This window comes from Vanessa cardui, chromosome 29 (assembly GCF_905220365.1).
Source record: "Vanessa cardui chromosome 29, ilVanCard2.1, whole genome shotgun sequence".
Taxonomy (NCBI): domain Eukaryota; kingdom Metazoa; phylum Arthropoda; class Insecta; order Lepidoptera; family Nymphalidae; genus Vanessa; species Vanessa cardui.
In genome coordinates, this window is record NC_061151.1 from 2,281,893 (window position 1) to 2,488,810 (window position 206,918).

The following is a 206,918-nucleotide window of genomic DNA, read 5'->3' on the forward strand; positions in this document are numbered from 1 at the left end:
AAAAAGGTTTTAAAATGGCTGCCAAAAATTACTTCCCAATAATGAAATTAACAAAATTAGAATGTCTGACAAGAGTAGAAATAGAGGCAAAGCGATTCTGTAAAATGAACTTAGTATATATTATATCACTTGGAAAACCGTGGAAAACCTACTTATGGTGATACGCTATTGTGATCCGTGTATCCAATCAATTTTATAATTTATTCAGTCAAATTCGCATGTCATTTTCTGACAGTTTCGAATTTCTTCTTAAGTTCTTAAAAGTATCGCATCTACTAATATTTTCCATTTTCTCCTAATAAACTTATTTCTACTTTTTTTGTATGATACCGTTATTGTCTAGTGATGTTATTGTCGTCATTTTATGTTATCTGTTTTAGGTGTCCTGGAAGAAATCCCTAACATTTTTCAAAGCTAAACACCGAACAATTTCCCTGCGTGTTACTTTCATAAAACGTCGTAATTGGCCAAATACGTCACATAAACAAGAGATGTGAATGCCATTAAATTAAAAAAAAAAAGTATCGCAGTAATAACTATCTCAGATGTACTATCATGCCTGTAGTTCCAGACTTCACTTCAAACCATAACACAGAAATATACCTATACTTATACCCTATTCTATAATAGGATTAAAAATAAATAAACAATATTTCACGGCAAATGTATGCGATATCATTGGTCGAAAGCTTGATTAATCTATATTATATTCGAATAAAACGTTATCGATATTTTGAAAGTGAAATTAGGTTTGGATTTATAGACATTTATTCTCAAAAAAGTCAAAAAGTCGCTTACATGAGAATACACATAAAGACATTTGTGCTCGTCTTAAAATAACTACCCATTCAACGCATTAGTTTATTATTTTTCAAATGATTATTTGAACAATTGATATTAAAGTGAATATAAGCAATTAAGTGTGATTTCTTTTTTACTGAACTTCATATTTATAATTGAAATGAATATAATTTATTAACATAACAACTAATGTCATTAAATGCTTAAATATATTCAAATGTGAACTAAAACTTGTAACTGTATAAATCTGTACCGTGTGGAATGGTGGCAAGAATGCTAGCAGCATTTCCCCGTTGAATCGCAATTCCGATCCTCTGGGCAAAAAACGAACCAGCCCTCCTATCACCAGTGGAGGCAATGAGGCGAGGTGTTATACTTTTGATGAAGCTTTTTGCACCACTACTCCAAGGGCCAAGTGTGATATTGTGTTATAAACAAGGATAGATTAATCATAATGACTTAGTAGTGACCAATATACTCGTAGTTGAGCTATTAGTAAATCGAATGTAATGCGTTAATCCAAGGAACGGTTTCTTTAACTGTTGGAATTTTTGCGGATAGAATAAAGACGGACGGGGTACACAGAGAGGCTTGCACACGTTTGCCCACTAACCAACATTAATATATAACCAAAAATAAATCATTTTCAATAAAAATTTCGTTGAATTTATATTTCCGGTTTGAAGGGTGAGTGAGCCAGTGTAACTACAGGCACAAGGGACATAACATCTTAGTTCCCAAGGTTGGTGGCACATTGACGATGTAAGGAATAGTTAATATTTCCTACAGCGTCATTGTCTATGGGTGATGGTGACCACTTAGCATCAGGTGGCCCATATGCTCGTCCACCAACCTATACCATAAAAAAAATTGTATTGCTAAATTCCTTGCTTGTATTATTTTTGAACCTATACTACATTTTTCACAATTATTATATAAGTTTTCCCAGCCTATCAACATTAGTGCTGAAATATAACTATTACTAATAGTGCCTCATCAATTTATGGGACTAAAGTGTTGGGTCCTTGTGTGTAGTTCCTCACTAAACTTTATATTAGAACACAATACCAAATACAGGTCTTCGGTGGTAGATCTTGTAATGAGCGGGTTCCCAGTTTGCAAAAGCCCTTGCTCATCAATAAACCGTATTTATAAGTGTATTAAGTTATTATTATCCCTATTTTTAAGTTATTTACCGATATTCTTGGTGGTAGGGCTTTGTGCAAGCCCGTCTGGGTAGATACCACCCACTCATCAGTTATTCTACCGCCAAACAACAGTACTCTGTATTGTTGTGTTCCGGTTTGAAGGGTGAGTGAGTCATTGTAACTACAGGCACAAGGGACATAACATCTTAGTTCCCAAGGTTGGTGGCACATTGACGATGTAAGGAATAGTTGATATTTCTTACAGCGTCACTGTCTATGGGTGATGGTGACCACTTACCATCAGGTGGTCCATATACTCGTCCGCTAACCTATACCATAAAACAAATTCAAGACCAGTTCGGAAACATTGGTCTATATTATAAAAGAGCATCTATGTATAACCGAAATAAATCTGGATTCCTTTTAAGAATTTATTAGCACTTTTTAATGTTCATGTTACAGTTTTAAATTGGATGTTAAGAAGCTGAAAATGCGTTTTAAATTCGCCATTGTATTTAAATTTTAAATGTCAAATTGGCATCGATAATCGCGTGTAATAATATCTATATTGAAATTATTATCATATGAAATACTTTTAAACAATATTTATTGTATTTACAATACTTTTCAAATTTTGTTTCTTACCATATTCTGGGTCTGTTTATCGAACGACCTTAGCCGTACAAATTTAATTGAATAAAGTTTTATATATCGTTTGAAATTTTCGTAATTTTTTTTTCAAATATATTGAAAAATGCTTTTGATATGCCATTATTATTAGGTGTGAATAAAATTGTTTATTAATAGAAAATAATATATAATGAAATAGACCCAGTCTGTCCGCATGACCTAGGTCACCCATGTATCTGCTGGGTAAATGTCATTTGAGAAAATTAGGTCAGCGCACCTTCGATTTTTAAATCTAATCATTTAAGAAAATCACGACACGCCACATTAAAAAAATTTAAAACACTATGCATTAAATTATAACTCCTAAAAATAATAATAATATTAAAAACCAATAAAATATCATTATAATCTATATTTGTTAATTTGAAATGAATTAGAACTTTTTTATATACATAAGACTATGAAATACATTGACATATTCGATGTGCAATAATTTAAAAATAGAATTGATAGATTAAAAAGGTTACGAAAAATCGTTACTTACTTCTCGTCCAGAGAAAGGAGGTTGTATATGTATTTTATTCACAGATACATTTGTATTTATAATAACACTCTGCAATATGATATTATTACGGTGTATAGGTGTTTAATTGATTTGTTTTTCACAGGTTTATTGTTAATTTTATGGCACAAGTGTCCTTGCTCGTTGATCACACCCCGGCTGCTGTTGTGTAGAGGAACGGGGAAATCTATAGAGTATACATTCAATGTTTTCTTTATGTCAAATATTTAATTTCGAAATAACAACAATATATTTTTTAAACAATTAAGTGTTATATTTATTCTTGTCACAACATATTATCGCATATTGGGAATATTAATATGTGAAAAAGTCCACAAGATTTGTCCAATAAATTTTTTTTCAGTCTTATTTTGATCGAATGATTGATTTTCACAAATTAAAAAAAAAATTAAGCTACTTTAAAAAAATGCATATTAATAGTTAAAAATATAATATTAATTATAATCTGTCAATTTCCATAAGTTTAACAACTTTCCCTTCGATTGAATCGAACAAATCCATTCAAACTATTATAACAAAAAGCAGCTCTATATAATTCTTTGTTCTTACACAGCATCCCTCCATCTCGTTTCAAGCTGTAACTGCGCATGCGTTAAAAACCAAATCGACATACATCTCGTTTTCCAACAACATCGAAATAAAACGGTGTCTGTCAGAAACATATGATATTTTTACACGTTTAGACACAGCATACGACACAGTGTACTATTTTCAAACGACGTTATTTTAATATTTTTCTTCTTAACTACAAATTCATCATGATTGTATATTATTTAAAATAATATATTGAATAAAAGAAAAAAAAATCCCGCATCAATATTTTCGATTTTATTAATAAATTTAATGATTACTAATTGTCAATGCGATTATATTATTATCTACGAAAAGTTATCTGTATTTTTGACAGTTCGTCAGAAGGCATACAGCCTTCCAAGCCTTCCTGACACCGACTCCAAATATAGCAATAATTATAACTACATTGTATAATCGTAAATCAACTTTTAAGTAGTCTCATATTTTTCATTTCATTTTACCTAGGAGGACTCTAAATAATATGTTAAATATGCAATTATTTCTATTACTTTTTAGTACATTTTTATTTGTTTTAAAATAGTGTTTTGTTTGAAGTCGGTTTTTCTTTTTGTTAAAATTTTATTTATTTTTTGATTTTAAGTGAAGCTGATGTAGACTAACATTTTTTTCTTAATATGGATAGATTAAGCGTGCCGTTTATATGAATCAGAAACTACTTCGGGGACAATTTCAAAAGAAACTTTCGAATAAAGCAAAAATAGACTTTCGAAAATGCGGCTTTAATACGTCATGCGGCATAAACTACAAGGTACCACCCTCGAAAGAGCTGTAATCGACCTCAGTAAAAAATCTTTGCAAAAGAGCTATTCGTATGCTATGTCGTACATCATATGACATCACATCATATACACAAAATTTGATTAAAGACAGTAAGAAATTCAGCCCCAAATCTCCCCCTAACTGTAAGCCGTTTAGGAGTTCCGTCAATACATAGTGTAAAACAAAGTCGCTTTCTCTGTCCCTATATCTTTAAAACTACGCAACGGATTTTGATGTGTTTTTTTTAATAGATAGTGTAATTCAAGGGGAAGGTTTGTGTATATAATAAATGAAAAATATAGTAAAAAAACACTGACAATTTTAGAAGTTTGCAATGTGATGTCGTAAATAAACAAATTCTTTAGTATATTTAGTATCAGTATTGCACCCGTGAGAAGTCGGTGCGGGTCGCTAGTTCATTATAATATTCGATTATGACAATTACATGAACATAACCACGTTCCGGAAGGTGATTCAAATATCCAAGTAACCCATAAATAAAAGATTCGACCGAGTATCGCTAACGTGCTCCTCAGAATTGTTCCGTTCCCTTCCGTTCCGTTACTTTGTCATTAATCCTGAGCTCAGAACCTTACCAAACTATCACCAAATTACCCTTGAAGTATATATTTTATAATAAAAAAAGAATTATCAAAATTGGTTAACGTGACTTTCAGTTATTCACCTATTTGTCGCGCATATACATAATGCAAATTTAAGACTTATGTCGTTTTCACATGGATACCATCATCGGAAAAAAAATTAAAAAAATGGGACCCCACGGGAAGCACTACCTTTCAAACAACAAAAAAAATATGAAAATCGGTCCAACCAGTGCAAAAGTTATGAGGAAAACATAAAAAAAAAAATACAGACGAATTGATGACCTCCTCCTTTTTGAAGTCGGTTGAAAAGTAGAAAGCTATGGACATACTAGTTATAGCCACAATATTGTACAACAACAACAGCCTGTAAATTTCCTACTGATGGGCTTAGGCCTCCTCTCTCTTTGAGGTGAACCTTTTGGAACATATTCCACCAGGCTGTTCCAATGCGGTTTGATGGAATACATATGTGGCTGATTTTTTATGAAATTAGACATATGCACGTTTCCTCACGGTGTTTTCTTTCACGGCCGAGCACGCAATGGATTATAAACACAAATTAAGCACATGAACAATCAGTGGTCCTTGCTTGGGTTGAATCCGTGATCATTGATTGAGATGCACGCGTTCTAACCATTGGGTTATCTCGGCATTCGTTATAAATAGGCACATAATATAATTTTCTCTAATTATGAATCAACGCTTACACGAGTTTCTTTAATTAGGTGTAATTTTTTATGGCATATGTTGGTGGACGAGCACGTGGGCCACCAGATGACCATCACCACTCATAGAAAATGGCGCTGTAAAAATATTAACCATTTCTTACATCTCCAATGCGCCTCCAACCTTGGGAACTAACATGTTATGTTCCTTGTGCCGGTTACACTGACTCACTCACCCTACAAACCGGCCAAACAACAATACTGTTGTTTGGCGGTAGAATATCTGATGAGTGGGTGATACCCAGACGGACTTACACAAAGCCCTACCACCAAGTAACTAAATCGCTTGCGACGGGCACAGTGGCGGATTTACAAATTTGGCGCCAGTAGGCTAGTAAGCTATTCAATTTTTGCCGCCCCTTACTTTTTTTTGCAACATTTATTCGATTTGTATTCTATCGCCCTCATTACATCGGCTTTTTCCCGTTATTAGTACGATTATAAACTAGGTGATATTTCTGTCAGTTACTAGATTATTTTTCCAACCCGCTATGTAGTCACGAGTAGATGGATTACGGACGTAATGTGTATACATATAATTATAAGTATTTTTTTATTTCTGTAAGATAACAAATTTGGGCTAAATTTGCCGCCCCTCTAAATCTGCCGCCCTAGGCTCTAGCCTACTTAGCCTATTTGTAAATCCGCCACTGGACGGGCATATAAATAATGTAGATTGCCAGATTAAGTGGCCACTTTTGTTGCTATATAAGGAACTCGTGTTTAAATTTTAACCGGACAATTTAGACAGAATTTTGATACTATACTATCTTTTTTAGTCTGCGAATGTTTTTCGACAATGAACTTATTATATTTCTGGGAAGTATTGAACAAGCTATGCTCATCAATGTATGCTGTATAAATAAATAAATATTGGACAATATCACATACATTACTCTGATCCCAATGTGAGTAGCTGAAGCACTTGTGTTATGGAAATCAAAAGGAACGACTATACCATAAACACCCAGAGCCAAGACGACATAGAAGACTACTGAACTTTTTCTACATCGACTCGTCTGCGAATGGAACCCGGGGCTTCGGAGCGGCGTACCCGTGAATACCGGTGTACACACTCGACCACGGAGGTTGTCAATAATAACGTAAAGTAACGTAAAAAGTAAAATTCTACTATTTAAGAAGTAACAGCTTGAGTTCAATATCGAGGACGAAAAAATTTTTTTCCTACAAGGAACTTTTATAAAGTTTATAGTTCTGAGAACTGAAACTTGGTATAAGGAAGCTCATTTTCTGGGTCAATTTAACATATAAGTATCATTCCAGGAATTAAACTGGACACCGAAAATATCAACAAAAAATATAGTTATAAATCAACCCAGATACATGTTGTTAAAAAAAAAAAAACATCTAAAAAGTGACGTTAAAAATCGAATTCGAAAACGCGACACGATAAAATATCCCGAAGCTTTCAGCGCAACAAATTCAAAGGAAAAATATAGCCCGCATCAATTTCAATCCAAACACTAATAAATTGGCATCTCTCAACGATGTGCTCGCACACAGCTAGACAGTTTATTAATAGCGGACATATTTTGTAAATCTCGACTTAAGATTCACCCTCTGTATTCAGTCCGTCGTGTGTCGCGTACCGCGGCGCGCGGGAAAATTAAAAAAAAAAACTGTCAGTGTCAAAATGAGTTACAGTTCAATATACGATAGTTATAACTACGAGAAAGTGACGAATAAAAATGATTGTTGCGATAAAGAATCGATTAACGGTCAGAGTGTCGAGTTGAAAGAGGAAGATCACATCCAACACGTGCTGGGACCGAGCAGGAGGTGTCTCGTGTGGGCCTGTAAGGCTTGCAAGCGGAAAACGGCGGCTGTCGATCGGCGGAAAGCGGCGACGCTACGCGAACGAAGGAGGTTGCGGAAAGTAGGTTCTATTTGACAGTTTCAACGGTTATTCTCGTTTGAATATGATAATATACTCAGAAGTGAAATAGATTAAAAATATATAAGAATTTAAAATACTTAAAACAATTTAGTAACAAAGCAAATATATTTCTAACTTCGAATTTATCTTAACATGAATAAATCACTAAATCATACTTATTAATGTAAAGTACCTACTTAGTTAAGCTTAAGTCTAAGTCTTAAGTCTAAGTCCAAAATAACACATAATGAACAATTTTAACAAATTACAAGTCGCGCCATTGCCGACCACAAAGTCCGCACCTAAAAAGAAAAATTTAATTCAGTTTCGCGCGCTTTTGTTTTTTTTTTCTTTATTTATATTTGTTCTAGGCTGTATGATATGAAAAAATGTTATATTTATGTTTCTTTTGAGAAATGTATTTGAATTAACTTAATTAGAATATGTCATGTCGAAGTTAAGTCTATCTAGCTGATAATAAAATTATCAATGCTCTGATTCAAGTAACCGCTAAAGTCCTATCGCTTAGCAAAGGCTGGTTCTAGTCTTAACCAATTTTGGTACACATTCCATAGCACTAATCTAGTTCAGATTGGTATATAATATTACAGAATTCAAATAAAGGAACTCAGATAAATCAAAAAGAAAATCTTACATACAAAAATTCGTTACCAAATGAGTATTTCATGTCAATCACATATTAGCTGTTATATTCTACGCTAAAAGTCTAAATTTTTCATTCAATTTAGAAGCATTAGACTTACTGATTGATTGGCAAAAACACTAGCACCGGTCCGGATAGACCTCAAATCTGAGAAGAACCGGCGAAAGAAACGTATGTGGGACTTTTCTTTTACATACATTTTTGCTTAACAATTGCATTTACGATTTCATTTTTCCATTTGAAACGTCGTTCCGTGTTTAAGGTGTCTTATAATTTAAGAAGTCATTTTTATATCTTTTAACAAATGTATACGCGACATGATTCCATTCCATTTTTAAATTATTAAAAAAAATCAAAGTTGTATGTATGGATTGTCATAGTGACGTCATAATGACAACTCCAGGTATCGAGCATTCGAAATCACAGCAGAGCTGAATTTTTTCTCATTAGAAAAGATTGTCGGGCTTGCAAAAAAAGTTTTACCGTTGTATGTGTCAAAACAATTTTAGTTTATTGTACTGAGGCCTAGTTGCTTTGTTTTTTCGACTTTGGTTTATCTTGCATGATTTTTTCCAGCGGCCCAATCAAAATGTCTAAACACTTTTCGTTTGCGTACGATCTTGTATCAAATTTTTTTTGTCATTGATCTTAGGTGTATTTGTGATTGATTGTCTGCTTTACATCGTATTAGGTCCGCTCCATGAGTCATTATTGATCTATATTTTAGGTTTTGTAGTCCAAAAATGCGTATTCCTCCAACCCGTATTGGAACAGCGTGGTGGAATATGTCCCAAATCCTCTCCGTAATGAAAGAGGAGGCCTTATCTCAGCAATGCAAAATGTACAGGCTGGCAGGCATGTACATGTTACTTTACTTTACTTTACAGAAGTGAAATAGTATAAAAAAAGTACAATATAAATTACTTTAAACAATTTCTTAACAAACCAAAATGTTCTAATTTGGAATTTAATTTAACATAAATAAATCACCAAATCGTACATATTGAAGTAAATTACTTTCTCAGTTGATCTTACAAATCCAAATAAAACACAAATAACACTTAACGAATTACAAGTCGCGCCAATATTGACCTTACTGTCCGCGCCCAAAGAGAATAATGGCGGCTTAATTCGGTTTCGCGCGCTTTTGTTTTGCTTTTTTTATTTTATTTATTCTAGCCAGTTGTATACAAAAGGAATCTCTTAAATATATCTTTATTTATAATTCAACACTTCTGTACTTAACCACTTATTTCCACTTTAATTTTACCTTCAAAATTCGTATAATAGTTTTAATCGAAGTTCAAATTTTTTTTTCGTAAAACCATAACGAATATCATAAATTAATCAAGCTCTTGACCAATAACATTGCGTCAATTTGCCTTATGATAATGTAGAATGTGTTCTAACAACTTCAAAAGAAAGTTTTGAAGTTATTCTTCCGCCAAATAACAGTACTCAGTATTGTTGTGTTCCGGTTTGAAGGCTGAGTCAGTATAACTACAGGCACAAGGGGCATAACATCTTAGTTCCCAAGGTTGGTGGCGCATTGACGATGTAAGGAATAGTTAATATTTCTTACAGCGTCATTGTCTATGGGTGATGGTGACCTCTTACCATCATATGCTCGTCCGCCAACCTATACCATAAAAAAATAGTTTTATGTTTTTTGTAACTGCATTATTTATCAAGACATTTGTGTAATGTTTATTTTATTTTGAGTATACTTCCTATTTGATCACAATTAAAATTTGATATGCTGAAAAAACTGGGTAACTTGTTCTTTATTGGCAAATAGAGGATTTGTAGTCGTTTTTTTCTGTTGAATCGTCATTTTACAATTGAAGCTACCACCAGTTCTGAAAGTAGATTCTACCGTTAAGAACCGTAAGTTTGCGGAGTCGGAAACTTGGCGTTATAAGCTTATCCTTACTCCTAGTGCATATACAATGATTATGATTTTATCAAAGTGATCAATGTTACTGTGAATAAACATAATATTGTTGTAAATATTGATGATAATTCGTCACAAACTTTTTTTTTCGTGCTATTTAAATCATCGAAATTATAATTCTCGTATTATACTCATGCTACACAAAGTTCAACTTACAACTAAAATACATCAAATAGTGTTATAGTACTACACATCTTAGATGTCACACACAAATTCAATAAAACCGATTGCTGCCGATTTACACAACCAACAGAAACAGCTCCCTATCGCGCCATTCGACGCTATTCGTCGCTATAGATTCTCGCCAGCTCGACCTGAGAACGCGAGTGCATGTTAATCGTGTACGTGTCAAATCCTACTACTATTATAAAGGCGAAAGTTTGTATGTATGGATGTATGGATGTTTGTTACTCTTTCACGTAAAAACTACTGAATGGATTTGAATGAAACTTTACCACAATATAGCTTATACATCAGAATAACACATAGGCTACAATTTTTGAGGTTTCTAATGTGAGGTCGTAAAAAAACACATTTTTTGCGCATTTTTTATCCTTTACTTTGTACGAGAAATAATGACTTATTTACGAAGCGATTTTAAGCGATTACTAGACTAGACGGGACGAACCTGAAGTCCACGCGAACGAAGTCGCGGGCAAAAGCTAGTTGACGAATATATTAGTTCATGTGATATTACAAGTTATTACGTTTGTGCAAAGATCATATTCGCGTGTGAAATAAATATTAATAATTTGGGATAGCGTACTTAATTCGGGTGTGATCGGTTTTACGAATTTTGCCGATGCAACATCTAAGTTGTATCGTACTATACTATTCTCATTTACCTCAGCTGTTTATGTGACAGCCGTGGATTCCGCTTTTGTATTACGCGAACTAGGATTAAATTAAGCAACGAGAATGTACGACATCATTACATAGTATAAAACAAAGTCGCTTACCGCTGTCTGTCCCTATGTATGCTTAGATCTTAAATTACGCAACGGATTTTTATACAGTTTTTTCCAATAGATAGATTGATTGGAGAGGAAGGTTTTTGTATACAATACATGCACAATATATTAAATAAACATTGATAATTTTAGAAGTTTTTAATGTACAACACATTAAAAACTTCTAAAATTATAAATAAACAAATTCTAAAGTAAAATTAGTATCAGTATGGCACCCGTGCGAAGGGTCTGTAATTATACTTATAGCTTACTTGTCTTTTAAACTTAAAAAGATAATCTATACCAATATTATTCAGGGGTAAAATTCGTCGTTGGAGGCCCGCATAGGCTGGTCGACCGTCAGGGCGTCACGGTAGCATGCGTAAGCGATCCCGTGGCGTCCGCCGAAAGACGGAGAGGCTACCGCTGGTTTTTTAGTGGGTAAACCCGGTGGACCTGGGTGCACTCGGCGTCCAGGAAACCGGGGAATACCACCCCCCCCCCCACTTCCCATCACGTGGGGGTAGCGCGTAAAGCGTATTTCCAGCGAAAAAAAGGGGTAAAATTCGTCTGTCAGTATGTAAGGGTTATCGGAACTAATGATCTAATTATAAAAATGTTTTCGCTGATAGAAAGATATACTATTTCTAATCTAATTTATAATCTATAACAATAGAGGATACATTATTTTATAGTATAAATAAATTTTACCCATGCTAGAGGGATAGATACAACAACGCCTGTAAATTTCCCACTGTTGGGCATTGAACATTTGAGGAGAAAATTTGGAACATGTTTCACAATGCTGTTCCAATGCGGGTTGCTGGAATACACATGTGGCAGAATTTCTATGAAATTAGACAGATGTAATATTCAGTGGCGCTTGCCTGGGTTTGAACCCGCGATCATCAGTTAAGATGCCCGTTCTAACCACTGGGCCATCTTGGCTCATCTTTTGGCGCGTTATGAAATTTTTTTATAATGCGCGCGCATAATGTTATGAACATGAAGTTGCTCACGCAAATGTCATTTCAGTGTCAAATAGAAATAGACAACTTCACACCGTAGCTTATTTTTTAATGTTTATTTAAAAGGCAAAGGTTTCAATTTGTGAGTGTTATCGTAGTACTGATATAATTAGTATAAATAATTATTTTATTATTAATTTGTAGATTATAATGTATTTTTTTTTTGTATATATTAGTTATTACCAGACAATTACAACTATTCTTTTAATTAACTCAATTACTTGTCATGTGTCAGGCAAAAAACGTAGCCAATGTCCTTGGTTTCGGTTCGGCGGTTTGGTCGTGAAAGAGCGACATACAGACAGACAGAGTTACTTTCACATTTATAATATTAGTATTTTTTTATTACTTCGCAGAAGTAAAACTTCTGACGTGTCTTTTTTTTTCAATATAAAATTATAATAGAAGAAGCTCTAATAAAATTTAAACGCGCATTTAAGTCTCAAATCGTCTCAGACGTTTATAGAAACTTATAAATAAGTTGTCGCATCACGTCCCCGGGATTACGGGATTACGGGAAATTCCGGTACGCGGCCGATCCCGCGTGCCGGGATTAGTGCGTTCGAATAAATTGTCAAATCAGCATTAACCCTATCGTGGGATTAGATTTGGGCGTCGTTTTTCGGGCGCCATTTTATTTTAACATAGTAGTTTCGAAACTTTATTATTAGAACATTTTAATTTATTGGTGCCATACCACCCACTCATCAGATATTCTATCGTCAAACAACAGCAAAAACTAACTTTTTTTTGTACTTGGTGGTAGGGCTTTGTACAAGCCCGCCTGGGTAGATACCACGCACTCATCAGATATTCTACCGCTAAACAACAGTACGCAGTATTGTTGTGTTCCGGTTTGAAGCGTGAGTGAGCCATTGTAACTAGAGGCACAAGGGACATAACATCTTAGTGCCCAAGGTTGTTGGCGCATTGACGATGTAAGGAATAGTTAATATTTCTTACAGCGTCATTGTCTATGGGTGATGGTAACTTACCTTCAGGTGGCCCATATGCTCGTCTGCCAACATAAAAAAAAAACTAAAACATTTGGTTAAGGACTATTTATTCCGTAATACATGTGCATGTTAGTTATGAAGAGTTACAATATCATTTATTGGAAACACTTGGATCTGTTAATCTAAGCAAGATTAACAGACTAAAGTATTTCCATTAAATGAAATTCCGATCTAATTTTGATCGAACCATTAATGGAATAATAGATATGTAATAATAAATATGAGACAACATCACATACATTACTCTGATCCCAATGTAAGAAGCTAAAGCACTTGTGTTGTGGAAAATCAGAAACGACAGTACCAACACCCAGACCCAAGACAACATAGAAAAGTAATGATAATCTACATCGACTCAGCCGAGAATCGAACCCAAGATCGGAGTGGCGTGCCCATGAAAACCGATGTAAACATCACTCGACCACGGAGGTCGTCAAAATGTCAATGATAAAGATACATAAACCCATAAAAAGTTTCTGATATTAATACGGTATGGATAGTACGTTTTGCGTCGAAATGCACTAATCGAAACCGCCGTACTCATACATTTTCTAATATGTTTAATGTAATAAATTTATAATATACTCAAAAATAAAAATCAAAATAAACTTTATTTAAGTAGACTTTTACAAGCACTTTTGAACCGATATTTTACAAATAAGTGAAGCTACCACCGGTTCGGAAAGTAGATTCTACCGAGTAGAAACGGCAAGAAACTCAGCAGTTACTCTTTTTCAACATTTACAAAATACAAAGTCATGTTAGTTAAATACAATTATTTAAATTAATAAGATTTTAAATTAACATGGTTATTTTTATTATTAAAGTGTTCGGTGGAGCTCGATATTTCGACATTGTCTACGAATGTCTTGTTCACGAGACTCTCGTTAACTAACAAAAATAAAAAACATGGTAAATATCCCGAAATTTATAACTTTAATATTTAAATTAATATATCGTGCGTGGAAGTCAACGGGTATTAACTCCACGCTTTTTTATCGTCTCTAACAGTCTTGTATCGAATGATATGCTTTTTCTACCAATGTATTTTTTACAAACGAATTGAATTTGAATTTGAAACGGCAAAGTTAAAATGTTTGTGGAATTTTATTATAGAAACGGATACCTTGCCCCAAGAAAGATTTATTGACTTTGCGGAGTCGGAAACTTGGCGTTATAAGCTTATCCTTACTCCTAGTGCATATACAATAATTATCACTGATTTTATCAAATTGATCAATTTTGCTGTAAATATACATAATATTGTTGTAAATATATTGCGACGCAACAGTGAGTATTCCTACTTTGTTAAAAACATCCCGAAGAAAGTAAAGCTGCAAGTATTCTTGCCACCATTCCACGCGGTCAAGATTTGTACAGTAACTAGTTTTAGTTCATATTTGTATATCTTTAAATACTATGTTATTAATTTATACTTATTACGTTATCAATTTAATTTATATTTTAATTTTGTCTTTTAAATCTAAACTACTTTAAATTATTAGTACTTTTATGGCTACAATTACACGAAATTATAATTGAATGTATAATAGAAGATTAATACGATATATGCAAAAGCATGATCCTACTTAAGTGCGTTGTCGGTAAACGTCTAGTTCGGAATGTAATTTGATGTGACATCTCCCTTTCACGTGACAGGGAACGTTTAAAGTGCCATTAGGCGGAGTGACAACTCAGTAAGCCCTTCAACAGATAATTAATATATTTTTAAATGGTGTAGACAGATATAAGTAACATTTATAATCTGTATTGTTAACTTCTTGGTGGTAGGGCTTTTTGCAAGTTTTCTGATAATTCAGTCGGATTTTGTACTTGACTTTACTAATAGCGCACAAACTTATTATAGATGATAAAAAAGCGTGGAGTTAATACCTGTTGACTTCCAAGCAGGATATATTAATTTAAATAATTGTATTAACTAACATGACTCTGTATTTTTTAAATGTTGAAAAAGAGTAACTACTGAATTTCTCGCCGGTTCTTCTCGGTATAATCTACTTTCCGAACCGGTGGTAGCTTCACTAAATTGCTAAATGACGATTCAAAAGTGCTCGTAAAAGCCTAGTTGAATAAAGTTCATTTTGATTTGATTTGATTTGAAAATTAAACCAATTTTGTGTGCTATTGGTAAAGCGTTATAAATTTTGTCCGTGTTAAGTCACAGGTTTAAATAGTATAACATTATAAATGCGAATGTTTGTGAGGATGTATGTATGTTTGTTACTCTTTCACGAAAATCTACTGCACGGATTTGGATGAAATTTTACAGTTACATAGGATATACATCAGAATATCACATAAGTTACAACTTATAATGGTTTTCTGTAATCTATACATATAATAAAATTAGAGTGTCTGTTTGTAATATTAAAATAGCCTTTTTTTACTCAATGCATATGTATACACGGTACATATATCAAAATAACATTTCTCATGATTTTTGTCTGGCTGTCTGTTTGTTCCGGCTAATCTCTGTAACGGCTCGACTGATTTTGACGAGACTTTCACTGGCAGAGACTGATATAATAAGGAGTAACTTAGGCTACAATAATATTTTTTTTTGTTAAATTCAAACGCGTACAAGGTCGCAGGTACTGCTATTTCATTACATAACGATACATACCAAGTAACCATGTGAAGCCGTAGCATATCGCTAGTGTATATATAATAAATGCTGAAAACGTTCTCTCATAATGAAATGACAAAATCTATTCCCGTCGAAGTAAGTGTTTTAACTTAACAACAATTAAAACGTCAGCTATATTTAGCCTATATTATTCCTGATGAAGCTCTCCCCAGGGTTTTGGCGCATTTCGAGGAGATTTAAAGTGCTCTAATGCGGTATTGCCATTAGAGAGACGCTTAATGTTAACCAGCTTTGATGGAAGCGAGTTGTGTGTTTGTGTAAATTAAAGTACCTAAAAAAAACCGATGTCCTTATACCTGGTCCCAGCGACGCTTACGACAGGACAACAAGCGCATAGCTCCTGCTTCTACCTAGATTCTATAGATAGAAGTTAGTCTAACTTAGACAAGAAAAAGACGTTAGACGAATCACAAACAATATTAATATCAAACAACAAATTAATTGATATACGACATTTCAATTCAGAAATAGTTTGACCAATAAAAACACGAATATAATACTGACATCTTTATACATCAAAGGTATAGTACACAACTTAGATGTAGCATCGGCAAAATTCGTAAAACCGATCACATCCGAATTGAATACGATATCCCAAATTATCAATACTTATTTCTTATGTGAATATGATCTTTACACAAAAGTAATAACTTGTAATATCAAATGAACTAATATATTCGTCAATTCGACACGTCGATTTACATGCACTTGCTTTCTCGGGTTGAACTGACGCGAGAATCTATAGCGACGAATAGCAACGAATGGCGCGATATGGAGCTGTGTTTACTGGTTGTGTAAAGCAGTAATCGGGTTTATTGAATTTGCCGACGCTACATCTAAGTTGTGTCGTATAATACTCGTAAAAATACACACGCCCGCCCCTCGAAGCAAAACGTTTATTTTTATTTATACAAATGTCATGTCTTTTCGTAAATGCCATTAAATATTATGATAGTTGACCATAAATCTGTCAGGTTAACGACGAGTAATTTATTGATTGGGGTTGAATCATGTTATGTAATATATGTTATAGTTTTTACGATTAAATTTATAAAATGTTAAAATTATAATGATTATATGTATGTAATGCCTCTGTTGCCAAATTAAAAAAAATATATATTGAGGAACGCTTGTGTGCAAACGGTTATTATACAATTAATGAGTTTATGATCTATAGTTACCTTGAGAATGAAATGTTCGCCTCTACTATTTAATTTCATATTAAATTGTTTATATTATATATGAGACAAAAAAAACCCCGCTGAGTTTCTTTCGCCGGTTCTTCTCAGGTCAGGGTGTTTTCTTTTCCGAAACGGTGGTACTGTTTTAATTGATCATCAATAAGAAAGTGTAATACTTCTATATTGAATAAAGTTTGAATAATATGAAAACTAAAAATAAAATTTAGAAAATCATAAACCGATATTAAGACCGCGATGTATAGAAAATCTGTAGCAGTTGTAGAGACAGATTTATTAGCAGCGTTTGAATATTATTATAAATTTACTTGGTGGTAGGGCTTTGTGCAAGTCCGTCTGGGTAGGTACCACCCAATCATTAGTTATTCTACCGCCAAATAATAGTACCTTGTATTGTTGTGTTCCGGTTTGAAGGGTGAGTGAGCCAGGGTAACTACATGCACAACGGACATAACATCTTAGTTCCCAAGGTTGGTGGCACATTGACGATGTAAGGGATAGTTAATATTTCTTACAGCGTCATTGTCTATGGCTGATGGTGACCACTTACCATGTGGCCCATATGCTCTTCCGCCAAACTATATCATAAAAAAAAAAATAAGTGACCAGGGAGGGCTGGACCGATTATATCGATATATAGCTGATGTAATAAGGAGTAATTTAGGCTACTTTCACGGCACGCTGCAACGTCCAAATACTGTAGTACCACTACAGCATCAAGTCAGTCGCCTTCCCCCAAAGTTGACTAATACAGAATTAATAAATTATAGTTAAATCTGCGACAACAACTTTTGCTAAATTCAAATGCGCACGAAGTCGCGTTCACAGCTCGTATTGTAAATCAATAATGTAATTTCACTCCATGTGAAATTGCCTAACATCCTTCTTATCATTGGTGGTTTGATCTGGAAAGTGGCTGTTATTCAAGTAACGCAGCCAAGTGAAGTAGATTCAAATCCGAGTTTAACAAATCATCATTGCGTTCATATCTTTATATATAATATGTTTTTGCTGTTTTTATAATTCATCTGGTGCTTTGCGGTGAAGGAAAAAGGAGAGGAAACCTACATGTAATTTCATAGAAATTCTACATGTGTATTCACCAAAACACATTGGAACAGCGTGATGGAATATGCTCCGAACCTTATCGTCAAAGGGAGAGGAGTAATGTTTAATAAAAGTAAGTCTGCAGTAATCCTGAAGTAATTAAATCAGATACAGAGTCGAGATGGCCCAGTGGTTAGAACGCGTGCATCTTAACCGATGATTGCGGGTTCAAACCCAGGCAAGCACCGCTGATTCATGTGCTTAATTTGTCTTTATAATTCATCTCGTGCTCAGCGGTGAAGGAAAACATCGTGAGGAAACCTGCATGTGACAAATTTCATAGAAATTCTGCCACATGTGTATTCCACCAATCCGCATTGGAACAGCGTGATGGAATATGCTCCGAACATTATCGTCAAAGGGAGAGGAGGACTAAGTCTGCAGTAATCTTGAAGTAATTAAATCATAATTACTAATCGGTTCGTGCCAGTTTGAACCAGTAATCCTCAATAAATACACTAATTCCAGCCACTGAGCCATCTGTGCTCATTCGCTTCATAAAAATGTCTATAATAAAACGTCCGTGTGTTCAGTTTTTATAGTTGTCAAAACAAATTTTTATTTGATCTCTGAATTATGTCGCATCTCTTAAACGATTCGGAACTAATAAGTCTGAACTAATTTTAAGACGGTCGGTCTCATTTCTTTATATTTTTGCTCGATGAAAACGCTCACTCTAATATTTTTAAACATCTAGTAACACGTTCAATGCGGAGCGAAGTCTTACGTCTTCCTTTTTTTGGAAACAAAGAGGTAACCTAAAGTTAACAAAGAAGTAAGGTCTTACCTCTTTGTTTCCAAAAAAATAGACTACGGCCTTTCGTTGGGTCCAGACTATTTGTATACCCATTTAAATTAGCGTGAAAGCTAGACACACGGACAAACGGAGTTACTTTCGCATTTATAATATTAGTATGGCTTCTACTGACAAACAGCAATACCCTAACCAACGGTAGAAAATGGATGAGAAGGGATGAAGATCGGGTTCAGTGGCGCGCCTTGGAGGTCTGCACCCAGCAATGGAATAAAATAGGCTGCTCATTATGAAACAGCAATCTATAATCTATAATAATATTATAAGCTAAGCTTCTTTAAAATCGGACAATTTTTTGCTGCTACCCAAAAAGTATAAAAGGGCGATAACAGATGTTTGTGGGAACTCCCCACCGATTTCGTTCTGAGCCAAGGTGCGATCTCATAGGAGACACCCTCAGGACGAACTTTAAATTTGAGCCCCGCGCTCAACCTCAGGGCTGAGGACATTAGTTCTCGCCCGAAAGTCCGGTGACGCTGTAAAGGCCAGTAGGGCCAACAGCAAATACTACACACATAAAAAAAATAAAAAAAAGTTTGTGGGAACATTTCCTTATCGACAGTCCGAGAGGTCGGATTGCTGGTCACGTGAGCTCTGTAATTATTCTTTTGTTTACGTTTATTCCTATTATCGAATTGCTGTGTGTTTTTGTTAAAGTGTTGATTGATATTTTGTTTTCCTTAAATAAATTGTAAGAAATATAAATACAGAGTGTTTATCATATTTGTTATTTTTTTTTATCTTTAACCATTTCTAATCCTTACAATATTATAAATGTGAAGGTAACTCTGTCTGTCTGTCATTTTCATTGCCAAACCACCTAACCGAATTGGACGAAATTGGGTACGAAGCAGACTTGAATTCCTAGGAAGGATAAATTATTGGCCTTACATATGACAACCAATCCCTGAAACGAGACCGAAGCCGCGGGCTATAACTAGTACTCTATATGCCATTGTCCCGGTTTGAAGGGCTAAAGTTAGTTGTTTTTCGTTGGAGTTTTCGAAATGGTTAATAAATATTTCGGCGCCAATGTCTATGATTTATTCTGACCACTTACCATCAGGAGAATTTGACGTAAAATACTCGAAGGTGAAATTTTCTGTGAGTCGAGATGGCCCAGTGGTTAGAACGCGTGCATTTTAACCGATGATTGCGGGTTCAAACCCAGGCAAGCACCGCTGATTCATGTGCTAAATTTGTCTTTATAATTCATCTCGTACTCGGCGGTGAAGGAAAACATCGCGAGGAAACCTGCATGTGACAAATTTCATAGAAATTCTGCCACATGTGTATTCCACCAACCCGCATAGGAACAGCGTGGTGGAATATGTTCCAAACCTTCTCCTCTAAGGGAGAGGAGGCCTTTAGCTCAGCAGTGGGAATTTACAGGCTGTTGTTGGAATTTTCTGGAAACTTTTTCAGGGATACGGAAGAGCATATGGTAGCACCACACATAAGCGGAGTTAGTTTTAAATTAAATAAGATCTATGAGAATGACACAAATAATTACAAGATATATTGTATATATAGCGTACACTAGTGAAATGAATGCAAAAAGACAAGAATATAAATTCCTTGCAAACAATTGAGTAACGAAACAGAAATAGCTCAACTTATTATATATCTTAACTAAAATAAATCAGCAAATATTACACATTGAATTGAATTATCAGTTAAGCTTAAAAATCTACATAACACTTTTAACAAATTACAATTCGTGCTAATCGACGAAATTTTCTTGGACTCCACGGCCAAAAAGAAAAATTAATGGCGTTTTTGCGCGTTTTTGTTTTTTTTTATTTGTTCTAGCCAGTTATATGGACAAAGGAATCTACTGAATGTATATTAAATTTTCCAGGTTAACGCTGCATTCGAAGAGCTCCGAATACGCGCCAGAGCGGGCAGTGGGCGACTACCGAAACTAGAAATACTCCGAGCGGCCATACAGCACATTGAGAGATTGCAAGCGGCATTAAGAGCAGCTGCCGTGAGTTCATTAGCAGATCTGATCTTCAGATGATCTGAACATGTATAGATAACAAGCCATCGCCCGCGGTTTTGCTTGCAACAATCAACAACAACAGCCTGTAAATTCCCACTGCTGGGCTAAAGGCCTCCTCTCCCTTTGAGGAGAAGGTTTTGGAACATATTCCACCACGCTGTTCCAATGCGGGTTGGTGGAATACACATGTGGCAGAATTTGTATGAGATTTGTCACATGCAGGTTTCCTCACGATGTTTTCCTTCACCGCTGAGCATGAGATGAATTATAAAGACAAATTAAGTACATGAATCAGCGGTGCTTGCCTGGGTTTGAACCCGCAATCATCGTTTAAGATGCACGCGTTCTAACCACTGGGCCATCTCGACTTGGTCAGCAGATGTAAGGCGAAAATAAGTACCCCATGTCTTCCATTCGAGATACAGCTAGCTTCATGCTAAATTTCAATTATTTCGGTTCTGTGGTTCCGCTGTGACAGACCAACAGATTTTACCGAGTTTAGAAAGGATTACGAATACAAAATTATTAATACGGGTAAAATAAATAAAACTAAACAGTTACGGCTATCTTTTAACTTTGATCTATAATGTATTGTGTATAAGTATCCATTGATTGTACCGTATTGCTGCACGAAATTATTATTTAGAACTAATTTTCTGAACGCACCCGTAAACGTCAAACATGGCGGCTCTTTGAACTGTCATGTCATTTAATTTTATGGATTGAATGTCAAAATATCTCGATTATAAGAATTCCTGAAGGTTTGTATATAATACATGTACAATATATTCATGAAACGCTGATAATTTTAGAAGTTTCTAATGTGATGTCACAAAAAACATATTCTGTAGTATATTTAGTATCAGTAAGTATTGCATTCATGTGAAGCCGGGGCGGGTCGCTAGTAGAATGAATGAAAATATATATAATTTCGAGCACTTATAATGAAACACCTCCTGTATAAATTCTTTAGAAAATAATGACAATTTGTATTTCGATTATTTCATAAATGCAATAACCAAACTACTTAAATGAATTATTCAAGATAGCTGTTTACAAACACTTTCAATTAAAACTTAAAATATATCACGTACAAAAAAATTTACGGAATTCAGTAGCCTTATTGATTTTTTTTTTTTTTTACTGTAATTAGGCAAACAAAGAAATGGGTCATTTGATAGTGAGTGATCTTCTATATAAGGGTATGGTAAATACCAGTTCTGGCAGTTTAAGAAATCGAAACTGTTACAACCCTATTACCTGTAATCAGAAAACACCCTTCAAACCATTAAACTACTAGATAAATATCAACCCAGAGGGTTTGCACAACCAGACCACAAATTGCACAAAGATGTGCGCAACATAATATCTTAATTAAATCTGTGGAAATTCGCTTAAAATTCAATGCAATATTAGAACTCGTATTCAAATAAAATTAAATCTTGCAACACTATTTACTCTTAAAAATAAATAGCTACAAAAAAAATTAATTAATGATATATTAAAAGCACATTAAACAGGACAGAAATAATATAAAACGCAGCCGACACAAAACCGTCTCCCATCCAATTATAATAAACCTATACTATTTATTCTGTGTATTCTATTTCCCGCTCGAGCACAGATAAATAATCGTCGACGCGTATTAATGGCGATTTAACATCATGACATGCGCCTTTTCCTTTAGATGCAATCTATATTTAACATTATCTGTGGTGACAAATTGCGCGGGAATTGTTGTTTGAAATATTTCATACATATTATGTATTTTAGGTTATTTTTAAATCTATTTTATGAAACAAATCTATGCCGGATTTCGATGTGATATTCCGTCTAATCTGTAATAAATAAATTATATATTTTTTTATTTTAAATGTCTATTTTACAAAATAGGGCGTGGGCGACCTGGTGGTAAGTGGTCGCCACCGCCATAGACCACCAAAATAATGACCAACCTTAGCTCTTCAAACTGCTCCCTTCAAACCGGAACACAACAATACTGACTAAAAGGCGGTAATATCTGATGAGTGGGTGGTACCTATACGAGCTCACAGAAAGCCCTACCGCTAAGATATTATATCCCTTATAAAAAAAGTAAAGTAAAGTAACAGCCTATACAATTCCCACTGCTGTCATAGGGCCTCCTCTTACCTTAAGGAGAGGGTTTGGAACATATTCCACAACGCTGTTCCAATGCGGGTTGGTGGAATGCACGTGTATTAGACATGAATTGATTGATTGAATGAATTTCGATGAAATTAGACACATGCAGGTTTCCTCACGATGTTTTCCTTCACTGCCGAGCACGAGATGAATTATAAACACAAATTAAGCACATGAATATAGAGGAATCTTTTTTATAGGTTTTGTAATCGACATCTATTGATGTTAGCTCTCGAATAATTACCAACTGTTTGAAGTCGGAGAATCATAAAACACGAATTCCATGACAAAATCACTTGAAATTACATTTGAATGCAATTTTTCTTAACATCTGAATGTTAATATTCTTTGTTTAATACTAGCTTTTGTTGTTGTTTCCCAGTTAAGTTAAAAAAGAAATACAAGTACCTATAAGGGAGCTGAGATGGCCCAGTGGTTAGAACGCGTGCATCTTAACCGATGATTGCGAGGTCAAACCCAGGCAAGCACCACTATATATATGTGCTTAATATGTGTTTATAATTCATCTCGTGAAATTCTGCCACATGTGCATTCCACCAACCCGCATTGGAAGAGCGTGGTGGAATATATTTCAAACCCTCTAAATGGAAGAGGAGGCGTTATCCTAGGAAATTGACAAGCTATTGCTTTACTTTTTATTATTAAATACTTATTTTATTTTCATTATGACAACCAACAGTAGATACAGAATCACATTCGTTGCGTAATGTTAAAGATCTAAGCATACATATGGACAGACAGCAGTAAGCGCCTCCTTTATACTATGTAATGATAATGATGATAAAGCTTTTGGCTCTACCACTCCAAAGTACGAGTTTTCCAGCAGGAAACAAGCAGAGGACAAAAATATAACTTGGAACAGGAGGCCAATATTTGGATCTAATATTATTTAATATTATAAATGTGAAAGTAACTCTTTCACGACCAAACCGCTGAACCGAATTCCATTCAATGTGGTATGAAACTAGAACTCCAGGAAAGGACATATACTACTTTTGCCTCACACATGACAACCAAACCAAAAACGCGAGCGAATAGCGTGTGACAACTAGCATTAATGGTTACTAGCCATAAGACCGCCCATTGTACTCTACAATATTATTTAATTTTATTTCTTGTAACATATTTTAATGAGTATCATGTGGTGTACAATAAAGTATAAATAAATAAATAAATATTAATATAAATATTATGTTTTAAAATCGATAAATGGCATTGGAATCATTTTTGTTTGATATTAAGGCCAAATTTGAATTTCATTGGAAAAGTTAGACATAACCCAACACATTTCACGAGCGTGATTCGACGTGATTTCTCACGAAACAACACAACTAAACGGCATATCTGTACGTATACACACACACATATACCTAAGTTTTTGTCACGAACTAAATTGAAACGTCCTATAGATAGATATTTGAGCAATTAATATGAACGCATTTGACACATTGGTGCATTTTACACGTGATATATCAGTCAGCATATATGTTGCATGTCCGTCTGCGCGTTCGTCACGCACCGTCGACCTGTCCGACCACGTTTTGATACACATCTGATGTCACAGAGCAGATGGTTGTTCGGACATGTCATCTGTCTTGCACCATACGACAAAGTATAGTTGACAACTTAGATGTAGCATCGGCAAAATTCGTTAAATCGATCACATCCGAATTGAGTATATTTATTTCTTATGTGAATATGACCTTTACACCAACGTAATAACTTGTAATATCATATGACTTAATATATTCGTCAATTTAACGCGTCGATTTACATGTACTCGCTCGAGTTGAACTGACGCGAGAATCTATAGCGACGAATAGCGTCGAATGGCGCGATAGGGAGCTTTTTCTATGGGTTGTGTAAATCGGCAGTAATCCGTTTTATTGCAATTTCCGATGCTACCATCTAAGTTATACTTAGGGTAACTACCTAAAACCTATAATTCAAATAACGAAAATATGCTTATTGTTATTGTACATGAAGACATGAAATCAAATTAAATAAAAAAAATCCCGCTGAGTTTCTTTCGCCGATTCTCCTCAGGTTTGAAGTGTTAATTTCCGAACCGGTTTTAAATATCAATAAGCAAGAAACACTTTTTAACTTTGAAAAATAAATTAAAGTGATGTAATGTTACAGCCTAAGCAATTTCAACTGTTGGGTCAAAGGTTATACAATAGTAAATAGTATAATTCAGATCGGACAGGATACTTATGTGACGGATTGTCTTTTTAAAAAGGCAAGTTTCCTCACGAGGACTTTGCTTTCAATGATGAGATGAATTCATTTTAAAGAGAAATTAAGATTCATGTATTCTAATTGGTGCACGATAAAATTGATTAATCCTCCGATTAATCAATTTTAAAATACTAATTGCTAAAGTAGGCAACCGAACCCCTAAATTGTCATGTTATATTATTAATGTTTCAAAAAGTCGTCTAAAAATTATATTCACGCGTATTTTTTTTGCTCTTAGTGTATTATTTCTAAAAAAGCCGAAAAATCCACGATTTTTTTAAATCGGTACATAAATGAGTTTGAAGTTAACAAACATAAAAAAAGAAACAAATAAATGAATTATAAAACCTCCTTTTCTAAATCGTTTATATATTTACCGACATGTTAACTTCATCCTGATGCCACATCCAGAACATGTTCTGAGGTAGATTTCGCGTACTAGAAATAAACGACGTTTCGTCGTTTCATTTATATCGAGAAGTTCCTTTGCCTAATTATGCGGTTAATTTTAACCGAGCCTTAGATTACAGTATTATATTTGAATTACGAATAATTCTATTGCGTTTTTAAAAGGACTTATGTCAGGATCTCAATTGATGAGCAAGAAAATGACTGAAAAACTTTCGGAAATGTTTGGCTGTAATAACATTGTACAGGTTATGGAGATCAGACCTTCAATAATCCACTAATATGTTACTAGCAGTCGACCTCGGGTTCACTCGCTCTTCAGAAGTTTGTCATCAAGTACTTTTTTATGGAATAGGTTGGCGGACGAGCATGTGGGCCACCTGATGGTAAGTGTTCACCATCACCCATAGACAATGACGCTGTAAGAAATATTAACTATTCCTTACATCGTCAATGTAACCAACCAAACAACCTGGGGAAGTAAGATGTAACAAAAAAAGTAAAATAAAAATATGATTAAAAAAGTAGTAAATGTCCTTTTTTGGCACTCTTTTAAATTCGGTCAGAATCGTACAGAGCTGGAAGCGGCTAGTTGGTTCCAGGACCATATTCAATAGTAATTGTTTTAGACCTCTTTTTGGGTAGAAGACGTAAGTGCGATCGAGAACCGAATCTAACAATATGGGTAAGACACAGTATTAAGGGTGTACAGCACGTCAGATAGACTTCTGTAGTTCATGCGCCCAAACATGGCGGACTTTGTTGTTGAATCATAACGCGCGCCCAAAACAGCGTATACAAATGCCCGTAAATTCAGTAAAACCAGCTACTAGATAGACATAGCCATTAATAATAATTGATCATACAATAGGCAACTTATTTTAAGTTACTATCAAGTTTAATTGCTTGCAAATTGCAATTTTAATATGCGGCGTCTCAAATAGTTGAGTTGATCCAAATTTGTGACGTTGCATTATTCGACCCAGTGAGTTTTTTTATACTCTAGGTTGGCGGACGAGTATATAAGCCACCTGATGGTAAGTGGTCACCAACGCCCATAGACAACTAATAGGTTATGTCCCTTGTGCCTGTAGTTACACTGCACTCACCCTTCAAATCGGAACACAATAATACTAAGGAAAGATGTTTGGCGGTAGAATAACAGATGAGTAGGTGGTACCTACCCAGACGGGCTTGGACAAAGCCCGACCACCAAGTAATTAAGTGTAGACATAAGTGTTTGATAATTTCAGCTTAATTGAATATTTTTCCTCTGCAGTTGGAGTCAGACAGCTGTAAGGGCTACGTAGAGCCAGTTACGAAACCTCAGAACGAAGTAAAGGACACGAAGACAGACAGAGAGAAACCATTCCTAAATGGTGAGTCGAAATAATAAATATAAATAAATAAATATTGGACAACATCACATACATTACTCTGATCCCAATGTAAGTAGCTAAAGCACATGTGTTATGGAAAATCAGAAGTAATGATGCCACAAACATCCAGACCCAAAACAATATAAAAAAGTAATGAAGTTTTTGGACATCGACTTGGTCGGGAATCGAACCCGGGGCCTCCTAGTGGCGTACTCATGAGAATCGGTGTCATTACTCGAACACGAAGGTCTATCGTCGTTACCATATTGATACAAAATACTAATTGATGCTTAATTAGTTTGTCAATTTTCAATAAAAAAATGAGTGAACACATTCATGATACAGATAAAGCAAACAGTTAATCTTTTTTTATAAGAAATATTACCAATAGTTTGACATTACAATAAATATGAGAACCGATAATAGAATCACCGGTCTTTTTTTTTAATGTATATTTACAATAATGATTTATTATTTGAATTTTGAAATGATCTGGCGGCTGACCGTTACCTGATGGCTGTACATTTCGTCAATTGTTTTTTCAATTAAAATTTTGAAACAGTTAAAAAGTACACATCGCCAAAAAAATACTTAGATACAATCATATATAGAGGAGAAGCTTTGGAACATATTTCACCACGCTGTTCCAATGCGGGTTGGTGGAATACACATATGGCCGAATTTCTATGAAATTTATCACATGCAGATTTCCTCATGATGTTTTCCTTCGCCCCTGAGCACGAGATGAATTATAAAGATAAATTAAGTACATGAAACAGCGATGCTTGCTTGGGTTTGAACCCGCAATCATCGGTTAAGATGCACGTGTTCAACTTCAAACCACTGGGCCATCTCCGCTCTATTAAAAGTGTACTCAAATTTAATTCATAATTGAGTTTAAGTTTTTTTTTTGTTCACTAGGCGAACCAACCTCGTGCGGACTGAACAGTCTGGCGCGGTTACGGTGTATCGTGCAAGCCCTCGCCAAGGACCCGTGACGTTTGTTAATAAATATAGTGTAATATTGTATAAGTGTAAATCGGTGCTCAATTATATATATTTATTTAAACATTGCAGTTTATTTTTATTCTCAAAACTGTTACAAAAACAAATTTAAACAAACGTTAGAACGGCGTTCTGTCATTCTTTTTTCAAATTAACAAATTTAAATTGTTTAAGGCTGAGGCCGCACTGCGGTAAAAACGCTGCTGTTACTACATGCGCCCGCACTTGCGGTTTTCACCCTCGACTGATTACAAAACCGTGGCATAACAAAATGCTCGCGGGTTAAAATTACGACAAAATTTGTAATCCATAGAATTTAGTTGGCCCGCACGCATTTGCGGTTACCGAGGGAGGATTTTTGGTTCGTATTTGGAGCACCGCACCGTAAGGAGTGGTTGCAGTGGCGAGTCATTGCAACTATGTCGTCAACAGAGTCGGAGCATCTTTCAAACAAACCGGAAATTGAAAGCTTATCTCAGAATATCATCGAGGAAGTACAGAAGACCAGCTTTATTCGTATAAAGCTGGTATTGTCGTCACTAGCTTGCGTCAATATAGCAAAGATCGCTGACTGTTTCGCGGTTTTTAATCGTATTGCGTGTGCCTCAAGCTGTTCCGCAGTTGTAATCGTAAAATTGGATAAAACTGTAATGCAAACTCAGCCTTAGGATATTTCCAGCTAGCGCGATTCTCACAGCTTAAAGATTGATTTCAAGATCGCAGTATGTGTAGTTGCTCTGGTATTAAGAAATAGAAAATGAAGACGTCAGCGTTAATTTCACAATTATTGGATTCATTCAGACGCCGTGGAGGTGAGAAAGGATCCTTTCATAAGTTTTTCAATTACTATAGGATGACAGTAAACAGCTTTGATAAGGTTTTACACACATCATCGTGGATACCTCTAACGGCGCCGGGCGCAGTGGTGTAGCGAATATTGACCAAAAACCGCCCGCAGTTATCGTAAGTGTGAATTATATTCGTTACAACTTTCGTCGTAATTTTAACACGCGAAAAATCGCAGCGGTTTAATGCGGCCTCCACCTAACGTTAAATAGGCTAAGTAGGATCAAATAACATAAAAAAAGTTTTTTATTAATGTCTTATAAATGATCTACCATTAGATAAGAATATTTAGGTTTGAGTAATTGTTATAATAAACTAACCAAGTTACTGTTGTGTGTACAAGTTATATAATTAGTAAAGATAAATAAAGTCACTTCAAAATTACCTGGTTAAGTCTTAAATATTTTAGCTGGTTTTAAATAAAAAGGGGGAATTGAATAATTAAGGTTCAATACTAATTAACAGTGTAGTAGAAAATAATACGCAATGCGTTTCTGGTGAACTTCAATTTAAAAGAAAAATATCAATTATATTTTAAAAATATTATATTCGTGTAGGTTCAAACCGCCAAGTTAAAACCTTCAATGCGGAACGAACTACCAGAAATTCTCCGGACTAAGAAAGCAAATTCCTAAGTCTTCTTATTTCTTAAACACATAAGTACTGTAACAATTACTATATTACAAATAGCCCATTTAAACCTAGGACATCTATCACCATAACTGGCCGCTAGACCAACAAGGCAGTAAATGTAGCTAAAAATATAATATGAGACAAAATTAACTCCGGATATATCACAATTAATCAGTACCTTTCAAGAGTAATCTCTTCAGCACGGGATCCAGTCGAGTTTCCAGTAAACCCGTAATCCTGGGGACGTGATTTTGGATAAAGTTATTTCTTTAGAATCTTTTATTTATAGGCTATTTGGATATTTGAGTCACCTTCCGTAATGTGGTTATGTTTATGTAATTATCATAGTCGAATATTATAATAGACTTTTAAGTAGTCTAATATTTTTTATTTCATTTTACTAGTCCTCCTAAGACTAAAAATATGTTGAATACGCAATTATTTTTATTACTTTTGAGTGCATATTCATTTGTTTTAAAATAGTGTTTTGTTTGAAGTCGGTTTTTCTTTTTGTTAAAATTTTTATTTACTATAAAACACTAGCGACCCGTCCCGGCTTCGCACGGGTGCAATACTGATACTAAATATATCTACTACAGAATATGTCTATTTACGACATCACATTACAAACTTCTGAAATTGTCAGTGTTTCTTTACTATATTTTCCATGTATTATAGCTTTAAAGCGGAAAATATAGTGACAGAGAAAGCGTCATCGTCCTATACATAGGGACAGAGAAAGCGACTTTGTTTTCGACTTCAGATGGGAGGAGGTTATCAATTCGTCTGTATTTTATACTACCTATGTAGTGAAAATCATGCGATTCTTGTTACGTCAATAGTTTAAAATAAACTGTGAAGCGCTTTTAATTTTACAAAGAACATTGAATTTTTTAATTTTCGAAAATATATTACGCATTCATTGAGTGTACTTCAATCAATATAAAAAAATAACAACAAAATATATTTTATTTGAGTAGGCTTTTATAAGCAATTTTGAATAGTAATTTAACAGACTATATTGAATAAAACTATATACAAATAATTAATAATTATTATTATTAAAGACTAGTAGTGCCATCCATGCGCGTTTGAATTTAACAAAAAAGTTATTATTGTAGCCTAAGTTACTCCTATTACATCAGCTTTCTGCCAGAGAAAGTCCCGTCAAAATCGGTCCAACCATTCCCGACATTACATTACAAACAGACAGACAAACAAATATTGTCACCGTAATCATACAAAATTCGTTAGATTACAATCTGACGAAACAGATTATAACCGTCGAAATAATGTGAACTGTGAAATATGACGGCAATTTAACGCATTATTTTTCCCTATATTTAATATGCATTGATTAAAAAAGGGCTATTTTAATATTACAAACAGACACACCAATTTTATTATACGTATAGATAGCAAAGCCATGTTATGATAACAGCTAATTGATGTTTTAATCTTGTAACTGAATGTTGCGGCGTGTTTTGTGGAGGGCGGGGCTTGGCAGGCCCGCGTCTGAGATCACACGCCCATTCTTTCACAGATCAATGTATACATATTATATTTATTAATTTGAATCTTCGGTAGGAATTAAATACAGCTTTGTAAGTTATTATGATTTAAGTATTCATTGTGTATATGTATTTACCCTATATGTGTAAATAAATAAATAAATAAAGGAAAATAGCCGTTTAAAAGCATGGATAGTCTAAACAATTTTAGATTCACGATGAAAAAGCTTGACTAGTCTATTTTTTTTTTTCTTTATAATATCCGGTTAGGCATATGACTCCATTCCACCTGATGGTAAGCGGAAATGGAATCGAAGAAGAAGACGACTAGTACGCACTGCAAGAATGAGCTGCACTGGTCACCCTCGCCATGCCGGCCCGCAAGATGCGTCTTCACGTGAATTAATTGTGACATTTGTGGTAAATAAGAAGTGTCTTTTCCTTAGACGCTGGAGTCCGTACTCAATTAAAACAATAAATTGCTTTAAAAACTACTTTATATTCATAATTCTAGTAATATAAATATACATTGTTTCGTTGCAAATAGTTAGTAAGTGAATAAAAAAACAAAAGAAGATCACAGAACATTCGATTTTACACATTTTCTTTTTAAATATCGTAAAACAAAAAGGTTTTATATATTATGAAATAATGTTAAATAAAATTAAATTTATAGATATAGATATTATTAAAATTAAAATCGCAGGCGTGAACAAGAAGTATCCAACATGTTTTGGTGGATATTGTGGGTGAAAAGACAAGAACTAGTGAGCAAGTTTAATTTAAATTTAAGTGCTGATGGATTTTTTTCAAATAGTGGCTTCTTCAACTGAAGCAGCTAGGATACTTTATAGTTTTAAATTTTAATGAGATGCAGTAATTTTATCAATATGTTACTCAACTCAGATTAGGGCACGATGGGACTGACATTTTCAGCTGTGAAAAAAGTCCCTAAATAAAATGAGAAAAAAAGCATTGATAGGCCACTATTGAATTTGAATTTGAATTGTGTATTTCTCACAGTTGTCATAGAAAGAGAATATTATTAGGAATCTCCTGTTGCTTGAATTTCTGGCACGTGTATAATTTGATTTTAATCTATATTTTGGAATGAACTTTACTTAGTAAAACTTTGTATAAGACCGTTTGGAGACACATATCCTGCAACCAAACACTTTACTATACTTTATGGTATGGCTTTGTGCAAATCTGCAAGATTCGTACTACCCACTCAACAGGTATAATTTCTATTCATTTTCAACATATGTAAATAATAAAATTTACAAAAATAAAGACTGCTGTGTTTCTTTCGCCGGTTCTTCTCGGATCAGGATAGTTTCTTTTCCGAACCGGTGGTAGTGTTTAATAAGACCATCAATAAGTACCTAAGTGTATTGCTTCTTTATTGAATATAGGAATTTGAGCTTGAGTATATTCCGCCACACAGGAATACTTACTATTATTGTGTTCCGGTTTGCGGGGTGAGTGAGCCAGTAGAGAGGCACAAGGGCCATGACATTAGAGCCTAAGGTCGGTGGCGCATTGGTGATGAAAGGAATGGTAAATATTTCGAACAGTGTCAATATATATGAACAATTGTGACTACTAAACAAGAGGCCAATTGCCTGCCTCTTTATTACAAAAAAACTAAAATAGTAAATGTGAAGCCCCCATCTCACGCGTCCACGGACCCAGCATCACGTCCTATGCCTAAAGCCTCCAACGTCTGTGGGGCTGTGGGAGGGTCAAGACGTCGCAAAGATGTTTTCTTCTATTAAAAAAAAGGATTTGATGAACGTTTTTTCAAATATTTAGGTTATGTGGTCACCACCTTATAAATTGGAGCTGTATTAATATTAACCATTTCTTAATTTCTCAGTAAATGACTAGAACATTGACTAGAATAATTCTGAAATTTATAGTATATACGGATCAAAATGGCGTGTCACACGCGTGTAATACACCATTTTGATCCGATTTAAAAGAGGATTTTCTACATTTCATGAGTGAAATACGGATTTTATTCTTACAGAGTCGTATTGCATCTGTGTATTTTTTATGATATAGGTTGGCGGACGAGCACAGTTGAACAGATCCCGGTCGAGGTCCGCGCTGACGGATCCGCTGACGGCTCGGGAGTTAACGAAGTAAGTTACGTCGCGTCTGATACAATACATGTGATCTTAGATGACTTAAATCAGCTGACTCTCTTGGATATATTGACTTTGCGCCCGTAACCCCCTTCCCCTCTTAATTAAAATTTATTTTTTAAAAGATTCTAACGACTTTTTTTATGGTATAGGTTGGCGGACGAACATATGGGCCACCTGATGGTAAGTGGTCACCATCACCCATAGACAATGACGCTGTAAGAAATATTAACTATTGCTTGCATCGTCAATGTGCCACTAACCTTGGGAACCAAGATGTTATGTCTCTTGTGCCTGTAGTTACACTGGCTCACTCACCCTTCAAACCGGAACACAACAATACTGCGTACTGTTGTTTGGCGGTAGAATAACTGATGAGTGGGTGGTTCCTACCCAGACGGGCTTGCACAAAGCCCTACCACCAAGTAAAATATTATAAATATAAATAAAGTATTTATCCTCTGTTTGTCAGCCACTCTCATTTTTTGTTATCATTGTAAAGTCATTTTTGCCAGATTGGATAGCATTAAAAAAAAGTTCCAAAACATGCAAGTCGCAGCCAAACTGTTAGTCAGCTGTTAATATTTCACGAGTGAGATTCGAAGTGATTTGCAGAATTGCCCTGCAATTGAGCAACTTATGTTGGGTATCTAAGCGAGCTTAGGTTGGCTTAGGTTTTTAGAGAAAGTAATATTAATGGTGAAATTTTCGATTTATTCGTCAAACACGGTAGATTTACTGAATATAAAATTAAGACTGATAGTTCTAAGACTCGAGTAGATACAATTACAATAACATTTAAAAAAAAATAAAAATTAATTAACTTTTATTACGACTTTCGACACTTACATTCATAAATTTGAATATTAAGTAATAATATTTTTAGAACCAGAAGTAGGAAGTAGGTTAACCTCTAAAACAATTATATTTAATTTAAAATAACAATCAATTTACCGCAAAAGAAAAACATTTAGTCTACAACACAAATAACCATCAATAATCACATACTCAGTAATAATCATAATGACGATCTCAATGTGTCAGCCGCAAATCTCCCACCTATTTTTTTTAAAGGGAAGTTGTGTGATTCTTCATTCCGAACAGTTTTTACTTGGTGGTAGGGCTTTGTGCAAGCCCGTCTGGGTAGGTACCACCCACTCATCAGTTATTCTACCGCCAAATAACAGTACTCAGTATTGTTGTGTTCCAGTCTGAAGGGTGAGTGAGCCAGTGTAACTACAGGCACAAGGGCCATAACATCTTAGTTCCCAACGTTGGTGGCACATTGACGATGTAAGGAATAGTTAATATTTCTTACAGCGTCATTGTCTATGAACGATTGTGAATACTTACCATCAGATGGCCCATATGCTCGTCCGCCAACGTATACCGTAAAAAAAAGGTAGCTTAACTAAATAGTTTGTTAAATGACGATTCAAAAGTATAGTAAGACACAAATTAGATGTAGCATCGGAAAATGCAATGGAATGAAAATAAAACCGATTACTGCCGATTTACACAACCAATAGAAATAGCTCCCTATCGCGCCATTTGACGCTATTCGTCGCTATAGATTCACGTGTCAGAGAAAGCAAGTGCATGTAAAACGACGCGTCAAATTGACGAATATATTAGGTCACATGAAATTACAAATTATTACGTTTGTGCAAAGATCATATTCGCGTGAGAAATAAATATTAATAATTTGGGATAGTGTACTTAATTCGGATGTGATCGGTTTTACGAATTTTGCCGATGCGACATCTAAGTTGTGTCGTACTATACTTGTAAACGGGAACTTGAATTAGTATATTTTGATTTGATTTGGGTATAATAATTACTATAGTTAATTATACAAGTTATTATACACTCCACAAGTAATTCTAATCTATATTAATATTATAAATGTAAAAACCAATGAACCGAATTTGATGAAATTTGATGAAGCAATCTTAAAGTCCAAGGAAAGACAAAGGCTACTTTTTTGCCTGACATGACAACCAACTCCTTAAAACGCGACCGAAGTCACAGGCGACAGCTAGTATTACATATTTCTGGATTGCATTAATATAAGCGAGCAACGCCGCATTTAGACCGCAGTCTGATATATTTGGATAATATCACGACTTATTTATAATGTAAGTTTAATCCCTCCTATTTCATGTCGCTGCCAAATATCGCCGGAGCGTGAATTGGTTTTGATTTATTCGGTGTAAGTTTATTTATGTCCAATGCTTCAGGTGGATGTAAGGATTTATGCGAGCTTGACGCGCCATCGTTATATTTGTCTAATTAATTTAATTCTGAAACATTATAATATATTTGAAATTGTAATAAAGTATTGAACTTGTATTTAATTATACTGTAACCCAAACTACTATTTTTATACTTAAAAAATAAGTGTTGGGACGAAATACTTACATCGTTGACAATTGTAAATCACGATTTATTATCTGTGACCGATTGATTTCAATTTTGTAATGGTTTTTTTTTAATTATTTATGAATTTTGTATCATGACGAATAGTTAATCTTTGTAATTTATTATTTAGTGCACATTATAATCAGAATAAAATATATAATAAATTATTAAATTTTCGACACAAGATAAAAAATCTTTTAATTTTGTCATAATTATATTAATAAGCATCAACATAAAGCTGTTAACTATGTTTAAAAAAATCACAATCGATTCGATGATTTTAACGAAAATTAATCGCAGTTTTCATCCAAGTTAAATCTTTTAATGATTAATTTAATAAACAAGCATGAGTAGGTGTTATAAACCTATTTACTCATGATGGCGCGCCTTTCCTCGTTTGTTTATTATTGGTGTAATTAGTATGTGTGATGATCGAGCTCACAAGATGTCTTAGTGTGTGTGAGAAGTAAAGACTGCAAAACAATACAAAATGAACTATTTTTTTGGTGAATATTAATAAAAAATATTAAATTTAACGTCGTAAATGCATTTGATTTTATTGTTATCGTATTTACACAAAAGTATATGTATTTATTTTGAGCTGAGTTAAATAAACGAAAGTGTCCACTGACATGTCTATAAGGCTTTTCTCGTGAACAAGACATTCGTAGATAATGTCGAAATATCGAGCTCCACCGAACTAAAATAAAAAGCATGGTAAACATCCCGTAATTAATAACTGTAATAATCTCTATAATTTTTTTTTTTTAAGATAACTATTGACGGTCTTGAATGATATCAACAAAAGATGGCAATAAAAGTAGAAAATAATATTTGAAAAAAAACTAGTTATATTTTCATGAAATTTTCAATTACGATTAAGGTTATAATCAATACTGTCTTGCACTTTAACCGAACCACCAATTGGAAGAAGGGAATAAATCCATAAAATAGGAACGGAGATAATAAAAAAAAAACTTTATAACTTTTTGCTTTCAACTTATAAACTTATAGGACATCATTGATTATTAAGAAAATATCAATCCTGTTTTATTTATCGACAGGCCTGCCTTAAATGTATAATATTTAGCCCTACGTCTAAAGAATGTAAGAGTGTATAAAAGTGAATATGTCGAAAAGTGGCGGTTATTCCCTTCTTCCAATTGGTGGTTCAATGGCTGTACTAAATTACTTTTTTCTTTTTTTTTGTTCGCTACCAATGATGTTTTAGTAAACAGATATGTTATTAACGCGCAAAAAGTGAAGACTAGAAAACGTCCTAATTGGGACGTTTGCCTTTAGTTGTTTTACGTAGTAATAGATTATAATACATCATAATTACGTAGTAATACGTTTTGAGTAATTAAAACATCTAGTTATCCCTTTTACTTATTGTTTTTATCAAGCTATCCTTTTTACTTTTAACGAAATGTAAAAATAAACTAAAATAAACGGTCGCCGGCGTGGCACACTTTTTTTCTGTTGTTTAGTATGGGTATAACATATCTGTTTATTAGAATATCATTGTTCGCTACACATTTATTTAGTTTTTTTATAAATTATTTTATATCTAATAAGATAAGTACATATATGTATGCATTTTCGATATCAGGTGCTGTACATTATTTTATTTTTAAATATATTAATATTTCACTATATTCATTTATTATGATTATATCTGTTTTGTACACCTCTACCTCTTTCTATATCTGTTTCTCTCCTCTACCTTAAGGCTGCCTGAAAGAGATCGCTACTTTAGCGATAAGGTCGCCTCTTGTGCATCTTTCTCAATCGTGTTTAAATTATTTATGTATTGGTGTACAATAAAGGGTATTTTGATTTTGATTTGATTTTTTGGTTATAGCAGATCGACAATGAACTGAGAGAAGCTCCCCCATCCAACATTTATATATATTTTTTATGGTTTAGGTTGGCGGACGAGCATATGGGCCACCTGATGGTAAGTGATCACCATCGCCCATAGACAATGACGCTGCAAGAAATATTAACCATTCCTTACATCGTCAATGCGCCACCAACCTTGGGAACTAAGATGGTATGTGTGTTGTGCCTGTAGTTACATTGGCTGGCTTAAATAAAAAACAGGTTTAAAATTTAAAAAACATTGTAATTAATTAAATATGTAACATTTTACAAAAATATATTTACATTAATATAAGTATGTATATCGTAGGAGCTACAAATCAAATATATAAAAAAGGACTTACGATAAACGGAATTACGACTATACAGTAAGTTTATTATCTGTGAGAACGAGAAACTAAACGTTAAGGAGCGGACACACTTGCGAATAATCTTGTAACATTACAAATACAAATTACATAACCAAAAAAATAACAATTTAATTGGATAATTGTATAATTTTGATATATTCACGTTTCTAATATTATTTTCGATTTGTCACATTACAAGTACTTCGATGTATACACTCCTTTAATCTATTGTCTATACAAATACAATCAAACTTAAGCTGAGTTCACACAAGGTGTTTATAAAAATTAAGTACAAGACATTATTAATTTAAATTAATATTTCATACATTTCGCATCAGATTTAATAAAAAGAATACAAATTAATTAAAAAAATATTATGTACATCATAATTTTTCTCTCATTATATTCAACTAACCAACTAACATATTTATACAAATCATTTAAAAAAAAATCGTAAGTGAATTAACAATTCGTCTCAAAGTAAAAGAAACAATTAACATACATATATATTAGACATACTAAGACATTAAATGACTTACTATTTTGAGCTTAACACATTGGCAGTTCACATGCGATTTCAGTTATCGCACCTTGTGTGGCCTCAGCATTATTGTGCGCATGAGAAAACGAACAATTATGATTTAAGCGTAACAGTCTTTATTAAGCGAGACGTTTAAACATGCTCCATCTCTTTCTCGTGTTGCAAAATTTCATACGTTAGAATGAAACAAAACATTGATATTTTACCGATACCTATCAATCGATATGTTATATATTTGTTTTTAATAAATTCGAATAAATGAATTCAATTATAATATAACAATTATAACAAGAAAAAATCGTTATACATTTTAAAATTAGAATAGATTCGAAATTATTACTTCGATTATAAATTACATTTATAATCTGTGGGTGAAAATTTTGACATTTCAAATGACAGAAATATTATTGTGCCTTATAATTATTTGTATACAAGAAATCGTGTTAGCGATATAACTTTTGAGGAGTTGTTTCATGGAGCCAATCCTGGCAGAATCAGATTATAACCCTTAAATTGTAATCTCATCAGAACTTCAATGGGAGAAATTGCTTGTATTGTAACATTACATAAATTGTAATGATACATGGTACATATATCAAAATAACATTTTTTTACAATTTTTCTCTATCTCTCTGTTTGTTCGGAATCTCTGGAACGGCTGGGCCGATTTCGATGGGACTTCCACTGGCAGATAACCGATATAACAAGGAGTAATTAAGGCTACAATAATTATTATTTTTGTTAAATACAAACGCGTAAAAGTCGCGGGCACAGCTAGTCAACAATACAAAATGTAATCTTGTAAGTTTGTACGTAAAACGGAAATCAATCAAACCGAATAATTAATTCCTATCATCGTCACTAAGTACTGTCGTGGGATATTTGAATTAATAAATATAATTCATTAATTACAATTTAAAAGTACATTTTTTAACATAAAAAGCAAAAATTTCTCTATGGACACATAAGCTTTTCTATACAATTGCTATTAATTAAAGAGACGGAGTTTTTTTTTTTAAATACAGGGTGTTCAAATACGAAGTCTATTAAGCCATTATTGAAAAAATAATAATTAAAAGTTATTTTTTAATGGAAGACAATATTTAAATTACAAAGAAAGAAATACTTATTTAATCGCTGAAACGGTCAGTATTAAGTAGTTTCAAAATATTTTGTGTAAAGTACTGTAGACATAATACTTAATTATTAATAATTTCATAGTTAGTTCACTGGTAACACCATTTTAAAATCGCTACTATGATTCAAAAGTACTGTTATGAACCTAACATATCATTACATAGTATAAAACAAAGTCGTTTACCGCTGTCTGTCCCTATGTATGGTTATATCTTTTAAATTACGTAACGGATTTTGATGCGGTTTTCTTTTAATAAATAGAGTGATTCGAGAGGAAGGTTTTTGTATATAATACATGGACAATATAGTAAAGAAAGAACTGATGATTTTAGTAGTTTCTAATGTGATGTCGTAAATAAACTAGTTCTGTTGTATGTTTTATATTAGTATTGCACCCGTGCGAAGTCGGGGCGGGTGGGTAGTGTCATATAAATCAGTTTATCGCAATCGAAATCAAAAGTGATCGTATAGGTTCTTGCTATTTAGTTATATTTTTGATTTTGACATGACAATGGTGAATCTGCTGTGCGATTCTGTAAGAATTCACTTCGTTTCTCACGCGTGAAATCTTGACTAATTAATTTACAGTGATACAATGTTACATATTATATACTGTCATTTCACAATCGTGTTCAGTGGCGAGATTCGAGTCTGTTGTTACAGAATAGCTTCACTGGGTCGACAAATGGATGACATTGTTAATTATTTTATGTTCCTGTTTACTGTTGTGTTTCAGACGTCGGAAGTACAAAAACGACCGTATTGTCAATAAGTAGAATTGTCCTCAGTTAAGCAGAGATTAATTTTGTAAGGTAATAACGCATACATTAGTAGAATATCCCCCAATCACACACAAAGGCGCACCTTTACGTTACATCATTGGTTTTTATTAACAAATATAGTGTTATATAAGATTTTTTTACGGTTATTTTTATTATTAAAGTTATTAATTTCCGGGTTCAGTCTCGTGAACAAGACATTCGTAGATAATTTCGAAATATCGAGCTCCACCGAACAAAAATAAAAAACATGGTAAATATCCCGAAATTAATAACTTAAAAATATAATGTTATTTGTATTATTTTTTTTGCTGTCTGTACTCTGACATTAGTGATGTCACACACATATACTAACGCATATAATTCAACGTGGGGGAGGCGCTTTTGTGAGTGAACCGATCTATACTTATTGACTTCTATGCAAGATATATTACATACATATATAATTGTAATTAACTAACATGACTGTATTTCTTTAATGTTGAAAAAGATTAACTACTGAGTTCTTGCCGGTTCTCGGCAGAATCTACTATCCGAACGAAAGTAGCTTCAGTTAATATAGTTGTTTGAAGATTCAAAGCTTGTAAAAGGCTAGTTGAATAACGTATAATTTGATTTTGATTTGTATTAATAATTCACGTCCATAGTTCTAAGTAGATAGTTCATTGATTGAAAAGTCATACAATACTAAGTATCATACATTCGCTTCGATATGCAATCATTGTTTAAAAAAATGACTCAATTTCAACGGAATTAATTAATTTAATTAATTAATTTATACCTACGGAAGATTCGGCGCCAATTGTCTTAACCCTTAAGTAAAGCATAGTACGACACAACTTAGATGTAGCATCGGCAAATTCAATAAAACCGATTACTGCCGATTTACACAACCAATAGAAACAGCTCCCTATCGCGCCATTCGACGCTATTTGTCGCTATAGATTCTCGCGTCAGTTCAACCCGAAAAGTGCATGTAAATCGACGTTTTGAATTGACGAATACATTAGGTCATGTGATATTACAACAAGTTATTACGTTTGTGTAAAGATCATATTCACATAAATATTGATAATTTGGGATGGCGTACACAATTCGGATGTGATCGGTTTTACGAATTTTGCCGACGCTACATCTAAATTGTGTCGTACTGTAGTTGTATCATTAGTGACACAGACAGCAAACAACATTACATATATATATTATGTATATGTTAGAGACTTGATGAACCGCACCATACATATAGGGAGCATTATATCACCAAATTTTATCATAATCTGTAGTGTCATTTAAAACACTGATAAAAATGGCTATTGGGGTTGATCGATGCCAGATATACTAATTAATATTTTAATTAGCGTATTGTCAAATATATCTCAAAGAAATGTAATAAAACTTCGTATAAAAACGCCCTCAGATAATAAATTTTTACATGAAATAGGCCGATTTATGTTCGTTCATATATAATATCTTATAAACTATATATTATAGTACTAGTATCACTGTTAAAGCTATCACGCGTTACTCAGCAACTCACTGAAACAAAAAAAAAAAACATTCGTAAAAAAAATATACATATAAATCAAATATTATCGCGAGTGAATCTCTCCTTTTCTGACATGAGTGATTTGACATTTGAAAGAAAGAGACAAAGCACAAAAATGACATCTATCTCATCATCATCAAAAGCCTGTAAATTTCCCATTGTTTAGCTAAGGCCCCCTTTTCCCTTAAAGGAAAAGTTTTGGAACACATTCCACCACGCTGTTCCAATGCGGGTTGGTGGAATACACATGCGGCTCAATTCCAATGAAATAAGACACATGTAGGTTTCCTTACGATGTTTTCCTTCACAGTCGAGCACGAGATAAATTATAAACACAAATTAAGCACATGAATATTGAGTGGTGCTTGCATGGGTTTGAACCCGCAATCATCGGTTAAGATGCACGCGTTCTAACCACTGGGCCATCTCGGCTAACAAATCCTTGTTCTCTAATAATTTGCAATTTAGACTCGAAGGGAAATTCAAACCCAGGCAAGCGCCACTATATATATGTGCCTAATTTGTGTTTATAATTCATCACGTGCTCAGCGGTGAAGAAAAACATCTTGAGGAAACCTGCATGTGATTCTGCCACATGTGTATTCCACCAACCCGCATTGGAACAGCGTGGTGGTAAATGTTCCAAACCTCCTCAAAGGGAGAGGAGGCCTTTAGCCCAGCCGTGGGAATTTACAGGCTGTTGTTGTTGTTGTTGTTGTTTGATGTATTGTATCAGACGCGACGTAACTTACTTCGTTAACTCCCGAGCCGTCAGCGGACCCGTCAGCGCGGACCTCGACCGGGATCTGTTCAACTGTGCTCTTCGTTCAGCTGAAATTAAACAATGCATCATTTTATAACACGCCCACATTTAAATACATAAAGTTAATCACAGTTTACAAGCCTGGTATCAATTACCAATTATAAAAAAAAAAAAAACAATGGTTATTATTATGTATTATATGTGGAAAATTGTAAATTTCCTTCAAATTATCATATAAACTTATGAAATAATTATTATATATAACGTTACAAACGAGACAACATCGAAAAACTAAACTACAGTTACATCTAAAGCTTACCTGCCTTAAGTTAGAGAGAGACAGAGTGTACGGGAGAAAGAGAAAGAGTTATATTTATTACCAACAGTATATATAGCGATTATTACTCATGTCATTGACAATCCATTTTTCTAGGAATCCTATCTTAGTAACTAGTGCCGGCGTTAGGGAGGGGCGCGATGGGGCGACGGCCCAGGGCGCCAATTTGGAGGGGGGGTTATAGGGGGGGGGGTTATATTCCATGCTTCTTTCTTGGCCAGGGTGTCAGTCCCTCTAACCCCGGCACTGTTAGGATCAGATCTAAGGTCTACATATTCACATGCTCGATTAGAGAAAAGATAATTGACATTTCCTTGATCTATAAAAGGATATATCAGCTCAGATATCTGGCTTTTGTCAAGAAGAAAACGTTGTCAAAAAAAGTGCTCATGGTATCGCTTAAACTTTAGACAAATCAAGACCAATTATGGACATTATTTTAAATATACAAAATATTGTATTAATATGTTAGTACCATCGAAAGCTACGATAATAATAATAATATCAACTTGTCTATAATTCTCTAATTTCGGTGAAGAAGTTCGCCTGGCGCGGTTCCGGCCATATCGGATGGGTGTTGCCACTGGATAATTAAATTTAACTATTAATAATTGACAAATCAATTTTAATTGCACCTAATATTTGACAAAAGTCATGTCAATTTGACACAAAAATCATGTCAAACTATTCAGGTAACCAAAATCGTTTTATAAGATTATTTAACAGACACTCAACAACTATTTTTTTTACATTTGAACTTGAACGCACCTGTAGTTTAATCCAATCCAAGAAAGAATGAGAATTATATTTAAGTATTCCATGCCATTACTAATGACTAAACTGTAAAATAAAATGATAAACTAAAAGATCTTGTGTTTTTTTCGCGAGACATTAATTTAATTTTTTTATATTATAAATTTAGTTAGATAGATACATATGTGTATGCATTTTAGATATCAGGTACTGTACATTATTTTATTTTATTTTGTAAATATATTAATATTACACTGTATTTATTTATTATTATGTTACCTCTTTATATATCTGTTTTCCTCTACCTTAAGGTTGCCTGGAAGAGATCGCTGTGTTAGCGATAAGGCCGCCTCTTGTGCATCTTTCTTAACCGTGTATATGTGATTTATTTACTGGTGTACAATAAAGAGTATTTTGATTTGATTTGATCTTGATTAATATATCTCTTTATATAATACAAGACTTATATCAACTATAATTTCCGATAACAGTTTCGTCGCCGTTCAAAACACTTTTTTTTTCGCAAATCCATAATAAACGTCATATGTCCAATATTGTTACTTTTTTATTGTCTTGTTTTAACTGTAATATACTATATCTCATATATAGAATCACGTACGTAATGGTAGCTGGTGCATTGTAAACAACATTGCTATGACAAGCTTATAAAACGCAATAAAACAGTGCGATCGTGTCTCATACCTGCTATACGGTGCAAAATCACTTGCACCAATCCCTTTTCATCCTCACAATCCTCTAAATGATGTGCGTGCAAAAATGATCCTTATGACTACATGTTGTTAATAATTATTTTGTCTACAATTTGCAGTACCGTCAACAAAAGTAACTATACTTATTATTTGTATATACTATACTTATGTATACTATCACTACAGGTTGTATGATTAACAGAATGAAATGGAATGAGTAAATAAGAGTAGTAAATGAAACGACCATATATGAATGTCTTATAAAAACAAGAAAGTAAACAAATTGAGAGTACTTTCAACACGCTGTTACCGAAAGTAGGTGCGACATAAAAATCAAATCTTTGTATATATTTTGATGACATATAATTAAAAAATAAATCTCTTTTTTCAATATGCATTCATAATGAATATGAATTATTGTCATAGGTAAACAATATGGTCAGCAAAAAAAGTGCTCGTAAAATTCATCCTTGTGATAATTATACGACAGACGTTTTGTTCGATGAAAATTAACAATAAATATATAGAAATAAAACTAGCTATAACGGATTTGAATCGCGGGTAGCCGTGACCACGAACGCTGTAAAGTGCTCTAAACGTCGGGATGTTAAGAATAATTAACATACGCGATTCAAATCCGTTATAGCTAGTTTTATTTCAATGTGTAATCGCGAAAATTTAAGACAACATTAAATGAATATATAACTTGATATTTAACGAGTGTAATCTTACCTCCTGCCACTCTGGGATTAGCCTTTTTCCGGGGCCGCTCTCGACTGAACGCAGAGCCGCTCTGCAAGGCCTCCATTAAACTGAAATAACAAACATATTATTAATGGTAACTGAAATGTATGATCAATACAAATAATGGTAGATAGGTCATTAATAATTTTGGTCATAATAGTAGTGACCTAATGACAGTGATTGTCATGGCGACTAATATCAGGCTTTTGCGTTTTCGAAAATACTTGTATATCTATTGATTTCAATTCCTCGATATTAGAGACAATTATATATTTTAGTAGGGCAACCCAGGATTAGAACAAAATAACTCGACTATTAATTTAAAAAAAAAATACTTTTTTTATTTATTTTTTATGGCATATTGGCGGACGAGCATATGGGCCACCTGATGGTTAGTGATCACCATCGCCCATAGACAAAGACGCTGTAAGAAATATTAACTATTCCTTACATCGTCAATGCGCCACCAACCTTGGGAAATAAGATGTTACGTCCCTTGTGCCTGTTACACTGGCTCACTCACCCTTTAAACCGGAACACAACAATACTGAGTACTGTTATTTGGCGGTAGGATAACTGATGAGTGGGTGGTACCTACTCAGACGGGTTTGCACAAAGCCCTACCACCAAGGCTGTTTTCGGCCAAAAACTTTAGATAGATAGATAAAAACTTTATTGCACTCCAAATCTTATAAAATAACAGTACATATAAAATGGTTAATTACAGAGAATTGAAGGCAAGGGCGGCCTTATCACTAAAAGCGATCTCTTACAGGCAACCCAACAGATGAGGGCAACATATTTTGTAAAGAAGGTAGTGCATAGTTATATTATGATGCATACATACTTACATACTGCATACAAACTTTAGTAGATAGGGTTCGCAAAATTAAGTATAGCTCATATAGAGCCTCCAATAGCGCGTTTGGCGTACCACTTTAGTAGATAGTGTTCGCAAAATTAAGTACAGCCCATATAGAGCCTCCAATAGCGCGTGGGGGGTGGGGGGGGGGTCGTACCACTTTAGTAGATAGGGTTCGCAAAATTAAGTATAGCTCATATAGAGCCTCCAATAGCGCGTGGGGGGGGGGGGGGGGGCGTACCACTTTAGTAGATAGGGTTCGCAAGATTGAGTACAGCCCATATAGAGCCTCCAATAGCGCGTGGGGGGTGGGGGGGCGTACCACTTTAGTAGATAGGGTTCGCAAGATTGAGTACAGCCCATATAGAGCCTCCAATAGCGCGTGGGGGGGGGGGGGGCGTACCACTTTAGTAGATAGGGTTCGCAAGATTGAGTACAGCCCATATAGAGCCTCCAATAGCGCGTGGGGGGTGGGGGGGCGTACCACTTTAGTAGATAGGGTTCGCAAGATTGAGTATAGAGGCTCCAATAGCGCGAGGGGGCGGGGTGTGTCGGGGTGTGTCGGGGGGGGTGTGTGTGCGTACCTGTCCATGACGCCGTCCTGCGCCTGCTCCATGTCGACGAACTGCTTGTATCGGTGCTGGCGGTCGCGGCGTTCACGCTCGGCCGTCGCGCGCGCCTCCCGCGCCCGCCGCGCGCGCTCCTCGCTCTCGCGCGCCACCACATTCTCCTGGTGCGCCGTCTGCGGACCCGACATTAGTCACTGATTAAACCACACACGTCGATGGCCCAGTGCGGATTGAGGAGATTGCGGGTCCGAACCCAGGCAAGCACCGCCGCGACACTCACGGTCACTCAACACTCACTGATTAAACTACACACGTCGAGATGACCCAGTGCGGATTGAGGAGATTGCGGGTCCAAGCCCTTCCCTGGGCTACTTCCCTTCACAATATGTAAAACTAGCAAACGACATTCGGATGAAGCAAACGCAATTAAAAGTATATTTATAATACTAATCAGATATAAAATCAAGGGTCACGTTAGTTAAATATATATGTATGTAGAGTCGAGATGGCCCAGTGGTTAGAACGCGTGCATCTTAACCGATGATTCGAGAGAACCCAGGCACCGCTGATTCATGTGCTTAATTTGTCTTTATAATTCATCTCGTGCTCAGCGGTGAAGGACAACATGATGAGGAAACCTGCATGCGACGAATTTCATAGAAATTCTGCCACATGTGTATTCCAGCAAACCGCATTGGAACAGCGTGGTGGAATATGTTCCAAACCTTATCTAAGGGAGAGGAGGTCTTTAGCCCAGCAGTGGAAATTTACAGGCTGTTGTTGTTGTTGAAACTACACACGTCTCGGACACCAATCAGGTAACAGGCGTCTTATCAGTTCAACCGAAACATCGATCTAGTAGTGATTTTTAAAGAGACTTGTAGTATTCATAACTTGGCCAGAAGTTTTTGCCATTTTGTGCAAGTTTGGCCAAATGACAAAATTCTCTCTATTAAATTTCAGTAAACAAATAAAAAATGACCACTAAGCGATCAATAATAATCGATACCAGTATCACATCCACCATTATTCTCCTGCTCTTATCCCAATTTTTCTTGGGATTGACGCAGCATGTCTTCCATACCTTTCGGACGTCATCTCACAAGTAACATTCTTTCTAACCATATCGTCTTTCACACAATCCATCCATCGTTTCTTTGGTCATCCTTAACCTCTATAACCATCATCCATCTATAACATGAAACTTCCATACCAGTTTCATAAATGCGAAAATAACTCAGTCTGTCTGTCTGTTAGTCTTACGGCCAAACTAATGGCGAATTCAATGAAATTTGGTACGAAGCTTTTAAGTTCAAATACCTGTCGATGTATATATATGCCCGCGCAGGATTACAAAATTCGCTAAATTACAATGTAAACTATCGAAATATTGTGAACCGTGAAATATGATTTTAATTTAACGCATTATTTTCGCTATATTGTAATCTATCCAAGTTGAACTGTTAAATTACAATTTGACCCGCGTCAAATTTTCAACTATCGAAAGCTCTTCCTGATTGGTCAATCTTATTATAAGATCGACCAATCGCATGTCACCGTTATTGGGTAATTACATTCTATCTAAAAAAAATAAGTAAATTATAAAAACTAACCTAACCGAAATATCGAAACTGTTTATATTTCATTGCAAATTGAATAAACGTTTACAATCTATCCATAGATTACAATCTAACGAATTTTGTAATCTTAACTTGACATATATAACGCCGTCCCCGGGGAACAAAATGATAACTTCCATTATCATCGTTTTAGTGTTATGTCATTTTTGAGATCTTTGGATACTAATACACCTGCTCAATTTTTTTCATAAATATTGTAGTGATATTTACGAAGTTACAAAATATTACACTACTATTCTACGATTATACTCATGCCTGATATTTCAAGAACAAAAATATATTGTACTATTATCTAAATGTCTTTATATCTTACTGTAGGACAAATAACCTAACAATTATTTTCTCGTGAAAACTTCTCGAATAGCTTGTGATAAAAGCAGTTATCATTTTATTCTTGTGCAAACAGTCTATGCGTTTCCTATAAGGTGTGTTTGTAATACTACTTTTGATGAAGTAGTTATAACTCATACCATGTTATATGTTAAAAAAGCCCAAAAGAAGGAATTTATTACGAGGAAAATGAAATAGCTGAAGATATCTCGGCGGACGAATCAGAGTATTAGTCGATTCTACATAGAACATCAAAAATATTGCAACTCAATTGTCTGTCAAGTAATGGAGGCAATTCTGATTACATAGAAGCAGCAACTAAAAAATTGTAAACAATATCCAAAATTTCTTTTTTTAACACAAGAAATGTCATAGCATCGCTATGAGTTATATACGAAGCTCATGAATTTTCAGATTATTCTAAAACAAAGACAGAATGTGTTCTTGACTTGATTCCAACTAATATTTATAAAAAAAATATATATCAAGGAATTTAAAAAAAATTTCAATGAGGTGCCAATGAATGGTTTCAAAATTAAAATGAACCATCAAGAGGAAGGATTGGAATTAATGAACATGGCATAATTTTGAATGTATTCATCATCAACAGCGCATGTTCGTCCACTGCCGCACATACCTAGGCCAATTGCACGCATTGTGATCGTTCTTCGGCTACTCGCATCCAGCTCCTGCCAGCCGTCTTGCATAAATCGTCACTTCAGCGCGCCCGAGGACGTCTTACAATACGATTGTCGAAACGCGGTCTTTACTCTAGAACACTTTTTCCCCAACGGTTATCGGTTCTGTGATGATGTTTGTTTTGATGTGATTCCGCAGAGAAACAAGAGAGCTGGTTTAAAGTCTTAAACTGGTGGACCAGCTTTGTCGTGAGTGACTACGTTTTGGCTCCGTATGTAATGACGGGTAGGAGGCACCGGTTGAAGACTTTCGTCTTAAGGCACTGTAGGATCGACGATGTTAAGATTCGACGTAACTTCCGAAACGCTGCCAAACCTAGCTGAATTCTTCTATTCACCTCGTCCTCAAGGTTGTTCTACCAAACCAGTCCGAAACCCGGTCTGTCCAGGGGTTGGAATTCGTCAAGTCTTCGCGCAAGATTGACACCAGAGACCATAGATGTCTTCAATATTCGAAACGGTTTTGAGTATCTCATAGTCTGAAGTTGGTACCTTTTACTATAAAATAAAGTATCCTATTCACAACTTCACTGTATATGATGATATTAATTGTAAAGGCTTGTTTGGTACGCTCAGATTGCGAAAAGAGGTGCTAATGAAATAGGTACTTGCTTGAGGCAATTCCATGAGAAGAAAAGAGGCGTCAATAACGTGTTATTTTACTCCGACGTATTTTACGGTCAAAATATAAACAGATTTATTATAGTTTGATATATATTTGCCTCACAAAAGCTTGTATTTAATACAACGGACAGATGTTTTGAGAGAGTGATAACTGAAACATAGAATAGAATACACTCCCGTTTTTAATTTACTCAATTGTTAGAAACACATATGTTAATGGCGACAGATATAACGTCAAGGAATGGTGAAATCAGAGTTTTACAACCTCAGGGGCAGCCTAAAAAACTGGTAAGATGGTGAGAGAATATTGTGGACTCAAATCATGGAAGAGAGTGTTACCCATTCACAGCAATCAGTATTAAAAAACAGATATGATTTAAACTTAGAACCTGTGAAGAATCAATATGAAACGAGATACCCGACAGATAGTGAGTCCAAACCCCAGCGATGTGGCGGAGTTGCCAGTGCTATACATATGTATACTGAACATTTTCCAGTAAGCAAGGCTATATATGATGGTTTAATGTGCGTTTCCAAGTCAGGACATATCTCAAGCATTATCACGCTCTTAACAGGTTTCTAACTCCTCAGGGTAACTCTGGAATCAATTCTGATGACGAGGAAGAAGATCATAATTAATATTTCAGTTGTTGATTAAAACTGATTTATTTGATTAGGTAGTTGAGTATTGCAGTTGAGTATTAAGTTTTTTAATTAATAATATGGAACTATGGATTACTTATTTACTCGATTTAAAGAAGGATTAAAATAAAACAGATGAACAGATGAAAAATATTGGACGTTTTGTTGTATTTCCTTGGTTTAATTTTGTTTTATTAAAAAGGTATCATGAGAAAAGCAAAATAAAGGTAATAACCATATCAAAATTTTACAAGAAAAATCGATTACAGTCATTAAACATAAAATGGTAAATGAATATTTACGAGAACAAAATGATATTATTGTATTATCATTTGCATTTGGACTCTTGAAACTCTAAGAATAAAATGATATAGCTGTTGTACAATATTTGACTTTGGATAGGAAATACTGTGAATAAAATGATAACGGGCGTTAGGCAACACAGGTGATGATTGATTTTGGCTAACTTCTTATTTTTTAAATATCTCCGTTTCAACATAAGTTACAGGTTCTACTCGTTATTAACTTAAAGCTTTTAAAAATCTATTTTTCTAAAAACTTTAAATCACGCTTCTATGTCCAGTATTTAAGAAGTTATTGACAAAAATATGTTTTTTAATTCTCCTGAAAATTTACGTTTTGTTAGTTATCTTTTTATTCCCCGGGGACAGCGATAAGAAAACGCAAGCAAATCCCCGAACAACTAGTGAACCAAAATTACTATTAAAATGATAAAAAAATCCAAAAAACTCACCGCAAAGGAGTCCTTAAACGTCTTGATGTCCGAGAAGAATTCCTCCAGCGTGTATTTATGAGGATCGAACACGTAGTACTCCGCCAGCTCGCCATACAGAGCCTCCATCTTCTTGAACATGGAATGAAGGAGGTCGCACTGTTCCCGGGCCTCTTTTGCGAAATTCTGACCTCTTGTTAAGGGCATTATCACATAGTAAAAAACAAAGTCGCTTTCTCTGTCCCTATATCCCTATATCACTACATAGTATAAAACAAAGTCGCTTTCTCTGTCCCTATATCCCTATATCACTACATAGTATAAAACAAAGTCGCTTTCTCTATCCCTATATCCCTATGTATGCTTAAATCTTTAACACTTCTCAACGGATTTTGATGCGGTTTTTTTAATAGATAGTATAAGCCGAACTTATTGCGGGTAGTTCGCGTACCTTCCGACTCGTATAAAAACGAACGCTCGATAGACTGCATGTCACTTTGTCATCAGTCGTCGGTCGGTAAGGGTGTCGGTACTTTCACTACTTAGCAGTTTTGTGTTTATTTATGTGTTTGTCATATATGAAATTAACGGTTGTTTGTGTTTGCTCAAAATTTGATTACCATTTGAATTATTGTTAAAAATTAAGATTAATTTTAAATGAATTAGCTATAGGTTGTTTCAATTGTTTTTTAATTATTTTTCCTTCTGATTGCTAAAAATAGATTGATTCAAGAGGCGGGTTTATATGTATAATACAGTAGAGAATGTCTGAAAAACTGTGAACATTGTAAGACATTCTGCTGTATATTTAGTATCAGCATTGCAAATCAAATCAAAATAAACTTCATTCAAGTAGGCTTTTACGAGCACTTTTGAATCGTCATTTTACAATTAAGTGAAGCTACCATTGTTTCGGAAAGTAGATTCTACCGAGAAGAACCGTCAAGAAACTCAGTAGTTACTCTTTTTTAACATTTAAAAAATACAACGTCATGTTAATTAAATACAATACATTACATAGATATATTCGGATTATTTAAATAATAATTGCTTCAATGTCAGCAGAGCTGTTTTGATTTATATTTGACGATCTCCATGATCGAGTGGTATGTACACCGGTTTTCATGGGTACGCCACTCTGAGGTCCCGGGTTCGTTTCCGGGCCGAGTCGATGTTTCCACACTTAAATAATACAAAGCAACCGGGCGTAACCCGGGCGATTTAAAAGGATACGCTCATGGTTTCGTTGAAGAGGTCGTCCGGCGTCTGCGGCACTCGACTATTGTTCAGATCCGTTTCGAGGGCTCGTATGTCGTTGTCCATCTTCTTCAGAGCCTTCTGTAGATTCTCCATTGATACACGAGCTGCCCTGTGGGAAGGCACGGCTTTAAATATCAAAATTGATTACAACAACAACAGCCTGTAAATTATCCAGTGCTGGGCTAAGTTCTCCTCTCCCTTAGAGGAGGTTTGGAACATATTCCACAACGCTGTACCAATGCAAAGTTTGAGGAATACACATGTGGCAATTAGACACACGCATATTTCTTCACGATGTTTTTCTTCACCACAGGGCACGAGATGAATTATAAACACTAATTAATCACATGAATATTCAGTGGTGCTTGCCTGGGTTTAAACACGCAATCATCGGTTAAGATCTAACCACTTGGCCATCTCAGATTAAAATTGATTGTTCTCTTTTTATCTGAGTGAGTTGACAATCTTTTGCGTTGAGGTTTCTGAAAAGCTCTTGAATATTTGCAAACATTTGCTTTTTATGGATATAATTTTCTAAAAACAACCCTTGAATCCTGCGCACCCTCATAGCTGGACAAAAGTCTTTTATCCTCTTAACAAAACCGACAGTTTTGATACGAACATTTGACATTCGCATTTTGGATAACTTTAACGTATTTTCTGACAGAAGCTTTATATTAATAACTCAAAATTCGGAAGTTACAATCATCCTCTAAAATCGTTATACTTGTGTATTGCATAGTACACTATTAATAATGATATTAACTTCAACTTCACTTTAACTTAGCCCATAGAGACTAGCCAATGAGAACGAAATATGCCCTATATTGAATAGGCTATTTGACTGATTTTTAAAATCCATTTTATATTATTTAGTAGAGGTTAAGGAACCCAGTAAAAGTTGATTTTTTTTATTTCTAGTACATATTTGCCGAAAAATATCATATTAAAAATTCCATATTTAAATAGCGCGCGAAAACGCTACTTGGACAATATGGCGCTGCAATGGGGTCGGTGACGTCACTTTGCTGTATTATATTCTGTGGTACGTATAGTAGAAAAGCAAAGTTAACAAGAAAGTGACTTCATCACAAGCCCGGCCAACTAGGAGCGTTTTGTGTCACGTGACAAACATTTCAAAAAATACATTTTTGTTTATTGTTTTTTGAATAAATTAAGTATTATTTTCAACTTTCTTTCCTTAGGAAATAACCATTTTTAAACTCATAATATACACTGATTACAATAATTCACAATTTATTTTTCGCATTGTCAAATAGCCTATTTTTGAAGGTACTTACCGATCAATGTGAGGCATTTCCTCGGCGAAACTCAGCACGTCAGGGAATTTACTTTCTATCGTGTCGACCAAGTAATGTAGCAGAGTCTGCTTGTTTTCCAGATCTTTTGTTGACGTTAACTGAAAATAAAATTAAACAAAAAAACTATTAAAAAAATATATTATCTAAAGTACTTTTGTTTGACGAAATTTGACCACAGAGGTCGAGTGGTGTGTACACCGGTTTTAATAGGTACGCCTCTACGAGGTCGAGTTAATGTATAAAAAGTTCATTAGTTTTCTATGTTGTCTTGGGTCTGGGTGTTTGACGTTTGTACCGTCGTTACTTCTGATTTTCCATAACAGTGCTTTAGCTACTCACATGGGATCAGAGTAATGTATGTGATGTTGTCCAATATTTATTTATTTATTTAACTAAATTGCAACTCGCGTTGGTCAAGATTTAAATGCTCCGCCATAAAAAAGGAGTCTTAAACGTCAACAAAGTTAAATGGAATTATGTTGTTTTATAAAATCAGCACGACGGACAGCTTTTAGGCGTTAACTGTAAATAAATAAAAAACATAACTCACAACAAAATAGCGGACTTGGCGAGTCGTACGAACGTGTAGTCATATGTACTGTTTCATAAGATCCGTGAGTACGACAAGGCGCGTTATATTTGTTGTCCTGCTCTAACGCCTTATTATTACTAACACTCCCGTTAAATGAGAAATATTAGTAGCATATAATATTATATAAGTGAAACATTCAGATCAGAATGTAATTCAATGTGTGATTATAAGAGTACATACATAATGAAATATTGTTATTAATGAAATAGAATTTAACCTACGTTTATTTCGGACCATGACGCTATCTAATAGTTTATAAAGATTTTAAAAAAATCTGTTATTTTTGAGTTTATCAACTTATAAAAGTAAGTAAGTAAAAAGTAACAGCCTGTAAATTTCCCACTGCTGGGCTAATGGCCTCCTCTCTCATTTAGGAGAGGGCTTGGAACATATTCCACCACGCTGTTCCAATGCGGGTTGGTGGAATGCACATGTGTCAGAATTTCAATGAAATTAGACACATGCAGGTTTCCTCACGATGTTTTCCTTCACCGCTGAACACAAGATGAATTATAAACACAAATTAAGCACATATATACAGTGGTGCTTGCCTGGGTTTGAACCCGAAATCATCGGTTAAGATGCACGAGTTCTAACCACTGGGCCATCTCGGTTCAAACGGTATCAACTTATAGTAGGACACAAATTAGATGTAGCATCGGAAAATGCAACGGAATGAAATTAAAACCGATTACTGCCGATTCACACAACGCGCCATTCGACGCTATTCGTCGCTATAGATGCGTCAGAGAAAGCAAGTGCAAATCCACGCGAAAAATTAGCGAATATATTAGGTCATATGATATTAAAGTTATTACGTTTGCGCAAAGATCATATTCGCATGAGAAATAAATATAGCGTACGCAATTCGGATGTGATCGGTTTTACTAATTTTGCCGATGCGACATCTAAGTTGTGTCGTACTATTTATACTATACTTTCACACGACGTTTCTCGACGGGTGTTGTGTATGAAAGTAACCCTTAAATATATAACGATTAACATAATAAATACCTTGGTAAGGAAACTGATTTCGAATCCGTAAGCGCCGGCGTTGTTGGAGCCGGTGTTCATATAGTTCCCGAGTAAAAGCAGCAGCTCCAGAATCTTCGCGAACTTTCCACTCGACTTCACCTCCTCGCACGCCGCCGTTCCCGACACGATATCCTGTTAACACGACACACATTAATTATTATTCATGAGAGGCTGACATCAAAGAGGCTGACAACATACTAGTTAGTCTCATCATCATCATCATCATCATCAGCCCGTTTTTGTCCACTGCTGGACGCATCCAGCTCCTGCCTGCCGTCTTGCGTATATCGACAAGTTAGTCTACATACTGTACATCGATACAGAAAGCATCATGCACGCACATTCACGCACACACACACACAGACACATACACACGTACAGATGCACCATACACACACCTCTGTGGTCTTTCTCCGGCTACTCGCATCCAGTTCCTGCCTGACATCAAACTATAGTCTGTTCGCGTTAAGAATGCAGTGAGTTGTCATTGTTTACCGGCCTGACTCCGCCCCCTTTGACCAATCAAATCTTTTCAAATTACAAAGTCAAGTTCACATTTAATTAATTATTAACTGATATTTTTATTTTTATAATTTAAATTTTATTTATTTATAAATTTATATTTAATTTATTCAGGCTGTACACGTAATAATTAATGTAACCTATAGCTACAAGATGACGTTATGTCAAAATATGTTAATTTCTACATCGCGATTGCAAGATTCGCAAACGATTGTATATAGTGTTAAGAATTTTGTTGATTAATACCCCGATTCGAATTTTTATTTTAATGTGAATTTTTTAAATTCATTATACTTAGTCTTTAAAACGAATATAATTTGTTGGAATTTTAACACTAATATGCATACACCTTCACCCTGCTGTTAAAAAAGATTTGATTGGTCAGGGGGCGGAGTAAAGCCGGCAAACAATGACAACTCACTGCATTCTTAACGCGAACAAACTATAGTTAGTCTCATCATCATCATCATCATCATCAGCCCGTTTTTGTCCACTGTGGTCTTTCTCCGGCTACTCGCATCCAGCTCCTGCCTGCCGTCTTGCGTAAATCGTCAAATTAGTCTACATACTGTACATTGATACAGAAAGCATCATGCACGCACATTCACGCACACACACACACAGACACATACACACGTACAGACGCACCATACACACACGCAGAGACACATACACACGTACAGACGCACCACACACAGAGACACATACACACGTACAGACGCACGAACGCACGCATACAAACTCACACCTATAAATATGAATCCTATTAAGGTTATTTATACCATATACATACATACATAAATAAATCATATGAATTTTGACGATGTCGCCATGACATTTCGACCACGTCAAATCTCTGTGGAAACCTGATAACCACGCAAGGCATACACTGTCATAATCTGGGATGGCAATCCGACAGGATCGGAAACAGTTCAGACATACTTTCCGATGCGCAGTTCACTTCCAATGTCCAGAATCTGAGCAGTTACTGATATTTATTCAACAGAAACAATTTATAGACCTGACCTGAGATATAAACTCTGGATTACATATTCTAGCTCTAGGCGAACGCGACAGTCGAAGTGTCAATTTCAATTTCAGTTATACTAACAGGTTTAAGCTCGGATATGATCTCGCTGTAGTGTTCCCTGAAGGCCAAACTCCTCAGCCTGGGGACCAGCCTCTTGATGTCAGCGACCGTCGCCGAGAACAGTTCCGCCTCCGTCAGTTCCTCGCTTTTGCATTTCAAGTCTGCCAGTTTCTTGAGCTGATCCGCTGGGGGCAGGTACTGGAAACATAAACGATATACATTACTTGTAGTATGGTCATCGTACCACTTACAGTGTTAGATACTATCTCGTTGGTAGGGCTTTGTGCAAGCTCGTTTAGGTAGGTACCACCTACCATTTGAGTGCATAATAATAATAATAATAATACGAGACAACATCACATACATTACTCTGATCCCAATGTAAGTTGCTGAAGCACTTGTGTTATGGAAATCAGAAGTAACGACGGTACCACAAACACCCAGACCCAAGACAACGATCGAATCGACTCGGCCGGGAATCGAACCCGGGACCTCATAATGAAAACCGGTGTACACACCACTTGGACCGTTTCAAGACTGAGTTAGCTCATCCTTCAAACCGAAAGGTAACAAGTATTGCGGCTACAATATACGAGTTGGTTGGTACCTACCCTTGATGCACTAGGCTCTAATATTGAACTTTGTGTATGCCCTAGGGCCTAGGGCATGCACAAAGTCCAACCACCGTGTAAAAGTCGGGTCGGTGTCGTCATTTGCCTGTATTGTAATCTGTGGTATACATAATCCACGTACAGAAGGCAAACGGGGTTAACAAGCAAGTGACGTCATCATAAACCTGACCAATCAGGAGCGTTTTGTAACAAACGTGCACTTTCATTTATGGATTTTTGAATAGATTAATTATTTTAACTCATAATATAAATCGAGATGGCCCAGTGGTTAGAACGCGTGCATCTTAACCGATGATTGCGGGTTCAAACCCAGGAAAGCACCGCTGTTCCATGTGCCTAATTTGTTTTTATAATTCATCTCGTGCTCAGCGGTGAAGGAAAACATCGTGTGGAAACCTGCATGTGACAAATATCATAGAAATTCTGCCACATGTGTATTGCACCAATCCGCTTTGGAACAGCGCGGTGGAATATGTTCCAATCCTCAAAGGGAGAGGAGGAGGCCTTTAGCCCAGCAGTGGGAATTTACAGGCTGTTGTTGTTGTATATACTGATTACAATAACTGATCAGCTGATCTCAGTAGCTGACCTGTATGAGCAAGTCGAGTACGTCGGCGGTGAGCACGCTCGTGTCGCATCGGAGCACGCACGTGCGTATGTGCTCGTAGGACATGTGCTTGAGCGAGCCGCCTAGCAGGATGGACAGATTCTGAGCCGCCTTGCTGTCCAAGACCTTCAGGTCTTTCACTTTCTTCAGCGTGTGCACTCTGGGGATGAGATAGATACATTTAGATTAATTAAATAATAATTGCTTCAATGTCAGCAGAGCTTTTTCGATTTATATACAATCATAAAAATATTATTTTACTGTAACTGTACGTCTATTCTGATATTATAAAGGAATAAAACTTGTTACTATGTTTGGCTATCAAATGAAACTGTAACCTGTAAGAAACTCAATAGTTACTCTTTCATAACATTTACAAAATACAGCCATGTCAGTAAAATACAATTATATATGTATGTCATATAAAAAAAAAACATTGGTCATTCTGGTCTGGTCTGGTCAACATTATTCCTGAATGCTGTAGAGTATCTTTACACAGTATAAAACAGTCGCTTACCGCTGTCTGTCCCTATGTATGCTTAGATCTTTATTACTCAACGGATTTTGATGCGGTTTTTTTTCCAATAGATAGAGTGTTTCGATAGAAAAGTTTTTATATATAATATATGGACAATATAGTAAAGAAACACTGACAATTTTAGAAGTTTCTAATGTGATGTCGTAAATAAACAAGTACTGTGTATATTTAGTATTAGTATTGCACCCGTGCGAGGCCGGGGCAGGTCACAAGTTATTCATGTTATGACTCACTTGTCGACAGAGTCCTCATTCTTCTTGGCGACCGGTTTACTGGAGAATTTCAGCGCTAAACCACTAAGAATATCCGGCGATGCGAGCTTATCTTCTTGTACCTTAAAAAAAAATAATTAATGAATATAAATTGCAACTATAATAATAAAGGGGGCACTGAGACATTTTTTATGCTATCGTTGTACAAGTATATAAGCCACCTGATAAGTGGTCACCACCGCCCATAGACAATCACACTGTAAGAAAAAATCCTACATATCCCTTGTGTCTGTAGTTACACTGGCTCACTCACCCTTCAGCCCTGAACACAACAATACCAAGTGCCGTTATTTGTCGGTAGAATAAATGCATGCAATATGCAGTAAAAGAACCTAATCTCCTGATTGATATCTTGCATTCTTTTCTAATACGTCGAGCACCATTGAAGCCAAAATATATTGTGCATTCATAATGTTGTATTGTTAATTCATCTCTTGCTCGGCGGTTAAGGGACCCATCGTGAGGTAACCTACACGATAGAGGAGTGCCAAGAGTATTCCCCTACCGGCATTGAAACAGCGTTGTGGAGTAATCTCCAAAACTTTGTCTCACAATAGATAAATGTTGGCAAAATGCCTTTTTGCCAACATTTATCTATTGTTGCTTAACTTCTATCTTGCCTAATAGTCCAGGAATTTTAGCACCAAAAATCGATCCGCTCTGCATAAAATCCTTCTACGTGAAACCCGAAACCGCGAGCGTTAGCCGCCATCTTGGACAACGTTTTTTTGTATATATCTCGGAAAAGGTAAGTTTTACGTTAAAAACCGAAGTAATCTTTTTTGTAGAGAAGAAACTTTCCCACCTTTTTCATACGAAACTTTTCCGAAAAAAAATGTGTCTCTGTATCTCCAAAAATTATTGAGTTACTTGACAAAAACAATAAAAAAAGACCAACAAAAGGGGGAAAAGTTTGGTATAAAATAGATGGGAAATTTTGTTCTCTACAAAAAACATCCCTTCGGTTTTAACGCAAAACTTACCATTTCCGAGATATATGCAAAAAAAACGTTTTCCAAAATGGCGGCTAACGCTCGCAGTTTCGGGCGACAGAAAATCGGTCATATACTTGGAGGACACCCTCCGCATAATCCAATCGAAAAATCACGTAGAAGGATTTTATGCAGAGCGGACATCTAAAAATCTTGTACAATAACACATGACAACCAAACCCTAAAAGGCGAGCAAAGACGCGGGCGACTACTATTAAAGTACAAAGTAAAGTAATAATTATTGAATATACATACGTTAACCCAGAAAGCTTTTTCGGACATCTTCTGCGGAACGATCGTCTTCCAATTGGCACGCTTCAGAGGCCCTTCCACCTCGTACTTCTTCTTCGGTTTCAGTCCATGGGGCAGGACATCTGGTTGGGGCTGGAGAAAGACCATACCACATTGATTATTCAAAATATAAATATATAATATGAGACAACATCACATATATACATTACGCTGATCCCAATGTAAGTATCTAAAGCACTTGTGTTATGGAAAATCAGATGTAACGACGGTACCACAAACACCCAGACCCAAGATAATATAGAAAACTAATGATAATCTACATCGACTCGGCCGGGAATCGAACCCGGGACCTCAGAGTAGCGTACCCATGAAAACCGGTGTACACACCACTCGATTAATTTATTTTATTAACTTAGGTGGACTGACAAATATGCCGCCTGGAGGAATAGGAAATCGTTGCTAGTATAAAAGTCTTACCATTCTTGGCATCATGGGCCCCATGCCGGGGGGCGGTGGTGGGCGAGGGCCGCCCATCATCGGTGGCGGCGGTGGCGGTCCACCGGCTCCGCCGGGCATCGGGGGCGGCGGCGGAGCACCCGCGGCGCCCGGGAACGGAGGGGGCGGAGGGGGGCGTGGACCCATACCTGGAAAACCAATAACAATGAATCAGATCTGATGAATAATAAACGGTTATATTTAATTGACAATGATATCAACCTTCGCATATAATATTTAAAGCTAAATAAAATCATCTATTGACTGAATGGTGACCAGCGGTAGCTTTTTATTGGACATTGGTGACCAGACTTGTAACTGGGCCACGTCATCATCAGTGAGCTCCTAGAGATTGCATTCACCCATGGGTTCAAAGACACCACATTCTCATTCGTCTACAACGACATTAATAGTCTGTGGTCACAATAAACACCGACCCAATTTGTATTACTCATGAAATTAACTCCAAAACCATCAAGGAGACTGTACTCATAACTCAATTCATTGATAGCCCCAAAACTAAGCCCCGAAGCTAAGGCCTCCTCTCTCACTAAGGAGCGGGTTCGGAACATATTCTACCACACTGTTCCAATGCGGGTCTGTGGAATGCACATGAGGCAGAATTTCGATGAAATTAGACACACGCAGGTTTCCTCACGATGTTTTCCTTCACCTTGCCTGGGCATGAACCCGCAATCATCAGTTAAGATGCACGCGTTCTAACCACTGGGCCATCTCAGCTCATGCGTTAAGTGTCGACTCCTCATTAATTATTTACCATACAATGTACAATCAGCCCCAGTATTCAATTGTCGAGAGCCACGAATAATTTTCATTGCTTCGTTCCTATTTAAGAACTTGGTGAGTCAGTGTAATTACACCATGCAAACATTAACTTAGTCAGTGTATTAACAGTGTACGGACAGATAAATATTATTAACAGTGTCAATACCGTGTGCAGTGGTGACCACAAAATTTACCTTTTTATTTAAAAAAGAATCAGTGTATCATTAGACTAAGTATTGGGTTATTTGATAGTTTACCTGAGGGCATGGGGGGCGGCGGCGGCGGGGCGGGCCCTGCAGGGAGGCGTTCGTTCAGTGTTAGATACCACAGATTATAAACATGCAGGCAATATATAAAAAAAATAAAAATATATATAAGCTGTTTTACTATAAATTTGAGAAACATAGGTCAAGTTTCATGTGCTCTTCAGTTCATCTCTTGCTCGATGACTTTGAAAAATATTGTCAGGAAACCTGCATGTGCTGGATGAAATTGATAATAAATATTTCCACCACCAAAAGTGCTTCTAAAACCCTACTTCAATAAAATATATTTTAATTTTGATAATGAATAATTTCACAATTTATCGTCGGTAACAAAACCTAAATAACAAAATTGTGTTCCTTAAAACGCACGCACGCATAGTCAAATGACAAGCAATGCACCAATAGACGATTAGGAACGCCTGACGGACCAATAGCGAGTCTCGGAACCTCCTCCATTTCTCCAAAGACTACAAATGTATTGCAAATGTCAATAATGTGCTCACGACTCATTATTATCTCAAACTTTTGACCACATTATAATTTTCCTTTCTATAATACTAGATGAACCTGCGGCTTCATCCATGTGAAATTTTATATAAATTTATTACACGAACTTTTAACCCCTTTTTTATCCCACTTAGGGGCGGAGTTTCGTAAACTCTGTTCTTAAGGGATGCCTACACTATTTAAAGAAACTGGCAAATTTCGAATGTGTGGTGTTTCTGAGTTTTCTTGATTAACCAGTGAATTTTATTTCGCTTTTATATACAGATTTCACAGATTTCATAGAGTAAAGTTCGAAAATCTTGTGCGCATTATATAAATATATTTAAGTCATGCATATTGTTGCATATAAGTACATATTAATAGTGTACATGCGTCGAGCATATAAAAATATGATCATATATCTTACCTCCCGGCATAGGGGGGGGTGGTGGTGGGGGCGGCCCTCCAGGGCTGCCAATCGCCTGAAATAAAAAAAATAAAAAAACGATTTTATAGTCTGTATTATACTGTATGTAACTACTGCTATGATATAAGTCCGACTATTCAGACTTATAATAATAGTGTTACTCTTATACCTGTAAATTACCCACTGCTGGGCTAAGGTCAAGTTAGGAGACGGTTAGGACCATATTTAAAGGTGGGATAATTTCCTTGAAATTAGACACACACACACGCACACGATGTTTTCATTCACCGACAAATTCGATATGTATGACAAACTTGAAAATACAGCGGTGCTTAGCTTTGAACTCGCAATCATTACTTAAAATGTACGTGTAAGTACCACTAAGTAATCTCGGCTCATTTACTTTCTATCGTCGACTATATAAGCAGTAAGTAAGAATCGTTAAGGAATAAATTTAGAGAAATCAAGATATTGACTGTTGCTTCTCAATATATATTCTGCAATGTTATATATGTACGAAAAAATATTAATGATTTCATGAGAAAATGTGATACTCATAGCATTGGTACAAGGAACAAACACAAACTTGTTACTCCTGTTACTCGACTACATAGAGTCAGTAACTCCTTTGTGGGGCAATGTATACGGTTTTACAACAGGATCCCAGAAAGCGTTCAAAATGCCTCTGTTGCCAAATTTAAGAAAATTATTAAGGAACGCTTGTGTGCAAAAGGAAAATACAATTAATGAGTTTATGATCGATAGCACACCTTGGGAATGAAACGATCGCCTCCTGGCTATTTCATCTCATATTAAATTGTTTAAATAATATATGAGACAAATAAAAAAAAAAAAAAAACCCGCTGAGTTTCTTTCGCCGGTTCTTCTCAGGTCAGGGTATTTTCTTTTCCGAACCGGTGGTAGTGTTTCAATTGACCATCAATAAGAAAGTGTAATGCTTCCATATTGAATAAAGTCATTTGAGTTTGAGTTTGAGTAATGGGCGATCACTCCGGTCTCGTGTCGCGGGGTACCTTGGCGATGGCGGCGATGTTGTGGTGCGCGGGGGCTGCGGGCGCGGCTCGCAGGCGCTCCTCCAGCGACGCGGCGCGCGCCTCGGCCTCCTGTCGGGCTGCGATGGCGGCCTCCAGCTTGCCGCGCAATTCCTCTACCTTACGCTCCTCCTCAGCGCGGGACTTCTCTGGAGACACACAACACAGCGTTAGTATTATTCAAACGTCGAATCGAAGCAGTTTTAGTAAAAAGTAGGCTTTTACAAGCACTTTTGAATCGTCATTTAACAACGATATTAAGTTAAACTACCAGCGCTTCGGTATATAGATTCTACCGAGAAGAACCGGCAAGAAATTTATTAGTTACTGATTTTGGGGACTTCTCTGGAGCCACACAACACAGCATTAGTATTATTCAAACATCGAATCGAAGCAGTTTTAGTAAATATAATAAATAATAAATAAAATATACCAAAATATCCTTTATTCGAGTATGCTTTTACAAGCACTTTTGAATCGTCACTTAGCAACTATATTAAGCGAAGGTACCACCGGTTTTATGGATATAGATAGTGTTATAGAAGTATAGTAGTGGTATATAGATTCTACCGAGAAGAACTGGCAAGAAATTTAATTTAGAAATTTATTAGTTACTATTTTTAAACATTTTAAGAAAACAGTCATTTTAGTTAATTACAATTATATATGCATGTAATATATCTTGCCGGGAAGTCAACAAACGCAATAACTTATGTAATATACATATGTCAGCGCGTATTTTGTAGTATAACTAGCGTTTGAAAAAAATTATTGTAGCCTAAGTTACTCTTTGTTATATTAGTTATCTGTCAGTGAGCCTTATCAAAATCGGTCCAGCCGTTCCATATATTAGCCGGAACAAACAAACAAACAGACAAAAATTGTGCATACATACATATGCATTGAATAAAAAAGGGCTATTTTAATATTACAAACAGACACTCCAATTTTATTATTTGTATAAATAACAGAAAACCCTAGCCTTCTCCAACTCCAATCCTATTGCGTTTGCACAGACTTTAAATGATAATCAAAAGACTATCACAATGAAACTATGGAAGGTACAAACCGATCAATCCATCGATGAGGGGTTGGACATCAATATTGAACCGCTGTGTATGCCTGAAATCTGGGTCGTAGCCGTTCTTGTGCAGGACAATTTGAGTTATACATTCCTCTATTAGTTTGTAATATGCTGGCCTGAAAAAAATACACACTGTATAACACTTTCCAACTCATATAAATTGATATATATATTTGTCTCCCTCATGATGTTCTAGTAAACAGATATGTCATTAACGAGCAAAAAGTGGAGACTAGAAAACGTCCTAATTGGGACGTTTGCCTTAGTAATGTAATAAATAAAATTATACGTTATAATACATCATAATTATGTAGTAATACGTTTTGCGTAATTAAAACGTCTAGTTATCCCTTTTACTTATTATTTTTATCAAGCTATCCTTTTTACTTGTAACGAAATGTAAAATAAACGGTCCCCGGCGCGGCACACTTTTTTACTGTTGTTTAGTATGGATATATCATATCTGTTTATTAGAATATCATTGTCTCCCTCAGTCTAAATTATTATTAAACGACGAAACAAATGCTGTTATAGTCACTTCCAACAGTAGGAGTACACAAAAATAAAATAAACTTGAATTTGGCATACTCACCATTGATCAAGATCTATATAATCTGTGACACTCTTTATAGATTCATAAATATATGGTGTTACAATTAAATCATTATTTGATCAATTTGCACAATTTGATGTAACATTAACCTGAATATAGATGATTTAATTGAATAGTAATTTATTAAAAAAAATCTCAATACAGAACTGTTTGCTACTCATAATAGACCAAAACTATTAAAGCAAACCGCATGAACAGTATCAATCTAAAATTTGCATATCTTTACTTGTTGTGCCATTGAAATAGACATATGAATATCTTTTTAATCATTACATAGTATAAAACAAAGTCGCTTACCGCTGTCTGTCCCTATGTATGCTTAGATCTTTATTACTCAACGGATTTCGATGCGGTTTCTTTAATAGATAGAGTGATTCGAGAGGAAGGTTTTTGTATACAATACACAGACAGTATAGTATAGAAACACTGATAATTTTAGATGTTTCTAATGTGATGTTGTAAGTAAATAAATTCTGTAGCATATTTAGTATCAGTTTTGCGCCCTTACGAAGTCAGGGCGGGTAGTATTAAATAATTCCACAAACCTTATTAATTCGTCGTCCCTTATAAATAGCAAGTGTTGCAGTATTGACAGTAGATAGGGCTCCGCTGGTGTCTCTACCACTAAGTTCTTAACTAGCTCGAAACATTCGTTTACGTCGTGGAAGTCCACTCTGAAACCAAAATAAACTCATTAAAAAAAAATATTATTAATATATCTTAAATACCTCACAGGGGCAGAAGATTACTTTACTATGTATCGGGATTTTATGTACTGGTATCCCCAAATACAATTAATTATTAATCAAAATGCACTTAGCAATATCGCTAAAGGCCAATAGCTCTAAGAAAACTAAAGAATTTTTCCGTAAAGATATTCACAATGGCTCGCAAAGCACATAGATGGGATCTCTATAGGCTTTTACAATATTTTCCTTTTATATTATATTTAACTTTTACATGCAAGCAATGCTTTCATATAATTAAAGGGATCACACATTTTAACTATGCTTAGTAAGTATCTTTTGTTGGATATTGGACCTTATATTATAGGTATTAGGTTTCAAAACGATAGCGATCACCTATATCTTGATTACTGTCTGAATGTTCCATTAATGTTGTATATTGGATATTGGACCTTATATTATAGACAATAGGTTTCAAAACGATAGCGACCACCTATATCTTGAATACTGTCTGAACGTTCCATTAATGTTGTATATTGGATATTGGACCTTATACTATAGACAATAGGTTTCAAAACAATAGTGACACCTATATGTTGATTACTGTCTGAACGTTCCATTAATGTTGTATATTGGATATTGGACCTTATACTATAGACAATTGGTTTCAAAACGATACGGACCACCTATATCTTGATTACTGTCTGAACGTTCCATTAATGTTGTACATTGGATATTGGACCTTATACTATAGACAATTGGTTTCAAAACGATACGGACCACCTATATCTTGATTAGTGTATGAACGTTCCATTAATGTTGTATATTGGATATTGGACCTTATATTATAGACAATAGGTTTCAACACTACCTATACCTTGATTACTATCTGAACGTTCCATTAATGTTGTACATTGGATATTGGACCTTATATTATAGACAATAGGTTTCAAAACTACCTATACCTTGACTACTGTCTAAATGTTCCATTAATTTTGAATACTAATGCATACAGGGTTCAAGTTACACTGGTTCCCCTCAACATACCGAACATCATCGAACTTGGCCAGGAACTCCTCCTGGTCGGCGGCGGCGTGCGTGTCGAATACGTTCATTTGTATGAGGCGGCCGCCGCCCTCCTCTGCGCCTGCGCGGAGCTCGTCTGCAAACACACTGATATATTAATTATCGTTGAACATTTCTAGTTACGCCTTACATGTGTGTTTAAAACCTTGCCACCATAAGAGGTGAAAGAAAATATCTTGTACTAGTCAATTTTTATGAGATCCACACACAAAAACAACAGCCTGTAAATGCCCACTGCTGGGCTAAAGGCCTCCTCTCCCTTTGAGGAGAAGGTTTGGAACATATTCCACAACGCTGTTCCAATGCGGGTGGGTGGAATACACATGTGGCAGAATTTCTATGAAATTTGTCACATGCAGGTTTCCTCACAATGTTTTCCTTCACCGCTGAGCACGAGATGAATTATAAAGACAATTATAATTACAATCTGACGAGATAAATTGTATTCTGTCAAAATATTGTGAACAAACAATATGATTGCAATTTAACGTATTAATTTTCGCTATTACACATACTGTGTTACAGACTCTGATACATACCTGCAGATTTGTTGGCGATTACTTATTTAACCATCAACTACAACATATATCGTAAAGGCATATGTATAGTCAGTGGTGCTTGCCAGTATTTCAACTCGGACATAATACGAATTATCATAATGCAGAATATACTTTTTAAATAAACAATATTGAACCTTACCTATCAGATCATAGAGTCCAGTTCTCATAAACTCGCTCCGTAAATGCATCCTGAATTCTAACTCCTCTGGTTCCGTGATGATCGCGTTCATAAGTTGCATGCAACCATTCTGATGACATGCAAAATTGAGTTCAATGATTTGTACATAAGGACTACTTTTCAAGATATACAATAAGAAGTTACGTACTTTAAAAACCCTATATACTTATAGCACTTAACTGATTTTGATCCTTCGAGCCGGATTTTTTTTTCATAGTTAAATAATTTTACAGTACACTAAATTATACTTATAACGTTATCTATATGTATATTTCATATCTTTATTTACTAACAATACTTGATATCCGATCATTTTAGATTTGACTACAAATACCTATTACATAATTACAAACATATTGAACGCATAGTTGTTATTTTCTCAACATTATCAATGAAATATTTAGAAGAAACTTTTAACCTTAACATAAAATAATACTTCACCTTCAAACTCTCAGGTGCCTTGGCGACCAGGCCTTCGATGATCGGCAGCAGTCTCGGCTTCCGGCTCGACTCGCCGGCCATCGTGATCGCTTCTAGAACCTTCTCGTGACCGTTCGGTATGAGACATATCGCAGCGAGTACCTGGAATTATTGTTGAGACATTTCTTAATATAGATAGGAAAAAAATGCTCGAAGGCTCTTTTCGAACTGATAGAGCCATCTCCATTCCTTTATCGGACAACTGGGCGCAGACAGAAGTTTCATCCATTAATTGTTGACATACCCAAAAGTCGAACTAAACGATTTGTCAGCCCTTTTTTGGTAAGAGTCGCTAAGATTTGGAACGACCTGCCTGCGTCTATTTTTCCTAAGTTCAACTCCGGAGCATTTAAGAGTAGAGTGAACAGGTTTCTTTTGGATGGGCGTGTACCACCTTCGTCTTTATCTACACTTTCCATCAGGTTTTCTTGGTGGTAGGGCTTTGTGCAAGCCCGTCTGGGTAGGTACCACCCACTCACCAGTTATTCTACCGCCAAATAAGAGTACTCAGTATTGTTGTGTTCCGGTTTGAAGGGTGAGTGAGCCAGTGTAACTACAGGCACAAGGGACATAACATCTTAGTTCCCAAGGTTGGTGGCACATTGACGATGTAAGGAATAGTTAATATTTCTTGCAGCGTCATTGTCTATGGGTGATCGTGACCACATACCAACCTATACCATAAAAAAGGTGAGATGGAAGACAAACGCCTATTTCATATAAATATGTAAAAAAATACATAATAATGAAAAATATTTATTACATGGGCATCGTTTGGTAATAATTAGTAGATATGGCCCAGTGTTTAGAACACATAACTCTGAATAGAAGATATCTTGTTCAAATTCAGGTACCATTTGTATTTTCACTGATGATTATTTACAGACTTTATATTATACTAGCAACGCGCCCTGGCTTCACACATATACTATTTATATTGACGTACTAATAGCACTTGATAATAATGTAGCTTTCTACCAGTGGAAACATTTTAGGATTTTATCATTAATTCCGAAGATTACCCCTTACATACAAACAAACTTAAACTCTTTATGATAATAATATCGCTGAGAGTCGAGATGGCCCAGTGGTTAGAACGCGTGCATCTTAACTGATGATTGCGTGTTCGAACAAAGCCAATCAGCACTTAAAATTATGAGCTTAATTTGTGTTTATAATTCATATCGTGCTCGGCGGTGAAGAAATACATCGTAAGGAAACCTGCATGTGTCCAATTTCCTAGAAATCCTGCCACATGTGTATTCCACTAACCCGCATTGGAACAGCGTGGTGGAATATATTCCAAACTTTCTCCTCAAAGGGAGAGGAGGCCTTATCCCAGCAATGGCAAATTGAAAAGCTATTGTTGTATAATAAATATCATATTCGTAGTACCTTAGCTGCTTCCAAAGCACAATGAGGTTTCCTGGCATCCAGACTCCTGGCCAGGACTGGTAGCGCTTCTCGACACTCAAACACGGCACGGATACCGACTGTGTTGTTGAGAATCGCTGAGAGACACCGAATACACTCATACTGGACGCGGTCGTAACGGGAATCACTGAAAAAAAATACAAATCGAATATTTGGATGAATATTCGAGATCGTTGACATTTAAAAACAATTTGTATTTGACAATACAAAAAATAAAGTGTCAATTATTGTAAGCAGTACATATTGTGAATTTAAAAATGGTTATTTATCAACGAAAATTGAAAATAATACTTAATTTATTAAAAAATCCACAAAACAAAAATGTATTTTTTAAACGTTTATCATGTGACACAAAAGGCTCCTTGAGAAGATTGGCCGGGATTATGATGAAGTCACTTGCTTGTTCTTTGCTTGAATAATATATGTACCACAGATTAAAATACAGGCGAGTGACGTCACCGAAACCATTGCAGCGCCATATTGTCCAAGTAGCGTTTTCACGCACTATTTAAATATGATATTTTTCGGCAAATATGTAAAACGAGATCAACTCTTACTGGGTTCCTTAACCTCTACTTAATAATATAAAATGTATTTTTAAAACCAGTCAAATGGCCAATTAAAGAAAATCGTTGTCAATGTCATTTAATCGTTTAATCCTTACCGATAAAATCCACTGCCACTGATAGCATGTAAACGCAATATCAACATTATAATGCTAATCCTATACAAACATACATATAACAATTTCAAGCATTTGTATCTATATACATATATATAAACTATTAAGGCTAGACCTGAGATGGCCCAGTGGTTAGAGCGCGTGCATCTTAACCGATGATTTCGGGTTCAAACCCAGGCACCACCGCTATATATATGTGCTTAATTTTCGTCTATAATTCATCTCGTGCTCGGCGGTGACGGAAAACATCGTGAGGAAACCGGCATGTGTCTAATTTCATTGAAATTCTGCCACATGTGCATTCCACCAACTCGCATTGGAACAGCGTGGTGGAATAAACCAAACCCTTTCCTTAATGGAAGAGGAGGCCTTATCTCAGCAGTGGGAAATTTACAGGCTGTTACTTTACTTTTAATGGTGATCAGTTAAATGATATCAAAATGATACTTACTTGGTATAGCAGACATTGAGGGTGGTCAGGAGACTCTCTATGCCCTTAGTGCCGAACTCTTCGATCCAGGACAACGGATTGTTCGTCAGAGCTATCCTGAGGTTCTCCAAACAGCTGTGCAGTTTACCCACAGACAGCTCAGGCTGGTTCAGATATGATACATAGTCGGATGGTTTCTCGAACTTTGATCGACCTTCCTGAAAATAAGTTCATTATAACAACACATAATTTATTCTACGTGTTTGAGATAATCTTATAATTTTATTAATTAATGTTAAAAAAGAGTAACTACTGAGTTTCTTGGCGGTTCTTCTCGGTAGAAGAATTTCCTAACCGGTGGTAGCTTCACTTAATTGTAAAATGACGATTCAAAAGTGCTTGTAAAAGCCTACTTGAATAAAGTTTATTTTGATTTGATTTGATTATTATTGAGATCATGATTTGTTCGTTTGGCTTTGTGGTCACCAATAAACCGTTGGAGTTTAACAATAATACTCAGTTGTGTTTCAGAGTGACTGGTGTGTTATCCAGTGTAACTACAGGTACTGGGGACATAACATCTTAACTACTCAGGTTAGTGGTGCAGTGACAATGTAAGGAATTGTTAATATTCCTAAGAGTGCAGATGTCTTTGGGCGGTTGTGACCACTTACCATCAATCAGTCCATCAAACTGCCTTACAATTAAAAAAAACAGATGTTTTTCTTCATCATATACAGACAACAGAATAAACTCTCACCCCTCCCAACTCTCACAATACTAATTTTACATAATTAGCATGCACGATGAACACGTGATAAATCTTTGAAAAAATAAACTTAACAAAATAATCTAATTCCGTGTTTTTTGCTATCGCTACTCTTAGTGATCTCTCGCACACAAGATCAGAAATTGAGTTTGAGTTTGCCATCGTCAGTATATAGATCTCAAACACTCGTAAATGTCTTGAGTATATAAACCTATAAGATCAATTGAATATAAAATACAACATACGTGTGAGTGGTACACACACAGGCGACCCACCAATAAACATACTCACATAAGACAACACTACACTACATTCAAATGCAAATATAAATACACAAACCTCACACACACATAATCAATGCGAAACAGTTCTTGACATACGTACATATGATATGTATGTATATAACACAACACCGTTTCACTCAACAACTTAGAACCACTTTAATTTAACTTCCTAAAATTCCGATAACAACGAAGCGACATATTCTCACGACACCATAATTAATACAACAAATCATTTCATATCTCCACCAATAATTACATGTCAGTTCAAGGTCAAAGTTGTTTATTTATCTTACACCTCCTGCCATATATATACACATATATATTGGACAACATCACATACATTACTCTGATCCCAATGTAAATAGCTAAAGCACTGTTATGGAAAATCAGAAGTAACAAAGGCACCACAAACACTTTTTTTTCGCTAGAAAAACGCTTTATGCGCTTCCCCCACGTGATGGAAAGTGGAGGGGTGTGTGGGACTTTGTGGGTTTCAGGTCCACCGGGTTTACCCACAAAAAAACCAGCGGTACCCTCTCCGTCATTCGACGATCGTTTACGCATGCTACCGTGACAAACACTCAGACCCAAGACAACATAGAAAACTAATGATAATCTACATCGACTCGGCCGGACGAACCCGGGACCTCGGAGTGGTGTCCCCCTGGATACCGGTGTACACACTACTCGACCATGGTCGTTATTGAAACGGACATAAATTTGACCATATTTAAAGATTTTTAAATCAATACAAACCTGTGCGTTGACAAACTTGTAAGCGACCAGCATCTTCTTCTTCTGATCCCTGGAGTATTTCCTTAGCGGTTCCTTTTTCTTTTCGCCGATGTTCATATCGGTCTGAAATATTATTATAGCAGGTTCTTAATAGTGTTATTTAATCCGGTAAGATTATATCTTAAACAGTCAGAACAAAACGCTTAGTAAAGGTACCATTCTCAATGTATTCAATGGTAGTTTCACTACAATATATTTAATTAAATCTTAATACTTGGTGCTAGGACTTTGTGCAAGCCCGTCTGGGTAGGTACCAACGACTCATCAGATATTCTAGCGCCAACCAACAGTACACAGTATTGTTGTGTTCCGGTTTGAAGGGTAAGTGAGCCGGTGTTACTACAGGCACAAGGGACATAACATCTTAGTTTCCAAGGTTGGTAGCACATTGGCCGTGTAAGGCATGGTTAATATTTCCAACAGCACCATTGTCTATGGGTGATGGTGACCACTTGCCATCAGGTGGCCTATATGCTCGTCCGCCAACATATACCATAAAAAAATATTATATTCACTGTGGATTCTCAAAATGGCGTTAATTACGTAAACGAGACTGTTGTCGGTATTTTGGAAATCAAATTATATTAAAAATAAGTAGTTACCACCTAGGTACCACCAGGTGGCCCATACGCTCATCTGCAAAACTATAGCATAAACTAATACTTACGAGCATTTCCTCAAATCTCCGCTCGAGCTGGTCGTCATCTAACGCGTCTATCTTGTTGGTGTACTCCGCAGCGGGCTCGTCGTCCTCCGCGCGGGGCTCCGCCCTCGGGACTGTGTCGTAGCCGCGCTCGAGCCCCGCGCCCGCCTTCTTGGGCCGCCCGAACCATGTGTCCAGCTGGAAAAAGAAATTATATATAGGATTTTAAACTAACATGGTTATTTTTATTATTAAAGTTATTAATTTCGGGATATTTACCATGTTTTTTATTTTTGTTCGGTGGAGCTCGATATTTCGACATTGTCTACGAATGTCTTGTTCACGAGACACGACGAGACAGACTGAGACAGTCTCTCAAAAATAAAAAACATGGTAAATATCCCGAAATTAATAACTTTAGTAAAGAAATTATACATTTAAAAAAACTTATTTCCACGGAACTTTGCATTCAGACATTTTTGTTTTCATAAAATTAATTACATAATGCATAACTGATAAACATTGATTACAAAAAACTAATAAATTTCTTTTTTGAGCCGAAATGGCTCTGTGGTTGGTACGAGTGCATTTTAACCGATGATATCAGGTTCAAACCCCGGCAAGCTGTTCCAACCCGCATTGGAACAGCTTGGTAGAACATGTTGCAAACTTTCTCCTAAAGGGAGAGGAAGTCTTAACTCAGCAGTGGGAAATTTAAATGCTGTTGTTATTGTGGTTATACATTTCTTTGTAATACAGCTATATGAAATCCAAGAATGTTCGCCCCTAAACAAAGTAATTTATATATTTAGTTATTTCTTTAAATCCAATATTTTTTTCATCAGCCTGACCCATAATTTGAATAAACAACCTCCTTCCTGCACCCTCATAAACAAGTCCAACGCAGTTATTCTCGGTGAGTACAGATTTTACATTAGAAGTAAGTATTACTAGTGATGCTAGTATATAATGGACGTCAATAGCGCAGTGATTTAAAAGCCGCCTGCGTAATAAAAAGTCACAAGATCGTTCCTGATCACTTGAACTATTGTCGTATCACCAGCTTTAAACGTAAATAGAAATATTAGTAATCACTACATATTATAAAACAAAGACCCCCGACCACGTCTGTCTGTCTGTATGTTCTCGATAAATTCCTAAACTACTGAACGGATTTTCATGAGGTTTTAATTGATAGACAGAGACTATTCATGAGAAAAGTAAATAAATAAGTTGAAATAGAACGACAATTATTAAACATATCGGAAAAAAAACAATATAAATAAAATATATAAAATAAACTTATGCTCTGCGCGAAGCCGCTAGGCGCTAACATCTTATAATGGATCCTTGCTTCTGTATAATAAAACGAAAATCAAAGATCTCGTTTGGAAAGATAGAAAAAAAATCAGATATAAATATAAATATAAAAATTCGAACGAAGTCGGTCTGGGTTGCTAGTTTAATAAATAGATTCTACTTCGTGTCTCGACACTTTTATCATGGCCTCTGAATAAATTGTAAACGTTACGACAGAAGGAAAGAATGCCGTGATATCATTGTCCCTTTTAAGTTGGAATTTAATAATAATAAACATTTGTAATATAATATTGAACCGGTATGGCTCAGTGGTTAGAACGCGTGCATCTTAACCGATGATTGCGCGTTCAAACCCAGGGAAACACCGCTGAATATTCATGTGCTTGATTTGTGTTTATCTCGTGCTCGGCGGTGATGGGATACGTATTCCACCAACCCGCATTGGAACAGCGTGGTGAAATATGTTCCAAACCTTTCCTCAAAGGGAAAGGAGGCCCAGCTGTGGGAAATTTTTTTGTATTATAATAAATAATAATTGTATTTTTCGAAGCTATTATATTTTATCACATTTAATCTTGAGACTTTTGTCCTACACAGATACGTCAGTACCATTGTCCCATTTATTATCTAAAGCTTTTTAATAGAATTCCAGGAGCATAGCAGATTCTGATAAAGTATTTGCTAGAATACTCTGAACCGATCCGATATCGAACAGACATTCTTTTCGATTAGTTAAAACTTTAAAAGTAACTTTGTCGTTTCGTTCGTTTTTTCTTTTTCTGATCATCATCATTACAGCCGAAGAAAGTCCACAGCTGGCCTCCCCCAAAGATCGCCACAACGCCCGGGCTTGTGCAGCCCGCAACCTTCACCAGGTTGTCGGACCATTTGTGGGGGGCCTAATCACACTGCGTCTTCCGGTCCGCCTCTTTATGGTAGCGGTCATGGTAAAAGCGGGGTAGGGGGTGCTAAGAATCCCCGGGAGAGATCCAGCTACCACGACCGACGAAGGCTGGCTCTTCTTATTATTGACTTATTATTTATCTTTTAAAATGCTTCATAACATATGTCGCTATCACGATCTAAAGATTTAAGTTAATTAGTTATTAAGGATATAGCATTCATTATAATTGTATGTCACTAAATTTTTAACCAATGGATCAGCTTGAGGTTTCATTTCCTCTAACAGCTTCAGAACGGTTCTAATAAGTGGGGCAGCAAAGAGAAATCCGGTTTTCTTTTAAATTAAAAATACCTCTGTGAAAAATATTACATTTTTATAATTTCTCCCCAAACAACGTCGGGACGGGCAAATGGGCCAACTACTTAAATTAATATTTTAAGTCTCCTGTGTATGTAACCACTGACTCACTCACACTTCAAATTGGAACACAGCAGTACTTTGCATTGTTGGGTAGAAGCGTATGATCAATGGGTGGTACCTACCCAGGCATACTTGCAAACAGCCCTACCACCAAGCAAAGTCACATGTTTTTTTTTTATATAATAAAATTCTAGACAGTTCTTCTCGATAGAAAAACCAACTCAGAAATAAAATGTCAATCCAAAAGCACTCTTAATACAACACGAATAAAGTATATTTTAAATCGAATTAATCAGTTCTTCCCGATAGAAAAACAGACTAGGAAATAAAAATGACCAATCCAAAAGCACTCTTAAAACAAAACCAATAAAGTACAAATTCAAATCTGATTACGTCACAAAAAAAAACCACATACCGAAAACGGCGATCTCTCCCTAACATAATCACCGACAACTTTGATCGTATCCATTGTTTACGAGATCAGTTATATCATCGCAACAAACAGACATTCGCTACTAAAGCTGATGTCATACTGGAGACAAGATCATCGCAAAACTGATTCTATCTCATTTAGATCATTATTATTTTGAGTATGCATTATTTTTAAACATCGCTATTGATGTTAACTTGGCAGTAGGGACTACGTTTTGCGAGTGAGTCATAAGTTTCACAAATATAAGGCTGATGTCGTAAGAGAAGCGAGACGATACGTATAGCTTAACAATAAACAAACCGTACGCTGTATTATATGCAACTAGCTACCCGCCCCGGCTTCGCACGGGTGCAATACTGATACTAATCACATTACAAACTTCTAAAATTATCAATGTTTCTCTACTATATTGTTCATGTATTATCTACATAAACCTTCCCATCGAATATCTTTATAAAAAAAAAGCATTAAAATCCGTTGCGTAGTTTTAAAGATTTAAGCATACAAAGGGACATAGGGACAGAAAAAGCTTTGTTTTATACTATGTAAAGATTTGCAATTAGCTATACTATGCTACTAATAGTTCTAGATTAACATATATTTATGTATACTTATAAAATAACATGCCCTAACTTGTTTGATGTCAAATTGTTATAGTTGGCTTGTCCTTTTGTGATTGGAAAAGTTTATATATCGATCTTTATTCTAACCGTGATTTAAAAGAGGAATAAGAATTATATTTATAGTTAAATATCATATGGAAAAAGCAGTATAGAAAAGGTCAGTTTAGTAAGAGTTATTTTTTTCTAATTGGGCATTATTATCTTGGGAAAAGACAAGTCGTGATACTCAGGCCCAAATTGGAGCTTACTTAATAGCTCAAAATAAGTGCCTATTATAAATAAATATAAATATATAAATAAATATAAACGCCTTCTGTAAGGCCGGCGGGATAACATTGAAAGACAAGTAATATATCTTTTACTCACAAATAAATTCAAGCCTTTAAAATAAGTGATATGTATAGAAACCACCCATTCATTGTCAACTGGACAAATTTTGTAACACTATTTTACCGTACCATCAGCTAAAGCCATACCTAATCGTTCTCCAAACTCGTCAAATTACCGTTTACCATAGAAAATGGTACCAAACCAACCAATCTCAATTGAGAGTTTAAAAATAAAAGAACACATTCTAAATTCAAAATATTAAACATCATGAACACACATAGCTTGCTATAGCATATCTCTGCAATAAACGACTAGCCTTACATTACAGAATCGCCGAAAATAAGGGTTGCGTATTATACTTCTCTTAATAAAAATTACGTATAAACACATTAATGTGTTTTTGTGTATAAATCTATACTAATATAATCATTTCTAATGATGATTAGTGAAACAATGATAATATAAATGTGTTTGCTTGAACGCGCTAACATTTAAAACCTGTCAGATTTGAAAAAATATTGATAATTTGTTCAAACTTACAATAAAGCTAGCTTGAGCCCCAAGTAATCACATGGAAATACTTTTTTAATGATAGACAACTGTATCTATTGGCAATGAAACGATCGCCTACTGGAATTATATTTCATTTCATATAAATTGTTTATATAATTATGTGAGACAAAAAAAACCGCTTATTTTCTTTCGCCGGTTCTTCTTAGGTCAGGGTATTTTTTTTTTCCGAACCGGTGGTAGTGTTTCAATTGACCATCAATAAGAAAGTGTAATACTTCTATATTGATTAAAGCAATTTGAGTTTGAGTTTGAAAAAAAATAGGCTACGTAATATACGCTAATATGCGAGGGTGCAGTGCTCATACTAAATATACTAGAGATTTTGTTTATTTAGTGAGAAAGAAATGTTTATTAGGACACGAAAATAAAAAATACATATTAACGACATCACATTAGAAACATCTAAAATGATCAGTGTTTCTTTACTATATTGTCCATGTGTTATAAACAAAAACATTCCTATGAAATCACTCTATCTATTAAGAAAGACCTCATCAAAATCCGTTGCGTCATTTTAAAGACCTAAGCATGCATATGGACAGACAGCGGTGAGCGACTTTGTTTTATACTATATAGTGAAGACGCACGAATGTTTATCGCGGGTGTAGCAAGTAAATAAAAAGAAATATTTTTACAAGCTGTACACCTTTAAGGATCCGAGAAAGCCTAGTTTAAATTAGTACAAGCGTTACTGAATTTTCATGCGCCTAATTTGTATTTATAATTATTCAGCCGCGCACTAAAAAGAAATGAATTGTTATTTTTTTTATGTTTCGTTTCATCTTCCGAGTTTCTTTCCGGTTCTTGCCGGTGGAATCTACTTTCCGAACCGGTGTTAACTTAACATACTATAAAAAAAAAACTTAAATGACTTTTCAAAAGTGCTTGTAAAAGTCTACTTGAATAAAGTATATATTGATTTTGATTTTGATCTGTACTTATATTATAAGTATGAAAGTAACTCTGTCTGTATGTCTTCCACAACCATACCGCTGGACCGAATTTGATGAAATTCGCTATGAAGCAAATTTGAACCAAGTCCAAGGAAGGACATAGGCTAATTTGGTTCTGTCTAACACGTAACAACCAAAGCCCTTAATTACGAGAGAAGCCACAAACGACAACTACTTTTTTATGGTATAGATTGGCGAACGAGCCTATGGGCCACCTGATGGTAAGTGTTCACCATCACCCATAAACAATGACGCTGTAAGAAATATTAACTATTCCTTACATCGTCAATGCGCCACCAACCTTGGGAACTAAGATGTTATGTCCCTTGTGCCTGTTACACTGGCTCACTGACCATTCAAACCGGAACACAACAATACTGAGTACTGTTATTTGGCGGTAGAATAACAGATGAGTGGGTGGTACCTACCCAGACGGGCTTGCACAAAGCCCTACCTAGTAAATATAGTGTAGAAAAACTGATAATTTTAAAAGTTTCTAATGTGATGTCGTTAATAAACAAATTCGATGATTCGTGCGAAGCCGTGGCGGATAGCTAGTGTTGATTTAGGAATTAATAAAATTAATATTTTAACTGTATATATGGAACCTATCAATACCATTGTCAACGCTAGTCCAAGGAAAGTCATACAAAAGTACCAAACCATCTCTCAAACATTAAAATAGGCAAATTTAGACTTTATTCCCATCACATAAGGTCTATAAACCAATTTATAAACTATGAGGAAAATTTGCAAGGATCTTTAATGATATACGAATGTGACCTCTACACCCTTGTAATAAGACTCAATTATAATTGAATGTCGTTGAATATTTACACATGCCGTATTTACTGATGACGATTTCAAGGTCGTTGACATTGACCCAAATGGTGCCATATGACGCGTATAGATTTGTAATGAAATATATTCGATGAAATTCAAAATCCCTATAACATACAATCTTTACATATAGCTGTGTTTACAAAAATACTATATATTTGCAAAATTCCAAAACTAGTATTATTGTTTTGTTTTTTTATTTCATTAGAATCAAGTTCAAGAATATTTGTTAGATAGCCCGCTTATTGCGAGGGTTAGGCTTAAGGTTATAATATAATGTCGAGATGACCCAGTGGTTAGAACACGTGCATTTTAACCGGTGATCACAAGTTTAAATCCAGACAAGCACCACTGAATATTCATGTGCTTAATTTGTGTTTATAATTCATCTCGTGCTCGTCGGTGAAGGAAACCATCGTCAGGAAACCTGCATGTGTCTAATTTAATAGAAATTCTGCCACACGTGTATTCCAACAATCCGCATTGGAACAGCGTGATGGAATATTTTCCAAACCTTCTCCCAAAGGGAGAGGAGGCCTTGGCCTATCAGTGGGAAATTTACAGGCTATCGTTTAGTTTTAGCTGTTGGCCAGGCTTTATGCACAAAAACGTAGCCTATATCCTTTCTTGGGAGTTCAAACTAGATTCGTACCAAAATGCATCAAATACGATACAGCGGTTTGTCCTTGAAAAGTCACAGACAGGCAGACAGAGTGACGTTTACTTTCGCACTTATATAATATAAAAATAGATAGTAATTAACACATAAGATACACGTGCGCTAGACCGGCATGTTAATGAGTGAATACATTTCAAACGCAGGAAAAGCTACGATAAACAAACAGCTTCGACCTTGAAATGACGCGACGTCATTGGTCGAGATCTGAAATAGCTCATTGGACTCATTATGGATTCGTGTACAAAATTTTCGATTACAGTCGTTTCTGATACAAAACATCAAGACCAGTATTTTTTTTAAAATAGGAGGCTTTCCTTGTGGAGAACACTATCATGGGAGATTCTGGATGGGAGAGACTGGGACAAGAAAGATACGTTAACAAAAGTTTTGCAACTTAACAGACTTGACAAAGGACTTAACAGTAAAAATAATTAATGGGTATAAGGAGTTAAGCGGTACAGTGATATATTGTAAATAAAGATATATTAATCGAGAAAAGTAGATATATTCTGTAAGAAAAAAGTCTAGTCGCAACACAGAACTCGATCATAAAAAGTTTTAGACATTTTTGACTTTAAGAACTACAATTTGGTCAACCGTGGAGTTTTACGTTTATTCATCATCACGTCAGCCGTAAGACGTCCAATGCTGAACACAGGCCTCTCCCAATGATTTCCACCTTGACCGGTGAGTAGCGGCCTGCATCCAGCGATACCCCGCGTACTTGACCAGATCGTTTTTTTACTCCAGGTTTTCCGTTTACTCAACCAATTTTCAGGAATTTCGAAACCTATGAGAAGACTTTGTTTTGACTTAATTTCACTGTATGTTTTTTATACAGCTATATCGTTGTTTTATAGCCAGGCAGTAACTTGCTTCCGCAGTCTAAAATTAATTCTTAGTTAAATCGTAAGATAAATAGGAATCAAGAATCGTCTTTAATTTCTGGACAAGAATGGCTGGAAATCTTCAAAATGAGACCATATCCGATCTATTATGTGCAGCTAATTAGTATCCCATAATTACTGGGATAAAAATTTACTTACACTATTAATAAAGGATCGAAAAAACGTCTCACTTCGACTTTCAAGATTTCACGCATGAGATTCGAAGTGAGTCCTTACATGCTGAAAAGCATAAGTGTTATTATCAAATAATGTAGCAAAGCTGTTTGTGAATCGCATGAAATATGTACATCTGAGGTTAGTATATCTCAATTCCTGCTCTTGGTTTAGTGTATTGACATAATTAGACATTCACTTGGGTAGGTACTCACTCATCAGATATTCGACCAATCAGACGCACAGTATTGTTGTGTTCCGGTTTGAAGGCTTAATGAGACAGTTGAACCACAAGCACAAGAGATAATATTTCTTCCCCCAAAATTGTTGCCATTTTATTAGTTAATATTCCTCACAGTACTAATATCCACCAACCCGCATTGTAACAGCGTGGAGGAATATGTCCCAAACCTTCTCCTCAAAAAGAGATGAGGCCTTAGCCCAGCATTGGGAAATTTACAGGCTGTTGTTGTTCTACCAACGTCCATTGGCATTGGTGCCCTTAAAAATCTTCTTGTGGCGTGTATATGGTAACATACATATATATATATATATATATATATATATATATATATATGTATATGGTAACATACATATATATATATATATATATATATATATATATATATATATATATATATATATATATATATGAGTCTATATTCCTAGTACGTATAAATATAGATTATGGAACTCATAAATGGAAATAACGTTCAAGCGTCACGTTTCACGTTAAAATTGTAAAATTTATATGGAAAAAATGGCAATTTACGAAATACATTAACTTTTATCTTTGCTATTAAACGATGAGACATATTAACTGTAATACTTAACTAACATAGTAAAACTTATACCAGAAGGTTACATTACCATACATACTAGCGACCTTCGCACGGGTGCAATACTGATACTATATATACTACAAACATAGAAACATCTAAAATTATCAGTGTTTCTTTACTACATTGTCTATGTATACACAAAAACCTCTCGAATCACTCTATCTATTAAAAAAACCGCATCGAAATCCGTTGCGTGATTTTAAAGATCTATGCACGACACATTCTTAATAATAATAATAATAATTAACAGCTTTATTGCACACAGAAAATAAACAAAATACAAGAAAAACCTTAAAATCAAAATTATACAAAAGTATGCAAAGGGCGGCCTTATTACTAAGTAGTGATCTCTTCCAGGCAACCCTACTGAAAGAGACTTACAAGAGAAAACATAGTGGGCTAGTGCATTAACAAATTAAAAGTAAATATACATACATACAAAATACAATAGGCAATACAACAGACAGGTGCGAGCATACTTAGCTGCTAATAGTGAAAGGGTTAGAGGAGGTTTAGTTTATTGACAGGTAATGCAATTTAACATTTTTTCTTATTACTTCTTATAACCAGGGGGGGGGGGGGCAATTAACGAAAATAGTCTTAGTAGTAAATGAATGGTCCCATAGCTACGTATCGCAGTTTCACTCACTTTTAAACTACTGACAAGCGTGCACGTTTTTCCATATATTTTTTACGATAGTAGGAAATACTATCGTAAAAAAATATATGGAAAAACGTGCACCGCTCTCAAAAAAAATAACAATCCTACGTTCTTACGAATGCCGCTGCGATAGTTTACATTCAAGTGACAAGGAAATTATTCTGTTTCCTTGCAAAAAAAACGACAAAAAATGTCCAAAACGTTTACTTTTAAGCGTTCTGAATACATTTTCAGGCATTGTAGTTTATTGCAATGAAAAACACGTTATTCGATTATTTTTTTGGCCATGGCATATATTTTATTAATGGATTTTGTTTTTTTTTATATATTATTAAAAAGGCTTTACAACCAGTAATAAATATACTAACGCATTAGGGCACGATATTTTAAAACTAGGAAATCTCTTTTTTATGCTATAGCTTGGAGGAGGAGAATATGGACTATACCTGATAGCCCATATTCTGCAGTGGTCATCGACGCCCATAGACCATGGCGCTGTAAGAAATATACATTCCTCACATCAAAACAATATGTTTTTTTTAAAGGTCTATATTTGGGGATTCCATCAGGTCTATCGTAAGCCACGCACGTAAATATGAATATAGATAACATATAAGATTCGATAGTTGTAAAAGTAACGTTGTCAAAAGAATTACAAAAGTGGTCGATTCAGATAGCCTGTTTGCCTATTTGCCAAACAATTATAGTTAAATCAAATAACTCCATCGACAATAGTTACGTCAATCTGTTCATACAATGAAGGATTTGACGTCATCGACGTTTCTCATTGGACGAGCTCCAAACTTTGTATGGATGTTTAAAGTTAATTTTATGTACAGTCAGAGTAAGAAAACCTTCGTCAGTTTTCAAATTCATTCCTTTATCAAGTCGTAAACTCTTAGTACCTTTTGAATCTAAACATCGAATCACTACGACGCAATATGTTACTCTCGATCGGTAAAGCAGATTATCGCTCGTACTGAGCACGCGATAATAGATCTTAAGGTGACGAACCTTTTCCTACTTGGTGGTAGGGCTTTGTGCAAGCCCGTCTGGGTAGGTACCACCCACTCATCAGTTATTCTGCCGCCAAATAATAGTACTCAGTATTGTTGTGTTCGGGTTTAAAGGGTGAGTGAGCCAGTGTAACTACAGGCACAAGGGACATAACATCTTAGTTCCCAAGGTTGGTGGCGCATTGACGATGTAAGGAATAGTTAATATTTCTTACAGCGTCATTGTCTATGGTGGAGACCACTTACCATTAGGTAGCCCATATGCTCGTCCGCCAACCTATACCATAAAAAAAACTTTAATCAATTACGTTGATAAACTTTGCTGAAAATAAAAAGCTAAATTGTGTTCGATAACTTATTTCGATTAACATCTTCAGTGTTTACCAAACACAAAAGTACCTACAAGCAAAATAAACAACATTTGACCTTGAATTGACGCGTTATCATTGGTCGAGAGCTTGAATGATCTATGATAATCACTATGGTTTTCGAATAAATTTAATTATTAATGTCGGAGAAATTATTAATGAAACTTTGGGAGCAAACTTAAAGTGAATATACGTTGTTAAATGGAACGATGTTGTATTACATCTAAAGATGACTTTTTTGTTTTTTCTTATGACATAGGTCGCAGCATATGAGCAGGAGGCTCACCTGATGGAAAGTGACTACCACCACCCAAGGACATATGCAAAACCAGGGCGCTTGCAGGTGCGTTGCCGGCCTTTAAGAAAGGAGTACGCTCTTTTCTTGAATGTGCCCATGTCGTATCTTCATGTCGTCTTGACCATTTTTGGCGACCAATCTCAAGGGCGACCAGCTAACTACACAGGACATATTATTGTGCACAAATGCATGAGCAAACATAGGTGCACTCTTTCTTTTTATTTCCTTACTCTTATAATCCGATGGAAACGCTGAACTTAGATGCAGGATCATTAACGTGCTTTCCAAGGCACGGGAGAGAAAAGCATTCAGACACCAGGCTGTTACTTTTACTTATTTTACCAGAGCAAAGCCAAGTAGTTTGTAACACATATTTACAAATATACAACTTTTTGGCGTGGTTGTTGAAAATAATTTTGAGTTTTTTTTTAATGTAATATGTAGGCAGACAATACCCAATGATAAGAGGTAATATTTTTAAATTTCCATGAAAGATAGTTAATTTTGTTTTAATGTCATTGATAAGGGCCTTTCTAATGGTAATTGGTCACCACAGTCCAAAGACATTGGTGTTTTTCCAAAATATTAACCATACCTCACAACCATACGTCACAAATCTTCGGAGCTAAGATGTTATATCCCTTGTACCAGCAGTTACACTGGCTCACTCACCCTTCAAACCGAAATACCTACCCAAACAGTCACGCCTAAAGCAAACCAAATTTCGCACAATAATATTTACCAATCAAGTTATAGCAGATAATTATGTAAATTCATAATCAACAACAAACATTAATAATTAATTGCAATTAAATTCATACAAGAAAGACTGCGCAAATTAAAAAAAAAACTCACAGCAAACATATCCCACATTGCATCCATTATGAAGAAAACTCGAAACTCGATTCGAACATCACTTTACAATTCACTTAAAATGAAAACAATGGTGACGTCACAACTCGAAGACGTCCAGTTATTACGAGTCACTAACGAACACTGCATGTGTTGTTAAATTAGTATGCGCCTTCGCTGATTAACCGTCCCCATTCATAGTATGGGACTGAATAAATATAACAAGATATATACTATACATGTATATATCTTGTTACATTCGTTTCAACCGACTTTAAAAAAAGGAGGTTCTCAATTTGACTGTATTTTTTTATGCGAAATACTAATAATTGTTACCACGATAAATAATCGACTTTTAAATTACTTATTACAATAAACTTAAGAGAACTTGAATAAAATTTAAAATAGGGTTTTTTTGGAGGCGATTTTTTTTGGTAAAATTTAAGTTTATATTAGGGATATTTTAATTTGTTTTAAACCTGGATACGAAACTGTGAATAATATTCTTCGGTTTCAAATACGATTATGAAGTTCGTTAGAATTATCCGCTTTTTTTCTGTTACGAATTCTAAATTAGATTATTTAGAAATTTGGGATAAAGCTACATTATTCCTAAACGCTATATACCCATAAATTACTTTTACATCATAGCATTTTATTTATTAATAAATTCAACCCGAGTAAAGTCACGAGACGCTAACTAGTACAGTATAAAAGTATTCCATCTCATACATAACATAGTAAACTAATTACTCATATACTTTCAACGACTATAGATAAAGCACCGGCGCCGGGGCACAATAAATTGATCACGGTAATGACATAACCTCCCGCATTTCCATCTAGAGCTAGTATACGTGTCTCTTTTCGACACAGTGGTCATATATATCTTCATTCCTTTCCCACACTAACTGATGACCCATTTGAGGATTAATTTTAGGTTAAATCTCCTACTGGTCAATCAATATATGTTTATATTTTTTACATAGTATATTGCTAAAAAGATTTGCACGTGTGGTTCTTGTACAGTCAGAGCAAGAAAACCTATTCCTTAATTTTCAAAATGATTCCCTTATAAAGTCGTAAACACTTAGTACCTTTTGAATCTAAAACACTAAATAGACAACTTCAAATAAAATTAAACTTACATAGAATGATAACTTGGTTCAAAATAGTGTAACATCTTTGGGCTACGTCTAGTTTTATATCAACGTGAAACCTTTTTAATGGCGTAATTGGTCATTACAAATTAAAATTAGATATGATATCTTCTGCTGAATTGTCAAAATATGTCTGCCAGTGTCATGTAATCTCGATCGGTAAAGTAGATTATCTCTCATACTGAGCACACGAAAATAGATCTTAAGGCGACGAACCTTTTCTTACCCCGACTGTACTAATTAGTCTTAATTGGAATAATGTAATCGACGGTTAAAGACTCCTTCTGGATGTATTTTAATAAGTAGAGATACATACAGTTGTGTTACAATACATTTACAATTATTGTACATAGAAATAACATAGATCACTTTGATAGAATCAGTGATAATCATTGTATGAAGACGTAAGGATAAACTTATAACGCCAAGTATCCCACTTCGTATATATCAATAAATCCTTCTTGGGGCAAGGTCTATAATAAAATATAGCAGATATTTTTAACTTTGACGATTCATAATTAAAACTATTTGTTAATAAATTCAAATCATTAAAAAAAAAGCATTAATAGTTAATGCATTTTGACAATATAAGATTATATCGATGACAAAAATGCGTGGAGCTACCGACTCCGCAAAGTCAACCAATCCTTCTTCAAGGCAAGGTCTTCGTTTCGATGGTAATATTCCACCGATAAATTTAACTTTGCCGATTCATAAATTCAAACGATTTGTTCTTTAATTCTTTAATTGATTGTTTAATTCATCTAATTCTGGTAGACAAAGGTCTAAGGTTATACAGCCTAAGAATTGATTTCGATTTAAATTAAAAACTATTTATTTTTAAACTTTTTTTTTAATCAAATAATTTAATTTATAGTGTCAATACATAGGTGATCTAACCTACACAATAAATACCCAATCGACCTCGTCTCGCTATTGACCATGCGCATGAGTAAGCAGACGTTACGGCGGTTACGTCATCATGAGCATTTTTTTTTAATCTATACATATAATAAAATTGGAGCGTCTGTTTGTAATATTAAAATAACCGCTTTTTACTTAATGCATATGTATACACGGTACATATAAATAAATACTGGACAACATCACATACATTACTCTGATCCCAAGGTAAATAGCTAAAGCACTTGTGTTATGGAAAATCAGAAGTAACGACGGTACCACAAACACCCAGACCCAAGTCAACATAGAAAACTATTGTTTTTTTCTACACCGGTCGGAATCGAACCCGGGCTTCGGAATAGCATACCCATGAAAACTGGTACACAATACTCGACCACGAAGGTCGCCAAATATAGCAAAATAAAATGATTTTTAATTTTTGGTCTGTCTGTTTGTTCCGGCAAATATCTGAAACGGCTAGACTGGTTTTGACGGTACTGTCATGCAGCTGAAGTAATACGGAGTAACTGAGGATACAATAATAACTTTTTTGTTAAATTCTAACATGTACGAAGACGCGGGCACAGCTAACATATAAATAAGTCCAACGTCATATGTTCGTGAGATATTTAAATAAGCATTACGTCATTTCCTATGTTATCTTATCGTCTTCAAAAATTGGATAATCTCTATCTAATGCAGATTCTCAACAGCGTTATAATTAGTCAAGTCTTCACCAACAACAACAACAGCCTGTAAATTCCCACTGCTGGGCTAAGGGCCTCCTCTCCCTTAGAGGAGAAGGTTTGGAACATATTCCAACAAGCTGTTCCAATGCGGGTTGGTGGAATACACATGTGGCAGAATTTCTATGAAATTTGTCACATGCAGGTTTACTCACGATGTTTTCCTTCACCGCCGAGTACGAGATGAATTATAAAGACAAATTACGCACATGAATCAGCGGTGATTGCCTGGGTTTGAACCCGCAATCATCGGTTAAGATGCACGCGTTCTAACCACTGGGCCATCTCGAGTCTTCACCAGATGAACTTAAAAAAGATACGAAAAGAATCTGTAAAAGGTCCTATGTATATACACATATGTATATACACATAGAACCTTTTCGTTGTCGTTATATTCTTCACAAATTCCAGAACGAATACCATAGATTATTGAAGCTCTCAGTCATAATATGTCGTCGATTCGATGTCAAATTATGTTTATGGCTTTCCTATAGATCGATATTCATATTATAAATGTGAAAGTAACTCTGTCTGTCTGTCTGTCTGTCGATCTTTCACGACCAAACCGTTAAGCCATCATCCTTCATCCATCAGCCACTTGTCAGCTAAGATGACGATTCAAAGATGACTTTAGGACTTTTTTATACTCAGAATATTGATTTTGATTTGATGGTCACACGAATCTCAGGAGTCGAGATGGCCCAGTGGTTAGAACGCGTGCACCTTAAACGATGATTGCGGATTCGAATCCAAGCAAGAACCGCTGATACATGTGCTTAATTTGTCTTTATAATTCATCTCGTGCTCAGCGGTGAAGGAAAACATCGTGAAGAAACCTGCATGTGTCTAATTTCATCCAAATTCTGCTACATGTGCATTCCACCAACCCGCATTGGAACAGCGTGGTGGAATATGTTCCGAACCCTCTCCATAATGGAAGAGGAGGCCTAATCCTAGCAGTGGGAAATTTACAGGCTGTACTTTACTTTACGAATCTCACATCTAATCTACATATATTAATATTATATATGTGAAAGTAACTCTGTCTGTCGCTCTTTCACGACCAAACTGAACCGAATTTGATGAAATTTGGTAAGAAGCAAACTTTAACTCCAAAAAAGGACATAGGCTACTTTTTTGGCTGACAGAAGACAACCAACACTCTGAAACGCGGGGGAATCCGCGCGGAACTACTAATTGGAATATAATTGCAAATTTTTCATGCCTAAAGAAATTAGGGAGTATTAGTAATTATCTAAAATGCAACAGCTGATATGTGCGGTGAACAATACGAAACCAGATCACAGGAACAATTATCGAAGATAGATAGCTGACCTTACGAATGATGTAGGAATGTCGTTTGCCCTACAAAGTGACTGACCTTTGAAATGAGACAAGCTTTAGGCGACGACTGCGCTCGTGTATATAACAAAACTTGCTCTAATATAAGACAATTACAATTAGGGTTTAATTATGTAACTCCGACGACCTCCGTGGTCGAGTAGTGTGATTGTGTTCTCATGGATACGCAACTCCGAGTTTCCGGGTTCGATTCCCGGCCGAGCTGACATAGAAAAACATCAAAAACACATAGAAAACTATTGAAGTTTACCGTCGTTACTTCTGATTTTCCATTACACAAGTGCTTTAGCTACTTACATTTAGGGTCATAGTAATGTATGTGATGTTGTCAAATATTTATATTTATTTACTCAATAATAGGAAAAGTAAAAGAATAGACTAGAAGTATTATGCGAGCATGGGGCAGGTTTTTATCTGACAGGTGTAGGTTTTCTCACAATGTCAATACCGAACACATGATTAATTATAAGCACATTAAAATGCAGTGATGTTCGTCCGGGTTGGGCCCCATTTTTGATGTTTCATATTGTTATGAATCATATTTCCCAACAAACTGGATTTCCTTCGAACAATATATGATTAAAAAAAAATCCCAAGCAACACTAAATAAAATTTAAAAAATATATATACCAGAAGGATGTTTGCACAGTCAGAGTAAGAAAACCTTCGTCAGTTTTCAAATTTATTCTTTATCAAGTCTTTAACTCTTAGACCATTTGAATCTAAACATCAAGTCATTGCGACGCAATATGTCATTCTCGATCGGTAAAGCAAAATTGCTCATACTGAACACACGAAAATAGATCATAAGGTGACGAACCTTTTCTTACCCCGACTGTACATAAACTTCAGAAAATACTACCATACCGTTTCATCATGAAATCTATACTAAAATCCCATTAAGCCCAGCTAGATTACATAAGTTAATTTTTTTTTACTGCATTTCTCCAAACAAATATATTGTATTCAAGTAAACTTTACATCAAATCATTTTTGTCATTAGCCGTCGTTTCTGAAAGCAGCCTCCAGCGAGAAGAAACAGCAAGAAAATTACATAGTTACTCATTTCAACCACAAATATTTGTGTTAAATAGTAGTGTTCACAATTATTATTGCTCAATCAATTTAAAGGCAATGTGGCAGGCACCCTGGAGTCCTAACCCAACAAAGCCACTGGACATATCGGAAAATTATTCAGAAAATAATAAAGTACAATACTCAAGCTTAAATTCCTTTATTCAATATAGAAGCAGTACACTAACTTATTGATGGTCAAATAAACACTACCACCGGTTCGGTAAAAGGAACACCCTGACCTGAGAAGAACCGGCGAAAGAAACTCAGCGGTTTATTGCAAAGCCATCAGCTTGCTATTAATAAAAATGCACTAATCATTTGACCTTCAAATCGCAATGATATCATCTAGCTTATACAAAATAATTTTCATTATCGCGTAGGTGGTATAGGATGAAACATGTATGTAATACCTAAGCCCAGGTGACTTACCAGTTCAACACTTAAATCACAATTAATGATAAGGTGCTTAAGTATATACATATAATTAAGGAAACAGGCATGTATTATATGAAAATCTACGTAAGCATCAACAAATATTGGAGCATATTTATAGATTTTCAAAACACAATCGGTATATTCACAAATTATTAATTAAAAGTTGGAAACAAATTCGTATACGGCATGAAAAACAAACTGCAGGCGTTTACATTACACATTTTAAATAATAAATAAATAAAAACAAAACACTACACTCCTGCATTAATGTTTCCTTAAAAATAATAACAAAAAGAAGAAAGAATAAAAATCGTAATAAATTACTCAAAATTAAAAGAAAAAAATTGAAATTAAAATATATGTATATATTATATATCTTGACACTGATTGAGTAAATACTGTCTACAGTCTCAATCATGGCTATATATATCAATGTCATTGTCATTGTGGTATAGGTTGGCGGACGAGCATATGGGCCATCTGATGGTAAGTGGCCACCATTACGCTGTAAGAAATATTAACTATTCCTTAAATCGTCAATGCGCCACTAACCTTGGTAGCCAAGATATTATGACCCTTGTGCCTGTAGTTACAATGGCTCACTCACCCTTCAAACCGGAACACAAAAGTACTGTTGTTTGGCGGTAGAATAACTGATGAGTGGGTGGTAACTACCCAGGCGGGCTTGCACAAAGCCCTATCACCAAGTTGGTGGAGTAAAGTCCAAGCTTTCGAAAAATAGACAAGGTTTTAGCCCAACGGTGAGAAAATTACAGGCTACTTTTAGCTAGATTGGTTTGAACATATTTATGGCTTCAATTTTTTGAATCATTTTCCCCCTCTTAATAGTAAACAATGCAAGATTACGGCAACACAGAGAGTATTGTCAGCGTCATTATGATCTCGAATTGACGGTTTGAAGGGCAGCAAAGTTTTTATCGAAACTTTGAGGCAGTGGCGGATTTACCAATAGGCTAAATAGGTTCGAGCCTAGGGCAGCCGATTTAGAGTTGCGGCAAATTTAGCCCCAATTTGTTATTATCTTACAGAAATTTAAAAAAAAACTTATAATTATATATACACACATTACGTCCGTAATACGTCACTACATAGCGGGTTGGAAAACTAATCTAGTAACTGACTGAAATATCACCTAGTTTATAATCACACTAATAACGGGAAAAAACCGATGTAATGAGGACGATAGAACACAAATCATAAATGTTGCAGAAAAAGTAGGGGCGGCAAAAATTGAATAGCCTGCTAGCGGCAGATTTATAAATCCGCCATTGCTTTGAGGTAACATTAAATAAAATATGTGTAATTAATTGGAATGCAACACTTGCATTCACAAATATACATATACTAATATATTATAAATGCGACAGTAACTTTGTGTGTTCACTCTCCTCGATAAAACCGCTAAACCGATTTAGATTACATTTTTGTACGAAGATAGATTGAGTCTCGGGATTTAATAATGTATTGAAATAATTTCGTTTTCCGTCTTGCATTTTTTTTTTATAAAACAAAAGAAAAACATAGATTTTAATCGATACTTTCTTTTTTAAATAAATTTTTGAAGTTGCATTTTTGACAAATTTTCAAAAAAACGTGATAATTCAAAAATGGTTTACTTTTGGATTATGCATATGGGGGTTAAAATTATTGCAAATAGTCACCCCTATCACCTCCTAACGGATATACGTCGAGTTATCAATAACCCTGTATATTAGAAATACGACAGTAACTTTTTGTGTTATATGTTCTCGATGAAACCGCTAAACCGATTTGGATAACATTTTTGTATGAAGATAGTTTGAGTCTCGGGACTGACAAAGGCTACTTTTCTATGGATCCTTTAGGGGCATATAGGTATATTTTATAAATTTAAAGGTAAAGTTTGTTTGCAGTTTACAATAAGTAAAACTAGCAAACGACATTCGGAAGAAGCAAATGTAATTAAATGTATTTATAATCCTAATCAGATATAAAATCAAGGGTCACGTTAGTTAAATATATATGTATGTAATATATCCTTCCTGGAATTTAACTAATATTAACTCCACGCTTTTTTAACCGACTTCAAAAAAAGGAGGAGGTTCTCAATTCGTCGGGGCCTTTTTTTTATTTTTTTTTATTTTTTATGTATGTTACCGAATTACTCGAAGATGGCTGGGCCGATTTTGACAATTCTTTTTTTGTTTGAAAGGGCATGTTTTACAGGTGGTCCCATTGTCAGGAGATCAGGATCTGATGATGGGATCCTGGAGAAATCGAGGGAACTCCTCAAATTTTATAGGCACACCTATAGTGATTTTGGTTTTATTCAAAGTGCCTTGGTCATATGCTCACGAAAAGTGACATTTGATGAAGTGGAACTGATGATGAAGACCACAACTGCTAGTCAGAACATATTAGTAAGTAACTATTTTACGGGTTTAGTTCTATTTCTTTAAGATAGTCGTCAAGCAATTGATGTTAGTAAACATGCCTATGATGAAGTCTAGCTGATGGTGGACTACCAGGAGAATTCCTCAATGATTAACGGCATTGCATCAGGAAAAATGGTATTGTCTAATTGGCGATGAGCAGTTAACATTAGGCTATTGTAACTTAGGTAACGCTTAATTTGAGTTGCAGTCCACATCGTATTGAAACGGCGTTGAGTTATGTTAGAGTCGAAATCCGAAATGTACTGAGTATAATAAAGTGAATGACAAACACTACCAATTGTAATTATAAATAACAAAACAACACTGAAAAGCATTAAATAAATTTTTATAAATAAAAAAAAACCGCCTTCAAAAATGAACTAAAAAGAAAAAAATAATCAGTTACATCTATATCCAATTTATGATTTTTTAATCACCTTTTGAAGTCGGTGCCAACAAAGTAAATAAATTCCTATATTGAAATCATTTAATATGTATCGATAGTAGGGTTTGTCTAATGGTGTCATCTATACAATAAATAGATTTAATTTTTGTATGTATGTATTATGTACCTATATTAGCAATGTTGGCACCGACTTTGAGAGGTGATTAAAAAATCATAAATTGGATATGGATGTAACTGATTATTTTTTTCTTTTTAGTTCATTTTTGAAGGCGGTTTTTTTTTATTTATAAAAATTTATTATCAAGTATATAATCACGTATTGTATAATATGCCTTCTTTACCAGTGTATTTTTTCCAAATGATTTTAATTTATGAAACGGCAAAGTACATATAATTTTAAATATACTTGCGCTTGTGTTACCCCCTACCCTTTAATACAGAAGCGATAACTAGCTATAAAACATCATACAACAACAAAAACCACTTAGAAAAACAAAAACATATAGTTCTAAAATATATACTATCAACTACAAAGTAAAAGATGGCGTGCTTTATATCACCATTTTTATTTTATTTTTAACTAGATAATTCAAAGAGCTGGATTCCATCACTGAAATCAGGATTAAGTAAAAGCAAATCCCGCGTGGAAGTTATCAATATAGCAACTGACTTTTATGCAAACCTATACAGTCATGGAAACTCAAAACAAGAACTAACTACATGCAGTCAAATAACCACAACACAGTCTAACGTTAAATTGTTTGATGGTCTTGAAATCCTTAATAACATAAGAAAGTTAAAACTAGATAAAGCACCTGGCCCGGATGGCATCAGAAACGAGTATATAAAACATGCTAAAGAACTACTGCTCAATCCACTGAAACATCTATTTAATAAAATCCTCACTGAAGAACAAGTACCAGAAAGTTGGACAAAGTCTGAAATTATTCTGCTTTACAAAAAGGGAGACCCAACGGACATTGGAAACTACAGACCAATAAGCCTCATGTCATGTATATACAAACTGTTTGCTTCGTGTCTATTAAAGAGAATATCCCCAGCCATTGATAGTCACCAACCTTACGAACAAGCTGGCTTCAGATCAGGATTTAGTACAGTTGATCACATCCATGTAATAGAACAGATAATAGAAAAATATCTAGAGTTTCGCAGACCGCTATATTTAGCCTTCATAGATTACAAGAAGGCTTTTGATTCTATTTCTCATAACAGTATCTGGGAGGCTCTAACCTGTCAAAATGTAGATGTCAAATACATAAATATCCTGAAAAACATTTACAGTAAAAGTACAAGTAAAGTGAGACTTGAAAAAACAGGCAAATGCATTAACATCAACAGAGGGGTTAGACAAGGTGACCCATTATCACCTAAACTGTTTATAGCGGTACTACAAAATATAATGAAAGATCTACCTTGGTCAACACAAGGAATTAATGTTGATGGTCGGTTCTTGAGTCATTTAAGATTTGCAGATGATATCGTCTTGTTATCAGAAAATCCTGAAAAATTAAGTGTTATGATAAATGATCTACAGATGGCAAGCAATCGTATCGGTCTAGAAATGAACCTCAGCAAAACAAAAATCATGACCAATGACAAAATGATACCTATCTTAACAAACAATGAGCCACTTGAATATGTACAGGAATATATTTATCTAGGGAAGCAATTATCATTTAATGTGAAAAGAAATGTGGAAGAAATAAATAGAAGAATAGCCTCAACCTGGAAGAAGTTTTGGGCTCACAAAGAGATTTTGAAATCCAAGCTCCCAATGAAATTAAAGAAAATTGTTTTAGATTCAGCGATACTACCATGTCTAATCTACGGTTGCCAAACATGGTCATTCGACACAAAATGTGAGACAAAAATTCAAGCCACACAAAGAGCAATGGAGAGAAGCTGTCTAGGAATCACCTTAAGAGACAGAGTGAAAGCAGTAGACATTCGCAACAAAACTGAAGTAACTGATGCCTTACTCTTTGCTAAAACACTAAAATGGAAGTGGGCTGGCCATCTAGCAAGATACACCGATAAAAGATGGACATTTACAATAACAAAATGGAAAGGACCAAAAGGAAGAAGAAGCAGAGGACAACCATACATAAGGTGGCAAGACGAATTAGTGTCGGTTGCAGGCAGAAACTGGATTGAGACAGCAAAAGACAGAAACGTGTGGCATTCTTTGGAGGAGGCTTATACCCGAAAGGGGTCCATACATTGAAAAAAAAATATATATAAATATACAACTAACTAATTAATTTCTAACGACTGATTTTAATATTTAAATAATTGACATTAATAATACTTACAAAAGCATGGGAAATGGACATTTATTTTATTTTTTTTAATATTTAATGATTTATTTTTAGCAATAGTTGAATTTAATGTTTAATAATTAAATTTCAATATTTTATAATGATTTTTTAATGTTCATTAATTAATTTTTTATAATGTTTATCAATCAATTATTATTTTTTTTGTTTTTATTTTTTTTGAATAGATGGTAGTTTTTTATTAAATTGAATGGGAGATCATGAAAATCAAATGTCTAATTTATACGCTTTAATTATTACTGTAATGTATTTAAAGTTGATTTTATCACTAAAGATCTATTTGTTAATTTCCGTTATTATTATTATTATTTGTAATGTATGGAATAAATAAAGCTATATTATTATTATTATTATTATTATTAGCACGCTACACACTTCGTAATTACTATTTTAGCTTATATATATTTTAGTAGGTGTCGCTGCGGTTTCTCTTGCATTTTAGGGGGTTGATTTCAAGTGCAAGTCCGTCTGGGTAGGTACCACCCACTCATCAGTTATTCTACCGCCAAACAACAGGCACAAGGGACATAACATCTTAGTTGCCAAGGTTGGTGGCACATTGACGATGTAAGGAATAGTTAATATTTCTTACAGCGTCATTGCCTATGGGTGATAGTGACCACTTACCATCAGGTAGCCCATATGCTCGCCTGCCAATTTATAAATTAAATAAAAAAAATGCAAAAAAAAATATCCTTCCTTGGACTTTTAGTTTACTTAAAATCAAATTTCACTAAATCGTTTCGTTGGTTTGGTAGTAAAAGAGCGACAGACATTATATTTTACTAGCTGTCGTACGCTGCCTTTTTTCTCGGTCGCATTTTAGAGAGTTTGCTTTCACGTTTGTTAGTCAAAAAAGATGTCCTAGGTCTTCTAGCTTGCTTAACACCAAATTTAACCAACTTCGGTTAATTGGTTAGGCGATAAGAGCGACACACAGACAGAGTTATTTTCACATTTATATTATTAGTATAGATTATATCAACCAAATTAACTTTGGACTGCACCCGTTACAAATTATTTTTTTAATGAATAGGGGAAATGAACCGCTTTGGATCAGCATGACGCCAAAAATTTCGAACCGTTTGGTCATATTATGTCGGGTTATTTGCCCAGCAGTGGGAACATTACTAGCTTATTACTTTAATTTATCACTACTTACTCCACTACGGCGTTTCCATGTCTCCCTGCGTTTCAATCTCGGCACACTGTTATACATTTCGACGGAAAATCAAACTTCACTTGTTCAATTAATCAACATCTGTTCACTTCACTTGATCAGTTACTAAATCATTATCACTTCACTTTTGTGAGTAACCAGTTATCTAATCAGATTTAGTTTATAAATAAATTTACTTCCGAAAAAAAGACCATTGTTTAATTTATAATAATATATAAATAACAATATTAGGAAACATATATAATATCTTAATCGTATCTTTAGATAGTATGTCGTTCTTTAATTATTTCTTAAATATGTATGTATGTGTAATATATTCTTCACCTTTTATATATTTAGGTAATTAATTAAAGCTGTGCTCTATCGGAGTCTAGAATTTAACTCGCCCAAACTTCGACAAGATTCAGTGTGAGATATAAAGTATTTTATCCTAAGATCAATACTAAACAATCAGTATCAATCGATCCTACTTAGCAAAAAAACATGTATCGTAGACGTACTATTTATATATAAAAATAATATTTCCCCAGAAATTAACGATTGATTTATGTCATTAATGTATATGAGAAAAAGCAGAGGCCCTAGAATTGATCCTTGTATGCCACATGCGATCGAAACATTATACTTTGGATTATTCATTTTTACTATCTGTGTGCGATTTGTCAGACAAGATGCAATACTTTCATAAGGTCCTATTAAAAAAGTATACAAAATTTTAAATGTGCATTATTTGTCGTAGCTTCATTTAATTAATTTAACTCTGGGTAGATACCAACAATTAATCAATTCAAGCCAGGGTCGAGGGTTTTAGAGTCAGTGAGTCAGTGTAACTACAGACTAGGAATTTAGCATCCTAGTTTCCAAGGGTCGTGGTATATCGACCATGTACAGGGTTGTTAATATTTCTTACAGTGGTGCCTAAGTAATGCCTAAAGCGCGGTGCTGACCACTTAGCATAATTGGACAGTCTCCATAATAAATTGAAAACCACTTACAATAGTTCTTGTAGTGACAGATATCTATGGCCTATGTACCAAAATATAAACCATTTAATCAACCTTCTTAAAATAAACAATAAGAAAGATATACTACATATCTATATATAACAAAATATACATACAGATATGCAACGCTTTATCCGAACGATAACATTTATATTATCAAAAATATAAAGACACTTATTATCTTGTATCAAATATATAACATACTTGCATTCTTTTAAATGACTCAGAGTTTTTTTAGAATGAGCTATAACTTCGATTCTAATTTATCATCCAATTTGACATATAAGAAATATTTATATATTACCAAAGAGTCATTCTACTAACTGATAATGGTAATGATACGGTCCTAGCATCTAAATTTCTCTCCCTAGTTGGGCTAAGACCTCTCCTCACCCTTTGAGAAGTTTTGGAGCATTCTACAATGCCCAAGTTGGGTTAAGACCTCCTCTCCTTTTAAGGGGACTACAGGAGCTAATTGCCCTTGAGAATCACGCGCACACACTTACACTAACGACAAAAACGGCATGTCCCCGCGCGCACTACGCTTAGCGAGGCGGCGAGGTTACGCCTGAATATTCCAATAGATGGCGCCGAACCGCCGCGCGCCGCGCCGAGCGAAAGCGAAGCGAAGTCAATTCTATCAATTCTATCAATCATAGATTTCATAAAAATAGACAGGACAATAGAATTATTTTAATTTCTTTGTGTCATTTAAAAAATTATGATAAAATTAAACTGAATTAATTAAAATTAAATTATTATTATTTTATGTACAAAAAATAGTTAATTTAAACATTTTTTTCTTTAATTTTTACTGTATCAATTCAATTAGTTGTAATACTAAATATTAAATCGTACCTATTTTTAAATTTTGTAAGTTTGTTGAGCGATTTATTAAATAAAATTGGAACTGTTCGTAATTTGTACACTGACAAAAAGCGTAGAGTTTGTTCGTTTTACTAACATCGGTACACAAAGAAAAAAAATTAAGATAAAAAAGTCAGCATCGAAAAGTTACTATAAAAATAATATCGTCAAGTCGGTTTAGTAGAATTATTGGTTAACTCGGTCAATCACAGTGGGTTTAGTCATAAATCTCATAAAAATAGTTTAGATATTAGAATTATTTGTATTGTTTTTGACTGATATTTGAAATAAAACTGATTCAATCAAATTCAAATATTTTTATTTATTCTTGGTTTAACAAAAAAACAAATAAATTTCGTTTCAATTTTTTTATTAAAATATTTTTTTTAATTATTCGTTCGTGGTCGTTCGTTATTAAAATATCTTGGATACTTGCAATCAATATTTCACCCCCTTTCACTGAAGCTACGAGCTAAAATTTTTTAATTGATACTATTTCCAATCTATAAAAAATATTGAATTACGTATATGACACTTCTAAATATTTTAGTTCTTTGGTTCACAACAATTACATATTTCAAGATGGCCCAGTGGGTAGAACGCGCGCATCTTATTGCGGGTTCAAACCCAGGCAAGCACCACTAAATATTCAAGTGATGTGCTAATTTGTATTTTTTTTTTTTTTATTATTAAATTTCATCCATACATAACTATATTTCCTATTATAAACAAAATTGATAAAATTAAACTCTAACGTAATAGAAATAGCTTCCGTGTTATTTTTTTTCGATTTTCTTAATTCTGAAAAAATAAATGCATAGTTGTTAGGAATTAAATTTTAATAATTATAAAATATATATATTTTTTTAAATATAGTCCTTTAAAAATAATAAAATTTTAGTTCAGAGTGCGGGGATCGAACCCGAACCATCTTCTTGGACTTGCTTGCATTGACCAAATACTCCATGGTGACTGTAAGAAATCTGCCGAAAAATCTGATTCTATGCGAACTAATTGCATTGTTTTTAATAAATGTTTCCAATAATCAATATTCATAATATATATATATTTGATTACTAATTAAATACTCTTACCTTTTCATATTATCTTTCATATGTTCGGCTTTTTAATTTATATGAACGTTTTTTAGTTTTCTTCACAGATTGTACTTTATTTCCCATGTTTACAAAATTAAACTTTATAAAAAATAACTTAACAAAAAATAAATGGCTAACTACAACTAGACTATTTTAACTTAATATATTTATTTACATAAAAGAATAATATTCGACAATTAATTTACAATTAAAATTACACAAAAATAAAATCTACGAGATTTTATTCGCAACGATGCGGTGTAAAGAGCGACACGTCTGTATAGCAACAGGCCTCGGCCGGCAGTGTCTGTACGAGGCGCTCACGCACACATGCTTACGCATTTTGGTCGAAAATAAGAAAATCTGATTTAAAAAAAATCTATTGATTTTACTAAATAATTAAGATAATAAATTTTTCGTATATTGTTTGTAGAATAATCTGACAAAAGACCAAAATTATTGAAGGTATATAAGTGTAGTTAAAAAACAAAAAAAGACTTTTTTAGAGGTAACTTTGCGATTTTTTTCTATCGTACCAAATTAATTACATCATGTTTTCAACACAATTAATAACTAGCATCTATCCTGAAGATTAACATATATTTTTTTCATTTGGTTTATTGCATTGGATTATATACTTTTTGGCATTTTAAAACTTGCATTTAGCTCATGTAGTCCCCTTAAGGAGAAGGTTTGGAGCATTTGACAATGCTGCTCCAATGAAGGTTGTTTGGAAACTCTTTCCAGTGCCTCGTTTGGTCTATTGGCTGACATAAAGCCACAGATCTTATAGTTATGGGTACCGAACTAAATACTCCGATAAAAGTAACGTATTTCACTGATTCTCAATAATAGCCCGGAAATTGAAATTCATTGATTTTCTTAGGTTCCTCTAAGATCAGAGTATTTTCTTTTCTGAACGGATTGTGTAGTGTTTAATTTAACAATCTAAAAGTGTAAGGCAAACGGTCCACGTGATGTCAAGTGGTCATAGACAACCACCATAAAAACTAAGATGTTATGTCTTGTGCCTGTAGTTACCCTGGCTTACTCAACCTTCAAACCGGAACACAACAACACTGAGTACTATTTGACGATAGAATATCTGATGAATTTGGTACCTACCTACCTATATATACCTACTTGGTATCAACAAAAACTCTTGCAGTATATGTTCAGCATAGCTGGCTCCTTTGAGCTGGATGCCGTTAGCTGTCAAATCGACATCATCATCATCACTCTCTAAATATGTCGTCTCGTATTTATAGTAAGTGAATATTTACAAATATGTCAGTTTGTTTGTATGTATGTATTACGCAATCCTGTCATTGTTTATTAAACAATTATCATCTGAGGATGACTTATCAGATCTAACTTCAGCTTTAGTTTGAGATATTTATATGTACACTAGAGAAACGACCCGGCTTTCCGCGGTTACAATTTAATAATAAACATAATTAGATTACAATATTCCATGTTACTTCTATGTATGGGCGATCCCACTTTTGAGATAAAAGGATCTAAGCTTATCTCAAATTCAAGTAGATTATTTTGTTAATGAAATTTTTTATTATTCACAATTATATTCAACAAAAAAGTGTCAAATGTTCTCTTCTTTATTTTCCGTTGCCATAGTTACATAATTAAAGTAAGTTTGTGACTATGGCCAGTTATATTGATGAATTTGAAACTTATTAGTGTATATATTACATAGTATTAAATAAATACATCATAGTATAATATCTTGGCTAATTAACCTCACATATGGTTTACCCACCATTAGCCATGTAAGAACGAAAAGAGGTTATTGAATAAAAGCAGACTTGGTTGGTTATATTTGGTCTACCTTTATAGTTTTCTCTTTCAGTGAAAACCTCATCAAAATCCGTTGCGTAATTAAAAGGAGATACAGACTGAGGCTAACATCGATTTAGTTTTATATTGTTAACCACACATATAATTATACTATCATTATTTAAAATTACATCGTATGAAACAAAGTCGCTTACTATCTATCCCTATGTATGCTTAGATCTTTAAAACTACACAACCGATTTTGATGCGGTTTCTTTTAATAGACAGACAGATAGAAGAGGAAGGTTTATATGTATAATACATGCACAACATAAAGTAGAACTGTCAGTTTTAGACGTGCGAAGCCGGGGCGTACATATATACTTAAAAATTCCTCTGTGTGCATTGTGTATTACACTGAACTGCTCTTACAGGCTGTTCTTGCCTGTAGTTAGTGTTGCTTAATTTTAAAAGAGAAAGCAAACCTAAGTTACTTAAACAAACTATAACTCTTCGTAAAATAGATATAATTAAAAAAAAGTGTAATATCAATGTTATTTAGGTTAAGTGATATCAAATCCACCATACCATTTTATTTAATTAATTCTAATCCTCTTACGTTACTTAAGCTACGTCTAAATATGACGCCATTTTTAAAATAAGAACAATTGTTAAAAACGATTTTTAGTAATACCGGAGTTTATGTATATAACGAATTAATAGAAGAATATTTTATATTTCGAATTTCGAACAATGGCTGATCACTGACAGATATATATAAAAACACAATGACAGTAACTAACTCTTGATGAATGTTTTTTTTTAAATATATAAGTAATATAGTCAAAATATTCAATCAAATCTCTCTAAACGCGTAAAAATATATATTAATATAGTTTTTAATACGCAATTAAAACTTTTCTACTGTATAATGATTTTATAATTTTTTTTCTTTATTTATATGTATACGAATTGACATTATACTTATAAAAAACGATATACTATCTAAAAATAGCATTTTTAAATTCCACGGTTTATACCCCGATAACATTTTTCATTTATATATAACGCACGCACACAGTTACAATGTTCACGCACACATCAATGCATTTCATAAATCGAATTGACATTATTTAAACCACAAACACTATTCAATCACAACATTCCAATTTCAAATCGTAATCGATTTTTAACGACACACAAAACCCGGTAATAATTCTTTAAAATATCACAACTTTAAAAAAAAACGTTATGGTACGTGTACACGCAGCGATATACACCTGAAAACTGACTGAATTCACAGATAACAAAGATATCGTATGTACACAAAGCGTTTATTGGCATTACGAATAATTTACAAGGACAGTAACCGAGTACGTTTGAAAAAAAAACTGCATTCGAATTTCAAAAATATTTTGTGATAGGATTTTGGTCTTTTGCAATTTGAATTTAACGTAAAATTTAAAAAAATATAAGCTAGCCGGTATATTTTCCATTACTGAAGTAAGGCCTCATTTCATTTTTTTTTTTTATTATTAGGATATAATATACATGACACGTGCGGGAATCTTCACGATGTTTTCATTCACAACCAAACACGAGAGAAATTATGTAAATATTAAACTCAGGTGGCACTGAATTTCACGAGTTAAATTCAGTGCGGCCTGAGTTTGAATCCACAATCCTGTATTAAGATTCAAGTATTCTCATAACATAAAATAATTAATATGCACAGTAAAAAATAATTAATTTTGTATTATGTATATCATGTCGTTACACCTATAAAGATGTATCACCTCGAATGTTACTCATATTAAATATTTTATTATTTTAAGTGTTTAGTGATAAGTCGATGGTGCAACTTTTTGCAATAAGTAAATAAATAATAATTTAAACAAGGCTTCGAATAATTCATTAAAAAAAAAACAATTTCTCATATCAATGATGGTGAGTTGACCCAGTGGTTAAAACACTAATCTTAACCGACTATGGGTTCAAACACGCGTATGTATGATCATGGGCTTAATTTGTACAAATAATTCATATTCGGCTTAAAAAGATAACATAGTTAGGAAACTGACACATCGGAAATTACTTGTCACCAACTCGCGCTATAGCGTTGTGGTTCAAATCTCAAAAATGGCCCAAGGGAACGTCTTAGCCCAGCATTGAGGTTATTTACAAGATTTTACTTGACAATATATAATTAACTTGTACTTACAAAGCCGCTTTTTGCTTTCTCATGGCGGGACATTTTTTCCTTGTTGACATTCAGATGCACCATTCTGAAACAAAACATTCCATATATACTATTATATATGCACAAACAACTCTGCCTGTATGTTACAACACAAACTACTGAACTGAATTTGATGAAAACTATAACGAAAGCTTCAACCCCAAAGAAATATATAGGCTACTTTTTATTGACACCTGACCAGAGTCGGATTTAAAGTTCTAGAGGCCCTGGGGCCACAAAGCAATGGAAGCCCTAGACCAACAAAAGCATGAACACCATATAATTATATTGTTATGAATTAATTAGTTTTCTTTTTAATTTCAATCAGTAAGCTTTGATTTATTTACTTGTATCGGTAACTTTAAAAATATTTAGTAGTAATATTGTTATGATTTGACTATATCTCGGTATTTGTTAACTCGCTGAAAACTGACGTGGCCCCCTCATGTGGAGACCCCAGGGCAGTTGCCCCGGTTGCCCTCCCCTAAATACGGCCCTGTTGACACCTGACGAAACCTAAAACGCGAGCGTACCGTCAGACAACTAGTATTATATAACTACTCTAAAGGACTAATTAACTATGAACACTAAACTAGAAACATTAAAAAATAATACGGAATTTTAAGAATGTCATAAAAAATATATTTTATCTGTAAAAACATTTGTTTTTTCGTAATCGTGATGCTGCAAGATCTGAACGAGTTCAGCCATTTTTTTTTCTTGATGGAAAAACGCATTACGAGCGTCCCCCACGTGATGGAAGGTGGATGGGTGTGTAGGACTCCCCGGTTCCCTGGACGCCGAGTGCGCCAGGGCCACCAGGTTTACAAAATATTGTACTCTGTGTAAGTAAGTAAGTATACATCAACAACAGCCTGTAAATTCCCACTGCTGGGCTAAAGGCCTCCTCTAACTTTGAGGAGAAGGTTTGGAACACATTTCATCACGCTCTTCCAATGCGTCTTGGTGGAATACACATGTGGTAGAAATTCTATGAAATTTGTCACACGCAGGCTTCCTCATGATGTTTTCGTTCACCGCTGAGCACGAGATGAATTATAAAGACAAATTAAGCACATGAATCAGCGGTGCTTGCCTGGGTTTGAACCCGCAATCATCGGTTAAGATGCGTGTGTTCTAACCACTGGGCCATCTCGACTCATGCATATACATATAACATATGAATTTAGTGTACAACTAGTATTTGCCCGCGGTTTCGCTCGTTTTAGGTTGTCGTTGTAATGTGTTAAGCAAAAAAAGTAGCCTATTCATTCATAATAAATTTCATCAAATTCGTTTGTTTGGTCGTGAGAGACAGACTTACAGACAGACAAGTTACTTTTAGCAATTACAATATTTTTATAGTAATATATATTTAATACTCAATGCTATTACCAAATCATATTAAATTTCCAATGCATTCAAATTTACATATATGTGATAAATTAACATTTACTATTTCGTTAATATTTATTGTGTAATGTCATACATGATGAGACTAGTTGTAAATATAGCATTTACCAAGATTATGTCGTAATATCATTTTTTTTTCATGTTATTATATTGTGTCTTTGGCCAGTTATTACTCTAGAATAAAAAACTGAGAAATACAAGTGTATTGATGTATTCAAAATCAAAATAAACCTTATTTGAGTAGGCTTTTATAAGCACTTTTGAATCGTCAATAAACAATTAAATGAAGCTACCACCGTTTTGGAAAGTAGATTCTACAGTTACTCTATTTCAACATTTAAAAAATACAAAGTCAAGTTAGTTAAATAGAATTATTTAAATTAATATATCCTGCTTGGAAGTCAATAGGTAATTAACACTACGCTTTTTTATGATTTCTATTCTATGTATCTCAATAAGTTGACTTTTTCATTAAACAATAATTTGTGTCAACATTATTATCTAGCGTTTCATATGGTTTACTATTTATTGTAAGCTCTAGGATAGGATATTTTAACTATTGCTATTTGTTTTGGATTAAATTTCGCTAATTATAGACAAACTCCAAATTTTCTCATCAGCCGGACGCCCATAATGTCTAAAAGGACAATTTAACATGTTATTACTTAGATTTAACTTTATGTTCATTTATTTTTTTATTTATTTAAAAACTTTATTGAATGAATGCCTGAAGGAAATCGCTGCTTGCCACCCTCTAGTTCAAGCAGAAAATGAAGTCTGTAATTTATTGTTATATTTAATTTTATTCCTTAGAATTATAATATATGATATAACACTTTAGTAGAGGCCTTTGCGCATCACAGGCCAACCAATATGCAACTAAGAATGAAAATTTAACTCATCCATATATTTTTAAGTTAGCTACATTATGAGCTAGTTATATTAGGGAAATGTTCTATTTGTTACATCAATAGAACCCATGGACATTAGTACTGTAAAAAATATAAGACAAGCAAGATTATGAACTAAGATGTTCAGCCCTTTGTGCCTGTAGGTACCCAAACCCATTACCCTACAAACTAGGACACAAAATGATGGTATTAAAACTGAATTTGTATCCTTAATTATATATACATGAAAAAGCGGCATGTATACATTAATTACATACTATAGATAGATTAAAGATCAAAATATTAGAATTACAAGTTTGTTCGATTAATTTATCCTCATTTAGAGGAAAATAGGTTTAATACTGGCATATAAATAACCTATATATTAATTTTATAATCATTTTATGTAATATTAACTTTTAGAAATCGCAAATATATCTAAACTTCCCGTTTAAATCGTTTATATGGCTGTCACAATATAACATTATGTCGATTGATATGCTATGGTTGCAAAGATGAAGTTTAAGACGAGAAAATGGCCAATAATCTATCTTGAATGTATTTCAGCAATTTTCATAATAAATAATCTATTTGAAATTTGCTACACTTTTAGTTAAGGGTTTAAGTTATTAAACTATTAAACTATAAGAATTTAAATTATTTGTATTGCTAGTTTACCAAAACTTGCCATTAATTCATAATAAAAATTATTAAATAATGATTTTTTATAAACAAATTATAATTTATGAACTCAGAAGAACTTTTAGTTATATCAAATTTTATTTGACTCAAGTATAGATAACTATTTCGATGACAAATAATACCTTATAACAATAAATCATGATAACATGAATAGTTTTAATGTTGAAATGTTTATTTATTTAATTTACATCGCATCAATAAATAAAGTTTTGTAATAAAACGTTGCAATAATGTTCAATTGACGCAACCGAAGGCTATGTCCCGCCAAATGTTCACATTTATCGAGGTCGAACCCAAAACGAACAGTTGAAACTTCATATATAATAATGTCAGAACTATACGCTATATATCGTAAAATATACTATGTTTGAGCAAAAAAAAGTTGCTGTATTGAAAAATATGCGGGTCTATTATCATCTAACGGCCTCGCCCGTTTAGTAACGCTGTGTTTTCTATCATAAAAACCTAAAAACACGACTTCATATTCGCCTCAGTACAATCTCTGTTATAACCTAAACAAACTTTCTGATACAAAGATTTTATCATATCAGCAGATAAAGGCTAGATAATATATGTACTTTACCACTAAATAGAGGCTGATTTAATTTCAAACAACTTCACAAACATCACTTTTTGATAAAAACATGATAGATAACACAAACAACGGTCGGATAACACACATAAGCATGAACTAGTGATGTCATACATTGTTCCCTACGACACGATTCGTCAAGCGTCATACATCGTATTCGTATTTTATAGTGATGTTATTTGTCAGCCTTGACGTCAAACTGACAACATATTATGTTTGCAAAGGTAGCTATACTAGTTATAAAAATATATAATTTCAGAATTTTTAATAGCCCAATAGTTAAAATACATGTTAGTATCGAAGAAGATATTTTCATTTGCATAAAATGACATTTAAAAATCTTAAATATAATAACGTATGTTTTTTTTTTTAATTTCTATTATTTAATACTACTATGTAATATAAAGAAGTTAAAACTCTTTAGTATATTAAATATTCTTTATTCGAAAAACAAGCAGAAAGCTTCTTCTTTTGTTATTTTTCAAATTCTTTGTATGTTCTTTTTCATTTGACTTAAACTAACAATGGAAATAATTTGCTGATTCACATATTTTAAGCATAATTTTTTTATTATAAATTTTTAAAATGGATAACAGTCAAGAAACCAAAAAATGTTTTTGTGCAAGATGTTTTCTACCAATAAATTCAGAAGATAAAGTTGATGTTGATGGTCAAAATTTTCATAGAATCTGTAGCATGTGTTGTAAGTTACATTTTATGTTGCAAATGTTTTTAGTTATAACAAATCGATAGTCAAAAAATAGTTTTAAAATATTTTTCATTATACATTATTATCAATTCTATCTTTGTAATACGCTAACTTGTAATGGCTTATCTTATAATTAGTCAAATATTTAAATAAGCTTATCTTGAAATAGTCCTCAACCAACTTTAAAAAAAGAAAGTTCTCTGTTATTCTACATCGCATACAGACAAACGTCTGTATGCGATTATTTTAGGCACTACCGGTATTCGATTTCATTTTTGTAAGCATTGAGTACTTTTTAACATTTTTAAATTTATGGCACAACTCTCAAATTTTGTCCTAATATACTTTATAAAAGATTTTTATAGAGTAGATTTTTGTTACTACTATATGTAAAATACATTTTTTTTCCGTATCTATGCACTGGGACTGTTTAAAGTTTTACTAAATTCAGTTGAAATACCACATCACGCATTGTAAAAGAAACTCATTAAAACCTATTTCGAATGCACTCCTTCGTAGTGTTTATTTAAAAAAAAAAAACGTTATAGGTGTTTGTCGTACCATTCCAACGTCCTTGAAAATGTTCTACGGTCACGTGTTCTGTAACGAATGTTTCAAAAGTCACGTGATTTCGCGATTTAAAGGCGACAGTTCTCGCGTATCGTCAAACAGCTGGTGGATGCACTCGACGATGGGTTCTCGGACATCTGGAAGTGAAAACAAAGGGAATGAAGGTAAACGAGGGAGTTGACAAATCTGAAATAATTTGTTTAAGCTTCAGTTATTATTAGCGACCCGCCATGACTTCGCATGGGTAGGTGCTTGATATGTATCCTTATATTATGACCAAATTACATATAGGCTACTTGTTATTTTGATGTACAACCTATAGTACTGTAAAATTTCATCCAAATCCGTTCAATAGTTTTTTCGTGAAAGAGTAATAAATATAAATTCATCCTCGCAAACTTTCGCATTTCTAGGTATATATCTATATCAGGACAATAGGCGAATTTAGTAAGGTATCATTCAGATGAAAAATTGAAATCTGATCTCGTATATTGTCTCTTGTCTACGTACTTATCTTCTTGACCCAGTAAATACTCGTATCAACGTGTATCTCATTGATGCAGATAAAGTGAAAAATAACTTATTTTTTATTCGATATTTGTGCTAAAAATAACAATGTATACTGTATGTGTAATGTAACAATATATTAAGTATAGTATACAGATCCCTACTTTACAGTGGGCACTTCGAGCAAGCGCCCAGGGCTCAATGACTGATATAAAATGAGATGCATATTTTCAAAATAAAGATTTTGACTTTCTGATACATCCAGAACCTACAAAAATGGTAATAAATTAGTAACTAGGCAATTCAAAGCATATTTATTCGCAATGAAAGTTTTTTTCTTTATTCTAACAAAACAGTGTTCAGTCATAGGGTCGTTACCCTAATATGATCAAGGCTTCCAATAGGTCAAAGACGGCAGTGAAAGTATATGCGTGTAGATACAATATGTGTAAAGTTCCAACTAAGTTGGTTAGCACTGGTTTACAAGAGAATTTTTACGTTACCCTAATATGATCAAGGCTTCCAATAGGTCAAAGACGGCAGTGAAAGTATATGCGTGTAGATACAATATGTGTAAAGTTCCAACTAAGTTGGTTAGCGCTGGTTTACAAGAGAATAGTATAAAAATGCTGAAATTTTCATGCTTTTAGATGATGGTCCCGAAAAATCCGCGGAGAACCCGCCAAAGCGTTTTATTTGCGCTCGTTGCTTGCAATGTGTGGATGAAAGTGATAAAGTTACCATCGGTAACGATAGCTTCCACAGTCAATGTGCCAAATGCTGTAAGTCGCTTCTGTTTAAACGTTGAAACTGGTTTAGCATTAGTAGTATGGCCAAAGTATGCATGTTTCTGCTTGAAATTATTGTGAAGTTTTGACGTAGAAATTTCAGCCATCCTTTTAACTTTTATTCGTATTTGCTGGCTTTTTTTTGGATTAGACAGTTATTCTGTTTTAAATTTGGGAGCGGATTTTAATTGGCGCAAGCACATTAATTTTTCTAATGATTAAGTTTTATTTTTAATTATTTTCGTGCTAATCAGGAAATAACCTCAGCGACGTGTTTGAACATTGTAAAAAATAACATTGTTAAGTCTAATACTTATTATACACTCATTAAAATTTAATCTCATGCACTGAAAGAATACTCATTGGTCAAGTCATAAAAAAATAAAGCTTACAATTGTCTATAGTCATCAGAAACATCCTGTATCGCTTAGCTATTACTTGTAATAAGATTATGTTGTGATCATTCTTAACTCTGTCTAGATTTTTGCCACAAAGTGCCGACGTCAAACTTGAAGATTTACTACGGCCAAGTGTTTTGCGAGGAATGTTTCCATCGCAACGTTCTCAATCGTAATCAAGACAATCCATCGGAGTTCTTTAGGACCTGCTTTGAACAATGGCAGAATAATAGCCAGTTTGCCGAGAACATGAGGGATTTCATGTCTGGGAATAAGGACGCGGCACCTTTCATTTTCATGACACAAGGCCATCAGCCGCCGTTCTGTAGATGTGGAACAGGACCTCAGGAGTGGTGTCAACCCAATGAGCCTCGGAAATGTAAGTCGCTTTCTGTTTATTATTAACTTTGATAGCAAAATAGAAGTTTCGTCTCATTGAACTTGCAATGATTATCAGGAAATACTTACTGGTTCATTTTTCATTGCCCCCAAGAAGGTATTTGCAAATGTTATGTCGTTGTAGAATTGAGCAAATTCGAAAAAGCATTAAGTGAATTACCAAACAATAAGGCATATAAGAGTGGAGATGGCCCAGTGGTTTGAACACGTGTACATTAACCGATGATTTCGGGTTAAAGCCCAGGCCAGCACCACTATATATATGTGCTTAATTTGTGTTTATAATTCATATCGTGCTCGCCGGTGAAGGAAAACATCATTAGGAAACCTGCATCATTCATGCCATATGTGCATTCCACCAATCCGCATTGGAACAGCGTGGTGGAATATATTCCAAAAACACTCTATAATGGGAGAGGAGGTCTTAGCCCAGCAGTGGCAAATTTACAGGCACTAACTTAAGGCATACATAAATAATGGGCTAGTTGATACCTAGAACAATTATCCATTTTAATTTGTCTCTTTAAAAAATACCATACCTAATTAAAAAATCGAAGTAAAATTTAAACCTTAGCCATTAATGCCAAATCAACTTAACGCTTACGCCTTATTCTCTTTTCACTGAAATAATTCTAATCTTTTGAAATCCCAAAAAATGTTGCTCTAGTTGATAGCTTAAATTTGAGAATTTACACAAATTACAGATTTTTAGATTTGACAAGAGGTTGTCTGAATTTTTACTCACATGTATAAGCATTTTATTGCATTTTAGGTGCATAAGAGTTGATAAACAGAAAATATTTACAGCTGCGACCAACTTTACACCATCTATCGAGGCAGACTCTTTGGAATGTTCCTTTGGAAACGGAAACGAAATTGGAAATTCAGTATCCGTTAACGAATCAGCAAATAAAGATAATTCGAACGTCGAAGCAGCTGAAAAAATTGAAAAACTTACGAAATACATTCACAATAGACATGGAAAAAAAGAGGATATTGATAACGCTTGGAAATTTCTAGATCAAAATAAAAAGAGCCAGTCGTTTGATGGTTGGAAGGATTTGCAAGACGAGAAGCTTAGTTCGTTAAAGTGTCCCAAATGTTTGTGGCAGTGTGGCTCTATTTACGTTAATAATATTTGAATATAAATTGTTTGCCGATAGAGATAATTTAGAATAAAGTGTATTGTCATGATTTGCGACTTTTATTTTATAGATTCAGAGTTTTGTTGGTCATTCTTAGAATTTCCTTTACATTCGACATTCCTTTTTTAAATCTTATTTTGACAACAGTTAACTTAAATTATCCATCTCAAATATATAATAACACACTATACTTTAGATAAATCGTAAAGATAGCGTGGCCAGCCGACAGTTGTTTAGTACACAGACATACCATTTTTTACCGTGCATATTTGCTTTTCCAAAGAAAAATCATTCCTTTATCCCAGTAGAGTTGTGCAAGGGAAGGAATACATTTTGATTTTTATGTATAGGGGCCGATTTAAACTCCAGACAAGAGATCTGAAGGAGACTCATATAATTAGTAGGAGACAGTCTTAAGTTAATTGTTCGTTGATGATCTGATTCTGGCTGTTTCGATTTTTGAAGACATCTTTGATCGTGTCCGATTTGCCGTCTCATCGGATTAGAGTTAAAAGATCAGTACACAAGTGTGTATGCACTTGAGCACTACGTTTGCGTAGTTGTCTGATCTCCCTTGAGATAGCTGCCGTGCTCGTTACTGTATTCAGAATAAAGTCACGAAAATACAATTATATTTATAAAATATTAAAACACATTAAACATTTTATTTTAAAACGAAATATATAAAACAAATATCGATTATAAATATTTTTAACCGTCACACTTTGTATCGTCATTTATAATCTGTGTTGTAATTTTGACAAATCATAAATACTAAACAATCCGCAGGTGTGGCTAGTGATATTTAAAAAGGATGAAATTTTAAATATAAACTGCATTTATAAATGAATCATTATATGTAACTAATAACAATATCGCGATATAATAAGTGAAATGCTGTGATGTAATCGAAATACATTTTAAATTTCTTATTCGAAGTTGAAAGTTGTAGTTACTTTTGGGCGTCAACCGTTTTCATTATAGAAACAAACATGTACGGAAGAAAAACGCCTTCAACATACCGTTCTACCCCTTCTGTGTATTCTCATTACACTGGAAAGTAAGTTAACTAAAAATTTCAATATATACGACGATATTTATCAACAAACACTTAGTAATCATAAACTGTATGTATTTTTAGATCATCAACGAACTTACGTTCGTCAAAATCAGTTAGGTCACTAAGAGTGCCATGGTATCAAAAACCAATACTACATGATGCGTTTGTGCTGGACCTGCAAAGGGGATCATTGCTAACAGCCAGTATTTCAGTAGTAAGTTGTATTTTAATATCTAACAATATGATCTATAAACAGCTGAATAAACTTTTCGTAGCTAGTTTGGTGTTCCTTTTTTTTAAAATTCATAATATTTTATTTAAGTGGACAAAGATATCGTAGTTTTTCTACCTTATTTAAAAAAATAATGATCTTTTTTATGAATTAATTAATTTGATTAATAATAAATATTTATAAAGCAACATTGCCATTTTATTAGTAAAAATATACTAAATGATGTATAACTGTAAACATATAATTAATTATGTGTAACAATGCTTTTTTCAGTTTATAGCTCTCTTCACATTCACGCAGAGTATCTTTGATTTATACTGTATGATGTTGGCAACCCCTGGGTCATCTCATTCGGGTCACTATGTGATGAGCTTTCAATTTGTTTATGTTGGCAGTGCACCAGGTAATCTATCTATCTTATTGTTTATTGTGTTAATATCTGACGGGAACCCATTCTTCCTATATATGTCAATGTACCCACCAGTCCTGCCTTTACATGATTCTTGTAATCATGTAAAGTCAGGTAAATAAAAAACTTTTAAAGCAAACATTAAATATATTTGTTTCGAGGCATGGAATGACATAAACCTACTTTTTGCAATTATAATATATACTAATGAGTCTCCTGTCAAACTTTGTGTTTATTCAAAAGAATAGAAATATGTTGATTAATAGTTTTCTTTAATTTTGTTTGCGTTTTTCATTTCTTTTCTACATATACAGACATAGTATTGCTCTGTTAACTAGCCAGTATTTTTTTTGTCCTCTCATATGTAGATTTTTGTTAAATTGGAACAATTTAGTATATTGCAATCAAAATCAGTCTTCAAAATTAGACCATAACTGATTATATATGCGCAGCTATTGTCATGGCACTGGAACAAAAAAGAAGAACTGAAAATTGGCTGTATTAGATTATACATACAAACTTTATGATGAAAACTGTTTAATATACTATCTAACGACTCTCATATTTACCATTGTTTTATTTTTTACAGTTCGTAATGTCCTCATTGTCTTCTCGCTCTTTTCTTGGATTGGATCTATAGCTGTTCTAGTAACAAGCATCATATTGATAGTAGCGTTGAGAAAGGTAAAACTTTATATCATTTTATACAACTTATGTTAGCACAACTTAATTTACTTAGAGCTTGATTTTTCTTAAAATTTTGTAAATTTAACTCAGTAGACTAATTTTAATGTTCATGTAAGAAGTCACAGAAGAATGAATAAAGATTATAATTTATTGATTATTTATTGGCTTAATTCATTTATCACTGAGTAATTTAATGTAAGTTTTATCCAAATAATTGTGTCCATTGTAAAACTATTCAACAGTTAGCTTAATTGTCATTATGCAACATTATAAATGGCTGTTCCTCAAGGATCAATTTTAGTTCACTTTTTGTTTACAAGATGTATTAATGACTAAAACTAGTTATTTTAATGCTATTTATTCTCGCTCATAATGCTTAGCTACACTTTTATTAAAAACGCTATTGCTAACACAAATCATCCTGTTACATATAACAGTTATTTGAAATTTGATTAAATTAATGTAACACTATTCATTATTCTTATTTTGTTAATGCTCTCATCCTGTAGTTAGTTCGAACAGCCAAGAATAAGGTAGGTACATGGCTTATATTTGTGTTTATTTTTTATAGTATTTAATTCATCTCATTGGTCAGTGGTTGGACATTCATAAAAGCTTACCAAATCATATACATATGCATATATAGTACATTCCTAGTGATCAGCAGTCAAGATCTAGTGATGATGTATATTGCATGCATATGCATAACTTAGATCTGGAGCGATTCTATTCCACTTAAATTAATCATAGTTCATCTCGAGCATGTCTAATTTCATAGAAATTCTGTGCGAAATTAATTCCACCAACCCACATCGGAATAGTTGTGGAATATGTTCCAAAATCTTCTCCTTAAAGGGAGACCATCTCCTCGGGCTGTTGTTGTTGTTGTTGTTGAGTTTACTTTCTTTTTAAATGCTTATTGAATGATGATAAAGGTTGCCTGGAAGAGATCGCTGTTTTAGCGATAAGGCCGCCTATTGTACATTTTTCTTTTCTTTGTTTTTATTTTACTCCTATTATTTTTATATTTTTATATTGGTGTGCAATAAAGAGTATATAAATAAATAAATAAATAAATAAAATTATTTTTTTTCTTTTTCAGGAATACGAAAAGCGTATCGTCCCATGGCTGTACACATTCGGCGTTTTCATACTGTTCCGCACTGTGGCATTCATTTTCGCGTCAATCGTCAACGATATGATATTCGCGTATAATGTCATGATGTGCCTGTTCTGGATTGTGTTCTCTGTGGTCGGAGTCTATGGTTGGCTGTTGGTCTACAGTCTGTACTTGGAGTTGGCCGATTTGACCAAATTGGAGGACTTGGCACATTTGAGGGTATGTTTTTGTTGCAAGATTTCTTTGATTTTAAAGGCCCAAACCAATGATATTCTAATAAACAGATATGTTATATCCATACTAAACAACAGAAAAAAGTGTGCCGCGCCGGGGACCGTTTATTTTACATTTCGTTACAAGTAAAAAGGATAGCTTGATAAAAACAATAAGTAGAAGGGACAACTAGATGTTTTAATTACGCAAAACGTATTACTACGTAATTATGATGTATTATAACGTATAACTACGTAAAACGACTAAAGGCAAACATCCCAATTAGGATGTTTTCTAGTCTTCACTTTTTGCGCGTTAATAACATATCTGTTCACTAGAACATCATTGGCCCAAGCTTTTTAAGAGCCAGCTTTATATAGCTGAGTCGATACAATACTGGTTTACAGAGGGACCTTTTACTCTGGAACTTTAATAAACTATGATATTATACAAAAAATAACAGATTAAAGTGACTGAATTATCAATAATGTTAAATTTATAAAATGATAAAACTTTCGTTTATTTATAGATGGGCACAATGGCGTCACTGAACGCCTCGCTCGCTGGATCTCGTCCCACCACCCCCCACTCCACCGTCTCCACCATGCCGGCGTCGCAGATATGACCCATCAGTGACGAGGTGGTACCTCTCGCTGACACAAGCCTCGAGACACCAGTGTGAATAAACAATCAGTTTTAAATAGTGCAGTGATCAGTGCTAATTATAATTATTAATATGAATATGACCACCTACCACCTGCCAGCAACAATTGTTGGTGATCTTCTTCAATGTAACGAAATGTAAGTTAATGCTTTAATAGTTTAAAGAGCTCAAAACTGTTTAATGAGTAAACAATTAATTTCGTCCACCTTTATTCAATTTTTGTAGGTAGTTTTAAAAACATTTTGTCCATAGTATAACCATTGCCAACATTGGGCATAGACAAAAAAATTTACATCAAACTTTTCAGGACATAACTACATATGACCACTTTATTAGACTTCCAAAGTTGTAATAACTTTGCTGACATTCAAAAAGCCAATTTTTTCACGACATAGATTACTTAGATCTTGACCTACGTCGAAAGTATTTTGTCTGTACTCCACCTGCCATTAGAATGGACTATTTATTCAAAGCGATCGCATTGTTGCTTTGGTTTATGTGTTCCCGTCCTAAGTCCTGTCTATACTTTAGTCTAAGGAATTCTGTATATCAGAACTAGCACTATTTTAAGGTTTAAATTACAATTTCTTACCACAAACTTACTATTAAGCACATACAGTTTGGCCCTGAATGATTTAGATTGGACTTTCTATCCAATAGGGTATCTCTTAATTTTCCCATGAAAAGAAGGAGCGCTAATTCTCTAATTTCTTCATGCAATAATAAAATAAATCATATATTATATATTTTGAATCTCATATGATTTATTTTATATGTTTTTTTATTTGTTTGATTTTATAATTTTTTTTGTTTCAATTAGCCTTTATGTATAAGTAAAATATATTTTTTATATTGCTTTGTTTATGAATATTGCTAAGCATTAATTTGCTGGGTATTTACTTACACATAGATGGTCAACAGCAGTGAACATTAGTAGGTACCTACTAATATTCATAAGTAATATTGTTGGATTAAAACTGTACTGGCTGTGCAGTGTAGAACAGTCGAAAAATAATGTGCATTTACTTTGCGAAACTATTAATCAACTTGTTTTAATTAAGAAGTTTAATGAAGATGAACTAAAACTTTCAAACTAATAAACAAATTCAATTTTACTTTGAAATTGATGATAGATAATGAAAACTTATTGACATGAATTAAAAGTCATTAGTATTTAAATTAATTAATGAAATGAAGTACTATTTTTTTTTCTTCTACATGGTATTGACTTTAAATGTACTATGTCGCTAAAGTTTAAATTTACCATAGAGTATTTATATATTTTTAATTAATCGAACAGATAAACGAGTTGTTAAATATTTAAAGAAACTACTCCGTCCATGTATTGTGATCAATTTAAATTACTACATAAATGTATATCAAAATAAGCAACAAGTATTAGTTGTGCTGAAAATGTATGAAATTTTTATATTTATAATTAAGTGCATGTAATACCACTGTTTCATCCTTCTTCACTGAGATGTAGATTAAAAAACATCATTTATTTGCTTCAAGATTTTTAATTGTAGCACAATTAACATATATGTACTAGATCTTAGTTATAGTTAATTATTTTCCACTTACAACCCTGTCATAACTGTGTCTCGAACTGATTACATTATAAGTGAATTTAACAAAGTTCTAAATGAAATCTCTGCACGTTTTTTTAAGATTTTTATAGGATTAATACTTATTAATAGTGCCTTATAGCATTTATATCTTTTATAGAAAATGTATGCTAGGTTCTTTAATGACACTATAATTGTATGAAGTATGCCATATCAAAAAATATTGTACTTTTCTAAGTATACATATATTTTCCTTATGAATTGAGTAGAAGTTTTCAACCATAGCAGATATAGGTAACTGTCTTATATGCTATTAGTTTTTGTGGAATTTGTGGTTTAAAACAATGATATTCTAATAAACAGATATGTTATACCCATACTAAACAACAGAAAAAGGTGTGCCGCGCCGGGGACCGTTTATTTTACATTTCGTTACAAGTAAAAGGCTTAGCTTGATAAAAACAATAAGTAAAAGGAATAACTAGATGTTTTAATTACGCAAAACGTATTACTATATGATGTATTATGATGAAAACGACTAAAGGCAAATGTCCCAATTAGGATGTTTTGTAGTCTTCACTTTTTGCGCGTTAATGACATATCTGTTAAATAGAACATCATTGGTTTAAAAGCAGTTTATTATGTGTAGGATAACTGCTTTGCAAGTTTGCAAACAATTATTTTATATGTACATAGAACTAAGTTGATCATCATAGTAAATACATTTGAGATATATTTTTAATTCACACACCGATAAGTTTAACATTTGTATATACCTATTATATATTGTTCATCATCATATATGATTGACGATTAAAACAGTTAAGATACTACAATATATAAGCATAATTTATAAAAATAATTTACAGGACTGCTAACCTGTGTCTGCTATGATTTAAGATGTATATGCAAAATCTTTTAAATAAAACAGTGTAGAAGTCGAACTAAAGAGTATTTATATGTTAAATTGCAAAATTGAGAAACTTCTACACACTTTAAATAAAATATTCGTCAACCAAGATGATAAATAGCATTCCCTAATTAATTTAAAATAATTCGAATAATAATTGAACATGATACTGTCTGATTTTGATTAAACTTTTGTTTAGATCTTAACAGTTTACTAAGGAAGACTCGTCAGCTGATTATGTGGAACATCTTTGTTATATTTTTTTTTACGAAATCAATATGTGCAAATCACATGGATACTGTCTTACATCGATATCAATTATTTAAAATATAATATTTGAATGTTATACTAAAAAAAAAAATACATTTTAAAAGCATTTTTTTTAAGTTTAAAATCTGTGGTTTTCTTATTTTAAATATATTAGTCTGTAAATAGAACGAAATACATATTGACAATCTATTGGATTATTGTGTGTTGAAAATTATACTGTTCTCACATTAAATATATGATAACTATAAAGATATAATTTTTATAGACTTAATTTAAGTTTATGCAATTAAATAAACAATGTTTCACATAGTATTTTTAATATTAGTTGTATTGTATAAAATGATTTAAGTATAACTAATTCTGTCTTACAATTTATTTGTACAAAATATATGACTTTATTAAAACAAGAACTGTACGAATGGATTGGGAATTGGGAGAAATATATATCTGGTCTGGTATTAAAAGGTCGAATGTAAACCTTATGACAATATGACCTTTTGGTAATGAGAATGTTTGCTGTTTGTATTGTAATGTCATAAGCACAATTTTTTTTTTTCGTACATTTGGAAAATGGTAAAATACTTAGGCCATTTTAGTTCCAGCACTCAGATCTGAAACTTAACTTGTAAGATTGACTTAAAATAAACCGTCCATATTAATAAATTTTATACACCGTCTCTTTGTTTTATTTGATCCTTAATTATATTTAATTGATATTAAAGTAAAGTAAAGTAAAGTAAAGTAAAGTAAAGTAAAGTAACAGCCTGTAAATTTCCCACTGCTGAGATAAGGCCTCCTCTTCCATTAAGGAGAGGGTTTGGAACGTATTCCACCACGCTGTTCCAATGCGGGTTGGTGGAATGCACATGTGGCAGAATTTCGATAAAATTAGACACATGCAGGTTTCCTCACGATGTTTTCCTTCACCGCCGAGCATGAGATGAATTATAAACACAATTAAGCACATATATATAGTGGTGCTTGCCTGGGTTTGAACCCGCAATCATCGGTTAAGATGCACGCGTTCTAACCACTGGGCCATCTCAGCTCTCTCTAATTGATATTGATTCTAGTATTTTTGTGAGTACGGAACAGTGTACAGTAAGGCAAAGAGAGAAAAACTTCTGAGAAAAAATGACTTGTCAAAATAGAACGAGTACTCCTGTAAGGTTTTCTTTAATAAGTAACTTTATTAGTAAAATGTTTTTATCAACTGGTCACACTGTTGGCCACTGGACGGCGCGCGGCATTCAAATCGGCCATCTTGGAGACGCGGACGCGGGAAGTTGATTTTTGAAAAGTCTGTTTAAAAGTCTATATTTCAAAAAAATATAGTTATTGTCAACTGAATATTGGAGTACCATAAAACTACGTCAACTCTTACAGTGTTGTAAAGTCTAATTACAGTATGAAGTGATATTTAAAATATATTGTATTTGCAACTGAATATTGGAGTTTAACTGAAAACTTCGCCGAAACCTACTGGAAAAGCGTCTTTTTACACTCCATCTTAGTCTTTTCCTGAATCAAGCCATCCTTGCTGGGACAATGGTGAAGAATGGTTGTCTAAGAAAATAAATGGAGTAAAATAAAATAATTCAAGTTGTATTGCATTAACATTAAATACCTACTGTATCATGCTGACTTAGGAGGAAAGGAGGATTTCATTGTTGAAATAAAAACAAAATATATTCAATGAACGTTTAATACAATATTATAGATTTATACACATAAAAACAGCTTTGTACATTACTATAATACATCCTGTATTTACCTTGCCTTGTGTAAACACCATACAGCACAGATTATACAAAATCAGATCTCTTTGAATTACAGACGATTAAAATTTAAAAACAATATAATTTAAATCGTCGATATATAATTATACTTTTTTACATTTTTTTAAACAATTTATCCTGTTTCGTAATGAGTATACTTTTTTGTACATGCAGTAGAAACATATTAAAAAATAATAATAATTAAAGCAATAATATATATATAAACAATAATCTGTACTTTATGGGCTTGTTACAAACTAATAATTTTATTTTTATTAAGACAGCGCTTAATCAAAATGCGTGCGAACCGCTTTCAAAATTGTATAGAGTAAGAAATTTTAACACAAGACAAACCAAATCAGTGATAATATAAAAAATACAACTAACATCTAGAGATTATATATGTTGGGGTTAAAACCGGTTTTATGTGAATATTAGTTATACACGACTACCATTAATCGACATAATTAAATTCGCAAATAAATCTGCGACGCCATGTTGATATATGTCAAAAATTCAATTCTAAACTGTCAAATTATCGAATCTTCTGTAAAAGATAAAAAATAACAACTGTAAATTTTAAACACATTTTAAAAGATACCGTTCGATAAAAATAACATACCCCAACATACATGACATAGTTTTTTTTAATTATATAAATTATTATTCTTTATTTGTGACATGCGTTCTTAAGCCATTAATATTGATCGCGTTAAATCCCTGTACAGTTCAAAATTACACTTTATTTTTTTTTTCACTTAGAATCAACGCGAAATAGGCTAAGGAGCCGCATTTGATCATTAAAAAAAACTTACCAGCATTACAATACATGTCTGCAATAGCTATTTATTATAAATGCAGAAGCGAAAAATAAAGCATAATATATTAAAACTATTATTTTTTTATATAAAAATATACAAGTATAAAATATAGTTTTCTTTCCTACATTTTACTTTAATATGATACCGTTAATATTATATTATAAACTAAAGGCATTAACTAAAAGTTAACATAACCTGAGTGCTGTTACATGCATGTATGCATGTACAAACATGCGCATGGTCAGTATTATATTTAATAACATTTATTCAGTTTTTAATAATATCTCAAGTATCACTCCTGCATTAAATGCATAATCTAAAATAAAATAAAATAAAACTAAATATCTTTATTCGATAATTTCACTTTTATTTAACAATGACATTTTATCTTTTATATCATTTATAACAGGAAGGAATACTGGCCAATCAGCGAGCTGATAGTGATCACCAACACCACAAGGAATTATAAGAAATATGTATCACTTCCACGGTAACCATAGATTAAATACCTCTATGGCTTTTTCATGTTTGTAATTTTTTTAATTTGTTCGTGCTAGAAAGGCACTCATATTTCGCCAATATCACAGTGGATGGAGAAGTTACGATAGAGATTGAACGGTACGATCAAGATTAACTAATTTATTAATTATAAAAATACTTTACTTTGTCTATGAATTTACGATTCACACTAGGATATATTAGTGAAATTGACTCTTATGCTTCATTACAACAAGCCAATTAAATACAATAATTTTGTCTCTGATAACGTCACAGACTTTTAATTATTCAAAGATAAAATGTCATTGCATATTTACATTAAAAAAAAATGTTACAGTCGACACGAAAATTTATGACTGTGAATAATTGATATTCAACATAATTATGTACAATTTTAAACAACATAACTCGATAGTTAATTTAAATTTATTTACAAATGAATGAAATATAAAAAAAAATAGAATTAAGACTCAGAATCATTTTGTATACAGCCACAATTTTTTTTTAAATTTTTTTTTTAGAACTGACGTCTATAATTTTAAAACTAAATCTGTAACTAACAATACTTCTAATTATAATAAAACTTCTCGAAACGATAAATAAATATTAATTTCCGCTGCCTGAGTGACGTTTCGTGTGTTTACATCTAGCTCTTAAGGCCATAGTGCTTGCGTTTGATTCTGGCGTATGGCCCGATGTCAGGGTCCATTACGAAGTCGTATATGACTGAGGACCAGCTGTGATGCTGTGGTAAGTCATCGTAAAATTCCGAAGCAATTCTTTTTACCTTGAAAAAATAAAAAAAAAATTGTTACAATAACTGGCATTGGTATAAACAGCATAGTAAAGTAAAGTAACAGCCTGTAAATTTCCCACTGCTGAGATAAGGCCTCCTCTTCCATTAAGGAGTTCCAATGCGGGTTGGTGAAATGCACATGTGGCGATTTCTCACGATGATTTATTTCACCGCCGAGCACGAGATGAATTATAAACACAGTTAAGCACATATATATAGTGGTGCCTGCCTGGGTATTAACCCGCAATCATCGGTTTAGATGCACGCGTTCTAACCACTGGGCCATCTCAGCTCGACCCAGAGACAGCATTTTTGTTTATCGTGAGGAAACCTACATGTGTGTAATTTCATAGAAATTCTGACGCATGTGTGTTTCTCCAATCCGCATAGGAACGACAATTCAACTTTGGAAATGCTTAGAATATTTGCAAATCAATCAATATTTTAATATCTTAATATTTATTTGACAGATAACATTTGTATGACATTGATAATGACAGTTGAGCCGATAAAGCTCCGTATACACATTGGTACTGCACTGAATACTTTACTGGCTCTCAAATCTCTCCACGTAAAACTTAAGAATTAATCATATATTGTAATTAACTTTGTTTATTTATATTAATCATAAGTAGTTGAAACTCTCAAATCTCAATTTCTAAAATAAATATTCGGACGTAGCGTATATAATATATCCCATATTGAATTAATAAAACCGATTTGTAAATTCATTTTCTAGTCTATGGGCAATGGCAACCACTTACCATTAGCTTGCCTATTTACAAGTCCGCCTACCTATTAGCCGCTCAATCTATCCGGGAGGCTTCACATACATGTCAAAATACATCACAAGATAAGACTATGCAATACTGACTTCAGACAAAAATCTTAGTATTTTTTATGTGAATCATCAAATAGTACGAAAGACTGTCTCATATTTTCTTAGGACTAGCGCGCACTGGTAACTTTTTTCACGGTGACTGTTTCGTCACTCTTGTCGAGTCCGTGACTAACCACTGGGCCATCTCGACTCTCATCTCATCTCATCTGGAATTTTCCGAACCTTCTCCTCAAAGGGATAGGAGGACTCTAGCCCAGCTGTGGGAATTTACAGGCTGTTGTTGTTGTTGTAGTCAAACGTGTTTATCTTTATATCACAAACAGACACTCCAATTTATTATATGTATAGATAATAGTTTAATTATAAATACTATCGAAAACCATCAATTGACAGTCTTGAAAAGTAATAAGGTATAGTACGACACAAATTAGATGTAGCATCGGAAAATGCAATGGAATGAAAATAAAACCGATTACTGCCGATTTACACAACCAATAGAAATAGCTCCCTATCGCGCCATTCGACGCTATTCGTCGCTATAGATTCTCGCGTCAGAGAAAGCAAGTGCATGTAAAGCGACGTGTCAAATTGACGAATATATTAGGTCAAATGATATTAGAAGTTATTACGTTCGTGCAAAGATCATATTCGCATGAGAAATAAATATTTGGGATAGCGTAGTGAATTCGGATGTGATCGGTTTTACGAATTTTGCCGATGCGACATCTAAGTTGTGTCGTACTATAACTGCGAGAATGACAGCTAATCAAGACAGTAACTTTATCTGGATATTCATAAAACAAAACCAATTCAAGTGAACACCAGGTGTTTTACAGCGAGTATTTATATCAAGAGACATACAAGGCCAGTGATAATTATCTACATAAATACATTTTAATACTGATAAGGATAAGAGGTCTGTGATAACGGGAAGCACGTGAGAATGGATAGAAAGTTGATCAAAGTCATACTCAAACTTCATTCAATATATAGTAGTATAGCTATATCAATAATAAATAGCAATAGTACCATTAAGATCAGTCAGGTTTTGGCAATCAATAAATATTGTTGATGATTCGGTTTCTGTTTGGTAATTCAGGAACAGCACTCATTCAGCACTCCTATCAGCGCGGATTAGCCAATGAGCGTTCGTGTAGGCAATAATTACCTTTGGGAGTTCGTTTCGTGGAATGGACTTAATACGAATCGATTAACTTTGAAACAACTAGGGCTAATGAACCTATGACCTTGACATCGCTAGGAGTCATAGAAACAGACCTGTTTAAATTGTAAATGATACTTACCTCAGGTAACCTGCTACCAGGTACAGCTGGGAAGTCATGGTGCTCGTTGTGGTAACCAACGTTGAAGGTTATCCAGTTTAGGGGTCCGTAATACGAATACGTTTCGAAACCCTTACGGAACATGTAGTGTTCTGATATGAAGTGACCTGGTGGATAATGGTTGAAATATATTATTATATGTTGTCGAATCAAAAATAAATTTGTACTGATAATTTAGTAGCTATGCCAACTGTGACCAAATATGTTAGCAATATTGCTCGTTAACATTATGACGTCACACGTCAGTGTTTAACAATCCAGTGTTGTATGATGACTTCAAAGGAAAGTTAATATTATAAGGAACTTAATATCGAATCAAATAGACTTGTACTAATAATTTAGTAGCTATGCCAAATGTGATCAAAGACGTGACGTCACAATGCTTTCATTATTATCGTGTTAACATTATGACGTCATATGTCAGTGTTTAACGATCCAGTGTTATATGATGACTTTTAAAAAAAAAATTAAATGTACTAATATTTATTTTTATTCGATCTATTTAGTATGTAATTGTTAATATACTTTATTGTACAGCACAAACAAATACAAGAAACTCTTCCAATACAATCTTAGTTACATTTTTAAAACCATCAGCGTAGGCGGTGTAGTTATAAACCTACATACAAATAATTACACCCTAATACTTATACTTAATACACATAAATATACTTCTTATTAAAAATACTTATCGCTGAAAAAAAAGATATAAACAAGCTAGTTTTAGACCTACACATTAAGTACGTGCTCCAAAGTATTAATAAAGAAAATATAATATTTATAAAAGATAAATTGTTTAATAGTTTAAAAAAAAAGATAAGCGTTGTCTACCATGATATATGTATGTATAATTACATAAACTTTCTGCAAAACACGCTATATATATTTTAATATAAGTTGTATATCTATCCATTAATAAATTTTTGGTTAGTATATAAAAAAGCCTCCTGTTTCATTAATATATATATTCAAAAACTATGTCAACGATTATTTTATATTGCTTAAAAATGACAAGCTATATTACTTTAACAGTTAAGTCAAGTTTAACAGTTTTTATAACTTACCTGCAACAGGATGTACTCCCATTGACATCAATGAGCCAATTATCAGGTATCCAAGTACTTTCCAACCTGGAAAAAAAAGAAAACATTTTTTAATCTGTGTCGTTAGAATTGACAGTTTTTGTTCATTTCGGATTCCCAGTAGTTCTTGATGTATAATTGTTACATTAAAGTACTTTGATTAAAAAATTGACATTTAATTTTAGAAGAATTTTAAAGCAAGTTAAGGTTTAATAACTTTTTGAAAATCGAATAATTTTAACCGTTATTTTTCATATTCTATTCGTGACTAATTGTTCGATTTTTGAATGTTTACATTTGAAAACATTCTACTTATTTTTAATCATAAGGATTTAACTTTAGTACATAATTAATCGATTAAATTAAAATTTAAAATTATCATCATACAGACAGACATGACAGATAAAAATTACAAGAAATAAATACTCACCAAATACCGTGACGACGATCGCATCAAAGAACAACTGAATGATGAGATTGACGAGCTCCAGAGGGTGTGGTGGCTTCGGTCTCACCACCAACGGCCGGATGGAGTAGAAAAACGGCTGGAGTATTATCCACAAAAGTTTCCCACCCGTTGTGCAGAATAACTTCGCTTCCACCAATGTGGGTAGATCGACATCTATAACTTCATCGCCTTGGTACTAAAATTGAAAAAGAAAGTTTTTTCTGGCATTTTTTTGGCATCTGATACTTAATATACTGCAGAATGTCTGACAATGTTAACAGTTTTTCAGTGATTATCTACTATATTGTACATTATTATACATATATATGATACCTTCCTCTTGAATCAATCTATGTATTAAAAAAAACCGCTTCAAAATCCGTTGCGTAATTTTAAAGATCTAAGCATACATAGGGACAGACGGCGGTAAGCGACTTTGTTTTATACTATATAATGATACATTATGTACAATTATAAGGCAGATTTAAAAGATAAGTGTGAACTTATAATCTATTATTTGCATCATCTGATTACTTAGTGCAAGCCCGTCTAGGTAGCTTACTCATCGCATATTGTGCATGGGGTACTGCAAGGTTCAATTTTTAAGCCTCTATTGTTTCATGCATTGCAATGTGACTTAAAGATGCAAAACTTTAAAATTTGTATTAGTCATTTAATTGTACGTACAAAATTAATGACTTTCTAATTAATTTATCCACTATTATTATTTTCAATATAAATGTAAAGAATTTTTTTATGCTATTGCTTACAGACGAGCATATGGGCTACCTGATGGGAAGTGGTCACCACCGCCCATAGACAATGGAAATGAAAGAAACATTAACCATTCCTGTCATCGCCAATGACCCACCTTGGGAACTAAGATGTTACGTCTCTTGTGCCTGTAGTTACACCGGCTCACCCACCCTTCAAACCGGAACACAACAATACCAAGTACAGTCGTTTAGCAATAGAATATCTGATGAGAGATGGTTAAACATCTGATGGGAGGGACTTGCACGAAACCCTACCACCAAGTAACGTTGGTAAAGTCACAAATAATACAACTATTGTCAAACTTACCCTGTGATGTTCCAAGTGGTATTTCCTGAAGCTAATTGAAATTGGTATACCGATTGGTAAATTAGCGAAGAATCCAAATAGCCGGTTGTGGAGGGGACGATTGTGACCGAACGCTAAATTGTGGGCTATTTCGTGGATAGCTGAAAGAAAATAAACAAAATTTAAAATGTACAACTGTTAAGATAATTATACGTTTGGGGCCATTCCTTTATGACGTAAGACGATTTAGGGGGGAGGGGGGTCAATTATGTCTTATGTTTTCTTACCAGGGGGTTGAAAGGTGTTCCGATAGTTCCTACATAAGATCAAAAAAATGCACAAAGTTAAAATTATTTGAAAAAAAGCGGGAAACCACGCGTATGACAAGGTTCGTTCGTTCGTTCGTTCGTTTTCCTTTAAATTCTTACGTAAGTAATATTATACAGAGGAGAATGGGTTCGGCCTATTCCAATTTTTTTTTATCATAGGGGGGAGTGGGTCAAAAACCAGTGGAAATAGTCTTATTTAATAAATGAATGGCCCCTAACTAGTTATTCATGAGTACATTTATGATAATTAAATTTAAACACTTAACAAAATAATATAATATATAAAAAGCATATAATTGTACACATTTTTATAAAACTGTAGGTGTCATAAAGATTTAAGATATAACACTTTTATGTTGTATTCATAATTTCACAAAAAAATCGTCAAACTTTTGCAAGTTAGAGACTGGTACACAAGGTGAGCCATACAAAAAAATCTGAAATCTATCTACTTTAAGGACAAGTTTTGAAGCTTAGTCTGCCTTGGCATTCACATATGGCAGAATTTTGTCTTGCACGTATAGTACGTGCACGTAGCACGTAGGTACCACCCATGATATATTCTACCGTCAAAAAGCAATATTTATCATTGTTAGGTTTGGTTTGATGTCTGAAACAGTGTACAAGTAAAACCGTAACTAGTTCCCTAGTATGGTGGTAAATTGGGGATGTAAAATTTCATACATCACTGACGATTATAACCAATGGTGACCATTTATCATCAGGTGATCATTAGGCTAGCGACTCGCCGGCTTCGCATAGTTACTTGACATGTATCGTTATATTATGACCAAATTACATAAAATCATTATAAATTTTAGCTTATTTGCTATACTGATGTATAACCCATATTACTGTTAAATTTCACCCAAATACATTCAGTAGTTTTTTTCGTGAAAGACTAACAAACATACATACGTCAATCCTCAAATATTTTCGAATTTATAATATTAACAGGACACGTTTATGTAAGAAACAAAATTGATTAAGATTAGTAATAGTTGTGCTACCTACGTTATCGTAGTACACTAAGCTCTTAATGATTATTCATTAACAATTTAATCAAAGAATCGGCATGGAAAGTTTGCAATCTTATCGCGTTTCAGAAATAAATTCAAAACTGAAGGGGATGTTGATTATTTACACATTACAAACCGTTTATCTGATAACAGTTCTCGAGTGGACGATACAAGTGTATTATTTCGAGTGTATCGTATCTGATAAAGCGAAACGTGCGTTAATACTTGTATCACATCACGTTAGCGAATGATTAATGACAGGGAATCATTATAATGAGGATAATTTTAATTACAAGATTTGCATATATTCGTTTGTTAATTCATGTAAAATTTTAGTGTCGTTTCACACCGCGAACATTCGCTTAAACTGTGATAGATTAGATTCTATCATTACATAAGTAAATAAGACTCAGATAAATTAGGTATGTAGGATACCCAATATAAAAATTGCGGTAGTATATCCGTCATTCCAAGTAATGTAATTGTTTGTGCATATTACTTTGCCTTTCTGAGCAATCCACATCAGAGGATATATTTACCCTACGATGTTAAAACATAGGTTAAAGCCTCTCTAACAGGTAAAAGTGATTTTGTAAAAATAACATATGAGAACTCTCAAATAAACTAAAATAACTATTTTAGTTTAAGGTTACTAGTATTAGACAGTCTAATATGTCCTCAATATATGTATGTATGTTCTACGGTATCTCGTTCCGTTATTGGTTACCTCTCGCAAACGATATTGTCAGTTTGTCTTTAGCATTTTCATCACAACAGTGAACCAAATTTTGATTAAGTTTCAAATGAAGCTATTAAGGTTACTTTTTTAACACGCTTTTATTACTTTCATTTGCAACTACGTATGTAAGAAAAATCTTGGAATCATGATTTGACCCATTTCCCGGTCTTCGATTAGGATGAAATTTTGCACACGCTCTGAGTTCTTATGACAATACATGACTTGCTAAGAAATGTCATTACAAATCCAATATGGCGACCTCCCCAAGATGGAGGACTGGCTGAAATCCACCCCCATAATATGGATATCAAATGGAAGGGTTTTCTGTCAGGGATACGAAAAAATAGTTACGGAACTTAAATCCAACATGGCGGATGGCCAAGATGGCGGAGAGTCTATGCAAAATGCACCCCCATGATATGCATATGAAATGACAGGGTTTGTCTGTTAGGAATATGAAAAGAATAGTCACAACATGGCGGACAACAAAGATGGCGGATTGGATATTTGAAAAGCAACCCCATTTATCAAATGAAAGGTTTTGCTGAATGGGAAACGAAAAAAATATCACGTGACCTTTATTTGGACAAAACGCTCCATATAAAATTTTCAGTGCGTGCTAAAAGCGTGTTTTTTTATATTTTTAAACTATTTATTAATTATTTATACCTACACAGATGACAGCCAAAAAATAAAATGCGAGATACGGTTGGAGCCAAAACTGGTTAGAAATATGTAGGTAATAAAAAACCTGTCCCTTGCTCAATTTACGTGTTGATCTCCGCAATATTGATAAGAATAGATTAAATATATAACATTTATAGTATCATTTTAATATAGGAAGATTTACACGTAATAAAACATTCATATTACAGCAAAAAATTGTGATGAAATTCAATTTTACTAGTTGGTATTAAACCCAGATGTTCTCTTTAATATAGCTGTTCTATACAGGCCTATAACTGGAATATTATGTGCTGGATAAAATTGTGAATTACTGTTTAAATAAATAATTATAATACGTTTCAAATCGACCAGCTACAATCTCTTTAAATGTCAAACTTTTATAATTAATTACACACAGACGAAAAGTATACAAGATATTATGAATTAACAATGAGTACTACTGTTAATGTCTTAAAAATTAAATTTAGCCTGTAATCTCCGGTTGTACACCTAACACCGGTTTTCATGGGTATACACAGTCCCGGGTTCGATTCTCGGCCGAGTCGATGTAGATTATCTTTGGCTTTCTATTTTGTCTATGTGGAAATCTCCGGTGCCCTGGACGCCGAGTGCGCCCTGGTACACCGGAATACCAACTAAAAACCAGCCGTACCATATGTGTTTTTTCGGTGAGCGCCAGGGAATCGCTTTCGCATATTACCGTGACAGGGATGGTTCTGGTTGACCACTAATTGTCTCATAACGAGATCTTAGAAACCTTACATCCCTTTGTTTGGAAGGATAACTAGGTAGGTCACAAGGAACTGAAAACATAAGCTTAACAGATCACCTAACATGAGGGAGTGGTTAATAACACCCCCAAAGCAGTACGCGACGATCAACAGCATCGGCCAGCTCATGTGCTGGACAATCGGCAGCATCACGAACTGGGTCAGCACCATGCCAGTCACCACCCACTTGAACATGGGGTCGTAGCCGTAGAGCTTCTTGATTTCTGGGTATTTTTCTGTAAGAAAAACATGGAGAGTTAGAGAGACGGTACCAGTGTACTACGTATAGTTTGGATGAAAAACATTTTTCAGACCACAGACATAAGGCCAGACAAACCAACTGTCAAGCCTATCTCTGAACTGCGATTAAATTGTTCTTGTGAACCATATCATGCAGATAGATAGTTAATATATATTTATGGCTTGTTTTAGCAAAATTTTGTAAAAAAAGAAAGTATTGTAACAGCTAGTAAATTTCCCACTGCTGGGCTAAGGCTTCTTTCACTAAGGAGACGGATACATAATCCACCACGCTGTTCTAATGCGGGTTGGTGGAATGAGCATGTGGCAGAATTTCGATGAAATTTGTCACATGCAGGTTTCTTCTCGATGTTTCCCTTCACCGCCGAGCATAAGATGAATTATAAACACAAATTAAGCACATATATACAGTGGTGCTTGTCTGAGTTTGAACACGCATCAGTTAAGATGCACGCGTTCTAACCACTTGGCCATCTCAGCTCTCAATTTTGTATCAGCTATTTATTATCATACATGTAATTTAACATACAACAGAACTAGTTGAAGCTTGCGGCTTCGTTCACGTTTAAGGGCTTTGCTTGTCATGTGTCAGACAAAAAGACTAGCCTATGTCCTTCCTTTGAGTTTAAGCTTCATAACAAATTTCATCAAATCAGGTTCATTGGTTTAGCCGTGAACGAGCGACAGATAGACAGACAAAGTTACTTTCACATTTATATTAGTATAGAAGTATATATTACCAGCAACCCTTGAAAAAATGGAGTAGTTACTATTTTTTTTTTAGATATATGTTTACGTAATACGATTCTTACACTGACTGACTGACTGAAATAGTCCCAGCTAGCTCTCGTGTTCTATTAATCAAATAAATAAATATGAGACAACAAGACATACATTGCTCTGATCCCAATGTAAGTAGCTAAAGCACTTGTGTTATGGAAAATCAGAAGTAACGAAGGTACCACAAACACCCAGACCCAAGATAACATGGAAAACTTATGGTAATCTACATCGACTCGACCTCGGAGTGGTGTACCCATGAAAACCGGTGTACACACCACTCGACCAGGGAGGTCGTCAAAAACTATTGATTTTTTAATATGTATTCTTTCGTATACATCATTAGTCCATTAACTCCATATTGTAGAAAAGCGTAAATACGACCAAAACAGATTCAGCTAAACCGAATCCTATTACGATTTATTACGAGAACACACACAACGATGAAACACACATACACGTACAATTTAAATACAAGAGCATCATACATACATTTCATTTTAAATTGATTTTAATGAAAGGTTAAATGTGTTTTGTTTTAAATTCGTTAAATAGACTTTGAACCTGTGTCTTCGATATTTCGATGTGATACTATTAGTGTTCGCCGTTCGGTATAAGGACGATAGGTACAACGTGACAGCAAAAATCATAATCAAAATATACTTTATCCAAGTAGGCTTTTATAGTACGACACAAATTAGATGTAGCATCGGAAAATGCAATGGAATGAAAATAAAAGCGATTACTGCAGATTTACACGACCAAAAGAAATAGCTCCCTATCGCGCCATTCGACGCTATTCGTCGCTATAGATTCACGAGTCAGAGAAAGCAAGTGCATATAAATCGACGCGTCAAATTGACGAATATATTAGGCCATAACAAGTTATTACGTTTGTGTAAAGATCATATTCGCATGAAAAATAAATATTGATAATTTGGGATGGCATACTCAATTCGGATGTGATCGGTTTTACGAATTCTGCCGATGCTACATCTAAGTTGTGTCGTACTATACACACTTTTGAATCGTCATTTAACAATTAAGTGAAGCTCCCACCGGTTCTGAACATAAATTCTACCGAGAAGAACCGGCAAGAAACTCAGTAGTTACTCTTTTTCAACATTTAAAAAAATACAGTCATGTCAGTTACATATAATGTTTTACTAAAGATAAGAATATTATTAATATAATATTATATTAGAGCAGAGATGACCCAGTGGTTTGAACGCGTGCATCTTAACCGATGATTGTGAGTTCAAACCCAGGCAAGCACCGCTGATTCATGTGCTTAATTTGTCTTTATAATTCATCTCGTGCTCAGCGGTGAATGAAAACATCGTGAGGAAACCTGCTTGTGACAAATTTCATAGAAATTCTGCCACATGTGTATTCCACCAACCCGCATTGGAACAGCGTGGTGGAATATGTTCCAAACCTTCTCCTCAAAGGGAGAGGAGGCCTTTAGCCCAGCGGTGGGAATTTACAGGCTGTTGTTTAAAGATAATAATTGTATTTATGGCTCGTATCTCTCACGTAATATTTCACTCACGTTTTCGATATCGTATCGAAAAAAAATTATTTGATAAAGGATAAGTTAATCGGTACGGAAGACACTAATACCTTTATCGAACGGTGAAAGCATGAACCAGTTCAAGGCTATTTTTTGTCATATTATTATCAATTAAGTCACGTATGACAAATTAATTATTAAGCAACATCAGATGGAATTATTTCCGTACAAAATCAATGTATTTTTCATTCAAATAACACTCATAAAAGAACTTTTGGATCGTCTGAATATGCCTGATCTAACAATAAATATTGGACAAATATTGGGCTTTGTGCAAGCCTATCTGGGTTGGTACCACCCACTCATCAGTTATTCTACCGCCAAATAACAGTACTCAGTATTTTTGTGCTCCGGTTTGAAGGGTGAGCTAGTGTAACTACAGGCACAAGGGACATAACATCTTAGTTCCCAAGTCTGGTGGCACATTGACGATGTAAGGAATAGTTAATATTTCTTACAGCTTCATTCTATGGGTGATGGTGACCACTTACCATCAGGTGGCCCATATGCTCGTCCGCCAACCTATACCATAAAAAAAAGTATATTACTCTGATCCCAATGTAAATAGCTAAAGCACTTGTGTTATGAAAAATCAGAAGTAACGAACATAGATGATGCACCTATCATTATATTATGACCAAATAACATAAAATCATTATAAATTAAAGCCTGTATTATTCTTGTGTATAACCTATATTACTGTTAAATTTCATCCAAATCGGTTTCGTAATTTTTTCGTGAAAGACTAACAAACGAACATACATCCATCCTCACAAATTTCCTTCTTACAATATTAGTGTAGGATAGCATACCATGTTAATGTTTCACCCCTGGCTTAGCACACGTATTAAGTGGGTCATAGGTTTTAAGTTGGAAAAGTATCCTATTTATCTTAGAGTTCACGCTTATTTCAATCCAAATTTTATCAAATTTGTTACAGTGGTTTAGTCGAGAAAGTGTAACAAACAGATAGTGAGTTTCTGATTTATATTTGTATAAAAGTAACAGTCTGTAAATGTCCCGCTGCTGGGCTGGGGCCTTCTCTCCCTTTGAGGAGAAGGAACATATTCCAACACGCTGTTCCAATGCGCCATCTACCACTGGGCCATCTCGGCTCTTCCTAATATTGTATAGATACATTAAAATTCACTTAAATCGCAATGAGGGATTACTTGGTGGTTGCTTTGGGCCTAATTAAGTCCATTTGGGTAACTACCCCTGTTGTCTTCTAGTTTAAGTGTGAGCCAGTGTAGCCACCATCACTGAACAAACTTGTGTTTTATGAGAATAATTGGCATTTAAGTCGATATTCCCACGCTGTTCAAACTTGCTAATCATTTCCATTCGCGCCAGTCATTCGAGTTCGAGCGTTAATTTAAGTCATTTAGTTAACCATAGATCGTTAAATTCGTGGTAAGCAATTACTGCTCCCTTTCTGTCTTCATTGATTTCACATTCGAGAGAATGAGACAGAGGATTGATAAACTAATCAGTCTCTAGCAAGTAGGTCCCAATTTATAGGTGATTGTTAAAATAGGTACCAAAAATGTCCGAACATTTTGTGAAGTCACGTTATCTAAATATTCTCATGTTGGGTAAAGGCCTATTTCTTTTGGTGAGCTACGTGGTTGAGTAGTGTGTACACCGGTATTCATAGGTACGCAACTCCAAGGTCCCGGGTTTATTTCCCGGCCGAATCGATGTAGAAAAAGTTCATTATTCTGTGGTATCAGAATTATGTATGTGATGCTGTCCAATATACATATATTGTTATTATTATTCTTTTGAGAAGAAACAATGACTTTTTCCAACGAAAATCCAATGAAAATTGCCGAATAATTACGTGGTAGATTTTTATCTGGCACATTTCGATTTCTTTATGATCTTTGCCAGATGATTATTTTAAGATAAATTAAAAACTCAAAAAGCTAGTAGGAGTTGCGCGGATTTGTGCACACAATCAACATTAAGATCGCCTGTCCAATTGTTGTCCGATCTCAGCTCTTGATGTGACACAATAAATAGAAACCGGAGGTTTTAACCGAAGGTCGCAGGTTGAAATCTGAGCAAGTAACATTCAGTTCTTATTACACAACTCATTATGAATTAATACTATAAATTAAATAATACTAAGTGATTAAGGAATAGTCTAGACCAGTCAGTGGTCGGCAATTTTCATTTCTTTTCTTTCTCTTTTTGACTGCGACAAGGTAGCAAAATAAACTCGCCTACAGTTTATTTTGCTACCTTGTGGCTCTTGCCTACCAAGAGGTTGCCTACCGCTGGTCTGGACAATGATATCTCTTGAAATTTGGACAAATTTATTTATTAACTTTAGTTAAGATGTAACTTGAGTGTTAGCACTACCGTCAGAACATGCCAAAGATGATAGCATAGGGCGACTTATGCTCCTGGATAGCGGAGTAGACCATGCGACCCCATGACATAATCTGCTTCCAAAGAGTAAGGGGTATCCAGATTATTTACTCGGCTGAAACTTTCGTAATTTAGAAAGAGACAACCGATTGCAATGACTAATCCGGTGCAGGAGTGACGAGATCTTTCCGTCTCCCTCTGAGGTTCCCCGAATGCTTGCCGAATGCCGACGAGAATGGTTTATTTTTCCCTTCTCTATGAAGAATCTGCTCAATTCGTGCGAGGCACAATAGATACATACTGCAATCGGTGGCCAAAAAACTTTGTAGGGGGGTTTCCTCACATAGCACGAATATTCCTTTGGGATTAACGGACACTGAGGGACTATTAATTTATTAGGTAAGACTGACTATCTTTGCTAGTTTTTGACTCCTTCCCTCCTATTATAAGAAAAATAAGTATAAGCCGAACACCCCTCCCCCCCTCTCCTTCCTCCCTCCCCTATTTGATATTTATTACGCAAGAAATTAAAGGAAAAATGTATACATATTCGGTATATTATAATGTTTATTTTTCAAATTACATTTTTTTTTAAGTTCAAAATTTGTAATTTCAAAGGTTCTAAAGGTATACGAGTGAACCTCGGAAATCGTGCGGTTTCTCGCGCTTTTCCAATTAATTTTAAACTTTTTTTATCTTATGTAAGAACTATCGCACTCCTTCCCAACCACTTGTAAGAAAATATAAGACATCGAACTCCCTCTCTAAACCGTCTTACACATTAAATAAATGACCCCTAAGGGTTCCTTTATATTAAAAAAATGTTAAGATAAGTTTACAATTCTGAAATAAGTATAGCAACATTATTCATACATTCTGCACTGATACATATTATGGTTATCGGCCAGATATTCAAATGGGCATTTCCATTCAATCCGCATGCGTTATCTCTAACTCTTATCAAAAACTAAATACCTAATAGTTAAATACAGTTTATTATTCCATACTGTAACGTGGAATTTCACCAAAACTAAATAACAAGAAAAGTAAATTAAAGTAAAGAAACAGCCTGTAAATTTCCTACTGCTGGGAAAAGGCCTCCTCTTCCATTAAGGAGAGGGGTTTTGGAACATATTCCACCACGCTATTTCAATATGGGTTGGTGGAATGCCCATGTGAGACACATGCAGGTTTCACAAACACAAATTAGGCACATTTATATAGTAGTGCTTGCCTGGGTTTGAACCCGCAATCATCGGTTAAGATGCACGCGTTCTAACAACTGGGCCATCTCAGCTCAATTAATAACAAGTACAATCTAAAATATGATTAAATACTATATAATTAGATTCTTATTTAAACATATCGCGAATTTTCATTTATCGTCGTTAGAAAATACTTGCGTAAACGTTTTATCACAATTGTAAAATCTTTTTAATCTGTCGTGATAAATATTCATCGGAAATGTTTTTTTTTTTAATTTGCTACCGTCATAAGTGAATTGTAATCCTAAAAATCTATGCTAAAACCAGTAGTGGGATGCGGCTTCGCCCTTGTTTTAGATTGTTGGTTATCATATCAGGCAAGAAATGTTGCCTATGTCCTTTCTTGGAGTTTGGTCGTGAAAGATCGACAGACAGTCAGAGTTAATTTCACATATAATATTGACAAACGACCCGCCCCAACTTCGCACGGGTGTAATACTGATACTAAATCATCATCCTCCCCCTGCCCTTATCCCAATATTATTTGGGGTCGGCGAAGCATGTCTTCTCCTTCCATACTTCTCTGTCGGACGTCATCTAACAAGTAACATTCTTTCTAACCATATCCTCTTTCACACAATCCATCCATCGTTTCCTTGGTCGTCCTCTACCTCTATATCCGTCCACATCCATGCTCAAGCCTTCCTCACAATATATTCCTCATTCCTCCGCATTACATGCCCATACCATGATAGCCGCCTTCCACATAACTTCTCGGCTATCGGTGTCACTTTCAAACTTCCTCTTATGTACTCATTTCTTACTCTATCCATTCGCGTAACACCCAAATTCCTCTCATCATTCTCATCTCCGCAACATGCGATTGTCTTTCAATCATCCCTTTTGTAGCCCAACACTCTGATCCATATACTAAATATACTACAGAATTTGTTTATTTACATCACATTAGAAACTTTTAAATTTACCAGTGTTTCTTTACTATATTGTCCATTATATATAAAAACCTTCCTCCTGAAACACTCCATCTATTACAAAATAACCGCATCAAAATCCTTTGCGTAATTTTAAATATCTAAGCATACATAGGAACAGACAGCGGTAAGCTTTGTTTTATACTATGTGGTATACCTTTTTTTATGGAATAGATTGGCGGACGTTCCTATGGGCATGGCATATGATGGTAAGTGGTCACCATCCATAGACAATGACGCTGTAAGAAATATTAACTATTCCTTACATCGTCAATGCGCCACCAACCTTGGGAACTAAGATGCTATGTCCCTTGTGCCTGTAGTTACACTGACTTTCTCACCATTCAAACCGGAACACAACAATACTGCACACTGTTGTTTAGCGGTAGAATATCTGATGAGTGGGTGGTACCTACCCAGGCGGGCTTGCACAAAGCCCTACCAAGTACGTTATAAATAAAGGAACATCACGCTTAAAACGCTGAACCGATTTAGATGAAATTGATAGGGTAAAATAGGCAACAACTAGAACATGACATGACAAGTCGGGTGTTAGGTGAAGTGTCCTCATTACTGTTATCATTGTATATACGAGTATGATGTGAAAAGTCGTCTGAAACTCAAGTGTTTAGTTTACAAACAAACCGAACTACATCTATTTAAAGATATGACTCAGATACTTCACTTGAGTGTATTTGTCCGCTAGTTATCTATTTATCGAACTTAATCTTTCTTTCAATCGACTTCGAAATTCATTTAATCTTTTGTTTTTAATTGAAATTAGTCAGACACATTACATGATAAATATAAATATCGAATATATAATTTGACGACCTCCGTGGTCGAGTAGTGTGTACACCAGTGTGTGTTTTTATAGTACGCCAGGCCGAGGTCCCGGGTTCGATTCCCGGCCGAGTCGATGTAGAAAGTTCATTAGTTTCCAATCTTGTCTTGGGTCTGGGTGTTTGTGATACCGTCATTTCTTCTGATTTTCCATAACTCCTTATAAGTCTTTTAGCGGTTTGGTCGTGAAATAACGACATACAGACAGACAGAGTTACTTTCATATAAGTATAGATTTAAGTTTTTTTTTTAACTCCTTATAAGTCTTTTAGCGGTTTGGTCGTGAAATAACGACATACAGACAGACAGAGTTACTTTCATATAAGTATAGATTTAAGTTTTTTTTTTTGTTTGGTACGTCGGTTCATAAACATATGTTGGATTGAATTAGCTGCCTCATATATATTATGTAATTTTAATTTTTTTTGGTTTATAAATATTGGAATACATCATATACATTACTCTGATCCCAATGTAAGCTAAAGCACTTGTGCTATGGAAGATCAGAAGTAACGACGGTACAAACACACAGACCCAAGACAACATAGAAAACTAATCTATTTTCATCGACTTGGGCGGGAATGAAACTGGGACCTCGGTGTGGCGTAACCATGGAAACCGGTGTACACACTACTCAACCACGGAGATCGCCATCTGTTTAATATATAACCATTGGCATATATAAATAACTTTAACCTTGACTTTGAAATAACATTGTATTCGCAAAACAGTGTATTAAATCTATATATACATATAATAAAATTGGAGTATCTGTTTTTAATATTCAAATAGCCCTTGTTTACTCAATGCATATGTATTTATACACGGTACACATACCAAAATAACATTTTTTACAATTTTTGTCCGTTTGTCTGTTTGTTCCGGCTAATCTCTGAAACCGCTGAACCGATTTTGACGGGATTTTCACTGGTAGATAACTGATATAATAAGGAGTAACTTAGGCTACAATATTTTTTTTGTTAAATTCAAACGAGTACAACGTCGCGGGCACAGCAAGTTTTGGATATACAGTGAAACTTGGTTAAGTGGGACCTGGATAACTGAAATACCTCCATAACTGGAACTCATGCTGTTGTCCCATCACTTTGACGTTGAATTAACTCTGTTAGTGGGACGATGCAAACCTCTGTAACTGGAATTAGTTACTTTGTTTTATCATCACAGTTACCTCTATAAATGCGACAGCAATTGATTTTTATACACATAAACCTCTGTAACTGAGATAATGACGTTTTGTTTGTTCGCTAACTTATTCCTCATCTATATTTTCCTAAGACATTGTTTTATTTAATGATCGCACCTCTATAAATAAGACAGACATTTATTAATGCCTGGGTATCCGAGACATCGTATAAGTGGAATACCTCTATAAGTGAAACAATATTGCAGGTCCCTTGTAGTCTCACTTAACCAGCATTCATTGTAATTAGTTTGGAATAGGGTTGTTTTATAAATAAATATATGTACATTAATTGTACAGAAACTGTTTTTAGTACACAATATAGCTGAGCTAATCGCATAGATTTCCTATGTATAGGTTTTTTGTTATTCCATTGGAATGTAATGTAGGTATAATTAAAGTCAAAATATACTTTATTCAACAACAAGCTCTTTTAAATCGTCATTTAATAATTAAATTAAATGACGTTACCACGGGTTCGGAAAGTAGATTCTACTGAGAGAAAACGACAAGAAACTCAGTAGTTACTATTTTTCAACATTCAAAAATACAGTTATGTTAGTTAAATATAATTATATATTGTATGTAATATCCTGCCTGGAAGTCAACATGTATTAATTTCACAATTTCTTATCTGTATCGTATGTATAATCTTTTATTGATTAATATGCCTTATTTACCAATATATTTTTTTGAATTGAATTTATATATCTTGAAAATAACAGTTCATAAAGATATAGGTTATATATCTTTTTAGCTTAGTTATCATAACATATCATCAAAACATAGTCGTTTAACGCTGTCTGTGTATGTATGCTTAGATCTTTAATATATGCAACGAATATTGATGCGTTTTTTAACATACTTTTATTAGCTGGGACTTTATGTATGCATGTAACTGTGTAAAGGAATCTTTGAGTGCGATTTTCAGCTAGCTTATTAGTATAAGTTATTAGTATAATTGCAGCTTATTAGTATTAAGTGCCAATGACAAAGCCATTAGCGTGTTTTTTAGTATTTTTTTTAAGTATTATTATTATTTTAAAAGATAGAGTAATTCGAGAGGAAGGTTTTTGTAGATAATACATGAACAATATATTAAAGCAACAAGTAAAAGGTGTTGTCAAACCAAAGGTAAGGTAAGTACGATAAAAAAAATATTTGAAAAGGCGCGGAAAACTGCGCCATTGCCGGAGTTCGCTTGGACCTTCAAAATCTTTAAAATTACAACATTTCAAAAAGTTGTTATTTTAAAAAATAAACCAAAAACGTAAATCAGTAATTTTACAGTAATTTTTTCTTTTAGATTCTTACGTAATAAATATTAAAAGGGGCGGTCTGATCAAAACTGAAATAGTCTTATGTAATAAATAGAAACCCTAGGGCCTATCTAGACCAACGAGCCGCAACTAGGTACACAATAACCAATTAACATTATGACTCAGGGATTGAAGAAATACTGTTGCTATGCGAACACGCGCCGAATTTTAAATGACAAATTATAAATTTAAACAACCGTATTCATTTCTTACATAATCATTTATGTTCGTTCATTATATTCAAAATCATTCAATTCGTGCGTGTAAGTTACGTTTAGAAACGGTTCATTTACTTACTAATATTATTATTCATACTCTTTTATACCACTTACAATTTATCACTAAAGCAATTAAATCTTTTCATTTAAAATTAAACACAAAACATTTTTTTTACAATACGGGACTTAGTCTAGACGCCATATTTATTTTAATATAAACTCACATGGGCGGGCAAACAAGATATATTTATTTGTCAAATACATATGAACGTACATACAGAAACAGCTGAAATCATAATCGTCCTTGACTTTGTGGTAATCTCTTCGGAAAGTTTTCTCTAGAAACTACATAAGCATACGCGTCATAAGGAAAAAAGTCGTTTAAATTATGTCATACAACTATTTAGCGTACAAACGTACTCAAATATTATTTCCTAGCGCCCGATATCTAGAGTAGCCTTATGAATAAAAAATAATATTCGAATTAATGTTTTTAATCTTAATCCTAGATATTTTCGATTAAATTAATAAAATAATCTTGGCTGTATGTCGTAAAACTCAACGCCCAACTATTTTTTATTTGTTGTATTCGGTTTACAACATTTTAAAGTATCTCTAACATTTTTCTATATTCAATTTTGTCATATTAGTCTATAGACTCGATCATTACAATGAGTACGTGAGAATTACTGAGCATAAGAATATTACTACTTATATACATATATACTACTAATAAACTAAAGACAATATAGTATTTATTTAGTAGTAGTATTATAAAACTGACTCGTTCGACTCCACATCGAAATTAAAATTGGTACCACCCACTTATCAGATATTCAACCGCCAAACAGTACTTAGTACTAATGCGTTGACTTTGCTTTGACATTGGGTGACATAAAAAAATAGTGGATAGTTTTGTCATAAAAAAATGCTCCTCTGTCATTGAAGCTGTACTTGTTAGAAATACTTATTTATGCTAATACATTTATATTATATATTTAATAAACTCATATTTTACCAGTGTATCGGTTTTCGTAAAAGTGTAATCGATTTTAGAACGTCATTGGTATGGCTGAATATAATAATACATGATGTTTTCCCGCGAAAACGGATTATTAAAAAAAACAAGAGAGAGTCGCGCATGGATGGAACGACATTTACAATTTTTTGTAAAAATTCGATTTGTTAACTTCAAGGCAATAATAGTTTATACATTCTACTGGCGTATTTATTATACTGAAATATTTTATTAAATATTCCTTGGGTTTGAGAGCGCAATCAATCATCGGTTAAGATGCACGCGTTCTAACCACTAGGCTATCTTATGATATAGGTATTATATTTCATATCTAATCAATGGGGAAAAACATCGCGAGGTAACCATTACATGTATACAGATGTTCTATCGTAGCCGCCTTGGGTATATAGACAAAATGATTCTTTATCTGTACCAATAACACCTACCTATCCTGACATTTCACATTTATTTTGATGGACAAACGTACAAAGATGAATTATGCTACATAGGTTTACTTATAGTTTTGTTTGTTGGTTGAAATATCGCGTCATACGAAAAACTCCCTATTTAAAACCGATAACAGCAAAGATAAGACTCCTGAAGAAAAACAGATTCTGAACAAACTGGTCAAATACAGACCTCAAATTCCCCAACATTTCAATATAATTGAATAAATTTAGGAATGCACAGACAGACAACTAACATACATTTATATATGTTTATTTATATTAAAAGTTACATGACGATTAAATGAGTCCATGACTCATTTTATCATATTAAATTGTCAAGTTTTTCATATTCCACTTGACATTTTTGACATGTGTTGCACAACCAACCTTTGGAGCTAAGATGTTATATCCTTCGTTCCTATAGTTACACTGGATCAGTAACCTTTCAAACCTGTAAATATTACTAAGTAATCCTGTTTGGCAATAGAATATCTCGTGGTACCCCCCATACCACCAAATTTTAATTTTAATTTCAAGTTAAGCCAGCTGAGGAAAGACGGATGACCAACATTACTGAACCAATAACTTATCCCAATATTAGACATTTCGGTATAATATCACACATCACACACATCATCAGCTCATTTTTGTCCACAACTGGACATAGGCCTCTCCAAGACACCACTGTGGTCTTTCTTTGGCTACTCGCATCCAGCTCCTGCTTGATGATTTACGCAAGGTGGAAAGCAGGAGCTGGATAAAATATACTGTACGAAAATTCTTTGAATTAAATCTTCACTATGAAAATTATTTTGGTCTGAGTGATTTGGGTTACAGCAGTCAATCCCAAAAAGATAATAACTAACTGCACAATGTATATTACAGTCCTCAAGTGTGGGTGCAATTGCAGGAACAAAAGTCTTCACATCTATCCTTAATTTTTTTATTTTTTTATTCATTATTATAAAAAAAACTTAAGATCAAGTTTCTGCTGCTAATTATGATGACACTTATCATCCATTATTTTTGTAACTAAAATTTAAATAAAAAATAAATAATTAGTGACAATTGTAAATTATGGACAGATAAATAAATTATTATAATTAATTATTTAAAGGATTCCCCATGAATTTATATTATTTTTAAAGAAAATATAATGGCTATAGCTTTTTGTACACAGCCGGGGGAAAAATAATATGTTTATTAGAAACTGTGTGATAGAGATGAGGATCTGAGGATACATTAGAAAATAATCGAAGAAGTAATAAATTTCCTATACAAAGGCACAGGTTAGTCGTAATATACTATGACAAACACATAAATACCACTAAATTTTTCAAGATAAAGTTTTTGTTGTTACTATACTAAGTTCTATATGTTGTAGTATTTAATAATCTATACTTATATATTATAAACAAGAAAGTAACTCTGTCTCTCTTTCTGTCTGTCGCTCTTTTACAGCCAAAGCATTGTACCAAATTTGAAAAACTTTAATACAAAGCTAAATTTAGCTCCAAGGAAGGACATGGACAAGGAAGGCTACTTACCCAATACATCATGACAACTTACTTTAAACACAAATGAAGCCACAAACAAAAACTAGTTGTGTGTAAAGTGTTAATAAATAAGCTATAACAAAATTATCAATGATATATTATTAATTTTCTTGTCAATTATCTTTCAGCTCGCCAAATTGTAAGCTTACATAAAAACTGATAAAACATTCAATAAAACCGAGACATATATGGTACATATAAAAATTCTAGTATAGGTAATAATTTCTAATCGCAACATTCCATGTTTGAATAAGTTCTTTAATATTATTATCATTCAGGAATGTGATAAGACTTTTTACTCAATTAATAAAATATGTCACATTTTATTAATTGAGTAAAAAGTTTTTCTTTTATGTTTACCACTATACATAGGCAAAGGTGTTAATTTGTTTTTTTTTTATTTATTAAAATGATGCCATTAAAAAAAATTCAAGATGGGGTTTTTAAAACCTTCCTATGTTGTGTAAAATACTTTTAAACAATTCAAATCAATATTGATTTCTATAAAGTACCTAATGGCTAGCAGAATATTCCACTATAATGCCAAGAGGTTAAACAGCAATTTAAAATATAATTTTAGAAGTAAGCTTAAATTGGGAAAAATCTTTGTTTAATGTGAATGAATTATCTACATGTATTTTTAATAGATGTTTTAAAAATAACAAAATAAAAATGAATTGTATAGTTTTATACTCCCTATTATTAAGTTTCAGAAACTGGAATGCTTATTATCCATGCAGGGGTCAAAAATACAATTTATAAATATAAAAGAAAATCAATGCACAAAGTTGCTTTTCACTCAATTATAATTCAATTAAAACTAATTATAGTAATACCTTATTAATTAATTATAGTAATAGTTTAAATTCAATGCAAAGTATTCAGGCAAAGAAAACAACTATAAATTCTATTTCAAACCTTATTTTTCAAAACAATATTGACGCCATCGAAGTCTCGAAACATAGCTAAAATGTTTCTATATATTTTGATTATTAATAAAAAAACGGGTCAAATAACATTTTGTATGCTTTTTCTCCGTTATTTAGATAGAAATCGTCTAAGATTAGGAGAAACAGTTAGTCTAAAGACTAAATTATCTTTCGGTACATTAAATGTGAAATTATTATATTATGAAACGAGTTAGCTCAAAATGTGACTGTAGAACTAATTTAAATATTTAAAAATGACGTAATTTCATACCTAGGATGATCTTCCGGCGAGTCGCATGTGGTTCTTCTGTGTGAACCCACTCAAAATCAGTTCTGGACACCTTTGCACCCATTTTTTACCACAAAACTGTTCACTTTATGTATAGCTTGCAATTTATCACTGCACGGTCAATTTGTTATATTAAATTACCGCGTCCAAACAAAATAAAGCGATACGCCCTTTTCAATTACGAAGAGCGACTCGTAATCACGACCGACCGGTTCAAATTTTCAATTGTGACAAACACGATACAGTAGTCACAAAAGTGGAGTAGACAGTATTAAGCATTTTATCAGATAGTGTCACAACTCACAGTCGACATGTGACACACTGTCAGCTTGACGGAAACGTTCAGAACTTTTAAATAATTAATTTGAATCAACTGATTATTTACTTCAATGATTCTATAAATATATACAAATCGAAAATAGCTATTGAATAAACTATGGATACGTGGAATTTTGGCAAGAATGCTGGCAGTATATTTCGAGACGTAATGTAAACCAGCCTTCCTTTTATTAATGATAGTAACAGACAAGGCGTTTTAACATATTTTACAAATGTATTTTTTTTTTATTTAAATTCTTTATTGACCAACAACATAAGTTGTGACAAAAGGCGGACTTAATGCCTGAAGGCATTCTCTACCAGTAAACCTTTAGGCCAAACAGAAAGTCATGAAGGCGGTAACAATAAATTTTATAATAAATACGATAGTAATAATAATAAAACAAGAACATAGATAAAATATTGTATATATGCATAAGAATACACATACACAACACAGCGTAGTGAGAAAAAAAGAGAAAATTAAGAGAGGTTTTTAATAAGATGATCCTGTAAACGACGCTTGAAGAATGCCTTAGTAGGATCCTTTCTAATTTCTACCGGAAGTTTATTCCATAATCTGACAGCTTGGAAGAAATTTGAATTTATCTTTTAAGTAATCAGGGGCAAGAGGGTCAAAAAGAATAGAAAAAAGAGTACGCAGTAGCCGTAAATCCCTGCGTTGGCGGATAGGGAGCCATTTGAGTTCGGCTCGACAGTGGGAAATGTGGTCGAATTAATATTTTACTGTATTATACTGAGTATTTTTTTAATATGGTGCACTAGAAATGGCTTTAAATTTTTAAAAACGGATATTACAAACAGTTTGTTTGATTCCCTATTTACCTTTTCGGTTTCCGAGTTTAAAATTGTTTTTCTAATACTGGATGGGGATATAATGGGCCAACGCTCCTTACATCACTATGAACTCTCAATAATAGCAAGGATGGTCATAACAGCAAGGACACTCATAATGATCATTAAAATAAATATTACTGATGAATCAAATATGATTTTTTGTAATAAGAAAGAATATAGTAACATTCCGAACCGGAGTTGATGGATTTAGTACGTAATTAATAAAGCAAGAGGCCTATCATTTTTGTTCTTTGATATATTTTGTGTCTATGACAGTATATTGCATAAAATAAATAAAATTGTAAAGGATGTCGTCGTGTTTCACATATATAAAAAGCTGCTTTAATGGTGCCAGACTTCAGGAAATTTCGGGTAGATAAGATAAGACATTATTAAGCAAGGCCAGGGACACATTTAACGGTTTAGTGTTCCTAAGCCAACTAAAAAGTGACTTCGAATATTTTTTTACATGAAAAATGAAATGAATAAGATAATAGCTCTCGTGAAAGCATAAGTTGAAATTTCCTGATTAGATTTAGTCTATGAAGGAATTAATGGCGGCCTTAACAATACTTTCCCGAGAATTTCGACCCAATTTCGTTTAAAAAAAAAGTGATAGTAGATGGGAGGGTGGGTATGTGAGACTCGCACGTGCTGAAGGCGCGGGAATACCCGATAAAAAACCAGCGGTACCCACTCCGGCGCCTAAGGGGTGAGGAGCCCACATCACGGGATCGCTTGCTACCATGACGCCTCGACGGTTGGTCCCCCGTTGTGGGCCTCTAAGCAAGAGGAGTTCCCAGGGTAAAGAGAACCTGAGGACATGTTATTGGGTCAACTGCTGGAAAACAAAGTAAAATACTAGTTGTCAAATAAAAGATGTCAAACTTGGCTATTCATTAATCAGAGTAAGTACCTATAACTTCAAAAGAGTATGGCATCCTGTAAAATCGATTTATAATCTGTATCTTTAACTTCTTCTTTTATAACATTCAACGAATTATGGATACGGTTTTCAAAACGTCAAAAATGATGTTGTCATCTAAATTATCGTATATTAACATTTATATAACATTGCTAAATCTTAGATCAACAATGATGAATCATAAAACGATATACCTACGTAAAAGTACGTGATAGCATGTATATTTTTTTATGTATCTTTTAAAGTAGACTTATAGCTTATCTGTTAAAATTTAGCAAAAAAATATTTATTAATAAACCTTATTCAGACAAATGTTAATGACCTTGAAAATTTAATACAGGTTATAAATATTGTTACACATCCAAATGTATATTTTTAAAAATATATCACCGATTCTGAATTACGTGCGAACTGAACAAAATTTGACCTCGTCTTGATACCATTACTAATATTTAAATCTTTATGTGTCACACAGTTATGAGCTATCTTTCACAATGAAATAATTTTACATATGAGTCTTACAAATATGATTAATGCTACAGTTATGTTTGTAACTTCACGAAAAAACTACTGGAAGGATTTGCATGAAATTTTACAGTAACACAGGTATACATCACGTAACACAAAGGCTACAATTTATAATTATATTATGTAATTTGATCATAATATATCGATACACATCAAGTACCCGTGAAAAGCCAAGGCAGCGCGCTTGTGATTTATATGTCATTTATGACTTACTAGCGTACCTGGCTTCTCACGGGTGCAATACTAATACCTACATAAAGTTCATAGTTTTATGTCATTAGACGGAAGTGTGTTTATTTACGAGTGTTAACAAGTGGAACATAGGCACCCAGCTGAGGAGGCATATAATAACAACTCTCAATAATATATTATATCCTGATTTATTTACCTATACTTTATTATTATTATAATTTATTATTTATAATTACGTTATTCGTCATGTTTATTAAATTAACAATAATTTAACCTCACTAGTTCGTCAACTGACTTCCGACTATTTTATTAAATGAGATAGGACGCGCCAATAGAGACGCCATTCTGTTTTTTTCAAAATATACCTGTATAACGTTACGCTGCACGAGTATATAAAATTGAGAGTGTGTTAAGTGTTTTATTTCTGAAAACCCACAAGTATTAACATCTCAGAAGTGGGATAGTGTTAAAAATGTCTGGACCATACGTAAATGGCTTGGGGATACGTAAACGAAAAAATAGCGATTCAAGTTCAACTGAAGAAGAAAATAGTGATTTTTTTTTCTCTAATGACACATGTAAGGAAAACATACGCAAAAAACGTCACGTTGCACCCTGTGACGCTGAAGTCATCCCGAAATTCAGACCAGAAGATACCAACAATAACATTATTGGATGGCTTCACAAAATCGACCAGCTAGGCGACATCTACGGATGGAATCAAACCGATCGAACATTTATTATGCAATAACGGTTGCGAGGCTCTGCTCGAGAATGGTACGACGACCTTGAAAATTATTCTCTCTCTTGGGGCGAATGGAAGGAGATGCTGATGGTTGCATTTCCACGATCGACAGAATACGTAGACAAATTAGAACGCATGTTGGCAAGAAAGAAAGAAGATAAAGAAACTATGACGAAGTATTATCACGAAAAATTATCATTACTGAAGAAATGCAGTATCGTCGGCGGGGATGCAATTTCGTGTATAATACGGAGGTTGCCTCAAGAATTAAGGGCTAATGCTAAGGCATATAGTTGTGATACACCTGAACAACTATACTATGGCTACTTATCTTCGCTAGAGAACTTTCAACGGGTTGATTCAAATGCAACGCGACAATCAACATGGAGAAGAGGTACCAGCAATAACAAACCCGTTTCTACGTCGACTCATCAGCTCCAACCGAAGTTATGCTACGTGTGCCGTCGGGCGGGTCATGAGGCCCGAGACTGCAGGCAGCAGCAGCGTTGCGAGAGCTGTTGGCGCCGTGGACATACAACGGCGGCGTGCTGGTTTGGCGGTGGGAGCGCTAGCACTTTGCGGCAGCAACCACAAAAGGTTAGTCGAGTAATGCACATTACCTACGATATTTATGCCGATCTTTATAAAAGAACTGTAATAGTTAATGGACATCAGCTTAGAGCATTTATAGACACAGGCAGTAAAATTAATATTCTCTGTATATCACAAGCCAAAAGATTACAAATTAAAATCGAGCCTAGTACTACTGTTATGCAAGGTTTTGGAGGAGCATGTGTAAATTCACTCGGTTCAAGTTACTTAAGCATCTTAATAGATAATACAATACTGTATGGAATAGTCGAACTAGTTAATTATATAACGGTGGATATCGATTTATTGATTGGTCAAACTATGATTAATAGTAATAATGTCAGTCTAGTAACAACAGCTTCTTCTGTACGTTTTGTTCAAAGTCAGGTGGTTCAAGACTTGTTTGAAAATATAAAATTAGACTCTACTGATTTTCTTGTAAAGTTTCCGGTTTATTTAAAGCACAATGTTAAAATACCTAAGCAAACTCAGCTTTATGTGGAAGTATATGTCGACTATAACAAATGTAATGAAAGGGAACACACATTTCTAACTAATACGGTTTGGGTACAGTTAGGTAATATTGCATACTTTATACCCTCTGCTATTATTAAATCATGTCACTGTCATTTAAAAATTGTAAATTTGGGTGATACTGATGTAATATGGGAAGCAAATAGGCTTGTAGCTAGGGCTGAGATAGCAACAATACCTACATGCACGCGCGATTATACGACCCTAGCTATAGACAATTCAAATACCAATAGCTTACGTATTAACTTATCCGAAATAGAGACGGGACCGCTTAGTGATTACGAAAATAAGCAGCTGCTAATTCTGTTAAATAAGTATACTAATTCATTCGCTAGAACTACAAAAGATTTAGGTTGTACTGATCTCATAAAAATGCACATCCGTACAATAAATGACCAACCAATTTGTTGCAAGCCGTATAGGTTATGACACAAAGAAAATGAAATCGTAAATGCAAAAATTAGGGATTTACTAGACGCGGGTATTATTAGGGAATCTATGTCTGAGTATGCTAGCCCTATAGTTCTAGTAAAAAAAAAACAGGAGACTATAGGCTTTGTGTCGATTATAGGGCATTAAATGCTAACACTATAAAAGATCGATATCCTTTGCCACATATAGAAGATCAAGTCAATAAGCTATCGGGGCAATTCTTTTTTACAACCCTTGATCTCGCCCAAGGTTATTACCAAGTAGGTATTCATGAATACTCGATAACTAAGACTGCATTCGTAACACCATCCGGTCAATATGAATTTTTGAAAATGCCCTTTGGCCTCGCAAATGCCCCAGCTGTATTTTCTCGTTTAATACAGATGACACTAGGCAGAGTCGATCAAAACGTTGCTCTGTATCTTGATGACGTAATGTTGCCTACAAAAACGGTAGAAGAAGGATTAGTACTATTAGAAAAAGTTTTACAATTATTAACACAGGCCAATTTAAAATTAAATCTTGGTAAATGTTCTTTCTTAAAACGTACTGCCACTTACCTAGGCCACGAAATATCAGCTGGTACAATACAACCGGGCTGTGCTAAGATAAAATGTGTTGCACAATATAACCGGCCGCGCAATGTACATGAGATTAGACAATTTATCGGTTTAACATCATATTTTCGGAAGTTTGTTCAAAATTTCGCGCAGATTGCACGTCCTCTTACTCAACTTACAAAAAAAGATGTAAAGTGGAATTGGGGTGCTGACCAAGAAAATTCGTTTCAAACCCTTAAGCGACGGTTGATTGAAAGGCCTGTGTTAGGCATTTACAACTGTAACGCAAAAACTGAGTTACATTGTGATGCTAGTAAGGTTGGTTTAGGCGGAATTTTAATGCAATACCAAGCAGATGGTAGTTTAAAACCTATAGCTTATTTCAGTAGGGCGTAACCCTAAGTAAAGAAGAGAGGCACTATCATAGTTATGAACTAGAAACACTGGCCGTTGTTGAATCTCTTAAACGTTTCAGAATTTATCTTACAGGCATTAAAGTTAAAATAGTAACCGACTGTTCAGCACTTAGAACTACCCTAGTGAAACTTAATTCCGAGAATAGCTCGTTGGTGGCTTACAATACAAGAATTTGATCTAGAGATAGAGTATAGGCCAGGCGAACGTATGAGGCATGTAGACGCCCTTAGTAGAAACCCGGTAACTAACACAATACTCATGATTGATAATTCAGATTGGTTAATAACTCTTCAGGTACAAGATGATAATATTCAAAACATTCTTTCTAGACTCCGTGACAATCCTGACCCTAACTTAATTGCAAACTACACTATCAAAGATAACTTGCTTTTTAGAAAAACAGTCGCTGGTAATCGTTTTGTTATCCCAAAATTAGCAAAATACGGTCTATTACAAAAACTTCACGATCAAATAGGTCATCCCGGATTCGAAAAATGTGAACGATCCATTAAGTCTCAGTTCTGGTTTGAAGGAATGACGAGATTCATAAGAAAATATGTAAACAGTTGTCTGCAATGTGCATTTAACAAAGGTAATCATGGTAAGTTGGAAGGTGAACTACACCCAATTAACAAGCCAGCTATACCCATGCACACGTTGCACGCTGACCATTTGGGTCCTTTTGCTAAAACTCGGAAAGGGAATACTTATGTTTTGGTAGTGATAGACGCTTTTACCAAATTTGTGTTCGCCCGACCTTCTAAAAATTGTAGTTCAATTGAGACTATCCGTTTGTTAAAAGAAATAATTATCCAGTTTGGTTACCCAACAAGAATTATAACGGATAGGGGGAAAGCTTTTACAAGTAGGTATTTTAAGCAATTCGCCGAAGAAACTCAATTTAAACATACTTTAAACGCAATAGCTAGCCCTCGTTCAAATGGTCAAGTTGAACGTGTAAACCGTACTTTGCTGAACGGTCTAAACACTATGTCAGAAGATGAATGTACATGGGACAATAAGCTGGACGACGTCGTGTGGGGAATCAATAACACACCTAACGCGACAACCGGCTTTTCACCCTTTAATCTTATGTTTGGCCACAAAAACTCTCGTTATCCGTCATTCCCTTCAGACGCGGCTTCAACCTTTGAAAGTCAATTTGATGAACTACAGGCTAATAGGGAAACTGCAAAACTTCGTATTGACAAAAATATGACCATCATGAAAAAACAATTCGACAAAAAACATAAACAGTGTATTAAGTATACCGTAGGTCAATTGGTTCTTTGGAAAGGAGGTGTAGCTAGGGATGCCGTGACTGGTGTTACTAAGAAACTTAACGGGTTATACTCAGGTCCCTACAGAGTGTGCAAAGCGGAGTGCTCGTTAGACAGATACACTATCTCAAGTATAAAGGGTATGAAGGGATATAGGAAGTTTAGTGCAGTAGTTCGTGGAGAGACCCTCCGACCTTACAAACCAACCTTGTCTGAAGATGACAGTTCAAGTAGTGACCGAGAAGTAGACAGAGATGATCTAATTGATCTTCTTGAAAGCTAATTGTTACAAATGTTTGATTCTTTATTTCTGTATCACTGCTTCTACTTTTAGTCATACGAATCAAATTAGTTATTATACCTACTAGGAATATAAAGTCTATTGTAATTTACAATTGAATGAAAACTAAATTATATTAAAATTATTACATACCATACTTTTAAACTTTTATTTATATATAATCTCCAATAAAATATGTACACATTGATTCTTACAGAAATAATGCTTGAATTAAAAGAAATTAGTGAAATATGTAAAGATTATTATTTTTATAATCTTATGTACAATGAATAGTCTATTACTCATACATATAAGAACAATTTTAAACAAACCAATTTATCAAGTGTGTATAAATAAGGACAGCTGTGTGATCAAGTCTGTATAAATAAGGACATCTGTGTGATCAAGTCTGTGTGAATAAGGACAGCTTTGTGATAAGGTCTGTGGAAAAGACAGCTATGTGACCAAGTCTGTTTAAAATTAGGATAGCTATGTGATCAAATCTAAGTGAATAAGGACAGCTTTGTGATCAAGTCTGTGGAAAGGACAGCTATGTGATCAAGTCTGGGTTGATAAATAAGGAAGACTGTGTGATCAAATATTTAATTTACGAGACATCTGTGTGATCATGTCTTAATTTCTAGAGACGGCTGTGTGAACAAGTCTATTTTATAATGACCACTGTGTGATTGGCCTCTACATTTATCTTAGGTTAGCAGAGTTTACATTTTAAGACAACTAGTTACTGCCATAAAATTACTTTCAGGACTACGGGTTGGCCAGTGAAGACCAGAATACGGGCCGCGGGACGCAGCCCACACAGGATGGCCGAATGTTAACAAGTGGAACATAGGCACCCAGCTGAGGAGGCATATAATAACAACTCTCAATAATATATTATATCCTGATTTATTTACCTATACTTTATTATTATTATAATTTATTATTTATAATTACGTTATTCGTCATGTTTATTAAATTAACAATAATTTAACCTCACTAGTTCGTCAACTGACTTCCGACTATTTTATTAAATGAGATAGGACGCGCCAATAGAGACGCCATTCTGTTTTTTTCAAAATATACCTGTATAACGTTACGCTGCACGAGTATATAAAATTGAGAGTGTGTTAAGTGTTTTATTTCTGAAAACCCACAAGTGTTAACACGAGATATTTTTAGAAATCTCTAAAATTATCAGTATTTCTTTACTACATTGTCTTTTGTCCATTTGTTATATACAAAAACCTTCCTCGTGAATCACTCTATCTAGTAAAGAAAACCTCATCAAAATATGTTGTGCAGTTTCAAAGATTTAGGCATACAAAGGAATATAGGGACAAAGCGACTTTGTTTCAAACTTTGTAGTGATATAATATAATGATTACTTATTTTAATTTTCTTGCGCACTTTTAATTTCCTCAATTGTATGGGCCTGGTCACTAGAAGCAATTAAAAGACACAATATACAAGTCGTGCAGTACAACAATACAATATAATTATGAGTAGCTCTAACAGCATCATGAGTATTTTTGAATGAAACAATGTACTACGTGTAATATTAGATTTTGTTCACCCGTCACAGGTTCAGGGTTGTCGCCCGAGGCTCCGTTCGCGTTTTAGGGTTCGGTCGTTAGATAGGAGGCATAAAAATCCTATATATTTATCATTGGAGTTCAGCCTCTTTTCATACCCAAATATCTTCACATTAAATTCAGCTGTTTAGCCTGGTTATGGCAAGGATGTTCATACAACAACATCAAACAAAAACAGCTCCGAAATTTACCACTGCTGGGCTAAGGCCTCATCTCCCTTTTGAGGCGAAGGTTTGGAACATATTCCAATGCGGGTTGGTGGAATACACACGTGGCAGAATTTCTGTTAAATAAGACACATGCAGGTTTTCTCACGATGTTTTCCTTCACCGCCGAGCTCGAGATAAATTATAAACATAATATTCATAATACACATGTATATATATTTTTTTGAAAGTAGTTTCTTAATGGCATAATTCTTACAGGCAACTAGATTATTGACCTCTAAAGTTTTAATAATAAATAAAATATATTTATTAATGAATAATAATTGAGGTGTTAGTGCGGATTATTCAGTAATCAGTAAAGATATCGGGCTGTGCGATCTGTCAGGTACAATCGAATTTCGGTACTGCATTGACTATCATAAAATAACATCTTATCAACTCACACGTCTTTCTAGTAATTATAATGAGGTACCGAAATTATAGTTGGGTACCTCTTATCTCGTCATAACTAGCAACCCGCCCTGACTTCACACTGCTGCACTGATAGTAAATGTGTAGTATATTGAAATAGAATGTCTTCATTTATATGAAACAATATAATAGGAATAAAACAATTGATTTTGTTGCGGCTGTTTTGTACTATGAATTAATTCCATCGCAACGCTCGCGTAATGGCCGCACGTTATGGCCGACCGGCTAGAAAACCTATCATCATAAGATCCAACTATATAATAACTAAATAATATAATACCTTAAAAATTATTTGATTCGGATTGTTTAATGTAAACATTAACGATTTTTTAAATTTAAATTTGACCATTTAGTACAGCCTTAGTTCTACTGACCTTGAGAGTGTAAACGGTTGTCAACTGTCAATTAATTCTATACTACAATTGTTTTCACCATTGTGATAATAATTGTATTTGATTTATACATGTTGTTTTATTTCTTTAGCCTTCTTTCTTCTTGTAAATCGACATGTTAAATGTCATAATTACTAGTCATATCATCAATTAAACATTGTTTACATGTCATTAGCATACTGTTTGGCGGCTAATTAGATCAGTTACGAAGCTTTTTCTTCCCACAGACGAACAAAAAAGGATTTATCATAAAAACTTATAAATATTTCCTTTAAGTAGTTTTGAACGAGTAATGTTAATTTAGTCGAGATTTAAATTGCATTTAGTATGTTTTTTGTAAAACAAACAAGACATTTGGTCAAACCAGGATGTCAGCAATTCTGCGAAAAATGTTTTTATTGTTTTTAACCAACCTATTTCGTTTTTTAACCGACTTCAAAAAAAGGAGGAGGTTCTCAATTCGTCGGGGCCTTTTTTTTTATGTATGTTACCGAATTACTCGAAGATGGCAGGGCCGATTTTGACAATTCTTTTTTTGTTTGAAAGGGCATGTTTTACAGGTGGTCCCATTGTCAGGAGATCAGGATCTGATGATGGGATCCTGGAGAAATCGAGGGAACTCCTCAAATTTTATAGGCACACGTATAGTGATTTCGGTTTTATTCAAAGTGCCTTGGTCATATGCTCACGAAAAGTGACATTTAATGAAGTAGAACTGATGATGAAGACCACAACTAGTAATCAGAACCTATTAGTAAGTAACTATTTTACGGGCTTAGTTCTATTTCTTTAAGATAGTCGTCAAGCAATTGATGTTAGTAAACATGCCTATGATGAAGTCTAGCTGATGGTGGACTACCAGGAGAACTCCTCAATGATTAACGGCATTAAAGTGAATGACAAACACTACCAATTGTAATTATAAATAACAAAACAACACTGAAAAGCAGTAAATAAATTTTTATAAATAAAAAAAAAACCGCCTTCAAAAATGAACTAAAAAGAAAAAAATAATCAGTTACATCCATATCCAATTTACGATTTTTTAATCACCTTTTGAAGGCGGTGCCAACAAAGTAAATAAATTCCTATATTGAAATCATTCAATTTGTATCGATAGTAAGGTTTGTCTAATGATGTCATCTATACAATAAATAGATTTAGGTTTGTATGTATGTATTATGTACCTATATTAGCAATGTTGGCACCGACTTTGAGAGGTGATTAAAAAATCGTAAATTGGATATGGATGTAACTGATTATTTTTTTCTTTTTAGTTCATTTTTGAAGGCGGTTTTTTTTTATTTATAAAAATTTATACATGCTTTGTTAGTTATGAAATAGTCAATCATCAACTTCAAAAATTATATTAGTATACGATTTAAAAGTAGATATCCAAATTCTGTGATGCTACGATAGAATAATTAAGTAAACTTTGTAGTGTTACTTATGCCCAATTAAAAATAGAGTAAATTATAACCGCATGGAATGGTCGCAAGAAAATACAAACTTCCGTTTTTTAAATAATGCTACTAGTGTTACTAGTTCTATGCTTTAAAAATATAGTGTCCATTAAGAGTATAAATTTTACCATTGTCTTTGCTTGACCACTTAATATCAGTACCATGATGGGGGCCAAGATTAACCTATGATATTCACTAAGGATTTGCGAAAAAATGGCTTTTTGAATGAAATTTTTAAGTGGAAATAAGTAGTAAACTAGTCATGTTTTACAAATAAAGACATTAACTCATTAACTCTTAGTAGTGTAGCACTTTTGCTGTAATTAACAAGTCTCATGAAAAGCGTTATCTATTTTCCTACATTGCATTGAAAAGGCTATGTGTATAGATCTGAATATTTCGAGTAAGTAGATAGATATATTATCATAAAATGGTCTGTATAAGTTGTAAACTAAGCCAATGATTTCGCTTTAAAGGATTTAAAAGATAACGAAAAATAAAAACACCAAAAGTCAGTTTTTTAACGTATATTAGACTTATACACTCTCTTGTACGGGCGGTTCGTAGCCTTCGGGGCGTTCAGACTTGTCACCGACCTCACCGCGCTTGCCGCCACCGCCCTCACCGTGGAGTTCCATCAGCTTGGCGATTTCGAAACGTGGCCTCTTGAGAACTTTCACCTGGAATTGTCACTTGTGTTTAACACTGGAGGCTGACAATTGTTTGAGATTTGAGTGAATTAATTTTCAGCGGTAAATCAAAAGGGAACATGAGTTTTCATCATGTAATGTATCATTGCGAGCTAGGTGTGTCATCATTGTAAATTATTTATATGTTACCTAATATTTTCTTGTTAATTCAAGTTTATTATTCATATTAAAGAAAGATATTATACATTAAAGATGAGAAAGATCAGAAGAAATCAGATCTTGACTATGCCAATACATTTTGATATTTTCTTTTGTACTGTTATATGACAGGATCAATATTGAGTAGATATGAAAGCTAAGTAAGAAAACGATTAAAAAAAAAAACAAATTCATTAAAATGTAAATAACCAACAATTTGCATCACAGCATTTTGTGTTGTATGTTTAGTACATACAACACAAAATGCATTATAATTATATCCTGCAATTCTTATTGAGTATTGAACAATAGACATTTTTTGTTTTTAAAACTTGAATTAGATTTAGAAAGTAGGTTTTTGATAATTTAACTTTAGATCTACATTTATGAGATCATTAAACCAACCTTCCGGATGCAGACATCTCTTAATGGGTAGATGCTATGGCAGGCCTTTTCAATGTCCTTAGCGATGGAGTCAGGGATCAGCTTGTTAACGACTTCCCTGAGTTCAGAGCTCGCCACGTCACGGGTGATGATTTCGCACATCTTCTTTCTGATCGCACGTACCTGTAATAAGTATTATATGTAGTTTTATACATTACTAATTATCCTTAACTACTAAGAGGGTTTGAACTAACAAATCTAATATAGATTGGAATGTAGCAACGACACAAAAAACCTAGTATTAATGAATAGTAAGGCGTATTATTGTGTGGAAGCAATGATATTTGCAGTTTGTAACGATATAAAGGCGATTGAACATCCTCATATAGCTGGACTGCAATTTATTATTAATTTTTGCTAATAAAAGTGATTAAAATTAATAATTGCAACAAGTATAACAATGGGATTCTTTGTATATCACCATGTGTATAACCTCAATCAGGCATCAATTAAGTACTATTATATAAAGTTTTGGCAATGATATATTTAAAAAAAACTTTATTGTAAAAGGAGTAGAATGGAATAAGTTATCATGTATGCACTGAAAATAGGTTAACATCAACATAGGTATAGTAAGATACAAATTAGATGTAGCATCGGAAAATGTAATGGAATGAAAATAAAACCGATTACTGCATATACATCGACGCGTCAAATTGACGAATATATTAGGTCATATGATATTAGAAGTTATTACGTTTGTGTAAAGATCATATTCGCGTGAGAAATAAATATTGATAATTTGGGATAGCGTACTTAATTCGGATGTGATTGGTTTTACGAATTTTGCCGATGCGACATCTCAGTTGTGTCGTACTATATCCTATTATACTTACACTTATAGTTACTAGTGTTTTTATTATATTATACCTGAGTGTGCTGAGCATAGCAAGTCTTGCGCTGGCTGAGCGAGTCCTTGTTGGTGAAACCAATGCAGAACACACGCAGGAGGTAGCCATCAGTGGTCTTCACGTCAATGCTGGCTTCAACCAGTGTCTGCCATTTCTTGACCATCCATCTGTCAAACAATTGCTTTCGATAAGAATAAATAAATAAGGCCATATATGAGTATATAATGTATCACATATAAATATGTAGCAACGACAAGAAGGGCCTTAACAGATGAGCTGTAAGGGCACTTTATCATGTGGCAGCAGATAATATTTGCAGTTTGTAACGATATAAAAGCGATGATCGCTATTATATAGCTGGACTGCAATAACACACATGAAGATGATGTACATTTATTGTGAATTTAGTGAACATTAAGTACATCATACATAAGTTAGTAAGTTTATTCCCTAACAAATACTTTTCTTTAAAACATTTAACTTTATGAGTCGATCATATTGTTTTGTGATCATGTGACCAAAGAGATTTACTCTAAGAGAGTATTACATCAAAGAACTTTGAAAAGGCACAAATTCAATTCAAAACATTTCTAATAACACTGAGTATTTTAGTGCCACGGTGTAACTGAACATTAGATAAAAATAAAACTTAACTCAACAAATCATATCAAAAAAAATGAAAAAGCTTTTTAAGTCTACATTAATTGCTAGTATTTAAATAATTATATAGCAATAGTATTAGTAAATTAGATATAAACGAAAATCGAAATCTGAGTATTTCATATTAAGAATTCAACATAGCCAAAAACAGCTTCGTCTTGTGCATTATTAGTTAAGATGCTAGTACATATACTAGAACATAGAAGTTTTAACTAGTACAAAATTATATGTAAGTAATGAATATTATTGTGACGGGATAATTAACCTAAAAATATACAAACCTGAGCTTGTCAGTGGTGAGGTCCATACCATGGAAATTGCAGAGCACATTGCGTCCCTGCACATCCTCAGCGATCAGACGGAATTTACGGAAAGACCTGAAATTAATACACATCTATAATGATCTTGTAAATGCTAAAGCACCTGTCCGTCCGTCCGTTCGCCGTTTAAACCATTAAGCCAATTGACTTAATTTAGTAAAATATGATATGAAATAATCTAGAATTGGTTTTACTTAAAACCATGACTGACAACTAAACTATACAAGGTGAGCAAGAAATCAAAAAACACTTTATTCAAGTAGGCTTTTATGAGCAGTATTGAATCGTCAGTTAACAATTAAGTGCAGCTACCAACAGTTTGGAAAGTAAGTTCTAGTTCTCGAGAAGAACCAGCAAGAAACTCAATAGTTACTCTTGTCTCCATTCAAAAATACAGTCATGTTAGTTAATTACAATTCTATATGTATGTAATTTATCCTGCCTGGGAAGTCCACAAGTATCAATTCTATGCTTATTTTATTGTCTAGAGATTGGGCAACTAGCTGCCATATCAAACATTGTAGTTCTTTTAAAGTTATGCATATACATTGTAATACAAATACAATATTTAATTACTACATACAATGCGATCTCTCACCTTTCCGCGTCAGTGTCTGCCTGAAGATCAGCCAGGGAGACTTCAAAGACACGGCCCTTCAGACCTTCAGAGGCGATTTTTGTTCCCTGCGAATATTCAACGACTTCAGTTAAAATGTTCACAAAGTTTTCAATAACAATTCATATATTAATAAGATTCAGTGAAAAATCAAAAGGGAACAAACTTTTTCATCAGTTTTGTGTCATTGCGAGCTAGGTAGATCATCATTTAGTATATTTTTATCACACCTTAACAATGTAACTATACAAAATCATTTTTATTTGATTTTAATATCTTAATAATATAATTCAAAAGGAAATACTGCACTTTTAATTATTTACAAGGGAATATAACTAGTTCCCAGTTAAAGTTAAATATTTTAGGGAATGTGAGATAAGTTCTAGTACCAAGTTTAATGCTTTATATATTAGGGATGCATGATACTGTGCATTGCACACACAAAGCACCACATGGTCGAATTACAAATAAATAATATATAAGTTGAAGGATTACACTTAGTGAAACTATGGCTTGTTGAAAATTCTGTTATCTTATACCTAATTGTTGTTTACACTAATTGTTATTTATTGTATTTTTATACAAGTACTCGATAATAAATTAATTTTTGTATGAATTGAACAGTTTAAAAATGCATAGTAAATAAGACAAGTGAAATATTGAACACATGCATAAAACCATGTGGTATTAAAGTAATATTTTACATTGCTGAAATTCTTTGAAACAAATATAGACATTAATTTTAGGTCTTAAACTGTTGTATATATATGCAAGTCCACTGTATACCTCTAAAAGATATATATTTTATGCATAGTAACGAAATAATTAGTTTTTTTTTCCTAGTTGACTATAATTTTATGTTGAGAGGTTATAAATGAAGATTACATACCTGGGTACGGTTGACCAGTGTGGTACCCACTAGTCTCTTAGTGAACATCGACGGCGCTTTGACATCGTACCAATCCTTCCTTGTGAATGGATCTACACTGGAAATGAAAAATGATTAAAAGTTAACCTTTAACACTTACTCCAAACACATGAATTATGAACAAGTACAATACTGGAAACTAAGAAAGCTTAATAAGCAAGAGACGAATGCATATATTACATATGATATATTACATTAAAAAGATACATTAAGCTTAGCTTGTAGATCTGACACGAGACACACTTTCATCCACAATTATTTCGAACATCACAACTCTTTGCAGCAATATCGCAATTAAAACGATAAGGTAAGCGTTTGAAATGATAAATTGTAAGTTTATTATCAACTTACATCTTCTTTTTAACTCCCTTTTTACCGCCTTTCGATAGGCCTTTATTTTTACCGACCGCCATGTTCAAACTCAAACTGAGAAAGGCTAGGTTTTGTTTATGGACAGACTGACTGTCAATTGTCAAAATTTTGTTTATGGTGGGGAATAATTCAACAGATTAAAAATATACAATTCTATTAAGTTTGCTCTACACATATACTAAGGTTTCGTAAGCTTAGTGAAAACTATTGAGTGCTCTATATTATATTCAATTAACATAAGAAATATTAATAATAATTCTTTAAATAAATATATACAGATATAAATTAATATCTGTTTAAATCATTGTTATAAATTATTCTATAGCAGCATTAATTCAATTGCGATACAAACCGTATAAATTTTCTCCGATCATTGGTTTTAATCCGTCTTTTTGTACTTGTGCATTTTACCGACTTTTGAGATACTTTTTTGTAAAAATTGACTCGATAATCCGAAAAACGCCGTATTGATGCCGTAAGTATGTTTTGTGTTAATGCGTTCATCTACTACAACAATATTGACACAAAATTGAGAAAAAAGTGTTTTCAAGCTGAAAAGAGGAGTCAGGAGTCTGCTTTGACAAAACCGACTTCCATTTTATTCGAAATACGCAATTCATTTTTATTTCAATGTTAACTTTTTTTACAACTATAACCTCAAATAAGTAGTCATAACAGGAGTGAGGTCAGTGCACGCTAATTATTGTTTTGAAATAAGTTCCGTTTCAAGTTACTTTAATTCGTAATTATTGTTAAAAAACAACATTATGTCAAATATAAACCTTATAATATATAAAAGAAGGGTCACTGGCTGCTCTTTTAAATATTTTTAACATTTTAATAGCAACATTTTCATAAATATTATATTTACATGTTCCCTATTCTAAAAAAAAATCATAGAAATTTACATTATTCCCGGGTGCTTTTGGGTATAAAGAATAATTTTATCGTGCATATTAGATGAAATATCACAAAATTTATTTAATAATTCGGACAGACATACCTCCTTAAACAGAATAACTTTTAATTTTTGTTACTGACTTGTAACCAGCAAGTGGTATAAATTGCGATTTGTTTCATAACATAATAGGCTATTTGACAATGTGAAAAACAAAATGTCAATTATTGTAATTAGTATGTAATACTATGAGTTTAAAAATGGTTATTTATAAACGGACGTTGAACATAATACTTAATTTATTCAAAATTCCATAAATAAAAATGCATATTTTTAAATATTTATCACTTATGCATATGATGAACTCACTTGCTTGTTTACCTTGCTTGCCTACGATATGTATCTCAAATTAAAATACAGGCAACTGACGTCACCGACCCCATTGCAGCTCCATGTTGTCCAAGTAGCGTTTTCGCGGCTTATTTAAATATGGAATTTTTAATATGATATTTTTCGGCGAATATGTACTAGAAGTAAAAAAGTCAACTTCTAACGGGTTCTTTAACCTTACTAAATACTACCTTTACTAAATAATCTAAGCTGGATTTTAAACACCTGTCAAATAGCCTATTAAGAATCAATGAAATTTGTATGTTACTCATTCGTTATTTATGGCATACTTGACTTATCTTTTCTCCCCCCAATATGTGCCAAACCTAATTAATATTTACTTAAAAATACCAACATATGTTCAGTTGTATTGTGTATGGTTTTAGATACTCAACAGCTTCTCAAAGGGCAGTTCTCATCATTATTTAAATTATTTTCAGTAAACGAGTTCTTACGAGATTTATTTCATGCATAGAAAGTACTATTTCACAGACATATTCTATAAATTGTGGTCTTGCTTGACTTAAAATAAGAATACCTTCTGTTTTTGCACGTATATTTCCACTATCATATGTTATAATTAAAAAAAAAAGTAGCTTGTGTTATGATGACTTGTATCATTTATTTAAGATCATCAGCTTCATCAGCAAAGGTTATCTTGAAAAGCATTTAATGTACTTGGACTTAGTTATAGCAATTTGTAATTTATTTTATGGTTATTGACACTTAATTAAATATAAACTTATTATAAATATGAGTATGGATTTTTACAAATTAAATTTTTAATATATTGAGACAGATTTTTACAGTAGAGGTGAAAAGGAGGGTCATTGTCATTGACGTGTCATTTTTTTTTAAGGTATTGGTGGGAAACGAGCTTATGCTCACTGCGTTGTGGGCCTTTAAGAAAGGTAGACTCCAATGTCGTATATGGTATACGTACTCAAAAGTAAAGTTGGTTCCACAGAGTGGTTGTGCGAGTCAGAAAATGCCTTATGATCTATGATACTAAAGTAAAAAAAGTAAAGTAACGGCCTGTACATTTCCCACTGCTAAGATAAGGCCTCCTCTTCCATTAAGGAGAGGGTTTGGAACATATTCCCCCACGCTGTTGCAATGCGGGTTGGTGGAATTCACCTGTGGCAGAATTTCGATTTAATTAGACACACGAAGGTTTCCTCACGATGTTTTCCTTCACCGCCGAGCACGAGATGAATTGAAAACACAAATTAAGCACATATATATAGTGGTGCTTGCTTGGGTTTGAACCCGCAATCATCGGTTAAGATGCACGCGCTTTAACCACTGGGCCATCTCAGCTCTCTATGATACTAAATAGAGTTTTACTGTTAGAGTCCTGGGGGTCTGTTGGATTTAAATAGAATAAAAAAAAAAATGGCAAAAGAAAAAATATTGGGATTTATAGCAGAATGGACTTTAAAGTTATAACCTCTTTGACTTAATGTTTGTGTTTTTTAAGATGTTAAAGGTTCTCATTATTCAAATTTCTTAAGAGAAAGTTTAAATGTAGTTTTGAGTATTTATTAAATAAATGAACGAAGAAGGGAAATACTAAAATATCTGTGGTTCCTGTCCATATATTAAAATGTTATATATAATGTTAATATTTAGTAAAAAAAACAAACCGTAATCTTATAGTTTATTTATACAAAACTTTCTTTTGTTTTTCAAAATAAATACATAGATACAAAATTTTAACATTTTTTCACGTTTTATGGAATGTCACAGTATTTTTTTTTTAATAAAAGTGAACTGGCTTTGTTTCTCGCAGCTTAGAAATATTTTAACAACAATAAAAGATAATTTTATAAAAACTATTCTTACACTTACGTCATCGTACCCAAACCGCTGTTATAGTGTAAAAATATGAGTTAATATTTTATACAATTAAATATTTAAGAAACACATAACTTTGTTACAAATATTGTTAAAGAAATTTTAATTAAATTTATACAAAATCTATACAAACTTATACAATAAAAAGTTATTATTCTTGTTGGTAACATTTAAAATTAATAAAAAGTTCGTAACATTTTGACGAAAAATAAAGATTGATAGCTTTGATAGATTCTATACAAAAAAAAATAACGATGTACCTTATAAGATTTACGTTAATTTCTCATAGCAGTTGACAATTATTTTTTAAAGATTACCTGAAGTGCTTGTAAAAAGCTATGAAGGCAATGGTATTAAGAAATAAGTCCTTAAAATAAGGAAAACTATCCTTTTCACATATAATTAAACAGAAATTTATTTACCATTTTTTATCTGTTTAATTGTAAATTCATTTAACAGCCGTTATTTACTTAAATCTAGTATACAATTAATTAAAAAAAATGTTATTCAATTTTTTTCATTATATTTAAAATACAACAATTTGTACTGTTAATTGTCTTTGATTAAGGCAAGTGACAGCGACTGGTAACATTACGATAACTGTTATAAAAAAATTAAACTACATTTAATTTAAGTTACGGGCAGAGAATTAACCACACCAGTAAAAGTAAGTTGATTTTTCGTAAAAGTTATTCGTATTGTTATTATTTATTAGTAATTCGGCCATTATTACAATATATTATATAATGTAGATAGTGTTAGGTGCATAGTTTTTTGATGAAATATTTCTTTCACAATTTATATCGAAAAATCTCACCATCGATGGACGGACCTACCGTAACATTCAGGATTTATCTCCTTTAAAACCCTATAAAACTTTATTTTCTTGCATAGAAAACTGTGTTAACATCTTAAAAAATATACATGCTTTTTTCCCTTCCAGTATTGAAACTGGACAAATATCACGTGATCGATAAATACGTTAATTTAAAAAACGAGTACCAAATGGTTTATTGTCATTTGCCATCACTACCATTACAAAATATGTTATTATATCATTTTAAATATCACTCAACAGCAACCAATATGGGTTGTATTCGTATCAATAGACCGTCAAGCAAAGTGCTCACTCTTAGAAGTTTTATTTATCTTTTAATAAAAATCTTCATTCAAATAAAGAATAATTATGACAGCTCTTGGACTCGCAGTCACAAGTCAAAGTTTCCAGATCTTTCTTTACCAGTATCAGCTGATTAAGATACGTGTTTATTATCTGTATTGTTAATTTAAAATTTCAGAGAGATCCATACAAATCTATAACACAGTATAAAATTACGTATTCCAACCTTTGCATACCTGTATTGTTAAAAGTATCAAAATTTATTGGTAATAGTTGATTTGACTATAATTAACTGTCAAATCTGTCATGTCATATTGTTGCTGGTTTTGACGATCTTTATGTGACGCCGTAAGCAGATGATTGCTTACCTTAATCGTCCTTTGCATCGAAATAATTTCAATTAAAATCTTAATGGTAATAACTATAACTGAGGCTTTAATTCAGTATCAACTGGTATTATCTTCAGTGTGGCGCAGGGTTTTCTTCTCCTCCTTACGATCATTACGAACAGACATAAAGATGATACTGTTAGTGTTATTAAGCAAAACACTGTTAGACCGAGCTGAGCCGCCGCTGTGGAATACGTTCCATGGTATACAAGCGACTGCAGACTCTTTGGTAACTCTTCCACTGACTATAATAACAAAAAAAAAAACAAAATATTATTTAGTATATACATCATACAAAGAAATTCTAAGAGTATAAAATTTAATAATTTTATGCGTAAATTTTTGTGTCTAAAAATATAATTAATGTATAAACTTCAAAATTACCATTTCAATCCATGCAATGGGCAACACTATGCCTTGTTTCAAAAAGCCGAGAGCTCCAAATGCGTTTGATTTTTGGACTTGAATGTTCAGTTGTAGACTAAAAACAAAAAATATATATTATATAACAAACATTGAAACTAAAAAATAGTGTTAGTATGGTAAGGTTTTATTTATATTTATAACGATTTATCCAAAATACGACCGCTTCATATCTAATGCAACTGCACACGTGTAGTTGTTGCATAATTTTCGACCGTTAAATCCGTTATAATTTCAAAATGGTTTAAAATTGATACCTTGCGTATATATTCACATAAAACAAAATGTTTAATTTCTTAATATTCGTTAACATTTTTAAAATTTATATTTATACTATAAGTTTAATTATTATTATATTACTAAGTTATGTACACTGTTAATATTATCTCACCTAGATTTTCCACTCAAAGCGATTCCTAGTGTCGGATGAATGTCTAAATAGGATTCATGCATGTCTGAATCTGGGTTCAGACCAGTTATTTGCGTCCGTAGAATGTCATCACCTCTATGGAAGTGCGGAAATGATGCAAAGGCGGGTGCTCCTGGAAAATCAATATAACATTATCTATGCTGCTTGAAAGTGGGGTATAATGAAGATAGGTGGCAATGGAATATGTCAATATCAAAATTAATTTTGACAAGGTTCCAAATCAGAATAATAAATTAACGGATATTGCTGCTGATTATTTAAATTTGACAATTAATTGTAACGTTTGCGGTATTTAGTTTGCAAAAGAGTTTTTTTTCCGCCATAATCCAGTGGCTGTTAATAAGTTAAGGCTAATTCGGTGAACCAAACTATTTAACTATTTTCATCATGAACAAAAAACCAAGTAATTAAAATAAAAGAATTTTTTTCGTACGTCATAAGTCATACACTTACCCATAGCGCATTCAGTGACGTTGATTATGCCCCGTGGGGGACATTCCCCACTGTCTATTTGACAGTAGCACTGATTCGTTGGATTGCTATCAGGGGCATCGAAGACATCTTCAGGCATTCCGTATCGCATTAACTTTATACCGTCCCCTACCTTTACAAAAAAAATTAATATTAAAATAAGTGTTTGCAATCTTTCAAATTTGGAATTTAATCAATTAGCAATAACGAAACGCAATTGGCATTTTAACAGGTAACGAAACGCAATTGACATTTTGACAGGTAACGAAACGCAATTGTCATTTTGACAGGTAACAAATGGGTTGTGTAACATAATAAATTGTCAAGTTAAACTCGCTTTGAGTGTGAAAGAGAGGAAACTCTTCTCCTTCGCACGTGACATTGGCGAAATAATCTTGCTTTATAGCAATGGGGTGTAGTTAAAAAAAAACTTACTTCCACTTCCTTAATGAACTTAAACGGCAGACGTCGACACAAATTCGGATAGAAGACGTATAGAGTTGAATTTCTGTCAAGTAGAGATGGCGGGAATATTGTTCCATCCGATGCTTCTATGCTGAAATTAAAAGTATAATTTTATTAATTGTTTTCAATTGCAGATCGACATATTTTCCGAGACTTGATTAGTGCCGGCACATATACATAAGGGCGCGCCTATACAATTGTAATCAAAATCAAAATAAACTTTACTCAAGTAGGTTTTTACAAGCACTTTTGAATCGTCATTTTACAATTAAGTGACGCTACCACCGGTTCGGAAAGCAGATTCTACCGAGAAGAACCGGCAAGAATCTCAGTAGTTACTCCTTTTCAATATTTAAAAAATACACAATCATGTTAGTTAATACAATTATTTAAATGAATATATCCTGCTTGGAAGTTAACAGGTATTAACTCCACGCTTTTTTTTTCATCTATAAAAACTTGTATCGAATAATATACTTTTTTTACCAATTTAGTTTTTATAATAACAATTGTTATTAGATTATATTTAACATACAGTATATCGATATGCTGTGTTGCGTAATTAAATGAGAATAAGAAAAAAATTTTTCGGTCAGATATGTTAAAAACTTCTTATAGCGAGATATAGAAAGATAGAAATCTGTTTTTTATGTTAGAGCTATTTCAGTAGACACAAAATTAATTAAAAAAGTTGATCTCTATTGTAAGGTTTTCTTTAATAATTGCGGGCAATGTGAGATAGTTTTACTAATAAAATGTTTTTATCAACTGGTCACACTAGTGGCCGCTTGGTGGCGCGCGGCATTCGAAACGGCCATCGTGGCGACGCCGCCGCGGGGAGCGGGTTTTTTGAAAATTCTGTTTCAAGTTATATTTCGAAAAAATATAATGATTGTCAACTGAGTATTGGAGTTAAACTACATACTACGTTAACTCTTACAGTGTTGTAAAGTCTATTTACAGTATAAAGTGATATTTAAAAATATGTATATTGTATTTGCGAGCTTCGCTGACATCTACTCGCATTGGAACAAAGTGGTGAAATATGTTCCAAACCCTCTTCTTAATGGGAAAGGAGGACTTAGCTCAGCAGTGGGCTGGCTCAGCGTGGGCATTTACAGGCTGTTACTTTTTTTTACTTTATCACAAATAATTAAATTAATAATAAGATTTCTACATTCCATCTCTATCTAAGATATGAAAAAATATTAAGAATTCATTTATTTTAAACACTTTTTATTTCAACGTAATTTTTTTTTATTAAAGTGTTGCCAATAAAAAAAAAGAAATTCGAATGACAAGCTGCGTAGAAAACATTATTGAAATGTTTCATTTTCAATACATACTTACATATAACCACAACTTTAATCAATGAATATAAATATTTGTAGATATTAAATATAATTTATGAATAACACGCAATTAAGTATTTAAAGTAAAATATTTCATAATTATCTTTCACGATAAACTTTGAACTCTGATATATAAACGTATTCCTGATTCAGATACAGCCGTTATATAACAATTAATATAAATATTAATCATTTAGAGGTATAGTACGACACAAGTTAGATGTAGCAACGGTAAAATTCGTAAAACCGATCACATAAGAATTAAGCAAGCTATCCCAAACTATCAATATTTATTGCTTATGTGAATATGATCTTTTCACAAACGTAATAACTTGTAATATCATGTGACTTAATATATTCGTCAATTTGACACGTCGATTTACATGCACTTGCTTTCTCGGGTTGAACTGACGCGAGAATCTATGGCGACGAATAGCGTCGAATGGCGCGGGGTCTATTTCTATTGGTTGTATAAGGCTTATCTAAACACAGAAAAGAAAAGACCATAAACGTGTTCTGTAGTTATAAATTCGAAACTCACTTCAGGACACGATCATTAAACGTCAGAACGTATTATGCGCCATTGACTTTAATTAATAATTAAAACACTTAAAGTAAACACGCATCAAAATGGCGTACAGGTCAGTTGTCGATATTCCACGAGCGAGATTCGAAGTGAATTCTTACAGAATAGCACAGCCGCTGACGGTAAAACCAAGTATACTAATTTATATTTCACTACAAAGATTAAATAAAAGCGTTATTCCCGATAAACGTGTAATATTATATTACAAACTCACCTATTGCACTCAGGGCTTCCCCAGTATGGCAGCGCCGGTTCGCCGTTGAACCTTTCGAGTATATTCATCCTGTTCTTTTCATTTTCACCCGTGTTGATTGTGAAACGATCAGAGCCGGTGCCGTTTTTCTACGAAAAAAAGTTAAACATTTAAAATACAGATAAGAAAGTAATGTATATTAAAGATGTCGTTATGACAGTTTCTGATCAAGGCTGTTAATATCAGTCACGGTAGCATGCGTAAGCGATCCCGTGGCGCCCGCCGAAAGACGGAGAGGGTACCGCTGGTTTTTTAGTGGGTAAACCCGGTGGACCTGGGCGCACTAGGCGTTCAGGAAACCGCGAGTCCCACACCCCCCCCCCCACTTTCCATCTCGTGGGGGAAGTGCGTAAAGCGTTTTTCCAGTGAAAAAAAAAGGCTGTTAATATCAATAGATATATTGGTGCATAAGTGTGTGTGTAAACACATGCGTGTTCTCTGTTGCCTGCTCTCTCTCTCTCTCTCTCTCTCTTTCTCTCTCAGTATGAGAAGTTCGACGTCCGGAAATAGTTCACGCGCAAACCTAATGACCTATCGCGCTATGTGTGTCAACTTCCATCATCAGGGCTGTTAATGTGAGTTTTTCGACAGAACAACTCACCTAACCTTTGATCATCTCATTTTGGTGTGTCAACCCTCAAACTTGGGATCGATGACCTTATAACTACTAGACCAAAGAGGTAACCTATACTAATATAATAAATTTGTAGCGTGCCTATTTTTTCTAGTGTAAGTTCTGAACTGTTAGGTTACAATCGTAAATATTTAAAAATTGTGTAACATCGCGTTTCTATAAACGCGTGGCCGGATTAATCATGGGCCCCTACACAATGCAAGTCTACCTTCACCCTTTTCTAGTTTCCTTAAATATATTTCTTCTATCACAACGCAATTGCCTATGCCAATGCCCTATAATAACAGGCATATAATAATGACTAGACATATCAATGATTTTTTAATTTACTAATTTTTGGCTTGACTGGAACCAAATCTGATTTTTATAGTTATTCGCTTAATGGATAAGCCAGCTGGATCCATGGCAGTTGATAAACGATGTTTAATTTTGGTGCTTTTTAGACCCACCATCAGACGGTTGAAGACTCCACTCCTAAATTATTGTCGTTTCATAGCCATGTTAATTAGACAGCATCACCACTAATTAATATCAAGAATCAGCTTATTTTACAATTGAAACTTGATAGTTACTGATTTTTACATAATCATTCAATCAGCACATAGATTTTGATTATTTTATTTTATGCAATTTTAATCATACTATCACTAATCGAATAAAAAAGAGGGAAAGAGTACCGGTATTCCAAAAAATAAAATCATAAAACAATGAAACATCTTAGATTGATCACATTTTCTTTTTTTTTGATTATGGCTTTTATTTGTTCCAAGAGGGCACAGATTATTTCGCCAATGTCACGTGCGAGATCACATTTTCATAGCGATAGATTAAATAGTTTTGACGTGTTTGACAAAGGAAGAAAATCATATATTTAGTTTTTAGCTAATCTGTAGTGCCCACTCACACATATAAACATCCGTATGTGGATGAGCACGTGTACATTCAGACACGTGTGGATATACATTCAACTCTATATATTTTATCACGATGATAATATATATTCTGCTTCATTTTCCTTTTAAATAAATCTTGAAACTATCGAATTGACATAATACAGATTATATAAGATATATCTAAAAGTACCCAATGTCTGAACCAGGTGATTTTATAAATTATTATTTAATTATAAAAAACACATTAAATTTATATATTCTATATAATCCATTTATATTTTTGCAAATGATTAAGACCGTATTTGACTTCTGAATAAATTAAACAGTTTTTGAATTTAGACATTTTTGGAGCGTTCTGAAAATTTGACATGTGTGAAGTTTTACGCAACGCAAGCGCACAGAGTGATAAAAATTCTACATTAAGTATAGTACGACACAAATTAGATATAGCATCGGAAAATGGAATGAAATGAAAATAAAACCGATTAATGCCGATTTACACAACCAATGGAAGTAGCTATCCCTATCGCGCCATTCGACGCTATTCGTCGCTATAGATTCTCTCGTCAGAGAAAGCAAGTGCATGTTAATCGGCGCGTCAAATTGACGAATATATTAGGTCATATTATATTACAAGTTATTACGTTTGTGTAAAGATCATTTTCACATAAGAAATAAATATTAATAAATTGGGGATGGCGTACCCAATTCGGATGTGATCGGTTTTACTAATTTTGCCGATGCTACATCTAATTTGTGTCGTACTATAGGTATATTCTAAACAGCCAATCAGATGTTAAATTTATTATAAATTTATTTTGTCAATATTTATTCTAAGTGTGAGTTATACTACAATTAAAAACTATTTTTAATTACAGTGAAAATTTTCAAGATTCCACGAATTTTTCTTAATTTTTATTTCCGTAAGAACCTTCTTAAAAGTCTTAGAAAGCTCTTAAGCTATGGCGTGACCAATCGAAATAGGGATTCTTTTATATATGTACTTATCGATATATTCCGAACATTCGGAAATTATAAAATAATAATTTAAAATTTTTACTTACAGTCACTAAAAGGCCGAATTTTTCAAAGTTCAATAATCCTTGAATGCTTAAAAATGGTTTGGCGATATCTATTATGCTGTCGTCATAGCCCCAAAGGAATCTGAAACAAAATAAACAAGCTTATTTTAAGTCTGATGTTGGTGGGCGAACTGGAAACCCTGATGGTAAATAGTCACCGCCCAAAGACATTAGTTCTTTTAACTACCCCTTACAATATTATCACACCTCCAATCTTGGACTCTTCGATGGTATGTTTTTGAGCCTTTATTTCCACTGGCTCAGTAACCTTTCAAACTGAACGCAACAATACTATGTGCTGCTTGGGTGTAGAATAAATGTGTGGGTTGTACTAACAGGTGAACACATAACCTTAGAACCAACTAATAATATTCATAATTTATTATACAGGTCAGAATTTGTGAAATGTTTTTAGAATCTTTGACGGCCTGTCGTAAGTTACCATATGCAAATAAAGCATTGGTAAGACCAGCTAAGTTCGTGTGCAGAATAATTGTGAGCCTTGGCCGAACGGGCAACAAACTTTAAATGAAGTTTTTGTAACTGGAGATGAATTACAGTTACTAAAATAAATTGTTATAATATATAAATTTACTGGTGCAATAGAGCCGAGGTAAGTAAAGATAGAAGAGCCTTGATGATATTTAAACCTCAAAGTAATAGATGGTAATCGATGTCACATTTACCTTCTTCCTTAAATGCAACAGGCACAAGCCCTTATCAGAAATGGAAAATGCCAAAACAGTTTTCAATTTTTTTCCCACAGAAAGTAGCTCATATCTATCCAAATTTTACAACAACAACATCCTGTAAATTTCCCACTGCTGGGCTAAAGTCTCCTCTCCTTTTGAGGATACTTAGGAACATTTACTTGGTGGTAGGGCTTTGTGCAAGCCCGTCTCGGTAGGTACCACCCACTCATCAGTTATTCTACCGCCAAATAACAGTACTCAGTATTGTTGTGTTCCGGTCTGTTGGGTGAGTGAGCCAGTGTAACTACAGGCACAAGGTACATAACATCTTAGTTCCCAAGGTTGGTGGCACATTGACGATGTAAGGAATAGTTAATATTTCTTACAGCGTCATTGTCTATGGGTGATGGTGACTACTTATCAGGTGGCTCGTATGCTCGTCCGCAAATCAATACCAAAAAAAATATATATATCAACAACACGTTGTTATTTACGGGTAGGTAGAAATTTTACATACGCGAGAAACATAACGAATACATATACAGATACAGATTGGTCCTTTCAACGGGGACAATTTTTTCCTAAAATAACTTTTTAACAAAGCATCAGAGTCAATCGTTTTGCCCTTTAACACAGTTGTACTATCTTCATTACAAAGTGCAACATTGAATTGATAAACTACAGATAACGGTCCATTGTTACGACAGTGTTGCAATTTAATATACTATTCGAATATTATGAATTAAAATCGATTTTATCGAACTGCATAATAGCACATGGAAGCTCCACAATATCGGAATTTTTATTCGCGCATAAAATTTTCGAAAGATACTCTGAGCTTAGATGGCCCAGTGGTTAGAACGCGTGCATCTTAACCGATGATTTCGGGATCTATGTGCTTAATTTGTGTTTATAATCCATCTCATGCTCGGCGGTGAAGGAAAGCATTGTGAGGATTTCCTCACTCCGCAGATTTCTGCATGTGTGTAATTTCATCGAAATTCTGCTACATGTGCATTCCATAAACCCGCATTGGAACAGCGTGGGGGAATATGTTTCAAAATGTTCTCCTAAAAAGGAGTGGAGGACTTAACCCAGCAATGGGAAATTTACAGGCTGTTACTGTACTGTACTCTGGATATGTTCTTTATTGGCATATTCTGTCTATTCCTGACACGAATTGGAAAGTCAATTGGTAGAGGGTTATCGACCTGACCACATATATATGTCACATGATTGATATTATTACAATTACTTAGTACAGGATATTTACCATGTTTTTTTTATTTTTACTAGATGGACCTCGATATTTCGACATTATCTACGAATGTCTTGTTCACGAGACTCGTGAACCAATTAAAAATAAAAAAAACATGGAAAATATCCCGCATTAAATAACTGTTATAATAAAAATAGCCATGTTAATTTAAAATCTTGTATGATTAATTTTGTTTAGAATGCCAATGTACATGATTAGTGATGATCACTGGCCAATTTCATAGCCTGCTGTTAAATAATAAAAAAAAAACTATTTTTGTTTATCCATTTAGTATCGTTATGACGTTAAGGATACTAATGAAGATAATAACAAATTCATATCCCTACATAGTATAAAGCAGAGTCGCTTTCTCTGTCCCTATATCACTGTGTATGCTTTAATCTTTAATACTATGCAACGGATTTTGATGCGGTTTTTTTAATAGATAGAGTGATTCGAGAGGAAGGTTTTTGTATATACACTGAACAATGGCAATGTAATAAAGAAACACGGATGATTTTGGAACTTTGCATGTGATGTCGTAAATAAACAAATTCTGTAGTATGTTTTGTATCAGTATTGCACCCGTGCGAAACCGGGGCGGGTTGCTAGTTATTTAATAGTGTTAATACATATATCATACATTTTTCATAAGTCAATTTATAGTCATAAATCTACTACTTATATATTCTCGATGTTTTTGTTATACATGTAATGAATCAACATAGTCCACATAGCAATATCATGTACAATGTACGTAATGTTGTCATACAAAATTTTGTATATGTATTTAGTCTTGCGTAATATTTAGTAATATTTTAACACCTCGTGACGTAACTCCGGGGAATACCAGACTATACATATAAATCTATATATAAATGGGCAAAGACCAATCACTTGATTACATTTTTTACTTTGTTTATGCCGCCTAATGAATTGTTTTGTTCCGGATTGAAGGTTGAACGAGCCTCAACTACAGGCACAATGGTCATAACATCTTACGTTACCAAGATTATATTAGAGCCGAGATGACCCAATGGTTAGAACACGTGCATCTTAACCGATGATTGCGGGTTCAAACCAAGGCAAGCACCGCTGATTCATGTGCTTAATTCGTCTTTATAATTCATCTCGTGCTCAGCGGTGAAGGAAAACATCGTGAGGGAACCTGCATGTGACAAATTTCATAAAAATTCTGCCACATGTGTATTCCACCAACCCGCATTGGAACAGCGTGGTGGAATATGTTCAAAACCTTCTCCTCAAAGGGAGAGGAGGCCTTTAGCCCAGCAGTGGGAATTTACAGGCTGTTGTTGTTGTACCAAGATTACGAACCTCGGTCACATGATGGATGGTTAATAGTACTTACAGCGTCAGTTCCTATTAGACTGTTCGCCTGTATTTGTTTTTGTTATAAATCAAAATCAAAATAATCATTATTCGAGTGGGCTTTTACAAGCACTTTTGAATCGTCAATTAACAATTAAGTGAAGCTACCACCGGTTCGGAAAGTAGATTCTACCGAGAAGAATCGGCAAGAAACTCTTTTTCAACATTTAAAAAATACAAAGTCATGTTAGTTAATACGATTATTTAAATTAACATATCCTGCGTGGAAGTCAACAGGTATTAATTCCAGGCATTTTTTATCATCTACAAAATGTTGTATCGAGTAATACGCTTTTTTTTATAAAACTTGGCTAGGTTTATTTGCCTAACACTACTAGTGTTAGGCAAATCAACGTAGCCTATGTATTTTCTTGAAGTTCATGTTTGCTTCAAACCAAGTATCATCAAATTCGACTCAGCAGTTTGTTCGACAAACAGTCAGACAGGCAGACAGAGTTACTTTCACATTTATAATATTAATAATAATTAATAAATAAATATGAGACAACATCACATACATTACTCTGATCCCAATGTAAGTAGCTAAAGCACTTGTGTTATGGAAAATCAGAAGTAACGATATCACAAACACCCAGACCCAAGACAACATAGAAAACTAATAATAATCTACATCGACTCCAGGAATCGAACCCAGGACCTCGGAGTGGCGTACCCATGAAAACCGGTGTAAACACCACTCGACCAGGGAGGTCGTCAAAATATGAATATAGATAATAATAATAAAATAGCTACCTTTGCACGGGCAGTTTCAGGAAGGCCTCCTTATGGTTTGCGACGGATGATAGTGTCGTAGCCAACGCAAGCTGCACGAGATATGACAAGCTAGACGCTTTGGCAAGAACACCCTGTAACAAAAAAAAATATTCTAGTATCGGTAATCTATATACAAAAAATAATTTGACGATTGTATTACTTTAAGGCATATATATAACGCTGAGATGGCCCAGTGGTGCAAGCACCACTGCATTTTTATTAACTTAATTTGTGTTTATAATTCATCACGTGCTCGGCGGTGAAGGAAAACATCGGGAGAAAACCTGCATGTGTCTAATTTAACAGAAGTTCAATTATTAAAAATGTAAACTTCGAATTTATTTCAAAGCAACCGAAACAAAATGACCAGAAAGGACGCTGGTGGAAATTCATATTCGATCATGAACGAATTCGTACTAAAGGTCGCTCTTTAAAATTCCCACAAAATTGACTAAAAATAATATCCAATGAAAAAACTTACTTAATACAAATTTAAAATAAAATTTAGAAACAGAAACAGTCCAATAGCTAAGTTATAAGTAAGACATTTTGTAATATAGCCTAAATAAAGTTCAATAAGAAATCCAAGATACTCTATAACAGAGCACAGCACACACAGCATGTTCTACAGTGCATAATGCAGGATTCTATCCTCATCATACTTCTCACGAAGAGATCCTTGAAAGGAGAGTTATTTTTTGAAAATTCGTATTACATATGCCCCCATATGCAATATTTAGAGTCGAGATGGCCCAGTGGTTAGAAGAGTCGAGATGGCCCAGTGGTTAGAACGCGTGCATCTTAACCGATGATTGCTGGTTCAAACCCAGACAAGCACCGCTGATTCATGTGCTTAATTTGTCTTTATAATTCATCTCGTGCTCAGCGTTGAAGGAAAACATCGTGAGGAAACCTGCATGTGACAAATTTCAAAGAAATTCTGCCACATGTGTATGCCACCAACCCGCATTGGAACAGCGTGGTGGAATATGTTCCAAACCTTCTCCTCAAAGGGAGAGGAGGCCTTTAGCCCAGCAGTGGGAATTTACAGGCTGTTGTTGTTGAGTTAATCTCGAGTATTATCTTCGGAATTAAAACTCTATTTTTTGTCTGTAGTTATGTGGGTTATGGTAAAGCTACACAATGCTAGAGTGCTTTAGAGTATTAATTATATGGATGGCACATTATTATTTTTTAATTAATAAAATGCAATCGTACGAAGCTGAGGCAGATCGCTAGTCTGAAATATTTTTGACGTTCTTATCTGACCTTGATCTTACATCTTCCTTCATTTGTCATCAACTAAATGATCGTAATTCGGCCGAATTGTTATCTACATGTTTACAAACATATTAAGAATTAATCGTGATTTTTGACCTCAACGAGACCGTACAGATAAAAAATTATTTACGAAATACATTTTTAACTACGATGTACAAATTACAACGAAGCCTCGTTATATTTCGTCATCTCGATGTTTTTGTCGTTCGATTATTCTACGAAACACAACTGTTTTGACAAACAAATTTTCCTCCAGTAAATTTGAAGGGTGTTTTACGAAATCCAGTTCGAACCGGTTTTAGCCATTATACGCAACCGTGCAAGAGCTAATTAATTATAATATCGGGGAAATTCTGCTAATCTGTGCGTCATTCATAAACAAATAACACTCATTCAATGTTTTCTTTCTCGTTTAGTTCGATGCGAATCAAATCAACATCATTATAATTATCGTCATCAATATTGGTTTCGTTTACGACTGCACAAAGCTAATATGATAGGTGATTGCAGTAATTTTAAACCCCCATACAACAACAACAACAGCCTGTAAATTCCCACTGCTTGGCTATATATATATATATATATATATATATATATATATATATATATATATATATATATATATATATTCCTGTTGTTAATAAACTTTTAACAGATGTTCAACAAAGATTTTTCTATCATCACAAGAAGGTCATATCGTTTAAGATATAACAATATGAGAGATAAAGCCATTTTTAAAATCGTATGCTGGATAAAACATATTAATTATTTTATCATATAATATTCCTTCATAAAACTAACGAAAATCCATAACATTTAACTGACGATAAGTATAAATTGATAAGAATTTAACATTGCTTACTTAAATTTAATTAAGTGTTACTAAATTAATATTTATAAATAATTCATAACTTAAAACTAACTAGAACTAGCTTTAGTTTAAAAGTGGAGTTTTAGGGCTTTTTGTGACATCTGTATCAAAAGGCTATTTGACAATGCGAAAAATAAATTGATTGTAATTAGAATGACAGTGTATATTGTGAGTTTAAAAATGGTTATTTACTAACGAAACTTGAAAATAATACTTAAATTATTCAAAAATCAATAAATAAAAATGCATTTTTTCAAACGTTTGTCACGAGAAAGAAAACGCTTCTGATTGGCCGGGCTTATGATGAAGTCACTTTCTTGTAAACCTTGCTTTTCTACTATATGTACCACAGTTTAAAATACAGCAAAATGACGTCACCGACCCCATTGCAGCGCCATATTGTCCAAGTAGCGTTTTCGCGCGTTATTTAAATATGGAATTTTTAATATGATATTTTTCGACAAATATGTACTAGAAATAAAAAAAATCAACTTTTACTGGGTTCTTTAACCTATACTAAATAATATAAAATGGATTTTAAAAACCTGTCAAATAGCTTATTATGTTGTTTTGTAAAACTTTTTGACTCAGCTCAGAGTTATTTTTTTTTATGTGATAGGTGGCAGATGAGCAGGAGGCTCACCTGATGGAAAGTGACTTCCACCACCCATGGACATCTCCAGCATTAGGGGCTAGCAGGTACGTTGCCGGCCTTTGAGCAAGGAGGGAGAGAGTACGCTCTTTTCTTGAATGTTCAGTTTTAGTCCTATAACTGTTTTTATAAAATGGCAGATGTCAAGTACTCACCAATAATGGCAGATTTGGAACAAATACTTGTTCGAAATGAGCCCCAACACTCGCATCGGGTAGGAATTTGAAATTGTTCCGTTCTTGAAAGCTCAACTTGTCACCTTCGAATTTGACGTTTACCCTTTCTAAGTGTTGCCTGTTGAAAAATAAATAAATTCAACAACCTTATGTAGTGTTAAAAAATAGAATTAAAATTATTTTCTTAAAGGAAAAGCTTCATTATGTAGGTCATATTTTTGATTAATAATTTATTTTCACTGATTAAGTGTTCTTCCATGTTAAATTACCAATAGCGCGTATTAGTATGAGTGAGTGACGCTTGTGGTCACATGTCTTAGTGTGAGTGAGACTACGAGAAGAGACAGCAAGAAAAATCGGATTATATTTGGAAAATGTATTTAATTTAAAAACAACTTAACGTAACTTGTCTTCGTAAGCGAAGAGATCATACGAGATTACGGACTAAAACAGCAATTACTATAAATATAAATAATAATAATTCCTGGTATAATTAGTAATAAATTTATCGAATAGATGCCATTAAAGTTTGACTTGACTACTGCTAAGCGATATTATTAACGTAATCTAAGGGCTTCAGCATAATATCAATCAAACAAATTATTAACGTAATAAGTATTGACGCTATGATTAAAGTCTAAAAAATAAGACGTTACCCACAGCGTGATTGATAAGATGTGACGCAAGGTTTAGTCTAGACTATATTATTTAAGATAACCTAAATGTTCTACGATCAACGCGTGTCGTAGTAAATTAAGACCCCATGAATCAATAACAGCTGGCTGATAAATTTGTTTGGTTTAAAAATCGAATTCTGTGACGTTAAAAGTTAGCCATTTAAAACATTGCCTCGTTGATCTTATGGTTGCAAATCTTTAGGTCTTGTGTTCTGACCTTCTTTCTAGTCACGGATTTTCTGTCATATCGTTTTGAGTTTTGTTTTGGGTGCACGGGAAAAGTTTATCGTTTTACTCAGTGCATCTCTGTTAACGCGCACTATTGTATACTTATGCAGTCATTTGTAAACATATCATATATTACATATATAGTGTAAAGGTAAATATGTAACATGGACCAATGGCGGATTCCAAAGTTTTCTTTTGTAACTTCCTAGGGAGTAGACTAAGACTTCCTAAGGGATATCATCATCAGGGCACTTTACGTTACAGATAGTCGACACAGTGATTTTGACTGATTTTTATTTTAAAATTTGTGATCAAAGGCCTGATATTCTATGTACAGACGAGAAAAAGGCCGGCTGACAATACTTGAAATTTTCTTCACGCCGATGCTACCAAATGCAATAGGAAGTGTGGCTTGAGTCAAAGAAGAGATAAACTCATTTTAATTAACTATCTGCCGTGTAATAGCTGATATCAATGTTGGCCACACGTCAGGACACCATCTCCATCAACTATCACCATCAACCGTCAAGACAAGCAATATAATAACGAATAATCTCAGAACACAAAGACAATATCTGATTTATTCTAAATTTGTTTAATTGTTACAATATGGAAGGATACAAGAAGGGTTTATTTCGTAGAAACTGTGCCCGCGACCTTGAACGCGTTTGAATTTAACAAAAAACAATTATTGTACAATAAGTTACTCCTTATTATATTAGTTATCTGCTAGTGAAAAAAGTAAAGTAAAACAGCCTGTAAATTTTCCACTGCTGGGATAAGGCCTCCTCTTCCATTAAGGAGAGGGTTTGGAATATACTCCACCACGCTGTTCCAATTCGGGTTGGTGGAATACACATGTGGCAGGATTTCGATGAAATAAGACACTCACTCACGTTAAAATCGTTAATAGGTGATATATTATAGTTTACTTCTCGGTGGTAAGTGATCACCACCGGACATAGGCGCTTTGAGAAATCTTAATCAATTCACACGTTACGTTAGCGCCTTATATTATGTCCCTTATGCTGTATATGTTATGTAATTATACTGCTTACCCCTAAGCCCTGCACAGTAAATACCACCTAATAACAATTTCAATAAGATTTTTATTAATCTTTCAGTTTAAATGGCGAATGAGAACATGTGTGATTCTATTACAGACTAGAAAACATTGATGATATAACTTTGGAAAGTAATTAACACAAATTTAAGATTACAGTTTATATCTCGTTTCCTTCCGACGGACGTCCGCACAGATATACATAAACATATACATATATAACATATGTTACCGTCTAGTCAAATTCGATAAACATTTCCTCTTGCCTAAAAGATTGTAAAGTAAAAGTGAGATCCTACTAGTTTACACTTTAATTCCACTTCCAAAATACCGAAAACAGTTTCGTCAACAATCAAAACGCCATTTTTCGTAGATCCATGGTGAATATCACAGACTTATATCACTTGGTGGTAGGGCTTTGTGCAAGCCCGTCTGGGTAGGTACCACCCACTCATCAGTTATTCTACCGCCAAATAGCAGTACTCAGTATTGTTGTGTTCCGGTCTGAACACAACAATACTGATGGTCGGGTGAGTGAGCCAGTGTAACTACAGGCACAAGGGACATAACATCTTAGCTCCCAAGGTTGGTGGCACATTGACGATGTAAGGAAAAGTTAATATTTCTTACAGCGTCATTGTCTATGGGTGACGGTGACCGCTTACCATCAGGTGGCTCGTATGCTCGTCCGCTTAAATAAATAATCGTTAAATAAATATTCTAAAATGGTCATTCACTAAAAATCTATTCGTTTTTTGTTTATAAAAGTTTGCAATTTATTTTCTATTGTACAAAGTTTTGTTAACCCTACATCGATTTCCTAAGATTAGAAATAACACTGAAAATCAGCGTTTGGTTTTCGGAACCCAGCTTGGAATCTGAATGGTACACCCGTTTAGGACACAATTACCATCATTGCCTACCAAAATTTATTTTTTTTAAATCTTCATTCCTATTTTGTTGTGTTTTTTTTGTAGATTAAGCTGCTTAGGTAATGTAGGTACGGAATTCTTTTTAACTTTCTTATTTTTTTTTGTATATTTTTATAATTGTGTCGTTTCCTAAATAAACATTCCTTTCTTCAAGATTCTTGAATATTTTTGTGTCATAAATGCATTGAATTTTTATTTCATACTAGCTGTACCCGCGACCTTGAACGCGTTTGAATTTAACAAAACAAAATATTATTGTAGCCTACGTTACTCCTTATTATATCAGTTATCTGCGAGTGAAAGTCCCGTCAAAATCGGTCCAGCCGGTCGGACAAATAGACAGAAATTGTAAAAAAATTTATTTTGGTATATGTACCGTGTATACGTATATATGCATTGAATAAAAAAGGGCTATGTTAATATTACAAACAGACACTCCAATTTTATTATATGTATATCTATACGCAATGATAAGTAAGTTTTGGTATTCGATCGCGAGCTTCTGAAACCACTTCACCTTAAGATATTTGTCTTCTATATCTTCAAATATATACGTGATTATCATTAAAAAGTTCTTTGACATAGACCTTACTCTTACATAATCTGCCCTATTAATGAACACGTTCCGGCTTGACACGGGTTCAATAAGGGTCTATATACAAAGAAAATCTTGTTTTTGCCGGCTGAAAAGGTTGATATGACCCATGGTATCCATGAATTATACATATAGTTATATATACAGTACAGTAACAGCCTGTAAATTTCCCACTTTGAAGAGAAGGTTTAAAGCATATTCCACCTGTTTAAATGTAGGTTGGTGGAATATGTGGCAGAATTTCGTTGAAATTAGGTACATGTAAGTTTCCTCACGATGTTTTCCTTCACCACCGAGCTTGAGATGAATTATAAACACAAATTAAGCACATGAGATTCAGTGGTGCTTGCTTTGAGGTTTTGAACCCGCTATTATCGGTATCGGTAAGATGCACGCGTTCTTACCACTAGGCCACCACACGTCCAAATATTAAGTCTGTATACTATTAGAATTAAAGATCCAAGTATTTCTTACTTATAAAATTAACACGAGTGTTTGTTTGTGTTGCGTAAACTCGTGAAACAAAAAAAAGCATTGTTTTTTTTCTTTAATGGATTATTATTTAACAATTAAAGCTCTGTTTCGTGATCAATAATTATGTTTACTTAATATCTAATTAATTATGAATCGACGTTAAAAGGACTAGACAATTAATAGTGATTAAATTAAATCGCAGGTTATACTTCCGCCTTGTACTTTTATTTACGTGATAATGCGTTTTTTTTAATAATCGGCAATCTGCATTTGTATAGTACGACATAACTTAGATGTAGCATCGGCAAATGTAATAAAACTGATTACTGCCGATTTACACAAGCAATAGAAATAGCCAGTGGCGGCGTAAGGCGTGGGTGGTGCAAACGGCCTCGCGACGAAATTTGAAAAAGTACAACATAACATTGGGATCAGAGTACTGTAAAAAAAAACTAGGGCCTCGCAAACTGTATCCTGCCCACATTAAGATTAGATCTTGCGCCGCCATGCGATATTCGACGCTTTTCGTCGCTATAGATTTTCGCATCAGTTCAACCCGAGACAGCAAGTGCATGTAAATCGAGGTATCAAATTGACGAATATATTAGGTCATATGATATTACAAGTTATTACGTTTGTGTAAAGATTATATTCAAATAAGAAATAAATACTGATAATTTGGGATAGCGTACTTATTTCGGATGTGATCGGTTTTACGAATTTTGCCGATGCTACATCTAAGTTGTGTCGATCTATAATTATTTAGTTTTAAGCACAGAATTATTTTCGTTGATTACAGATAATTAATTTGAATAGTTATTATCATTACGTTTGCTATCTTTATTCGTAACTATTATTCGTCCGCGGTTTCGCTCGTGTTTTAGGGTGTTGGTTGTCTTATTTTAGGCAAAAAAGTTTCCAAGTCCTTTCTTACAGTTCATATTTGCTTCATAACAAATTTCATCAAAATCGGTTCAATGGTTTGATCGTGAAAGAGCGATAGACAAACAGACATAGTTACTTTCACATTTATAATATTATATAAATCAAATACATTGTTCTAAGCATAAATAAAACGTTTATGAAATCATCTTTAGATTGTCATCTTAACTGACAAGTGACATGATGTTGACGTCTTCAACAAGTAACTTATATTTATAAAATTCCGCAGACATTTTTAACTTTGCCGTTTTGTAAATTCAAATCGTTTATAAAAAACACATCGGTAAAAAAGGCATATTATTCAATACAAGATTTTATAGATGATAAAAAAGTCCATTAACTCCATTAATACGTGTTGACTTCCACGCAGGATATATTAATTTAAATAATTGTATTTAACTAACATGACTTTGTATTTTTTAATTGTTGGATAAGAGTTACTACTAAGTTTCTTGCCGGTTCTTCTCGGTAGAATCTTCTTTCCGCACCGGTGGTAGCTTAATTGTAAAATGACGATTCAAAAGTGCTTGTAAAAGCCTACTGGAATAAAGTTTATTTTGATTTGTTTTCAACCTGGATTCAAACAGGCCTATATACTTGTGCATCATAAAAACCAGAGGTGATAAGAAATTTATAAATAAATAACCAAAATTTTCGAAGCATGCGCATGCATTTTCAAGCTAGTGTGAACGCAGTCTTATGATGATGAATTGAAATAAGTGCACTTTATTTTCTCTATCTCTCTTCTCTATTCAATACTAAGAGTTTCTCAAGAGAAATACTTAAACTTTTTAAAAAACCGTCCTTTTCAAACATGGGTATTTGAACTTGGGCCTTTGGGGTCTGTTCCCTTATATATTAGTCTCTGTACCAACGAGGCAATCGAACCATTACAATACCAATTAAAATTAATTATTTAACAATGATAATGTAATTGGCGCTGATAATTAAATAATTATTGTAATTGATTTATTTTTTTGTTACGATAGATAGCAAAAATGATTTAATTGTCTTTAGAAACATCTACTCACGAAAGCGCCATTACACATTAAATTATCGCTAATCTAAGCTAAATAATTTTTTTGCTGTCTCTACTTCTAGTTGTCTCAAGCATACTAATAAATACCGTTAGCAAAAAAAATCTGTACTGAAATTTAATTATATTTACTAACGATTAACGTCAGTCATTTTTATCATTTGTATATATTTACTGGTAAAACTGGTAACCCATCTAGGTACCACCAACTCATCATATATTCTACCGTCAAAGAGTAATATTCAGTTTGACAGGTGAACGAGCCAGTATACAGGCACAAGGTCATAACATCTTAGTTCCCAAGTAGAGTATTGACAAATTGGAATCTTTCTTCTTGGGTTTTGTTTCACGGCGCCAGTATCTATGACCAGTGGTGACCACTTACCATAAAGTAATCCATTTGACCACCTATACGTAAATATTATTAAAAAGGTACTTACGAGTACACGAATGGTCCGACATCTTGAACATTAAGCTTTTCATCCAGACCATCTTTCACCCTCTGCCAGTTTGTGTAATTGAAGATGTGGACTTTCATCAGCGGATGGACCGTGGGCCGCCTCCACATCGAGTATGCGAGGCTGTTGTTCCTTATAACCATGCTCTAGAAATAATACACATATTGTAAAATTTCTCATTATTTTTATGGACAACTAGTGTCATCTGTGGCGTTGGTCGCGTTTAAGAGTATTGGTTGTTACGTGTTAACCAAAAAGGAGCCTAAGAGTTCAAGTTTGCTTCATACCAGTTGGTGGTAGGGCTTTGTGCAAGCCCGCCTGGGTAGGTACCACCCACTCATCAGATATTCTAGCGCTAAACAACAGTACGCAGTGTTGTGTTCCGATTTGAAGGGTGAGCGATGATATAAACCGTCCCTTACATCGTAACTGGGCAACCTCAGGGACTCAGATGCTGAGTCTCTTGTGCCTTAGTTTCCCTGGTACACCTTTCAAACAGTGACTGAACGAAGCCAAGAAAAGGAAAAGAATAGTTTGTTGAATTTGTGGACTAAAGCAATTTCTATATTGTATTTTGAGAGCCGAGAAGGCCCAGTGGTTAGAACTCGTGCATCTTAACCGATGATTAGGGGTTCAAACCCAGACAAGCACCACTAAATATTCATGCGGTTAATTCAACGGCGAGGGAAGACGTCGTGAGGAAACCTGCATGTGTCTAATTTCATTTCATTCTGCCACATGTGTATCGCAGTGGGACAGCGTATTGGAATATCTTCCATAACCTTCTCCTTAAAGGGAGAGGAGGTCATACTGGCAAGTTTACAGACTGTTGTTGTTGTTTATATTGTACTTCAGATATTAAAAATACTTACAGATAGAATGGCATCATTAATGGTGTTTGTGAAGCAGAAAAATATTGAACCTATGAGACTCAACGCGAACGCCGCAGACAGAAGAACGATCACTGAAAATAAACAAAATTGATTATTATAAGTACAAGATGCATTCGTTGTTACAGGGCTGGATTAAAGGGGTAACTCTGCCCCCTATAAAGAGGTTCCGATAAGTTAACAGTTTTAACGTAATACAATGTTTAAATACCAGGCTATATATATTTTTAGAACCAGAAGTAGGAAGTAGGTTAACCTCTAAAACAATTATCTTTAATTTAAAATAACAATCAATCGACCATAATAGAAAAACATTTAGTCTATAACACAAATAACCGTTGTTGGAATAAGCAAGCAACATCTGCATCAGGACACACAACTTCCCTTTAAAAAAAAAGGCGGGAGATTCGTAGTTGACACATTGAGATCGCGAATATAATTATGACTGTGTAATGTGATTATTAATGGCTATTTGTGTTAACATACTTCCTACTTCTGGTTCTAAAAATATATATATCTCATATAATCATATTGTAATAACACTAGCGGTTAAATATCAGGATCCAACCTAGCTTCGCACGGATGGACCCAAGTTTTTTTTTATATATAACAATTGTCTTTCTATTTCAACTTATTAACACAAAATCCATTACAAATTATATACCTGAACCTTCATTGTGAATCCCGCAGTCTATTAGTGAAAATCACAAGAAAATCCATTAAGTAGTTTTGGGGTTTATATTACATACAAACAGACAGAAGCGACGTGGGATTTTGTTTTATAATATGTAGTTTTCACTAATAACGGTTTTAAAGACGCTTGAGTAAATGCAAAGTAAAGTAACTGTAGCCTGTAAATTTCCCACTGCTGGGCTAAGGCCTCCTCTCCCATTAAGGAGAGTGTTTGGAACATATTCCACCACGCTGTTCCAATGCGGGTTGGTGGAAAGCACATGTGGCAGAATTTCAACGAAATTAGACATATGCAGGTTTCCTCAGGATGTTTTCCTTCACCGCCGAGCACGAGATGAATTATAAACACAAATTAAGCACATACATATAGTGGTTTCAAGGTTTGAACCCGAAAACATCGGTTTAGACGCACGTTTTCAAACCACTGGGCCATCTCCGCTCAAATGAATAAATGTAATCAAAATAATTTTTAAAATAATAATTAGAGGCCCAGACTCTAGGTCTAGGGACTACTGTTTCCAAGGGCCTTTACGCCTTTATGAAAGCCTCCACATCTCAAAATCCGGTTCTAATTGGTAGTGAGTGATTTTTTTTGAAATTATACTCCTTATGCAAAACTTTACAAAACGGAAATGACGTCAAACTATAACATTACGAAGTAAGATCAGGAAGACAGCAATAAAGACCCTATTCCAATCACAAGAAAAGTAAAGACAAATACAAATCATTGACAATGAATTGAAGCGCTACCATTTGTCGAGACCTTGAGTTGTCTATGGTATTCATAATGGATTTGAGAAAACACTGATAATTTTAGAAGTTTCCACCGTGATGTCATATCATTGCACCCGTGCGAAGCCGGGGCGGGTCGCTAGTTCTCAAATCGTGGAGATACGACAAATGGTGTTTTTTTAGCGGTTAACGCGCAAACTTGCGTCTTTTTGGGGTTGAAATGGACTAGATTTAGCCTTGAATTCAGACACAAGTTTGTTCCGGTTCTCTTCGACGTTTTCCCGAGAAATATTAGCGCGACCGGTGTATAAGGTGTCAACGGTACTGTCGTCTGCAAAGCAATGAATGAATGTGCCCGATTTGCAACAAATCATTGATATGCAGAAGAAACTCTTGGTGGTAGGGCTTTGTGCGAGCCCGTCTGGGTAGGTACCACCCACTCATCAGTTATTCTTCCGCCAAATAACAGTAGTCAGTATTGTTGTGTTCCGGTTTGAAGGGTGAGTGAGCCAGTGTAACTACAGGCACAAGGGACATAATATCTTAGTTCCCAAGGTTAGTGGCGCAGTGACGATGTAAGGAATAGTTAATATTTCTCACATCGTCATTGTCTATGGGTGATGGTGACCACTTACCATCAGGTGGCCCATATGCTCGTCCGCTAACCTACAACATAAAAAAAAAAAAAAAAAAACAGAGTGGGTGATAGAACGCAGCCTTGTGGAACACCAGCATTGACGAATTTTAAGTCAAAGCATGCACCGACAGAATCGAGATGGCCCAGTGGTTAGAACACGTGCATCGTAACCGATGATTGCGGGTTCAAACCCAGGCAAGCACCGCTGATTCATGTGCTTAATTTGTCTTTATAATTCATCTCGTGCTCAGCGGTGAAGAAAAACATCGTGAGGAAACCTGCGTGTGACAAATCATAGAAATTGTACCACATGTGCATTCCACCAGGATGGTGGAATATGTTCCAAACCCGATCGTTAATGGGAGAGGAGGCCTTAAGCCCGACAGTGGGAATTTACAGGCTGTTGTTGTTATAGTATCAACTTATATTTGCTATGGTGACCAGTTACCATTTTCACCTACCAACATAAAAAGGGGGCGTAAACGAAAGACCAATCAGCTAATTGAAGTTGATGTACGAAATTCAATCAAGAGGCATTCTTTATTTATTAATAATTTTAATCAATATAATAATATTCATTAATATTAAAACATACGATGATCGTACGATATTTGTTTTTATAACTAGAGGTTAAAGATAGCGAGGCTGTTAGCATTGATAAGTATTCGCTAAAAATATACATTAACACGTTAACTGCAGCATCAAATAAAATTGGAGTGTCTGTTTGTAATATTAAAATAGCCCTTTTTTACTCATACACATATGTCGTGTATGTGTACACGGTACATATAGTAAAGTAACATTGTTTACAATTTTTGTCTGTATATCTGTTTGTTTCGGCTAATATCTGGAAAGACTGGACCCATGTTGACTGGACTTTCATTGGTAGATAACTGATATAATAAGGAGTAACTTAGGTTTAAGGCTACAATAATATTTTTTTCTGTTAAATTCAAGCGCGTACAAGGTTGCGGGCACAGCTATTAATAAAAAACGGGGCATTTCAGACCTCTTATGAAAACTAACTCTCGTGAGCCGAGATGGCCCAGTGGTAAGAACACAAACCCAGGCATGCACCACCATATATATGTGCTTAATTTGTGTTTATAATTCATCTCGCGCTCGGCGGTGAAGGAAAACATCGTGAGGAAACCTGCATGTGTCTAATTTCGTCGAAATTCTGCCACATGTGCATTCTACCAACCTGCATTGGAACAGCGTGGTGGTATATGTTCCGAACCCTCTCCTTAATGGGAGAGGAAGCCATTAGCCCAGCAGTGGGAAATTTACAGGCTGTTACTTTACTACTACTTTACTTTTATTTTATGAAAACTAACATAATACAGCTGTGGGGCTTATTAGACCCCGTTATGTTTACGAAATAAAAACTCGATGTGTTGTGAGTCTGTGATGTGATCGAATTTTATTTCTACGTTTTTAATTACGTTTTCAAAGAGACCCCGATTTAAGTAGGTACACCATAGCATTCTGTTTTCAATAGGCATCATATAAATATATTTATCTCTTTCCCACAATATATCAAATAGACGTTACGGCCTCAACACGACTGAGAAATCTATGTTTTTCTTAGCACCGCTTTAAGGCGTATTAGACCCCACTCCTCATTGAACGTGTTAAGTCAAAACTACATTGGTGTAGCTATAGAACTGAGTGATAGAACAGAACCAGGGGTCAATATATATATAAACAATGCAAGTGATATTCGGACTTGCGCGTCCAGGGTTCCTTACAACTAGAAGATAGGCTGATGAAGCAATAAATTTATGGTTTTTTGATTTTCCTATACTTGTACTCCAAGTTATTTGATTCAAGATTCAGTGGGAGGCAGTGGCGGATTTACAAATAGGCTAAGTAGCCTGGAGCCTAGGGCGGCAGATTTAGAGAGGTCGCTAGTACCGTTATAAATTTTTATTAGTGTGTATTTTTCTAACGTTTATATCGTTTATATCTAAATTACTTAACCCTTTATAATGGTACTTTTCATACTCGTTCCTAAAACGCAAGCGAAGATTATAATTTTTCAACATTTTAATACCAAAAAATCCAATCCATAAATATTATATTTGCATGTTCCCTATTGTCTTAAATTAAACTGATTGGTAAAACTTTCAAGGCGTTTTTTTATTTAATTTTTATAATGTTAATTTATTTGCGTCACGAATTAAATACGATTTACATAAAATTATTCTTTTTATAACACATTCTTTGTATTATTTTGCTTTAAGTTACATAAGAGGTCTTTGCCACTGCAAGCCATTAAGGAACGGATACAAAATCAAAATCTAAATATACTTTATTCAAGTAGGCATTTATAAGCACTTTTGAATCGTCATTTTACATACTATATTGGTGGCACCGGTTATCGAGAAGCTGTATGGAAATCGGCTGTCATAGTATGGGCATATTATGCGGAGAAATGAAAAGCATGTTGTGAGTTAGATCTTGAGGCTGGATGTGGATGGATACAGAAGTGGGAGAAGACCAAAGAAACGATGGATGGATTGTGTGAAAGACGATATGGTTGGAAAGAATGTTACGTGTGAGATGACGTCCGACAGAGAAGTATGAAAGAAGACATGCTGTGTCAAGCACAAGTAAAATTGGAATAAGGGCAGGAGGATGATGATTTTACATAGTATATTAAACGAAGTAACCAGGAACCGGCAAGGACAAGCAGCTCTTTTCAACGTTTTAAAATGTAAAGTCATGTTAGTTAAATACCATTACAAATATGTACCTGGATGACAACCAATGTCAGCTCCACGCTTTTTTGTGTCTGTATAATCTATATTGACAACTCACATATTAATAAGCTTTCTGAATTTAAATATAAAAAGTGTGTTGAACCCAATGTAATAAATTTGTGAAACACGTACAGTTCCATTGAAGCAATATTATAACCTGGTCTGAGGCGTTGATATAAGTTTAAATATGGGACATATTCCACCACGCTGTTCAAATGCGTGTTGGTGGAATACACATGTGGCAGAATTTCTATGAAATTTGTCACATGCAGGTTTCCTCATGATGTTTTCCTTCACCGCTAAGCACGAGATGAATTATAAAGACAAATTAAGCACATGAATCAGTTATGCTTGCCTGGGTTTAAACCGGCTAACCACTGGGCCATCTCGACTCTCTTCATACAAAATTTCATCAAATTCAGTTTATTGGTGGTAGTGAAAGAGCGTCAGACAGACAGAGTTACTTTCACATTTTATAATATTCATATAAATAATATAAGTCTACGAGCGGTTGTCTCTAGACTATCAGAGAGTCATATTTATTACATATGTCAAATGGAAGTCCATTGGACAATTGATTTCACATCTCAATAACTAATACTTAACATGGTTGCCCTCAAACGAGATTTCAGCGCTAAATGACCTATTATGGCTATGTTTATATGGTCTTCAATTTTAGGTATTAGAATTATGAGGAGCCTTTCATGACCCCTATGAATGAATTAAAAATCTTGTATTTTCGTATATTGGAACAGTTTCAATGATTTGACTCAAGTTTTAGAAAAGATATTGATTTTTAAGTTAATCTATTAATCTATTTTAATAATATGTTTTTCATAAACGATCCGTTTGTCAATTTTATTTATTTATATGTATTTTACATGAGTTTAGTTAAACACCCAATTACATATCGACATTAATATCATAAATAAATGACAATACATTAGAATACCTACTGAATTAAATGCAAGTGCATTACAGAAACGGATATAAAGTAATGATTTTTTTTAATGATGAATCAAAGGCAATCTGTCTTTAATCTTAACTAGAAATGAAGTTTAAAGTCAAGGCTAGACAGAAGGCTGAATCGTTTAGCGTCTTGACAATTATGCGACATATGCGTTCAGAAAAAAGTAACATTATTTTTAATCTGTAATCTTGTGAAATTTAATTTTAACTTACTTTAATTACTACTTTAATGAAGAAATTTTTTTTATGGTATAAGTTGGCGGACGGGCGTGTGGGCCACCTGATGGTAAGTGGTCACCATCACCCATAGACAATGACGTAATGTGCCACCAACCTTGGAAACTAAGATGTTACGTCCTTTGTGCCTGTAGTTACACTGGTTCACTCACTCTTCAAACTGAAACACAACAATACTGAGTACTGTCATTTGGCGGTAGAATAACTGGTGAGTGGGTGGTACCTACCCAGACGGGCTATATCATGAAATATGTAATTCTAAGTTTTGTTTATCGTTATTCCTACTGCCATTGGAATATGCTTTAATATAATATTTTATCCAGACAAAGTCGAAACGGACAGTAATAAATATTCATTTACTTCTTAACAAGATGCTTATTAATGCGAAGGCATATATTTAAATATGATCTCACAATTATTAACGTTGTGTTGCCAGTCATCAAAATCGATCTTCAATTATAGTACGACACAGTTTAGATGTAGCACCGGCAAATCCATTAATTTTTTTACCGATTTATACAACCAACAGAAATAGCTACCTATCGCGCCATTCGACGCTATTCGTCGCTATAGATTCTCTTCAACCCGAGAAGCAGATGCATGTAAATCGACGCGTCAAATTGACGAATATATTGAGTCATATGATATTACAAGTTATTACGTTTGTGTAAAGATTATATTCACATAAGAAATAGATATTGATAATTTGGAATAGCGTACTCAATTCGAATGTGATCGGTTTTACGAATTTTGCCGATGCTACATCTAAGTTATGACGTACTATACAATTATGATAGTTATAGAAATACATATTGTAATACATCACTAACATTGAAATTGTCTTTAATCAAAGTACTAATAATTTAAAGTCCATATTTATATATAGGAACAGATCTGCTAGCAAGTGCAATTTGTTCGATTATATATATAGACGCGAATAGAGACTTTAAGCATTGTGTAGAAAGTTGAATTTCCTTTGCCAAATTAAAAATACTCCCAAACATGATTCTGTGCATGTTTTATACTTAATTCGTCCATCAAACTTATTTCTATCTTTCTGTCTATATAGCGATTCTCGATTAAAGAAGCGGTATTGAACTACCCACATACACACTTTTAATTACTTTAATTGTGGTAGGGCTTTGTGCAAGCCCGCATGGGTAGGTACCACACACTCATCAGATATTCTACCGCCAAATAACAGTACGCAGTACTGTTGTGTTCCGGTTTGAAGGGTGAGTGATCCAGTGTAACTACAGGCACAAGGGACATAACATCTTAGTTCCCAAGGTTGGTGGCGCATTGACAATGTATGGAATAGTTAATATTTCTTACAGCGTCATTGTCTATGGGTGATGGTGGCCCATATGTTCGTGCGCCAACCTATTCCATAAAAAACACACACACAAACACACGTGCACGCACAGACACATACACATACATAAACTTTGAACTTCAATACACTCATGTTTAATGGCAACCCAATTGGAATTTCTTCAATTGTGTGACACATCTTGTTACTGACGATAAATTATCTCGAGCAAGACCGACGAAAGCATTACAGGCACAAATTTGTTTGTACTTTGTGTATCAATGATGTTATTAATAAAAATAATAAATATGAGACAACATCACACACATCACTCTGATCCCAATGTAAGTAGCTGAAGCACTTGTGTTATGGAAAATTATAAGTAACGGTACCACAAACACCCAGACTCAAAACAACATAGAAAACTAATAATAGTCTACATTGACTCGGCCGGGAATCGAAACCGGGACTTCGGAGTGGTGTATCCATGAAAACCGTTGTACACCCCAATCAACCAACGTCTAATATAATAATAATGATATTGTCTGACAAATTTCGGTATTGTGATTTTTTATTTTTATTGTGTTGTTTTAACAACAACAGCCTGTAAATTCCCACTGCTGGGCTAAAGGCCTTCTCTCCCATTAAGGAGAGGGTTTGGAGCATATTCCACCACGGTGTTCCAATGTGGGTTGGTGGAAAGTACATGTGGCAGAATTTCGATGAAATTAGACACATGCAGGTTTCCTCGCGATGTTTTCCTTCACCGCCGAGCACGATATGAATTATAAAGACAAACTAAGCACGTGAATCATCGGTTAAGATGCACGCGTTCTAACCACTGGGCCATCTCTGCTTGTATTGTGATTATTTAGACGATAATTAGTCGTTGCGAAAACATAAGTACGATCTTGTAATCCGCTAGCAGTGTAATTAACCCAACTGGGGATTGGACTCAGGATCTAAAATTATCATCTAAATATTATCTATTCAAGTCAGCATAAAGGCCACGAAACGTCGTGTTACACTATTTAATTAAATGTAAAACAATAACCGTATAGCTATCGAAAAGAAGCGATAAGGATTTCAGTAGTTACTTTTTCCAGCATTTAATTACAGATCATAGTAACTTATAATTTAATCTTGTACAGTAACAACGCAAGTCATATTTTGCGTGAATTCTGTAAAATCATTTGATTTTACTCTTAAATAAATATAGTAATTTTAACTTTAAATGAAATAAATCAGTTTCATTGTTTACTTTACAAATATACTTTAATAAATATTTCTAATAATAATCAATTACTATAAAACGTAAACACGATTTTTTAAATTATTTTGACAAGTAACATATTTTTGCCGCCGCTTTTCATAGTCGGTTATTTATGACAGTTTTTTTTTTAAACTAAAGAATAAGGCTGGAGTCGAACACCATAATTGGATTATTATATTGTAACTAATTGTGCATTAAAAAAAGAATAAAATGCTTGATACCTATTTTTATAAAAGTAAAGAGAAGAGTAACAGCCTGTAATTTTCCCACTGCTGGGATAAGGTCTCCTTTTCCATAAAGGGGAGGGCTTGGAACATATTCCACCACGGTGTCCAATGCGGGTTGGTGGAAAGCGCATGTGACAGAATTTCGATGAAATTAGACACGTGCAGGTTTCCTCACGATGTTTTCCTTCACCGCTGAGGTCGAGATGAATTATAAACACAAAGTAAGCACATATATATATATATATAGTGGTGCTTGTCTGGGTTTGAATCCGCAATCATCGGTTAAGATGCATTCGTTCTAACCACTGGGCCATCTCAGCTATTCCACTGGGCCATCTCAACCTATTTTTATATTATGATAAATTATAAGACCAACCTCTGTGACAAAAAAGTGTTAGACGAATATCTGTCATTTTTTGTGTTTTTTTTTTTCAGTTAGTATTTTTTATGTGATACACAAACGCTGCATATTATTCTTTCTAATTTAAAAATATATTTAAACCATCCACGTCTGTCTGACTTCGTTAAATTAGTTATATATAATTTGAAGGATTGTATACATACTATCAATATTCTTAAAGCGTCATGAGATTACGGCTAACAAATCACCGAGCAAGGTTAACACAATATTTGCTCTTGTTTGAATAAGCCTAAAATAATTTAAGAAAAAAAAAATACTGGTTTGAAACATAAATTACATAAAAAATCATTTCGAAGTTAAGAAAAAAAATCTTCAGATTTAAATAGAAAAGAAAGTTGATTTCCTTAAATACTGATCTGGATTTTAAGGATTTAACGCCCTAGGGTCACAAAGAAGTGCCCTTATTATTATTTTAAAAATTAATTTTAATAACAATTTTGTCAGTTAGGTTTATCAATAATTTTCTTTGTAACGGTAACTTTTAAAACAGTAATTATAATGTCATTATAATGTGACTATATCTAGAAATATACATTACAGTAAAATAACTCGTCGGAAATATGTGAACCTCTATTGTGGGGTCCGCTTTCTAGAGTAAATTTCTCACTGCTGGAATAAGGCCTCCTTTTTCATTAAGGAGAGGTTTTGGAACATATTCCACCACGCTGTTCCAATGCGGGTTAGTGAAATGCACATTTGGCAGAATTTCAATGAAATTAGACACATGCAGGTTTCCTCACGATGTTTTCCTTCACCGCCGAGCACGAGATGAATTTTAAACACAATTAGCACATATATATAGTCGTGCTTGCCTGGGTTTGAAGCCGCAATCATCGGTTAAGATGCACGCGTTATAACCACTGGGCCATCTCAGCTAAAAAAAAACCAGTAGTCCTTTACAATTCTCATTATGCTAAGGCATAATTTGTTTTTTAGAACGTACAGAGCTTATTTTACGTGATAAATTCTTATCCAAATCACGGATGTTTCGAATAAAAATCTATGAAAATAAACATATGAAACTGAATAGCTATGTTCTACATTATGTTCAAATACTATTTAGCGGTATTCCTATTACTAACTATGAATTATATTTCTAGTGACACGCAACTAATAATTAGCGTAAACATTTAATTGTTTTCAATTCCTTAATTAATTGAATACAAGGACTTTGTCCATACCGAACAATCTAAGACTTTTTTTTTTAAATATTCAATGGCATTCACATTTCTTGTTTATGAGACTTATTTGGCCAATTACGACGTTTTATGAAAGTAACACGCAGGGAAATTGTTCGGTGTTTAGCTTTGAAAAATGTCAGGGATTTGTTCTAGGACACCTAAAACAGATAACATAAAATGACGACACAGACATCACAAGATCGTATCATACAAAAAAAATAAGTTTATTAGTAGGAATTGGAAAATATACGTAGGAAAGAAAAAATCTAAGACTCGTCAATATCCTTTGCCATTTGACAGTTGAATTAAAAAAAAAGAACTGTCACTAATAGTTCATTTAACTGTCAAAATGTAAGTACCTAATTTATTATCTTTATTCCTTGATTTTCATATTAACAAAACAAAATATGAAATGAACACTTGGACTTAGGAGCTATATTGCAAATTAATTAAAATTTAGCACTTCGTCGTATTTTCTCAGCTAGTTAATTTTTCTGAGAGGATTGTTATTGATTGTTGAATAGTTCAATAATCAAATTTATCTTAATTATGACTTTGAAATACATTAAAATTATGATTATAATCCATGTAACTGTTTTAGTTTTACATGTACTAGTTTTAATTCATATGTGCATATATATACAATATAAGCATTTAATGTTATTAATTGTTATGTTAATAAATGTATTACATAAAAAAATATGTAACAGTTTTCTGCATTAAGTTAAGAAACTTAACTCAATAAACTCATTTACAGAATAGCGCGGCAGTATTCTCTGATTGTCAAACGAATTCGTTCCTTTTTTAATTTTATTGTTTTTTAACCAATAGCGATATTTCATTTATTTTTTTTTTAATTATTGATTTTAAGGATAATGGTAGTAATAAATTGCATGTTGCTAACGTGTAACATACAATTACAAATATTTACCTTAAATTCTGAATAATGAATATGGTCGAATTTCAATCTGTGTCAACAATAGTATCAGGTCAGCCATCATTTTTTTTTGTTTTTGCATTTACTTTTTCAAAAGTAATTTACAAAATCTATTATTACTCATCATCAATACATATAATAAAATTGGAGCGTCTGTTTGTAATCTTAAAATAACCACTTTAATACAGTAAATGTAATAACATTCGTTTTTACATTTTTTTCAGTTTCCGTCTGTCTATCTGTCTGTTTTTTTCGACTAATCTATGAACGGCTGAACCGATCTTGATTGGACTTTCACTGTCTTAGAGATGATTTAATAATGAGTAACTAAGGGTACAAAAATATATCTTCTGTAAAATTCAATCGCGCACAAAATAACGGAAAGAGCTAATTCAATTATATAATCTATAATAGGAATATAATGCAAAAGTCTGTCTGTCTATCTATCTATTACTTTTTAACGACAGAACACTTTAGCAAATTCCATAGAATTTAAGTACACTTAGATCTTTCAAATTACGCAACGGATTTTGACGCGTTTTTTTTTATAGATACAGTGTTTCGAGAGGAACTTTTTTGTATATAACACATGGACAATATAGTCAAAAAACACTGATAATTTTAGAAGTTTCTAATGTGATGTATATAAACATATCTTTTGTAGTATATTTACTATCAGTATTTTAACCGTCGGAAGCCGGGGCGAGTCGCTAGTATACACAAAGGCAAGCCTGTTCTTATATGAAAGATTTTTTCTGTAATTAAATTATTAATATTAAAAATTTATTTCTCAAGTTTGGGCTACTGTATAATGACAATCTGAGCTTGGCGATATACAAACGAATTTTAGACAACGCTAATATATGAGGAGATGGCCCAGTTCAAACCCAGGCAAGAACCACTATATATATATATGTGCTTAATTTAATTATAATTCATCTCGTGCTCGGCGGTGAAGGAAAACATCGTGAGGAAACCTGCATGTGTCTAATTTCATCGAAATTCTGCCACATTCCACCAACCGTGGAAACAGTGTTGGAATATGTTCCAAACCCTCTCCTTAATGGAAGACGAGGCCTTATCTCAGCAGTGGGAAATGTACAGGCTGTTACTATATATGAGGAAAACGTAATATAAATAAAAAACTTATACGATGCCTGCAACGCGCTTCGGAGATTTTCATATGTTATATTATGTGTGTATTAGTGAGCGGAGATGGTCCAGTCATATTCAAAAGTTAAAAATCTTTATTCAATATAGAAAGAAGTGTTTACACTTTCTTATTGATAGTCAAGAAACTACCACCGGTTCGGAATTTAACACCTCCGACCTGAGAAGAACGGCGAAAGAAACTCAGCGGGATCTTTTATTTTTGTAATATCATGCTACATAGACAATGACAAACATATTTTTGTTATTTGAAACAGCCTGTTGGCGTTATCTCATACCCAGTGGTTAGAGCTCAAACCCAGGCAAGCACCACTGAAATTGAATGTGCTTTATTTTGTATTTATAATTCATCTCGAGTTCGGCGGTGAAGGAAAACATCGTGAGGTATCCTACATGTATCTTATTTCAACGAAATTTTGCCACTTCTGAATACACCAACCCGCACTGGAGCAGCGTGGTGGAATATGCTCTAACCTTCTCCTCAAAAGGAAAGAAGGACTTAGCCCAGTGGGAAATTTACAGGCTGGTACTATATCATTACATAGTATAAAACAAAGTCGCTTACCGCTGTCTGTGTCTATGTATGACTATATCTTTAAAATTACGCAACGGATTTTGATGCGGTTTTTATTAATAGATAGACTTATTCGAGAGAAAGGTTTTTGTAAATTATACATAGATAATATACTAAAGAAACACTGATAATGTGATGTCGTAAATAAACAAATTATGTAGAATATATAAATATAATGATACTAATATATGTAAGTATTGCACTCGTGCGAAGTTATAAGTGTTTCGCAGATTCATCCAATTTGTTAGACCATTATCAAAATAGTCTTGAAATTCTGATTTTGGTGATATAAAAAATATTTTCATATAAATACTCACGGCAGTAATATTTCTTATCCGACTGCTTGCCCCAGCACAGAGCCGACCACTGTTTTTTAACACCAGCACAAGCGAACTGAGTTTTACCACAACCCGCACAGCCCTGTAAGTTAGCCAGAATCGTATCCTCCCTGATCAGAATCTTCCCCACCCCATTTGTCGGCGTTATAATCACTACTTTCTCCTTGTCCTCCTTCAAAAGCATTGGAGTCGTCGAGGTCGTTTTTTCTAAATTTTGATGTTCCATTTTTGAATTTTATTTCATTTTATAATTTGACACGTGACTGACGTCCGCTGTTCACGGAGTTTGGTGGCAGACTGAATCGGTAAACGATTCATGGCTCACAGGTCATCTGATATGTTGGTATAGTTTTTATACGATATTGTGGGTTATCTTTCATGTTGGCATGTACATACGTTCTTCATTTAAATTGCTGCGAGAAGTAATTACATATATCAATATTTGATTGGATGTATTAATGACGATCGACGGATTGGCCGGTATATTTATTTATTTGAATCCGATAAAATACATATGTACGTGTAAAAAGGTTTTATATAAGACTCGTGAGCTAGAAGTAAGTTATATATTATGAAGCATTTTTTTCATGGTCATCATTATCAGCCTGTAAATTTCCCACTGCTGGACTAAGGCCTTCTCTCCCGTTCAGAAGAAGGTTTGGAGCATTTTTAAATCACGCTGCATTTTTTTTAATTTTAACAATATATATCCAAATAATAAATCAATATTTATGAACATAGTTTTTTTTCATATTGACCATGAAAAAAATACAATCTAATTGAGATTATTCCTTTTATCTTGAACTTAAATAAACCTACAAATTAATCAAAGTATAACAATTTAACACGAATTCAAAGCACATATATAAATCGAAAAATACCTTCTTGATTTCTTTACATTTTTACTATTTTCTTGATTAAGTACATATAAGTCTATTGCAATCATGATATCCAATCTACTTCTGGATACTTGTAATCACAGATTAATTGCTGAGGTTACATAACTGGATCAGAATTATGTCTATTGTACCTTTTTTATGGTATAGTATAGCTTACCTGATGGTGAGTGGTCACCATCACCCCTAGACTAGACGCTGTGAGACATATTAACTATTCCTTACATCGTCAATGTGCCACCAACTTTGGAACTAAGTCCCATTGTGCCTGTAGTTGCACTGGCTCACTCATCCTTCAACACAACAATACTAAGTTCTGTTATTTGGCGGTAAAATAACTGATGAGTGGCTGGTACCCAGACGGGCTTGCACAAAGCCCTACCACCAAGTAAATACATACCTATATGAAAAAGGATACTATTATCAAGTCATTCACCGCTTCTTAAAACTATGGCACATTGATGTTCAGTTAAAACCAGACCAGACTAGCGTAGGTAAGTTTAAAAGCTGGAGTTAATGAGTCACATGTCGTACGATCGTAACCTATTGAAACAAATGAGTTCCAGTGTTAACACTGCTGGTTATATTTGAAGAGCTGGAGAAGGTATACCCGTCTGGATGCGGAAAGGAATCTGGAGATGTGAATCTGATGACCTTGAACACGTCTTTATCCAACAGAGAATTGTCAATGGATGACGACGAATTAAAAAAAAAATTGATTTTGTTTTCAACTTATTATTTTTTTGCAATTTATATTCAGGGCTAAATTCTTAATATATTCTTAAATTGATGGCCCAGTGGTTAGAACGCGTGCATCTTAACCGATGATTGCGGGTCCAAACCCAGGCAAGCACGGCTGATTCATGTGCTTAATTTGTGTTTACAATTCATTTCGTGCTCAGCGGTGAAGGAAAACATCGTGAGGAAACCTACATGTGTCGGATTTCATAGAAATTCTGCCACATGTGTATTCCACTAACCCGTGTTGGAATAGCGAGGTGGAATATATTGCAAACCTTCTCCTCAAAGGGAGAGAAGGCCTTTAGCCCAGCAGGGGCTAAAGGGGAATTTAAAGGCTGTTGGTGTTTGTTGTATTCTTAAATTATTATAAACTATCTGAATGTGCAGCTTTTGTCTATATTCTTATCCAGGACTTTAACTTTCTTCAGAGCAAATTTCTTCTAAATCTGTTCAGCAGTTTAAGCGTGAAGTGTTAAGACAAAGTAACTTTCGCATTTATAATGATTATTACATAGTATAAAACAAAGTTGATTACCGCAGTCTGTCCCTATGTATGCTTAGATCTTTCAAATTACGCAACGGATTTTGATGCGGTTTTTTTTAATAGATAGAGTGATTCGAGAAGGTTTTATAATACATGGACAATATTGTAGAGAAACACTGAAAATTTTAGAAGTTTCAAGTGTGATTTCGTAAATAAACAAATTCTGTAGTATATTTTTAGTACAGATAAAAATTGTTATAGAAGTTAAACTATTTGCATTTATTTAATCATAAAAATACATTTTCGTTATATTCAATAAGAAAGTTTGTTAAAAATGTTTACAAATAACGTCAGGCATGATAACTTTGTTGTTTTCGTATAAATGATTTATATTTTTAATTCTTTGCTTGTTTAATTTTACGTATGTAACATATTATATATACATAGATATGGGTTGTTATGTTTTAATCAATTTTAATAATATCAACAACATTTATACTAAGTTAGTTGTTCTATACCGATTTTTATGTATATCTATACATATAACAAAATTGGAATGTCTGTTTGTAATATTAAAACAAGCTCTTTTTACTGAATGCATATATATACACACGGTACATATACTATATTGACATTTTTTTACATTTTTTGTCTATTTGATCCGGCTAACCTCTGAAACGGCTAGAACGATTTTGATGGGACTTTCAATGGCATATAGCTGCCGATGTAATAAATAGGCTAGACAATAACTTTTTTGTTAAATTCAAAAGCGCAGGAAATCGCGGGCGCAAAGCAAGCTCATTCGTAAACCACGAATAAAATTAATATTTTTTTTTTATCACTGGCAACATAATTACAGGTGAAACATTAACTCTTTTTAATTGATTTTCTATATTCAACTCATATATAGACTTAACCTAAAAACTTGTTACAAAATACATTTAATTTAATTGTGCACAACAAAAGAGAAATTTTAGGAAGCGATACTCGTCGTGTTTATTCGTATTTATTTTTTAGTGATAGCGCTCTGTGCAAGTATCTCTGTTAAAGTTGCCAGTAAAGTTGCCAGTAAAGATAAAATAAAAAAAAATGATTTTTTTTTAACATAAATAAATACATTTAGTTACAAAAATACATTCCTGGGACAAGGTATTTTTATTTTTAAGTTTGCCTAATGTTAAATTGGTGGTAGTCTGGTTGCCTCAAACGTGGTGGGCTACAATATTTCTCACAAACCGCTGATGTTGTTTTCGTACTCTAAATTGTTTGAAGATCATGAATCATGTAGCTAAA

At 34.0% G+C, this 206,918-nt stretch overlaps 7 protein-coding genes across 12 annotated transcripts; 3 read left to right on the top strand and 4 right to left on the bottom strand.

The window, feature by feature from the left end:
- The first annotated feature begins 7,420 nt into the window (after nucleotides 1-7,420).
- LOC124541991 (transcription factor SUM-1) lies at nucleotides 7,421-28,428 on the top strand. The gene is made up of 4 exons (XM_047119938.1): nucleotides 7,421-7,742; nucleotides 21,004-21,132; nucleotides 27,260-27,359; nucleotides 28,281-28,428. The coding sequence occupies exons 1-4, from the start codon at nucleotides 7,500-7,502 to the stop codon at nucleotides 28,355-28,357; spliced, it is 549 nt and encodes a 182-aa protein (XP_046975894.1). The 5' UTR covers nucleotides 7,421-7,499; the 3' UTR covers nucleotides 28,358-28,428.
- Nucleotides 28,429-41,815: 13,387 nt separating this feature from the next.
- Nucleotides 41,816-108,893, bottom strand: LOC124541916 (protein diaphanous). 6 transcript variants are annotated; one of them, XM_047119841.1, is made up of 26 exons: nucleotides 108,741-108,893; nucleotides 105,135-105,198; nucleotides 73,942-74,115; nucleotides 73,236-73,337; nucleotides 71,448-71,644; nucleotides 70,276-70,441; nucleotides 68,842-68,982; nucleotides 68,362-68,470; nucleotides 67,624-67,738; nucleotides 66,436-66,564; nucleotides 65,263-65,393; nucleotides 64,176-64,342; nucleotides 63,142-63,196; nucleotides 61,159-61,325; nucleotides 60,685-60,813; nucleotides 59,399-59,499; nucleotides 58,610-58,787; nucleotides 57,410-57,586; nucleotides 55,756-55,908; nucleotides 54,129-54,247; nucleotides 52,801-52,936; nucleotides 51,589-51,753; nucleotides 46,916-47,073; nucleotides 45,458-45,537; nucleotides 42,915-42,993; nucleotides 41,816-42,152 (listed from the first exon to the last, which is right to left on the bottom strand). In XM_047119841.1, exons 2-26 carry the CDS (start codon nucleotides 105,195-105,197, stop codon nucleotides 42,131-42,133), a joined length of 3,213 nt encoding a protein of 1,070 aa, XP_046975797.1. In that variant the 5' UTR covers nucleotide 105,198; nucleotides 108,741-108,893; the 3' UTR covers nucleotides 41,816-42,130. The 6 variants fall into 6 exon arrangements, with proteins under 6 accessions (XP_046975797.1, XP_046975801.1, XP_046975798.1 ...); XM_047119845.1 differs by lacking the exons at nucleotides 105,135-105,198; nucleotides 108,741-108,893 and adding exons at nucleotides 98,134-98,326; nucleotides 104,060-104,189; XM_047119842.1 differs by lacking the exons at nucleotides 105,135-105,198; nucleotides 108,741-108,893 and adding exons at nucleotides 98,134-98,326; nucleotides 103,954-104,181.
- A 364-nt stretch (nucleotides 108,894-109,257) lies between these two features.
- Nucleotides 109,258-113,314, top strand: LOC124541957. Its single transcript, XM_047119896.1, has 5 exons — nucleotides 109,258-109,452; nucleotides 110,007-110,192; nucleotides 111,186-111,317; nucleotides 111,804-112,100; nucleotides 112,928-113,314. Exons 1-5 carry the CDS (start codon nucleotides 109,335-109,337, stop codon nucleotides 113,260-113,262), a joined length of 1,068 nt encoding a protein of 355 aa, XP_046975852.1. The 5' UTR covers nucleotides 109,258-109,334; the 3' UTR covers nucleotides 113,263-113,314.
- Nucleotides 113,315-114,023: 709 nt separating this feature from the next.
- On the top strand, nucleotides 114,024-118,300 carry LOC124541912. Its single transcript, XM_047119837.1, has 6 exons — nucleotides 114,024-114,325; nucleotides 114,407-114,539; nucleotides 114,831-114,960; nucleotides 115,556-115,650; nucleotides 116,756-116,992; nucleotides 117,516-118,300. The coding sequence occupies exons 1-6, from the start codon at nucleotides 114,258-114,260 to the stop codon at nucleotides 117,609-117,611; spliced, it is 759 nt and encodes a 252-aa protein (XP_046975793.1). The 5' UTR covers nucleotides 114,024-114,257; the 3' UTR covers nucleotides 117,612-118,300.
- Nucleotides 118,301-122,087: 3,787 nt separating this feature from the next.
- Nucleotides 122,088-147,915, bottom strand: LOC124541918 (sphingolipid delta(4)-desaturase DES1). Its single transcript, XM_047119849.1, has 7 exons — nucleotides 147,603-147,915; nucleotides 132,671-132,847; nucleotides 129,089-129,228; nucleotides 127,988-128,201; nucleotides 127,540-127,605; nucleotides 126,437-126,582; nucleotides 122,088-124,282 (listed from the first exon to the last, which is right to left on the bottom strand). The coding sequence occupies exons 1-7, from the start codon at nucleotides 147,682-147,684 to the stop codon at nucleotides 124,142-124,144; spliced, it is 966 nt and encodes a 321-aa protein (XP_046975805.1). The 5' UTR covers nucleotides 147,685-147,915; the 3' UTR covers nucleotides 122,088-124,141.
- An 11,965-nt stretch (nucleotides 147,916-159,880) lies between these two features.
- On the bottom strand, nucleotides 159,881-164,536 carry LOC124541960 (40S ribosomal protein S3a). The gene is made up of 7 exons (XM_047119899.1): nucleotides 164,387-164,536; nucleotides 163,997-164,093; nucleotides 163,090-163,175; nucleotides 162,453-162,548; nucleotides 161,531-161,678; nucleotides 160,622-160,783; nucleotides 159,881-160,048 (listed from the first exon to the last, which is right to left on the bottom strand). The coding sequence occupies exons 1-7, from the start codon at nucleotides 164,446-164,448 to the stop codon at nucleotides 159,905-159,907; spliced, it is 795 nt and encodes a 264-aa protein (XP_046975855.1). The 5' UTR covers nucleotides 164,449-164,536; the 3' UTR covers nucleotides 159,881-159,904.
- Nucleotides 164,537-167,338: 2,802 nt separating this feature from the next.
- Nucleotides 167,339-203,815, bottom strand: LOC124541952 (scavenger receptor class B member 1-like). Its single transcript, XM_047119890.1, has 12 exons — nucleotides 203,484-203,815; nucleotides 190,021-190,112; nucleotides 189,131-189,294; nucleotides 182,723-182,861; nucleotides 179,743-179,855; nucleotides 175,633-175,732; nucleotides 173,003-173,130; nucleotides 170,821-170,941; nucleotides 170,368-170,518; nucleotides 169,876-170,026; nucleotides 169,446-169,542; nucleotides 167,339-169,306 (listed from the first exon to the last, which is right to left on the bottom strand). The coding sequence occupies exons 1-12, from the start codon at nucleotides 203,728-203,730 to the stop codon at nucleotides 169,094-169,096; spliced, it is 1,716 nt and encodes a 571-aa protein (XP_046975846.1). The 5' UTR covers nucleotides 203,731-203,815; the 3' UTR covers nucleotides 167,339-169,093.
- Nucleotides 203,816-206,918: the final 3,103 nt, after the last annotated feature.

Excerpts from the sequence above, each read along its gene's own strand:
- LOC124541957 (XM_047119896.1), top strand. The coding sequence starts at position 109,335 with ATGGATAACAGTCAAGAAACCAAAAAATGTTTTTGTGCAAGATGTTTT. Across the intron at positions 111,318-111,803 it reads CAGTCAATGTGCCAAATGCT|ATTTTTGCCACAAAGTGCCG; the intron begins GTAAGTCGCTTC and ends AACTCTGTCTAG. Across the intron at positions 112,101-112,927 it reads ACCCAATGAGCCTCGGAAAT|CTGCGACCAACTTTACACCA; the intron begins GTAAGTCGCTTT and ends AAATATTTACAG.
- LOC124541912 (XM_047119837.1), top strand. The coding sequence starts at position 114,258 with ATGTACGGAAGAAAAACGCCTTCAACATACCGTTCTACCCCTTCTGTG. Across the intron at positions 114,326-114,406 it reads TATTCTCATTACACTGGAAA|ATCATCAACGAACTTACGTT; the intron begins GTAAGTTAACTA and ends ATGTATTTTTAG. Across the intron at positions 115,651-116,755 it reads TGATAGTAGCGTTGAGAAAG|GAATACGAAAAGCGTATCGT; the intron begins GTAAAACTTTAT and ends TTTCTTTTTCAG.
- LOC124541991 (XM_047119938.1), top strand. The coding sequence starts at position 7,500 with ATGAGTTACAGTTCAATATACGATAGTTATAACTACGAGAAAGTGACG. Across the intron at positions 7,743-21,003 it reads AACGAAGGAGGTTGCGGAAA|GTTAACGCTGCATTCGAAGA; the intron begins GTAGGTTCTATT and ends TAAATTTTCCAG. Across the intron at positions 27,360-28,280 it reads AGAGAAACCATTCCTAAATG|GCGAACCAACCTCGTGCGGA; the intron begins GTGAGTCGAAAT and ends TTTGTTCACTAG.
- LOC124541960 (XM_047119899.1), bottom strand. The coding sequence starts at position 164,448 with ATGGCGGTCGGTAAAAATAAAGGCCTATCGAAAGGCGGTAAAAAGGGA. Across the intron at positions 161,679-162,452 it reads CTCACCACTGACAAGCTCAG|ATGGATGGTCAAGAAATGGC; the intron begins GTTTGTATATTT and ends ATTGTTTGACAG. Across the intron at positions 160,784-161,530 it reads GCTATGCTCAGCACACTCAG|GTACGTGCGATCAGAAAGAA; the intron begins GTATAATATAAT and ends TACTTATTACAG.
- LOC124541916 (XM_047119841.1), bottom strand. The coding sequence starts at position 105,197 with ATGGTGCATCTGAATGTCAACAAGGAAAAAATGTCCCGCCATGAGAAA. Across the intron at positions 59,500-60,684 it reads AAAAAGCTTTCTGGGTTAAC|GTACAAGAAGATAAGCTCGC; the intron begins GTATGTATATTC and ends TTTTTTTTTAAG. Across the intron at positions 58,788-59,398 it reads AATGAGGACTCTGTCGACAA|AGTGCACACGCTGAAGAAAG; the intron begins GTGAGTCATAAC and ends TCTCATCCCCAG.
- LOC124541952 (XM_047119890.1), bottom strand. The coding sequence starts at position 203,730 with ATGGAACATCAAAATTTAGAAAAAACGACCTCGACGACTCCAATGCTT. Across the intron at positions 170,519-170,820 it reads AGTTCATTAAGGAAGTGGAA|GTAGGGGACGGTATAAAGTT; the intron begins GTAAGTTTTTTT and ends TTTTTTGTAAAG. Across the intron at positions 170,027-170,367 it reads CGTCACTGAATGCGCTATGG|GAGCACCCGCCTTTGCATCA; the intron begins GTAAGTGTATGA and ends TTGATTTTCCAG.
- LOC124541918 (XM_047119849.1), bottom strand. The coding sequence starts at position 147,684 with ATGGGTGCAAAGGTGTCCAGAACTGATTTTGAGTGGGTTCACACAGAA. Across the intron at positions 129,229-132,670 it reads TAACCACTCCCTCATGTTAG|CTATCCACGAAATAGCCCAC; the intron begins GTGATCTGTTAA and ends ATTTTCTTTCAG. Across the intron at positions 127,606-127,987 it reads GATCGTCGTCACGGTATTTG|GTTGGAAAGTACTTGGATAC; the intron begins GTGAGTATTTAT and ends TTTTTTTTCCAG.